Here is a 266,444-nt window from a genome sequence, read left to right as displayed (position 1 = left end):
CATCATATTCGTGTGTCATTACTAGAATTGCAAATTGTCTTCACTTTTAATATCTTTTTTTAAAATATTTGACCAGTTTTTACTCGTCTGATTTGAAAACGAGTTATTTGTCAGTTTGTTTTGTAGCTTTTATTGTATATAATGTGAGGTGCTCATACATTTATTTGGGTAGACAGTCATAATGGCCCACCGAAAGAAACTATGACTACAATGCGGGCCGTGAAAAAAATGAGTTTGACACCCCTGCTATAGGGTCTATCCTTGGTCCTAAACTGTTTATAATCTAAACCAATGACTTATTAATGTATCAAAAATAATAAAATGCATTTTATTTGCTGATGACACCAACATCTACTGCGCCGAGGACAATTTACAGCAGCTTATGGAAATAATCACAACAGAAATGAATAAATTTAAAAGGTGGTTTAATGTGTGGTGAATTGTCTTCGGTGGTCAGCTGGTTTTCAAAGCAAGCGGTGGAAAAGTGGCTGGCTCGGGGAATGAAAACTTCAGTGACACACGGCTGATTGGGGAAAGATTTTATTCAACCGAAGTCAGAGTGAAGTGTCTCACGCCCTAGCAAAGTCCCCTTTGTCTTCTCTTGCCTGAAAACTTATACCCCCGCGCTTCCCTTCTCTCGGGTGCGTGCACATGAGGGCTGCTGGATCACCTATGACCCCCCAGTCTGCCTCCCCAACTCTACACAGTGTATATACATTGTCAGTTGCTAATGAAAGCCAGATGTGTCTGGTGTCAGTAAGTCTATGAAAACAAATTATCAAAGTATGCAAGAAAATTAAAGGCCCTGCTGTGTTGCCCCCTCGCATGTACAAGCGTGTGCAGATGTGAAATTCAGTCCACTGAGCCATCAGTGGTGGGTAGCACGGACGGCGTTGTCCCGGGCCGGCTGTCTATTCAATGTCCTTCTGTTGCCTGTGATGGCCGTTGAATCCCATGCAAGGCCCTGGTCAGCAGCCAGGCGACCTACAACAAGCAATAGCCACTGTCTGCATCAAGCGACGCTAACAGTGCAAAAATGTGGAATCATAATGGCAAAGGCGCAGGCCGGATCTCCTCCCGGCCCCCGTCAGCCACCGCCGGCGGGGCAACACAACCCAATAGCTCCTGTGTTGCCAGCCCTCTCAAATAATCCTTTGGCGATGATGGGGCAATGAGGAAAAAACTGTTTCAATCGTCTCGTCAAAATGCTCATCGGAATCCCCAAGGGCTCCCGACACCTACCCTTCTTTTCCAGAGGCCCATGTGGTCCCTGAAACAAACAAACAAACAAACAAACAAACAAACAAACAAACAAACAAACAAACAAACACCCCAGGACTTATAAATCATTCCCCTTATTACTCGTCGTGCTGTCAGCGTTGCTAGATACCCCCAGTTACTACAATGTAAATTCTACCTGTTCATGTTTGCCTTTCCTACCGCAAATGTCACTGTCTCAATCACAGTCATCCCTCTGAAGTCCCGTCAATCATGTCACTTCAATTGCTCTTTTCCCGTCCAAATACTATTTTCCACCTCCAAATTTCATCTGCAGTTTAAAGTTGCGTAGCATTCTCAAATTGGTACCAATCACGTCTCTGTTGTTCTCTTGATCTGTACATTTATGTTATGATTGTCTTATGTTCGAGTCACCTTGCTGTTCAAATCAGTCATCATTTTGAAACAACGCTCCTGTAATCTTTCCAAAATGGTACAATTACTCAAGTCCTTTCAATATTCATTATGCATATTAACCGTCCTAAAATGTGTAATTAAACATCTGCCCTTCAATAGCAGCTTTAATGCATTCACAAAATTCAGAAATGTTCCCTATTCGTTGTTTCTGGTCCCATCTCCTCCTACATTTAATGACTTTCCATTTAATAAACTTCCAAACATTTGTTGTTTATTGTGCCACTGCCCATTCTTCCTTGAACGTATCCAACTTCCTGATCGCACAACCTCCAACAACCTGTGGTGTAACTAACTTCTATCGTATTGGGTAGGTGCAGTGAGTAACCTAGCTTCCTCTTGCCTGAATTCACTCTAGTCCAAATGTCCTATTCTAAAATTTAAATAACTTGATTCCTACTTTTTAAGCCTGACGAGTCAAAATATCAGATCTTGCTCTTGTTTCCTACCGTTTTAGCTTATCTGTTTTATCCAAGTCTGTTCAATCTCTGATTGATGCTTTTCTCCGTAACTCCACACATTATTCAATTTTGATCAAATCTCCTCAGTTATGTCAAACTCAGTGCCCAAGGAAGCTCCCATCCACTTTGACCCAAGCTCCACCAACTCTGATAACGCTTCAGCAAGGAGTGCGGTTCGGTTGTTGGACACTTCATGTCTCCTGTATCTTTCGCAGCAACTCACCTTCTCAAGTTGGCGTTCTTTTGTTGTTCCCTCAGAGCCAACCCATCCATCACTCTCGAATGAGTCCATTTTTCAAATGACTCCATTTTCAGCATTGTGAGTTCCTCCACTACTCAATGTCTATTCTCGTCGCCAAGGATGTCGTCTGTCCTCCGGAGAGCCGTGCTTGCCCCCTCCAAGCATTTTGTTCTTGCCAAAGGTCAAAGGTGCCTCAAAGCCAGGCACCGTTTTCTTGTCGTCCACAGCTGCAGGTGGAGTCTTGGGATCGAGTTTCAGGGCGCCTGATAAACGTTTGTTTATCAAACTTCAAATTCTCCTAGTTACATTGATATCGTATGTATATTGTAAGTCCTGCAAACTCATCCTGTTTTCGAGCTACGTTTTGTCTATGGTTTCAATTTAGACAGAAGGTTGTGTCTTCAGTATCATTATTCAAAATTAACTCATCGAGGTCTGCGTTCCAAATCTAGCCCCGATCTATGTCTCGACCTCTCAAACATTATTACCTGTGTCATGCTTGCTCAAAAATGTGACTTAGAATATGGTGCTGTGAATTTCCAATCTCCTCGATCCCTTCTTAGCTGTTCTTTCTCATGCTCCTGTTAGCCTGCAATTGTCCAAATCAAAAATGTTATTTTCTTTTAAATCTCTTTCCTTTGAACCTCTAAATCTCTCGTGTTGCTAACCTATCTACACCAGGAAACCATTTAAAGGGTATTTAAAAAGGACCAACAGATTACTCCCAATATCTCCTCATTGAAATCTCCTCCACTCTTTTTCTATGTATGCATTGTTGATCATAAACTATTGACCTACTGTCACCCCTAATTTATTCCCAATCAACAAATACTCCTTCCTTCTCACTTATTTTGTCGTGAGCAAACCCTAACTGGTTTAATTTCTTTAGCGTGTTTGTCTCTGTCGATTTCATTATTGGGACTCTTCAACAAATGTAATTTCTCATCTTCCTCATAGTTGCCAGATGGCCTAGTGGGGCGCTAGTGAGTTAGCCCCCCTTTCTTCACTTAATCCCTCTTTCTAGCTGTCTCGGGCTGCATTTGTGGCATCCTGCCATAAATTATTGCTGCCACGGCCTAACTTTCATCATAAGACACCCAAGTACACACATAATAGTGTGAAGATGGTGCCAAAGTCTGATTGACCTAACATAGTAAATTAATAGTTTAAAAAGTCATCAATTAGATGAGGACTTGTTCTGAAACACAGCAACACACAATTTTGGATTATGTTATATTATTTTGTTTTGCTATAATATACTTTGAAACTGCTTGAATATTTTAATTGAGAATGAGACATGTTAATCACAGTTAGAGTAAACTGCAATATATTTTATTTTATTCTTCTTTGCAATATTGTATAGGTAGTAGCAACTTGAGCAGCATCATAGCACTGATGTTTCATTTACACATGAATGTATTAAGAGTTGAGTAAAGACAAAGGGTTGACAGTGATACTGTGGGTGGAAGACTGCAATCCCACGCTTGAGCTTGACCTAGAGGTCACCAGCTTGTCAAAATACGTTTTGAAGCTGCTTGAGTGTTTTAATCTGCTAACTAGGAGAATCCACGATCATAGTTATTATTATGTGTTAAATTGAGTATTGTGAAAGTATGTGTTATTATTGTCACGATGTTTAATCAATATCAAACATGTATGTAATATTGATGCTCCGTTTATACATGACTGTATAAATGTAAGGGAATACAAGGAGGCCAAAAGGGTTAGTCTTCCACCATTTAGTATCACTATACTAAATGGTGGAAGACTGAAATCCCACACATAAGCGTTCATCCAGTTAAGGCCTAAATAAAATGCTGTTTGATGGAACACAAGTCAGAGAAAGAACCATGGCAAATGTCACGTTGACACGAGTTGACGCACAATTAACAAAATTTGGAAGTTGGAAACAGAATGAAGGATCCCTGAGAAAATGGTTACATCCCTGAGAACATGGTCACCACATCTGGTTGAATCCGGTTGAGACCGGCCAAGATGCAGGTAAAGTTTATTCTGGAAGCATTTGGGTCATCTGAGGACAATGTATGACGTAAAAACTGGTACGTGACCAAGCTGGCATAGTACCCACGACGTAAACTGGTATAAAAGGTTCATTCTGACAAAGAGCGGGGCTCTCTCCCTCTCGGGCTACTGCCCGTGGGTCAAGAACACAGATTAGACAAAGATAGTTTTCATCCTTTCTGAGATTAACCCAAGGTCTCTTAGGATGAATTTATACTATCTTCAAATTGGATTTACCGTATTTTTCGGACTTAAAGGCGCTCCGGAATATAGGTCGCATTAGCCATAAATGCACAATAACGTGAAAAAAAAACATATATAAGTCGCTCCGGAGTATAAGTCGCATTTTGGGGGAAATTTATTCGACAAAATCCAACACCAAGAACAGACATGAACGAGCAACAACAGACTAAACGATAGGTATGCTAACGTTACATAAACACAAACGAGAACGGGCCTGATGTAACATTCAGTTATTCAAAAAACTATTACACAAGTAACACATTTATAAAACCATCTGTGTCACTCCAATTCATTAAATCCATCGATCGTCCTTTATGTCAACAATGGGTGTGCGCCGCTGACGGCGCTTGCACTTCAAAATATTCCACGGGCCCGTATACCGATATATAAATTATATATCAAATAACTATTATATAAGCAAGAATATTATCAAACCATCTGTGTCACTCCAAATCATTAAATCCATCGATCAAATCCATCGATCTGACCACGTGGTGCAGGGACAACAACCTCCTGCTGAACGTCAGTAAGACCAAGGAAATCATTGTGGACTTCCGGAAGGGTCACACAACACACCTGCCGCTGATCATCGACGGTGCTGTGGTGGAGAGGGTGAGCTGCACCAAGTTCCTGGGGGTGCACATCAGTGAGGACCTCTCCTGGTCCGCGAACACCTCGTCACTGGCAAAGAAAGCTCAGCGCCGCCTGTATTTCCTGCGGAAGCTCAGGCGTGCATGTGCTCCTCAGGCAGTCCTGTCTACATTCTACCGTGGCACCATTGAGACCGTCCTCACCAGTTGCATCGCTGTCTGGGGTGGTAACTGCACTGAACAGAACTTGAAGGCCCTGCAGCGCATAGTGAATACGGCTGGTAAGATTATTGGTGCTTCGCTTCCCTCCCTGAAGGACATTTACACCTCCCATCTCGCCCGCAAGGCAACCTCGATTGCCAGAGATGTGAGTCACCCGGCTCACTCCTTGTTTGACCTTCTGCCCTCTGGGAAGAGGTACAGGAGCCTGCGCTCCCGCACCACCAGACTCGCCAACAGCTTCTTTCTCCAGGCTGTTAGGGCCCTGAACTCGCTACCCCTTTCTGCGTAGCGTGCGGCACTGTTGCGCTATTTTCGGGAATGTCTGCTGTACGCGTTTTTACGCTCCTCTTAATTAATTATTTATTTATTTATTGTTGTGTTATTTATTCATTATTTATTCAGCACGCTTTTGTTATACTTGTTTACTGTTTGTCTGTTGTGAGCCATGTCTTGTCACCGTGGGATAGGGGGGAACGAAATTTCGGTTTCTTTGTGTGTCTTTGGCATGTGGAGAAATTGACAATAAAGCTGACTTTGACTTTGACTTTGACTTTGAAATTCCTCGTCCTTTGTCAACAACGCCGTGCATGCGCACTGACGTCATCCTCGTCGTTATTCCACAGATCTAGTATATAACTATATTGTAGCGTTAACAAAGTACAAGGAAAGACGTGGGTTTGGTAAACGGCTCTTTATTTAACAAAACAAGAGTTCAACAAGCCAACAACTACTGAACTGTAATGATAAAAACATACAAGTTGCTACACGAAATAAAATATATCAAATAACTATAAGATAAATAGTTCACCGCCACACGGCCCCAAGCACCGGTGTGGACTTCCAGGCGTGTGGCGGAGTGGACTTCCATCCCCGGAGGTGGCACTTCCAGCCACGGAGGTGAAAGGGAGCTCCGTAGAGTAGGACCAGGCGTGCGTAAAAGCCATAATAGTTTTTCAAACCTTCTGTGTCACTCCAAATCATTAAATCCTTCAAAGTCTTCGTCCTCCGTGTCACTTACAAACAAAGCCGCTAGTGATGCCGGTAGTACGTGGGGCCCTTGGTCATCTTCGTCATCCCGTGATCGAATCTTTGTCCTTTATGTAAACAACTGCCGCGCTGCGCTGTGCTGTGCCGTGCTGCGCTGTGCCGTGCTGCTGACGTCACTTGAAATTCAAATTACAGTAATCACATATTACATTGCGGTTCGTTTATCGCGGTTTAATTTTTTTTTTTAATTTTGAAAATTTGGGAAAAAATTCGCATATAAGTCGCTCCTTAGTATAAGTCGCCCCCCCATCCAAACTATAAAAAAAACGCGACTTATAGTCCGAAAAATACGGTAGTCAAATTTCAAGCTTAAAGACAGGCTGGGAGATGCAGACCTCGGTGCAGGAGAGAGGAGTCATTTTTAGGGCGTCGGCATCTCCCTTCTTTAGGCCAGCCTGTTCTTTTAAACATCATTTGGATTTTTGGAACAAGTTGAACTGATCACTCGACTTTTCCACCAAACAGCATTTTAGACCTCTAGCCTATTACTTTTTTTTTACTATATTTTGGAGTTTTCAATCGAGAGAACTTTGAGACTGAATAATTTTTGCTCTATTGAGAGTGGTAAGTGGAAATTATTGTTAGTTGTTCGAACAATTGAAACTTGTAATTCTTTCCAATGCTTCACAATGCTGGATGGCGCCAGATATCTTTAAAGTGAATGTTAAACTTGACTCATCAGGCCAAAGCGAAACCCTGTCACGAAGGAGAAAAATAAAAATAGCTGTAGCACGAATACTAAAAATAAAAAATAGCGGTAAGCAAGAAAAGAGAAGAAAATAAGAGAAGCGATAACAGAAAATGGTGAAACGTAGCAACAATCTGGAGAAAAGTGGGTCAAAGATCGGCCAGGTTAACCGGCAGCTGAGGAGATTGTTATGATGCAAACTTCAAAATGATGGTGATATATGAGGCAGAGTCTTCAAACAATTGCAAAGCAGCTGTGAAATATGGTGTCATAGAGTGTAATGTACGGAGATGGAGAGCTCAAAAAGAACGCCTAAAAAATGCTCACAATCAACGAAAAGCTTTCCATGGTCCTCAGAGCTTGACAGGAGTGTGTGCACGTAGAAGGACAGTGACACTGAGCACAGCGAGGCAGGGATGTATGTGAGGAGTAATGTTCTGACATGACAGATCTCGGCTATTCTCAAGTTTAAACCAGTTTGCATTATTTTATTGCAATGTTTTTCCTTATTTAGATTTGTTTCAAGACTACAGTTACAGTTAGACTTCACTTTAATGGTTGATGCAATTATTGCAATTTTGCTGTTTTATCACAGTAGATTGGTTTATTTACATTTAAAAAATCAGAAGCCATTCATTTACAAATGTGATTGCACTTTAGTTTACATATTTAAATGTTCAGATATTAAGATGTGATAGACAGTTTTTTCATGATTTGAATGAGGCAAAATAACATGCTTTTTCTCTTATTGTTATACTCATTTGTTTCAGATGTACTGTAATTATAATCTGTATAAAAATTAAAATTGGTGTTCAAAAAGTATTATTTCAAACGTGAGTCTTGAAAAGGAGGGGGTCGTCTTATAATCAGGGTTGTCTTATATTCGGGTCAATACCATATGTACAGAGGAAGATATGAACTTCTTCCAAGTGGGATACAAAATTTGTTTATGGAAAGGCAGGGTGGGTATAATCCGAGAGGGGAACTGAATTTTAAGCGAGTCAAAGTCAGAAAAACTATGAAAAGTATGTGTATAACTGTCTGTGGGGTGAAATTGTGGAATTGTCTCGAAAATGAGCACAAAATAGCGCAAACATAAAACTGTTTAAAAGTGTATAAAAACTGGTTTCTTAACATGTATGAGAAAAAAGATAAATAGCCAAAATGATTACACACAAGCAAAAATGAAAATAAGTCTGAAAGTGTGTCTACATGTGTTCCATTTTATTGATCTAGATGTTGAATTATTAGTTTAATGGATTAATTGAGAAAGGGATAGGAATCTAAAAAGCTATGCTTCCTCCTACTCCTTTTTGAGCATTCTTTGTTGTGTATTTTTGTTTTAGCTTTTTTTGTTTGTTTGTTTCATAGACTTAGATATGTCACTTTAAAGTGTTAATTGTTTTATTTATTTTTTCCCCCTATTTTTCATGTTTTAAATATGTTCGAAATAAAGATATATAAATCAAAACCAATATTTAGACCATCAAAATCCTGTTTTTTTTCCTTAAAGCAAACAAAATCTTTCCACGGCAACAGTGTTGGCCAAAATAAAAAGTTTTGGTCGGATTTTTTATTTTTATCATGGCAATCTTTAGATGATGTACCCAGTAAGCAGTTTCAAAACAAACTGGTAAAACCTCTAGGAGGACATCTGTAATATGTGACCTCTATAAAAGGCCAAAAATGGGGCCAATTTAAACAAATAGGTGGACTTCATGTGAGGTTGTAAAAAGGTTTCCAAAGATGTTCTCGTAGGTCTTTGGCTGTTTCTACACACACCACCAAAATTTCATAGCTCTTGGCATAATATACAACCTGGGATGCTTAGTTTAAAAAGACCGCTACTGAGCCTTTTTTTCTTTCTTTCCTTTTTTTAAATTGCACAATAAGACTGTTGGAAATTCAATGCGTGTGCACCAATTACTTTTCATGGCATAACCTAATATAGATTGTCTTTACCCAACTTACTCAATGCATTATTTTCTTTTCTTTATGGGAGGGTAAACCAAGGATGGTTCTAGCCCAGTTTATGTATTTTTGTAATGGATCACTCCAACACACAATGTACTTAAAAAGGAATGTTTTTTTAAAAATGATTTGTAACATTTGTTGTGGAGTAACAATCAACTTGTTCTTTTAAGCTAAAACAAATACAGAAAAGAAAGGCACTGAAGAGAGAATTTTTGTTTTTGGAAAATAGTGGATGGAGGGAAAAATCAGGTCAAATTTAGGAGTAAAATTTGTCCTAATTACATCCAAGCTTTTAACCACCGTATTTTTAGGACTATAAGTGGCGTTTTCTTTTCATAGTTTGTGTGGGGGGCCGACTTATACTCAGGAGCGACTTATATGTGAAAGTATTCACAGATTTTTACTTCATTAACACATTATTTACTTACTAGTATAGTTGATCACTTCACATGTTATTTTCACTTCAAACTGCATGAGGGCGCACTATGGCTGTGGAATGACAATGAGTTCCATTCATTGACTTCCAGAGTCAGGAGATTTAATGATTTGAAATGGTATCATCTGAAAACGGCCTTCAAAATAAAGCAACCTACCTCAAATCAAAGCACGGCTGAGTAACATAAATAACATGGAGAATTCTTAACACATACTGTAAATATCTTTTTAGAACAGCTTTTGTTATAACAATTTTAATAACAAGGTACAAGTGTACATACTGTAAATATGTTTTTACAACAGTTTTATTATAATAACGATTTTTCTAGAATAAGTTATAACACTCTTAAATGTGTTTATAGAACTCTTATTAATATAAAAAAAAATCATAAAAAGGTGCAAGTGTATGCACTGCAATTGTGTGGGCACTCCCTGCTTTCTGCTGACGAGTGGGCAACATTTGTGCCATAATTCCTCAATATAAAAGTTTTATTTTGAGTCTTTTTTGTTTAATTTGGAAAAACAAATCCGCGATGTAGTGAAACCGCGGTAAACGAACCGCGATGTAGCAAGGGATTATTGTAATTTGAACTGCAACTGACGACTAGTCCGACGTCAGCGGCGCTGCGCACACGCAGCGTTTACGTAAAGGACGAAGGATTCGATCGATGGATTTAATGACGTGGAGTTACAGAGATAGTTTGACAAAATTGTTGTTTCTAATTATATGGACCTGTGGAATACTTTTAACTGCAACTGACGACGAGTCCGACGTCAGCGGCCCACAGGCAGCGTTGTTTACATAAAGCACGAGGAATTCGATCGATGGATTTAATGATTTGAAGTGACACTGATGGTTTGATGATATTGTTGTTTATATGATAGTTATTTGATATATACTTTATATATTGTTATACGGGGTTGTGGAATAATTTGAACTGCAACTGACGACGAGTCCGACATCAGCGGCGCGCCGCACACGCGGCGTTGTTTACAGAAGGGAGGATGAATTCGATTGATGGATTTAATGATTTGGAGTGACACTGATGGTTTGATAAACGTGTTATTTATGTTATAGTTATTTGAAAAACTGTTAATGATACATCAGGCCTGATCTCAGCTCCTCGTTTGTGTTTATGTCACGTTAGCATACCATATTGTTTAGCCTGTTGTTGCTGGTTCATGTGTGTTTTTGGTGTTGGGTTTTGTCAAATAATTTTCCCCCAAAATGCGACTTAAACTCCGGTGCGACCTATATGTATATGTTTTTTTTTTCCTCTTGTGCATTTTATGGCTAGTGCGACTTGTACTCCGGAGCGACTTTTAGTCCGAATAATACGGTAGTCATTCATTCATCTTGTAAATCGCTTAACCTATTCTATAATAACAAAGTAAACATCACAAAAACTAAACTTTTGAAAGATTTAGGAATTTGATAATGCATCTACTTTAAAGAAAGGCAAAATTGAGGATGGTTCATTTTTCACTAACTAGCCCAATTTTTTTAATGTTCTTCAGGAAAATGAAAAGTGTTCCCATGGGCTCACCACATGTGGGAGAGGCCAAAGGGGTCCAGTGCAGAAAGAACTGGGTGGTGCCCAAGGGTGGACCTTGGCGATCCGATCCCCGGCTACAGAAGCTGGCTCTCGGGACGTCATCTCTCTGGCAGGAAAGGAGCCCAAGCTGGTGTGCGAGGCAGAAACGTTCAGATTAGACATAGTGGGACTTGCCTCCACACACAGCTTGGGTTCTGGTAGAGAAGGGCTGGACTTTCTTCCACTATGGATTTATCCACGGTGAAAGGCGGCGAGCAGGTGTGAGCATACTTATTTCCTCCCAGCTCGGCGCCTGTTAATCGGGGTTCACACCAGGTGAACGAGAGGGTAACCTCCCTTCGCCTCCAGGTTGGGGGACGGGTCCTGACTGTTGCATATGTTTATGGACCAAACAGCAGGTCAGAATAACCACCCTTTTGGGTGTCCTTAAAGGAAGTGCTGGAGAGCGCTCCTTCTGGGGACTCCATCGTTCTGCTGGGTGACTTCAATGCTCACGTGGGCAATGACAGTTAGACCTGGAAGAGCGTGATTGGGAGGAACGGCCCCACCGATCAGAACTCGAGTGGTGTTCTATTATTGGACTTGTATGCTCAACACGATCCCCAATTTTAGGGCTTTGTAAGAGGAGGGTGTGTTCCACCTACAGAAGAATCACACTCCTCAGCCTGCCTGGTAAGCGTCTGCTGTTATGCGAACTCTGTTCCGGTCCGTTGTGGTGAAAATGAGCTGAGCTGAAAGGCTGTCAGGTTTATTTTACTGACATGTGTAATATAAAGCAAAGAGAAAAGACTCAGCAAACAGAAATCACAAAGAGACAAGAATATTAATTCGAATGTTCGCGCGGAGTGCAGTACAGAAAGCTTACAACAATCTTACTACACTAAATATTTATATGCACTCCTGCTCTTTTTATTTGGATTTGTCCTACCCACAATTTGTCCTACCTCCCTTAGAGACAAAAGCCCCTAAGGGAGGGGGGAAAGCATGTGGGCTTTGTCTCGTAAGCAAAAATAAACACAAGGTGTTGCATACTTGTATGGCAATGTCTGCAAAACAATTCAAGCAATCAGCATCTCTCTTTGTCTCTATGATAAAAACAGGAAACTTGACATTTTCTTGCCGCTCCATCTGAGAGTGCAAAACTGCGGTCAGGCATGTTGTTTCTATGAATTGTCTCGGTAGACGTTCTCTTTTTGCAGAGTTGCAAGCTGGTAGCTGCGTCCTGCCTGACCCAGCCGTCACCTCTCTCGTGACCCAGCTGTAACCTTTCTTTTCTGTAGCACAACAGAAAAAACAGCAAAGCCAAACAGCAAGCATATATTGCAGTAATATTGCAGTAAAGCATTGATTAGAGAACGCATGATAATATATATATACATTTTTCTAACAAAGGCGAAGCTCACGATTTATTTACCAATCTACGTTCCTGCCCTCACCTATGGTCACGAGCTATGGGTCGTGACTGAAGGATTAAAATCCCGAATATACAAGTGAACAAAATGAGTTTCCTACACAGGGTGCCCGGGCTCTCCCTTAGAGATAGGGTGAGAAGCTCAGTTATCCAGGAGGGAGTCAAGAGTCGAGCCGCTGCTCCTTGACGTTGAGAGGAGCCAGATGACAGGGGTTGGGCATTTGATTAGGACGCCTCCCAGGGGAGGTGTACCGGGCATATCCCACCAGCAGGAGACCCCGGGGACGACCCAGGACACGCTGGAGAGACTATGCCTCTGAGCTTGCCTGGGAACACCTTGGGACCTCCCCGGGATGAGCTGAACGAAGTCTCTGGTTCCCTTCAGAAGCTGCTGCCCCGTGACCTTACCTACGTACAAGAGGCAGAAGATGGATGGATGAAAAATGTTAGCATTTTCTATTTTATCCATTCCTTTTGGAGAAATAATGAAACAACAAATGCCTTTAAAAACTCACACTTTTAATGAGGAATAGGGCCACGCACTCCTCCCCGCCATGTCTTGCATGATGATGTCACGGAAGGGATCACAATTTCCTTATATGAAATTATTGTAGACTATCGCATGAAATGTACAAAAATCTACTAATTGGTATCAAAATTTACATGGACATCTTTACTTATGTCTATATATCACAAGAATTAACCTCTCCGTGGCTGATTTAAGAAAAATGAGCAGCCTCTCTGCAGCCGAAGTGCCCTGTCACGTCAGTCTAATTTCTTTCACCAGTCATCAACACACGCAAACACGGCACGTTCCGATAGGTTTTATGTAAGTTGAATTGTTCATACATCATTATACTGTAAGGGTTCATTTGACTTGCATTTCCCCTAAGGTCCACGTATCGGGTACCATCTCCGCCGCCTATCCAAAAACGAGCTTTAAATGGCCATACTCAGCTGAAGGTTGGCCTCCTCGCTGGAAGTCCGGTGCTGCTAACCTTTCCAACAAGCGCTTCACCTATTGCAGCCTCAGTGCATCGTGGGTTTTTATGAAAACAAACGGGATTGGTTCTGAACATTGACATCATAAGTGGCCATTATAACCCATTTGCAAAGGGAGCATATGCACGGGATACAACAACATCTGCAAAGCATAAAGACACCCACAGTGACAGTGATAGACACCAGAACAGACCCCACCAATCACTTGTATTTGCCAAACCACTGTAGCATCCATCTGTCCCACAGGTTGTCCTCCAGCCCTGAGTGGGATGTCATCTCCAGGGAGACGGTCCTCAGCCCATGAAAAGCCCGTGTGAGAGTGCGGTCCGGGGGAGTATTATTAGGAAAGTAAGTACAGTGATCCCTCGCCACTCTGCGTTTCACCTATTGCGGCTTCGGTGCATTGCGGGGTTTTATGAAAACAAATGTTGCAGATATATTCTGTGCATCGTGATTTTTTATGAAAACAAATGTCGTGGATATATTCGGTGTATTGCGGCTTTTTGCGGTGTCAGTTGAAGCGCGGGGCTTTGTCTGCCCATATGACTTTACAGCACACCATTGGCCGGTAGAGGAGACGAGACCAACGGGAACATGTTGATCTGTATCCTTGTCGCTGATTGGTTTAGAGCTGTAAGAGCACTTCTAGCCACACCTAATCTCAGCCTCCACTCTTCCACTTCGTTTGCGTCAGCAGCATCTGTGATTTGAACTTTGTTTTGTCACGAACGAGGCAGGACAATCAAATGCAACACTAGCTCACACAACGTTTAAAGGAGACAAGGAGGCTGGAATGGTGGCAGAGCAGGACGACAAGGCAAGCTGACGGGCCGGTCAGCGAGTGTGTGTCATACGTCATCGAAGCAGATGGGCATAGCAAGCTTGTGGTCGGGAATAGGCCGAAGGTCGAGCCAAACAGAGTCCAGGGCAGATCATAAAAACAGGCTTTCGCTAAACAGCGAATCAGAAAAAAGGCATTTAGTGTAAAATGCTGGCCGCTGGCCAGAGTGTCGTCTCTGGTCAACTTCATGATGTACCTATGTTATGTACAGTTGTCTGTTGGTCCCTTTGTCCTTTTGTCCATTTCAACTACCGTATTTTCCGCACTATAGGGCGCACTTAAAAGCTTTTAATTTACTCAGAAAAACACAGTGTGCCTTATAATCCGGAGCGCTTTATTGTGAGGCTGGGGACCATCACACCCGACACCCGGACCACCAATACTGGCGCCCCCCAGGGGTGCGTTCTCTGCCCACTGCTCTTCTCTCTCTACACTAACGATTGCTCCTCAGGCGACTCTTCTTTGAAGCTCTGAAGTATGCAGACGACATCACTCTCATCGGACTGATCTGGGACGGTGACGAGACTGCGTACAGACAGGAGGTGGAGCGGCTGGTCCACTGGTACAGCCAAAACCACCTGGAGCTGAACCCGCTCAAGACCGTGGAGATGACAATGGACTTCAGGAGAGACCCTTCACCATTTCATCCCCTCACTATCCACAGTAATACTATTCTCTCCACAGACACATTCAAGTTCCTGGGATCCACAATCTCTCGGGACCTGAAATGGACCAGCCACATAGACTCTGTCCGGAAGAAGGCCCAGCAGAGGCTGTACTTTCTGAGACAGCTTAGGAAGTTCAACCTGCTACATGAGCTGCTTAAGACCTTCTATACTGCCATCATCCAGTCTATCCTCTGCACCTCCATCACTGTCTGGTTTGGATTGGCCAACAAAAAAGACAAGCACAGACTGCAACGGAGAATCAGATAGTCGGGATAATCGGGACCAACCTCCCATCTATCCAGGACTTGTACCTGTCCAGGACCACGAAATGTGCACGTAACATCTCTCCAGACCCTTCTCACCCAGGTCGCAGTCCGTTCAAACTGCTCCCCTCTGGACGACGTTACAGAGCACTGTACGCCAAAACCAGCAGACACAGACACAGCTTCTTCCCCCAGGCTTTTGCTCTGATGAACTCACCCACTCATAGAGTCTCAGAGTCATTACTGTGCAATAACATCCTGCTCTCGATGGTTTACCTTTGGATTGTCCATATTATGTGTACTATGTGTCCTCACTGCATCCATTGCAGCCTGGTCATCCTGGAAGAGGGATCCTACCATCTGTGGTCTCTTCTCAAGGTTTCACATTTCCTTTAGTAGGAGTTTTGAGTTTTTCCTTGCCCTCCTGGGAGTTTAAGATCAGGGGATGTTTGAGAATAATTGTAAATTTTGTCCTGAATGTTGCTAACTACCTAAATGTTGTACAGAGGCTGAGATGTACCGGAGTCAAATTCCTTGTTTGGCATCCTCAAACTTGGCAAATAAAGATTGATTTGATTTATAAATAGATCAATTGATGAATTTGTTGATCCATACTGGTTGTACACAGCACTCTACCAAAATGTTTCAGTACGACTAGTAAATTACAAGGTCGCATCGCTTTCAGCATTACAGCAACTGTGGTCAGGGGCGTCACCAAAGTAATAGCGGTAAACAACCGTATTGTGCTGAGACCAGGTGGCTTTTTCCACACTTCTCCATCCTTATTGATTTAGGACTCCATGCGCGCTCATATCACAGATGGTGTCAAACAACAATTCAGAGTTGCCGTCATTCTGGGTGGATTAACTAAAGAACTCCAGCCGCTTGATATTGGTGTCAACAGGGCATTCAACGCTAGAATGCGAGTTGCGTGGGAGCAGTGGACGGCAGGAGGCGAACACACATTCACCAAAACAGGGAGACAGCGCCGAGCAACCTATGCCAGTATCTGCTAGTAGATTGTGGATGCCTGGGCTGATATATCATTCTCAACTGTAGTCCCGTGTTTTCGCGAAGGCAGGAATAATAACTGAACTGCCAGGGAATAGCAACGACACTGACACTGATAATCACGAGAGGGAGATGGCATAATGAATGCCGCATTCGCCCAACTGTTCAATTCGGACACGGAAGAGGAAGAATTCTATGGATTTGTGTATGGGGACATGTAAATGTGCACATTATCATTTGAACAATGTTGTTAATGTGCAATTTTTGCATTATATCTCGTATTGTATATAAGGTTTGCTGTATATAAAGTTCCCCTCCGTGTGTCGTCACCTTAGCCTGAAATGAGAACAGCTTAACCCAGATCGCACAAAAATTGGTGAATCAACATTGAAATATTCCCTCCGTGAGTCGTCACCTTATCGTGGTGGAGGGGTTTGCGTGCCCCTATGATCCTAGGAGCCATGTTGTCTGGGGCTTCATGCCCCTGGTAGGGTCACCCATGGAAAAACAGGTCCTAGGTGAGGGGCCAGACAAAGCATGGCTCACAGAAGCCCCTTATGATGAGAAAAATAAATGGACTTCGTTTTCCATCGCCCGGACGCGGGTCACCGGGGCCCCCCTCTTGAGCCAGGCCTGGAGGCGGGGCTCGAAGGCGAATGTCTGGTGGCCGGGCCTTCGCCCATGGGGCCCGGCCGGGCACAGCCCGAAAAGGAAATGTGGGTCCCCCTTCCCATGGGCTCACCACCTGTGGGAGGGGCCAAAGGGGTCGGGTGCAGTGTGAGCTGGGCGGCGGCCAAAGGCAGGGACCTTGGCGGTCTGATCCCCGGCTGCAGAAGCGGGCTCTTGGGACATGGAATGTCACCTCTCTGGCTGGAAAGAAGCTCGAGCTGGTGTGCGAGGCAGAAAAATTCCGACTCGATATAGTCGGACTAGCCTCCACGCACAGTTTGGGTTCCGGTACAAGCCCTCTCGAGAGGGGCTGGACTCTCTTCCACTCTGGAGTTGCCCACGGTGAGAGGCGTCGAGCAGGTGTGGGTATACGTATTGCCCCCCGGCTGGGCGCCTGCACATTGGGGTTCACCCCGGTGAGCGAAAGGGTAGCCTACCTCCGCCTTCGCGTGGGGGGACGGGTCCTGACTGTTGTTTGTGTCTATACACCAAACGGCAGCTCAGAGTACCCACCCTTCTTGGGGTCCCTGGAGAAAGTGCTGGAGAGCGCTCCTTCTGGGGACTCCATCGTTCTACTAGGTGACTTCAATGCTCACGTGCGCAATGACAGAGAGACCTGAAAGGGGGTTGATTGGGAGGAACGGCCACCCCCGGTCTGAACCCGAGCGGTGTTCAATTATTGGACTTCTGTGCTCGACACGGATTTTCAATAATGAACACCATGTTCAAACATAAGGGTGTCCATGTGTGCACTTGGCACCAGGACACCCTAGGCCGCAGTTCGATGATCGACTTTGTAGTCGTGTCATCGGATTTGCGGCCGCATGTTTTGGACACTCGGGTGAAGAGAGGGGCGGAGCTGTCAACTGATCACCACCTGGTGGTGGGTTGGCTCTGATGGTGGGGGAAGATGCCGGTCCGACCTGGCAGACCCAAACGCACTGTGAGGGTCTGCTGGGAACGTCTGGCAGAATCTCCTGTCAGGAAGAGCTTCAACTCCCACCTCTGGCAGAGCTTTTCCCACGTCCGGGGGAGGCGAGGGACATTGAGTCCGAGTGGACCATGTTCCGCGCCTCCATTGTTGAGGCGGCCGACTTGAGCTGTGGCCTTAAGGTCGTTGGTGCCTGTTGTGGCGTCAATCCCCGAACCCGCTGGTGGACACCGGCGGTAAGGGATGCCGTCCAGCTGAAGGAGTCCTATCGGGCCGTTTTGGCCTGCGGGACTCCGGAGGCAGCTGACAGGTACCGGATGGCCAAGAGGAACGCGGCTTCGGCGGTTGCTGAGGAAAAAACCCGGGCGTGGGAGGAGTTTGCTGAGGCCATGGAGAATGACTTCCGGACGCCTTCGAAGAAATTCTGGTCCACCATCTGGCGTCTCAGGAGGGGGAAGCAGTGCAACGTCAACACTGTTTACAGTGGGGATGGTGTGCTGCTTACCTCGACTCGGGACGTCGTGAGTCGGTGGGGAGAATACTTCGAAGACCTCCTCAATTCCACCTACACGCCTTCCATTGAGGAAGCAGGGCCTGGAGACTCTGAGGCGGATTCTCCAATCTCTGGGGTCGAAGTCACTGAGGTAGTTAAAAAACTCGGTGGCAGTAGAGTCGCTACTCCTCCACGTTGAGAGGAGCCAGATGAGGTGTCTCGGGCATCTTATTAGGATGCCTCCTGGACGCCTCCCTGGGGAGGTGTTCCGGGCATGTCCCACCGGTAGGAGACCCCGGGGACGACCCAGGACGCGCTGGAGAGACTGTGTCTCTCAGCTGGCCTGGGAACTCCTTGGGATCCCCCGGGATGAGCTGGATGAAGGGGCTGGGGAGAGGGAAGTCTGGGAGTCCCTCCTAAAGCTGCTGCCCCCGCGACCCAAGCGGAAGAAGATGGATGGTATATAAAGTTTGACTGAATACCTCATTGACTGGTTTGACATTCCCTATAGCACAGCTCCATCTAGTCGATGCAGAACACAACCCTTTTCAACCCCAGTTTGATGAAGTAGCTTCTATTCTATGTGCCTTTTAATCCGGTGCACCCTATACATAAAAACATTTCTAAAATAAAACACCCAATGAAGGTCCGCCTTATAATACAGTGAGCCCTATAGTGCTGAAAATACTGTACTTAGTACGTTTTCATGATTGTTCAAATACAAACAATTTTGTGATCCTGTAACCACATTCACATCTAAAGTTGATTTTTGATCAATCAAATATAATATGAATATCATTGAAGGGAATGGTAATTTATTTTGTATCGATACAAAAAGTGTAAAATTACGCGTCTTCATTTTAACGTGAACTAAATTTGGCCGATCTGAGCACAGGGCTGAAAGTAAGTCCCACTCCACCACATTTCAACTATTTATGTTCTCAGAATTGTTCAAATACAAACTGATTGTGATCCTGTAAGTACATGTAAATTTGATTTTTGATCAGTTAAATATAATAATATCGTTGAACAGAATAGTAATGCTTTATATTTATACAGTAATCAGTGTAAAATTTGACATCATAACGTGACCCAAATTGGCTGATTTAAGTACCGTATTGGCCCGAATATAAGACGACCCTGATTATAAGACGACCCCCTCTTTTCAAGACTCAAGTTTGAAAAAAGACTTTTTGAAGACCAAATTTATTTTTTATACAGAAAATAATTACCGTAATTGTCGGACTATAAAACGCAGCGGATTATAAGACGCACCAGCTAAAATTCAGGGATATTTCAGTTTTTTTCTTACATAAGCCACACCGGACTATAAGGCGCACGTGCACACGAGTTTTTTACAAAGAAAGACAGTATACAGAAAACCTTTTTAACGTTTTAATAACATACTTAAACATGTCTTTCTAAACATTGCCTGTGACGCAGCAGTAGTACCGCAGCAACGGGGAAGTGTGCATGTGAGTTATTAGCAAAGAAAGACTGGACACAAAGTTTTTTTTAAAGCTTTAATAACATACCTTAACATTTCTTTCCAAACACTGCCTGTGACGCGGCAGTAATACTGCAGCAACACGGAAGTAACACAGCAAAGTCACTGAGACGCGGCGGTAACACAGCAGCAACACGGTAGCACAGCACTAACAGGGCTGGTTAAAAAAAAACATACCAGTAAAAGTAAAAAAAGAGCCGTCTTCATCTTCCTCCTGTGCACTGAAACCATCGAAGTCTTCCTCCTTAGTGTCCGATTGGAATGGCGTTGGATATCCTTCGCCTCACACTTTCTCAGTCTCTCTTTCGTCGTCGCTTTTATGCATTTCTTCGAGTGTGTTGAGGGTCTGTTCATGCTAATCTTATTCATGCATCCATCCATCCATTTTCTGAACCGCTTAGTCCCCACGGGGGTCGCGGGCGTGCTGGAGCCTATCCCAGCCGTCATCGGGCAGTAGGCGGGGGACACCCTGAACTGGTTGCCAGCCAATCGCAAGGCACACAGAGACAGACAACCAATCGCACTCACACCTAGGGACAATTTGGAGTCTTCAATTGGCCTACCAAGCATGTTTTTGGAATGTGGGAGGAAACCGGAGTGCCCGGAGAAAACCCACGCGGGCCCGGGGAGAACATGCAAACTCCACACAGGGAGGGCCGGAGGTGGAATCGAACCCGCACCCTCCTAACTATGAGGCGGACGTGCTACCCAGTGCGCCACCGAGCCGCCCCTTATTCATGCACGAAGCGCTAAATTACATTAAACTAGCGAGCGACGTATAGCTTAAAAGCGGCATCATATCAGATACGGCCCGCCACATCATTCTATGTGGCCCGCGAAGACAAATTGTGCATCAAATTCGTGTGTCATTACTAGAATTGGAAATGGTCTTCACTTTTAATAATATATATTTTTTTTAAATATTTGACCAGTTTTTACTCGTCTGATTTGAAAACGAGTTATTTGTCAGTTTGTTTTGTAGCTTTTACTGTATACAATAGTGTTAAGAATAAAAGTGATCAAGTCATCACAAAAATCACGAAAAGAATCTCATATAAGCCGCACCTGACTATAAGCCGGAGGGTCCAAAATTTTGAAAAAATAGTCCGGAAATTATGGTACAGTACATCTGAAACAAATGATTATAACAATATATTTGAGAGAAAAAGCATGTTATTTTGCCTCATTCAAATCATGCAAAAATTGTCCATCACATCTTAATATCTGAACATTTAAATATGTAAAGTGCAATCACATTTGTAAATGAATGGTTTGTGGTCTTTGAAATGTGAATAAACCAATCTACTGTGATCAAACAACAAAATTGCAATAACTGCATTAACCATCAAAGTAAAGTCTAACTAACTGTAGACTTGAAACAAGCCTGAATGAGGAAAAACATTGCAATAAAATAATGCAAACTGGTTTACACTTAAGAGTAGCTGAGATCTGTCATGTCAGAACATTACTCCTCAAAAACATCCTCTGCCTCGCTGTGCTCAGTGTCACTGTCCTCACATTTTCTGGTATCTCTTCTCTTATTTTCTTCTCTTTTCTTTCTTACCGCTATTTTTTATTTTTCTTCTTTGTGCTACCGCTATTTTTACTTTTATTCTTCGTGACAGGGGTTCTCTTTGGCCAGGGGAGTTAAGTTCAGCATTCGCTTTAAAGATATCTGCCGCCATCTAGCGTTGTGAATGGATATAATGTCTAGACCCCGAATGTAAGATGACCCCCACTTTTTCAGTCTTATTTCAGTGCGAAAAACACCGTCTTATATTCGGGCCAATACGGTAAGTACCACTCCACCCTTGTTATCTGTGCAGGTCCAGTAGAAATGGGCAACACACAGGTGAGAGGCTGCTTTTATTAACTTTGTGTTACAGCATTTATTGATCTGAAGACATGACAGTTAAACACTAAAGTTGACTTTGGGTCCTGGTTTAAGTAAATCACAGATTGTTGAAAACTAACTCAACAGCTATCAACAACCAAGTTAACAACACAATTCTATACAAAGATGGCTTTAGCGCTTCGAACAGGGTTCGGCAACCCAAAATGTTCAAAGAGCCATATTGGCCGAAAAACCCCCAAAACATACCTGTCTGGAGCCGTAAAAATCTAAAAGCCTTTTATAATGCAACATGGACTGTCAATACATAAGTTGTATGCCTACTATTAAAAAAATTTAAAAAAAAATAGTTGTTAGAGATTCGCTCACTCCAACTTATTTTGCAAGAACCACACGGGAGACAAGCAAGTCCTTTTAGACACCTGCAGGTGGAGAGTTCACCCGTTGAAGGAATGAAGCCTAAACTCTCCCTCCTGCAAGGGCATATTTATTAAGAGAAACAGAGTGGGGGTAAGAGTAGGCTGAATAGGAAGCCCTTGTCCTCTAGTCAAAACATATCAGGGGGTGTTTTACGACCTCGTGTAGGATGGGACAAGCTAGTTTATTTATTATCGGTTGCATTCCAACATAATCATACGATAAGGATAATCTGAAAAACCCTAACAATAGTGGCATCAATTTGATCATTTCTTCTTGCGGCCCATTGGAGTTCACGTACCTGCATAGCAGAGCTGTCTGTTCGATATCGGTAACGTCACACGACTCCTCCATCACAGGCAATTGAGAAAGCTGGAGCTGAATTGATGTCCTTGATTTGCTGATCGGTGATATTTTTTGTGCGGAGAGGCATGTCTTTAATTGTCTGAATAATCTCGGTTTTGTTTTGGAAGCCCGAAAATAGGCACTCTGATATTTTAATGAATGAATCCTTCATGTACTCGCCATAGGTGAATGGTTTTCCACGCTTTATTATCTCCCGACCCGGCTGCAACAAAACTTGCAGCTGTAGTAGAGTTTGGAGATACAATCCACTTCTTGAAACAGTTTTTTCGTTCCTCAAATTTCTCCACCAGCACTGCGATTACACCTTTCCTCTCAGTTGCAACTGGGTGAACGGCAGCAAATTTAGCATACTTTAGCTGAAAATGTGGCTCCAAATTCCTCTCCTTGTTATTTGACAACTTCTCATAATCAAACATGCAGGCAATGCTTCAGCATTGGCAATGAAAGCAAAAAGTTCAGTCCATTCTTTCTTAAAGCCTCTGTTCTCATCAGCAAACTTTCTCTTTTTGCCTTTTGAATCCATGGCCCATCACTCACACACCTGTTTGTTTACAACTCACCTGTGCTGTGTTGCAGGCTATGACACAATTTTGCTATTTGGCGTCATTCTTCAATTTGGTATTTTTAATATATTTACAACTACATATATTTTTAAAGCATAATAATTGTTGTGTCATGATAAAAAACCATATTTAAAAAACCAACGACCACAAAAAAAAACATATTTTTCCATTTTCACGCATTTTTGCAAAAACTCCAGGGAGCCGCTAGGGGCGTGCTAAAGAGCCGCATGCGGCTCTGGAGCCGCGGGTTGCCGACCCCTGGCTTAGAAGAAAACATTTTTTTTCAATTCTCTCATGAACTACCCTCTCTACTTGCAATTCCACCTAACTGCCAGGGTACTGTTTGTTAAGGGAGCAATAAAACAAAACAAGAGGCAAAACTAGATTGAGCGTAAAGATGAACACACAAGGACAAAGTTTACATTTTAATAAAGCTGAAGAAGTAAAGAGCTGGTGTTAGAGGCCCGACGGGGAACTACTCGCAAGCTGGTAGGAATAACAATACGCTTACAGCAAAAGGAGGAGGGTAAAAAAAAAGAGAGATAGCTGGAGGGAAGAACTACCCCCACCCTGAATGGAATTTGTTCGTGGTTTTGTAACTGCGTTGTCACAAAGCCACATTGGCGTGGACCTCAGTTTGTCACAGTAATCTAATCCAAAGGAGAGTGTATATTTGGTATTGAAAGATGAATAGAAGGCCGTCCACAGAATACATTGACGCAGATGAAAATGGACATGAAATGCTTTCCTGTGAACCTCGGGGGGGTAAAGACAAAAAGGTGGCACTGGGGAAGAAGGTGACATTGCTTTCTGGGATTTCAGTCATTGTTGGGACCATCATTGGAGCTGGGATCTTCATTTCACCAAAAGGAATTCTTAAACACTCAGGCAGCGTTGGAATGTCTCTGATAGTGTGGGTTATTTGTGGTGTGCTTTCACTCTTTGGTGAGTTTGTTAACATCATTAATCTTTTCCATGTGTCTCGGAGCAAATATTAATTTGTGATGAACAGTTGGCAAATGTGCTCCTCTTGAAGTAGGAAAAAAAGCCTCAGATTATAGTACATACATAAAATGAGCATCTTAGATTAGATCACACGAGTCAAAATCAAGGTCTGAGGGCATGATCAAGCCTGTGATTTTTAAAGGGTTGAAGCAAACCAAGAGCTCTCTTTCATGAAATGCATTTGCTTTTTCAATTTGGCAGAAAGTTGTAGGAGAATTACAATTTTATTCACTTTGTTAAAGAAATTAATTTCTCTTGTAATTTTTCCCTCTTTTCTCCCCCAAAATAAACTAAATTAGAGCTGCGAGCACCTATAAAGGGCTGTTGCAGCCCTTGCCATGTTGGGGTACTTGCATGTTGGGAATGGAATTTGTGGCAAATAAAGTATGCCTGATTCAAAACTAATTTGATAAAGTATGACCTCTATAAAAGGCCAAAACCAACACAAAATTTTAAATTACATTTTAAAAAATTGGCTGACTTCCTGTTGAGTTTAGAGTGGGGTTTCAGAGAAATTTTGCAGGTCTTGGGCTGTCACATATGCCTCCAATTTTACATAGATATTGTTGAAAGCCTTCAACCGATGTATGATGTATGTGCCACGTTTCATATGTTTTCACAAATATTTAGACTTCAGACCATCAAAATCAGAATGCTGTCTTGCTTTGAGAAGTTACAACAAGCATGTGTTTCTATTTATATAACATTCGTCCAATAACTAACATTTCCCCCGTTTATCATATACAAATACACTATACTATACTATTTCCAGCTATATGGACCGATGTCCTTACAGTATTTAGTCCATTTATATCTTATAGTACAAGGTTACCTAAAACTACTACATTTCAGATGACAAAAAGTAGTGAAACTAAACATTTTATTTCAAATACTGACCAGAATTAAAAAATGTACAGCCAAAATAAACTAATAAAACTAGAGATGGTGATATTTACTGAAAATATTGTGATCCATTAAATGTTTGAATATTAAACATGTTTTCTGTCCTAGGTTTTTCATGAATTTGGGAAAATAATGGATGTCATTTTGAACAAGTTAAAAATTCATCTAACTATGAGTAACTTTTCCTCGTAGATTAATTTTTGTTGCAGTTTTTTTAAAAACGTTATTACTAATGTGAAATGTACATTTAAATTCAGATTTACTCAATAGTTAAATCAATATTATTTCTTTAACAACAACCTTGTGCTTTCTGTATAATTTCAACTATAGGTCTTAACATAGACTCAATGCTACAGCCAAACCATATTTCAATGTCCATCCATCCATCTTCTTCCGTTTATCCGGGGTCGGGTCGCGGGGGTAGCAGCTTCAGGAGGGACTTCCAGACTTCCCTCTCCCCAGACACTTCATCCAGCTCATCCCGGGGGATCCCAAGGCGTTCCCAGGCCAGCTGAGAGACATAGTCTCTCCAGCGCGTCCTGGGTCGTCGCCGGGGTCTCCTACCGGTGGGACATGCCCGGAACACCTCCCCAGGGAGGCGTCCAGGAAGCATCCTGATGAGATGCCCGAGCCACCTCATCTGGCTCCTCTCAACGTGGAAGAGTAGTGACTCGACTCTGAGTCCCTCCCGGATGACCGAGCTTCTCACCCTATCTCTAAGGGAGAGCCCGGACATCCTGCGGAGAAAACCCATTCCGGCCGCTTGTATCCGAGATCTCGTTCTTTCGGTCACGACCCATAGCTCATGACCATAGGTGAGGGTAGGAGCGTAAATCGACCGGTCAATTGAGAGCTTTGCCTTTTGGCTCAGCTCTCTTTACCACGACGGTCCGGTACAGAGTCCGCATTACCGCCGACGCTGCACCGATCCGCCTGTCGATCTCGCACTCCATCCTCCCCTCACTCGTGAACAAGAACCCAAGATACTTGAACTCCTCCACTTGGGGCAGGATCTCATCCCAGATCCGGAGAGGGCATTCCACCCTTTTCCGACCGAGGACCATGGACTCAGATTTGGAGGTGCTGACCCTCATCCCGACCGCTTCACACTTGGCTGCGAACTGCTCTAGTGAGAGCTGGAGATCATGGCCTGAAGAAGCCAATAGCACCGCGTCATCTGCAAAAAGCAGAGACGCGATGCTAAGGTCCCCAAACCGGACCCCCTCAACGCCTCAGCTGCGCCTAGAAATTCTGTCCATAAAAATTATGAACAGAATCGGTGACAAAGGGTAGCCTTGGCGGCGTCCAACCCCTCACTGGGAACGAATCCAACTTACTGCCGGAAATGCGGACCAAACTTTGGCATCTGTGATACAGGGACAGAACCGACCTTATCAGTTGGCTCGGCACCCCGTATTCCCGAAGCACCCTCCACAGAACCTCCCGAGGGACACAGTCGAACGCCTTCTCCAAGTCCACAAAACACGTGGAATGGTTGGGCGAACTCCCATGCACCATCGAGGATCCTGCCGAAGGTGTAGAGCTGGTCCACTGTTCCACGGCTAGGATGAAAGCCACACTGCTCCTCCTGAATCCGAGGTACGACCTCCCGACGCACCCTCCTCTTCTGAACCACTGAATAGACTTTACCAGAGAGGCTGAGGAGTGTGATTCCCCTGTAATTGGAACACACCCTCCGGTCCCACTTCTTAAAGAGGGGAACCACCACCCCAGTCTGCCAATCCAGAGGCACTGTCCCCGATGTCCACGCAATGTTGTAAAGGCGTGTAAGCCATGACAGCCCCACAAGGTATTCAAAGTATTCTCCCGACCGACTCACGACGTCCCGAGTCGAGGTCAGCAGCACCCCATCCCCACTGTAAACAGTGTTGACGTTGCACTGCTTCCCCCTCCTGAGACGCCGGATGGTGGACCAGAAGCCGTCCGGAAGTCATTCTCCATGGCCTCGCCAAACTCCTCCCATGCCCGGGTTTTTGCCTCAGCAACCGCCGAAGCCGCGTTCCGCTTGGCCATCCGGTACCTGTCAGCTGCCTCCGGAGTCCCTCAGGCCAAAACGGCCCGATAGGACTCCTTCTTCAGCTTGACGGCATCCCTTACCGCCGGTGTCCACCAGCGGGTTCGGGGATTGCCACCACAACAGGCATCAACGACTTTACGGCCGCAGCTCCGGTCGGCTGCCTCAACAATAGAGGCACGGAACATGGTCCACTCTGACTCAATGTCCCCCGCCTCCCCCGGGACGTGGGAAAAGCTCTGCCGGAGGTGGGAGTTGAAGCGCGTCCTGACAGGGGATTCTGCCAGACATTCTGAGCAGAACCTCACAGAGCGTTTGGGTCTGCCCGGTCGGACCGGCATCTTCCCCACCATCGAAGCCAACCCACCACCAGGTGGTGATCAGTTGACAGCTCTGCCCCTCTCTTCGCCCTAGTGTCCAAAACATGCGGCCGCAAATCCGATGACACGACTACAAAGTCGATCATTGAACTGCGGCCTAGGGTGTTCTGGTGCCAAGTGCACACATGGACACCCTTATGTTTGAACATGGTATTCATTATAGTAAATCCGTGTCGAGCACAGAAGTCCAATAATAGAACACCGCTCGGGTTCAAATCGGGGGGGCGTTCCTCCCAATCACGCCCTTCTAGGTCTCACTGTCATTGCGCACATGAGCATTGAAGTCACACAGTAGAACGATGGAGTCCCCAGAAGAAGCGCTCTCCAGCGTTTCCTCCGGGGACTCCAAGAAGGGTAGGTACTCTGAGCTGCCGTTTGGTGCATAGACACAAACAACAGTCAGGACCCGTCCCCCCACCTGAAGGCGGAGGGAGGCTACCCTCTCGTTCACTGGGGTGAACCCCAATGTGCAGGCGCCCAGCCGTAAAGCAATAAGTATACCCACACCTGCTCGACGCCTCTCACCTTGGGCAACTCCAGAGTGGAAGAGAGTCCAGCCCCTCTCGAGAGGGCTTTTACCGGAACCCAAACTGTGTGTGGAGGCAAGTCCAACTATGTCTAGTCGGAACTTTTCTGCCTCGCACACCAGCTCGGGCTCCTTTCCAGCCAGAGGGGTTACATTCCATGTCCCAAGAGCCAGCTTCTGCAGCCGGGGATCGGACAGCCAAGGTCCCTGCCTTTGGCCGCCGCCCAGCTTACACTGCACCCGACTACTTTGGCCCCTCTCACAGGTGGTGAGCCCATGGGAAGGGTGACCCATGTTTCCTTTTCGGCCAGACACTTGCCTTCGAGCCCGGCCTCCAGGCCTGGCTCCAGAGGGGGGCCCCGGTGACCAGCATCCGGGCGAGGGAAAACGAAATCAGTTCATGTTTTTCTTCATAAGGGTTTTGTGTGAGCCGTGCTTTGTCTAGCCCCTCACCTGGGACCCGTTTGCCATGGGTGACCCTACCAGGGGCATGAAGCCCCAGACAACATGGCTCCTAGGATCATAGGGGCACGCAAACCCCTCCACCACGATAAGGTGACGACTCACGGAGGGAATATTTCAATGTTGATTCACCAATTTTTGTGCGATCTGGGTTAAGCTGTTCTCATTTCAGGCTGGTTTGTATCATAAATGCATGAGCCAGTTCCTTTTTTCTCATTTGCTTTTTTTGTTTTTTCAATAAACATTGATAAAGAGTTTACAAGTGAAAGTTCTTTAAATATTTATTTCTCCACAGTACATTTTTTTAAACTCATTTATTGCACCACGGTAGAGTCATGACACAATTTTTCTCACGAGTAGGACTACATTTCTATGTCTCACTAGCTCCTAGTGAATTTTAGGAGAAAAACGAGAAAAATATTAGACAAAATATTGTGGGACGCCGGACCCACGTGCGTCATCGGGATCCACCCCAGTGTCGCCGGACCCGCGACCGTCGCCAGACCTCATCCCAGCGGCGCCGGACCCGTGGCCGTCATCGGATTTCGTCCTAGTGGTGCCGGACCCCTGGCCGCCATCGGAGCTCGTCTCAGTGACATCAGACTTGTGGCTGCCATCGGGCCCCACCCCAGCGTCGCCAGACCCGCGGCATCGCCGAGCCTCGTGCCAGCAATGCCGGACCCGCTATCATCGACCGGACCCATATCACGGGCCGGACCTGTGGACGCCGTCAGATCTCGTTCTACTGGTGCCGGACCCGTGGCTGCCGTCGGAGCTCGTCTCAGTGCCCCACCCCAGCGTCACCAGACCCGCGGCATCGCCGGGCCTCGTGCCAACAATGCCGGACCCGCTATCATTGACCACCAGAACCAGGCGTACTCGTACATTGAGGGAACTGTTGAAGCAGCATTTAGTTTTAATGAACATAATTCGAACGGCACGAAACTGCGTCTTGTAGTGAAAACTACTAGGCTATGCTAACCGTAAAAAGCTAACACTGCAGTATTGTGATCATTTTAAGTTATTCCCATGCACCTTTACTTGTAGGTTACACAATTAACGCAGATTTTATGTATTCAAATTGTTTTGCAACGAATGTTAAAGTTGAGCTTGTCCGACTGTTGTAGCGATTGAGATGTCTACCAGATGTGAGTGAACGCTGGCGCGACTTGCTGCCGCTGCTCACCGGTCATTTTTTTTTAACATTTTTGTTTGTCGTCCTCGACAGCACCTTATCATTTAGCACCCACATCAACAACATCATCCATTCCTCCTATTTCCACATCCGTAACATCAACTGCCTCCGTCCAACTCTCACTTGAACAGCACTGCCATCCTGGTCCACTCTCTCGTTACCTCCCGTCTGGATTATTGCAACTCCATCCTTGTCGGCCTCCCCTACAAACTGCAACTGGTTCAAAATGCTGCTGCTCGCATCATCACCAGAACCCCTGTCCATCATCACATCACTCCTGTTCTGCACCAACTTCACTGGCTGCCTATAAAACAGCACATTAACTATAAAATTCTCCTCCACACATTCGAGGCCATCCATAACCTCGCTCCTCCATATCTGTCAAACCTCCTCCACATTAACATTCCCACCCGGTCTCTAAGGTCTGCCTCCACTGTCCCCCCATTCCATCTGTCCACTATGGGGGCGAGAGTCTTCAGTTGCTCTGCCCCTCGCCTCTGGAACTCTCTCCCCCCTCACATTAGAAACATTGACTCCATTCTTCAGTTCGCATCCCACCTCAAAACTCACTTGTTTAGGCAGGCATATGTTTGAATCCATCATTCTGCTGCAGATGTTTCCTTGCTTTTATACTGTTTTTATATTTAATCGTGTATGCTATTTTATCTCTGTACGGCGACCTTGAGTGCCTTGAAAGGCACCTTACAAATAAAATGTATTATTATTATTATTTTCTTTCACTTGTGTATGGTATTTTATGTTTGTACGGTGACCTTGAGGGCCTTGAAAGGCGCCTTATAAATAAAATGTATTATTATTATTATTATCATTATAAAACTGAAACTCAAATGAGACTAAAGTGAGAGTCTCATTTTTTTTCCTGAGTTTTAAAAAAGATAGTTTCATTAAAACAGAAACAGTGGTGTTGAGAACGGATGGATTTTCTTCATCAGCAGAAAAATTCTTGCTTCTTTTTTTCCCTACGATCAATATCATTGGATAATTTTATATGTGCTTTTAAAGTTTTAACCCCGGCCGGGTCATACCAAAGACTATAAAAATGGGACCCATTGCCTCCCTGCTTGGCACTCAGCATTAAGGGTTGGAATTGGGGGGTTAGATCACCAAATGATTCCCGAGCGCGACACCGCTGCTGCTCACTGCTCCCCTCTCCCCCAGGGGATGGATCAAAATCACATGGGGATGGGTTAAATGCAGAGGACAAATTTCACCACACCCAGATGTGTGTGTGACGATGATCATTGGGACTTTAACTTTAACTTTAAAGTCAAAACTACGCTGAGACACTGAAACTGAGCGTTTTTTCTTAGTGAACTCTATGTGGCCACGTCACAGCCTTTTCCGAAAACTTATGATCATCTTTTTAGCTTCATGAGGGTGAAAACACTTTTCTGAGCAAATATGAAGAAAAACATCAAAGAATAATACATTTATTTCCTTTGCCCAGTAGGTGGCGCAACCACTATGATAAAAATATAAAAATCCTAGATGACTTGAGGCTTCGACTCATCAAATGTGTAAAATTTAGATCATGTGGTTTAAGTTAAAGCAGTTTTTGTAGTCAAGGCAATACCGTATTTTAAAGTAATTTCAGAATGGCTGATTTCCTTTTAAGTTTAGCATATGGCTCAGAGACTTTTTGTAGCTCTTGGGCTTTTTGTAAATGAAAGAAAATCATAGATCTAGGTGAAATGTTCAACCAGGCCTGTTTCATTAAAAAAAAAAAATTGCCAGCCTTGATGTGTGTTCAAACATTCATGAATTTCTGCTAACGTTTAGACCAGGGTTGGGCAAACTTTTTGACTGGCGGCCCGAATTTGGTTCTAACTTTTGATCGGGGGGCCAAACCAGGAGCAGAAATTCGGCACTAATGGAAATAGAGCGTGGAGTGCGCCGGGTCCGTACTACTTAGTACGTACACGCACTTGTGAGTGTGCACCGAGCTTTCTGACACGGCTTCCGGGAATGAATGTGCGGGCGGGCGCTTCCCCATCTATTGGGGAAACATACTAATTGCAGGGAAAATTACCCCCAAAAAAGTTCAATAATACAATTTATTCAGGTTTGGCAGGCTGGATTAAACGGCCCCGTGGGCCGGATGTGGCCCGCGGGCCGTAGTTTGCCCATGTCTGGTTTAGACCCTCAAACTAAGCATTAGAGATAGGGTGAGAAGCTTGGTCATCCGTGAGGGACTTGGAGTCGAGGCGCTGCTCCTCCATGTTGAGAGGAGCCAGATGAGGTGGCTAGAGCATCTCATTAGGGTGCCTCCTGGACGCCTCCCTGGGGAGGTGTTCCGGGCATATCCTACCGGCGGAGACCCTGGGGACGTCCCAGGACACGCTGGAGGGACTATGTCTCTCGGCTGGCCTGGACAAAGTGGCTGGGGAGAGGGAAGTCTGGGCGTCCCTCCTAAAGCTGCTGCTTCCGCGACCCGATCCCGTATAAGCGGGAGAAGATGGATGGAAATTAAGGCAGAAGTTGTACCAACTTGACCATGCGCCGTGACGTACATGTAAAGTCCCCCAAGTTAAAGTCCCAATGATCATCGTCACACACACATTTGGGTGTGGTGAAATTTGTCCTCTGCGTTTAACCCATCCCCATGAGATTTTGATCCATCCCCTGGGGGAGAGGGGAGCAGTGAGCAGCAGCGGTGCCGCGTGTAACACCTTATTGTTTTTGACAGTGCTTACGGTAATTTAGATAATGGACCAGTTCTAAGTTCGGCTATATTTGTAGTGGTGATAGAATAAGCAAAATAAATGACCACAGACCAAGGTTTGAATTGAACTGCCGGCTTATTTTAGTAGAGAAAATAGTTGACATACAATTTACAACAATAGACATACAATTTACATTTAAACTCAACGTTAGTTGAAGAAAATAATTTCCCTTTCAGTTAAACGTTTCAGTTTAAAGAATTTTTGTTTCAACCCGGGTTGTTTTATTAATTCTAAGATCTGTTTAGTTACCTCACTTTGTGTTGTTTGAATAACATTTAGTACAGGTAAGTAATTCAAAAGTAATCGTAAATCTAATTTGAGTTCGGTTAAAGCCACTTTTAAATTCCCACCATTTCACTGATTTTGTTCAAACCAATAAATATTTCAAAAACACCATTTCAGCATCATCATATATACAGTTCACAAAAGTAAAAGTGACAAAATGTACAAAACTCAAAACAATTCAGCAAAAGACTGAACGACTTTCAATATCCAGATGTCTCCATATCCCTTCGGTTGGCTTCTTCTGATTTTTCTGAATAGTCAGTCAATCCTTTCCGAATCCACTTCAGTGTAGCAGAGGAAAGAATGGATAGATCCTACCAGGTTCGATGAACAACGTCCAGTGAGTGCTCTCCACTCCTGCGTGAGAGACAATTCAAAGGCCTCTTTGGTGGCTCGCCATCTTGCGACTCGCACAAGAAATCAGCTTCGTTATTAGTTCAGATGTTTCTGAACCAACTCTCGTGAATCAAGTCCCGTTCCACATCCCGTATTTAGTGCACCTTCGTCGTCATCTGAAAAAGAACGGCGGGGAAAAAAAAGTAGAGTTTGCATTTTAGGTCACTAGGGTCTTTTCATTACGTCATCATGTCTCCTTCAAAATAAAAGTGAATGTTCACACTTTTACCATGTTAAGAAATACAAAACATTAATAAAATAATGAATTTGTATTGTTTTAATAATTTACAAGCTTTTAATCTGTGTTGGTCTGTTTAGAAGATATTTACAATGTACTTTATGACTGTTTTTATTAACAGGCTTTTACCTATGCGCTCAGGAATCATTTGGTGATCTAACCCCCCAATTCCAACCCTTAATGCTGAGTGCCAAGCAGGGATGCAATTGGTTTTTATAGTCTTTGGTATGACCCGGCCAGGGTTTGAACCCACAACCTTCCAGTCTCAGGGAGGACACTCTACCACTAGGCCATGTCATGTCTGTTGAATAGTTCTATATATATATTCCGATGGTGGGCAAATAACTTTCCCGCGGGGCCACATGAGACACTGGAACTGTTCTTGAAGGTCACACAAATATGCTATACATGATATTTGTCCAACATCCACAAAACAACAATAAAAACATGTCTACAGTGTGCATCATTTTTTTCTACATGCAGACTTTTTGATCACCAACCACTCTCATATTAGCCATGGCTAGATTAACATTAAAAAGTAGCAGTCTCAGTTGTGTTTGTGCAAAGCTTTACTGTAATAACAAATATACTTTGCTATAAAGGGTTTTTGCAAATCTGTAACCCTTGTCTTTTCTAGGAGCCTTGTCCTATGCTGAACTGGGAACTTGTATTAAGAAGTCTGGTGGGCATTACACATACTTACTGGAGGCTTTTGGTCCACATTTGGCTTTTATTAAACTATGGACTGATCTCATTGCTATCAGGTAATACGTTTTTTATTTATTAGACTATTATTTTTTTATTTCATGTTTGATATTTTCCCAACTTTGCACTTTGAAAGTTAATCCCATATCCAGAGCTGCCAACCTATTTGTGTTCACTTGAACAATTTGTCTGACTTTCCATTTTTACCGTTTTTCAAGAACATTATTGCCATGTTACCGTAGTATATTTTGTGATAGTTATGACTGTGTACTAAATTCGTCAAAATCATGGCGTTGTATTGAAGAAATTAATTTGCCTGGGCAACCGTCTGTCATTGTCATAATTTCAACATAAGTTCATCTGTGGCAGATCAAGCTGGACAACGACGTGCGTTACGATGCAGACTTTATTGAAAAGAGGTAAGGGGAATGTGGAGTGCTGGAGGTCCAGCTGGGTTGGTCTGACAGCGTTGTCGGGACGTGACTGGTGGGCAAGGGCGGCAGCGTCACGACTGGTCGCTCTCCCGGCGTGCCTGGCTGGCTGGAATCAACCTGACAGCAGAGGAGGGCGCAGCAGATAATCGTGGTCGGGGACAAGCAAGTGGTCGGGACAGGCGGCGATCAGAGCATGGTCATAAACGGGCAAGTGGTGAGGGCGGGCGGCAGGCAGAGCTAGGTTGTAAACGGGCGATCGATCAGGACGAGCGGCAGGCAGGACAAGACGGGTAAACGGGCAAGGTAGGCAACAGGAGTCATGCAGAGAGCGCGCAGTGAGCAACGGAGTAGCATCACGGGACAGATTAACAAGGAGTGGCTGTCATGACAGAGTTTAAATGAAGTTGAATGAGGTGCGACAGGTGCAGATAATTTACTTGATTGGGTGGGCGTGGCTGTGAATGACCGAATGACAGGTGACGCAGGTACATAACATCATCATTATCAATAATAGATTAACAATCATCTATCCTCACTTCCGTCCATCCAACTGTCGTCAGTCCATCAAAAAATAAATAAATAAATCATAATGACAGCTCATGGAGCTGTATTCCAGCCCAGTTCATTTATTTATGATGTCCGTGGCTCAGGCAATAGAGTGCTTCATTCAATAACCGGTGGGTCGACAGGTCGAACATAGCTGTGTCGGTGTAGTTGTGGCAAGACACTAAACACACCTTACCTTCAGTGCCACTCACAATGCCTCAGTATGAATGTTTGGTGGTGATTGGAAGGACCGTAGGCACACACAGGCAGCCACATTTCTGTGAGCCTGCTGCAGGGCAGCTGTGGCTATTCACGTAGTTTACCAACACCATAGGTTGAATGGTGAATGGTACTTTGAATACAGAATTCTATAGATAGGCGCAATATACATTATTATTAAAACTATTATTAAAAAATTAAAAAGATTGATTGATTATTAATCAACCTCATTTATCAACTAACTTATTCATTAATTTATCTATCATTTCTATATATTTTTTGTATTTGCTGTCTTTTTTAAAATAATGTCCTATAAGGTCCTATCTATCTTGGTGCTGCATAGATTACCGGTACCTTCCCTCGATATTTCAGCGTCAAAAACAGCTCTATACCATTTATTTATAGTACAGGTATATAACAAAATGGGGCCCGCCAACTTTGTCTTAAAAATAAGTATACTTACATACACATAGCCGCCTGTCTGTCTGCCTACCGACATTTGTGAAACGCCTTTACACCTCCTTTTGCATGTGTGCACTGAGCAAAAGTAAGAGAGGCACTTGCTTTCGTTCGACCATCCGCACCTAATTGAAAAGCATTACGCATGAATCGTCATACAGAACTTCGTGGAACTCTTGGGCAACAGAGTATGGTTATATTGTGTTGTGTTAATACCTACCATAGACAGAAGAGAAATGAACACGCATTGAGTAAGTTGGGCATAGACGATTGGTATTACCGAATTGGCCCAAATGTAAAACGACCCTGATTATAAGACGACCCCCTCTTTTCCAAGACTCAAGTTTGAAAAAACACATTTTGAACACCAAATTTAATTTTTATACAGAAAATAACATCTGAAACAAATGATTATAACGATATATTCGAGAGAAAAACCATGTTATTTTGACTCATTTAAATCATGCAAAAGCTGTCTATCGCATCTTAATATCTGAACATTTAAATATGTAAACTAAAGTGCAATCACATTTGTAAATGAATGTCTTCTGGTTTTTGAAATGTAAATAAACCAATCTACTGTGATAAAACAACAAAATGCGCAATAACTGCATTAACCATCAAAGTAAAGTCTAACTGTAACTGTAGTCTTGAAACAAATCTGAATAAGGTAAAAAATTGCAATAAAATAACTGCAACCGCTATTTTTATTTTTATTCTTCGTGACAGGGGTTCGCTTTGGCCTCGGGAGTTAAGTTCAGCATTCTCTTTGAAGATATCTGGCGCTATCTAGCGATGTGAATGGGTATAATGTGTAAGATGTAAGACAACCTCCACTTTTTCAGTCTTATTTCAATGCAAAAAACATCGTCTTATATTTGGGCCAATACGGTAGTTTTATACGCCAGAGTCTGACTGGCACGCACCATATTGAGTAATCCAACAAATCCTTCAATCTTTTTGATTGACTCTAGGTAGAAGAAGTTTGGACTTCTGGTTTAGGTGTTCTGTTTGAATTGTGATACTATTCGAGGCAATAAACTTTAACCTGGTGGTTAATTTGTCCAGAAATGTAATAAATACCGTTGAGAGCTTGCTTGCTTGCTTATGGTTGTCCATCAATTCGATTATTTGTGAGTCTGCTGATGTTTGAATAGTCAGATCCTGGATCCACAGGTGCAGACCGGGCATGTGAAGGAGGGGCTGGGGGGAGTAGGGGTGGCTTGGTGGCTTGGGTAACCCTAACCCTCTTCGCACGCTTTGCTGCACGATGTTGTGTGCGCTGTTCCTCCATATGATCCACTCCCTCTGAGGTCTCGGCAGGAAGCGAGTTCCTCCAGTGAAGAGGGGTTGATCCGGCATCACTTCAGGGTGGTCTTCATTTGATCTTTGAACCGCTTCTTCTGCCCACCAGCACTGCGTTGGCCCAGGTGTAACTGACCATAGAGGATTCCGCGTGGGAGTGTATGGCTGGGCATTCGGATGACATGCCCCATCTACCTGAGTTGCGTTGGGACTCCATGCTATGGCTGCTTGCCCTCTCCAGCACTTCTGTGTGCGGCATTTTGTCCTTCCATGTGATGCCAAGGATCTTCTGGAGGGATCTCACATGGAAGGTCTCCAGGCATCTCAAAAGGCGGCTGTAAATAGTCCATGCCACACATCCATACAGTGATGCAGTGATGCATACTGTTCTGTAGACCAGCACTTTGGTGTGGAGTTTGAAGTTCCTGTTCTGAAAAACCCTTCTCCTTAGGCGACCAAAAGATGCTGATGCTTGCTTGAGGCAGTTTTGGATCTTGTCATCCATTGAGCAGGTGTCAGACATTATGCTCCCCAGGTATTTGAAGGTTGGCACCGTGAGCAGCTATTGCCCTGCTGCTGTGAAAGTTATTGTTGGGTTTTGTAAGCGGTCAGCACTGGACTGACAAGGTACCTCTGTCTTCTGGGTGTTGATCGTCAGAGAATTTGTTGTTTTTCAGGGTTTTGACTGCGTGCAAGATTTCCTTGAAGGTTGGGGGGAGGTCAAAATCTGGTAGGCAATTCAGGGAGCTCTGGAAGGACAGTTAGGTCCACTGGGGTAGACTGATTCAGCACGGTGTTAAAATGCTCAGCCCACCGCTCCACTATCATAGCTTGATCCCTGATTGGAGATGTTCCATCAGCAAATCTAACAGGTGCCAGGGAGCAGTTTCTGGGGCTGTAGATGGTCTTCACTGCATCATAACTGTGCATATCATTTCTATAGGTGTGAGACTGTATTTCATTAGCCTTTGAGATCCACCACTCATTTTGCAGTTTTCTGAGAGTAGTTTGGCCCTCAGAACGAAGGGCTTGCCATTGCTTTTTATGGAATTGGAATTGTGGGTTGTTCAGGGTGGCTCTGTGTGCCTTGTGAATTTTGTCCAGGAGGGTGGAGATCTCTCCAGCATTCTGGTCAAACCAGTCCTGGTATTTCTTGGTTTTGAAACCAATGGCTTGGGCTGAAGTGTCAAAGAGGGTGGTGGCTAGGGAGGTCCACTTCTCATCCATCCCAGACTCTGAGATGATCAGCGGCTCAATGTCCGCCAGCTTCTCAGCTAGGGAGCGACGGAAGTTGTCATGGGTGTCGCTGCTGGAGAGTCTGGCGCAGTCAGGTGCTTTCCTCTTTGGGCTACCTTGACGTGCTAGGCACCGGACATGCATTCTGACCTTTGTCGGAGTCATGTGGTGGTTGGTCCAGCAGTCTGCCCCCCGCATAGTTATTTTAATAATCACGTCTTTGAGGTCAGCTCGCCTCACGATCGCGTAAGCAATCAGGTGCCAGTGTTTGGACCTGGGATGCATCCAGGATGCCTTGTACTTGTTCTTTTGTTGGAAGATGGTGTTTGCGATGGTAAGGTTGTGTTCCGCACAGAGACTGAGAAGTCTCATGCCATTGGAGTTGACTTTTCCAATGCCGTGGGCGGCGATCACACCATTCTAGTTCAGCGAGTTATTTTCGACTCTTGCATTGAAATCACCATGGAGCATGATTTTGTCATTCTTCGTGATGTGACTGAGGATATCATCGAGTGCCCGGTAGAAGCGGTCCTTCTCTTCATCATTGGATGACAGAGTTGGTGCATAGACACATCAAAATGACATGTCGGCATTTTGCAAGGGGGATGCGAAGAGTCATGAGCCTTTCACTGACACCCACTGGTGATTCTGTGAGCTTGAGCAGAAGGCTGTTCTTGATTACAAAACCAGCTCCATGAAGGTGTGGTCCGCCCATGGAGTATCCTTTCCAAAAGAATGTATAACCCTCCTTTCATTGAGTGAGCCTTCCTCGAGGAGTCGGGTCTCACTGAGTGCTGCCATATCCACATTGCTTTGGCTTGCTGGCAATTAGTAATGTTCTGCGCAGTGGTCTGTCCGGACTGGCATCTAGGAGTGTCTTTATGTTTCATGCTGCAATTCTAAATGGTATTATTTTTGTTTCTCGATCGCGTAGTGGAATGTCCCGACAGGTGTGGTTTCCTGTCCGGGTACTGTGCTGAGTGGGCAACCTTTAGGCCACCTTCTCTAGGCCTTTCCCCAATTGGGGTGAGCAGTGCGGTCCTTAAAAAGGGCTGCTCAGACGCGCAGGAGTCTGCTGGAAACAGTTGACACTCAATTCCAGCTGCTAACGACCATTGTCCGATGCTGCTGGTGTGCAGAGTTCCAGCTAAGAGCTTCCAGCTCATTCAAACCTTCCCCCGTTACTGGACGCTCCATCACCACCAGACTTTTGATGTTGGAGACTCAGGTAAAGAAGATATCTGCACCATGATGGTTTTGTCACGTTCGGGTGGAGCATGGAGCAGGACGACCAGGTGCAGCTTGGACCAAGGTTTATTGGTGAACTCAAAAAAGGCAAACTGACATGACGTAACCACAATAACATGAATGACTGACCGGGACGTGTAACCAGACGACATCGGGACATGACGACAGCAAGGCCGGACGACAACAGGAACCAAAAAGACCTCATGACAAGAACACACAACACCGAACAACCACAACCAATGATCCGACAGGGAGTGAGGGGCAGACAGGACTTATATACACGACAGGTAACGAGAGGCAGGTGGGAATAATCACACTGATCATGGGCACACAGGAGGGGAGGGGCAAGCACACAGACAGAAACCAAGACAACAGACACATAGTGGAGCAGTTGGGGACGAGACGTGACAGGTTTTTAGAGTGGTATGAGGGATGTGTTTTCCCTTAGCCTTCGTCTGCTTTTACAGCCATTGTGGTTCTTTTCACTGCTACCAACTTCTCCCTGCTCCACCGTTGAGGTCTTCGGGATCACTCTTAGTCTGGACTCTACCCTTCGACCAGTTCGGCATGGGTAACCCTACCAGAAGTACAAGACTTCAGCCGACATAGCTCTAGGGGTCATGGAGTCACGCAAAGTGCCCCACCACGATAAGGTGGTGATCCTGTTGGCAGGATTAATTTGTCAAGAAATATAATAAATACCGTTTGCCTCAGGTTACCAGACTCAGAGGGACCATGGATTACCAACAGAGATAATGAAATGATGAAAACAAAGATTTGTGGGATAAAGTACAATTTTCACAGCAACTGCAGCTCTGTGGTTGTTGTTGGCGAATTGATAAACCGATGTTCATATGAACAGTATGTTTGTTAACATTTTTGCTGTATGCCATTTTCTGAGCAGCCATCTCCATCTTGCTAGCCGTTTTCAATGATTTTCACTGATCTTTCAAGGACCACAGAATATTGTGTTGTACAGTGACATGATCAAAGAACCTACCAAAAGAAAAAGTAGACTCATCTTTGTTAGGATTGTGAAAAAATCAGGTAACAAAATCCCGGAGCAGACTTGGATCAATTACGGAAAAATATAATTAACTAAAAGAGCACGAAGATGAGATAAAGGGAACAAAAAGTGTACACAAAAGGTGAGGAGCAAAACCTCAGGCAAATAATGATTGATCAAACGAAGGCAAGTAGTACAAAAAATGTTTATTAACTAAAAGAGCACGAAGATGAGAAAAAGGGAACTAAAAGTGCACACAAAAGCTGAGGAGTAAGATAATGATCGACAAAAGGAACGCAACTTGCGTTTCTTTTATCGCTCATTATTTACCTCGGGTTTTAAAATAATTTAACCTAGGAGCAAATGTACTTACGGTGACTATAAAGACAGGGGGAAAGCACAAAATATGTAAGCACATTAATTATACTATAGTGGAATTTGAAACTCAAGAGCAGGTGGCTAGAGACACTAGGCAAGTTGAGGCAAGCAGTGCAATCCTTCGGCGTCTGCTTCTTTCCCCCAGCTGCGGGACAAATGGTTTTGAAGGACAGTTCATTTTCGTTCAAGGATTCCAGGTAACATCTCAACATTTTTCATTTGTCTGAACAAAAGAACTGCCTTATATAATCTACAGAGACGAACAACCATTTGCACTCGCACGCACACCTAGGGGCAATTTTGGAGTGCTCAGTCGGCCTACCAAGCATGTTTTTGGGATGTGGGAGGAAACCGGAGAAAACCCACATGGGCACGGGGAGAACATGCAAGCTCCACACAAGGCCGGAGGTGGAATCGAACCCACACCCTCCTAACTGTGAGGCGGACGCCCCACTGTCCCTCAACTTTTCATTTTAGGAACAATACATTTTTGATTATAAACTATGAACTGAACAAGCTTATTTTAAATTTTGTGAATTGACCTCGTTCTTATGGAAGATGAACTTTCCCAACCAGAGTATACCATACTATAAAAAGGCCCCTCCCTGCTCTCTATACCATAAACCCAAAGGGAGATAACCAAGCAATGAGTTTGATCTAACTTACATAATTAAAGGTAGAACTTAAAATCTAATAGAGTGGTTCTTAACCTGGATTTGGTCGGACCCTAGGGGTTTGGTGAATTGGTCTCAGGGGTTCGGCAGAGCCTCCACTGCGGAGGTCCGAACACATGTGATTTATCGTGTAAATTTGTGACGACGCATATATGTACTGGTCTCGCAAAGGCAACAGCAGAAGTCAAACTGATTTGTAGGCAGGTCAGATGAGGCAAGTGAGGCCGTGCCTCCCCTGCCATCATGAAAAGGGGAAAAAACAAATTCACTTGTTTTTATTATAAAATCATTTAATTTTTAATTTCAGTAGTTTTGTATCATTTTGAACCAAAATCGCAGAATTTTTATAGTCATGTCAAAACCGAAGACGAGTCACTCGGAGGAGGCAACTTCCTGCCTTGCCTCCTCTGAGTATTGCGTAATCACACGGCTGCCTATGCTGACAGGCTATGCAGTTAGACTGAACTGCTGTCTGTCTCTATGTCGCTGTTTAAGTGTGCAAACACTGTGGCTATATTAACTAATTTCCGTAGTTAAGCTGATGTATATAATATCTAGTGTTGTTTTTGGTCATCTGTCTGTAATGTCGTGTTTCTTCAGATGAACAAAACGGGTTTGAAAAGAGACCCAACGGAGGCAACGAAGAAAAGCTCTCCACCTTTATGGCAGCGGGCACTAGTGATCCCGGGATGCTTCATGCACCCACCTGTAGAATAAGTGATCTCCAGTTCAAATTTACAGTGAACTGAGGAGCAGTCGTCCATTTATTTCATTTTACATTCGTTATTTTCTTTTTTCGTTTTTACATTTCGTTTTACAATGGAGGAACACATATCTAAACTCAAACGATTTTCAACTATGGATTTTCGGTTGAAGCATGAGGTGATCAGTAAAGGAAGACCAACTCCGGAGTTAAAAGGTTTGATTCGGACAACGTGACTTCGGAGCATGTCTTTTCAAACGAAGTGGTACGCACGATCGAAAACAATTTTTTGATTCCATGTGCTTTATCAAAGTCAAAAAGTCAAAGTCTGCTTTATTGTCAATTCCTTCACATGTCAAGACACTCAAAGAGATCGAAATTACGTTTCCCACTATCCCACGGTGACAAGACATAGTACACAATATACATACTAGTAAACAGCACAAAAAGTAAAAACAAGAAGGCACAAACAATGAATAAATAAGAGCGATGAATAAATAATAAATAAACAAATAACATAATAAATAAGAGGAGCAAAAATGGAGCAAGTGTGCATACAGCAGACAGTCAGAATATAGCGCAAAAGTACAGGACGTTATGCAGCCGATGGTGGAGGGGGGAGAGAGTTCAGGATCCTAACAGCCTGGAGCATTAAGTTGTTGGTGAGTCAGGTGGTGCGGGAGTGCAGGTTCCTGTACCTCTTCCCAGAGGGCAGAAGATCAAACAAAGAGTGAGCGGGGTGACTCACACCACACACAATCGCGGATGAGATGGGAGGTGTAAATGTCCTTCAGGGAGGGGAGTGAAGCACCAATAATCTTACCAGCTGTGTTCACCATGCGCTGCAGGCCCTTCATGTTGTTTTCAGTGCCGCTTCCACCCCAAACAGCGATACCACTGGAGAGGACGCTCTCAATGGTGCCACGGTAGAATGTGGTCATGATGGACGGAGGAGCACTTGCTCAATGTTTTTATGTGTGAAGACTGCTGATATAGGAATTTAATTAAAATAGTTCAAATTAAATAATGAATAAGCTACTCTAGAGCAGCGTTCCCCAACCTTTTTTGTGACACGGTTAGTGGGGAGGGATGACGTCAGTGCCTCCCCTGTCATGAACCTCACCGCACGTCACAGTTTGTAGGTACCGTATTTTCCGGACTATAAGTCGCTCCGGAGTATAAGTCGCACCAGCCATAAAATGCCCCAAAAAGTGAAAAAAAAGATATATAAGTCGCTCCGGAGTATAAGTCGCACTGAGAACGGGCCTGACGTAACATATAGAGTGATTAAGGACAACTATTACATGAATAACATGTTTATAAAACCATCGGTGTCACTCCAATTCATTAAATAGCAACAACAGGCTAAACGATAGGTATGCTAACGTGACAAACTCAAACAAAGAGCTGAGAACGGGCCTGACGTAACATATAGAGTGATTAAGGACAACTATTACATGAATAACATGTTTATAAAACCATCGGTGTCACTCCAATTCATTAAATAGCAACAACAGGCTAAACGATAGGTATGCTAACGTGACAAACACAAACAAAGAGCTGAGAACGGGCCTGACGTAACATATAGAGTGATTAAGGACAACTATTACATGAATAACATGTTTATAAAACCATCGGTGTCACTTCAATTCATTAAATCCATCGATCGTTCTTTGTCAACAATGGGTGCGCACGGCTGAGGGCGCTTGCATTTCAAAATATTCCACAGGCTCATATAACGATAGATAAACTATATTTCAAATAACTATAATACAAGCCAATAATATTATCAAACCATCCGTGCATTTTAATTCCATTAAATCCATCGATCAAATTCCTCGTCCTTTGTCAACATCGCCGCGCGTGCGCCCTGACGTCAGCCTCGTCTTTATTCCACAGATCTACTATATAACTATATTGTAGCGTTAACAAAGTACAAGGATAGACGTGGGTTTGGTAAACGGCTCTTTATTAAACAAAACAAACTTCCAAGCGTGTGGCGGCGTGGACTTCCAGACAGACCGGGCGTGCGTAATGGCCATGTCCGAGCCCCGCGCACCGTTCGCGGACAACCACTCGGCCGAGCGCCGGCCCCCGACTCAGTAGAGTAGGACCGGGCGTGCGTAAAAGCCATAATAGTTTTTCAAACCTTCTATGTCACTCCAAATCCTTAATTCCTTCAAACTCTTTGTCCTCCGTGTCACTTAGAAATGATCACCGCTTATTATGTCCTTGTGTGGGCACGTTTGTATGTAAACAACCGCCGCGCCGCGCTACTGACGTCACTTGACATAGTAATCCATTGGTACATCACGGTTCTCCAAACTTTCTTTCTGCTGCTCGATTACTGTTTTCAGCTGCATATTTTACAACTTGAAGTTTGGAACCTGCAAAATATGAGTTTCTTTTTGGTGCCATATTTCTTAAGCCCACCCAGTTGATGAGTCACGGCCAACGGTGAAATTTAGAGCGCCCTCATCCAGTTTCGTCTGAAAATATAATTTTTTTGGGTTGTTTTATCAAAGTCAAAGTCTGCTTTATCGTTGATTTTTTTTTTTTTTATATATACTAAGACACGCAAAGAGATTGAAATTACGTTTCCACTATCCCTTGGTGAGATAGTACACATGTGCATACAAGCAACACAAAAAAAACAAGAAGGCACAAACAATGAATAAATAAGAGTGTTGAATAAATGATAAATAAACAAATAATAATAAATAATAATAATAAATATTGTTAGAGATTTGCTCACTCCAACTTATTTTGCAAGAACCACACGGGAGACAAGTAAGTCCTTTTTGACACCTGCAGGTGGAGAGTTCACTCGTTCAAGGAATGAAGTCTGAACCCTTGTTCCTGCGAGGGGATATTTATTAAGAGAAACAGAGTGGGGGTTGAGAGTGGGGGTCAGAGTAGACAAATGGCCGAAGCCCCTGGCTGATCAAAGCACAGCAGGGGGTCCTTCACGATGTTGTGTAAACAAAACACTTTGATTGCTTCCTCTGCAGCTAGTCAATCAGTTCAAAAGATCTTAGCACTTTGTTCTACTACTTTTGTTAAGACAGGACAAGCGAGTTTAATTATTACAGGTTACATTCCAACATAATCATAGGATCAAACTAACCAGAAAACCCTAACAAATATAATAGGAGCAAAAATGGAGCAAGTGTACATACAGCAGACAGTGGACTTGGATATGGTGCTTTAAAGTGTTAATTGCTTTATTTGATGTTTTCTCTATTTTTTATGTTTTGAATATGTTCAAGATAAAGATATAAAAGCATGTGAAGTGATCAACTATACTAAAAATAACATGGGAAGTGGTCAACTATACTTGTAAGTGATGTCTTAATGATCAAGTAAAAATTTGTGAAAAAAAACATATGTAAGTCGCTCCTGAGTATAAGTCGCCCCCCCACCCAAACTATGAAAAAAAACGCGACTTATAGTCCGGAAATTACGGTATGTAATTTGTTGTGAGTTCATGCATTGTGTTGGTTTTGTTCTTCTTTGAACACGGTGATGTTCAAGCACGGTGTCACGGTCGGGTGGAGCATGGAGCAGGACGACCAAGTGCAGCTTGGACCAGGGTTCACTGGTGAACTCAAAAAGGCAAACTAACAGACTCGGCAACCGACACGACTCATTAACAAAACCCAACAACAAGACCGACCGAAAAAGACGTGAAACAAAATGACCGGGTGACATCACCAATGACAGCAACCGGAACCAAAAAGACATCATGACGTTGACACATAACATAAATCCAACACCGAACGACCACAACCAATGATACACGACAGGTAACGAGAGGCAGGTGGGAATAATCACACTGATCATGGGCACACAGGAGGGGAGGGGCGAGCACACAGACAGAAACCAAGACAACAGACACATAGTGGAGCAGTTGGGGACGAGATGTGACACACGGCTCATTTTGTGCACCAGTAATAAACATTAATGCAGGGTTGGGCAAACCTTTTGACTGGCGGGCCGAATTTGGTTCTAAATTTTGATCGGGGGGCCGAACCAGGAGCAGATGGATGCAGTATTTGTGTGAAGTAATAGAAATGACATGTAAAGGTCATTCCATAAAAGGTTTGTACTTTTAGTAGGTCGTAAAGCATGGATATTAAAAAAAAAAAGCTTTTTGAAAACAAATGCATTTATTAACAGCATTAAAAAAAGATTTCACCAAAAAACTACTATCAGTGATTCTCATTAAATACGACACTGTTATTATGAATAATAGTTTCCATCACTTCAGCGCCTGCAGGTCTGATTTATGAAATATGTTTATCTAATGAGGCGAAATCACATCAAACAGTAAACATTCTGACCAAATACATCATCTTGAAGAATCAGTGAAAGAATACTTCTAAATAAAATAATAAAGAAATCAATAGTATTGTTGGTCTCCCTTTTTTGGTAGTGCATCATGGTCTGGAGTAAAATTTGTTGTGGTAATTCTTAGGATAGAGCCGAGGTGTCGGTCCGTTAACCGAGAGCTGTGACGGGCTTTGTTGACGTTCATGTGGCGGAACATCTGCTCACACACGTAGGTCGAGCCAAATTGTCCTCTCTTTTTTTTTTTTTTAAACACTCAGCCCTCAGTGTCCACCTTTCTTTTCCTCGGGCCACTCATTTTAGTGGAAGGATTCCAGGGGAAGGTTTGTGGGTGGCATTAACGTAAAACTATCTGAAAGCTCAGCGCGCGAATTACGAGAATGCTTACGTCACAGCCCACACTCGAAATTCGGCACTGACGGAAATAGAGCACGGAGTGCGCCGGGTCCGTACTACTTAGTACGTACACGCAGTTGTGAGTGTGCACCGAGCTTTCTGACACGGCTTCCGGGAGTGAATGTGCGGGCGGGCGCTTCCTCGTCTATTGGGGAAACATACTAATTGCAGGGAAAATGACCATAAAAAAAGTTGAATAATACAATTTATTCAGGTTTGGCGGGCCGGATTAAACGGCCCCATGGGCCGGATGTGGCCCGCGGGCCGTAGTTTGCCCATGTCTGCATTAATGTCTTGAATTTGCAATAAATATTTTTTTTTTAACTAAAGAGGGGTTCGGTGAATGCGCAGCTGAAACTGGTGGGGTTTGTACCCCCCCATAGATAGATAGATAGATAGATAGATAGATAGATAGATAGATAGATAGATAGATAGATAGATAGATAGATCCACGAGACCAGTCTGTACACGCACACGAACTGGGACACCAGGGCACATACACAAACGTACTCACGTCAGCTAGAGAATAGCACTATTAGATGCTTTAATATTCGCAACTACACAATGAATACGGATGTTAATGAGACTTGTGTTTTTTTCGTTTTTTTTTTCAAAATCGAAAAAGTGGTAGGTCATCAGATGTTTCAAATGGAAACAATCACACTCCAGCGCGTGCTCGAGGAAGCGCGCACTGCAGCGCCTCTGCGTGTGTGTGGGCGGAGAGGCTGAGTAGAGGAGGTGACAGTCACTGAGCAGTGACATGCCTCTATTATTGATCATATCACACGTAAAAAAACAACAACAGCTGTTTAATAAATACAGAAAATACCTACTCAAAATAACTTTCCCCCCATTGCTTTGCCAAAGGGCACATCATTCCTATGCGTTGCATATAGTGTATATCCCCTTTTTACGCTATTGCTGCGCCCCCTAGACTCAGGGAAGACTATCAATACCCAGAACCAAAATATCGGTACAGTATCCTTTTTACTAATATCAGTACGTAGGTATCAATAGTTTGAGCACATTCCTAATAAATAATAAAACGCAACTTGATTGTGATGCAGGGAATTTGTGATGCTAAAGGTGTTTTGTTTTTTTACACTTACATTGACATAACAGGATCTGTACATGACGTCCTTTGTCTAACGGCAGTCTGCCACGGCCAAACAATGTCACTTGTGGTGCAGGATTTGAACCGAGAAGATAGATGTCAGTAGGGAACCAAAAGTCTACAAAATGAAAAGGATGCGCCTAACCCTATTTGACCAATTGAAGAACCAAAGCCACAAATATAATTAAAAGACCCACAGTCATACTAGTACCCACATCTGGTGCCTTACATATCTTATGAGGAAACTCACGGTAGAAGTCCCTGGAGTGTTTCTTGGGACGAGTTTAGTTGCGCACCATTTGCGCTCAAGCTTCCAGCATAATTGTTCAATTGTGTGTTTAATCTGTAAACCAAAGAGTAAGCCTCCAAGAATGAGACATATCATGTTTAATCCACCTTTGTTTCTTTCATATTCATTTTCTTGTGTATTTGGAGTCTCCGAGAATGTAGTACTATATAGAATGTAATCTATCCCTCCAGGTGCTGCAGAGATACTGTTTTGGGGCTATTTTTTACTCCATTCAGTTTTCTCCGTTTTCTATTACGTATTTTTATCTATTACATCATATCCGTTGGGGCGAGACAAACCCAACAAGGTAATGGGTGTTGCCAAATGGTCTTGCAATCCGCCGTCTTTATTACTCTGAGAGACTTTTGTAGTCCAAACAACTCAAGGATGTGGAAGTGGAGAGATCAAAATGTTTCGTTGTTGGAGGCATCTTGCACCGTTCTCCCAACATCAGAACCTCAAAGAAGTGCCTGGTCAAATGTCCTTTTTCAAGCAGTGTTCCCACGTCTGTGGGCAAAGTCCTGCTTGTTCAAGGACGTGTGTTTCAGAATTCTTTTGTCGGTATAGTGAAGGATTCACTGAAACACTTCATTTTGTTGATGGTTCAGTTCATTCAATCTATAGAAACGATGGACACAGTAAAGCGGTAAGCTTGAGATGACAAAAATAATAAACTGTATTTCAATTGAATAATATTGCGTGTCTATGCATTCGTTTTCATTGCATTAGCGGCAGTCTTTCTGCTGATTTTAGAGCTGTGCGCTCTGTTTTTACTTCTTGTGGGTGTATTATGAGTAGTTGTATCAGATGAATTGCATCGAAGGTACTGTATTATTCTTGGGGAACACAAAAATGTGTTAAATGCATTTGTTAGCTTCTTGCTAATGCTAGCATTAGCTACTGGGTAACTTGACTGCAGTGCTTGTTTACAAGACATGTTCATAAATATTGTTAGGGGATTTAATTTGTTACGTGTTATGTATGTATGAACAAGTCTTCTACCTTTGACATCTTTTAATCAAACTAAAAGTTTGTGGCGCAAGTAAACTTGACGTCGGCTAAAAAACTACAAATATGTCGACCGCAAAGGAGGTGCACATCTTGCGGCCGAGAGCGAGTGGGACGTGAAGTATCTCATTTGCATTCGCGATCGGGTTTGTAAGTAGAAACATTTGTAACGTTTCCCATAGGAGTCAATGTAAAAGCAAATATTGCGTTGCAGGACTTTTTCAAAAGTCACACTTTTTGCCCTATTACTCTGTGTAAAACACACAGAAAACCAAAACAACAGTTTTGTTTTTGCTTTTTGAAACCTTTATAATAAAAAATATATGTCACTTTAATCTTGACCTCCTAACTTTGCTTGGGGAAGGGGGAACCTGTTCTAAATTTCGACACTTGCTAAAAACCCACTTGAGAAGACTTAAAAGAAATCAGGCTAATAAATTATTGCATGCCTCTACGTACTCCTTGCAATGTGCTCACGTACTCGTCATTACTTTTTGTTGCAAATATTAAGTTTTCAGACTGTGTGAGTGGTCATTGAACGCACCTCGTGCTGAACACGAGTAAGAACTAAAAAAAAAAAGTAAAAAAAGGAACCGAGCTTCTAAAAATGGAAATCGACAAACACAAAGTGTGTTCTTCATGTTTTAATTTAAAACAACCTGGTACTGTCTGCTGCACGGCAACGCCTTTCATTCGATGCGTGCGCTCTCCTGCGGCAAGGGTTAGTTAGTAATTTTCACGGCGTTATCTACTTTGGGGCAACACTGAGTTCGATGATACGCATGCGTTGCCATTGTCCTTTATGATTTTGAGTTTCATATAGTCTTAGGAGACATACTCACTTGGAGGGAGCGTCTAAAATTTTAAAAGTCTATAATTGGTTCGGAAGTAGATGCAAAAAATCGCGAGGCTTCGGTTCCTCTTGCAAAGGTTCGTAAGTATAGGCCAGTGATCTGCAACTTTCATGATCAAAAGGTCAAAAGAGCCATTTGGTCTAGGGCAGTGGTTCTCAAACTTTTTTCAGTGATGTACCCCCTTTGAAATATTTTTTCAGCCAAGTACCCCCTGACCAGCGCAACACATTTCTGGACAAAAAGAAAGAGTGTTTGATTCATTAAAGTTAAACAACTTGTAGCAATGTACCTGACAGACACATTTATGTTTCAAACATTGCATATAGAAACAAAAACGATAAACAGTAAACAGTGACCACCAAGAAGGCATAAACCCTTTTAAAACTCCAATACTGTATGTAGAACACTGCTAATTTATATTAATCTTTCTTGTAATAATCTCTTGCAAGGAAATAAAAATATACATAACTAAAAATGTGTTCACAAAAATAAATTAACTTAATTATAAATAAATATCTTGTTTACAAAATAAATTGATAACTTAATAATAAATAAAGATTTGCTCATAAAAAAATAAATTTTGGAATAAAAAAGAAACTTTTTATTTTCTCTTAAAATTGAATTGTTGCATTGAACATTTGATTTTGATTTGACAAGCATTGAACAGTGTTGAAGCTTGAATGAGTCTTGCACTCATACTACATTTTAGTGAGAAACATGGAGCTATGGTGAACGTTTTTTTGGCTTCAGCTACAAGCAAAGAAACCGCATAAGAAGCCTTCAGGGCTTTGGCTGATGTAAAGGAGGCTTTTCACATTGTGTCTTGGGATGACTTGAAGTCAGAAAGTTTCCTCCTGAAGAACTCCGGTGGCTTACCAACATGGCATCCGTGTTTTGTGGTGAGATGCCGTTGGAGATGTGCCAGCTTCATGCTAGCATTGGCTAATTTCTCCCTGCAAAAAAAGCACAGCGCTTTGGGTGGGTTACAACTTTTGGACGTAAATCCCATCAAACAATAGTCTTCCATGTACTGTCGGTACTTCGTCGGCTCTGGTTTTGCCTTAATTTTTACTTGTTTCTCCGTGTTTTCAACAGCATCACCGCTGCTACGCTTTAGCCACATCTCCATGTTACAGTGCGCCATCAAGGCAACCGCAGGTGACCGCTATCGGTTTGTGGAGAGTCCGCTTATTAAGGATTAAAATTGAATACTAAATATAAAACATACTACATTTGTATTTCATCAAACATTTTACAACTAATTCTCAAGACAATCAGGCTTACTGTTTTTTTTTTTTTTTTTTTAAATACCGGTATATATTTTTGTAAAATCTCACGTACCCCCTGGAGTACCTCCACGTAGCCCCAGGGGTACGCGTACCCCCATTTGAGAACCGCTGGTCTAGGGTGACCAGATTTGGGTTTCTGAAAAAGAGGACACATTTTTGGGGGGGTCATTTTGAAGGGGGCGGGGTCTTTTTTTTTTATTTTTTTTTAATGGGGGGGTCATTTGTGTCATGTTATGACACAAATTACATGGTGTTTGTCAGTGACGTGCGGTGAGGTTCATGACTGGGGAGGCACTGACGTCAACCCCCCCGGTAAAATTTGTCTGGCACCTAATCGTGTTGCTGGATTCTGTCCACAATTTAGGGAGCGCGTTATCTGCGCCTCACGGCAAAAGCCTTTGCCAATCACCTGTTATCCAATTTACTCACTGCGTGCTCGTTTAATTTCTTCAGATTTAGGAAAATGCAAAGACACTGAAGCAGAAATTAGATTTACACAGATTGGTTGAGTTCAATAACAATTCTTGTTCAAAAAGCTCTGTTTTCAGGAAAGTACAATACAGCGCTGGGCCCTTTAAGAGTGGAAAGTCTCCATTCAGAAAAGGCAAAGTCCAAGGTTGTTAGATCAGTTTTATATTCAGTAGCACATTGTGGGCCGAGATTGATGGGTGATGAGTCTTAGGGGTGGGGCAAGTTCGAAGGAGAGTCTGCGTGCATGGGAGTGGTGCTGGTTATGGGCGATTCGGTGTGTAGGTGGGGGGCTGTTGGCGTGTGTGTGTGGAGGGGAGCTGTTGTCCTCCATCCCGTCTTTCGGCCTTGGCGATCATCTTTGGCCGAGTTCTCGGGTGGGGGCTGTTGTCTTCCCTCCCGTCTTTCGGCCTTGGCGATCATCTTTGGCCGAGTCTTTGGGCGGCTCCTTCTGGCACCTGCTGGTTTTATCTCCACGTGACCTTCCTGTGAACATTCTTCTCCAATCTTGGACATACACTGTCGTACCTCATTCTTATTCTTTTAATTTTGTCATTTTGTACGAAATTATGTTAGCTTTTGGCTGTGACATCATTAATCTATTGCTGTTCTTTTGATACATCATGTCTTTGCTTATTCTTAGTTTAATCATGTTTCCAACCATATCTTTTCTTTGTTAGGCAAACTATTTCCCTCTGTGCAGAGCGTTCAGTAGTAATCAAAAACTGGCGTCTAGCATTAGTCAAAACATAAGATACAATCAAGTACTGAACGGTCAAGACGACTCTGGCCATGTCCATGATTCAGAGAAAAAACATCAGGCATGCATTACACAGTTCCTTAAGGGTCATTAAGCTATTTAGGCAATATATCAAAAGTCATTTGTTATTTCAAAGTGCTCAGAAATATATCAGATCATAAAGTTATAAAAACCTTTCTCATCACCACTTATCAAAAATGTCTAGTTATGTCTTCTTTATTGATTTGGTGTGTAGGTATAATTATATGCTTAAAATGTTTCTTTTATTTATGTAATATTTGAATATACGTGTCTGCTTATGTACTTTATTCAATGAGGTTTGAGCATATCTGTTTTTGTAGCAAGGCAGGACTTTTTGTATTTTGACCCCATTTCCTGCACTCCCTCTGTTCACCTCAGTTTTACTGAGGTCACCAAAATCGTTGATGCCACCAGGGTCCCTCTGTTGGCACACCACGTCCCTCTGTGGAGCAGCTACAAGTACCTCTGTGGGGCCGCCAATGAGTGAGAAAAATAAATATAGATAAAATTCATACCCAGGCATTTGTAAAAGATGGAGAGTGGAAAGGCAATTGGCCTAGACGACATTCCAGTGACAGCATGGAACTATCAAGGAGAGATGGCAGGGGAGATTCTTAAAAAGCGAGAAGTTCCCCGGAAAGGTGTTGACTTCTATTTCTTAATTCAGACCACGGCGATGTGCAGAACTGTAGTAGCTACAGAGGTGTTATGTTGATTAAGCAAAGCATGAAGTTATCAGAAAGTATGTTAGAAGCGAGGCTTGGAAATCTACTGGCCAAAATAATGGAGAGTTTGGCAGAGACAAAGATAGGACATGCAGATGGTTGGTGGCACAGAAAGATATGGAAACGATCGCTCTGCAGTCGCGGCCCCGAACAGGAGCAGCCGAAAGAAGTGGAAGATGAGAAAGAAAGTGTGAAAGAGAAATACATAAACAAATAATGAAAAACATACATACCGTATTTTCCGGACTATAAGTCGCTCCGGAGTATAAGTCGCACCAGCCATAAAATGCCCCAAAAAGTGAAAAAAAACATATATAAGTCGCTCCGGAGTATAAGTCGCATTTTGGGGGCAATTTATTCGACAAAATCCCACACCAAAAACAGTCATGAACGAGCAACAACAGGCTAAACGATAGCAACAACAGGCTAAACGATAGGTATGCTAACGTGACAAACACAAACAAAGAGCTGAGAACGGGCCTGATGTAACATATAGAGTGATTAAGGACAACTATTACATGAATAACATGTTTATAAAACCATTGGTGTCACTCCAATTCATTAAATCCATCGATCGTTCTTTGTCAACAATGGCTGCGCGCGGCTGAGGGCGCTTGCACTTCAAAATATTCCACAGGCTCATATAACGATAGATAAACTATATTTCAAATGACTATAATATAAGCAATAATATTATCAAACCATCCGTGCACTTTAAATCCATTAAATCCATCGATCAAATTCCTCGTCCTTTGTCAACATCGCCGCGCGTGCGCCCTGACGTCAGCCTCGTCTTTATTCCACAGATCTACTATATAACTATATTGTAGCGTTAACAAAGTACAAGGATAGACGTGGGTTTGGTAAACGGCTCTTTATTCCACAAAACAAACTTCCAAGCGTGTGGCGGCGTGGACTTCCAGAGACGATAGCTCCATGGCAGAGGACCGGGCGTGCGTAATGGCCATGTCCGAGCCCCATGCACCGTTCGCGGACAGCCACTCGACCGAGCGCCGGCCCCCGACTCAGTAGAGTAGGACCGGGCGTGCGTAAAAGCCATAATAGTTTTTCAAACCTTCTATGTCACTCCAAATCCTTAATTCCTTTAAACTCTTTGTCCTCCGTGTCACTTAGAAATGATCACCGCTAATGACGCCGGTCGTCCTTACGTGGGTCGCGCCGCGCGGTGCCCATGACGTCACTTGAAATAGTAATCCATTGGTACATCACGGTTCTCCAAACTTTCTTTCTGCTGCTCGATTACTGTTTTCAGCTGCATATTTTACAACTTGAAGTTTGTAACTTGCAAAATATGACTTTCTTTTTGGTGCCATTTTTCTTAAGCCCACCCAGTTGATGAGTCACGGCCAACGGTGAAATTTAAAGCGCCCTCATCCAGTTTCGTCTGAAAATATTTTTTTTTTCAGATGTAGTTTTTTGTTTTGTTTATTTGGTTGTTTTATCAAAGACAAACTCTGCTTTATTGTCGATTTTTTTTTCATATATCAAGACACACAAAGAAATTGAAATTACGTTCCCACTATCCCTCGGTGAGATAGTACACATATCCATACAAGCAACACAAAAAAACCCAAGAAGGCATAAACAATGAATAAATAAGAGTGTTGAATAAATGATAAATAAACATATAATAATAAATAATAATAATAAATATAAGAGGAGCAAACAGACAGTGGACTTGGATATGGTGCTTTAAAGTGTTAATTGCTTTATTTGATGTTTTCTCTATTTTTTATGTTTTGAATATGTTCAAGGTAAAGATATAAAAGCATGCTAAGTGATCAACTATACTAAAAATAACATGGGAAGTGGTCAACTATACTTTTAAGTACTTGTACTAAGTTCATTTTGTTTTTCCTTATTTAATCACTTCACTGGTTTCTTTTATATCAAACAAATTGTTTTAGGTTATTCACCTGACATGTTTCGGCGGTTTCTAGCGCCTTCATCAGAGTGTCACAGATGTGATAGTGACGCATCTTTATCAGCAGATGGATGAAGGCGTGGCTCACCTGTCAGATTTGACAGGTGAGCCACGCCCTCTGCTGTCCATTCACCTCTCCAGAATGCTGTTCCAGGTTGTAGAGAGCATATAGGCTCCCTCATCCCTGTTGATGGTTCTCGGGCCCCGCTTGCGGATCTCAATGGCCTCCCTGATCCAACGCTGATGTTTATTTTCTTCAGTGCGGATGACTCTGGCCTTTTCCCAGTTCATGATGTGGTTTTCTCTTTTACAGTGATCGGTTATGGCTGACTTGTAGTGCTCCTGTTCTGCTTGTAGTTTTATTGCTCTTGTTTGTCTTGTTGCCGTCTCCTTCTCACACTCCGTCTTGTGTTCCATTTTTCTTGTGATGAAGTTCCTCCCTGTCTCTCCAATGTATGATTTATTGCATGATTTGCATGGAATTTCGTATATGGAATTGCATTTGTTTTCCGGGTTGACTTTGTCTTTTGGGTGGACCAGTATTCGACGGAGTGTTGTATGTGGTTTGATAGGTGTGGTTATGTTATGTTTATTCATGGCTCTTTTGATGCGTTCCGTAATTCCTCTGACATACGGCAAAATCACCATTCCACTGGGTTCTTGTTTCCGTGTTTGTTTCTTTCTTTTCCCCTGTGTTTTGTATCCTTTGTTTTTTACCTGTTCTGCACCTTTGGTTATTGCCCATTGTGGATACTGACATTTTTTAAGTGCCTGTTGTATGTATTGTTCTTCCTGTGCTACGTCCTCCGGATCCGTGATTATTGTTGAGCGTTCATATAGTGTTCTGACAACTGACAGTTTATGTATAGTGGGATGTTCTGATGTCCAGAGGAGGTATTGGTCGGTGTGTGTGGGTTTTCTGTGTACTTTTATTTTTATGTCTCCGTTGTTTGTATGGTGTATGTTGATGTCTAGAAAGGCTATGGCTTGGTCTGTTTCTTCTTCATGGGTGAATTTAATGTTTACCGGTGGTGTCTATGGTGTTGAGATGGTCTGTCAGGTGTTGTGTATGTCCTGTTTTTGTTTTTTCTAGAATGTCATCGACGTAGCGTCTCCATAGCGTGGGTTTGTATGTGTCCGGAGCTGTTGAGAGTGCCTTTTGTTCCAGATCTTCCATGAAAAAATTGCACATGATGGCAGAAAGAGGGTCTCCCATGGGGAATCCCTCTTTTTGCCTGTAAATTGTGTTTCTGTATTGAAAGTATGTGGAGGTGGCGATGAAGTGGAGTAGTTGGGTGATGTCCTGTGCTGTTAGGTTTGTGCGTTTCTTAAGTGTCCTGTCTGCTGATAGTCTGTCATGTACTATGTGTATGGTGGCATGTGTGGGTGTTTTTGTGAAGAGTGAAATGACGTCGTGTGATATGAGCATTTCATCTTTCTGTACCTTTACGTGTGTGAGTTCTGTAGCGAGTTGTTTCGAGTTTTTGCAGTGTCGATCCGTGAGTCCTAGTAGTGGTTTTATTATTTCTGTGAGTGCTTTTGAAAGGTTGTATGTGACTGACCCTATGCTGTCTACGATGGGGCGGAGAGGTGTACCTGGTTTATGAATTTTTGGTGTGCCATAAATTCTGGGGATGATATTTGCTGTGGGTATTAAGTGATTGTATGTCTGTTTGTTTATTTTATTTTCAATGAGTAGTGGTTTGAGTAATGCTTTGAGTTTGTTTTTCTTGTCTTCTGTTGGGTCTTTTTGTACTACTTCGTAAGTGTCATCCTGTAGTAACTGTTGCATTGATTCTTCGTAAGTGTCTGTGTCCATAATTACTGTTGTTCTACCTTTGTCCGCTGGGAGGATTGTAATGTCTTTATTTTTTGCTAGTGTGATCATTGCGTTTACTTCCTGTTTTGTAATGTTGCTGGGTGGTGATTTAGCCGTTTTTAAAATACCTGCAACTTCATTGCGTAGTGCTGCTTTTTGTCCTGGGTTATGTATTTTTTCGCATGCTAACTCCGTGGCTAAAATGAAATCATCGACGGGTATGTTTTTGGGTGTGATTGCGTAGTTGAGTCCTTTTGCTAGTATGCTGCGTTCTGCCTGGGTGAGTTTGTGGCGTGACATATTGTGAATCCATTTATCGTTGATATGTGTGTCGTCCGGTTGTGCCTTCTTTTGTGCGATGAGTCTGTCCAATTTTCCGATGTGTCGCTTTTTTGTGGCAGCGAATTCCTGTTCGTGTATATTATCTAAATGTCCGTGTAGTGTTGTTTCTGTGTTGTTGTCCAGGGCGTACCGGTGTTTGAATTGTTCCGTCAGCCGCTGCAGTTCATCGTTGATGTTGTTGAGTTTGTTGGTTGTGCAGCGTATCCGTTCTTTGACCAGAGTCATCCGCACTCTTCTGATAATCCTTTCCGCATTCCTGGTCGGGATTGGGTTCTTGATTGTCAGGCTGGCCGGCGTTACCTCTTCGTCTCGGCAGCGTAGATTGAACCTGAACAAAAGGCACTCTCAACAGCTCCGGACACATACAAACCCACGCTATGGAGACGCTACGTCGATGACATTCTAGAAAAAACAAAAACAGGACATACACAACACCTGACAGACCATCTCAACACCATAGACACCACCGGTAACATTAAATTCACCCATGAAGAAGAAACAGACCAAGCCATAGCCTTTCTAGACATCAACATACACCATACAAACAACGGAGACATAAAAATAAAAGTACACAGAAAACCCACACACACCGACCAATACCTCCTCTGGACATCAGAACATCCCACTATACATAAACTGTCAGTTGTCAGAACACTATATGAACGCTCAACAATAATCACGGATCCGGAGGACGTAGCACAGGAAGAACAATACATACAACAGGCACTTAAAAAATGTCAGTATCCACAATGGGCAATAACCAAAGGTGCAGAACAGGTAAAAAACAAAGGATACAAAACACAGGGGAAAAGAAAGAAACAAACACGGAAACAAGAACCCAGTGGAATGGTGATTTTGCCGTATGTCAGAGGAATTACGGAACGCATCAAAAGAGCCATGAATAAACATAACATAACCACACCTATCAAACCACATACAACACTCCGTCGAATACTGGTCCACCCAAAAGACAAAGTCAACCCGGAAAACAAATGCAATTCCATATACGAAATTCCATGCAAATCATGCAATAAATCATACATTGGAGAGACAGGGAGGAACTTCATCACAAGAAAAATGGAACACAAGAAGGAGTGTGAGAAGGAGACGGCAACAAGACAAACAAGAGCAATAAAACTACAAGCAGAACAGGAGCACTACAAGTCAGCCATAACCGATCACTGTAAAAGAGAAAACCACATCATGAACTGGGAAAAGGCCAGAGTCATCCGCACTGAAGAAAATAAACATCAGCGTTGGATCAGGGAGGCCATTGAGATCCGCAAGCGGGGCCCGAGAACCATCAACAGGGATGAGGGAGCCTATATGCTCTCTACAACCTGGAACAGCATTCTGGAGAGGTGAATGGACAGCAGAGGGCGTGGCTCACCTGTCAAATCTGACAGGTGAGCCACGCCTTCATCCATCTGCTGATAAAGATGCGTCACTATCACATCTGTGACACTCTGATGAAGGCGCTAGAAACCGCCGAAACATGTCAGGTGAATAACCTAAAACAATTTGTTTGATATAAAAGAAACCAGTGAAGTGATATACTTTTAAGTGATGTCTTAATGATCAAGTAAAAATTTGTGAAAAAAAAAACATATATAAGTCGCTCCTGAGTATAAGTCGCCCCCCCACCCAAAGTATGAAAAAAACCGCGACTTATAGTCCGGAAATTACGGTACATATATAGTACATACATATAGACAGACAGACATCGAACGATTGCCCATTCGGTCACTCAGCCCTTCAGTCAGTCACTCAATGAATCACTCACTCAATGAATCACTCACTCAATCAATCACTCACTCACTCACTCACTCACTCACTCACTCACTCACTCACTCACTCACTCACTCACTCACTCACTCACTCAATCAATCAATCAATCAATCAATCAATCAATCAATCAATGACAGGTGTTAACTAATTTGTAATTGTATTGCAAGCACTTTAAACTCTAATGGAATATGATGATGTTCATTTCTGTTTTATCAAATTCTAATCCTACTTTACCTTTGTATAAAGCACAGGTGTCAAACTCAAGGCCTGGGGGCCAGATGCAGACCGCCACATGATTTTATGCGGCCCGCGAAGACAAACTGTGCTTTTTATTCATGTGTCATTACTCGAATTGCAAATTGTCTTCACTTTTAACGAACGATAATATTTTATTTTTAAATATTAGACCAGTTTTTATTTGTCTGATTTGAAAGCGAGTTACTTGTCAGTTTGTTTTGTAGCTTTTACTCTATATAATATGAGGTGCTCACACGTTTATTTGGGTATGACAGTCATACCGGTCCTCCGAAAGAAGCTATGACTACACTGCGGCCCGTGAACAAATGAGTTTGACCCCCCTGGTACAAGGGATAGCCTTCTCATTGATCAATCACGTATCTTAAATCATGCTTTTCCTCCTTTGAAGCGACTATGTACTTCAAACCCAAACGGCACCATTTTATAGGGAAAAAACTTGTTGAATCTAGTTGTTTTCGACATAATACTACCGCAATAATCTTAAATCTGTTCAGTTTATCAATCCCTTCCATTGTTTATCCTGCAAATGAATCACATGAATAAAGTGTTATTCAAACTTTAACGTTCATAATCCACCTGTTCCCAATTTGTTTGGAGTCTGTATGTTATTGTTCTAATTTTTTACATTTAATACTCTCCCACCTATTTGATCCTATCTTGTGAAGGTCTACAGTTTATTATAAGCTATTTTGAAACTCTTCACACTTGTTACCAGGCTTTGGCTCCATCTCATGATGTTGTCTCCCATTCACTTAATTTCTGTCAAGCTGCTTTTTCTCCTCCGTCCAGCATGTTGAAGACTTAAAAACCATCAAATCTGAAAACACTTAAAATCTCACAATTCCCCCCTTTGTTTTTTTTTTGTTTTGTTTTTTTTGTTTTTTTTCTACCTCCCCCTTTTGACACATTCTAAAAAATGTGTCACAATGGTTATAATAGGAAAAAATAACAATGTCCATGGTGACATACCCATCGCCAGCTGGACTTCGGTGTACCTCCAGATGCCATGCTAGCCTGGAATCACCAATTCTCAGTCCCTTAAACTCGACTGGCAGCATCTCACATGGCTGTATGAACAAAAGCCACCACCCACCTGTAGCTGTGCATGCAGCTCTCCGTACAATAAACATCCATAATACCAAAAAATAAAATTCATAATGATAAAAATAATCCAGACACGGGCGCATGTCAAACGCATGAAATAGAAAATTGGAGCCTGCCGAGCCTGTCATGAAACCGATCACATTTACAAACTCATTATGAAAAGTAAGGGGTTAGTTGTTAATGCATGTTCACAGACATGACACAAAATTCTCCAAGACTGCAGTTGACAACCTGCAAAGTAAACGCAAGTTTAACAAATAAAGCACAATCTGCTCCCTGGGTTGCTGTTAGAGGCTGCAATACAATTAGGTAAAACATCAAAACAAAGCAAGTCATCACAAATTCCGTCACATACATTTCGTCACACTGTCAGGTAAGTCCAGAGTTGTTGTCATACACTGTCTTTGCTCAGAGTCTTGATTGTCAATGCTGGTATGGTCACGTCTGGTCATAATCTTGAAATGGGCCTTCTCCATTGAAGTCTTTTGTTGTAAATGGTGCCCCAGAATAATCCTAAACCCATATTTAGTCCAAAATGAGCCCTGATCAATCTTGCTTTTTTCAAATCTGTAGTATCTTTATATTTTTCAGGTGAGAGGAATGTTATCCTCTGCTGTGATCACATCACCCCAACCTTGAATCATGTTAACCATTCACAATACACAAACCCCATCCCAAGTACAGACTTGATATTCATACAGCATTACAGACAAACTGTCATCCCACAACACACACATAAAACATACAATATTAAATTGTAAACAGAACCCTCCCTATGCAAAATTTTCTCCTCAATTAAAATTTCCCTTTTTTATTTTAAATCCAAAATTAATATCTAATTGTCTGGTCTCCTGTCCTCACATCGTTTGCCAATATGCATAATACTGGAACATGATTTAACTCCTCATTTAGTTTGCTCACATCTCACACTTAGACTATTTGACACTTTGTGTTGAGCTGTAACTTCAATATTTCCACCTTCCCATATTTCTTCCACTAAACAGTTCCATTTTGCTTTCAGTTTAAATTCATCCCTCCAAGTAACTACCTCCGGCAAAGAACCAAAAATTTTTAGAGCACTCCCTTTTACTGTTACCTTGTTCCTTCATTCATCTCCTCACAAGCATTACTGACCCTCCTAAGAAATAATGATACTGAAAATAATGTTTAAAAAATATACACAGCTTCCTCCTGCCACTTACACTATAACCTTGGATTATCATTCTCATTTTTGTTGATGCCAATTCTTAGAATTAAAAATAAATACTTACTCTTGATAATTGAGTCACGCTATATCACAAATTTTGAAAACCTTCTTCCATGTTCCCCCTTTGTACCTATCAAAACCAATTAGAAATAATTTTGCTGTCATGATCATCATTGTGGCCCTCACACCTATTGTTCTTGTATTTTAAATAGGCAATTTTTGTACATTTGAAGCCCTTTGAGACTTGCTTGTGGGCTATATAAATCAATTTGAATTGCCTTGGCTTTATTATTATTCAACTTCTTCTGCATTCCTCTTCCTTTTATTTTAATCTTAACTACTTCCACATAATTCATTTGATTTACTCCATTACACCTTTAACCTCCTAAATTCAAATTCAAATTTCACATCCTCACTTCCAACATTGCGGTAAAATTTTGCAAAATTTTATTTTTTCCCTTCTAATTTCTTCTAGTTTTCCTTTTTTCTTCTTTTTTTTTTTTTTTTCCCACTGACTCAACCCATTTCAATTTTTTAACTGTTCATCTTATGCCTACCTATTCCGAAACTTCCCACTTGTGGAAAATTTCAAATTTTCAACTTTAGAATTCACGCCCAATTTTACAAAATTCTTTCTATATTTTTATCAATTTTCTGACCAATTCAACACGTTCCAAATTTAAACATAATCTTGTAGCATTCCCCGAATTTTTTATTCAGCCTCTTTGCCTTCGCACGCAATTTCTACAGAAATTAATAATTCTAGTTATTATTGTTAATCATCCGTGGCCCTCGTAAGGACAAGCCGCACCAGTAATGGATGGATGGATGGATTGTTAATCCTAACCCCAAATGCCTATCATAAATTGCCATTTAAATCAATTGTCGCAAGGGTCATGTCAATGTATTTGTTATTTAAAGCCCTACTGTGTTCTTTTTTAATTAAGTAGTGCCCTGTATTACTATTTTGCTGACTATCCAGAATTCCAACTTTCTTATGGCCCCTCACCCCTTCAAGCTGAAATATGCATCCTATAAGTCAGTCGCAGTTGATGTGTAATTAAATTCTGTTGTTTTGATAAAGGTCAATTAAGTTTAGCAATTCAGCCTTCTGTTGCCTGAATCCAAATTTTCACTGGTCCAATTATAAAATTTCATTATTTCAGTTGGATTAATTATGTCTTCGAAATGCTAAGTTACTTATAAAAATTTATGATTCAAATGATTTAATTTCTATTGATCAATGTCCACTTTGCAAAGTTTCTGATCACGCTGTCGTATAATTTGTCAGTGCATCTTCACTGTCCATATCTATGTATTTTGTTTTTTATCCCCGTTTCAGTGTCAATAAGAAGCCTTATTATTCCCTCTTTTATCAAAACTCCTCAGTTATGTCTGCCCCAGCACCCAAACACACTTCCATCCCTTTTGTCCCACACTCCACCAACTTTGTAATGCTTCAGCAGTCTTTAGCAATGTGTCCAGTTTGACTTCATGTGACTCGTGCAAGTCTTTAGCAGCCTCTCCTCTTAGATTCTCATGATGATGATTCAGGGCTGGACCGTCCGCCATTCTCAAATGCGTCCATCTTGTCTTTGTTCTTTCAGTCCATTTTCTTTTTGATCTGCCACTGTGTGTATGTGGTTCTTGTCCTGTGAAGAGCCGTGCTTGCCCCCTTCAAGCATGATAATAGTTCCTGTTGTTCTCCCAAAGGTCAAATGTGTCTCATGACCAGGGACAGTCCTCTGTTGATTTTGAGGCAGCCAGTAGAGTACAAGGACTCAGTTCAGGACTTGTGCCACGCGCTAGGGCAGAACACACTGGGACACAAATTTCACAAAACTATCTTCGTGTTCTCAGTCTTCCTGTGTAGTATTTGTTCGTTACACCCCAAATCTTCCTATTAACATTTTGTATCCTATCAGTTGCGCACACTCATCATCTTACTATCAAGCCGCCCTTATCAAATGCTTTTTTTTTTTTTTTTTTTTTTGAGTAATCCATCCACCCTACCCATTAACACGGCTAAAATCCTCGTTCCAGTGTTTATCATCAAATAAAGTTCCGAAATCCTTTGTAATAAACTGTAATGTAATTTAACAATCTACCAACATGGTTGTATATGCGGTGAATGTTATTGTTCAATCTATAGGTCATACAGCGCCTGTGTTCCAACTATGACACTCCTCCTTGGTTTACCATCTCATAAATTATTGTTGTCAGCAGCGCTAAATGATAGTGCTTGAAAGTGAATGTCTTATTGCCCAATTTAAAACACATGCCACATTTGAGCTAGTATTTATTCATTTATTTGCCATCCTCATGTTAGCTGGCATGTGTCAGAATTAAAAATGTAATTTTGCTTTTAATTTTAAGTCTTTCAAAATTGCTATATCCTTACTGCAACGAGATAAACTGTTAAATATATCTTTAAAAACAAACAAAAACAATCTATGCTCCTGCACAGACTCTTAAAAGTGGCACCCAAATGCCAGATTACAAATCAAACCTCCTCCTTCACTCTCACATTTTTGATAAAACAGTCTACTTATCTAGACACTGTCATCACATACGAAATAATGGCCTGCAAATTAAATATAATGTCGTTGCTCTGGTCCCTCAAAACATGTAACTAGGATTTGGACAATTATTAACCCCCATCAATTGATCAATTATCTCCTCACTAAATTCCTAGCCTGTTAACATATCTGCATAAAGAAGACATTTACAATGCAGGGGATAAGAGAATAACATGGAACACCTTAACAATAAACAAAATAAACCCAACCCACAATCAAAACCAAATAGACTAGGACCATGACATATGTAGACCAACACAGTACTCCAAATATTTCCCTATTAAAATTTAAGCCTTTTTGTGTAGAGCGCCATTGATTTCTAATCATTGACCTAATTTTATCCTTAATTTAATCCCAATCACGAATGCGCACTACCTAATACTTTACTTGGTGTTCTTTTGATAAAAAGTGCCCCTTGCAATATCATTTTTATTTGTTGTTTATTTACTCTAAGTGATTCAAATCTTTGATTTATCCTTACATGTGTCCTTGTATAGTCTGATGTCATAACCAATCAATAATTCCTCCTAAATTTAAAATCTGCAATCATAATTTAATTTTATCCAACTCTACAATGTATGTTCTCTCTTACTCTCACATTTTTATGAGGGCTGGGCACTCTCCTCGTTGGACGAGTTTCTGCCCACAGCCCTCAGATTATTCTATAATTTCTAATTTTTACATTTAACAATGCAAATCTGATAAACCATTGTCTAGCACACCGTTTCCGTGCACCAATTTAACGCAATTCCATCCTTTATAACGAACTGATACACAAAGACAAACATACACAAACAAACACACGGGCCCACAACATAGACATATAGACATGACAATCTTCCCAGTTGATAACAAGGGTGGGGGGGGGGCAACTGAAGTGCGGAGAGCCTCGCCACCACCACGTCGCACAATGTAACCCCCACCTCTGTCCAAAATGTGCATTTGTGCCCACCTGACCGTTTGGCCCAAACTTTAGAGCCGCACCCTTTTGAAAACAAAAATGGTTACAGTTTAACCCCACCACACAATGGGATATAACCTTCAAGCTAATTAAATATATATTCTTTATCAAATTCTTGTTAAGCCATTTTTCTGACTCCAACTCTCATGCAAAATCAAAATAAAATCAACAATTTTATACAAATCAACTTATTGTTCTTCATGAACCACAAATCATCACTTCCATCCCATGAACAGCACCACAACTAATCACTCACTTCTTCAGCTGCGCCGCTGTCCCATCTGACAGCCAAGCCTGCTTTCCACACAATATCATCATAGACACACTTTATGTAGCGACCTGGTTAACCCAGTTACCCTTTTCCCTAGACAACAATATAAGTCTCTAAGGTCGCACTATTGAGGTCGCCAGGCATCCGTACTGCTATATCAGCGATAACTTCAGCGTTTTTTTTTCTTTTTATTTATTTATTTATTTTTTTTCACGAGTCCCCGACTCGTATTGGTGGCCTGGCCGATCCAATCGACCCCGACCTTAGGCAACAGTATAAGTTCCTAAGTGTCTACTATTGAGGCCACTCAGGTGCCCATATGCTAGTCACTGGCATCCCACAAGTTCCAGCGGTGTGAGCGCCCTTTGCTGATCAGACAAAGTCCTCACCACTTTTCTCTTAATTCACCACGACTCGGACATCCCAGATGTCCCTCGCCTTAGACAGCCCTATAATGTTCTGAGGTCACACTATTGGAGTCGGTCGGCATCCGTCTTGCTATATCAGCGACGCCTTCACCTGTTTTTGTATTTTTAATTTTTTTCCACAAATCACTTTTACCAAGTTCCACACAAACACACACTTCTATACAACCACCATTCCTGAACACAGAGCTGAAATTATTAATTTTTGTATTCCGCTTTCACTCCACAACATTGCTGCACTGGGAGAGAGAAAAAAGGTTCCCCCTTACCTTTTGTGCCGATCGGACTGCAATATTGTTGAGCAAGAGCGGAGAAGGAAGAATCCTTTGTGGAGCATGCACTTTCCCTTCTGAAGAAATCACGTCGGATGGTCACCATTTGCTGGATTCTGTCCACAATTTAGGGAGCGCGTTATCTGCGCCTCACGGCAAAAGCCTTTGCCAATCACCTGTTATCCAATTTACTCACTGCGTGCTCGTTTAATTTCTTCAGATTTAGGAAAATGCTAAGACACTGAAGCAGAAATTAGACTTACACAGATTGGTTGAGTTCAATCACAATTCTTGTTCAAAAAGCTCTGTTTTCAGGAAAGTACAATACAGCGCTGGGCCCTTCCAGAGTGGAAAGTCTCCATTCAGAAAAGGCAAAGTCCAAGGTTGTTAGTTCAGTAGCACATTGTGGGCCGAGATTGATGGGTGATGAGTCTTCGGAGTGGGGCAAGTTCGAAGGAGTCTGCTTGCATGGGAGTGGTGCTGGTTATGGGCGATGTAGGTGGGGGGCTGTTGGCGTGTGTGTGTGGAGGGGGGCTGTTGTCCTCCATCCCGTCTTTCGGCCTTGGCGATCATCTTTGGCCGAGTTCTCGGGTGGGGGCTGTTGTCTTCCCTCCCGTCTTTCGGCCTTGGCGATCATCTTTGGCCGAGTCTTTGGGCGGCTCCTTCTGGCACCTGCTGGTTTTATCTCCACGTGACCTTCCTGTGAACGTTCTTCTCCAATCTTGGACATACACTGTTGTACCTCATTCTAATTCTTTTAATTTTGTCATTTTGTACGAAATTATGTTAGCTTTTGGCTGTGACATCATTAATCTATTGCTGTTCTTTTGATACATCATGTCTTTGCTTATTCTTAGTTTAATCATGCTTCCAACCGTATCTTTTCTTTGTTAGGCAAACTATTTCCCTCTGTGCAGAACGTTCAGTAGTAATCAAAAACTGGCGTCTAGCATTAGTCAAAACATAAGATACAATCAAGTACTGTACGGTCAAGACGACTCTGGCCGTGTCCATGATTCAGAGAAAAAACATCAGGCATGCATTACACAGTTCCTTAAGGGTCATTAAGCTATTTAGGCAATATATCAAAAGTCATTTGTTATTTCAAAGTGCTCAGAAATATATCAGATCATAAAGTTATAAAAACCTTTCTCATCACCACTTATCAAAAATGTCTAGTTATGTCTTCTTTATTGATTTGGTGTGTAGGTATAATTATATGCTTAAAATGTTTCTTTTATTTATTTAATATTTGAATCTACGTGTCTGCTTATGTACTTTATTCAATGAGGTTTGAGCATATCTGTTTTTGTAGCAAGGCAGGACTTTTTGTATTTTGACCCCATTTCCTGCACTGTCACAAAAAAGGTTGGGGAACGCTGCTCTAGTGTCACTTATTCATTATTTAATTTGAACTATTTTAATTAAAATCTCATAACAGCAGTCTTCACATAAAAACACTCAATAAAGCACATGAAATCAAAAACTTGTTTTCGATCGTGCGTACCACTCAAAGTCAAAAAGTCAAAGTCTGTTTTATTGTCAATTTCTGCACATGCCAAGACACACAAAGAGATCGAAATTACGTTCCCACTATCCCACGGTGACAAGACATAGTTCACAATGTACATACAAGTAAAGAACACAAGAAAATAAAACAAGAAGGCACAAACAATGAATAAATAAGAGTGATGAATAAATAATAAACAAACAAATTACACAACAAATAAGTACAGGACGCTACGCAGAAGGGGGAAAACAGTTCAGGATCCTAACAGCCTGGAGAATGAAGCTGTTGGTGAGTCTGGCGGTGCGGAAGCGCAGGCTCCTGTACCTCTTCCCAGAGGGCAGAAGATCAAACAAAGAGTGAGCGGGTGACTCACATCACTCACAATCATGGTCGCCTTGCGGGCGAGATGAGAGGTGTAAATGCCCTTCAGGGAGGGGAGTGAAGCACCAATAATCTTACCAGCCGTGTTCACTACGCGCTGCAGGGCCTTCATGTTGTATTCAGTGCAGCTACCACCCCAGACAGCGATACAACTGGAGAGGACCTTTCCAATGGTGCCACGGTAGAATGTAGTCATGATGGCCGGAGGACCACTTGCTTGCCTGAGTTTCCGCAGGAAGTATAGGCGGCGCTGCGCTTTCTTCGCCAGTGACGCGGTGTTGGCGGACCATAAGAGGTCCTCACTGATGTGCACCCCCAGGAATTTGGTGCTGCTCACCCTCTCCACCACAGCACCGTCGATGGTCAGCGGCAGGTGTTGTGTTCCGGAAGTCAACAACTTGGTCTTGTTGATGTTCAGCAGGAGGTTGTTGTCCCTGCACCACGCGGTCAGAAGGTCAACCTCCAATCTGTACTGAGTCTCGTCGCCCTTGGTGATGGGACCCACCAGAGTCGTATCGTCAGCAAACTTCACTATGCGGTTGTCGTTGTAGGACGCAGTGCAGTCATGCGTCAACAGAGTGAAGAGCAGCGGACTGAGCACACAGCCTTGGGGGGCCCCCGTGCTCAGCGTGATGCTGGCGGTGATTTTGTCGCCAACACGTACCACCTGAGGCCTCTGACAGAGGAAGTCCAGTAGCAAGTTGCAGAGGTAGGTACTGAGGCCCAGCTTGTTGAGTTTGCAGATGAGTCTTTGTGGCACAATGGTGTTGAAGGCAGAACTAAAGTCCACAAACAGCAATCTCACATACGAGTCCCTATTCTCCAGGTGGGAAAGGGCCGAGTGGAGGACAGAGCAGATGGCATCCTCAGAGGACCGTTTGGCTCGGTACGCAAACTGGAAGGGGTCTATGGTGGGGGGGAGAATGGATCTGATGTGCTCCATGACAAGCCGCTCAAAGCACCTCATGATGATGGGCGTCAGTGCCACGGGGCAATAGTCATTGAAGCAGGACGGAGCAGGCTTCTTCGGCACAGGTACGATGGTGGCAGCCTTGAAACGCGAAGGGACGATGGCCTGCTGCAGGGAAATGTTAAAGATGTCCGTGAAGACACCCGTCAGCTCCCCAGCACAATGCTTCAGTGCTCGACCTGGGATGTTGTCAGGGCCTGCCGCCTTACTCCGTTCCGAAGTCCCGTTGTCCGAATCAAACCTTTTAACTCCGGAGTTGGTCTTCCTTTACTAATGACCTCCTGCTTCAACTGAAAATCCATAGTTGAAAATCGTTTGGATATGTAATCCTCCATTGTAAACGAAATGTAAAAACGAAAGAAAAAAAAAAACGAATGTAAAACGAAACAAATGGATGACTGCTCCTCAGTTATTCACTGCAGAGGCCAAATTTCACCACACCCAGATGTGTGTGTGACGATCATTGGGACTTTTACTTAACTTTAACTTAAATTTGAACTGGAGATCTCTTATTCTACAAGTAGGCACATGAAGCATCCCGGGATCACTAGCACCCCCTGCCATAAGGCTGGAGAACCTTTTTTTGTAGCCTCCGTAAGATCTCTTTTCAAAGCCGTTTTGTTCATCTTAAGAAACACGACGTTACAGACAGATGACAAAAAACACAAGATATTATATACACCAGCTTAACTACGGAATTAATTAATATAGCCACAGTGTTTGAACACTTAAACAGCGACATAAAGACAGAGAGCTGTTGAGTCTAACTGCGTAGCCTGTCAACATAGGCAGCCGCCGTGTGATTACGCAATCCTCAGAGGAGGCTAGACGGGACGTTGGCTCCTCCGAGCGAATCATCTTCGGTTTTAAAATAACTATAACAATTTTGATTTTGGTTCAAAATAATACAAAATGATTGAAATTAATTAGAAAATGACTTTATAATAAAAACTATTGAATTTGTTTTTCCCCTTTTCATGATGGCAGGGGAGGCGTAGCCTTGCCTCCTCTGACCGCACATCCCTGGTGTCTGTAGCAAATGTCCAAAGTCCGGCCCGTGGGCCAAATCCGGCCGCCGGACAGATTTCATATGGCCCGCAGCTTCGGTCTTATAATGTATTATTCATGGCCCGCTTGCACTATCAAACTGAATAAAAAAAAAAAAAATCATGAAATTTGAAACTGTAATTCCTCCTATTACCAAAAGGTGACAGCACCATCCCTCTCATTTCTGCCATGCGACTGCAAAGAAAACAAGGAAAGTTGACATTGAGGGCCGTCGCTTTCAAGAGAAATAGGAATTACAACACTTCTTCACTGAAAATCAAGGCAATTGTGTTTGTCTAATTTGTAAAGAGACGGTTGCCTTGTTTAAGGATTTCAAGCTAAAGAGACACTATCAGACTAAAAATGCTAACACATACATGTTCATGAGGCAAAAATAATTTTAAACTCTTGTGAATTAAATTATTTCATACAGTTTGTTCAATGTTATATGATTCTTCAGATATGAATGAAAGGCAGAATTTGTGTTTTTAAAGTTGTTCACATCTGCCTGAGTGGCTTATATTTGGTTATTTTTTCATTTAGAAAATAAAGACAATTGGGACAATGAAATTCATTTCATAACAGTATGTATTTGCATGAAATTTCTGTAGTTAAAAAATGTCTGAAAAAATTATTGGCCCCGGGCCCCTTCACTTTATCAAATCTGGCCCTCCTTGCAAAAAGTTACAGTGTATATATACAGTGTATAGGTATTGCATTTACTGGCCCGAATAACACAAAACAACATATATACAATAACAAAAATCTTTACACGAACAAAAAGAAATGTGTACACTGACATTTTTGAGTTGTATAGTCGTAAACTAAGTAAAAGAAAGACAAAAGAAATACGGCCGTCAGTGCATTTGAAGAAAAAAAAGGGCTCTTCTTCAGTCCTCCTCTTGCGGGGTGCGTTGGCGCCTTTATTTGCCACAGACACGTACATAAGTGCCTGCCTTGTATGTCAAGCACTCAGCTTCATGAGGATCACGACCCTGGCGAAAGCACGGGAATTTTTTTATTCAACTCCTCCGTGAACCTGCATTTTCCTTTCTGCATTGCTTGTAAACACTCGGTGTAGACCGGCCTGCCCACCCTACTTTGTAGCAAAGCGACTACCGTAAATTTCGGACTATAAGCCGCGACTTTTTTCTCAAATTTTGAACCCTGCGGCTTACAGTCCAGTGTGGCTTGTATAGGATTTTTTCTGTGATGACTTGATCACTTTTATACACTCGTAAAAAGGCTGTGGACCGCAGTATTGCGGCACCGCTTTGCTGGGCGGAGGGATATGTGACACGTTCACTGGGGAGAAAAGTGGTGTGTTGATCGCATGTCCATCCGCCAGGCAAATAGTGCCGTACAATTTACACAAAGAAGAGAGAGAACGAAACCAAGACGGACATTATTGAAAAGAAGCTTTTATACACAAACCATCATTATGGGGGGCTTATATGGGATTTTTTCCGTGATTTTTGTGATGACTTGATCACTTTTATACACTCGTAAAAAGGCTGTGGACAGCTGTTGTGCGGCACCGCTCTGCTGGGCGGAGGGATATGTGACACAGTCACTGGGGAGAAAAGTTGTGTGTTGATTGCATGTCCATGCGCCAGGCAAATAGTGCCGTATAATTCACACAAAGAAGAGACAGAACGAGATCAAGACGGACATTACTGAAAGGAAGCTTTTATACACAAACCGTCATTATGGGGGACAAAAGAAATGCATATGATGCCGCTTTTAAGTTAAAAGCAGTCGATGTTGATGACATTGTGTTGCGTCACCCTTTTCGTTATTTCCTGGTCACATCTATGTTGGAGCTAAACGTGTCGCTAGCTAGTTTAATGTAATTTAGTGCTTCGTGCATGAATAAAATTAGCATGACCAGACCCTCATCATGGAAAATGCTAGAAGACATGCATAAAAGCGACGACGAAAGAGAGACTGAGAAAGTGTGTGGCGAAGGATATCTAACGCTATTCCAATCGGACACTGAGGAGGAAGACTTCAATGGCTTCAGTGCACAGGAAGAAGATGAAGACGATGAAGCTCTTTTTTTACTTTTACTGGTGTGTTTTTTTAACCAGCCTGTTAGTGCTGTGCTATCGAGTTGCTGCTGTGTTACCGGCGCTTTTCGGTGACTTTTACCGGTATGTTTTTTTTAATCCAGCCCTATTAGTGCTGTGTTACTTCCGTGTTGCTGCGGTATTACTGCCACGTCACAGGCAGTGTTTGGAAAGAAATGTTAAGGTATGTTATTAAAATTTTAAAAAGGCTTTCTGTGAACTGTCTTTCTTTGTAAATTACTCGCGGGCACACTTCCGTGTTACTGCGATACTACTGCTGTGTCACAGGCAGCGTTTAGAAAGACATGTTAAAGTATGTTATTAAAACTTTAAAAAGGCTTTCTGTGTACTGTCTTTCTTTGTAAATAACTCATGCGCATGTGCGGTTTATAGTCCGGTGCGGCTTGAATGAGAAAAAAAACCCTAAAATATCCCTGAATTTTAGCTGGGGCGGCTTATAGTCCGATGCAGTTTATAGTCCGGTGCGGTTTATAGTCCGAAGATTACGGTAGATTTGAGGAGAAGGGCGTGACTTAATTATTTGCGAACGATACAGAAAAATCTGGGATTGAGTGAAATGGAACAGAGTGGCAACTCTATTGACAATGTACTGTACATGTTTTATGTTCGAGGCAGTCCAACAAAATCCCGGACGATTTATGAAATCCCCTGTTAGAGTTGTGCACACTCCAACTTATTTTGCAAGAACCACACGGGAGACAAGTAAGTCCTTTTAGACACCTGCAGGTGGAGAGTCCATTTGTCGCTGTGCGTACAGCGATGTTCGAATGGAGGTCTGACTCTCGGCTCCTGCAAGAGCATTTTTATTAAGAGAAACAGGGTGGGGGTAAGAGTGGACTGAATAGAGAAAGCCCTTGACCTCTAGTCAAAACATAGAAGGGGTGTTTTACGACTTTGTGTAGGATGGGACAAGCTAGGTTATTTATTACAGGTTGCATTCCAACATAATCATACGATAAAGATAACCTGGAAAACCCTGACATCTCCCTCCTGTTTCATTATATGATTATGCCACCCCAAACAACAAAGGCTAGCAAGAAAATATAATGAAGAAAGAAGAATAGTAAAAATAAAAAACAACAAACAATGATAGCAACAATTTCCAGTGAAGATGAGGTTTTCCCTCAATACCCCAGATCAAACTTATTGTGTAAGCGAAAAACCTGCTGGCCAGATGTTATTAGCAGGAAAAGTCTCACACGGTCCCTCTGCCTTAGGCGACCAGAATGCTATCAATAAAAAAGAAAAAGAAAAACACAGAAACAGTACATCATTGTATCCATTACTTGCGAAGCATTTTTGATGGTCAAATCAACACGTTTCTGTAAAACATGCTCAATAGAACAGCATCTACGCAATCCACGTTTCATTATCATTATCACATCTGTCACGTCTAAGAAGTTGTATGTGTGCTCGCGTTTTCGTCAGCTGACGATGTTCTAGTCTGTAGGTGTGGTCTGTCACTCACACTGGCGCACACACTCGTGTCCAGTTGGCAGGCAGCATCGGACAACTCTTGTGACCACAAAACCATGATCCGTTCTGAACAGGCACGTGCACTCATAGGATGCAGGTGAGGCAGTGCTTCTGAACTTCTGGATGAAGTAGGTCCCGTCCGATGGTGCAGCCATGTCGGTAGTAGAGCCCTTACACCTTGAAAACGGCTCTCTCATCCTGGGACACAGCGGTGATGTCCAAAGCTCCCATCCAGTTTCCTCCTGGAGAGCAGTCGTTGTTAATGCATTTGTGGGTCCTTTTACCTTGGATGTAACGTGTAATTCACTCCAGCTGGTCTCTCTGTGTAGGCCACTTGTGGTGTTGTTCATCCTCTAACAGTCACATTGAGATTTGCCCAGAAGAGTTCATCATAGGCACCGTCTGCAAGCCCAGAGTGGGATGGGTCGGCATCACTGATTGTGACAGCTAGGTGTTGATATCCAACTCCTCCCATGGATGCCATACATTTCGCTTCAGTGACATTCATTGCTCTGGCCTCCAAGTGACCTTGTGTGGAGGAAGAGGGGAGTTTCGAACACACATAACACCCCTCCCGTGTGTGAGCTCTCACAGTGACCTTTACATACCGGTACCAAGTGTTGGTTTCGTATGGCTTCAAAGTTCTCATCGTGTGACCATCGTTTTCCATGGTCAACATTGTCACTTGGTCTGTTCAGATGAGTCCATAGACCATAGCACGCTCCAACCACAAGGCAGCAGAGGATCCACCTGGCATATGGATCCCCATTGCTACTAGGATAGCAGAGACACCGGGACATCCCCCCGCCTAGCGGAGTGGGGATCGTTGTCCGCTTCACCATCATTGAGACGCCCCACCACTCCGAATTAGGGGTCCAGCACTCTCTGCAACTTGCAGTGGCTGAGGTGAATCCAACTGGGCCGTACAGCGATCGTCACTGCGGTAGTCAGCAAGACTTGGAATGGTCCCTCCCGCCGTGGCTGGCCCAGTTCTTTCTTTTGATGACCTTGATGTAGACCCAGTCTCCTGGATTGATGGGGTTGCCGACCTGTGAGGAGGAAAGATCAAGCGGCAGTAAATTTGTCTTTGACACAGTTTGAGCGTCCTGATCATATAATCTGCCAAGGACTGCTCTTCATCTGTTGTTTGCAACTCTCGTAGTCAATTGTAGTGCCCATTTAGCTGGCAAATAGGAGTGTTTGCGGGAAGAGTTTGAACACTTCTTAATGATTCCCTCTAACCAAAGACTACTTATGACAGGGGCTTTCCCATTTATTGGCTCCTGGTTTAAAAGAGATTGTCTTACCCATGCCTTCTTTCTCCTCACACGCCCGCACCCACACAGGGTGTGCGCATGCACACACGCACACGCACACGCACACACACACACACACACACACACACACACACACACACACACACACACACACACACACACACACACACACACACACACACACACACACACACACATCTGCACGCACACATACACAAAACGGCATACAAAGTTCAGACGAACGACAACAGACTGTCACAACTTTACAGAGATTACGCACGAACACAGAACATACAGACAAAGGGATTCTAATCCATCTCTCATGTAGCTTCTTTTGATAGAATCTCCTATTGGTAACTGTATAGCAGACGTTTTAGCATATAATCCCATACTCTGCTCTCTCGCTTCTACTTTTTCATGTCGGTGCAGTCGTAGGTGGCCCCTATTGCAGTCATTGTCTTGTTAACTGTCGCCTTGTGCGACTCCTATACATGATTGTGTGAATGTCAAAAATTGAACGTACCTAACGTTCTGACCATCCAACCTCCACTGTGGTACAAAAAACCTTACTATTGTATTGAGTAGGTACATTGAGCAACCTAGCTTCCTCCTGACTGCCAGATGTCCTGTTCTAAAATTTTTATAACTCGACCTCTACGTCTTAAGCTTGATGAGCCAAAATATCAGATCTTGCTCTTGTTTCCTACCGTTTTAGCCTACCGTATTTTCCGGACTATAAGTCACTCCGGAGTATAGGTCGCACCAGCCATAAAATGCCCCAAAAAGTGAAAAAAACATATTTAAGTCGCTCCGGAGTATAAGTCGCATTTTGGGGGCCAATTTATTCGACAAAATCCCACACCAAAAACAGTCATGAACGAGCAACAACAGGCTAAACGATAGCAACAACAGGCTAAACGATAGGTATGCTAACGTGACAAACACAAACAAAGAGCTGAGAACGGGCCTGACGTAAAATATAGAGTGATTAAGGACAACTATTACATGAATAACATGTTTATAAAACCATTGGTGTCACTCCAATTCATTAAATAGCAACAACAGGCTAAACGATAGGTATGCTAACATGACAAACACAAACAAAGAGCTGAGAACGGGCCTGACGTAACATATAGAGTGATTAAGGACAACTATTATATGAATAACATGTTATAAAACCATCGGTGTCACTCCAATTCATTAAATCCATCGATCATTCTTTGTCAACAATGGGTACGCGCGGCTGAGGGCGCTTGAACTTCAAAATATTCCACAGGCTCATATAATGATAGATAAACTATATTTCAAATAACTATAATATAAGCCAATAATATTATCAAACCATCCGTGCACTTTAAATCCATTAAATCCATCGATCAAATTCCTCGTCCTTTGTCAACATCGCCGCGCGTGCGCCCTGACGTCAGCCTCGTCTTTATTCCACAGATCTACTATATAACTATATTGTAGCGTTAACAAAGTACAAGGATAGACGTGGGTTTGGTAAACGGCTCTTTATTAAACAAAACAAACTTCCAAGCGTGTGGCGGCGTGGACTTCCAGACAGACCGGGCATGCGTAATGGCCATGTCCGAGCCCCGGGCACCGTTCGCGGACAACCACTCGGCCGAGCGCCGGCCCCCGACTCAGTAGAGTAGGACCGGGCGTGCGTAAAAGCTATAATAGTTTTTCAAACCTTCTATGTCACTTCAAATCCTTAATTCCTTCAAACTCTTTGTCCTCCGTGTCACTTAGAAATGATCACCGCTAATGATATCCTTTTGTGGGCACGTTTGTATGTAAACAACCGCCGCGCCGCGCTACTGACGTCACTTGAAATAGTAATCCATTGGTACATCACGGTTCTCCAAACTTTCTTTCTGCTGCTCGATTACTGTTTTCAGCTGCATATTTTACAACTTGAAGTTTGTAACCTGCAAAATATGAGTTTCTTTTTGGTGCCATTTTTCTTAAGCCCAGTTGATGAGTCACGGCCAACGGTGAAATTTAGAGCGCCCTCATCCAGTTTCGTCTGAAAATATATATTTTTTTCAGATGTAGTTTTTTGTTTTGTTTATTTGGTTGTTTTATCAAAGTCAAAGTCTGCTTTATTGTCAATTTCTTTTCATATACCAAGACACACAAAGAGATTGAAATTACGTTACCACTATCCCTCGGTGAGATAGTACACATATGCATACAAGCAACACAAAAAAAACCAAGAAGGCACAAACAATGAATAAATAAGAGTGTTGAATAAATGATAAATAAACAAATAATAATAAATAATAATAATAAATATAAGAGGAGCAAAAATGGAGCAAGTGTACATACAGCAGACAATGGACTTGGATATGGAGCTTTAAAGTGTTAATAGCTTTATTTGATGGTGAGATAGTACACATATGCATACAAGCAACACAAAAAAACCCAAGAAGGCACAAACAATAAATAAATAAGAGTGTTGAATAAATGATAAATAAACATCCATCCATCCATTTTCTGAACCGCTTAGTCCCCACGGGGGTCGCGGGCGTGCTGGAGCCTATCCCAGCCGTCATCGGGCAGTAGGCGGGGGACACCCTGAACTGGTTGCCAGCCAATCGCAGGGCACACAGAGACAGACAACCAATCGCACTCACACTCACACCTAGGGACAATTTGGAGTCTCCAATCGGCCTACCAAGCATGTTTTTGGAATGTGGGAGGAAACCGGAGTGCCCGGAGAAAACCCACGCGGGCCCGGGGAGAACATGCAAACTCCACACAGGGAGGGTCGGAGGTGGAATCGAACCCGCACCCTCCTAACTGTGAGGCGGATGTGCTACCCAGTGCGCCACCGAGCCACCTTGATAAATAAACAAATAATAATAAATAATAATAATAAATATAAGAGGAGCAAAAATGGAGCAAGTGTACATGCAGCAGACAGCGGACTTGGATATGGAGCTTTAAAGTGTTAATAGCTTTATTTGATGTTTTCTCTATTTTTTATGTTTTGAATATGTTCATGATAAAGATATAAAAGCATGTGAAGTGATCAACTATACTACAAATAACATGGGAAGTTGTCAACTATACTTGTAAGTAAGTGATGTCTTAATGATCAAGTAAAAATTTGTGAAAAAACATATATAAGTCGCTCCTGAGTTTAAGTCGCCCCCCCCCCCCCCCCACCCAAACTATGAAAAAAACGCGACTTATAGTCCGGAAATTACGGTATTTGTTTTATCCAAATCCGTTCAATCTCTGATTATAATGCTTTTCTCTGTAGCCCTACGTATTTTTCAAATGTTTTTTTTTTTTTTTTTATTTATCAAATCTCCTCAGTTCTGTCAAACTCAGTGCACAATGAACCGCCCTTCCACTTTGAACCAAGCAACGTAGCAAGGAGTGCGATTTGGTCGTCGGATACTCCAAGTCCATATCTTTTTGCCGCACTTCACCCTCTCAAGTTGTTGTTCTTTTGTTGTTGCTTCAGAGCGACCCCATCCATCACTCTTGAATGAGTCCATTGTTCAAATGAGTCAATTTTCATCATTGTGAGTTCCTCCGCGTTTCACTGTCTTTTCCGTCCCCGAGGATGTTGTATTTCCTCCGGAGTGTACTTGTCCCCCTCCAAGCACAACATCAGTCTTTTCTTGTCTTTCGCCAAAGGTCAAAGGTGCTTCAGAGCCAGGCACCATTTTGTAGTTGTTCACGGCTGCAGGCGAAGTCTCGGATTGGGTTTCAGGGACCCTGACACTGAGAATGACAGGCTGGGACATCAAGACTATCTCCAAATATATATACCAGCTCAGTGGCCTAGTAGTAGAGTGTCCACCCTGAGACTGGAAGGTTGTGGGTTCAAACCCCGGCCGGGTCATACCAAAGACTATAAAAATGGGACCCATTGCCTCCCTGCTTGGCACTCAGCATTAAGGGTTGGAATTGGGGGGTTAGATCACCAAATGATTCCCGAGCGCGGCACCGCTGCTGCTCACTGCTCCCCTCTCCCCCAGGGGATGGATCAAAATCACATGGGGGTGGGTTAAATGCAGAGGACAAATTTCACCACACCCAGATGTGTGTGTGACGATGATCATTGGGACTGGGACTTTAAATGTAGCTGCTTCCATCAATTTGCTGGTAACGTTTGTTTACCAAACTTCAAATTCTTCTAATAACAGCGGTCTCGTTTTTATATTGTAAATCTTGCAACTCATCCTATTATTGAGCTACATTTTATCCATAGTTCCAATTTAATGGGACAGTATGATGTCTTCAGTACCATTATTGAAAATTAACTCATCGAGGTCTGCGTTCCACATCTAGCCCTGATATATGTCTTGACCTCTTAAATGTTATTACCTGTGTCATGCTTGCTCAAAAATGTGACTTAGAATATGGTGCTGTAAATTCTCAATCTCCCCAATCAAATTGGATCCCACCTCGTAGTTCTTATCGTTGTCATGTTCCTGTTAGCCTGCAATTGTCCAAATCAAAAATGTTTTCTTTTAACTGTCTTTCTTTTGAACCTCTAATTCTCTTGTGTTTCTAACCTATCTACACCAGAAAACCATTTAAAGGGTCTTAAAGAAAGGACCAACAGATTACTCCCAATACGTATCTCCTCATTATTTACGAGAAAGCACTCCTTTCCTCACTTGGGTGGGTGCACACGGGGCTGCTGGACGATCTATGACCCCACAGTCAGCCTCCCCAACTCTACACGGTGCATATCTTGTCAGTTGTTAATGGAAACCAGATGTGTCTCGTGCCAATTAGTCTACATTCATGGACCAAGGCCCAAACAATTCCTCACGAACCTGACCCAAAACATGACCCGGTCTCGCTTACTAGTGAGATATACATTGCATGATACCAGAACAAAAAATTTACCACAGTATAACACCAAATGTATTCGAAAATTCATTGTCATAAAGTGTTGTATTATTACTATCTTCCACTATCTGTCCTACACACTCTCTCCTTCTGAGGCTTGGCAACGCCCATGCCTCACACCTTGACAAACTTTCTGGGAGAATGTGTTCTTTACTACATACGATTCCATCATCATTTAATTCGACTTTCTTTCCAAAACGCTTCTTAATTTCTCAGTTCACACATCTACATGTGTTACTGGTTCTCCAGTTTTTTCTCTAGTTAATTATCAATCCAAAAGCTACGTGTTTCTTTCTAACATTCAACCTGCTCAAAATCACTCTTTCATCAAAGTCGCTCTACTAATTTTCCATAGTAGCCGCCAACGACTTCAACCATTCAACCTTTCATTCAGGCAATCATTCATCAATGCTCATCATATGCATCTCACACAGTCTCCAAAAAGGAGTCTTCCTGTCACATTGGTCCCAATTCATCCAAGCTCACCACACAACATTCATATAGCTGAACGATCTGAACCGCTTCTTTGCTCGCTTCGACGCCCAGAACAGCACTTGCCTGCTGAAGACCACTCCCCCCCCCCACAAGAGCAGCCCCTGCGCCTCTCTGCCGACGGTGTGAGGAGGGCGCTTGCCGCTATTGACACCCGTAAGGCGGCGGGCCCTGACAACATCCCGGGTCGAGCGCTGAAGGACTGCGCTGGGGAGCTGTCGGGTGTCTTCACGGACATCTTTAACGTTTCCCTGCAGCAGGCCATCGTCCCCTCGTGTTTCAAGGCTGCCACCATCGTTCCTGTGCCGAAGAAACCTGCACCGTCCTGCTTCAATGACTACCGCCCTGTGGCACTGACGCCCATCATCATGAAGTGCTTTGAGCGGCTGGTCATGGAGCACATCAAGTCCGTTCTCCCCCCCACCATTGACCCATTCCAGTTTGCGTACCGTGCCAAGCGGTCCTCTGAGGGTGCCATCTGCTCTGCCCTCCACTCGGCCCTCACCCACCTGGAGAGAAAGGACTCATATGTGAGGTTGCTGTTTGTGGACTTCAGCTCTGCCTTCAACACCATTGTGCCGCAGCGACTCATCTCCAAACTCGACGAGCTGGGCCTCAGTACCTCCCTCTGCAACTGGCTACTGGACTTCCTCTGTCGGAGGCCTCAGGTGGTGCGTGTTGGCGACAAAATCTCCGCCAGCATCACGCTGAGCACGGGGGCCCCCCAGGGCTGCGTGCTCAGTCCATTGCTCTTCACCCATGACTGCTCTGCGACCTACAGCGACAACCGCATAGTGAAGTTTGCTGACGACACGACTCTGGTGGGTCTCATCACGAAGGCCGACGAGACTCGGTACAGGTCGGAAGTTAACCTTCTGACCACGTGGTGCAGGGACAACAACCTCCTGCTGAACGTCAACAAGACCAAGGAAATCATTGTTGACTTCCGGAAGGGTCACACAACACACCTGCCGCTGATCATCGACAGTGCTGTGGTGGAGAGGGTGAGCTGCACCAAGTTCCTGGGGGTGCACATCAGTGAGGACCTCTCCTGGTCCGCAAACACCTCGTCACTGGCAAAGAAAGCTCAGCGCCGCCTGTACTTCCTGCGGAAGCTCAGGCGTGCATGTGCTCCTCAGGCAGTCCTGTCTACATTCTACCGTGGCACCATTGAGAGCGTCCTCACCAGTTGCATCGCTGTCTGGGGTGGTAATTGCACTGAACAGAACTTGAAGGCCCCGCAGCGCATAGTGAATACGGCTAGTAAGATTATTGGTGCTTCGCTCCCCTCCCTGAAGGACATTTACACCTCCCATCTCGCCCGCAAGGGAACCTCGATTGCCAGTGATGTGAGTCACCCGGCTCACTCTTTGTTTGACCTTCTGCCCTCTGGGAAGAGGTACAGGAGCCTGCGCTCCCGCACCACCAGACTCGCCAACAGCTTCTTTCTCCAGGCTGTTAGGGCCCTGAACTCGCTACCCCCTCTGCGTAGCGTGCGGCACTGTTGCGCTATTTTCGGGAATGTCTGCTGTACGCGCACTTGCTCCTTTTTTTTCTGCTCCTCTTATTTATTTATTTATTGTTGTGTTATTTATTAATTATTTATTCAGCACGCTTTTGTTGTACTTGTTTACTTGTTTGTCTGTTGTGAGCCATGTCTTGTCACCGTGGGATGGGGGGAACGAAATTTTGGTTTCTTTGTGTGTCTCAGGCATGTGGAGAAATTGACAATAAAGCTGACTTTGACTTTGACTTTGATATCATTTTCAACTCAAGGTTCCTGGTAGAATAATCCACCAATTCAAAAAAAAACTACTGGCAAATTAATCTGAATTTTTTTCTTTGTTTTTAAATTTGAAGGGCTCAATTTCTCAGATTTAGTTTACATTTAGAATTTTGTACAATCTTATAACACAACTGTCAGGTATTTTCTCTGACTGAATATCTGTAAGGCGGCTCGGTGGCGCACTGGGTAGCACGTCCGCCTAACAGTTACGAGGGTGCGGGTTCGATTCCACCTCCGGCCCTCCCTGTGTGGAGTTTGCATGTTCTCCCGGGCCCGCGTGGGTTTTCTCCGGGCACTCCGGTTTCCTCCCACATTCCCACAAAAACATGCTTGGTAGGCCGATTGAAGACTCCAAATTGTCCCTAGGTGTGAGTGTGGGTGCGAATGGTTGTCTGTCTCTGTGTGCCCTGCGATTGGCTGGCAACCGGTTCAGGGTGTCCCCCGCCTACTGCCCGATGACGGCTGGGATAGGCTCCAGCACGCCCGCGACCCCCGTGGGGACTAAGCGGTTCAGAAAATGGATGGATGGATGGATGGATGAATATCTGTATAAAAGAAAAGGATCAGCAGACAAAACAAGTGAGGCAGAATATTGAGTTTTTCTCACGAGGAGTGCATCCAGATTTACAGCAATCTGACTACACTAAAAATCTGTTTGCACTCTTCGCTCTTTTTATTTGGAATGCCCTACCCACAATGTGAGACTAGCCCCTAATAGGTGGGGAGAAGGCGTGGGCTTTGTCTCATTAGAGAAGAAACGAGATTCTATGTGAAACAAGAAGTCACAGACAAGACGTCATGAGAAAAGAATGCAAGGACAGAATGCCATGTGCAGACATCAACAAAATGGATTGAGCTATCAACAACTTTCTTGGATTCCCAGAGGTGTAGAAGGTCAGGAAGCTCCAGACAGCATCGTTTGACTTGTTGTTGACTGGTGGACTGCAAGGCGAAACAGCAAGCATTCTGTGCAATAATCGTAAGTACTCATTAGGGAACGCATGATAACATATATATACAATTTATCTAACAATTCCCCCCTGTTTTATCACAAGTTCCCGGAGACCAACTCATCACCCATATGGCCACTTCAAAAAGATTTTCAGCCAAGGGATCACATTTTGCAAGAACTAACTTACACTCGGGAGGAAATTGAGTCTTAATCGTCAAAGCCAGGGTCAGGAAACAAATCGGACAGGTTTACCACAATAGATTCGCTGACCGGTTCGTCACTAGAGAAGGAACCCCCGTCGATCGAAAGGTCATCCCTTTGGAGCAACGGGAAAGTCTCAGCTGGTGGAGAGATAGCAGTTGTAATTAGCCTGTTAATTAGGGATCGGAGACAAGGGATGCAACAACATCCACACAAGGTCAAAATGGCAGAGAAAACGGCAACGGAGACCAGGGCAGAGGAAACCAGGGTGCGGTACTTTCCGAACACGTTCAACCAGTCGGTCCAAACCTCAGTGTTCACCCCACTGTGTTCCTTCATCTTCCCGTTCAAGGTCCGTAGGCCCTCAAGGGCCTGGGACAGGCTTCCGCCGGCTGCAGTATTATTTGGAATAAATGTGCAACATTGCTCACCGAACATGGCGCAGACACCGCCCTCTTTTGAGAGTAGCATGTCAAGAGCCATTCGATTCTGGAAAGCCATGAGGGAAGTATCGGCCAGTTGGGAGTGGACCGCCTTGAAACCCGCCTCGGTCCAGTTTCCAAGCCTCTGCACGTTGTAATGGATGTAGTTAATCCTGTCAACATTTTTGTTAAGAGTACACCACCAACACAGGGCGGATTCAAAACCAGCTGCTATCTGATTCACCAGCTTATACTCATCCGTTACTCCTCTAGGAACACCAATGGCGTCTATGCAAGTTTGATCAGCTGCGCCCTGCCATTCGGCGCTTCGCTTCGTTCTCAGCCAGGACTCGGGCACTACGGAGTTAGCAAAAGATGTTAGATCATAAGAAGACATTGGTATTAAAAGAACAGGAAGCAATAGTCAAAGTCAAAAGTCAAAGTCAGCTTTATTGTCAATTTCTCCACATGCCAAAGACACACAAAGAAACCGAAATTTCGTACCCCCCTATCCCACGGTGACAAGACATGGCTCACAACAGACAAACATTAAACAAGTATAACAAAAGCGTGCCGAATAAATAATGAATAAATAACACAACAATAAATAAATAAATAAATAATTAAGAGGAGCACAAAAAGAAAAAAACAAAAAAGAGCAAGTGCGCGTACAGCAGACATTCCCGAAAATAGCGCAACAGTGCCGCACGCTACGCAGAAGGGGGTAGCGAGTTCAGGGCCCTAACAGCCTGGAGGAAGAAGCTGTCGGCGAGTCTGGTGGTGCGGGAGCGCAGGCTCCTGTACCTCTTCCCAGAGGGCAGAAGGTCAAACAAAGAGTGAGCCGGGTGACTCACATCTCTGGCAATCGAGGTTGCCTTGCGGGTGAGATGGGAGGTGTAAATGTCCTTCAGAGAGGGAAGCGAAGCACCAATAATCTTACCAGCCGTATTCACTATGCGCTGCAGGGCCTTCAAGTTCTGTTCAGTGCAGTTACCACCCCAGACAGCGATGCAACTGGTGAGGACGCTTTCAATGGTGCCACGGTAGAATGTAGACAGGACTGCCTGAGGAGCACATGCACGCCTGAGCTTCCGCAGGAAGTACAGGCGGCGCTGAGCTTTCTTTGCCAGTGACGAGGTGTTCGCGGACCAGGAGAGGTCCTCACTGATGTGCACCCCCAGGAACTTGGTGCAGCTCACCCTCTCCACCACAGCACCGTCGATGATCAGCGGCAGGTGTGTTTTGTGACCCTTCCGGAAGTCAACAATGATTTCCTTGGTCTTACCGACGTTCAGCAGGAGGTTGTTGTCCCTGCACCACGTGGTCAGAAGGTCAACTTCTGACCTGTACCGAGTCTCGTCGCCCTTCGTGATGAGACCCACCAGAGTCGTGTCGTCAGCAAACTTCACTATGCGGTTGTCGCTGTAGGTCGCAGTGCAGTCATGCGTCAGCAGGGTGAAGAGCAATGGACTGAGCACGCAGCCCTGGGGGGCCCCTGTGCTCAGCGTGATGCTGGCGGAGATTTTGTCGCCAACACGCACCACCTGAGGCCTCTGACAGAGGAAGTCCAGTATCCAGTTGCAGAGGGAGGTACTGAGGCCCAGCTCGTCGAGTTTGGAGATGAGTCGCTGCGGCACAATGGTGTTGAAGGCAGAGCTGAAGTCCACAAACAGCAACCTCACATATGAGTCCTTTCTCTCCAGGTGGGTGAGGGCCGAGTGGAGGGCAGAGCAGATGGCATCCTCAGAGGACCGCTTGGCACGGTACGCAAACTGGAAAGGGTCAATGGTGGGGGGGAGAATGGACTTGATGTGCTCCAAGACCAGCCGCTCAAAGCACTTCATGATGATGGGCGTCAGTGCCACAGGGGGGTAGTCATTGAAGCAGGACGGTGCAGGTTTCTTCGGCACAGGAACGATGGTGGCAGCCTTGAAACACGAGGGGACGATGGCCTGCTGCAGGGAAACGTTAAAGATGTCCGTGAAGACACCCGACAGCTCCCCAGCGCAGTCCTTCAGCGCTCGACCCGGGATGTTGTCAGGGCCCGCCGCCTTACGGGTGTCAATAGCGGCAAGCGCCCTCCTCACACCGTCGGCAGAGAGGCGCAGGGGCTGCTCGTGTGGGGGGGGAGTGGTCTTCAGCGGGCAAGTGCTGTTCTGGGCGTCGAAGCGAGCAAAGAAGCGGTTCAGATCGTTCAGCAGGCGGACGTCGCCCTCACAGCTCCTCGGCGCGGTGCAATAGCGTTACCAAAGCGCAAATTCCAAAGCTGTTTAAAGGCAACCTGTCATAAAGTTTGTTACTATTACACCAAAACCAAATATCACTACGAGCAATAGGCAAAAAAGGGGCAGTGACATTCAAAGTCAAAGTCAAAGTCAGCTTTATTGTCAATTTCTCCACATGCCAAAGACACACAAAGAAACCGAAATTCCGTTCCCCCCATCCCACGGTGACAAGACATGGCTCACAACAGACAAACAAGTAAACAAGTACAACAAAAGCGTGCTGAATAAATAATGAATAAATAACACAACAATAAATAAATAAATAAGAGGAGCAGAAGAAAAAGGAGCAAGTGCGCGTACAGCAGACATTCCCGAAAATAGCGCAACAGTGCCGCACGCACATTAATCATGGACCCACACCATGGAGTAGCTAGGGCGTCGAGCTTCTCACCGGTACCAGGTAATCTAATGCATGTGAAATCACCCTTAGTTACATCGGAAGAAAAAGGGGTTGACGTTTTGTCATAGAGGCAACAGGGTAAACCTTATCCCATTTAAAACAATCATGAGTGGGTGAAATGGATGAGTTTAACATTAAAACAACATCACACCTAGGAACTATAATTGCAGGTATGATTTTCAAAAGAGGTCTTGGACCCATACATGCAATGCAACTGGTGTTAGCCATCTTTGCGGCTTGCTCGACCATAAGAAGCCAGTTGTTGGTTTGACCGCTTATTCCCGTGGAAGCTAAAAAATAGCTGTCTACATCAGTGAGGAGCACACTTGTGATTTTTGCTCCTGTGACAGGGTGTAATTATTTATAACGGGACGGTCCGCGATCGACATTGTTTTGTTAATGCAAATAGCAATGGGAAAGTGAGGATCAATTCCAGAGGACCAAGCCCAGAGTTGAAAACCCCAAAAGGAAGTGTTAAACAAGGTGGCATTTGGAGGACGAATTTGACCATCAGGGAGTGTAAGAGTCAAAAGGAGGCTTGTGCCCTGATTCTTCAAAGTAACTCGTCTAGTGAAGAACACAGCCTCTTCACTGGAACCAGAGGGCCAATCATCTTGCGTTTGTGTGGTGACAAGGGTGCCCCAGTCGGTGCTAACCGGGTGGCCAGTTAAATACCACCAATATCCGAGCCATTCACACCCAGTAGTGGGGTGACCATTTTGAAAACCTTTCAGACTTTTCAAAGGTAAAACAATAGAAGAAGACGTGTTAGGGGCCACAGTAAACATCAATGAATTATTTTAACTCCAGGACAAAAGCCATGGCACGCAAGTTGGAATGCGGACGGTTTCTGGAGTACAAACAACATGATCAAAAGGGGATTTAGTGTTGCGCTTATGTCTAGCAATTTTTCCCCATGAACCATATTGATTAGAATCAGTGATGGTAGTTGCCTGAGAGAAGAATGTTCGAGGCTCATGGTACTCTACCAATAAAATAACCTCTGAAAAAAGTATAACAATAACACAAACCAGCAAAAACAACCAAAAGCACATGGTAGACTTTGCGCAGGCTACGGCCCGATTAAAGCACTTTATGAATGACTCTCTAATGCTCATGTTTTAGATCTCCTCAGAGTCAACACCCTGAGCTTCGGGTTGGTGTCTTGGAATAGGCTTCTGCTAGCAACCCTGGATCTTGGCACCAGGATCAGGCACTATTACCAGACTTTGCTCACCTTCCTTACTTAGGTTGGGTCTGCGGAGATAACCTTTTTGCAATGAGATAAATGAATCCACGTGTTGCGTTCGGCTATTTTCAAAGCATTAGGTGTCGTGAGTAGTACCAAAAAGGGACCTTCCCACTTGGGTGAATGCCAATTCTTCCTCTTGATACTCTTGATCAAAACCCAGTCTCCCGGTACCACTTTGGGGTCTTCCTGTGGAGACATGGGTTCATCATCAGTGTTATTGGTTTGATTCTTCTGACGTTCCAACATTTTTCTCATGTAATCAGCTAATGTGGCTTCCTCTGGGATCTCCCATGTGTCCTTGAACTGAGGAAGCCTGTAAGGTCTTCCAAAGACAGTTTCATAGAGAGTTAGCCCTGTTGTTCTTGTAATATTTCTGTACATTTTGACCAGGTCTAAGCACTGAGTCCATGGTTGTTTGGTTTCTTCCATACATTTTCGTAATCTGTTTTTTATAGTCGTGTTAGCCCTCTCAACAAGGCCAGCCGATTGTGGATGGTAGGAACAATGGTTCTTTAAATTTATGTGGAACATTCTTCTAATGTTATGCACTATTTGATTCACAAAATGTGGACCATTGTCGCTGTAAACTTTTTCTGGAATACCATACCTTGGAATGATGTCTTTGCATAAGGATTTTGCCACTGTGAGTGCATCAGCATGTTTGGTGGGAAATGTTTCTACCCATTTAGAAAATGCATCTACTATGACTAAACAATATTCTTTCCCTTCACATTTATTTAATTGTATACAATCCATGTGTATTATCTGAAATGGATACAATGGAGTCAGTTTCCTTGTGGGTTATGTTTAGCACAGATCAAACACGCTCTGCAAAAGTGTTGTGAAAAAGCCGCAAACCCGTATGTTGTATAAATAGCCTCAACTTGCTTCACCATACCCCCCGTCGAGACATGGGTGACCCCATGACTCGAAATAGCAGCCCATTTGAACAAGTTACGAGGCAAGACAGGTTTGCCCAAAGGTCACACAAAAAGACTATCAGTGTTTTTGGTTGCACCCCGCCTTTCCCAAGAGAGTCGTTCCCGGGAGGGGCTCAGAGACTGCATGTCAAGCAACACATCAGGGGAGATGTGTGACATCGAATCATGATCAGTGAGAGACGAGAGGACATGGAGCAGGCCTTCTGCAGCGGCCTTAGCGGATTTGTCAGCAAAAGCATTACCAAGAGAGACAGGATCAAAGCTTGAAGTGTGAGCAGCACATTTGCAAGCCGCCACCTTTAAAGGTAGCTGGACAGCGTCCAAAAGTTGAGTTAGTAATGCGGAATGGGTGACGGGCTTCCCCGTAGAAGTTACCATGCCCCGGTTGCTCCACTGCTGAGCAAAAACGTGCACTGTAGCAAAAGCATACTGACTATCAGTCCAGATAGTGACGGATTTGTTTGCAAACAATTTGCATGCCCCAGTCAAAGCAATGAGCTCAGCGGCCTGCGCTGATATATAGGATGGCAGATTAGCAGCTTCAAAAACTTCGTCAGCAGTATCAATGGCATACCCAGTAAGGGTCACACCAAATTCATTTTCCTTAGAAGACCCATCAACAAAAAACACATGACCATCTGGCAGAGGCGTATCTCCCAAATCAGGCCAAGCCCTTGCAATCTGTTGAGCAGCATCGACACAATCATGGAATTCACCGTCGTCAGGAAGGGGAATGAGAGTGGCAAGATTGAGTGTCGTGCATCTTTCAACGGTCAGGTGCGGCTGAGACAGCAACGTAGCCATACAAGAAAGATGACGTGCAGGCGACAGAAAGGTCATATTAGTCTGTAGCAGAAGAGCCGAGACAGCATGAGGAACTTTCAGTGTCAAAGGATGAAACAACACAACACCAGCACTGCTCTCCACAGCCATGGAGGCCGCCACCACGGCCCTCACGCATGGTAGGAGAGCACATGCAACACTGTCCAGTTTAGAGGAATAAAAAGCAATAGGTCGCAACTTTGAGCCATGTGATTGGAGCAAAACAGAGGTCATTTAACCATGTGACCTTTGCAGTCAACAGTTTGGACAAATGCCTTATCATAGTTGGGTAAGGCCAGAGTGGCGCTGGAGACCAAAGTCTGTTTGATCAAAACAAAAGCATCCTCAGCTTCAGGAGTCCATTTTAAGTGAGTGGACATTGAGATGTCTTCCACATACATCAATTTGGACAGAGGAGCAACAATTTGGGCATAATCAAGTATCCAGCTCCTACAATAACCTGTGAGACCCAAAAAAGACATCATTTGTTTCTTTGTGAGTGGTTTAGGAGCTTGCAAAATAGAGGTTTTCCTGCTCTCAACTATAGTTCGACCTTGGGAACTTAGATTGTGGCCTAAATATTTAATTTCAGTGGACCACAGTTGAAGCTTGTTCTTGCTGACCTTGTGGCCTTCACTTGCCAAGTGATGCAACACTGCAAGCGTGTCTTTCTGGCAAGAGGCAAAATCAGGAGATGCTATTAAAATGTCATCAACATAGAGCAGGATTTGACTTCCCATTGGCGGGACAAATTTAGCCATGCTGGCTGCCATCACCTGCGAGTAAATTGTTGGGCTTTCACATTACCCTTGTGGTAACCTTGTAAAGGTGTACCTCGAGCCAGCATATGTAAATGCAAACCAAAACTGACTCTCTTCTGCAACAGGGATAGAGAAAAAAGCATTGCTAATGTCAATCACTGAAAAGATTTTCGCATCAGGTGTCAATGAATTCAACAAGGTATGAGGGTCAGGGACACAAGGTGCTCTCTGGATAACAGCATTGTTTACCGCCTGCAAGTCTTGCACCATTCTCCACCCCACAGAAGAGGGTGCCTTCTTTACAGGGAAAATTGGAGTATTGCAAGGAGAATCCGGGCAAGGAACAATGACACCTGCTTTTAACAAATCAGAAATAACAGGTGCGATACCCTGTAAGGCATCATGTTTTAAAGGATACTGCCTCACACAAGGGCGGTATTCAGTTCTAGGTCTTATGACAACAGGAAGCGCACATTTCACTAAACCAACGTCAGAGTGACCCGCAGACCAAAGATGACTTGGGACCTCAGCAAGGATGTGCTCGTCATCGGACATCAACACAAAATCTCAAAATGAGGGTGTTTGCTCAACACAAGGATCAGCATGGATTCCACTAATAAATGACAGGTCTCGAGTCATATTTTGTTTAAAGAGCCTGGTGGAAGGACTATAAAAGGAGTCAGGATTAACCTGAGTCCAGTCAGAAGCTGCCAAGGCATCACCAGCCATAAATCCCAAACTTTGCCACGATGCAGTGTGAGGCCTGTAGAGAGAGATGTGGAGCGGAGTGGGAGACACGTGCAACTTCTGAACAGCAGGGGGAGCCGTTTGTATGACTACACAAGCACGGCTTTCACCATCATGCAGAAGGAAAGACGTCGTCAAAGAGGCAGGTGTAGCAGCCTCAAGCATGTTCTTGTAGTCGTGATCAGGACCAGGTGTGTCTTTATGGCACATGGTTATGTGTAGTTTATTGGCTTCCATTGCCTGTTCAGGGCAGTGCAAAAGGGCGGCCACACGGGCCAAAAGAGGGGAACCAAATTCCACCACTTCTGCGTCAGCCAAATCCAATGAATAAAAATAGTAGCAGTGAAATTGACCAAAAACCTGCACCTGGTGTCGCCTTTTGACAACAATTTGATCGTTAGGAGACACAAGGGAAAGCCCAAGGGCAGTGAGAGCATCTCTACCTAGCAAATTAATAGGGCAACTGGGCATCAGCAATATGGGAAGGCAACAACTTCCCCCTTCTGGGTCCCGTATCCAAACTGGTCGAGACTGGGGAACTGGGGTTGCCAGCCCATTTGCTGCTCTCACCCAAAAAGATTTACCATTTTCTCGCACGTCTGCAGGTATGTCACGACATGTGGTCACACACGCCCCTGAGTCACACAAAAAAGTTATTGGAGTCCCGTTTACCATTAGGGTTATCACGGGCTTCTCACTATTGTTCATCAACAAATCTTGAATGTTCACATCTACATCAACAGGGGGAGCTGTTGGCAAGGCAGTTGTTTCAACTGTATTTTGACCGTCGGCTAGTCATAAGGGGGGTTTACTCTCGCCCCCATGATTACCCGGGCAGTTTCTTGCTATATGGCCTTTTTTCCCACATGACCAGCAAATAGGAGGTTCAGCATTGTACCGTTTTGACTGACCTGAGGCAGGCTGGCCATTTGTTTCATAATTGGGATAACCACGACTGTACCCCCCGCTACCTTTGCCACGGAATTTGTTACGACCACGCCCCCCTAGGCGTGGTTCGAAGGTCCTATTTTGATAGAACACATCAGACTGCTCTCCTTTAACTAAAAAAATGGTGCCTGTTTTCCCTTTCTCTTTTGCTCTTTTTGAATTGACAACTTTTTCAGCGTGTATAGCATGATCAATGAACTGTGGCAAGGTAGACGTCGGGAAAGTGATCATATGTTTTGTGATCCAGTTTTGGATTGCTGGTCGCGAATTTGCATGTAGAGCATTTTTGAGTTGTTGCTCATAGACATCAGTTCCATGCTCCAAGCCACTATTGGCTTTTAACACTCTTTCTAGTCTGTGTCTAAAGTCTTCAAACAACTCATCTTCTTTTTGTTTGGTTCGGCCAATGTCTGTGTAATTTGCTCTACGTTCGAATTTTATTTTTATCCTGCCCAATAGTTGGTCAGTTTCTGTTTGTAACGGCCCCCCGTGACATTCCAATGGACGGCCCTGAAAATCAAAAGGATTCCAGGTGCCTTTAACGCTTGCCCAATGTTTGGTTAAGGTTGCCATGAAAACCTGTTGTACTTCATCGCCTCTCAAATTATAGGAAGAAATAAGTTGTCTAATGTCGATACAGTATTGATCAACATCTTCAGAGGGCAACGCTATACCCTCAATTGCTTATTTTATATCAGCTTGGGTCCATGTTCTGTATACTAAAATTGTGGGTCCTCCATCATCATGAGGATTGGCCACTTGAATCATCGGGTATGCGTCAGCCGAGGGACCCAACTTTGCACGGCTTCGTGTCAACATACCACGAGCATAATCACTATATTCAGGAGGATGGTCTGTGCTTGGTAATTTGGCGTACAGGGACTTTATAATTTGATCATTTTTCTAATCGTCATTCATCACATTGTCAGCTTCGGTTCTCAAGCGAGCCCTCGCTGACACTGTCTCATCATCTTCCTGTCTGTGCAACAGCAAGGTCTTTTTTATCTTTTCTTCGTCTTCCTTATCTTTCACTTTTCCTCTCATCTGCCCACATTTTCTCTTCTCAGCTTCCAATTCCCATTTTACTATTAGGTGATAGCCGTCTTTATTCTTCTTTGCGCCACATTTAGCATCAATTGATTGCTTTAGGTTATTCAACGAATTCGATTTCAGCTGACCATCAAACTTGTAATCGGTTATCCATTTATGAAGATATTTTATATTTTCAGGGTCGACCCCTTCCATCAATTTCCAATCTTTGCATTTTAATTCATGTCGGGGTAGCGGCTTTTGTTTGCTATTTGATTTTCCCATGGTTTATTTTTCTAAATTTCAGAGTTGGCAATTCGTATGGCACCTACCGTGTCCTAAAGCCAACTTTGTTCACAGCACAGTGGTTAAATGTTCGATGTGTGGTGAGTCTCCTTTCACCTTCCCGGAGGAAGCGGAGAGTCCTTGCATCTGCGTCCACACAAAGCCACTGTTTACAGTCCTGTGTGTTTATATAGAGGAGAGCTCTAATGAGATCACTCTCAGTCAAGCCATACACACACACAGACACACAATGCGCACTTTTATAGTCTCACAGGCAAGCAGGGGAGTCCGCCCTCCCGTGAATTTTAACAAACACTTCAAGTTAGGAGGCCCCACGATATCTCAGCGGAATTTAACTGCTCTGAACACCTGTACTTCTATTAGGAAACAGAGGAGTCCGCCCTCCCATTGAATTTAACTGACTAAGTCAGGGGACTCCATCATCCCAGCGGAATTTAACTGTTTCTAATTGCACTTGATAGGGTCTAGAATTGTCAAGGTTTCAAGTGAACTCTTGTCACTGCACATTCATTAATCAATATTCATACTCACAGTCTGCTGGTTCTTTCCCTCGGATGATCTCGTCAACCACTTCGGCGTCCAGCCGACTTGATCGAGACAGCCCCGTGAAAAGGGTTTCTTTATATGCCTTGGCCAAGGACTTGTCCTGTGTCGAAGAAGTCAGCCGAACGCCTTCCGGTCTGAAGAGATCCCGGACGAGCCTCCAATTTCTGTCAGGTATTTTCTCTGACTGAATATCTGTATAAAAGAAAAGCATCAGCAGAATAAACAAGTGAGGCAGAATATTGAGTTTTTCTCACGAGGAGCGCATCCAGATTTACAGCAATCTGACTACACTAAAAATCTGTTTGCACTCTTCGCTCTTTTTATTTGGAATGCCCTACCCACAATGTGAGACTAGCACCTAATAGGTGGGGAGAAGGCGTGGGCTTTGTCTCATTAGAGAAGAAACGAGATTCTATGTGAAACAAGAAGTCACAGACAAGATGTCATGAGAAATGAAAGTAATGCAAGGACAAAATGCTATGTGAAACAAGAAGTCACAGAAAAGACGTCATGAGAAAAGAATGCAAGGACAGAATGCCATGTGCAGACATCAACAAAATGGATTGAGCTATCAACAACTTTCTTGGATTCCCAGAGGTGTAGAAGGTCAGGAAGCTCCAGCCAGCATCGTTTGACTTGTTGTTGACAACAAGGCGAAACAGCAAGCATTCTGTGCAATAATCGTATTAATAAGTACTCATTAGGGAACGCATGATAACATATATATACAATTTATCTAACAACAACCAACCAATTATTCCTATTAAATGTAGCGTTGCAAAATATTAAATTCACAATTTAGCATCTTCCAATTCCCGAAAGCATGTTCTGTTGTTTTGTTTACTTCTAATTTCTCATGAGGGCTTGACACTAACATGCACGAGTGTGGATTAGTTTCTGCTCGCAAACAGATTTCTCTCTTTTTCTTTCATTTTTATCTGTCAAAATTGTTTCTGTTCTGCGGTGTAAATTGAATAGACAACAGTCTAGCAAATTTCTTTATACAGAAAGTTTAGCCAATCTTCATCATTTTAACACATACGCACACACATGCACAGCTCTCGCGTGCAAAAGGTAGGTCCCAGCAGTAATGATTCGTCACAGGTTGGCCATTTCCCGCGGTCGATCATGAGCTGGTCCCTCCCATGCACACGAGGACAGCACATTCTAATTTTTTATTTCTATTTTTATTTATCTTCTAGAAGCAAGTTGTATTTCTTTACCACTTGATTTGCATATTTTAACTTTAGTGTACACACACAATTTGATCTCTAGTCATTTGTCATTGGGCATACAAACAGCATTGTCATACTTCTTGGATGGACAGGACTTCTAATAATGTGACCCTGACTTTTTTTGCTGTTATATGGGGGAGGGTACAGGTCTGTCAAGCTTGGATACAAGTTTTGTGTATGAGCGGAAGGCCCCTTTTGCTCCTCTGCTTGAGCTGCGCCTTCAGCTTCGGCTGGAGCCGTGGCCGGGACAGTGCGCCTGCGCACTGTGGCCTCATTGTCTTCTGGCCTGACAAACATAGTCGCAGACTCATCACTTTTCATCTTTCTATCTTTTGTCTTTTGGATTTGTTCTCTTCTCTCTTGTGAAGCTTTCAACCACATTCTAGCACAATTCAATTCACTCTCTTTTCTTTTCTTTTTCAGTCCCTTTGTTTTCCTATCCACACTCTCCTCCAAAACATCAACCACTATCTTCCTCACTTCAACTTTCAACTTCCCTTCTACTCCATACTTTATCTTCCACTTCGGCATATATTGCATACAATTAAGAAATCTACTCGCCATGTACTTCTCATCTCCGTCAAGAGGTAGAGATTTAGCGTTTTTATTTCCCATCTTAATTTTAGTAGTTTTAGGTTTTACAATTTCTTTTCCTCAAAAATTATTATTATAATTATTATTTATTTATTTATTTATTTGAGGATCCTCAATGCAGGTTTAAATTGACCTTTCAAAAAATTACTAGCCTGTATTATTGCCGTGGATCAATGCTAGAACTGCTTTTTAGTCAATTTATCCTACCAGTCACACACTCAATCACACAAACTCCAGCGCTTTTTTAGGCCTATCCAGGGATGGGTGTAAAACCCTCCCAAACAGCTTTGGAAAAACGGACAAAAGAAAGAATCTACGCCCTTCTTCAATTAAGAAAAAGAAGCTCTGTTTTTCTTAGCCCGTTTCTTCCACTGGGACTAGAATCCCAACTGTTTCATGGCTTGGAAAAACCAAAGCCGTATTCTCATAGCCCGGACAAACCAAAGCCGTATTCTCAGCTCAGACAAACCAAAGCCGTATCTCATAGCTCGGACAAACCAAAGCCGTATCTTTAGCGCGTTAACTTACTTGTCCCCTGGTTCGTTGCACCGCCGGATCCTGTCAATCCACCTCTGTCAGACGAAGGCAGACCTAAGATGCTGGCCCAGCGAAGAATTCTCTTCCCAGGACTTTCTTTTCCAGGTCCTCCTAATGGACGCTGGCTTGTCGACAATGCAGCACGTCCTCCTTCGCCGGCCAGTTGGTGGGTATGAGGATCCCGGGTTTCGGCACCAAAATGTTAGAGTTGTGCACACTCCAACTTATTTTGCAAGAACCACACGGGAGACAAGTAAGTCCTTTTAGACACCTGCAGGTGGAGAGTCCATTTGTCGCTGTGCGTACAGCGATGTTCGAATGGAGGTCTGACTCTTGGCTCCTGCAAGAGCATTTTTATTAAGAGAAACAGGGTGGGGGTAAGAGTGGACTGAATAGAGAAAGCCCTTGACCTCTAGTCAAAACATAGCAAGGGGTGTTTTACGACTTTGTGTAGGATGGGACAAGCTAGGTTATTTATTACAGGTTGCATTCCAACATAATCATACGGTAAAGATAACCTGGAAAACCCTGACATCCCCCCCCGGAAGTCTTTTTAGGGCTCAAAAGTAGGACATGTCCATGGAAAAGAGGACGTCTGGTCACCCTAATTTTGCCCCCTCTTCTACCCCCCAAAAATTGTCGGGAGCCGCAAAAAACAACAACACTTGTACAGTTTTGAACGTTTTCATATTTAATTTATTTTACCTGATACAACCACTGAATATAACAACAGAAGTGCAGTATGCATTTGTTGGCGTTCATTGAAATACCGCAATTGCCGGACTATAAACCGCACCGGATTATAAGCCGCACCTGCTAAAATTCAGGGATATTTCATTTTTTTCTTACATAAACCGCACCGGACTATAAGCCGCACGTGCACATGAGTTTTTTTACAAAGAGAGACAGTACATAGAAAACCTTTTTAACGTTTTAATAACATACTTGAACATGTCTTTCTAAACATTGCCTGTGACGCAGCAGTAGTACCGCAGCAACGCGGAAGTGTGCACGCGAGTTACTAGCAAAGAAAGACTGGACACAGAAAGTTTTTTTTAAAGCTTTAATAACATACCTTAACATTTCTTTCCAAACACTGCCTGTGACGGCAGTAATACCGCAGCAACACGGAAGTAACACAGCAAAGTCACTGAGAGGCGACGGTAACACAGCAGCAACACGGTAGCACAGCACTAACAGGGCTGGTTAAGAAAAACATACCAGTAAAAGTAAAAAAAAGAGCTGTCTTCATCTTCCTCCTGTGCACTGAAACCATCGAAGTCTTCCTCCTTAGTGTCCGATTGGAATAGCGTTAGATATCCTTCGCCTCACACTTTCTCAGTCTCTCTTTCGTCGTCAGTTTTATGCATTTCTTCGAGTGTGAAGAGGGTCTGTTCATGCTAATCTTATTCATACACGAAGCACTAAATTAAATTCAACTAGCGAGCGACACGTATAGCTTAAAAGCGGCATCATATGCATTTCTTTTATCCACCATAATGACGGTTTGTGTATAAAATCTTCCTGTCTTTGTGTGAATGTGGGTGTGTGCGTGATGCGCGAGACGATCACGTCTTCTTCGGCGCATTATCTCTTCTTCGTCTGTCTCGCTCTTGCTTCCTGCTAGAGCGCCCCCTGGAGACCGGAGGCCGTAAAAATCCATAAGTACGCTCCAGAGTAGATACAAGATAATGTCATCAACATCGGCTGACTTTGGCTTAAAAGCGGCATCATATGCATTTCTTTTGTCCCCCATGATGACGGTTTGTGTATAAAGGCTTCCTTTCAGTCATGTCCGTCTTGATCGCGTTCTGCATGATGCGCGAAATGTAAACACAAACTAGCACGTCTTCTTCGGCGCATTATCTCTTCTTCGCCTGTCTCGCTCTTGCTTCCTGCTAGAGCGCCCCCTGGAGGCCGGAGGCCGTAAAAATCCATAAGTACACCGCGCTGCCGTTTAAGGTTCAAAGTAACCTTCTGAATAAAATGCATTAAAAGTTCACATTCATTACAACTTGTTTTTGGTGAGCAAAATGTCAGAAGAATTGAATTTAAATGCTGATTGATTGGGTTTTAATACAATGCAGATGGTCAAACAGCGCCACTGCTTTGTGTAATCTCTGAGTGATATGGCAGAGTAAGAGAAAGGGTTTAGAGCACAGGTGTTAAACTCAAGGCCCGGGGGCCAGATACGGCCCGCCACATCATTCTATGTGGCCCGCGAAGACAAATTGTGCATCAAATTCGTGTGTCATTACTAGAATTGCAAATTGTCTTCACTTTTAATATCTTTTTTTCTTAAATATTTGACCAGTTTTTACTCGTCTGATTTGAAAACGAGTTATTTGTCAGTTTGTTTTGTAGCTTTTACTGTATATAATAGTTTTAAGAGTAAAAGTGATCAAGTCATCACAAAAATCACGAAAAAAAATCTTATATAAGCCGCACCTGACTATAAGCCGCAGGGTCCAAAATTTTGGAAAAAAAGTTGTGGCTTATAGTCCGGAAATTACAGTAAACTGAAAATTAAAAAATAATATTAATGTATTAAAAATTAAACATACATTAACTGTGAACTGTAGGCCTATTTAAGTCATTCCTATATTTGTGTAAAACTAAAATAAAAACTACCCCACTTTAACATACATAAAACATTTAGCTGCAGCTTTGCAGCTTTAAAAATTAATATAAAATTAGGAACGTCTTGCCTGTTTAATGTAACTTCTGTGTCTGAAGTTCGCTGCAGATCTTCCCTATGTTGGGTTATAAGATATGACTTTCATCTTCATGCAGGACTGGAGGCTCTCATCTGTGAGGCGGCAGCGGTATTTGGAATTTATGAAGTTCATGCTCGAGATAACTTGCCCTTATATGTATGTTGAGTCAAAGGCATAATTGTTAACGTGTCAGGAATGGCACTCCATTTTTGAAAAACAAGTTTCTTCTGACCAAAGATTTCTTCAAGCTCCGCTGTCAGCGATTTGAACTTATTTACCCACATATCTTTATCCGCTATGTCAGCCAGTTTAGTTTCTAGATCAGGCTTACTTACGCCGGTGAATGCAGCTGTGTTCAGAAGAGATAGATCGATGTCCAGCGGTGTGACAGGGAAGGAAAGAGTAGGTTTCTCCTTTTTGAAATCACTGAATCTTCTCTCCAAATGCAGCTTGCATTGCAATGATGCCACGGTAAAATTAATCACAATCTATTTGATTGTTCGCTTCTTTGAACTTTCTTAGGGAGGGGAAGTGTAAGAGCAGATCTTTTTGCGCATCTCATGCAAACATCTCATCAGGATGCCTCCTGGGCACCTCCCTGGGGAGGTAATCCGGGCATGTCCCACCGGCAGGAGACCCCGTGGATGACCCAGGACACGCTGGAGAGACTATGTCTCTCAGCTGGCCTGGGAAGGCCTTGGGATCCCCGGGATGAGCCGGACGAAGTGGCGGGGAGAGGGAAGTTTGGGAGTCCCTCCTAAAGCTGCTGCCCCCGCGACCCGACCCCAGATAAGCGGAAGAAGATGGATGGATGGATTGATGGATGGATATGAATTTGCTGACTAGCGACCTTTTCTGCCATTTTCCTGTCCTGTTCCGGTCTTTGCGGAGAAAAGCATTTCTATAATTTTCCGAAGAATTTCCTGCTTGTTTTTAAAGTCGGAGAATAGATGCTTTGATATTTATATAAACAAATCTTTCATATATTCTCCGGCTGTGAACGGCTTAGCCCTCTTTACAATCTCCAGAGCTACTACAAAACTACTAGTGCTAGTTGACTGTGGACAGATAATCCACTTCTTGAAAGATTGTTTGCTCTCTTCACCTTTTCGTCGCAATTCTAAAATTGCCCTCTTTCGCTCATCTTCGTATGGGTATTTTTCAGCAGTTCTTTTGTATTTTTCGTTTGCCCTCTTCAGCTTTTTGTAGCAATTCTACAATTGCTCTCTTTCGCTCATTTTCGGTTGGATATTTTTTGGCAAATGCAGAGTGCTTGTTTAGTAAATGTCTGTCAACGTAACATTTTTTTCTTGTCCGATAACTTCTCACCACACATCTAAAACAAAGGTAAGCCAGCGTCATTGGCAATGAAGGCAAATGAATGTGTCCACACTGAATTAAACTCTCAATTTTCTTCCGGAATTTCTTTATGATTAGCCAATTGCAGGATTTGCACACAACAAAAGCCGCCAGCACGTAACGGCGAAGGCTAATGATGTTATGTGGCTGATGTATATTTTTGTTGACAAATTAGACATTAAAAATAGTCATTTTGAAATTGGATAGCATCAACTCAAACTCCAAAATAAACCAATAATATGAATTTAAATTAAAAAAATACCCTTACCGTATTTTCCGTACTATAAGGCGCAGGTTTTTTTTTTTTATAGTTTAGCTGGGGGTGCGATAAGGAACGATTTATATGTCAAATTATTAACACAATGTGTTTATGAATATTACTTAATCATTAACACATTACTTACTTAGATCTATATGACTGTATTGTAGCGTTACCAAAGTACCAGGCAAGTCGTGGGTTTGGTAACCGGCTCTGTTTTTTCTACAAAACAAGAGTTCAACATATGAGCCAACACACAGTGTGTGTAGCCTCACTCTAACAAAGCGCCCGGATCGCTCTTCCCATCCCCCCCCTCCCCCTGCTGCCATTATGGCCTCCCTCGGCAATCAGAAACTGTTGAACTCTAACAATATACAAGTTGCTACACTAAATAAACTATACAGTAATCTCTCGTTAATCGCGGTAAATTGGTTCCAAAAACCCCCGCGATAAATGAAATCCGCGAAGTATGGTCACCCTCTCATCTGTACATTTTTTATTTTTATCTGTAAATTTTTTGTGTGTCAATAAATGTATATGAAACCATCCAGCCATCCATCCATCCATCCATCCATCCATCCATCCATCCATCTTCTTCCGCTTATCTGGGGTCGGGTCGGGGGGGCAGCAGCTTCAGGAGGGACTCCCAGACTTCCCTCTCCCCAGCCACTTCATCCAGCTCGTCCCGGGGGATCCCAAGGCGTTCCCAGGCCAGCTGAGAGACATAGTCTCTCCAGCGCGTCCTGGGTCGTCGCCGGGGTCTCCTACCGGTGGGACAAGCCCGAAACGCCTCCCCAGGGAGGCGTCAAGGAGGTATCCTGATGAGATTCCCGAGCCACCACATCTGGCTCCTCTCAACATGGAGGAATAGCGACTCTACTCCGAGTCTCTCCCGGATGACCGAGCTTTTCACCCTATCTCTAAGGGAGAGCCCGGACATCCTGCGGAGAAAACTCATTTCGGCCGCTTGTATCCGGGATCTTGTTCTTTTGGTTACGACCCATAGCTCGTGACCATTGGTGAGGGTAGGAACGTAAATTGACCGGTAAATCGAGAGCTTTGCCTTTTGGCTCAGCTCTCTCTTTACCACGACGGACCGGTACAGAGTCCGCATTACTGCCGACGCTGCACCGATCCGCCTGTCGATCCCGCGCTTCATCCTGCCCTCACTCGTGAACAAGACCCCAAGATACTTGAACTCCTTCACTTGGGGCAGGATCTCATCCCAGATCCAGAGAGGGCATTCCACCCTTTTCCGACCAAGGACCATGGACTTGGATTTGGAGGTGCTGACCCTCATCTCGACCGCTTCACACTCTGCTGCGAACCGCTCCAGTGAGAGCTGTAGATCACGGAAGCCAACAGCACCACATCGTTTGCAAAAAGCAGAGACGGAATGCTGAGGTATCCAAACAGGACACCCTCAAAGCCTCGGCTGCGCCTAGAAAATCTGTCCATGAAAGTTATGAACAGAATTGGTGACAAAAGGCAGCCTTGGCGGAGTCCAACCCTCACTGGGAACGAATCCGATTTACTGCCGGATATGCGGACCAAACTCTGGCATCGGTGATACAGGGACTGAACAGCCCTTATCAGTTGGCTCGGCAACCCGTACTCCCGAAGCACCCTCCACAGAACTTCCCGAGGGACACGGTCGAACGCCTTCTCCAAGTCCACAATACACATGTGGACTGGTGTAGCAAACTCCCATGCCCCCTCGAGGATCCTGCCGAGGGTGTAGAGCTGGTCCAAGGTTCCACGACCAGGACGAAAGCCACACTGCTCCTTCCGAATCCGAGGTTCGACCTTCCGACGGACCCTCCTCTCCAGCACACCTGAATAGGCCATACCAGGGAGACTGAGGAGTGTGATTCCTATGTAGTTTGAACACACCCTCCGGTCCCCCTTCTGAAAGAGGGGAACCACCACCCCAATCTGCCAATCCAGAGGCACCGTCCCCGATGACTACGCAATGTTGCAAAGGCGTGTCAGCAAGGACAGCCCCACAACATCCAGAGCCTTTAAGAACACCGGGTGGATCTCATCCACTCCTGAGGCCTTGCCCCGAGGAGTTTTTTAACTGCCTCAGTGACTTCAACCCCAGAGATTTGAGAGTCCACCTCAGTCTCCAGGCCCTGCTTCCAAAATGGAAGGCGTGTAGGTGGAATTAAGGAGGTCTTCGGAGTATTCCCCCCACCGACTCACAACGTCCCGAGTCGAGGTCAGCAGCACGCCATCTCCACTGTCAACAGAGTTGACGGTGCACTGCTTACCCCTCCTGAGACGCCGGATGGTGGACCAGAACTTCCTCGAAGCCGTCCGGAAGTCATTCTCCATGGCCTCGCCAAACTCTTCCCACGCCCGGGTTTTTGCCTCAGCACACACCGAATCTGCGTTCCGCTTGGCTATCCGGTACCTGTCAGCTGCCCCCGGAGTCCCACAGGCCAAAACGTCCCGATAGGACTCCTTCTTCAGCTTGACGGCATCCCTTACCACCGGTGTCCACCAGCGGGTTCGGCGATTGGCGCCACGACAGGCACCGACCGCCTTACGGTCACAGCTCCGGTCGGCTGCCTCAACAATGGAGGCACGGAACATGGTCCACTCGAATTCAATGTCCCCGCCTCTTCCGGGACGTGGGAAAAGCTCCGCTGGAGATGGGAGTTGAAGCTCTTCCTGACAGGTGATTCTGCCATATGTTCCCAGCAGACCCTCACAGTGCGTTTGGGTCTGCCAGGTCGGACCGTCATCTTCCCCCACAATCCGAGCCAACCCACCACCAGGTTGTGATCAGTTGACAGCTCCGCCCCTCTCTTCACCCGAGTGTCCAAAACACGCGGCCACCAATCCGATGACACAACTACAAAATCGATCATCGAACTGCGGCCTCAGGTGTCCAGGTGCCATGTGCACACATGGACACCCTTATGTTTGAACATGGTGTTCATTCAATAATCCGTGCCGAGCACAGAAGTCCAACAATAGAACACCGCTCAAGTTCAGATCGGGGTGGGGGGGGGGGGGGGTCGTTCCTCCCAATCACGCCCTTCCAGGTCTCACTGTCATTGCCCATATGAGCATTGCAGTCACCCAGTAGAATGATAGAGTCCCCGGAAGGAGCACTCTCCAGAACTTCTTCTAAGGACCCCAAAAAGGGTGGGTACTCTGAGCTGCTGTTCGGTGCATAGGCACAAACAACAGGTCCCCCCCCCCACCCCCACCCACCCGAAGGCGGAGGGAGGTTACCCTCTTGTTCACAGGGGTGAACCCCAGGGGAAGGGGGACCCACGTTTTATTTTCGGGCTGTGCCCGGCCGAGCCCCATGGGCGAAGGCCCGGCCACCAGACACTTGCCTTCGAGCCCCACCTCCAGGCCTGGCTCCAGAGGGGGGCCCCGGTGACCCGCGTCCGGGCGAGGGAAAACTAGGTCCATATATTTCATTCATCATAAGTCTTCTGAGCCGTGCTTTGTCTGGCCCGGCACCTAGGACCCTTTTTGCCATGGGTGACCCTACCAGGGGCATAAAGCCCCAGAGAACTTGGCTCCTCGGATCATAGGGGCACGCAAACCCCTCCACCACGATAAGGTGACGACTCACGGAGGGGTGAATTAAATACAATAAAATAATAATAAACATACATGATATTAAATTAAATAACAGGAATAAATAATATTCATTTCAAAGTAATCAGCAACATTAACTCAGGAGCACAATATATAAAATATTTTAACCTACAAAACCAAAATGAATTAAACAATTTGTGCTGTTTTTTTAATCAAAATGAGGCAGCATGACGGAGACCATATCCATGGCTGCAGGTAGTATCAGCTCTTCTGCAATTGTGTTTTTTTTTTTTTTTTTTGCATTGAGCAATTTGGTATGCTGCTTTGTATGATGCTTACAGTGCTTGGTGATTGACTGAAGTAGCATTCACAAAGTGAGATGATCGTTGGCAATGTTCAGCCTGTTTTCGCTAAAAAACCTCAAGCATCTTATCAGCGTGATTGGGGTGTAATGACTTTAAGTGCCGCCTTAATTTATTTGGCTTCATACTGTCCGCTGCCAACATTGTAAGGCACAGTAAACACACCAGTCTTTCCTCGTCTCCCATCATAGTCACACTGAAGCCGAGCGCTACGTACGCTTTGTCATATTTCCTTGTCTTAGCTTTTGTTTGACTCTCAATTCTCTTATCTCTGTCTCTTTCCGCCGTTCTTTTCAACCCTGTTAAATATTTTTCCATGTGTCCCACTGCACTTTTTATCGCCTGCTCCGCGCTGTGTGCGCGTATGGTCCGTGCGCTCTACACTGTAGAGCGAACACTCCCTGCGCACACTCTTACAGTGATACCGCCACTCCCACCTACTGCAGTGGATGTCTAATTACCCTTTAATCTAGTACAGCCAAAAGAAAAGCATGTTCCCTGGTGTCACACGCGCCCCCCTTGGTAACGCATCGTGCCCCCCCAGGGGGGCGCGCCCCACTGTTTGAGAAGGACTGAACTATACTATAGTAGTAATGTGTTAATGATCAAGTAATAATATATATAGTTTACGATATAGTGTTCATAATTTCAGATGTAAGTCGCTCCTGATTATAAGTCTCACCCCCGGCCAAACTATGAAAAAGAATTGCGACTTGTAGGCCGAAAAATATGGTTTATGTGTGTGTATGTGTGTGTGTTTGTGTGTGCGTGTGTGTGTGCATGTGTGTGTGTGTAACCAATTGCACGATAAGCATGAATGTAAATCCCTTAAATGTGACCTTAAGAATTCCTTCAGTCTGTACCCCAATGTTTCACTACAGGCCTGCTGGGATGGCAGTCATTGGTCTGGCGTTTGGGCAGTACATTCTGGAACCTTTCTTTATGCCGTGTGATACTCCACCTATTGCTGTCAAACTGATCACAGCCGTTGGCCTTGGTACGTATGTATTTTTTTAGAGCTGAGAACACGAGCTGTTCTGTCAAATAGGGTTGCCAAACATCCCGTATTAGCCGGGACGTCCCTTATCTTGTACGGGACCTCAAATATCCTATATATTGACTACCAACTTTATTGTCACACTACTACAGATCCTAGATCGGATAAAACGGCAATGTCACATGAAGTTCTTTGCTCAAGCGCCACTCACTCTGCCTTTCAGGCATCATTACGTGCATGAGTTATAGGCAAATACGAGTGCAATTGTAGCAAATACTACCAAAAAAAGTAATGTGGTAACGTGTAGTGTTGTCTGGTCAGTTAAGCCTGTAGGCAGTGACTCAAAGAAAGCCTAATGCACAAAAGGGTCGCATGAGCAAAAGGTGCTAGAAATATCAATGAGTTCTTTGCTACATTACTACAGAAGTTGATAAATTTGCAGTTAGTGAGGCCTCATATGTGTATCACACCGTAAAACACAGACTTCCCTGTAAGCCTTAATGGTACCTTATTTCATTACTTAAATGTGAATGCTGGCTCTCCCACGAAAAACAAAAAAAACTGGAAAAACACAAACACGCATGCACGCAAGCACACACACATACACGCGCGTGCACACGCACGCACGCACGCACACACACACACACACACACACACGTGTTAATTGTCACGAGCTGATATATTTTGTTCTGGTTCTTCATCTTCTTCATCTCTTCTTCATCCCTGAGCGTCCCCTCCAAACTATTCCATCGCTTAACCCCACAGATTGAAATACAGAATGTTTTTTTTTGTTGTGCGTGCCTTCCTTATCCTGAAATTAAATGTTCCCCTTAAATTATAACCCCCTTCCCTTCCAGTGAAAAGATTCTGAATGTGAGTTGGCAACAGATTATGTTTTGCTTTGAAAAGTATTTGTGCTGTCCGGAATTCCACGATATCTTTGAGTTTGATGAGTTTTGACTGTAAGAATAATGAATTTGTGTGATCCCTGTATCCTGCCCCATGAATGAGCCGTATTGCTTTCTTTTGTAAAATAATAAGTGGATATATTGTGCTTACGTAATTATTGCCCCAGATTTCTATATAGTAAATGAGATATGGAAGAACTAGTGTATTATAAAGGATGCGGAGTGATTTATGATCCAGTGCCTGTTTTGCTTTATTTAGTACTGCGATGCATCTTAAGATTTTGATTTGTACATGTTTAACTTGTGATTTCCAACTGATCTTGTCATCTATCGTCACCGCTAAAAATTTAATCTCATTTACTCTTTCAATACTAACCCCATCCAGCTGTATCTCTAGTTTCAAATTAGTTCTGTGATTACAGAAAAGTATTATTCTTGTTTTACTCAGGTTTAAGGATAATTTATTGCTGTTGTCAAACGCACCTCTTGCATTAAGGTGCCCCCGGCTTCCCGGTAACGGGTTTGTTTTAGCCGGGTTCGGAGATTCGTCCATAATCTAACCACCCGAGTTAAATTAACTCCACCGGAATCAATCTAATTTCTGTACGACGCCAATCCCTCTCAAGTCACCCGAAGCTCGAGCCGAGTAACTCAATTCGAGGCAAGACTTCGAAGTGACCGCATCGTATTGATGGCTCCCCGCTAGTGTTTGAAGTTCTTATTTTGTTACGGATATTTTTTAGATGTCTTTGTTAAGACCTCAGGGATTCGTTTGTATAGCGCACCCAAGCACTAGTTTTTGCCGAAGTAAATGTTGATATGGGTCCGTTCCACTTGGTCGCTCATGCAGCGAGCCGACCAACTTTTTCATTCGAAAGAGAATCGAATTAATAAAAGTGTGACAATAATAGCATTTAAGAAGAAAATTAATGCACTTTATATGATTAATTCTAACTTCCTATACGTAGATCTAGCACTTGACCGTCGGAGTTCTTCACCCCACTTAATTGCTTCAAAAAGAATAGCAACTTTCTTAAACCGAATAAAAATGTCGTGCTCTATTTAGATTTGCCCAATAATTAATTTGGAAGGCAAGTCTACTTTTTGATCGTGTCCCATTTAGCTTTTGACGCGGCCCGACAAAAAGGGGAACTGGGCCGCGCCCGACGGACAGTTGAAATACTTTTATCCTCCGCCAACTTCACTGATTTATTTCAATCGTCGTCGTTATGTATTTAAAGGAAGTAATTTCTCAACCGAATTCACTTTTAACGAAATCAACTCTTCCGTTAAATATTTACAAAAGTTTTTAATTCTCTAACTTGCTCAGAGTTACTTTTTACGCGGCCCGTCAAAAAGGGGAAGCGGGCCTGAGCCTTTCAAATAGTTAGATAACTTTCCATTCTACACAACCCAATAATCTGATTTAAACACTTCCTTTAATTTATTCAGACGAAATAACTTTCGAACGGATCGCAATTCACTCGTGGCTCAAATAACTACGGAAGTTATTTAAGTCTCTAACTTGTTCAAAGTTCCTTTTTACGTGGCCCGTCAAAAAAAAGGGGAAGCGGGCCTGAACCTTCGGTTGCATATTCAGTACAAATCCGCGCACAACGAAGTAAGTAATATACAAAACACATTTATTGGAAAAAAAACATGGAATAGAATTACAAATCTCAATTACTCCAGAAACTGAACAATTTCACTCACTGATACCCGTGTTAATAAAATCATTCAATCCCAGAACAATTCGATTGCAAAACACAGTTCATAAAAAAGGGAAGAGGTAAATACCAGCTACGTGCTATTTTTGGTGGAAGCAAAGTCGAGTGATCAGTTCGATCTTGCTTCTAAAATCCGAATTAGGGAAACAGGCTGGCCACGAGGGAACCGGCGGCCCGATGACTATTCCCCCCTCTCGCTAAAATACATAAAATATGGAAATCCCTCTCACCTATCTCTCTTTATAAAGTTGTCCAGTCCAATTTTTGGGAGTAAATCCAAGTTAATTTCAGTCCAGTGATCCTGCGTCTCACACAAAGATCTTCGGGACTTTGGAAAAAAATCTTGAAACTCCTCCGGGCCTCTTCACGTATAAGCGCTCTTTTGGGGGAAAGAGCCCTGAAGCTGTTTCTGCAGGACCTTTTATAGACCCCTCGGTCCCCCCCCTCCCCTTTCTTTTCTCCTGTACTTTCCCTATAGGGTAAGACTGCCCAGTTTTCCCACGCCTATAGAAGGTACTGGCCAGCTTTCTCACGCCTATAGAGGGACTGGCCAGCTTTCTCACGCCTATAGAGGGAACTGGCCAGTTTCCCCACGCTTGGTTATCTGTGGCCTTCAGCAGCTGTTTCCGCCCTGACCACGCAGTACTTTCCACCAAATGCACAGCTAGTGGCAAAACCTTTCACTTCCCCTTTTCTTCTCTTTCTCCTACATGAAAATAACTTTTTAAAGTTACGCTTCAATTCACTCTGAAATAAAAATCCAAACCCTTGACCTACTTTTCTAAACAATTTATGTCACGCCACTATTCTCATAGTGACGGGTCTCTTGATCGAATTGACAAATAATATTGCTTAAAGCGGTTACAGTATACATTTTTAGCCAAGCAAAGAATCAAAATAAAAATCACATTTGTGCTTCTCCAAACAATTTAGGTCACGCCACTATTCTCATAGTGACGGGTCTCTTGATCGAATTGACAAATAATATTGCTTAAAGCGGTTACAGAATACATTTTTAGCCAAGCAAAAGAATCAAAAATAAAAATCACATTTGTGCTTCTTCAAACAATTTATGTCACGCCACTATTCTCATAGTGACGGGTCTCTTGATCGAATTGACAAATAATATTGCTTAAAGCGGTTACAGAATACATTTTTAGCCAAGCAAAAGAATCAAAAATAAAAATCACATTTGTGCTTCTATGCGTGACTCACACTCTGACACCGTGCTACTCTTTTTATTTCTATTTTACCATGTTTAGCTTATTGGCTCCTCTTTTGGTCTCACGTTTTAGTCTGGCGCCATCTTTTGGACAAATTTGGAATTTCAGCTCTGCCAATTTATTCCTGTGAACAATCCATATTCTACCATTTGCACCATCTCTGCCCCCATGTTACATGACATCCTCCCCTTGGATTGAAAACAGGTATAAACTATCCCTGATTCCCAAGAGCTACTCAGCCATGTCGTCGTCGTCTGAGATATTCACAACCTCAGCGGTCGTTGAAGTAGGGCAGGCCGCTGCCATGTCTCCCTGTCGGGCGATCTCTGCGAGGGCGTTGATCAGGCGCGACAACCGACCAGCAGCGTTGTCGTCGTCAGCGTGGTTCTCCACGGCGAGAGCTCCCAGCTCCGGTGGTGTTGATCCCTCTGTGGCCACACTCTCGACATCTGCCTCTTCATTCTCAGCCTCGCTCCCGCGTCCTCCGTCTCGAGCCTCATCGTCGTCCTCAGACTCAGACGGAGCTGCATCCACATCCAGCGGGCTTATCAGCCGTACGGGGCTGATGGGTGAGTCGAGGGGAGGATCATTATTGTAGCCAGGCCCTCCATACGTACGGCTGCCGTCTGGATCCCGACGCCCCTCGCAACCCTCACATGGCTCTCTGCACCGGACGTAAGACCCATCCTGGGTCCAATGTCCAACACACCGTCCTCCTCCCCGATGCGCAGGCCGGACAAGCCCCACAGGGGCCTCGTTGGGCATCTCCATAGGTCGGTGTAATCCATATCCTGCGTTTGGGTGCGTGTAAAAGTCAGCCGGGAGAAAGCGATGAGGAGCGCTCACTGTCAAACAGCGCCCACATTGCCAATGTGAAGTGACGCATCGGGTGCCGTTCTGTTGACGCCAGGTCATGTGAATCAAAGGCCAGATAGTGCCGTAGGTTCTTCCTGCTCCATGCATGAGAACCGTACGTGCCATCAGGGGCCCTGTGGTTGTCTCGAGCAGAGTCGCGGTGGTCATCAAATCCGCACATCCTTCCCAGCCGAGATGGTCCAAGCTGGACTGCTCTCCCTCTTTTACATACAGACCGTCAGGGACCAGCCAAGCCAAACTAAAGCCGGTCTGATAACAACAGCTTCCCATATAAGATCTCCCGATCACCCAGGCCAATTTCATATTGGTCATTCCGCATAGGATGCATTTAGGTGCATCCGCAATACGGTGTATAGTCTGTAACACATGGAAGCACAAATTTTAACATTTTTCAGGTTACACTTCAAACAATCACCCCTCTACCAGCCCCTCTTCTATACAATAGAGGGGCTTCTCTGCGGCTGCCCTCCCGCCTCTCGGGGCGGGAGGGGAAAAAAAACAGAGTATGTAAAAAACCAGGTTATCATTGCCAATTGGTCCACCACTTCGGTCCAAAGTAACACAGACAATGACCCCCATACTATGCACCAGAGTACGAGTTTGGCCGTACGCCATCTCCACGCGACAGAGGTGCGGGCATGCTGGTCAAGTCTGGCTACCATCTTTATAACATACATGGCCATTCCTATCACTAATATTGCTTCTAATATGACAACCCCGAAAACAACATAATAAACAAAAATTGACACCACTTCCAAAACACTCCACAAAATAAGCAATACAATTTCGGCAATACCTCTGGGTGTATTAGGGTCAACATACATTCGGCCATGCATGTAGACTACAAAAAGACCCAAACCCATCGTGTGTCTTGTGTATAAAAATCTCAAAATCAAAACCTTGAATATTGATATGACCAAAATCACGGGGCGAGTGAGTTGTTGCAAATCCCAAGACCCAGAACAGCAGTAGGCTGTCCATATACTAAATAAAACCCAATATTGAACTTCGTTACTCACTCTCATCGCTCCTGGCCTCCCTCTTGGATTTAAAAACCCACTTGAGCTGTTTGTTGCCATTATTAGTTCCCTTTTTTGTTTTTCTCTTTTGTCTCTTGAAGTTCCGGTCTCTGAGCTGTCAGGCTCAAATGCCCTACTGCCGCCCGACTTCTCCTTTTAATAAGACGTTCCGACCACCCCTCTTGTGGGCTGTCATTTGCCTAACTAAAGACGCCCCACTCTCGCGGGGGTCGAATAAAATCTTCTTAATACTTCCTTTTATGGCAATGCACAGAGTCGCTGCTATTCCTATCAATGCAAACCCTACTAGCACCCACGCCCAGATTGGCCCCAGTACTACCTCCAAGGCACCATCACCAAAGGCCTCAACCGCGGCACTTGTTACTGACTGCAGCGCCGCCCCTATTTTCTCATACCAAGTGCAATCATGAATGTTTTCTCCATGGCCACATTTTATCCAATGCTCTGAAGGGGAGAAACATGTTCCGTTATTGAAAATTCTATTGGGGCCAATCCAATCAAAACCCATAAACTGCCGCCCCTCACACAGACTCTTTCGGAACGCACGCCCTTCAGCAATCTGTATCAGCGCAGGCAGCCGATAGGGGATAGACACTGGCTCGCTTAAATTTAGCAACCCTTCATTTTGTACCCAGGTATTACAAGGCGCCCGGTTTCTAGCGGGCTGACGCCTCCACCTGTTTTGTGGCGAGACGTACTCCCACAAAGCTCCTTCTACACTCCTGTATCCTTCATCTTGATATTTATCTAAACAATATTCTTTCCAATTAGGCAGTGTAACACATTGTTCACGAGCTAAGGTAATCAAACATTTTGTTTTCTCAGTGTTACAAGTCATCGCCCAGGGCCGAGGATTCACATAAATATATGGGGAGTACATTCCTGTGGGCTTGATATCAGTCTCTTTTGAATATACCGTTGACATAAATTGGTATTGAACCCAGTAATTTGTTGTTACATTTAAACAGGGTATAACCCATTGCTTCATTTCATACCCATTAAATCCCCACCATGTCTTGGCGGGGTCTCGAACTTTTATTTCAGACCATGCCTGTAAAATTCCTTTCACTGTTTTGTTTGCTAAGAGACTGGCACAGTTGTGAACCCACCTGGTGCCCAAGACGGATCGCTTGATCTCATCCAGGTCACATCTTGGCGACTTCCCAACTGTCCAATCCCTCCCATGCAATCCAGCATAAATTTTCCCCACTACACATTGGTCAATTTTGTCAAATTCTCCCGGAGTTACCGTCAACAAATCGGCAGGAGTGGGTAACCGTTGAACCCATAAGTGCCTTGCTGACGGGTATAACCGGTGTCTGCCCTGGTAACTGCTGGGCACAGCAATCCGTGTTTCTACCTGCCATAACCATGGAAATGAACTATTTAGCCAAAATTCAAAATCTACTGGTTCCTTATTTGGGTTGAACTTCCTCCCTCCCCTTGTTGACACTGCGACAGGGGACTTCATTTTTTGGAATTTAAAGGCCCACATTATCACATGATAATTATTCTCACAAAATTGTCCCACGTTAAAGTAACACGCATTTAACCTACTAAAAACTCTCTGACAGTCCCAAAATACTGACTTCTGGCTGTCGGACAAACTTCTCGGCACCCGGTTAAGGCGACGCTTACTTGAATAATCCTGAGTTTTTTCGCAAACCAAATCTAAACAACTCCAGCACGGCTCCCATCCGGGATAAGTGCCACGGCACGTGGAGTTTTTCATTGGGGCCGGGAATGAAAATTCATCCGGCCTCTTTCCACTCTTTTCCCAATACCCTCCTTTTGATTCGGGCAACGGGACACACGAGGCATTGCTATACCATTCCGCATACTCTTTGCCCATTTTCAAAATCCAATTTCTTTTAACAATTTTCTCTTCACGTTTGTTCTTGCAAATCAAGCTTATTGTTAGGTTAGCAAAGTTTTCTGGCGCTTTGAAGTACCTCATATCACAAGCACTGATGTTACTTCTTATTTGCCCTGTCCAATTCACGTGACCCAAATGTTCGGGAAAGTGAGTTACTTCACTCACTATTTCCCTTTTTGTCTTAAACCGTCTTTCCTCCTCGTCTCCTGCGCGCGGAATTGCTCCTGGTTCCAGTGGCAAGGCGATCATCTTCTCTCGTCGTCGCAGCACCGATGTCCAATATTGTCTGGTAGCGATGTCTGGTGCTATGGATGTATTCCATTTCACGGTGACGCTTCCAAAGTCCACTGCCCAACAGGTTTGATTGAAGAGCTTCGTTCCATCGTACTCGACATTGATCATCTCCATCGGGTCATAGCGGGCCGCGCTCTTCCAAAATGTGAAGCTGAGTAGGATGCTTGTTAAAATGACTGAAAGTATTATAGCTGTCAGCCAATCCGTCACCAGGGTCTTCTTCCATGATATCGCCGGCTGAGGAAAAATAGATGGTCTCCATCCAATTGTGCTCCAATCCATTGGAGGGTTGTCGGGTAGATTCGGTGGTTCGTCGCAAAAAGGCGAAGCGCTGGGAATCTCATACCCGCTGTCTGCAAATAAAGTTGCTCCTCGACTTTCAAAGTTCGGCTCTGGATTTCTGCTCACGGGAACTGCATTCGCGTAAATTGGCTCCAGAGCTATCCATTCCTGGTTTGCATAAATCTCTTGCTCTTCCTCCACAAAAAACGGATTCCTCCAGTTCTTTCCATCGTTGTCTGTGGTCCTGGTCCCGGGGCTCAGCCCAACCGCTGGTCCCGCTAGGTCGCCACCAGCGGGATCATCCGTGTAGCCTGGGAGGGTCATTGGTGACCCCCCACTCTCCAGGCTCATTGTTCTCCTTCTCTTTGCTCCGCGCGGGAAGTTCATGGTTGGTCACTCCTCAGGGCTGAATGAAGATCTGGTTCTTCTCTTCTGGCTTTATAGGAGATCTTCCAGCCCCTCCTCCTTTCCTGACTCCTCCCTTGTGCCAAAGAAACCGTCCTCCTCTTTGGCTGGGCCCTTCTTCCGGCGGTCTCCTGGTTTTCTTTCTGTCAGTAGTTATGTACAGTCCATTAACAATACATTGTTATAGTACTTCTATATACACCTGTATACATACACCGCTATATGCACACTCATTTTTATATACACATATGTACACCTTCTTCTCCTTTTTTTTTTTTTCAGTCATTCTCCCCCTTGGAATCTGGCCGGCTCCACAGCCTAGTCAGTTCCTCTACTGCGGCCCGACCCCTTTTTTTCTTTTGGGGTTCTGTTTTAGTGGACCACACTGCATAATAGGAGGCCTTTTGAGCCAACGTTCCCAGCGGCCTATTGGATGCAGACGGTCCTGGTTCCTCGGGCCTGGTGTCTACCGCATCATTCGACATGTTGTTCTCTTGGCTACCGACTTGTTTCCTGGTTTCGGCGGCTTTGCGCTTCATTTCTGCCAGCACTGGACATGTCTTAAGGGTGCGGTGACGCTCCGGACCCCATCTGGTGTTTCCTTTTCCATCACATCCAGGCGTGGGACACACCTCGAGGCTTCCCACATACACCGGGCAAGCTCTAAATGAGCGGTGGTGAGTTGCCCCTGGTCGGGCGCTACCGCTCCCGTCGCAACCAGGAGTAGGGCAATTTGCCGGATACAACTTCGTCCAATCAAAGGAGGTCCAGTCCAGTAGAATCTTCCCGGGTCGGTCACTTACGCCACCGCCCTCTGTCTTTGGACATGCTACTAGGTTTTCCCCCGGGACTTCTGTTTCCGGGGGGACAGAGGTGATTTGACTCTCCACTTGGACTCCTGCTTCTGGCAGGAGTGAAGTGGTTTGACTTTCCACTTGGACTCCCGGTTCTGGCGGGAGAGAAGTTGGTTGAATTTCCACTTGGACTCCCGGTTCTGGCGGGAGAGAAGTTGGTTGAATTTCCACTTGGACTCCGGCTCCTGGCAGGAGAGAAGTGGTTTGACTTTCCACTTCAGTGCTGCCTTTTTCAACGTTATTCTCCTCCCTCAACACTGACCGGAGCATGTTCCCTACAGCTGGACTTTTCTGTGCCAAGCCCTGGCCGGGATCTTCTTCCCATTCTTTTGCTTCTGACCGGTCAAGGTCATCCGTCTGTTTGGCCTTTCCTCGAGGTTCCATCGCTGCTACTGTGTCTGGCTCTTCCCTTGTTTGTATTTGTTCACTAGGAATATCCCGTACCTGGGGCCCGATGTTTCCCATGACTGCAAGCTGGCCAAGCCTTTTGGCCTCCAATTTGATTCCCAGGGAATATATTCCTTCGTAGGGAATGATTGCCATTTTCACTGTAATCCCTACCAGTGCTGCTTCACCCTCATTCACTATAAGGACTGATCCGACTTTATTCCCAGGGGCAAAACAGTACATTCCTTTTTTCGTCACATACTGGAAGTCTTTGTTACTCGTGTCCAAAACACTTCGATAGCAGTACATGTTGCTCACGGTCGGGCTTATTTCCGCAGGGGCTGCCTCCACTTTGACCAATGGTGCGTCCTTGCACGCCACCAACTGGGCTATAGCCCGAGCCCAAGTCATGGGCCTCCAAGGTCCTTCTAGCAGGTCTCCCAGGGCGGCTTTCCCCCCTGCCGAAAGGACCGACGCACGAGCAAACAAGGCCATTTCGTTGGCCTTTCCTGTACAACTGTTGGGGGCAGGCTGGCCGTCTGGCCCTGGCCACGGCCAACAATGGCCCAAGGCTGCATAAAGGTTCTTCATAGCCTGATTATTATCATACGCCGGCCAAGATGCTCCTCCCAACACTGGATAGAGGGTCGCCAGGGGGGTCATTGCCCTGGTGATTTGCCATCCCTCTGCTTCTCCGACTTTCAATAATTTTCCTCTTGTCATGCGATCTAAACACATGAGGCAATATTTCAGCTCATCGCCGTCCCACACACACGTGCACGAGCTAATTTGTCGAGCCCGTACATCCGTAGTTGGTCCGATCTCCCACTGTGAAAAAAACACCATTCGTGCCAAGATGGTAATTCGACACTGGTGGCATACCATGGCATCTAATACTTTGACTGGAAGCTTGTCCTCATTTCTCTGGGCAAATTCCAGCTCTCTTACTTCGGTGGTCAGTACAGGTGGCATCATGAAGCCTACTCCTGACCACATAGTAGGCAACAAGTTGGGTGTCAAACAAATGACACAAGCTTCGTCGACCCATGTCCAGTGAAAATGTTCTGGTCCACCGGGTGTGCAACCCCGCTTGGCCAATCTCACCAGATTTAGGGCCCTTCCGGTCTGGATCCCATTTGGTGTTCTTCTTACGATGACCGCACCCTTGTGTGCGGCCATGCGCACGAAGGCCGGGATTGTTCTGTAGTCCGTTGCCATATGTTTTCTTTGGATTACTTCTTGGCTTGAATTGGGTCAGCCGATAACGGCTTCAGCTGTTCAACTCCTTGGATACCTTTCTTCCTCAAACGTACTGTGTTTTTATCCAACACTTCACTGACGATGTCCGCGCAGTCGTACTTGGCCTTCACAGCTGTTTTGCTGTTCAGGTCCCTCGACTTGATCCACACCTTCTGTCCAACACTGAACTGGCACTTCTCTTTATTCTGGGACGAGCCGTCTTGGGTTCTGCCCACTTCCTGGGACACAAAGAGTCGTTGATTGAGTTCTTCGGACGGGGAGGGCCGGCTGCTCCTACTCCTCCCGTTCAGGTCTGCAACCAAATCAAGTAGTTTAGTACTCCACTCTTTCCCGTTTGCATTTTTTCCCAACCAGGTTTTGACTAGACCAATACTTCTTTCAGCCACCCCGTTTGCTTGTGGCGTGTAAGGGGGCGAATAGACTCTGACTATTCCCCACCTACGACACCACTCGTCCACCTGGGCGTTTTTAAAATGAGTTCCATTGTCTGTTCTCAACTCTCTTGGGATTCCTAGCCACATGCACCCGTCTTCTAGTGTCTTGATCACACTGTTTGCATTGGCTTTTCTTACTGCTTTCAGCCCGACGTGTCCTGACATCGAGTCAACCAGCACAACAAGGTATTTCTCACCCTTTGCGCCACTTATTCCCATGGGGCCAGCTACGTCCATACAAACCGAGCCCCACGGCACAGTACTCCTGATCGTCAATCCGTCCGTGCGTCGTCCTCTTCGCCCTGCGTTGTATTTGTTGCACGGATTACAATCCCGCAGAACCGCACGAATCATTCGGTCAGGGACCCAGAGTTCCAGCTTCTCTAACTCTTTCCGCGTAGGCAGTGGACCCGCGTGGCCTAGTGCTTCATGCACTGCCGACACGACTTGCCTCACGCTCTTGTCTGGGACCACTTTTCCGCGAGGGGTCTTGTCCCATTTTTCTGCTCCTACAACTATTATTCTTCTTTCCTGGACGTATCGATCAACTTCGTTATTCCCTCTCCAATGAGCTCCTTCTTTTACATGAGATTTCTGGTGAACCACATCCAGACTCAAATTTAGCCGTAACTCGGCTATTTTTTTCCACACTTCATAGTGGGCCACTAGTTTTCCTTTCGCGCCCTCAAAGCCATTCTCTTCCCAAATGGCTAGATCGAATTTGAGAGCTTGCGCGCAATAATGACTGTCAGTTATAAGTCTTACGCGTCCAGCGTGATTTTTTTCCGCTTCTAACAGTCCTTCCAGCACTGCCGTGGCCTCTCCTGCTTGCGCGCTGCCGGGTGTCTTTCCTTTGCGGCGGCAACGCTCCACTCCATTTTGCTTCAGAATAAAACCCCAGTGGGCATTCTGCTCTCCTTCCTTTTTTGACCCATCGGTGTAAAGAGTCCATTCATAGGGCTTCTCTTCATCCATACTCTTTTTGAGTATCGGCTTCTTTGTGGAGGTTGTAGTTGGTCCAATTTCCAAGTCGGGGTCTAGTAGGATGTCCTCCCATCTGCCCCATCGGATGTTGGTCGCTTTAGTGCTCTCGATTGTAGTCTTTCTTAGAAAACGATGCACGTTACTTCCCGTCTGGACTTTGATACCTTGTCCTTGGGCCAGGTCTTTTAAATTACTCCAGTACCTTGCCAACACTGCAAGTTCTTTCTCCTCCTGGGGGAATTTTTTCTCGACGCTGGACAGGGTGTAGGTCCACAAGGCCACCAAACCGGCACCTTCGTTGCTGACCGACACCATTGCATCATTTTCTTCGCACTGCACCCTTGCGACCAGTCTTACTGTCAAACTTCGTGGCTCCAGCCGCACGGCTTCTCGGACGGCCTGTTTCAAATTATTCAAGTTCTGATTGTCACTGTCTGACCACTGCCACTTTGTTGGTTTTTGGCCCTCCGGAGTTTTCTTCAAGCGGCTGTACAGTGGCCTTGCATGCTTCTGATAGTGAGGAACATGATCCCGCACATAATTGCACAGTCCAAGTATTCGCTGCAACTCTGTTTCTGATCTCGGGGGCGAGATCTGTTCGATTTTCTGTCGAAATCCTTCTGAGATTCCTAGGTTTTCAGTCACTTGAAATCCCAAGTAATCCACTTGGAATCGGGCTAGTTGGCATTTCTTGAGATTCAGCTTGAGGCCGGCAGCGGAGACTCGTTCCACCACTTTCTGCAGCAAGTCCAAATGTTCCTCCTCTTCGTCATTTGAAACAAACACATCATCGATGTACACCGTAACATCCAAACCACTCAAAACTTGTAAAACTGCTGATTGAAACACATTTGGGGAGTTTTTGTATCCTTGTGGCAATCTTTGCCACACGTATGATTTCCCTTTGTGCGTGAATGCTGTTTTTCCTTGTGATGTTTTGGCCAGTCGTAGTGAAAAGAACCCGTTTGCTAAATCAATGCATGATTTGTATTTCTTCACTCTTAAAGTCTTTAGGGATGCCTGGGGATTTATGAGGCTCGCTCGATTAGCCACCGTCCGGCGGTTAAGAGCTTTAAAGTTTATAACTGGCCTCCATCCTCCCCCTGACGCCTCTGGTTTTTTCACTGCCTGAATTGGGCTGTTGGTCACTGGATTTGATTCTTCCCGAATGATGCCAAGCTGTAGGAGTTCCTTTACGATTGTTTCCATTTCAGCCACTGCTTCGGGATTCAAGGGATATTGTCTCACCGGTGGATGTACTCCTCCTTCAATTGTGTGGATGTATTTTGATCCAAGGTCACCACAGTCGTTCTTGAAATGCGCCACAGCTGCCTTCTCCAATATAGCGGTCAATTTCTGCTTCCCATCTGGAGACAGGTCGCTGTTTTGGACCAATTGGACCCGGACGGAATCCACATCCACAGGTTTGTACCACTCATTCAGTGGCATGGTTTTAGTTGGACCCACTCGGACTGTTTTTGCTTTGATGTTTTCCAACCTTGCTTTTACTGGCTGACGCTGATGTGCTGGTTTTTTCAGATCTTCGGCGTCTCTCAATGTCAGCAAATTGTGGGGCCCTTTCACCCAAACGATTCTTTTCCAGACTCCAATCGGCATGTTGGTCACTGATCCATCTGCCATCATAACAGTTAGGTGTCCTATCACTTTCAAGGCTTTGCGGGTCATCGACACCTCGGCTCCGGTATCTACTAAATATGGAGCTCCATCAATATCAGTGTAGAGATTGTCTCCCTCTCTGTACACGCCTGACAGGGTGACCCGCGCCTCGTTTTCACTTATTTTCTGGGCCCAGCAGGGGCCGCAGCCTTGCGAGCCTCTGCCAGGGCCTTCCTTTCTTCTGGTGACATTTTGTCATACACATCTTTTGCCACATAACCAGTTGAGTTCACTTTACCATAAAGTGGTTTGGGATTATTTTGGGTGTTTTGTCTCTGATTATCATTAAATTTTTGCCCCTTCCCATAAGTTGGCCGTGGTGGTGGTTTCCGACCTGCTTGTGCATCTTCTGTGCGAGTGCGAGTGCTGCCCGATGGATTCGGCTTTTGTCTCTCCATGTAGTGTTTTGTTACTCTGTCCCATTTCTTTATGGATTCTTCGATTCGTGCCAGAGTTGCCTCCGCACCCAGCTTCACAAAAGTGGTGTCCTTGTCCTCGGTTACTGCTCTCAATACTCGCACGTATCTGTTTGGGCTTATCACTTGCTTCAACTTATGCCACACATTCAGCAAGGTGAGACCCTGTTTTAATGCTTCTTTAGCTCTGGTTATATGTGCATCTTCGTCATCTTCTTCATCATCCACCCACCTCTGGTAGGCTTCCTGGGCTGTCTCATCCCTTCCAATGGGCTCGGCTGTAATATATTGTAGCCACAACTTCTTTGACAACTCTCCGCCCGGACCGTCTTTAATTACTGGCCAGGTTGCCAATAAATATTCTTTGACGCTTTCCTTTTGGTACTTTACGCGCACCATTCCTTTCAGAGTTTTAAAGGCTCGTGTCTCTCTTTCCAGGTCATTTCCAGGCATCCCTGTATTTTCCAAATAAGTCACTCCCAGTTGCGTGGTGCTCGGCTGAGCTTGTTGGGTGAAGTTTCCAATTGTGTTGGTTTGTGTGGACATTGCGGGATTAACAGTGTGTGTGTCCAAATCTTCACACGCTCTCAGTTCTGCTTGAGCGGCATCATACACACCCTGCTTCATCCTCCGCAACAATACGTCATACATTACGGTCACAAAGCCTTCCCTAAAATTTTTTGTCAAATCTGTGTAACTTACTAGGGTGTGGTAGGCTGGTGTGTTTAACACATTCATTGCCTCCCTGTAAGTTAGTTTCACCGGGACGTCTAAATTTCTTTCTATTTTTTCCCACCAGGCCGGCGGGAAAGGGTATTCTTTCTGTTTGACTTCTGGGATGTAGGTTTTCCTTCCATCCTTGGTTTCCACCCATCCTAATTGAACTTCCCTTGCCAGCCTTTCCGAAGCCTGGAAAATGCTTAGCACTGGCTGTTGCTTCTTGGCTCCTTTCCGGGTTGCTCCTAGCACAACTCTCGGTGGGGGGTCATTAGGATCAGGAGGGCCCACTGCCGACATCACCGAAGCCTGATCTTCCTCTTCGGAGACCACGTCATCACTTGAGGTGGCCGCCTCCCTGCCTTCTCCCTCTCCATCATTATCACCCTCTTCCTCGTTGGATGTATGAGCATGTTCAGTGGCCCCAACTTCGGTGTTCCTCGATCCTATTTGTTGACGTGGGCCCTGAACCGTGGAGGGTCTATTTTTGGGAGTAGACGTCAGGCGTGCTCGGTAAGAGGTACCAGCCACTTTTCGGTTTGATTTTAAAACCACTCTCTTCTCTCTGGCCATTCTTCTCCCTCTTTCCTGAGGTGGTTTCTCTGGAGCCGGGACCTCGGTTGGTGCCGGATCCGGCCCCCCTGGTCTAGTTATCTCTGGGTTGATTTTGTTGGCCACGGTCTCGTCCTCATCCCCTGCCGTTGGGGATGGTGTCCTTGACCGTACGGTCCTCACTTGCAATACTGGGGTAAAACTTGAGGCTGCCCCTTTTTCCTCTTCGGTTCGAATTACTCTGACCGATGGATGGGGCAGGACTGTCACCTTCTGTTGTGTTTGCTGTTCCATTTTCTGCTCTTTCCGAGCCACCAGTAGAGCTTGGTCATATGTGGCTTCCAGAGCTACTAATTCCCTCTCTCTTCTTTGAGAGGCTGATATTGCCAACACAAACTCCAGCCCTTCCACCGCTGTGATCGGGGTGGCTATCTGCAGCTTATAAGCCCCTGCAATTGCTGTTTCTGCAATTTTCCATGACATCCGTCCAGATCTGACGCCATTCACTTCCGTAACTATTCTTCTGGCTCCCCTCTCGATGGCAGCATCCACCGCTTTCTCCAGAATTTTTGTCATCATCTTCAGGTAGTCCTGCTGGTCCAGGTCTGCACTCCACTTCTGCACGACGGCATGTATTATCATGTGGTATTTTGATCTTCCCCCACTTGTGAAGATGAAGGTAAGATCCTCCGGGTCATGTTCCATTTGTCGTCTTGCATCTTGTAGGTCCTCAATATATTTTTCACCGGCCATCAACCTCAGCCGTGAATCAAAGGTCTGGTTCCAGGCACGGAATTTGTCGTTGGTGAAAACAATGAGGGCGTCTCCTGTCAGTGACCAAATATCTCCGACAAACTGGCACATCAGCACTCCGTTGCCCACAATCACTTTCTTGGTTGATTCTTCCGGCAAAGACGGTAGGGGGTCTTTCCTAATAAGGGGATTGAGCTTCGGTGCAAAGGCGCCTCCGCGCCTGGTGTCCTTGGCCTCCCATACCTCCTCTGTGTCTCTGCTCGTGCCCAGCCCTTCTTCCTCGTTAGGCACTTCCTCTTCTTCTTCACTGGAGAATACCGGTTGATTCGTCTTTTTCTCCAAAATACTTCTCATCCTTGTCAGGTGCTGCAGGCACTCGTAATAGCGAGGCACTGCATGCACTTCTCCAGGTAATGGAGTTGCAAGCTCGCTCTGGATGCCAGATTCGTTGGTCAGCATTTTCACTATTGAGTCCAGATCTGTGCTTGTGCTTATTATTTTTATCATATTACATTCCTCCACCATTTTTGCCCCCCATTCACACCAGTCAGGTGCTTCTCTTCGAGTGTAGCCCCTTTCAGGGTGGGCTGACACTATTATTGAGAGTCCATCTTCTCCTGGCTGCTCGGCAAAAAATCTTCCATCTTTCTCGATGGCTTCTTTCATCCGCGTCGAGAGGCATTCCGCCTCTATTGACGGGTTAGATCCCACTATGTATTCAGTCCATTTCTGAGGCCACTTCTCCAAGCCTCCTCCATACAATATTACACATGCTGGTTCTTCATGTCGTCTCAAAGGGTCCGGATTAGACCCCTCCTTTCTGGTTCCTTCCATAGGATTACCAGGTTCGAGGTCCAGTCCTCTTCCACTGCTAGCCATCTTTTCAATGAATAGCAGTTTTTCCAGTTGTAGGGTCGAGCTGTCTCCTTTCGAAGCCTTTCCGTGCGCACTCGGAACAGGGTCGATTCAGCTCTTAGTTACTCAGCGGCGCCCTTTGCGTCGCCTCTACTCAGAACACCAATATGAGAACTCTTGCCTCACTTATTGATGCTCTCAACGGTGGGATGCACGTTTTTTCTTTTTCTTTTTTTCCCCCCAGGTTCTTTTACTGACAGGAAATCCTAACAAGGGTATACTCAAAAGCAAATTGTAATTCAAACGTTATTGTAGCGAACAGGAACTGACGACTAATCATCAGTCCTAAACCACTCAGCCCTACAATTCTTGGGAACCTGTAAGTCACAGAGGGTCGCCAACAGTTAAGAATCATGAACCATACAAGCCTTAGAAGAATCGTCTTGGCCGTTTACTATCCCTGGTGAGCTTCAATTGTAGTCCTCAACAAGCGGAAAAAGGGAAAGGGCGGAAAGAGGGAAAATCCATCTGTGAGTTCAGCGGGCAGAAGTCCGTAATCCTTTGATGCGTCCGGGAACAAAAAATTTTTGTAATCCACAATGTGTCTTGGAACAAAAAATTTGTAATCCACAAAAGGAATTCAGCAACAAAAATCTTGTAATCCACAGTGTGTCCAGGAACAAAAAAAAAAAATTTTTGTAATCCACAAAAGGAATTCAGCAACAAAAATCTTGTAATCCACAGTGTGTCCAGGAACAAAAAAAAAATTTTTGTAATCCACAATGTGTCTCGGAACAAAAAATTTGTAATCCACAAAAGGAATTCAGCAACAAAAATCTTGTAATCCACAGTGTGTCTTGGAACAAAAAATTTGTAATCCACAAAAGGAATTCAGCAACAAAAATCTTGTAACCCACAGTGTGTCTTGGAACAAAAAAATTGTAATCCACAAAAGGAATTCAGCAACAAAAATCTTGTAATCCACAGTGTGTCCAGGAACAAAAAAAAAAATTTTTGTAATCCACAAAAGGAATTCAGCAACAAAAATCTTGTAATCCACAGTGTGTCCAGGAACAAAAAAAAATTTTTTGTAATCCACAATGTGTCTCGGAACAAAAAATTTGTAATCCACAAAAGGAATTCAGCAACAAAAATCTTGTAATCCACAGTGTGTCCAGGAACAAAAACAAAAAAAAAAAAAAAAAAATTTTTGTAATCCACAATGTGTCTTGGAACAAAAAATTTGTAATCCACAAAAGGAATTCAGCAACAAAAATCTTGTAAGGGGGAAATTAGTATATATTATATAATGAAATTAAGAAGGAAAAAGGGAAAAAGAAGAGGGGAGAAAAGCCTTCTTTTCTTTCTTTTTTATCTTTCAAAATAAAAAGCCCTCTCTTCTGTCGGTCTCCTAATTGTCTGACTCCTCCTCGGCTTTGGTTTTGGCATGAAATCTAAAACATTCGCAGGCTCCTCGTCAACTGGTTCATCTTCTGTATTTATACCCAATATCCGTGCCCATGTACCGGCCCCTCTTTCTTTTGCAAGTTCTGCCGCATACTCTGCGTATACTACAAACATTACTTTCAGCACCCCATACAAGTACAAGCTGTGGAGGAACTCCTCCTTACTCATGCCTAAAGTAATGTGCTGAGGGGCTACGGTCACCGTTTACTATGACACAATACAGTTCTAATCCTCCCGTGCTATCAAGGTTCTTTTCTAGGAAACTCTATTCCTTAAAGAGACTGTACTTATGTCACTCAAGGCCGTTCTGACATTTATTTGTATCAGTGAGTGGAATTAAAACAGCTTCTGGGAAGAAAAAACTGGAAAACTCCACACAGGTTCGTTTTGGAGCTGTGAGCAAAACAAAAAAAAATGTTCTTCTATTTTCTTATTTTTATTTTTTCTAAACTTTTAATCACAACCCCCCTCCTACTCGTTGGGCGCCAAAATGTCAAACGCACCTCTTGCATTAAGGTGCCCCCGGCTTCCCGGTAACGGGTTTGTTTTAGCCGGGTTCGGAGATTCGTCCGTAATCTAACCACCCGAGTTAAATTAACTCCACCGGAATCAATCTAATTTCTGTACGACGCCAATCCCTCTCAAGTCACCCGAAGCTCGAGCCGAGTAACTCAATTCGAGGCAAGACTTCGAAGTGACCGCATCGTATTGATGGCTCCCCGCTAGTGTTTGAAGTTCTTATTTTGTTACGGATATTTTTTAGATGTCTTTGTTAAGACCTCAGGGATTCGTTTGTATAGCGCACCCAAGCACTAGTTTTTGCCGAAGTAAATGTTGATATGGGTCCGTTCCACTTGGTCGCTCATGCAGCGAGCCGACCAACTTTTTCATTCGAAAGAGAATCGAATTAATAAAAGTGTGACAATAATAGCATTTAAGAAGAAAATTAATGCACTTTATATGATTAATTCTAACTTCCTATACGTAGATCTAGCACTTGACCGTCGGAGTTCTTCACCCCACTTAATTGCTTCAAAAAGAATAGCAACTTTCTTAAACCGAATAAAAATGTCGTGCTCTATTTAGATTTGCCCAATAATTAATTTGGAAGGCAAGTCTACTTTTTGATCGTGTCCCATTTAGCTTTTGACGCGGCCCGACAAAAAGGGGAACTGGGCCGCGCCCGACGGACAGTTGAAATACTTTTATCCTCCGCCAACTTCACTGATTTATTTCAATCGTCGTCGTTATGTATTTAAAGGAAGTAATTTCTCAACCGAATTCACTTTTAACGAAATCAACTCTTCCGTTAAATATTTACAAAAGTTTTTAATTCTCTAACTTGCTCAGAGTTACTTTTTACGCGGCCCGTCAAAAAGGGGAAGCGGGCCTGAGCCTTTCAAATAGTTAAATAACTTTCCATTCTACACAACCCAATAATCTGATTTAAACACTTCCTTTAATTTATTCAGACGAAATAACTTTCGAACGGATCGCAATTCACTCGTGGCTCAAATAACTACGGAAGTTATTTAAGTCTCTAACTTGTTCAAAGTTCCTTTTTACGTGGCCCGTCAAAAAAAAGGGGAAGCGGGCCTGAACCTTCGGTTGCATATTCAGTACAAATCCGCGCACAACGAAGTAAGTAATATACAAAACACATTTATTGGAAAAAAACATGGAATAGAATTACAAATCTCAATTACTCCAGAAACTGAACAATTTCACTCACTGATACCCGTGTTAATAAAATCATTCAATCCCAGAACAATTCGATTGCAAAACACAGTTCATAAAAAAGGGAAGAGGTAAATACCAGCTACGTGCTATTTTTGGTGGAAGCAAAGTCGAGTGATCAGTTCGATCTTGCTTCTAAAATCCGAATTAGGGAAACAGGCTGGCCACGAGGGAACCGGCGGCCCGATGACTATTCCCCCCTCTCGCTAAAATACATAAAATATGGAAATCCCTCTCACCTATCTCTCTTTATAAAGTTGTCCAGTCCAATTTTTGGGAGTAAATCCAAGTTAATTTCAGTCCAGTGATCCTGCGTCTCACACAAAGATCTTCGGGACTTTGGAAAAAAATCTTGAAACTCCTCCGGGCCTCTTCACGTATAAGCGCTCTTTTGGGGGAAAGAGCCCTGAAGCTGTTTCTGCAGGACCTTTTATAGACCCCTCGGTCCCCCCCCTCCCCTTTCTTTTCTCCTGTACTTTCCCTATAGGGTAAGACTGCCCAGTTTTCCCACGCCTATAGAAGGGACTGGCCAGCTTTCTCACGCCTATAGAGGGACTGGCCAGCTTTCTCACGCCTATAGAGGGAACTGGCCAGTTTCCCCACGCTTGGTTATCTGTGGCCTTCAGCAGCTGTTTCCGCCCTGACCACGCAGTACTTTCCACCAAATGCACAGCTAGTGGCAAAACCTTTCACTTCCCCTTTTCTTCTCTTTCTCCTACATGAAAATAACTTTTTAAAGTTACGCTTCAATTCACTCTGAAATAAAAATCCAAACCCTTGACCTACTTTTCTAAACAATTTATGTCACGCCACTATTCTCATAGTGACGGGTCTCTTGATCGAATTGACAAATAATATTGCTTAAAGCGGTTACAGTATACATTTTTAGCCAAGCAAAGAATCAAAATAAAAATCACATTTGTGCTTCTCCAAACAATTTAGGTCACGCCACTATTCTCATAGTGACGGGTCTCTTGATCGAATTGACAAATAATATTGCTTAAAGCGGTTACAGAATACATTTTTAGCCAAGCAAAAGAATCAAAAATAAAAATCACATTTGTGCTTCTTCAAACAATTTATGTCACGCCACTATTCTCATAGTGACGGGTCTCTTGATCGAATTGACAAATAATATTGCTTAAAGCGGTTACAGAATACATTTTTAGCCAAGCAAAAGAATCAAAAATAAAAATCACATTTGTGCTTCTATGCGTGACTCACACTCTGACACCATGCTACTCTTTTTATTTCTATTTTACCATGTTTAGCTTATTGGCTCCTCTTTTGGTCTCACGTTTTGGTCTGGCGCCATCTTTTGGACAAATTTGGAATTTCAGCTCTGCCAATTTATTCCTGTGAACAATCCATATTCTACCATTTGCACCATCTCTGCCCCCATGTTACATGACACTGTCCAACCATATCTTTAATTTGCTTAATTCATTATTTATTAGTTTTATCAAGGTGTGTAAATCACTGCCAGAACAAAACATATTTGTGTCATCTGCAAACAAAACCATCTTCAAAATATGCGATACCTTGCATATATCATTGATATATAATATGAAAAGTTTAGGGCCCAACACTGACTCCTGAGGGACGCTACAAGTAATGTCCAAACACACTGAACAAGTGTCACCCAACTTCACAAACTGCTTCCTTTTTGTTAAATAGTTCTTGATCCACTCTAATGGTTTCCCCCTGATGCTAGGGATGTTGCTCTGTTGGATCTAAATCCATATTGACTTTCAGTGAGTAATTTATGTTTATCTATGAATTTGTCCAGTCTGTTATTGAAAGGTTTTTCCTGTATTTTAGAGAATTGCGATAGTAATGATACAGGTCTGTAGTTTGTGAAACGGTGTTTGTTCCCAGTTTTATACAAAGGTATGACTTTTGCTATTTTCATTTTATCTGAAAATATACCAGTCTGAAATGATAGGTTACAGATGTATGTTAATGGTTTAGAAATCCCCTCAATCACTCGTTTTACAACAGTCATATCAATGTCATCACAGTCTTTAGAGGTCTTGTTTGTGCATTGGGAAACCATCTTTATAATTTCTTTCTCATCCGCTGCTGTAAGGAACATTGAACTCATATTCCTGTCTATGAAACTATTACATTGCTCCTCATATGTTACTGGATCTGGGATTTGTTTGGCCAGATCAGGTCCCACACTTACAAAGAATTTATTAAAGTTGTTAGCCACTTCTTGCATATCATGCTTCTCAGTGTTATAGATAATAAAATATTTAGAATAATTTATCTTTTTAGAGCCATTTGTCATTACAGCATTCATTATATTCCATATTTCTTTGGTGTTCTTTTTATTATCATTTAATATTTTATTATAATATTCTTTCCTAGCAGCTCTTTTAATATTAGTCAGTTTGTTCTTGTATTGTTTGTATTTATTTTCTGACTCTTGAGTTCTCTGTCTTGTAAATTCTCTGTAAAGTGTATTTTTCTTTTTACAGGCATTTTGTAAACGCTTTGTGATCCAGGGATGATCTACATAATTTAGTTTCCTATTGCTTATTTTTACAGGACATTATTTGTCATATACCGTATTTTTCGGACTATAAGTCGTGTTTTTTTTTTTTTTTCAGTTTGGGGGGGGGGCGACTTATACTGAGGAGCGACTTATATGTGAATTTTTTCATAACTTTTCAAAATTTAAAAAAAAAAGTGAAACCGTGATTAACGAACTGCGATGTAGCAAGGGATTACTGTAATTGGAATTTCAAGTGACGTCAGCAGCGCGGTGCGGCGGTTGTTTACATAAAGGACAAAGATTCGATCACGGGATGACAAAGATGACGAAGGGCCCCACGCAATACCGGCATCATTAGCGGCTTTGTTTGTAAGTGACACGGAGGACGAAGAGTTTGAAGGATTTAATGATTTGGGGTGACACAGAAGGTTTGAAAAACTATTATGCCTTTTACGCACGCCCGGTCCTACTCTACGGAGCTCTCTTTCACCTTCGTGGATGGAAGTCGGGGGCCGGCGCTCAGCCGGGTGGCTGTCCGGGGACTGTGGATGGGGTTCGGATATGGCTTTTACGCACGCCCGGTCCTACTCTACGGAGCTCTCTTTCACCTCCGTGGATGGAAGTCGGGGGCTGGTGCTCGGCCGGGTGGCTGTCCGGGGACGGTGGATGGGGCTCGGACATGGCTTTTACGTACGCCCGGTCCTATTCTATGGAGCTCTTTTCCACCTCCGTGGCTGGAAGTGCCACCTCCGGGGATGGAAGTCCACGCCGCCACACGCCTGGAAGTTGACGCCGGTGCTTGGGGCCGTGTGGCAGCGAACTATTTATGTTGTAGTTATTTGATATATTTTATTTTGTGTAGCAACTTGTATATGTTTTTATCGTTACAGTTCAGTAGTTGTTGGCTCGTTGAACTCTTGTTTTGTTAAATAAAGAGCCGTTTACCAAACCCACGTCTTTCCTTGTTCTTTGTTAACGCTACAATATAGTTATATACTAGATCTGTGGAATAATGATGAGGCTGACGTCAGGGCGCACGTGCGGCGTTGTTGACAAAGGACGAGGAATTTGATCGATGGATTTAATGATTTGGAGTGACACAGATGGTTTGATAATATTATTGCTTGTATAATAGTTATTTGATATATAATTTATATATCGTTATATGGGCCTGTGGAATATTTTGAAGTGCAAGCGCCGTCAGCGGCGGGCACCCATTGTTGACATAAAGGACGATTGATGGATTTAATGAATTAGAGTGACACAGATGGTTTTATAAAACTTTTATTTATGTAATAGTTATTTGAGTAACTCTGAATGTTACGTCAGGCCCGTTCTCAGCTCTTCGTTTGTGTTTATGTCACGTTAGCAGACCTATCGTTTAACCTGTTGTTGCTCGTTCATGTCTGTTCTTGGTGTTGGATTTTATCGAATAAATTTCCCCCAAAATGCGACTTATACTCCGGAATGACTTCTATATGTTTTTTTCCACGTTATTGTGCATTTTATGGCTAATGCGTCCTATATTCCGGAGCGACTTTTAGTCTGAAAAATATGGTAACATTTTGAAAATTTTTAAGAATTCCTCATATGCACAATTAATGTTATTTTGTATATAGTATCCCAGTTTTGTGACATTAAACCATTTTTAAATGTGTTTATTGTTTCTTCTGTTTTAATTCTTCTGTATTCCTGTTATTTGGCCGGTTGAGTATTTTTATAGTTGTCATCAAAAACCATAATAACTGGCAAATAGTCACTGATGTCACTGACTAATAACCCACATATTGTGCTGTTTATAATGTCATTTGTGAATATATTATCAATAAGAGTCGCGTAGTGAGAAGTTATTCTGGTTGGTCTAATGATTTTTGGATACAAGTTCATGTTATATATTGTGTTAACAAACTCTTCAGTCACTTTGTGCTTGTTTGGATTGAGTAAATCAATATTGAAGTCTCCACAGATGAAAATTGTTTTGTAACTGATTTTTGAAAACACCTCCTCCATCCCTTCAGTGAACAGATCAATACTAGAACCAGGTGTCCGATATATGCAGCTAATGATTACATTTTTCATTTTTTCTTTAAGCATTTTAATTGTTATGCATTCCAATATGTTGCTAACAACCATTGACATGTCCTTTATTACCCTGACGTTTAATGTCTTCTCCACAAAGATCGTAACTCCTCCTCCACCTTTGTTTTGTCGATCGATGTGTTTAACGTCATGTCCCTCCAGCTCAAAGTCCACCCCCTTTACTGCGTTGATCCATGTTTCCATTATGGCAATAATGTTGAATGGGCGAGTAAACTGATGTAGATAATCCTAAATGTTTGTAAAGTTGGCATACAGACTCCTACTGTTAATATGTAGAATGGACAGTTGGCCATCTTTATTGATTCGATTAAATTCTTCATCAGTATAGTAACTGCAGTTATTGTTGATTTAGTTGAAGAAGTTGTTATCCGGGTCTATATCATGTTCCATATCCTGTGAACTGTGGTCAGTATATTGAAATGATTGGAGTTCCAGATTGTCACGTTCACTAATCCTCTGAGTTATGTTGCTATTGTCTTCAAGTGTAGATGCGTGACTTCTTTCGGTGTGTGTCATGGTTGTGAGTAGAGTATCTGTCCAGCTCCTCGGTACTTCTTACCATCCTCAGCAACTTCTACAGCTGCTGCATCCAGAGCATCATGACCAGCTGCATCTCCGTGTGGTACGGCAGCTGTACTGCACTGCAGAGTGTGGTGAGGACTGCAGAGAAAATCACCCGGACTCCGCTGCCCTTTCTGCAGAGTATCCACCACCGTAGGGTCCACAGGAGAGCAGCGTCCATCCTTAAAGACCCCACCCACCCCCAACATGGACTGTTCACACTTCTCCCCTCAGGCCGGAGGTACAGAAGTGTAAAATGTAAAACCTCCCGTTTCAAGAACTCTTTCTTCACCACGGCCATTAGACTCTTAAACAGCTGACCAGATCACTACCTCAGTCACTGATCTGCACTTTATACTGTACACTGTTTACACTCACTTTGTTTTGCACTGCATTCTCCCCTGTTTAACAGTACATTCACTATAACTCTCACAACTGTTGCACAATGCCATTTTTGCACTAGCCTATATTGCATATCCCTCACCTTTGTAGTTGTATATATTGTGTATATATTGTGTTTTTTATATTTTGTGATTTTTACTTTTTAACAGTCTTTTAATCTTCTTTACCTTGTCTGGCACTTTAACGGACAGCAAAATAATTTCATTGTACAAAGAAAAATGCTTTCCTTTTGTACATATGACAATAAACGCTTTGAATCTTTGAATCTTTGAATCAGCACTTTTGCTTCCTCCGGTGTTCCATTAAGTTTGATAAATATTTTACAGTTTGTAGTCCAGGTGTGTTGATTTTTTTTCTGCTTCTTCAGGTAGCGTGCTTTTTTGGTGATATCAGTGTTGCGCTTGGTCAGGTGCTCATTGATGTAAACGTCGGATCCTCTCAACTCTCTCCATTGTTTTAGTAGTGCAATCTTGTGTTTTCGGTTGACAAACCACATTATGACAGCGGATTTGTCCCCGGGGCTCCTCTTGGGCAGAGGATGGCAAGCTTTGATGTTGTCGCAGTCCAGCTATATCCCCTTGGACTGCAGGAAAGTAGCCATCTGTTTCTCTGTGGAGCGAACATCCAGTTCATCGGGCTCACCTCCCTCGCCAGCGGCCAACGCCCGGGCGTATGACTGGGCTTTGATGTTGAGTCTGGAGATGATAACGTCGTTGATTCTGGTGTACTGCTCCAGGTCGGCAACCCTGCTTTCCAGGAAGGTGATTCTCTTATCCTTTTCCTCATTCTGGATGCGGAGAGCTTTAACCTCCTCGACCAGCTTAAGGATGCCTTTCTGCTGCAGCCTGACAGCAGAGACTTCTTCACTGAGGAAGTCCAACGCCTTTTTAATGTCATCGACCTCCTCCACCAAAGAGAGGGGAGCCGATGGTGCCTTCTTTGGACCCATGTTTGGGATGCGCTATCACTATCAGACTAAACATGCTAACACATACGACAAGCTAACAGGGAGTGACCGCGCTGATAAAGTGAAGCAGCTCCAAGCTGAACTGGCATCACAACAGTGATTCTTCACGCGGGGCTGGGAGTCAAAAGTACAAACAGGATTCGGTTAAAGTTGGGAAATTGTGTAAAATGTAAATAAAAACAAAATACAGCGATTTGAAAATCCTTCTCAACCCATATTCAATTGAATACACTACAAAGACAACATATTTAATGTTCAAACTGATAAACTCAATTGTTTTTTGCCAAATAATAATTAACGTAGAATTTCATGGCTGCAACACGTCCTGTAGAAGTTGGGAAAGGTGGCAAAAAATACTGAGAAAGATGAGAAAAGCTCATCAAACACCTATTTGGAACATCCCACATGTGATCAGGCTAAATGGGAAGAGGTGGGTACCATGATTGGGTATAAAAGGAGCCTCCCCAAACATGCTCAGTCATTCAAAAGCAAGGATGGGGCGAGGTTCATCACTTTGTCCACAACTGCGTGAGAAAATAGTCGAACAGTTTAAGAAAAACATTTTTCAAAGCAAAATTGCAAGGAATTTAGGAATTTCAACATCTACCGTCCATAATATCATCAAAAGGTTCAGAGAATCTGGTGAAATCACTGCACGTAAGCGCCACAGCTGGAAACCAAGACTGAATGACCGTGACCTTCGATCCCTCAGACGGCACTGCCTTAAAAACCGACATGAGTGTGTAAAGGTTAACAACAACAAATGTGCTCAGGAAAACTTCAGAAAACCACTGTCAGTAAATACAGTTCGTCACTACATCAGTAAGTGCGGGTTAAAACGCTACCCTGCAAAGCAAAAGCCAGTTATGAACAACATCCAGAAATGCCGCCGGGTTCTCTGGGCCTGAGCTCATGTAAAATGGACTGATGCACAAAAAGTGTTTTGTGGTCTGATGAGTTCACTTTTCAAATTGTTTTTGGAAACACTGGACGTCGTGTCCTCCGGACCAAAGAGGAAGCGGACCATCTGGACTGTTATCAACGCAAAGTTCAAAAGCCAGCATCTGTGAAGGTATGGGGGTGCATGAGTTCCCATGGGATGGGTGACTTACATTTCTGTGAAGGCAAAATGAATGCTGAAAAGTACACACAGATTTTGGAGCAACATATGCTGCCATCCAAGCGACGTCTTTTTCATGGACGCTGCTGCTTATTTCAGCAAGATAATGCCAAGCCACATTCTGCACGTGTTACAACAGCGTGGCTTTGAAGTAAAAGAGTCCAGGGACTCCCCTGGCCCGCTTACAGTCCAGACCTGTTTCCCATTGAAAATGTGTGGCGCATTATGAAGCGTAAAATATGACAGGGAAGACCCCGGACTGTTGAACAACTGAAGCGGTTCATCAAGCAAGAATGGGAAAGAATTCCACATGAGAAGCTAAGAGAATTAGTCTCCTCTCTTCCAAAATGTTTATTGAGCGTTATTAAAAGGAAAGGTGATGTAACGAAGTGGTAAACGTGACCTTTCCCAACTTCCAGTGCACGTGTTGCAGTCATGAAATTCCAAGTTAATTATTTGAAAAATAAAATAAAGTTTATGAGTTTGACCATTAAATATGTTGTCTTTGTAGAGTATTCAATTGAATATAGGTTGAAAAGGATTTTCAAATCATTTTTATTTACATTTTACTACACAATTTCCCAACTTCAACCGAATCCGGTTTATAAATAAAAAGTAAATATTCTTAATATTAAATATTATGAAGTGGCCATGTTAATACTGTTGTAGATTTGACACAAACTATTACTTTCTGAAAGATATTGAAAATGACAAGAGCAAAATTCACTTGTTTTAATAATAACCAACTTTGCATTACTTATAACTCCTGTTTAAAATGTTCATGAGGCAAAAATAATTTTAAAGTCATGTAAATTTAAGGTATTTCATACAATGTTCAATGTTATCTGACTCTTCAGATATGAATAAAAGGTAGAATTTGTTTTTTTAGAGTTGTTCACATGTGCCTGAGTGGCTCATATTTGGTTATTTTGTCATTTAAAAATAAAGACAATTGGGACAATGAAATTTGTTTTATTTGTGTAAATAAAATGACATTTTCGTGGTTAAAAAATGTCCACAAAAACTATTGGCCGGACCCCTTCACTTTGTCAAATCTGGCCCTCGTTGCGAAAGGTTTGGGCACCCCTGGTCTAGCTCATGCCGGAAGATCCCAAGGCGTTCCCAGGCCAGCCAAGAGAAACTCTCTCCAGCGCGTCCTGGATCGTTCCCGGGTTCTCCTGCCGGTGGGACATGCCCAGTCTTCCAATCCAGAGGCACGGCCCCCAATGTCCACGCAATGAGGCGTGTCAGCCAGGACAGCCCCGTAACTTTCAGAGTTTCCAGGCCCTGTTTCCACAATGTGTGGGCGTGTCGGTGGAATTGAGAAGGTCTTCAAAGTATTCTCCCTACCGACTTACGACACCCGGAGTCAAGGTCAGCACACCGTCTCTACTGTACACAGTGTTAACGATGCACTGCTCCCCCCCTGAGACGCCGGATAGTGGCCCAGAAGCCATCCGGAAGTCATTCTCCATGGCCTCGTCATACTATTCCCACGCCCGGGTTTTTGCCTCAGCAACCGCTTGGCCATCCGATACATGGCGGCTGCCTCCGGAGTCCCCCAGGCCAAATTGGCCTGATAGAACTCCTTCAGCTCGACAGCATTCCTTACCGCTGGTGTGCACCAGCGGGTTCGGGGGTTGCTGCCATGACAGGCACCGACCACCTTATGGCCACAGATCCGGTCAGCCGCCTTATCGATGGAGGCGCGGAACATGATCCACTCAAACTCAATGTCCCCCGCTTTCCCCGGGATGTGGGAAAAGCTCTGCCCGAGGTGGGGGTTGAAGCTCTTTCTGACATGGGATTCTGACAGACATTCCCAGCAGACTCTCACAGTACATTCGGGTCTGCCAGGTCGGACCGGCATCTTCCCTTTTACCCCCACCATTGGAGCCCAACCCACCACCAGGTGGTGATCAGTTGACAGCTCTGCCCCTCTCTTCACCCGAGTGTCCAAAACATGCGGCCGCAAAACCGATGACATGACATGATCGACTGATCATTGAACTGCGGCCGACGGTGTTGCTTGCAGACGCTTGCCTTTGAGCCCCACCTCCAGGGAATAGCACCAAGTGTTCTCATTTTGAAGTAAAAACTGAAGTAAAAAAGTGAAAATAAAAATGGAATAGCACCAGGTGATCTAAAAATTTCTATACTTCACTTTTTTCAAACATTGTAATGCATTTAAATGTTGTGTGTTAATTTTCTAGAAGTTTATTACATAAAACCGCTAAGACTAATAAAGCGCATTATGCAGGTTGACTGCAAAAACGTTCAAAGTTATTAGGTGATTACCTCATCTAACTTTAATTTGGAAAATTTCTTATTCACAGCTACTTTGAGTGTTACATGAGTCTCTCTCTATCTCTCTTCTCTCTCTCTCCCTCCATAGCCTTAGTAATGTACACAAATAGTATGAGTGTGACATGGACAGCGCGGATCCAAATCTGCTTCACCCTCTGTAAGCTGGTGGCTATCAGCACAATCGTAGCTCCTGGAGTGTACCAGTTCTTCAAAGGTAAAACAAGTTTGATCTTTTACTATCTATCTATCTATCTATCTATCTATCTATCTATCTATCTATCTATCTATCTATCTATCTATCTATCTATCTATCTATCTATCTATCTATCTATCTATCTATCTATCTATCTATCTATCTATCTATCTGTCCTTCTGTCCGTCTGTCCGTCTGTCCGTCTGTCTGTCTGTCCGTCCGTCCGTCCGTCCGTCCGCCCGCCCGTCCGTCCGTCCGTCCGCCCGTCTGTCTGTCAATATACAGTAATCCCTCGTTTGTCGCAGATAATTGGCTCAAAGACCATCCGCGATAGATGAAAATCTGCGATGTAGAGAAAATATAATGTTACAATATCCATAAAAGACTTTCATGAACTTTTATTGTATTTTTAAACACTATTGTATCTTAAATGCTTTTTTGTATTTTTAAACACTTTTGTAAGCATTTTAAAGTCAAGCTGATTTTAATATAAAATTCTTTGTTATTTTAATAATTAGGAAAATAAAGAAAATAAACAAGAGTAAATATATTGCTACAATATCTGCACAATAATTTTATGAACCTATGTAGTTTTATACACTTTATTGTATTTTAAACACTTTTTTTGTATTTTTTAAACACTTTTTTAAATGTTTTAGTCAAACTGACTTGCAGAAACATTCTTACTTATTTAAATAAATAAATAAATAAATAAATAAATAAATAAATACGAGTAAATATATTGTTACAATAATACACACAAGACTTGTATTAACCTTTTTTGAATTGCAAACATGTCTGGCTCCTCTCTGTTCTTGTGTGCTAGCCAACTGACGCGCCCCGGCGGCCCAGCGCGAGCGCGTCCGCACAAGACTTTTATAGATTTATTTTTAAACACTTTATTGTTTTTTTAAACATTTTAACATTTTAAAGTGTACGTACATGTGTCATGGCTCCGCTCCGCCCTTGCGATGCTGACCAGCTAACGCACCGGCAACCCAGCTCGAGGGCATACTCACATCGCTCAGGGGCACGCCCTGCGTTTAGTGCTCATTGTCGGCCGCTGTCTAAAATCCTGGACGGCAGTGTTTTTTTCCTACGTGTGCGGGTACACTCACTGCCGTTGTTTCTGCACGGCGGTGCATTTTTTCCTTCTTGCGCGGCTGTGTCACGTTTCCGATTTTGCCCTGCTAGCCTATGGCATCCATGCTAGACCTACAGCGATCAAGCCAGCCGTCTCTTGTTTTCTCGTAGTCAAACCAGACGCTCTTTAAAAACAAACGTGCCCTTATTTCAGGCGGTAAAAGAGAGCAAAGGAAAAGAAGAGCAGTGCGATATGCCGTAAAAGAGAGCAAATGTAAAGCATAGCAGTGCAATAGCATGTAAAGACGGTTATCAAAATAAAAGCTTTAATTTCCCAATATACCTCACCATAAACCAGTGCTTCTCAATTATTTTCTGTGATGACCCCCCTAGGGAGAAGAAAACATTTTGCGCCCCCCCATGTTATTAACATTAAAGTAAACAAAATATAAATACAATAGAAAGATCAACTTACAATAAAAAATAACTATTAATAAAGAAATGAATAAATGAATAAAACAATGTGCTCAAAATGAGGCAGCATGACGGAGACCATATCCACGGCTGCAGGTAGTATCAGCTCTTCTGCAATGGTGTGTTTTTTTCTTGCACTGAGCAATATGGTACACTGCTTTATATGATGCTTACAGTGTTTGCTGATTGACTGAAGTAGCATTCACAAAGTGGGATGATAGTTGGCAATATTCAGCCCGTTTTTACTGAAAAACCTCAAGCATCTCATCAGTGTGATTGGGGTGCAATGACTTTATAAGTGCTGCCTTAATTTACTTGGCTTCATGCTGTCCGCTGCCAACATTGTAAGGCACAGTAAACACACCGGTCTTTCCTGGTCTCCCATCGTAGTCACACTGAAGCCAAGCGCTACGTACTTCGTCATATTTCGTTGTCTTAGCTTTTGTGTAACTCTCAATTCTCTTATCTCTGTCTCTCTACGCCGTTCTTTTCCCAGGTGTCTCACTGCACTTTTTATTGCCGGCTCTGTGCTGTGAGTGCGTATGTTGCATGCGCTCTACACAACAGAGCGAATACTCTTCCAGTGATACCGCCACTCCCACCTACTGCGGTGGATGTCTAATTACCCTTTAATCTAGTACAGCCATGTTCCCTGGTGTCACACGTGCCCCTCTTGGTATCGCCCCACTACTTGAGAAGCACTGCCATAAGCGAAGGAAAAGAAGAGCAGTATGATACGCCGTTAAAGAGAGCAAATGGAAAGCATAGCAGTGCGATACCATGTAAAGACATCCGGTTGATAAAATAAAAGCTTTAAATTCCCAATATACCTCACCATGTTGTAGTGTTGTCATCTTTCAAATTAACGTGTAATTGACAAGCGCGTTTAAAATAGCCTCAGCCCAGAGTGGGAAAGCATGGCAGTCCGAAAGCGTGTAAAGACATCCGGTTTTCAAAATAAAACATATCAATTAGTAATATGTTGTTTTTTTGTCAAAATGAAAAATGTGTTGTTGACATGTACATTCAAAACAGCCTCAGCAATGTTTTTAATGTAATTGGTCCACATGACCTCGGAGCTCTTGAGCAAAAACACGAATATTTAGTCATAAATTCATTTAAAAATGAATGCTAATGTTTACAGTAATAACATTTATTAAAAAATATCTAAAACATTGGAATGAAAATCTAAGAGGTGTACCTCAAACAACCCATGTAGGAATATCATCCTGCAATGTTTGGGGTCAAAAGGTCACATGACCTAGGACCTAATGCTAATATTGGGAAGTAATAAATTCACTAAAAATAATTGAACCATTGGAATGAAAATCTAAGAAGTGTATCCCAACCAGCCCACGTGGGAGTGTCATCTCTCAAAATCTGGGGTCAAAAGGTCAAACGACCGAGGAGCTATTGAGCTAAAATGCTAATATTAAGAAGTAATAAATTCACTATGAATAATTGAAGAACTGGAATGAAGATCTAAGAGGTGTATCTCAAAACCTTCCTAGCACTAAAATCCTTCCTTCCTTGCGCCCCTCATTAAAAAAATCTAATTTCAATTCACACAAATGTTTTTAATAGAACATGAGAAAGTGAAAATTGCATTTAGCAATTGCACAAATTTAACTATTGCAATCACAACAGAAAACCCTTTTTAAAGTGTACAAAGACGATGGGACAATTTTGAACCATATCAGTGTGTATAGACCAGACATCGGCAAACTACGGCCCGCGGGCCACATCCGGCCCACGGGGCCGTTTAATCCGGCCCGCCAAACCTGAATAAACTGTATTATAAAAATTTTTGGGGGGTTATTTTCCCTGCAATGACTGCGTTTCCCCAGTAGATGGGGAACCGCCCGCCCACGCATTTACTACCGGAAGCCGTGTCAGAAAGCTCGGTGCACACTCACAAGTGCGTGTACGTACTCAGGAGTACGGACACGGCGCACTCCGCGCTCTATTTCTATCAGTGCCGAATTTAAAGCGTAGGCTGTGACGTCAGCATTCTCGTAATTCGCGCGCTGATCTTTCAGATACAGTTTTACGCTAAAGCCACCCACAAACCTTCCCCTGGAATCCTTCCATTAAAATGAGTGGCCCAAGGAAAAGAAAGGGGGACTGAGTGCCGTGTTTAAAAAAGAGTGGACAATTTGGCTCGACCTACGCGACGTGACGTTCATCCAAATGAACGTCAACATCAACCCGTCACAGATCTAGGTTAACGGACCAACACCTTGGCTCTATCCTAAGAATTGCCACAACAAATTTTGCTCCAGACTATGATGCACTAGCAAAAAAACGGAGACCAACACTGTTCTCACTGAAAATGAGAGTTTCTCAAGTTTGTTGTAAAAAAAAAAAAAAAAAGCATTTTGAATATAATTTGTGCAGGGATTGAAACTCGCGACCATTCTCATTTTCAAACAATGCAGGATGCTCAAGGACATTGATGCACCACCTGTTTGCGACTAATCTTAACTTTTAAAGTTCTTAAGGCCGACTTTAAGGAAGTATTTCCTGTTTCCTCACCTCTCTCACCAGGTGTTTGTGAGTTAAAGCTCTGCTCTGATTTTCAGATATTCGTTACCGCATTGCCGTTCTTTATTACTTTATTTAGGTGTATTCTTTCACTGATTATTCAAGATGATGTATTTGGTCAGAATGTTTGCCGTTTGATGTGATTTCGCCTCATAAGATAAACATCTTTCATAAATATGTTATTCATAATAACAGTGTCGTATTTAATGAGAATCACTGATAGTAATTTTTGGGTGAAATATTTTCTTCAATGCTGTTAATAGATGCATTTGTTTTCAAAAAGCTTTTATTAAATATGAGTGCTTTACTACCTGCTAAAGGCCAAAACCTTGTATGCAATGACCTTTACATGTCGTTTATATTACTTCACACAAACGCTACATCCATCTGCTCCTGGTTCGGTCCCCCGGTCAAAATTTAGAACCCAATTCGGCCCGCAAGTCAAAACGTTTGCCCACCCCTGCTCTAAGCAAACCTGACTATTGATTACACAGGTTAACAACAAATATGTTGTCTGAGTTTTTTCAGCTGATTTAGGACGAATCTGATGCGCTGAATCCAAAAATCACATTGGTTTTGCTCAATCAGGTCACGTGTCATTTTGTTCACATATACGCACGTGTGGAGCATTTTAGAAGAATACAATAAAAAATCTTCTGGCTGAAGTCATCTCATTCATTTGCAAAACAAAAGTAGGTAGAAATTAGTCATAAATTGACGCATGTGGGTATTATATAGTCGACTAAAGTAGAAAATTTCTTAATGCAGTGCAATAGCTACGAGATAAGCGTCCTAACTGGAAACTTTCCACTGTACATCCTTCAGTGTTTGTCATCTTAAGAAATACCATTTTTTTGTTGTATTCTTCTAAAATGCTCCAAACGTGCGTATATGTGAACAAAAACGTAGAAAATGACATGTGGCCATATCTCAAAAACTTGACCTGCACACACACACACACACACACACACACACACACACACACACACACACACACACACACACACACACACACACACACACACACACACACACACACATACACACACGCACACACGCACACACACGTATCATATTTACTGTATTTATATTATTTATACATTATTATTATTATTGATATTATTATTATTATTGTTATTATTTTCTGTATGTCATTTATACTATTAATATAGTATTTACATGTGTTCTATGTTTTAATGTTCTAATCATAACATATGCACTTATATCAGCCATGTCCAAAGTCCGGCCCACGGGCCAAATCAGGCCCCCGGTCAGATTTTGCATTGGTCTTATAATGTATTACTTATGGCCCGCCTGCACTGTCAAACGAATTTAAAAAAATCATGAAACTTGAAACTGTAATTCCTCCCATTACCAACAGGTGGCATCACCACCCCTCTCCCCCATTTCTGCCATAGCGACTGCAAAGAAAACGAAGAAAGATGACCCCGATTATAAGACGACCCCCTCTTTTTCAAGACTCAAGTTTGAAAAAATACTTTTTGAACACCAAATTTAATTTTTATACAGAAAATAATTACATCTGAAACAAATGATTATAACAATATATTCGAGAGAAAAAGCATGTTATTTTGCCTAATTCAAATCATACAAAAACCGTCTATCACATCTTAATATCTGAAGATTTATATATGTAAACTAAAGTGCAATCACATTTGTAAATGAATGGCTCCTGGTTTTTGAAATGTAAATAAACCAATCTACTGTGATAAAACAACAAAATTGCAGTAACTGCGCGCACAGGAAGCAAACAGCGATTGGACAAACGGCACAACAGTGGACAGTAGTAACAATGAAATGTATATACTCACCTTGTGTCAAGGACGCACACGATCACAGCAACATACTCAGTCGATACCTGCAACCTTTAACTTACCGCTGCGCATAAGCTCCAACAATCGCGATAAGCTGAGGTAACTCACGCAAGACTTAAGGTGCCGTGACGTGACTTCACTTTAAAGATATCTGGCGCCATCTAGTGTTATGAATGGTTATAATGTCTAGACCCCGAATGTAAGACGACCCCCACTTTTTCTGTCTTATTTCAATGCAAAAAACATTGTCTTATATTCGGGCCAATACGGTACTATACATGACGTGTATTTTTGGGAAGAAATTGAAATGTGATTGACTTTAGCCCACTAATAATGTTGCACTATACAGTGGAATCCCCATTTTCATCACCACTTATCCTCACAGGTGAATGGTCCCCTGCGCACCCCCTTCCCTGGCATTTCCCCCTTGTCACTCAGTTTCTGTGCACAACTTCTTAACAAGCATAGCCCCCCCAGTCTGTGGGTACAAAATTGCCAATTTCCCTGAAGGGGGCACCAAATTGCCAATTCCCCACACAATGCTTTGCGGTGCAATTTTTGTATGTGTGTGACAAAAAAAACCTTCTCCTTGGTCGTTTAACCTTTTGACCACAAATTTTGAGGGATGGCACTCCCACATAGCCTAGTTGAGATACACCTCTTAGATTTTCATTCCAGTTTTTCAGTTATTTTTAGTGAATGTATTACTTCTTAATATTAGCATTTTAGCTACTAGGTCATGTGACGTTTTGACCCCACATTTTGAAGGATGACACTCCCCCATGGCCTGCGTGAGATACACCTCTTAGATTTTCATTCCAATGCTTCATTTTTTTTTGATGAGTTTATTTCTCTGAATATTAGCATTTTAGCTCAATAGCTCCTAGGTCATTTGACATTTTGACCTCAAATTTTACTGGATGACCTTCCACGTGGCTTGGTTGAGATACACTTCTTAGATTTTCATTCCAATGCGTCAAACATTTTTTGTGAATTTATTACTTCTTAATATTAGAATTTTGGCTCAATAGCTTCTAGGTCAAATTGTACTGGATGACACTTCCACGTGGCTTGGTTTGATAGCTCAATAGCTCCTGGGTCATTTGACCTTCCGACCCCAAATTTCAATGGATGACACTCTCGCATGGTTTGGTTGAGGTATACCTCTTAGATTTTAATTCCAATGCTTCAATTATTTTTAGTGAATTTATCTATGTATCTATGTGATTGTATCTCAAAAGAGCACAAATCGCGGGGGGGTGAAAAGAGCACAAATCGTGGAGCTTTTGTTTTGAAAAGACATCTCGCGCTAGTCTGTGAATCCTTTTACCGTAAAGCCTATAATAGGGGCACACTTGTTTTTAAAGAACGGCTGCCTTGACCACGAGAAAACAAAAGACGGCTGGCTTGACCTCAGTGCTAGACTTCTGAGGCGTTCGTCGCCAATACGGAACTACTAATCGTCAGTCCTCACAGTTTCGTCTGTTTTGACACGCACGGACACCTGATTCTCGTTTGCCTGACCCGCTGTGTTACGCGATCCCTGCACGACGCGAGCTTGCTGACCGGCTCATCATTTTAAAGTGTAAACGTGAAACGGCTCCAATATTCTCTTGCTGTTTACGCCTTACGCGCCCCCACTGCCCAGCGCGAGGGCATCCGCACTAGACCTTTATGATTTTATGACGGGCAAACAGGACGATCTGATCGGGAGTGAAAAGTAGTTCTACTCTGCTTGGCTATCGAGGAGCGGGAACGTGAAAGTATGTGTGAAATGAAGTGCAAGTCTGAGGTGCTGCTGATATGTTGTCGGCGCTGGAGGCTGAGATAAAGTGTAGTTAGAACTGCTAAGCCAATCAACTGCAAGGACACAGATCAACATGTTCCCATTAGCCATTAGTGTCATCTTGGCAGACAAAGCCTTGTGCTCCAAGCTCTAAGTGACGCCGCAAAAAGCCGCGACCATCAGTCGCTGATGCCTGTTTTGTTGCCTGTCTTGTCTGCTTCATTGCATATGACGGTGTGAATGTGTGTGTGTGAGAATTTAAAAAAAATCTAATAGATTCAGTGCATCGTAGATTTTTGTGGCGTCACCTGGAGTGCGGGGCTTTGTCTGCCCATATGACTTTATAGCACACTATTGGCTGGTAGGAGACCAATGGGAACATGTTGATCTGTATCCTTGCGGGTGATCGGCTTAGAGCTGTAAGAGCAGTTCTAACCAGGCTTTATCTCAATATCCTGCTATGTTTCCACTTCTTGACGTCGTTTGTGTCAGCAGAATCAGCAGCATCTCTGATTCGCGCTTCGTTTTGTTGTCACAAACGAGGCAGGACAACCAAATACAACATGGGCTGTTTATTTGGGGAAAGTTTAAAGGAAACAAGGACGGCTGGAATGCTGGCAGAACAGAGCAGGACAAGCTGACGAGCCGGTCAGCAACCATCTCGTTACACAGCGGGTCAGGCAAACGAGAATCAGGTGGCAGGCATGCGTGTCAAAAGCAGACAAAACGGTGAGGAATGACCGTTAGCGGATCAGAGGTCTAGCGCAGAGGGCATTTGAGCCGGCCAGCAGAGCGAGAGCCGAGACATGACACAGCCGCGCACGAAAGAAAATGGACCGCAGTGCAGAAACAGTTGGGACAACGGCAATGAGCGCTGATAGTGCGGAGCGTGCACTGAGGACAAGCGCCGGGTACGCAGCTGCACTGCACTGCTGTCTAGGATTTTGGGACAGCGGCCGGCAACGAGCACTAATAGCGCGGGGCGTGTCTCTGAACAATGTGCGGATGCCCTCGCGCTGGACTGCCAGGGAGCGTCAGCCGGTCAGCATGGCAAGAACAGAGCGTAGCTGTGACACGTTTACACTTTAAATTGTTTAAAAATACAATAAAGTGTTTAAAAATAAAAATGTAAATGTCTTGTGCTGATGCCCTCGCGCTGGGCCGCAGGGGCGCGTCAGCCGGCCAGCACGCATGAGCAGAGAGGAGCCAAATACGTTTACACTTCAAAACGGTTCATAAAAGTCTTGTGTGGATATTGTAATAATATATTTGATCTTATTTATTTTTTATTTATTTAAATACAAAAGACCCCGCCGTGAGTCGTCACCTTATCGTGGTGGAGGGGTTTGCGTGCCCCTATGATCCTAGGAGCCATGTTGTCTGGGGCTTCATGCCCCTGGTAGGGTCACCCATGGCAAACAGGTCCTAGGTGAGGGGCCAGACAAAGCAAGGCTCACAAGCCCCTTATGATGAATAAAATAAATGGATTGTGTTTTCCCTCGCCCGGACACGGGGCCCCCCTCTTGAGCCAGGCCTGGAGGCGGGGCTCGAAGGTGAGCGTCTGGTGGCCGGGCCTTCACCCATGGGGCCCGGCCCGGCACAGACCAAAAAGGAAACGTGGGTCCCCCTTCCCATGGGCTCACCACCTGTGGGAGGGGCCAAAGGGGTCGGGTGCAGTGTGAGCTGGGCGGCGGCCAAAGGCAGGGACCTTGACGGTCTGATCCCCGGCTGCAGAAGCTGGCTCTTGGGACATGGAATGTCACCTCTCTGGCTGGAAAGGAGCCCGAGCTGGTGTGCGAGGCAGAAAAGTTCCGACTAGACATAGTCGGACTGGCCTCCACGCACAGTTTGGCTTCCGGTACAATCCCTCTCGAGAGGGGCTGGACTCTCTTCTACTCTGGAGTTGCCCACGGTGAGAGGCGTCGAGCAGGTGTGGGTATACTTATTGCCCCCCGGCTGGGCACCTGCACATTGGGGTTCACCCCGGTGAACGAGAGGGTAGCCTCCCTCGAACTTCGGGTGGGGGGACGGGACCTGACTGTTGTTTGTGTCTATGCACCAAACGGCAGTTCAGAGTACCCACCCTTCTTGGAGTCCCTGGAGGAAGTGCTGGAGAGCGCTCCTTCTGGGGACTCCATCGTTCTATTGGGTGACTTCAACGCTCATGTGGGCAATGACAGTGAGACCTGGAAGGGCGTGATTGGGAAGAACGGCCCCCCCGATCTGAACCCGAGCGGTGTTCTATTATTGGACTTCTGTGCTCGACAAGGATTTTCTATAATGAACACCATGTTCAAACATGAGGGTGTTCATGTGTGCACTTGGCACCAGGACACCCTAGGCCGCAGTTCGATGATCGACTTTGTAGTTGTGTCATCGGATTTGCGGCCGCATGTTTTGGACACTCGGGCGAAGAGAGGGGCGGAGCTGTCAACTGATCACCACCTGGTGGTGGGTTGGCTCCAATGGTGGGGGAAGATGCCGGTTCAACCTGGCAGACCCAAACGCTCTGTGAGGGTCTGCTGGGAACGTCTGGCAGAATCCCATGTCAGGAAGAGCTTCAACTTCCACCTCCGGCAGAGCTTTTCCCACGTCCCTGGGGAGGCGGGGGACATTGAGTCCGAGTGGACCATGTTCTGCGCCTCCATTGTTGAGGCGGCCGACCGGAGCTGTGGCTGTAAGGTCGTTGGTGCCTGTCGTGGCGGCAATCCCCGAACCCGCTGGTGGACACAGGCGGTAAGGGATGCCGTCAAGCTGAAGATGGAGTCCTATCGGGCCGTTTTGGCCTGCGGGACTCCGGAGGCAGCTGACAGGTACCGGATGGCCAAGCGGAACGCGGCTTCGGCGGTTGCTGAGGTAAAAACCCGGGCGTGGGAAGAGTTTGGCGAGGCCATGGAAAATGACTTCCGGACGGCTTCGAGGAAATTCTGGTCCAACATCCGGCGTCTCAGGTGGGGGGAGCAGTGCACCGTCAACTCATTTTACAGTGGGGATGGCATGCTGCTGACCTCGACTCGGGACGTTGTGAGTCGGTGGGGAGAATACTTCAAAGACCCCCTCAATTCCACCTACACGCCTTCCATTGTGGAAGCAGGGCCTGGGGATTCTGAGGTGGACTAAAATTAAAAAACTCCTCAGTGGCAAGGCCCCGGGGGTGGATGAGATCCGCCCGGAGTTCTTAAGGGAATGTTGTGGAGCTGTCATGGCTGACACGCCTCTACAACATTGCGTGGATATCGGAGACAGTACCTCTGGATTGGCAGACTGGGGTGGTGGTTCCCCTCTTTAAGAAGGGGGACCGGAGGGTGTGTTCCAATTACAGAGGAATCACACTCCTCAGCCTCCCTGGTAAGGTCTATGCAGGGGTGCTGGAGAGGAGGGTCTGTCGGGAGGTCGAACCTCGGATTCAGGAGGAGCAGCGTGGCTTTCGTCCTGGCCGTGGAACAGTGGACCAGCTCTACACCCTCAGCAGGATCCTCGAGGGTGCATGGGAGTTCGCCCAACCAGTGCACATGTGTTTTGTGGACTTGGAGAAGGCGTTCGACCGTGTCCCTTGGGAAGTTCTGTGGAGGGTGCTTCGGGAGTACGGGGTGCCGAGCCAACTGATAAGGGTGGTTGGATGGATGGATGGATGGATGGATGGATGGATGGATGGATGGATGGATGGATGGATAAATACAAAAGAATATTTCTGAAAGCTAGTTTGACTAAAAATTTTACAAAAAAGTCTTCTGCGGATATTGTATTTACTTTTCTTATTTATTTAAATAAAGAAGAATGTGTATGAAAATCTGTTTGACGTTAAAATGTTTACAAAAGCATTAAAAGTACAATAGAATGTTTAAAAATACAATAAAGGTTCATAAAAGTATTTTATGGATATTGTAACAATATATTTTCTATACATCGCGGGGCGGTCTTGGAGCCAATTATCTACAATAAACGAGGGATTACTATATAGGGGGATATATATATATATATATATATATATATATAGACATATGCGGTCATCTCTCTTGGTTGTGCAGAGTTTCCTGCCATATTTCCCCCTTCCAACAGACTTTTTGTGGATCTGCTTTGAAACTGCACTCTGTGAACAGCTTGCTCTTTGAGAAATTTCTTTTTGTGCCTTACCCTCCTGATGGAGGGTGTCAATGATGGTCCTCTGGACAGCAGTCAGATCAGCAGTCTTCCCCATACTTGTCATTTAGTTTACTGAACCAAGCTGAGTGTTTTTCAAGGCTCAGGAAACCCTTGCAGGTGTTTCGAGTTAATTAGACGATTCAAGTGATTAGTTGAATACCCTACTTGTATATGTTTTCATGATATTCTAATATTTTGAGATAGGATATTTGAGTTTTCTTAAGTTGTATGCCATAATCAGCAATATTAAAATAATAAAAGGCTTGCAATATTTCAGTTGATTTGTAATGGATCCAGAATGTATGACATTTTTGGTTTTTTAATTGCATTACAGAAAAAAAAAAGAACTTTATCACAATATTCTAATTTTCGGAGACAGTCCTGTATATCGTTATATAGGGCTGTGGAATAATTTGAACTGCAACTGACGACGAGTCCGACGTCAGCGGCGTGCCGCACATGCGGCGTTGTTCACAGAATGATTTGGAGTGAAACAGATGATGAACGTATTATTTATGTTATAATTATTTGAATAACCGTTAAAGTTACGTCAGGCCGTTCTCAGCTTCTCGTTTGTGTTTATGTCACGTTAGCATACCGTATTGTTTATCCTGTTTTTCTGGTGTTGGATTTTGTCAAATAAATTTCCCCCAAAATGCGACTTGTACTCCGGAGCAACTTTTAGTCCAAAAAATACGGTATATATATATATATATATATATATATATATATATATATATATATATATATATATATATATATATATATATATATATATATATATATATATTTGTTGAGAGGGCCAAGAACAGCATAAACAGTGGGCAACTTTTACATGTTGCAAGAATGTCGTCACCAATGCAGATAATTATCGTCTCAAAAGTCTGTTTTAGACTCTTTTCATGAGTGTGCGTGTGTGTGTGTGTGTGTGTGTGTGTATGTGTGTGCGTGCGTGTGGTTGTGTGCGCGTGTGTGTTTGTTTGCGTGTGCATACACACGCGCGCACATAGGTGAGACGCACAACTTTGAGAATGCCTTTCAACGAAGCAACATGGACCTCTCAACTTTACCTCTGGCCTTTTACTCTGGAATGTATGCATATGCTGGGTGGTAGGTATGAACGTCTCGGATGGATGCATATGCTGGGTGGTAGGTATGACCGTCACCAGTCGTGGTTTTATCTATTTAGATTATCGAATATAATCAATCAAATTATGGTCGAAAATAAGTATTTGGTCAATAATGGCCCAGGGCTCCATGCAAGATCTCACCCCGTGGGGTCAGAATTATCACAAGAATGGTAAACAAAAATCCCAGAACCACACTGGGGGGACCTGCAGAGAGCTGGGACCAAAGTAACAAAGACTACCATCAGTAACACACTACATCGCCAGGGACTCAAATCATGGAGTGCCAGACATGTCCCCCTGCTTAATCGTATACATGTCCAGCCCCGTCTGAACTTCGTTAGCGAGCATTTGGATTATCCAGAAGAGAATTGGGAGAATGTCAGGAGATCTTGCGTGGAGCCCCAGATCGAGGCCATTATTGACCAAATACTTATGTCATAACTTGAACATGAAAAAAGCCACACTAGTCACTGGTTTCACCTAAACCTCTTGTGCACACGTGGCGGTGGGCTCAGCTCGTTATATTACACAGTGCAACCAAACTCAGTAGCAGAGCAAGAAACACTAACTTTCACTCGTGATGATGATGAGTGACAGCAACTTGGAATAGAAATGGGCAAACCAAACAACGGTGTAAGCCCAAAGGTCATGTTCCCAAAATGACATATGAATAGAACAAAAACAAATTACACCTAAAGTGAGACATAAAACTGAACAAAGTTGGTGTCCTTAGAGAGAGAAACCATTGTACAGTATTTAAGTGATTAGGTACAATAGTTTTCAGAATAATAGTAGTGCTATGTGACTTATTACAGATTTTGAGTATATTGTTAGGGTTACATGGGAAACAAGGTACCAGTAGAACCGCTAGATTTTTACAAATACAACAAGACCGAGCATTCGTGATATGCACTCTCATATGGCTCTGAAATTGAGCTATTTGTAAAAAAAAAAAAAAAAGTAGAAAAAGGGGTGTTCACAATTAGAGAGTAGTAGTATCTGTTGTTGACCCTACAAATTTAAAAGTATTATTTTCAAACTGCGGCACGGTGGATCACTGATTCACATTTCAGAGATACGCCTTCCTGTGTGGGATTTGTATGTTTACCCCGTGCCTGCGTACATTTCCTCCGGGTACTTCAGATTCCGCCCACATTCCAAAAACATGCATGGTAGACCACTCCAAAATGTCCGCCTGTGTGATTGTGACTGTGAATGGTTGTTTATCTATGTGTACTCTGCGATTGGCTGACTACCAGTTCAGGGTCTCTACTGCCTACTGCCCGATGTCAGCTGGGATAGGCTCCAACCAGAGGAGGGTCAGAATTCGTCTGACCAGGAACAAGCTGTCTCTTTGTTCCTGGCAATCTGAGGTCTTAGGTGTGGCAAGTGGTGGGACCTGGTTGATCCTGGATGGCCTTTACCTGCCCCTCAATGTCCCAGGTGAGGGCAGCAACCACAGCTCCCAGTCTGGGAGAATGGGCTTGGGGTTCTCCTCCTGGGACAAACGGGAGAGGGCATCAGTCTTAGTGTCGCGCAAATCAGAGTGGTAAGAGAAGGTGACATTAAACTGTGTTAAAGACAGACCACCGGGACTGACGAGAGTTCGTAAATACTGCAAGTCAGTGGCAGGGGTGGCAGGTGTGCGGTTGGTGGTCACGACAGCCTCCTTTGAACTAATCTGGTGACATCTCACGCACCACTGATGTACTACGATTCCAGTTCCCCAGTCAAGAAAAGGATTGCGTTGGCACAGTCAGGGATAGCCCAGAATGAGAGCTTGACCAGGTTGCAGATGGAATTGGATAGTCTCCCAATGATTGCCTGACAGAAGCATCGTTACTGGGGCTGAGGCGTGAGTCACCGTGCCGAGTGGACGGCCATCCAGAGCTCATGCAGGAACAGATGGGGTTAAGAGATGGTGGCCTATGCCCAACTGTCGGGCGAGAGCCACATCCATTATGTTTGTCTCTGCTCCAAAGTCAACAAGGGTGGCCAGAGTTTGGGTGTTGTTGGCTCACAGGAGACTGGTTTGGAGCAGTAGCTTACGACTGGAAAGGGGAAGGAGGCATGTTAAGCTCACACAGATTACCCTACACCGGGTGCCCCGGGTTTTAACTGGGCAGGAAGCATCATTATGGCCTTCACCCCCAAAGTACAGGCACACATTGGACGTGAAGCGCCGCTGGTGCTATTCAGTAGTGACCAGGAGTGAGGGAAGCACGACAAATCTCCATGGGCTCAGACTGGCTTGACTGGATGGAAGGCCAGGTTGACGGAAAAGGCGACCCGACCACGGTTGGTAGGCTGGCTCTGGCGTCCATTCTCTCTTCTTCAAGCCTGAATTCGACAGTCAATGCAGGCTGCAAGGGCAATGGCTTCGTCGAGGGTGCTAGACAGATCACGTGACACAAGCTCATCCTTGACGTAACCCGCAATGATGTGATAAAAAACATCCATGACTGCTGCCATGTTCCAGGAGCTGTATCTCACCAAGGTTTTGAAGTCTATGGAATAGTCTGCCACTGTTTGATTGCCTTGATGGATCTTCGTGAGCTCATGGGAAGCGTCAGAGCTCGCAGAGGCGAGGTTGAAAACCCTTATCTCCGCGAACAAGGCAAAGGAGGTGTCACGTCTAGTCCCCAGCCGTGTTACTATGTGTCTAAGTTGTCATGGTTTCTGTTTGCGTCGCCCCTCCCCTCCTGTGTCACCTCAATCAATGTAACCACGGTCACCTGCTTTGTGTTTCGTGTTTTGTATTTAAGTACAGTCTGCCCCTCACTCCCGGTCAGATCATTGTGTTTTTGTTGTCGTATTGCCTTGCTTTCTTCATGTCCTGCTGTCTTCTTGTTTCACGTCCCGGTCAGTCAGTCAAGTTATTGTTTGTTAAGTCATGTCAGTTTGCCTCTTGAGTTCCCTTCAATAAACCCTGGTCCAAGCTGCATTTGGTCGCCCTGCCCCATCCGCTCCGTGACAGAATGATCCGACCACTTCAGCGACCAGCACCTGGACCAACCTCCTCTATCAGCTCCCGCTCTGACGCCCGATCCACGTCCGTCGTCCGAGCTTGTTCCAGCGGCACTGGCTCCGTGGCCGCCTTCGGACTTCGCTTCAGTGACGCCGGACTCGCGGCCGCCATCGGAGTTCCTCCCGGTGCCATCAGCTCCGTGACCGTCATCGGACTTTGCACCCGCGACGCCGGACCCGCGGCTGCCATCGGAATTCCTCCCGGCGCCATCAGGACTCGCGGCCACCATCGGGCCCCACTCCAGTGTCGCCGGACCCGCGACCGTCGCCAGACTTCGTTCCAGTTGCGCCGGACCCACGATCGTCCCTGGCCCCACTCCCACTGCTGCGGCGCGTGATGGCTCTTGCCGCTGCGCACAGCCCCGCCTTCCAAATGCCGCTGATTGCGGTCCAGACTTCCAAACGCAGCCGATTGCAGCTCTGACTTTTCGTATGCCGCCGATTGCGGTTCATGTCCCCAGGTTGCCGCCGATTGCGGTTCATGTCTCCGAGTTGCCGCCGATTGCGGTTCATGTCCCTAGAGTTGCCGCCGATTGCGGTTCGTGTTCCAGAGTTGCCGCCGATTGCGGTTCGCGTTCCAGAGTTGCTGCCGATTGCGGTTCGTGTTCCTGAGTTGCCGCCGATTGCGCTTTATGTTCTAGAGTTGCCGCCGATTGCGGTTCGTGTTCCAGAGTTGCCGCCAATCGCAGTTTATGTCCCCCCGAGTAGCTGCCGATTGCGGTTCATGTCCCCCGAGTAGCTGCCGATTGCGGGTCATGTCCCCCCGAGTAGCTGCCAATTGTGGTTCATGTCCCCGAGTAGCTGCCGATTGCGATTCATGTCCCAGAGTAGCCGCTGATTGCGGTTCATGTCCCAGAGTTGCCGCCGATTGCGGTTCATGTCCCCAGAGTTGCCGCCAAGCGCGGTTAGGACTTTGCCATGGCCAGTGAGGTCATATGAACTGGTGCACCCCAGAGCTCATCCGTTCAGATGGGTGATGACGTACCCGACTCTGGCACCCTCTATCACAAAGGTCCGGGGTTACAGGGAGAATCGGACCCTGCAGCTTGTCAGGAGCGCTCGCACCTGTCGGGGATCACCGTCAAACAGTTTGGGGTGTCTGACCTTGGGTCCCGGAATGTCAGGAGCCGAGAATGTAGCCACTGAAGGCAGATTGTTAGGTTCAGGCAGGAGTTGCGCAGATCCGATGGAGGCAGGCTGGGAGGCTACGATTCTGAAAGCCTGAAGAGCTTGGGCCAGCTGCTGGTGTTGTTGCTGGAGCTGCTCTTGTTGCTGCCAGCCGAGCTGGACCAGCGAAGTAACATCACCAGAATTCTGGGTGACCTCCTTCTTGGCGCATTCAAGGTGGTCCATGGCAGAGAGTTTGTATGCTGGTCTTGGTCTGTCGTACTGCAGAACAACAAAGGCAGAACAACCAAGTGCAACACCAACGCAAGTTTATTGAGAAAAAGCAAGGAAAAGGGGAATGGGAAGAATGGGGATCTGGGCAGGGTGGCGGCAGCGGAATAGTTTGGGCTGGGAAGGAAGGAGAGTCCAAGTGGGGCAAAGGCAGAGGAGTAGTCTGGGTCGATTGGCTGCTGGTGCCAGAACATGGTTGTCGCTCACAGTGCTGAGAGGCAGTTAGGTGGGGGATATCGGGGCAGGAGAGCAATTGTCGTTGGATCAGGCAAGGGTCAGCAAAATCGCAGTCGGGTCGGGCAAGGTCCAAAAAAATCGTAGTCCGGTCGGGCAGGGTCCAGAGCAACCAAGGTCTGGTCAGGCAGATCAGTTTTGGGAGAGAAACCCAGCGAGCAGGAACGGGTAGCAGCACAGATGGACTGAAACTGAGTGATGGGAGACTTTTGCTTAAACACACACACATGCACGCACACACGCACGTACACACGCACACACACGCACGCACACATGCACACACATGCGCGCGCACACACACACACACACACACGAGCGAACAAGGGACAGGTAGCAGAGATGAGCGCTGTTTACGGGGAGGTTCCTGATTGGTAAGTGTATGATTGAGGATTAACGTGGTGGGCGTGGCAGCTAGCAGTGTGTGTGGTGGAAAGTTACCCAACTCGTTGAACGAAGACTTGTGACATGTCCTCTTCAGCATAAGGCATCATGGCCCCTCGAAGTATTTTGACATATTCAAAATTATCCAAAATACTGCTGTACTTGGTATGTGATATAGTATAGGCCCAACACCATAGCAGGAAACCCATGCCCATATAAGAAAGGTTGCGTTGCCATGCTTCACTGTCTTCACTGAGAACTGTGGCTTCAATTCAGAGTTTCGGGGTCATTTCACACACAGTCTTGTAATTTTTTTTGCACCCGAGTAGAAGCTTTCCCCTCTCCAATCACCTTTTTTAATCAATCAATGTTCTTCTGAACAATGTCTTGAATGGTATTTTCCTGAGGCTTTCAAAGAGAAAAGCATGTCCAACAGGTGTTGGCTTCAACCTTAAATTGGGGACCTCTGATTCACACTTGCTAGTTCCACAAAATTGATAAACTCACTGAATATAGTGATAGAAATTTCACACTACTATTATTGTGAACAGACTCTTATCTACTTTTTCTTACTAATAGCCCAATTTCACAGCCTTAAGCGTGTGCATATATATATATATCATGAATGCTTGGTCTTGTTGGATTTGTGAAAATCTACTGAATCTACGGGTACCTTGTTTCCGATGTAACAATAAAATACATACCTTAAATCTGGATTCATCTTTTTAGTCATAAGCACTACTGTCATCCTGAACACTACCGTAAGCTATGTGGAGAGGAAAGTTATTTTCACCAATTTTATATTATCAAAGCTTTGAGACAACTGCAGGTATTGGGAAATGCGCTATATACATTTGTATTGTATTGTAAATCGACTAGTGTTACAAGTTAATTAGTAAAATACCAGTAACATACAGCAAAGCCATAACCTCTTTATCTAAAGGATAGGAAGGTTTTTTTTCCCGTGATTTTTCTCATAACTAATACACTTATACACTCATAAAAAGGCTGTGAACCCCTGTTGCGCTGTTACGTTATGCGTCCCTAAATAATCATCTCTTTCCTGACAATCATCTTTGTGTGTATTCTCTTACAAATGGTAATTAAACATTAAAAACATTACGCGATCATGCAGCGACTTTACATGCATTTTTTCTAACGGCCATAACAGGAATGGATCAATACGCCGCAGAGAATCAGTTCTCAGCAGAGGTGTTCGAATCAACACATCAGGAATCAATACCGGGAGTGGAGGCACCAGAACATCCGGAACAGAGGACATGGCAGAAGGTGCAGAGCGACATGCGTGGTCGGGCGCTGCGGCACTGCCGGAACCCCTTGGACGCCACCTCCAGTGGGCGGGCTGGTCAAGATGCAGGCAGTAGAACTCGGCGATGAGATCTGGGTCAAGAAATCAGCGGGCTGGCACCCAGCAGCAATGGGAGTCATTGTAGCCCTCCCAGTCGACCAGGTATTGGATACCTCGGCATGGCTGACAGGACTGGAGCAGGGAGTGGACCGTATACACGGGATCCCCATTGATGAGGCGAGAGTTGGCAGTGCTGGCGTGGGAGTCAGCGGGCTGTTGTGGACGGGCCTCACCCGCGACAGGTGGAACGTGGGGTGGACCCTCATGGAGCTTGGAAGGTGGAGGCGGATGGCAGAAGTGCTGATAACCTTGTGGATGGGGAAAGGTCCCACAGAGTGAGGCGCCAATTTTAGAGATTCCGCCTGGAGTGGAAACACCAAGAGCCACACTCAGTGACCTACTCGGTAAGTCGGAGCTGGCATCCGGCGCCGATTGGCCTGGCAAGTGTAGTAGCTGGCGACAGTGCGGAGGAGACGGGCCCTGGCCCAAACCCGATGGTAGCGGCGGATGCATGCCAGGACCGACGAGCAACCGGCACTGCACTCCTGATGGTCAAAAAGCGTCCGCTGGTAGGGAATAGGTCTGTGGCAGAACTCGGGAGCGCCTTGTGCGCATACTCCACCCATGGCAGTTGCTGGACCGACCCACGCTGATTGCTTGATGACATGCAGCGGAGGGACTTACTTGATTGACACCTGTCCATTGGACTGAGGATGAAAACTGAAGGTGAGGCTGGCCGTGGCCTCTCGGAGGTGGCAGAATTCCGCCAAGAAGGTGGAGTCGAATTGCAGCCCCCGATCTGAGACGGTGTCCGGTGGAAGGCCGTGACATCGGAATACCTTCCGTAATAGTATCTGGGCTGTTTGCTTCACTGTGGGTATTTTGGGTAACGGGACAAAGCATGCCATTTTACTGAAGCAGTCAGCAATGATGAGGATTACCGTGTGCCCCTCGGATGAGGCAGGCCAGTCACAAAGTCTATTGCCAGGTGAGACCAGGAGTGATGAAGAATGGACAGTGGTTGGAGGAGACAGGCCGGAAGACCGTTGGATGCCTTGCACCGATTGCAGACGGGGCAGGCCCTGATGTAGTCGTGGATGTCCTCCCTCAGGGTGGGCCACCAGAAGTGCTGGGCGACCGAGACCTCCGTGCGGGCGGCTCCGGGATGACAGGTCAGATGGGCGTCTGTGCCCACTGCAGAATGGAAGAACGGAGGTTACCTGCCACAAAGAGGCGGTCCTCCGAGCAGGCACTGGGTCCGGGCTGATTCCGGACTGCCGCCTTTACTCTGTCCTCAATGTCCCAGGAAATGTTGGCCACCATGACTGAGTCGGGAAGGATGGTGGGGGCCGCAGTCTCCTTCTCCTCCCCTCCTGGAAAGGCACACGACAGTGCGTCCGTCTTGGCATTGCGGGACCCCGGCCAATAGGAGAGTGTGAAGTTGAACCTCCCGAAGAACAAGGACGAGCGGGCTTGACAGGAGTTCAGTCTCTTGGCTGTCCTCAACTACTCTAAATTACGATGGTCTGTCCAGACCAGGAAGGGAATAGCCGCACCCTCGAGCCAGTGCCTCCACTCTTCCAGGGTCAGCTTTACCGCGAGGAGTTCTCGATTGCCGATGTTGTGTTTACGTTCCGCGGTCGACAGACGGCGGGAGATGAAGGTACATGGGTGCAGCTTCGGTTGTTCGGTGCGGTTGTTCTGACAGATCGTCGCTCTTCGGACACAAAGTATGGCAGCGGACCAAGAGGTATGTACGGCTTCGTGCACCAACTGCACCCTTCTCTTAGAGAGGTTGTCTCTGCTAGAGGGACGTGTCCGCCAGTTAGAGCAGAATAGTGCGATAACAGTAGTTGCGGCGGACACAGACGCGGGCTGTAGTCATTAGCCCCAAGCGGCTTGCTAATCGCGATGAGCCAGGTAAGACGCATAGCCGTCCAAAGTCAACTCGGTCTACTGGCCCTCGCACTTTGGTCATAGGCGACTCCATTACCCAAAACATTACGCTTAAAAATCCAGCCACGGTAATGTGTATTCCTGGGGGCAGAGCACCCGACATAGAAGCTAATCTTAGGGAGCTGACTCGCAATAGGCCTAGTCAACAGCGTAGTTCCGCCAACACTAGCTACTCGGACATAGTGATACACGTCGGCTCCAATGATGTTAGGATGAGACAATCAGAGATCACAAAGAAAAACATAGCGAGGACTTGTGATCTTGCCAGAAAGATGAGTCGGCATCGAGTATTTGTCTCTGGCCCCCTGCCTGGGAGAGGCACTGATGAGAGGTTTAGTAGATTAGTCTCCCTTAACCGATGGATGGCTGGGTTCTGTAAAAAGCAGGGACTGTATTTTATAGATAACTGGTCATCCTTCTGGGGCCGCCCCGACCTGCTGAGGAAGGACGGCCTTCACCCTAACCGTGAAGGCGCCTTCACTCTTTCTAGGAATATAGATTACTGTTTGAGCCACTCATGACAGGTCACTCTAGAGCAGGCCAGGGCACAGGTGATTAGACCACCTGTGAGGATGGGTTTGGAGTCTGTTAAGTTAAAGTTAACTAGCGCTAGGCTAGACTTTCAGCATACACATAGCTCCTCGTGTAGACTAGAGCGCGACAGTTTAAATAGTGCTGCAGTACACATAAACACATTTTCTACTGGGGCAGTAGACAAATCCAATCACTCCGTCCCGACCGGTCTTGCTGATGAAACGGTGCCTGTTTTAGATAACTTCACATGTGTAACAAATATTCATCATCAAATTCCCACGGTCGTTTCATCCCACCGCCCTAATAAACTTTTGAGAGGTGATATTAGGCCTAGAGAACACAATTTTACTCGCATCCCGTTTAAAAATCCTTCGATAGATACGCACCCTGATCAACCGATTACACTTAAATTCGGTTTTATGAATATTAGATCACTTCATACGAAAGCAGTTCTCGTCAATGACCTTATCACGGAACATAATCTAAACGTTTTTGGTCTTTGCGTTTTTGGACCTGGTTAAAACCTAATGAACTGCTGCCACTTAACGAGGCCTCGCCTCCAAATTTTGTGAGCTCGCATGTGGCACGTCCTCGAAAAAAGGGTGGGGGTGTCGCCCTCATCTCAAATTCTGAGCTTAGATTTAGGCCTCGCTCAATTCAAGTATTTAAAACATTTGAAGTTCTCATTGTGCGATCCACTGCGTTACCGTCATTCTATCTTGTTGTTATTTACCGCCCACCCGGGGCTTACTCTGGCTTCCTGGATGAATTTTCAAAATTTGTGGCTGATGTAGTGACAAATGCAGATAATATAGTTATCATGGGTGATTTCAACATCCACATAAATTCACCGTCAGAACCACTGACTTCGGCATTTCAAACTTTAATCGATACGTTTGGTTTTACGCAAGCTGTACAGGTAGCAACGCATAAGAATGGAAATACCTTAGATCTGGTATTATCCCGGGGACTAGCAACCTCAAATATAGCAGTACTGCCATACACTACTGTTCTGTCTGATCATTTCTTAATACAATTTGAAATTTTAGTTCCTTGTCAAAGACAAGAGAGCAATCAGAATTATAGCAGCCGTAATTTTAACTCCATGACTGCAACTGCGCTATCTGAGTTACTGTCGCCGGCAACCGCCATGTTTCCCGCATACAGCGGCTCTATTGATAATGTTACAAATGAATTCAATGCGACATTATTAAAAGCCATCGACTCTGTGGCACCGCTATGTCTTAAAACTTGCCGTTGATGGCCAACTCCGTGGTTCACAGATGAAACACGTACGTTTAAACAATTATGTAGAAAGCATGAGCGCAGATGGCGTTTAACCAAACTTGAGGTTTTCCATCAGGCATGGAAGGACAGCCTCCTGAAATATAAAGATGCGCTTATTTTAGCAAAAACCCGTTATTTTTCGCAAGTCATTAATCTTAATAAAAACAATCCTAAATACCTATTTGATACAGTGGCAAAGCTAACCCCCGATAGCTCCTTCCACTCAGCTGACGAGTTTATGAAATTTTTTGCTCAAAAGATTGAGTCCATTAGGGACGAGATCAAGAATACCATTCCAATCGCTCCGCCGGTTACTAGCGCTGGGGATCATGCAATAACCCTCTCAAATTTTAAAAGCGTGTCCCTTGAAATGCTTACAAAATTGGTTAGTACGGCTAAACAAACAACATGTTTACTCGACCCGCTTCCAGCCAAACTACTTAAAGAATTATTTCCAATTTTAGGACCGTCCGTCTTAAATATAATCAATCTGTCTGTTTCCTCTGGGATAGTGCCAACAGCCTTTAAAACCGCTATTATTAAACCGCTACTTAAGCGAGCAAATCTTGACCCGGACTGTCTCAGTAATTATAGGCCAGTTTCAAACCTCCCATTCATAGCAAAACTTCTCGAAAAAGTAGTAGCGCAGCAGCTTATTGATTACATGGTCGCTAACAATCGATATGACTCTTTTCAGTCTGGTTTTAGAGCTAATCATTCTACAGAGACAGCACTTGCTAAAGTGACTAATGATCTCCTCATAGCTATGGATTCAAATACGTCGTCTGTATTGTTACTACTCGATCTTAGTGCTGCCTTTGACACTGTAGACTTCGATATTTTATTAGGGCGTCTTAAAAGTTGTGTTGGTATCTCAGGGTCAGCACTAAGCTGGTTCAATTCCTATCTATCAGACAGGACGCACCGAGTGGTCCATGGCAATACGTCCTCTGAGCTTTATAACGTTACGTGTGGTGTCCCACAGGGATCGGTACTCGGACCGATTTTATTTAATATTTATATGATTCCGCTTGGGGACATAATACGTAAATATAATATTAGCTTTCAATGCTATGCGGATGACACCCAATTATATATGCCGTTATCGATGACAGATCCGCGGGACTGTTGTAATCTCGAGGCGTGCCTTGCGGAGATCAAGCAATGGATGTCTCTCAACTTCCTTCGTCTTAACCCAGATAAAACTGAGATGTTGATAATTGGTCCTACTCGTTATCAACACTTATTTAAGGAAACCACTATAACTATAGATAACCGTACTATCACTCAGAGTGAGACGGTAACTAATCTCGGGGTAATATTTGACCAAACGCTCTCCTTTCAAAAACACATTAAGAATATAACCAGGATTGCGTTTTTTCACCTTCGTAATATTGCTAAGATTCGTCCTATCCTCTCTACCAGGGATGCGGAAACTATTATACATGCGTTCGTCACGTCGCGCCTGGACTACTGTAATGTATTATTCTCTGGTCTTCCTAAGTCCAGTATCAAAAGTCTACAGTTAGTGCAAAATGCCGCTGCGAGGCTGCTCTCACGGTCAAGAAAATTTGATCACATTACCCCAATATTAGCCAAATTACATTGGCTCCCAGTCCATTTAAGATGTGACTTCAAGGTTCTTCTACTAACCTATAAATCACTTAGCGCCTTCATATCTCGTCGACCTAGTCGTTCCTTATGTTCCGTCTCGTAACCTTCGTTCGCAAAACGCTAGTCTTTTAGTTACACCGAGGGCCAAGAAAATGTCTGCAGGGTCTAGAGCATTCTCTATTCGGGCTCCAGAGCTTTGGAAGGCCCTACCAATGGATATTAGAACTACTACCTCAGTAGAAACATTTAAGACACGTTTAAAGACACATTTCTATGAGATGGCCTTTAACTAACTTGGAGTGGCCGATTTGGCCGGAATTTGTGTTGTTCTCTCTGCCCACCCCCTCCCTGGCTGGGGAGGGGGTTAGGTGGCTCAAAAGCTGATAGCGGCTAGCTGGATTCTCGGGGACCAATTCAAGATGAAGAAACTGCAGCTCAACCCCCTTGAAGACACTGCCAGGACAGTCGCGGGCACCTCCGACATTCATTTTTTTCATTGATTTTCATATTATGTATTACTTGTGCCCTCTCTGCATCCATTACAACCTGGTGATCCTGAAAGGGGAATCCTTCCATCTGTGGTCCCTTCTCAAGGTTTCTCATTTTCCCCTGGCAGGGTTTTTTTGAGTTTTTCCTTGCCCTTTTAGGAGCTTAAGATCAGAGGATGCTTTGAGAATAATTGTCAATTTTGGCTATGTGAAGCCCTTTGAGACTGTTTGTGATTTAGGGCTATACAAATAAACTTGACTTCACTTGACTTGACTTCTCATCTGGACTGGAGTGGTGAGACAGAACAGCCCCCACCCCGACAACCAAGGCATCGACCTCGAGTACAAATTGTCACCCAGGGTCGGGCATCCGCAGGATGGGAGCGGTGGTGAAGCGTCTCATTTCTATGAATGCCTTGTCGGCAGTGTGAGTCTTTTGGTAGCGGACGGCGATGCTGGTGAGGTCAGTGGCAACCGAACTGTAATTCCTTATAAAACCTCTGTAAAAGTTGGCGAACCCAAGAAATTGTTGCAGCCTTTTCCTTGTGGTGGGCCAAGAAGTAACCACCTCTGCTTTTGCCGGGTTCATCCTTATGCTGCCCTTGGCAATGATGTAATCCAGGAAGGACACCGACTTTGCATGGAACTCGCACTTCTCCGGCTTCATAAGTTTTCAGGGAGGTGGCGGAGGACAGACTATGTTCTTCCTTGAACCGGGAGAGGATGAGGGTGTCATCCAGGTAAACGGAGATGAAGCGGTTGAGCATGTCCCAGAGGACGTCGCTTACCACTGCTTGGAAGACGGCATGGGCATTGGTGAGGCCGAACAACCAGATACTCATAGTGGCCATTGTTTGTCTGTCTCCCGGATGCGAACAAGGTATTCCTTAGGTCCAACTTGGATGGTTGCGGGTGCGGACAGAAGGTGAAACTAGATGGTTTCTTGGTGGTTGCCAGATAAGAGTACTGTCAACGGGGGATGAGGGGGTGATGTGCCTGACTGGACCCCGGTAGAAGCAGAGAGCCGACTCATAACCGCTGGGCGAGGCTGGTGTCCATGATGTTGACCTCTGCTCCGGAGTCCACCAGTGCAGAAAGGCCGTGAGTCTCCTGGGCGAGCATGAGTCGAACTGGTAGCAAAGTCTTATGACAGGAGGGAGCGGGGATCGACGTCCAGCTCAAACATATTCCCTGTTCCCCGCATGAGCTCGTCTTTTGACGGGCAAGTCGCTACCCGATGACCTTTGTCCCAACAATAGAAGCACAGGCCAACGTGCGCGTCATTGGCGTCGCTCGTCTGGGGAGGACCTCGTTAGGCTTTCCTCTGTCGACTTGAGGTAAAGGCAGGGCCAACCTCGTGGCTCGATCATCCTTGATATAGTCCGTGATCGACGCCGGGCTTCACGAACTATGACGCGCTGTAATGCAGAAGTCCAGCGCGTGGTCGATCAATGGGCGGCTCCCCTGGCGGATCCAGAGGAGCTCCCGGGCGGTTTTGGTGCCGGACAAACACACTTTGAAAACCTTGAAGATTTTGGCTGCGAACGCCTCGAAGTTGGAGCTCGTCGGGGTATGGCGGTCGAATTCCGCGGTGCCCCATAACTGAGCCTTCCCAGCAAGGTGCGTTATGGCGTACCCTACCTTGGCTACCTCCGAGGCCAAGGTCCGTGGCCGGAGGGCGAATTGAATGCGGCAGCTTGATAGAAACTCGTCGGGGATCGCTGCCAAACCGCTCGGGGTGTCCCACCTTGGGCTCTGGACCATTCGGTGGTGTCATCAGCGGTGCAGTGGGAGCCGAAACCCCAGCGGTGGAAAGGAGTTGAGGCCGTCGGATGGGAGCGGATGGCGGAGCGGTGGTCCTAGCAACCCGGAGGAACTGGTGGAACATCTGGGTGAGGTTCTTGACCTCCTCCGAGAGCCCTTCTAGCCACTCCTCTGTGTGTATGAGTCGATCCATCGTGCCAAACTGTACGCTGGTCATGGATCTGGTCAGTACGTTCTGTCGCACTAAGCGGACAGGACGACCAGTTGCGTAACACTGTTTTATTTGATCTCTTGGGGAAGATGGGAAGTGGAAATCAGGGAAGGCGTAGTCCAAGAGATGAAGCAAAGACGTGGTCATGGTCGGGCGATAGATTGGGGCTGGCGTCTGCACGATTGTGGTCGGAGACGGGCAGTCGGTCACGGCTGGTGTGATAACAAACTTGAACCACAAGCATATAGTGACACTGGACATCTGAGGCTAGTGACAGACAGCAATCACACAGTTTACTATGATAACTTAAAAACGGTCCCATTGTTTCATGAAAGATGAAGAAACAATGTACACATGTACATTAAACAATGTAATGAATAAAGTTATCAAATCAATTATGGACACTATTAAAGAAAACTATTAACTTTTCATGAATGCAAGTGCATTGGTACATGTGCATGTGAATTATCCCTTTAAAATTGAGGTATATATTTTGAATTTGTGACAGTGGAACTTAGAAAGCCATCAAGCGCTAATCACGCTGCTCATGTCTTTTCCAGGTTCTACCTAAATTTTGTTACAGAGGAAATTCACAATCCTGAGAGGTAAGTGGTAGCTTTTGTCCCAATTCTTTATCTTTAATGCTTGCTATGCTAATAGTAATTACCAGAAGGCTACCTTCTCTGCTTAACTATTTAATGTATGCCAGAAAGATCGATACACAGCTGTGGAGCCTTCTCTGCAAGATTGCGGAAGGTCTAACTCCCACCTCCAAGGTCCCTACTCTTATAATACTCTTGGCCACCCGGCTTCAAGAGAGCGAATCTGCCTAGCCCAGGGGTGGGCAAACTTTCTGACTTGCGGGCCGAATTGGGTTCTAAATTTTGACCGGGGGGCCGAACCAGGAGCAGATGGATTTAGTGTTTGTGTGAAGTAATATAAATGCCATGTAAAGGTCATTGCATGAAACGTTTTTACTTTTAGTAGATACTAAAGCATGGATATTAAAAAACTTTTTGAAAACAAATGCATTTATTAACAGCATTAAAAAAATATTTCACCAAAAAACTACTATCAGTGATTCTTATGAACTACGACAGTTATGATGAATAACATTTTCCATCACTTCAGCGCCTGCAGGTCAGATTTATGAAATATGTTTATCTAATGAGGCGAAATCACGTCCAACGGCATTCTGACCAAATACATCATCTTGAAGAATCAGTGAAAAAATACATCTAAATAAAGTAATAAAGAAATCAATAGTATTGTTGGTTTCGCTTTCTTGCTAATGCATCATAGTCTGGAGTAAAATTTGTTGTGGTAATTCTTAGGATAGAGTCGAGGTCCGTTAACCAAGATCTGTGACAAGCTTTGTTGACGTTCATGTGGCTGAACGTCTTCACACACACGTAGGTCGAGCCAAATTGTCCACTCTTTTTTAACATTCGGCACTCAGTGTCCACCTTTTTTTTCTTCGGGCCACTCATTTTTATGGAAGGATTCCAGGGGAAGGTTTGTGGATGGCATTAGCGTAAAACTGTATCTGAAAGCTCAGTGCGCGAATTACGAGAATACTGACGTCACAGCCTACGGTCGAAATTCGGCACCGATAGATGAAATAGAGCGCGGAGTGCGCCGCGTCCGTACTACTGAGTACGCACACGCACTTGTGAGTGTGCACCGAGCTTTCTGACACGGCTCCCGGGAGTAAATGCGCGGGCGGGCGCTTCCCTATCTACTGGGGAAATAGTAATTGCAGGGAAAATGACCCCCCCAAAAAATTAATAATACAATTTATTCAGGTTTGGCGGGCCGGATTAAACGCCCCCGTGGGCCGGATGTGGCCCGCGGGCCGTAGTTTGCCCATGTCTGGCCTAGCCTGTGCGATAATGTGTGACCTTGCAGTCTTAACTGAGATCAACTCCTATGTATGTGCAAAAAGTGTCATAGAGAAGGGAAAGCCAGTAAAAACAAGAGAGGTCACAGCAAGATAACTGCATAGCTCAAGCTACCTAGCTAATCACATGTGCCAAAGAGAATGTGCTTATTCTAAGATAAGTTTACATATGCCTTTTCAAATGAATATAAAAATGCAAGAGGGAGTCCGGAAATGGTCACTTCCAAAATCAATGACTAAAAAGCAAAATTAACCCTGAATTTAAACTGAATTCATGAGAATACTTATCACACTTCTTTTATCAGAGGTGAGCATTCCGTTATAGTAACCAAATGTCCGTCCGTCGTTGGAGGACGCCCATTCTGCGGATGAATGATGAGGGACTAAAGGGGACAAGGGTTGAAAAAATATGGACTGACAATGGACAGAAGTGAGTTTTCATCCATTCTTGTAATCGTTACTAACCGTAAAATGCAGACAGACCCTTAGTCCAGGGGTCCCCAACCCCCGGTCCGCGGACCGGTACCGGTCAGTGGGTCACTTGGCCGCCAAGCCACACAGGAAAAAAAAAAAAACATACATATATTTTTTTTATCGACGATCAATTCATTCTGGTGAAGAGGCTCGTCCCGGTCACGTGACATGTTTTCCCAGTCGAGCCCGCAAAGCTAGCAAAAACGAGTAAGAATTTATTTTGAAAGATATAAAAAAATTGGCAATTCTCTCCCAATTACATCCGTCGCTGTGTCTCTTGACACAAGACGCTTGTCTCGGTCACGCGACATGTCACCCCATTCGAGCCCGCGTGGCAAGCAAAAATGAGCAAGAAACAGAAAAGTTTGGAAAGCTTCTTCGGAAAGGGAAAAAAAGCCCAATGAGGAGACTGAAGAAGAAGAGTTTACCACTTCTAAAAAAAGGAAAGCTGCATTTAAAAGAACACTTCTAGAGTCCTACTTAAAATATGGATTTATCGCCACAGGTGACTCTGACGTGCCAAGCGCACTCAGCACATGTGGCGACAGGCGAGCTAACGAGGCAATGAAGCCTTCAAAACTGCTTTGGCACATGGAGACCAAGCATCCTTCATTAAAAGACAAATCTTTACCACTTCGGGTGTCATTGATTACGTCTAGATGGGACCGGCTCGTTTCTGAGAAACAAGCTCGGTGCTCCCAATAATTCAACATAATGGTGAGTTTTATTTCTATGTGGTTTATATTTGTTTTTATGCCAGTCGTATTATTTTATTTCATCGTATTTATATATCTATTATACATTTATAATTTATTCGTATAAATCTATTATTTATTTATATAAAGGCCGGTCCGCAAAATTATTTCTGACGCGTAACCGGTCCGTGAAGCAAAAAAGGTTAGGGACCATTGCCTTAGTCCATCGCTGGCGGACGCTTCATTCACTGACAACTGAGCAAAACATGCCTAGCCTGTCTCACATGTAATTGCTATGCTACGTTCACCCGCGATGCAAAATGTGGTGTGCCTCACGCAAATTTGATCGTGTATGTTCATTTCCTTGTGCGAGTATCACTCCCACCACATATACCAAGTCATGTCAGATTTATTTATACCATGCTTAATCATAAATTCAATCAGATGAAGCACCTACCTACCTACCTACCTACCTACCTACCTACCTACCTACCTACCTACCTACCTACCTACCTACCTACCTACCTACTCCTTCCTTCCTTCCTTACTTAGACAGGCTGTGCATTTCACACCTAGGCCTTCAGTCTGAATCAATCCAACCCTCAACAAATATTATATGGCTATAAAACTACTGCAGGTACAGCTGTGACACACATAAAATAAGCATAAAAAATAATCAGATAAAATTGCAATATTATTTGGGAATACAGCAACATTTTACTCACCAAAAATCCTGATTATTTCTTTACAAAATCCATCCTCCTTTCTTTTCTCAAGAAGATTTCAATTACTCTGTAGTGCAGATTATCCGTGCGTTTCAGTTCCATCAATAAATCCTTTTCTATTCGAAGTTTTAATTCACTTTAGGGCTGAGCATGTCCATTCAACAGAAGCAGTGGACAAGGGGATGGTCACCGCCAAACACACAAATGTTTTCTGGAAAAGCCTGTCCTGAAAATGGTTTTGACAGTAAATCTGCAACCAAATCCATTTCTTCTCCTGCTTCAGCCATTGTGGGTTGACAAAACAGCTATTAAATAAACACAACAATATCTCTGCTTGTGCAACTCGCTACAGATGCAGTTTGCTAGCTCTGGCTAGTACACTCTGACTATCCAATCAAAGCGTGTAAATACGCTGACATTTCTGTACGCCTGCTAGATGGCCTTGGTGTTGCCAATTCAAAATCTGATTGGTTAAAACAACAGTTTGATTGCCATTTATTTTATGCTACAGGGTCCTCAGAAATGATTGTGAACTCTAGGCAGATTTCTTTGACCAAATAGTGGCTGAAATGTGAATGGTTAAATATTTAAATATGAAAATATACGTCTGGAAGCAGCGCAACCGGGGGCTAGCAATGAAAGGAAGCGGACAGACCATTTGGAATTATTTAATACGTATTCATGGACAAAATATAACAAAAATCATATTTTATATATATATACATATGCATATACACTGCTCAAAAAATTAAAGGAACACTTTGAAAACATCAGATTTCAATGGTGATTTTTTTTTATGTCTCAGGAACAAAAGGATGCCACATCTTTTGATGGAAATAAAAGTTTTCAGCCTACAGAGGGCTCAGTCTACAGACACCCCAAAAATCAAAGTGAAAAAATGATGTGGCAGGCTCGTCCTTTTTGCCCAAATTCAATTTCTGCAACTCAAAATTCTTTTCAATATCTTGTGTGTCTTGTGAGATGTCCTTCCAGATCTGTCTAAGGGCATCAGTGAGCTCCTGTAAAGTCTGAGGAGCAACCTGGCGGCATATGATGGACTGAAACATTATGTCCCAGAGGTGTTCTATTGGCTTTAGATCAGGTGATTGTGAGGGCCATTCAATTGTGTCAATTCCTTCATCCTCCAGAAACTGTCTGCATACTCTTGCCACAATAGGCCGGGCATTGTTGTGGATCAGGAGGAACCCAGGACCTACTGCACCAGCGTAGGGTCTGACCATGGGTGCAAGGATTTCATCCGGATACCTATTGGCAGTCAGACTGTCGTTCTCTAGCCTGTAGACGTCTGTTCGTCCCTCCATGGAAATGCCTCCCCAGACCATCACTGTCATGCTGAATGATGTTGCAGGCAGCATAGTGCTCTCCTTGGCTTCTCCAGACCCTTTCACGTCTATCACAGGTGCTCAGGGTAAACCTGCTCTCATCTGTAAAAAGCACAGGACTCCAGTGGGGGACTTGCCAATTCTGGTGTTCTGTGGCAAATGCCAATTGAGCTCCATGGTGCTGAGCAATGAGCACAAGAAACACTACAGGACGTCGTGCCCTGAGGCCACCATCGTGAAGTCTGTTTCTGACTGTTTAGGTAGAGACATTCACACCAGTAGTCTGCTGGAGGTCATTCTGTAGGGCTCGGGCAGTGCTCAACCTGTTCCTCCTTGCACAAAGCAGCAGATATCGGTCCTGCTGATGGAATGAGGACCGTCTACGGCCCTGTCCAGCTCTCCTAGAGTAACTGCCTGTCTCCTGGAATCTCCTCCATGTTCTGGAGATTGTACTGGAAGACACATCAAATCTTCTTGAAACAGCACGCATGGATGTGCCATCCTGGAGGAGTTGGACAATCTGCGCAACTTCAGGAGGGTTAAGAGATCGCCTCATGCTCCCAGTCGTGATAATGACTCTAGCTAAAGCCAACACTTGTGGGAAAAAAGTTAAAAAAGAACAAGAAGGAGGAACTTGAAATGGCCTCCACCTGCAAAATCAGTCCTGTTTTGGGGACCATCTCGTTGTTGCCCCTCTAGTGCACCTGTTGTTAATTCCATCAACACCACTGCAGCTGAAACTGATTAACGACCCCCTCTGCCGCATACCTGACCAAAACCTTATCAGAAAAGTCTCATTGAATGCTAGCCATAGCCTGATAAAAAACTGTTCCTTTAAGTTTTTTTGAGCAGTGTATATATCCATATCTATATCTATATATATATATGTAAAATCTCTCTCTCTCTCTCTCTCTCTCTCTCTCTCTCTCTCTCTCTCTCTCTATATATATATATATATATATATATATATATATATATATATAGATATATAGATATAGATATATAAATCCATTGATTTTTTTTCCTTGATCCATTATTTTAGCAAATTGTTATACCCTTAACATAAAGAAGTGGATTGTGATTTTCTAATGCAAACACATTTTTTATTGAATTTGATTAAATTTATAAAGTCACACAAACAGTCCCTCAACAGTCCATTCTAAGAATTCAAAATTTAGGCAAGATAAAACATTCAACATGAATATAATCAAGGACTCAGCCTACAGTGCAACAAACCATTTTAAACTTTGTTTTGAACTTAGCAATATAATCGTCTTGAGTCACCATATTAGCACTGTTTCTGGTTTCTCAGGAAAGAATGGACAGACCACTTGCCGTCACCAGTGTGAATTGCTTGATACTGAGATCTCTGTCTTTTAGATACATTATAACAAATCAACATCACAACACTGTGATCTCAACCCCTATTTTTTTTTTATGATTAGCAAATGAATTCTGATAACACAGTGACATAATAACGAACTCTCCTTTACCAGGACAGTGCCCTTGGCCATCTGTATCTCCATGGCGATCGTGACAACCTGCTATGTGCTGGTTAATATGGCTTACTACACCGTGATGTCAGTTGAAGAGCTCCTGAACTCCGAAGCAGTTGCTGTGGTAAATAATATAATACAAAAAAAACCCAATATCATTTACATTTAAAGACCCCTTTCAAATTTGTAAATAACAAAGATGTAATAATGATGCACAAAATATGCTGCAGAAAAGATGATCAGTGCGGTATGGTAATATTTTCTTAGCTGTCCATTGCATTCGATGATGACGCTTGCTCCAAGGGGAAGAGGGAGCCAGGGGCCGGGTGGGGTCAGCGACGATGTCGCTGGTGCCACTTCTCGTGGGCGTAGAGTCCGATCCTTGAGCCTGTCAAATCCTGCACTTACCAAATGTAAGTGACTGGCTCTCCGTTTAAAGGGTTAAAAACTCTCTTTGCTCCTTCTGCAACACTAAGGTGCTAAGAGTGGGAGACGAGAGTTTAAGTAAGCCGGGACGAAAAAAGATTTGTTCCGAATCTAACCGCTGTTGACGCAACCAACCTATTGTTAGATTAATTCTGTCCTTTCCGGATGCCAGTCCCGTTAAAAGCAAAAGACCCCGGTGTTGAGTAACTACTTGGTCGAGACCCGGGATCAAATTGATCGCGGCCGTTTCAGCGGCTTTTTTTCCTAAAATATTTGGGGCTCTTGTAACTGCTCGGAATATTTTAGCTGCCTTTGTTAAGACTGCGGGAACTCGTTTATTTACACTAGCGCACATCTGCACGTAGTTGAGCTTAAGTTAACTATTTCAAACCAGATCTGAGAACTTCCTGATGTCAAGGACAAAAGCTGTCTTCACATTAAAAAGAACTACCGTATTTGCCGGTGTATAAGTCGACTCGGTGTATAAGTCGACCCCCTAAAATTCGACGGAAATTTACGATTTTATGATATATCCTTTGTATAAGTCGAGCTCAATTGTTGCATTATATTAAACTTCAAAATTCAATCAGAAATATGCGAAATTTATTGACGAAATGTGTTCAAATTCGCGAGTTTGTAGCGAGCGATCTATACGCCATTTTAAATATTATTTACTTCATGACCGTGTGATATTACGTGCCGAGAGAGACTAACAACAATGAACACTCTTAGAAACTGGTTTATTTTTAGTTAAGAAACAACAAATTATAATTATAAAGTGATTGCCGGTACATTGAGTTCAAAATTCGTCTTCATCGTCGCTATTTCCGAAAAGCTCGTTCCATTCGTTTTTGTGTAGTTTGTCGTCATAAAGGGCATCTTCTTGGTCTTCTTTATCCTCAGTTTCCTCCTCCTCTTCCCAGATAAGGTCGTCTTCTGTCCCATCGAGAGCGTTTGGCGAATATTTTCTAAGTGCCAACGGCTCTTGCGCCATAAAGAGTCCGCCTCGGCTGGTTCCCCATGTCGGCCAGAACAAGTGAAAATTCGGTCTCTTCCCCTGGAAGTCCTGCCAAGTTTGGCGAATATTTTCTAAGTGCCAACGACTCAACCACCGTAAAGCGTCCGCCTCGGCTGGTTCCTCCGGTCGGCCAGAACAAGTGAAAATTCAGCCTCTTCCGCTGGAAGTCTGGCCAAGTTTGGCGAATATTTTCTAAGTGCCAACGACATTCATTTAGACATGGCGATTGAATGTTTATGTACCGGTAGTTATTGTCGTTGCTTGACGCGCGATGACTCGTACATTCGCTCAATACCCAGTACTTCCCCCTAGCAGTCATCGTCGCCGCCTGGCTTTCGATGTCCGTTATTGAGGTGAAAATATTTGAAATTGTTGCTGAGGATGCGTGTTAATGCGACGAACGCTTTATAATGATTCAGTTTCTCGCTGTTTGATGAGCCTGACGGACGCACACCCACGCACAATGAGATGCATGAGAAACGGCCTTGGTTACCATCACATTTGAAGCGATGAATACGAAGTTAAATTTTATGGCTCGGTATATAAGTCGAGGTCGATTTTTTTTGGTCGATTTTGGATCGAAAAAGGTCGACTAATACACCGGCAAATACGGTAAACAATTTACTGTATGACTATGACAGAGAAACAAAAGAGATTTAAAGTTCTAATTACTGCATATAAAACCATGCTCAACATAGTTAATATGAAACAATCGATAACCGAATTAAGGATTAAGAAGACATTTAATGAATAAGCAAGAAAAATAATTACAAATAATATAATAATATAAAATAATCAAAAATTGTGTGATACTATGCATAATTCAGACAGGTCGCGTTTCTCTAGTCACTAACAATTAAACAATTTAATTGATCTACTAGTTTCCATCACGTTACCCCTATATCAAGTCAATCTAACTTTGGCACCATCTTATGGTGAAATTTGGAACGACAATGGAGGTTGACTGGTTCAACTAACAAACCCCCCTTTATCAGTTTAACAATAGTTCATTTTGAAGAACTAACTTTTAAGTAACCCTTACTCAGGCCCCCTCCTTCAGGTCTCTCATGTCAAGCTTTGTCACCATCTTCTGGTGACATTTGGAATGGCAATGGAGGTTGACTGGTTCAACCAACAAACCCCCCTTTACCAGTTTAACAACAGTTCATTTTAAAGAACTAACTTTTAAGTAACCCTTACTCAGGCCCCCTCCTTCAGGTCTCCCATGTCAAGCTTTGTCACCATCTTCTGGTGAAATTTGGAATGGCAATGGAGGTTGACTGGTTCAGCCAACAAACCCCCCTTTACCAGTTTAACAATAGTTCAATTTGGAGCACTAACTTTTAAGTAACCCTTACTCAGGCCCCTCCTTCAGGTCTCCCATGTCAAGCTTTGTCACCATCTTCTGGTGAAATTTGGAATTTCATCTGAGCCAATTCGTCTGGGCCAAATCCAATACATATTCATGCACCATCTTGTACCATCCTAACCACCATGTAATTTGACAAGCCACATAACCGCTCACAGATGGAGCAGGGGAACCCGGATACCAGGGGGTTACCAGCTGCCTGCTGGTGTCGTTGAATGCGCCTCTTGGATCGTCTGTCTTGATTGATTTGGTGTATTTTTTAAACTGCAGTGGCACAAGTGATCTACCAGGTTGATCTGTCGAGTGCCAGAGTTTCAAGCTGCATAGTGTTGATGTTGGATTGCTTTAAGAGGTCCCTAGTGTAGTCCTTAAAGCGCCGCTTTTGCCTCCAACAGAGCGCTTTGCATCTCTCAGTTGGTCATAGAGGACTTGGCGGTGCAGACGGTCATCAGGCATACGGATGGTGTGTCCAATCCACCGAAGATGCTTCCTAGCCACGGCTCCTTCCATGCAGATGGAGTTGGTGTTTTTGAGGATGTCTGTATAGGGGACTCAATCCTCCCAGGACAGGTCAAGGATCCTCCGCAGGCAGCGTATGTGGAAGGCCTCCAGCTTGTTGTGTTGACTGTATGGGGTCCATGTCTCCGCTCCATAGAGGAGAGTGGAGAGACCTACTGCGTTGTACACGGCAATCTTAGTGCTGCCCTTCAGGTTACGGTTTTCAAAAACTCTGCGGCGTAGGCGACCAAAGGATGATGAGGCTTTATTGATGCGGGTGTGCAGTTCAGTATCAAGGGAGCAGCATGAGGACAAAGTGGAGCCAAGGTAAGTGAAGCGATCCACTGTGTTGAGTGGAATGCCATTTATATGGAAACTGGGGGGTGAGGAGGTAGAGGTAGCGAGTCGGGACATGACATCAGTTTTTTAATGTTGACCTGGAGACCAAAGGATTGGTACAGGCAGGAAATGGTGTTCAGGGCGTGCTGCATAGAGTGAGGGGTGTGAGATAATACAGCGCAGTCATCAACATACTGAAGCTCATAGATCCGGCAGGTCTTGGTCTTTGTGTAGGCCTGGAGCCGTCGGATGTTGAAGAGGTTTCCATCTAGGTCCAAGCGGTACTCCACCTGGACACCATTTTCATGACCCGTGCCACGATGGAAGAGGCGCGTAATGGCAGAGAGGAGGATGTTAAAGAGCACTGGAGCCAAGACACAGCCTTGGTTCACCCCAATATTCTCGTTGCTCCGACTTCCACCGATTTCTACCTCGATCTCAAGGCGGATTACCCGTGGAAAAACCAAGGTTACAGTTTCAGAAACCCCTGTGTGATCTGTGTCTGCTGTGTGCTGGCTGGACTTGCTGCTGCCGTGAGGCTCGGCGTGGGAGCCATCATCACTACCTGGACGTGGTGGGCGCCTTGGTGGCCCTGCATTGCCGGCCGGCGCTGCCGCGGCTCCCTGCCCCCAGGGCTGGGCCCGGCGCGCCACCGTCGAGGACGACGCCTTTGCTGCTCGCACTTCTTCACCATCTGGCTTTCGGCTGCGGCTAACGCCTCCACTCATCTCCAGAATCCGCCACTTCTCCACGTCCGTCATGGTTCTCCATTACACGCCCGCCGAGCTTCGCCAACTCATTCCTGCGCTTCCTCCTTCCGGGGAGCTGGTCAGCGCACTCCGAGACTTTGCCCTTCTATGCCGCCCCCCCCCCTACATCCATCGCAGATCTTGTGAAAAATTAATTTTCACTTCAAACACCGAAAACTGTATTCCAACAATATGGACTGACCGCAGCTCACACAACGGCTTCCACACTTCCTCCTTACGTCATCACATCAACCCACGTCATCAGAACTCGTCCTCTGCGAAACTTTTCAACCTCCTGACAATCCCAACCACCTCCCCAACGGCTTTAAAACAAAAGCCCCTGAAAATCGCCCTCTTCAACACACGTTCCCTCAACAATAAAAGCCTTATCCTCAACGAATTCATCATAGACAACAAACTTGATCTGCTCTGCCTAAATGAAACATGGCAAACCCCCTGGACTATTTCTCACTCAATCAAACCACCCCTTCAGGATACTCTGATTTGGACAGCCCACGCACTGAGGGCAGATGGGGTGGCATCACTGCTATTTTCAATCAAAACCTCAAACCCCGCACCCTGTCACTCTCCTCTGCCCCATCATTCGAACATCTGGCTTTTAAACTTCCGGGACCTAAACCCCTCATTACTGTCATTATTTACCGCACCCCCAAACCAAACCCATCTTTCTCTCAGAATTCATCACTGCACCTTTCTCTGTTTCATCATCCCTCCTGTTTCTTGGTGATTTTAACCTGCACATCAATTCCCCTGACTGTAAATATTCTATGGACTTCCTGGATTTCCTCAACTGCTCCGGCTTCACTCAACACATTACCTTCCCTACCCACAAGCAAGGACACACACTAGACCTGGTCTGCAGCCCTGGCCTCCACATCCACAACATTTCTAGCTTCGACCTCACCATATCTGACCACCTGGCCATCTTATTCGACATTGACACCCCCACCCCCGAACCAAAACATAACCGCACAATCATCTTTCGCAACCTCAAGTCCATCTGCCAGACACTCTCTCCACCTGCATATCAAAAACCCTTTCCGCCCCCCCGTGAAAATCCAACCCCCACGGACCTTGTCAACACTTACAACAACATTATGTCTACCTCCTTCAACAGAGTGGCTCCTCTGAAAACCAAAACAGTCACCTTTACTCACTCCGCACCCTGGTTCAACCCGGAACTCCATAAACTTAAGAAACAACTTCGACAGCTAGAACGATTATGCAAGAAAGCTGGTCTCACAGTCCATGCCTTCGCTTACAAAGACCTTATGCATCACTATAAATCAGCCCTTAACAAAGCCCGCTCATCTTATTACTCTGGTATCATCCACTCTGGTTCTTCAAACCCACGTTCCCTGTTTTCGACCATAAACAAACTCCTCTAACCCCACAACCCTTCATCATCATTCACCCCAGAGAAATGTGACACGCTTTTGTCACTTTTCAACTCTAAAATAGAAAACATCTACCACCAGCTTGCATCCTCCCCCTCTTGTACCCCACAACCTGAACCCACATTCTTTTCATCATCTGTCCCCCGGCTATCAACTTTTTCCCCCATAACTTCTGCTGACCTCTCCCAAATACTCTCCACCATGAAATCCTCTAACTCCCCCCTGGACCCCATGCCATCTCAACTGGTTAAAGACTGCCTCACCCCCATTGCCCCACTAATCATAGACATCATCAATTCCTCTCTCACCTCTGGCACAGTCCCCTCACCTCTTAAGCTTGCAGCCATCACTCCTCTCCTCAAAAAACCCAGCCTTGACCCTGAGGACCCCAACAACTACAGACCCAGCTCTAATCTCACATTTCTATCAAAACTACTGTAAAGAGCCGTCACATCTCAACTCAAGACCCACCTCCTTTCAAATAACCTGTATGAACGATTCCAATCTGGTTTCCGTACAAACCACAGCACTGAAACGGCCCTACTTAAAGTCACTAATGATCTCCTGCTTTCCTCTGACTCTGATTCTCTCACTATCCTTCTCCTCCTTGACCTCAGTGCTGCCTTCGACACAGTAAACCATTCCATTCTTCTCAACCGCCTAGAATCCATCGGTATCACCAACACCGCCCTCTCCCTGTTCAAATCCTACCTGTCTGACAGATTTCACTACATCACCATTGACCAACACAAATCCCACACCACCCCTGTTGCACACGGAGTCCCTCAAGTATCAGTTCTGGGCCCCATTCTTTTCACACAGTGTACATGCTTCCCATTGGACACATCATCCGCCACTATGGTTTCAAACTCCACTGTTACACTGACGATACACAACTTTACATCTCCACCAAAACCATCTCCCCTGCCATTCTCTCCACCCTCACTCGCTGCCTCAAAGACATTAAAGACTGGATGATGTAGGATGGAAAGATGTCTATAAATTCATTGTGGTGGCCTCCCCCTGAAACAATCATCAATAAAATGGATGCATAATCTACATAAAATTAAGAATTTAAATCTTATCTTACATTTACTCTGAGCAAAACAACATCTGGATTCAAATAGATTTTTCCTTGGCCCTTGTGTCACTTCACGTTCTTCAAGTTCTGTGGAAATCAGATGTTCTACTTTTGTTATTAACAAACGTTTAAGGGTGGCTCACATGTTTTGAACCATTGGCTGAGAATCCCCCTCCCTCGCTAATCTCCTGTTGGCTATTTCTCTGTAAACATTTGGGCGTCTGTCCTTTCAGAGCTGCCAACAGTTTAACGCAAAGCATATGGCAGAGGTATGATGGAACCGCCAAAAGTGTCTTATAATCTGAAATCAAAATTAACAGTCAAGAGGCCCAACAGTCATCATATTATGTAAGATCACTGAGCATCTGAAGAACCCAAAATGTGTTTTGCCTTTACTATTGGTTAGATGACAGTGTCACCCTGGAATAAATGCATTTACTAAACATTTATATGTTAAGACAATTTTTGGAACAACTTGTTCATCTTTGAAAAATCTATTGTACGTGCGTAGTATATTTAAATGACTTCTGTATGAAACCTTGCACATACTACATATGTATGTATTCCCCAATCTTGGGGAAAGCTCAATATTGACTGATAAAGCGCGGAGTAAAAAAAAAAAAAAAGGCGATCACTTCATTTCATTAAGGTAATGCCTTAATAATAAATTGTAAATGTCTATCATACACCATATGTAAAAACATTTGTTTCTGTAATGCTTGTGTCCATCTATCACACTCACACATGTTCACTATGAAAATGTTTGTATCACATCCGTTGACTTACCGTATCACACAACATTTTCCCATAAACTCTTCTTCTATTACAATATAGTTTCCTGATTTACAGACATTTGCAAAGAAGTTGATGGGAAATTTTTCATTAGCAGTACCAGGATTTGTAGCCATGTCGTGCTACGGCTCCATGAACGGTTCCCTCTTGGTCCTGTCAAGGTAGAGTTTCTTTTTATTTGAACAGCATTGTTACTTTGTGTGGTATGCAATTAAATCAATATAGAAAAGTTTGCAAACTTCTGTAAAATGCAATTTCTGTGATGTAATAGTAATTTAAGAACTTTCAAAACACAACAGAACTAACTTTTGCAGCACTGGTGCGACCAGTGCAGATTTGGTTGCACCCTTTCTGGGGCTTAAACAGAATAACCATATTTTCTTATGTACAGATATCTCATATTTGTACAATGAATATTGACAGTGACTGAAGATATGGTTGCAAAATATTTAACAACTTTCCTTGCAACAACCAGCTGCAAAAACAGGCCCATTGATTTGTACAGTATAACTTTGAAAGAAGACTGAAAAATGGATATTCTATGAAAAAAGATTGGAAAAACATTAGTAAAAAGCAGTGAAATTATCAATGACAGCTACACCACTTTATAATGTTGTATTAGCTCAACCAAACGCTTAAAAGATACTATTTTGAATACTTCCAATAACAAAACAAAAACATTTTAGAACAGAACACGAACAACATTTAACATTTTTTTACACACTGATATATTTATTTGTATGCAAAACTTAACGTCCCCGGGATTCCTGCCGGTGGGACATTCCCAGAAAACGTCCCTGGGGAGGCATCCAGAAGGCATCCTAATGCAATACCTGAGCCGCCTGAACCACCACATCTGACTCCTCTCAACGTGAAGGAGCAGCGGCTCAACACGGAGTCCATCACGGATGATCGAGCTTCTCAACCTATCTCTATGGGAGAGCCCAGACACCCTGTGTAGGAAACTCATTTTGGCCGCTTGTATCCGGGATCTTGTTCTTTTGGTCATGACTCATAGCTCATGATCATAGGTGAGGGCAGGAATATAGAGCTCCCTTTCCACAGTTCCATCACAGGAGACGCGGCATCGATCCACCTGTCGATCTCCTGTTTATTTTCATCATCTCACTCGGCTGCGAACCGCTCCAGTAAGAGTTGGAGATCTTGGCTTGAAGAAACCAACAGCACCACATCATCTGCAAAAAGCAGAGATGCGGTCCTGAGGCCACCTCAATGCCTCGGCTGCGCCTTGAAATTCTGTCCATAAAAATTACGAACAGAATCGGTGAGGGCAGCTTTGGCGGAGTCTAGCCCTCACTGGAAACAAATCCGACTTCCTGCCGGAAATGTGGACCAAACTCTAACATTGGTGATACAGGGACCAAACCGCTGTTATCAGTGGGTTCGGTACCCCTTACTCCCGAAGCAACCCACACAGAACTCCCCAAGAGACACGGTCAAATGCCTTCTCCAGGACCACAAAACACATGTGGACTGGTTGAGCAAACTACCATGCACCCTCGAGGATCCTGCTAAGGGTATAGAGCTGGTCTACTGTTCCAGGGTCACAATGAAAACTACACTGCTCTTAAATCTGAGATTTGACCTCCCGACGGACCCTCCTCTCCAGCACCCCTGAATAGAACTTGCCAGGGAGGCTGATAAATTTGATTCCTCTGTAGTTGAAAAACACTCTCCGGCCCTTCTTCTTAAAAAAGGGGAACACCACTGTTAGGTTCAAAGTGCTAACTGAATATCTGAATAAGAGAAAAGGATCAGCAGACAAAAAACAAGTGAGGCAGAATACTGATTTGGGGAAGAGATTGTGACTTTGTCTCGTAAGAAAAGAAACAAAAAGTGACGCACAAAGTGTTGCGTGCAGATATGGCTATATCAGCAAAACAGTTTAAGCAATATTCCGAGAGATAAAAAGAGAAAGTGACGTTCTTTAAGGAAGATCAGAAGGTTCATGACGCATCGTTTGACGTGTTGTTTTCATGATCTGTTCTGGTGGACGCTGAGATGTCAGCAGTATATTGTTTGACACAACCGTCATCTCGCCCCTGACCCAGCCATAATCCTTCTGTTCTGTTGTACAAGATAAGAATAAGCAAGGCAAAGCAGCAAGCATACTGAACAGTAACATTGGGAATAAGTACTCATTAGAGAACACATGATAACATATATATACAATTTTTCTAACCACCCCAGCCTGCCAATCCAGAGACACTGTCCCCAACGTCCACGTGATGCTGTGCGTTTCAGCCAGGACAGCCCCAGATTCAGAGCCTTAAAGAACTCCAGGAAGATCTCATCCACCCCAGGAGCCTTCCCACCAAGGAGCTTTTTAACCACCTCAGTGACTTCAACCCCAGAGATGGGAGAGCCCACCTCAAAGTGCCCAGGCTCTGCTTTCACAATGGAAGTCGATGGAATTGTGAAGGTCTTCGAAGTATTCTCTCCACTGACTTACGACGTCCAGAGTCAAGGTCAGCGGCATCCCATCTCCACTGTAGAGTATTAACGGTGCACTGCTTCGCTCTCCTGAAACATCAAATGGTGGACCAAAATTTCTTCGAAGCTCTCCGAAAGTCATTCTACTGAAACACCTCCTACACCCGGGTCTTTGCCTCAGCAACCGCCAAAGCCACGTTCCACTTGGCCAGCCGATACATGTCGGAGTCTCACAGGCCAAAATGGTCCGATAGGACTCCTTCTTCAGCTTGAAGGCATCCCTTACTCCCGGTGTCGACCAGTGGATTTGGGAGTTGCCGCCATGATAGGCACCAACCACCTTACGGCCACAGCTCCAGTTGGCCGCCTCAATGGACCATGGTTCACTCAGATTCAATGTTGCCTGCCTCCCTCGGATGCTCTGCCGGAGGTGGGAGTTGAAGCTCTTTCTGACAAGGGATTCTGCCAGACGTTCCAAGCAATCACCTCACAATACGTTAGGGTGTGCCAGATCGGACCGGCATCTTCCCTCACCATCAAAGCTATTACACCACAAGGTAGCGATCAGTTGACAGCTCCACCCCTCTTTTCACCCGAGTGTCCAAAACATGCGGCCGCAAATCCGATGACAGGACTACAAAGTCGATTATCAAACTGTGGCCAAGGCCAAACAGTCAGACTAAGAGCCACATTTTTACTTTGTTACCGCAAAGAGCCACATCATACACATGAGCACACATGAACATCACTCCATCCCTTCCTCTTACACACACACGCATGCACGCGTGCCCACACACACACACACACACACACACACACACACACACACACACACACACGCACACGCACACACTCCTCTGCTCAGCCAAATTTATTGAGACATTCTAAGTTTCTAAGTTTATTTGTATAGCCCTAAATCACAAACAGTCTCAAAGGGCTTCACATAGCCAAAATTGACAATTATTGTCAAAGCATCCCCTGATCTTAAGCTCGCAAAAGGGCAAGGAAAAACTCAAAAAAAACCCTGCCAGGGGAAAATGAGAAACCTTGAGAAGGGACCACAGATGGAAGGATCCCCCTTTCAGGATCACCAGGTTTTAATGGATGCAGAGAGGGCACAAGTAATACATAATATGAAAATCAATGAAAAAAAATGGATGATGTCGGAGGTGCCCTCGATTGTCCTGGCAGTGTCTTCAGGGAGGTTGAGCTGCAGTTTCTTCATCTTGAATTGGTCCCCGAGAATCCAGCTAGCCGCTATCAGCTTTTGAGCCACCTAGCCGGGGAGGGGGTGGGCAGAGAGAACAAAACAAACTCCGGCCAAATCGGCCACTACAAGTTAGTTAAAGGCCATCTCATAGAAATGTGTCTTTAAACGTGTCTTAAATGTTTCTACTGAGGTAGTAGTTCTAATATCCATCGGTAGGGCATTCCAAAGCTCTGGAGCCCGAATAGAGAATGCTCTAGACCCTGCAGACATTTTCTTGGCCCTCGGTGTAACTAAAAGACTAGCGTTTTGCGAACGAAGGTTACGAGACGGAACATAAGGAACGACTAGGTCGACGAGATATGAAGGCGCTAAGCCATGCAGTGATTTATAGGTTAGTAGAAGAACCTTGAAGTAACATCTTAAATGGACCGGGAGCCAATGTAATTTGGCTAATATTGGGGTAATGTGATCAAATTTTCTTGACCGTGAGAGCAGCCTCGCAGCGGCATTTTGCACTAACTGTAGACTTTTGATACTGGACTTAGGAAGACCAGAGAATAATACATTACAGTAGTCCAGGCGCGACGTGACGAACGCATGTATAATAGTTTCCGCATCCCTGGTAGAGAGGATAGGACGAATCTTAGCAATATTACGAAGGTGAAAAAACGCAATCCTGGTTATATTCTTAATGTGTTTTTGAAAGGAGAGCGTTTGGTCAAATATTACCCCGAGATTAGTTACCGTATCACTCTGAGTGATAGTACGGTTATCTATAGTTATAGTGGTTTCCTTAAATAAGTGTTGATAACGAGTAGGACCAATTATCAACATCTCAGTTTTATCTGGGTTAAGACGAAGGAAGTTGAGAGACATCCATTGCTTGATCTCCGCAAGGCACGCCTCGAGATTACAACAGTCCCGCGGATCTGTCATCGATAACGGCATATATAATTGGGTGTCATCCGCGTAGCATTGAAAGCTAATATTATATTTACGTATTATGTCCCCAAGCGGAATCATATAAATATTAAATAAAATCGGTCCGAGTACCGATCCCTGTGGGACACCACACGTAACATTATAGAGCTCAGAGGACGTATTGCCATGGACCACCCGGTGCGTCCTGTCTGATAGATAGGAATTGAACCAGCTTAGTGCTGACCCTGAGATAACAACACAACTTTTAAGACGCCCTAATAAAATATCGAAGTCTACAGTGTCAAAGGCAGCACTAAGATCGAGTAGTAACAATACAGACGACATATTTGAATCCATAGCTATGAGGAGATCATTAGTCACTTTAGCAAGTGGTGTCTCTGTGGAATGATTAGCTCTAAAACCAGACTGAAAAGAGTCATATCGATTATTAGCGACCATGTAATCAATAAGCTGCTGCGCTACTACTTTTTCAAGAAGTTTTGCTATGAATGGGAGGTTTGAAACTGGCCTATAATTACTGAGACAGTCCGGGTCAAGATTTGCTCGCTTAAGTAGCGGTTTAATAATAGCGGTTTTAAAGGCTGTTGGCACTATCCCAGAGGAAACAGACAGATTGATAATATTTATGACGGACGGTCCTAAAATTGCAAATAATTCTTTAAGTAGTTTGGCTGGAAGCGGGTCGAGTAAACATGTTGTTTGTTTAGCCGCACTAACCAATTTTGTAAGCATTTCAAGGGACACGCTTTTAAAATTTGAGAGGGTTATTGCATGATCCCCAGCGCTAGTAACCGGCGGAGCGATTGGAATGGTATTCTTGATCTCGTCCCTAATGGACTCAATCTTTTGAGCAAAACATTTCATAAACTCGTCAGCTGAGTGGAAGGAGCTATCGGGGGTCGGCTGGCGCAGAGTTAGCTTTGCCTCTGTATCAAATAGGTATTTAGGATTGTTTTTATTAAGATTAATGACTTGCGAAAAATAACGGGTTTTTGCTAAAATAAGCGCATCTTTATATTTCAGGAGGCTGTTCTTCCATGCCTGATGGAAAACCTCAAGTTTGGTTAAACGCCATCTGCGCTCATGCTTTCTACATAATTGTTTAAACGTACGTGTTTCATCTGTGAACCACGGAGTTGGCCATCAACGGCGAGTTTTAAGACGTAGCGGTGCCACAGAGTCGATGGCTTTTAATAATGTCGCATTGAATTCATTTGTAAGATTATCAATAGAGCCGCTGTATGCGGGAAACATGGCGGTTGCCGGCGACAGTAACTCAGATAGCGCAGTTGCAGTCATGGAGTTAAAATTACGGCTGCTATAATTCTGATTGCTCTCTTGTCTTTGACAAGGAACTAAAATTTCAAATTGTATTAAGAAATGATCAGACAGAACAGTAGTGTATGGCAGTACTGCTATATTTGAGGTTGCTAGTCCCCGGAATAATACCAGATCTAAGGTATTTCCATTCTTATGCGTTGCTGCCTGTACAGCTTGCGTAAAACCAAACGTATCGATTAAAGTTTGAAATGCCGAAGTCAGTGGTTCTGACGGTGAATTCATGTGGATGTTGAAATCACCCATGATAACTATATTATCTGCATTTGTCACTACATCAGCCACAAATTCTGAAAATTCATCCAGGAAGCCAGAGTAAGCCCCGGGTGGGCGGTAAATAACAACAAGATAGAATGACGGTAACGCAGTGGATCGCACAATGAGAACTTCAAATGTTTTAAATACGTGAATTGAGCGAGGCCTAAATCTAAGCTCAGAATTTGAGATGAGGGCGACACCCCCACCCTTTTTTCGAGGACGTGCCACATGCGAGCTCACAAAATTTGGAGGCGAGGCCTCGTTAAGTGGCAGCAGTTCATTAGGTTTTAACCAGGTCTCGCAAAGACCAAAAACGTTTAGATTATGTTCCGTGATAAGGTCATTGACGAGAACTGCTTTCGTATGAAGTGATCTAATATTCATAAAACCGAATTTAAGTGTAATCGGTTGATCAGGGTGCGTATCTATCGAAGGATTTTTAAACGGGATGCGAGTAAAATTGTGTTCTCTAGGCCTAATATCACCTCTCAAAAATTTATTAGGGCGGTGGGATGAAACGACCGTGGGAATTTGATGATGAATATTTGTTACACATGTGAAGTTATCTAAAACAGGCACCGTTTCATCAGCAAGACCGGTCGGGACGGAGTGATTGGATTTGTCTACTACCCCAGTAGAAAATGTGTTTATGTGTACTGCAGCACTATTTAAACTGTCGCGCTCTAGTCTACACGAGGAGCTATGTGTATGCTGAAAGTCTAGCCTAGCGCTAGTTAACTTTAACTTAACAGACTCCAAACCCATCCTCACAGGTGGTCTAATCACCTGTGCCCTGGCCTGCTCTAGAGTGACCTGTCATGAGTGGCTCAAACAGTAATCTATATTCCTAGAAAGAGTGAAGGCGCCTTCACGGTTAGGGTGAAGGCCGTCCTTCCTCAGCAGGTCGGGGCGGCCCCAGAAGGATGACCAGTTATCTATAAAATACAGTCCCTACTTTTTACAGAACCCAGCCATCCATCGATTAAGGGAGACTAATCTACTAAACCTCTCATCAGTGCCTCTCCCAGGCAGGGGGCCAGAGACAAATACTCGATGCCGACTCATCTTTCTGGCAAGATCACAAGTCCTCGCTATGTTTTTCTTTGTGATCTCTGATTGTCTCATCCTAACATCATTGGAGCCGACGTGTATCACTATGTCCGAGTAGCTAGTGTTGGTGGAACTACGCTGTTGACTAGGCCTATTGCGAGTCAGCTCCCTAAGATTAGCTTCTATGTCGGGTGCTCTGCCCCCAGGAATACACATTACCGTGGCTGGATTTTTAAGCGTAATGTTTCGGGTAATGGAGTCGCCTATGACCCATGTGCGAGGGCCAGGAGACCGAGATGACTTTGGACGGCTATGCGTCTTACCTGGCTCATCGCGATTAGCAAGCCGCTTGGGGCTAATGCTAACCGGGCTAGCGGTCTGACTACAGCCCGCATCTGTGTCCGCCGCAACTACTGTTATCGCACTATTCTGCTCTAACTGGCGGACACGTCCCTCTAGCAGAGACAACCTCTCTAAGAGAAGGGTGCAGTTGGTGCACGAAGCCGTACATACCTCTTGGTCCGCTGCCATACTTTGTGTCCGAAGAGCGACGATCTGTCAGAACAACCCGGAAGTCCGGAAGCGAGCTCAGACACCACGTGTAACCAGAAGCCAACATTATCATGTCACGCACCAACATGATCATAGAAATTGACTCCTACAGTATTAAGACCACAGACCAAAGACAACATTTTAGACAATGAACATTGTGTGCACTGTCTCACACACACAAACTCTCAGTTCAACAAAGTCCACAAACAAAAACATAATAATTTACAATAGTGTTTTTTCACTTACAATGTGTGGCGGGACAGACTATTCGTTTAAGTTTGTCGATTTTAGGATTTTCATGACAATAGTTTGACAATACTATAGGCACGTTTTGGAAATTAAGATTAAATTAAATACAGTTTTAATTTAATGTGACTGGTTACAAGACAACAAATATTTCCAATACTCTTAACCACAAACTTATGGTAGTGCGTGTATATAGTGCATGTAAGTTCACCTTGAGGTATTAAATTATTTGCTGCATTGCGATTAAAATAATTGTACACATAATTAGATAAAATCCTTGATTCAGGCCTTCATTTTTGTGAGAAGATGGGTAACCTCTGCAATGATCTAACCTAAACCCTAACCCATCCACTGCATTGATTGCCAATTTTAGCAGAAAGGTCTAACCGGACAGAATTTGACCTTTTTTGCTGTATGAACAGTGTTGCAGCATTAAAACCTGCACTCGCTCTGTGCAACCAGATTACATTTTTACCAGCGCATTACGAAAGGATTGGAGTATTAGTTAATGGACGAATGGTATCATATAAAAACACACGTTAGTTGTAACTTTTCAAAGCAAGACAGCATTCCTGCTACACGCATGCACACACTCACCCCCCACACACACTCACAGTCAAGATACCCACACACAAACATTTCAATATGGTTGGCTATTGCGAGACTTGGAACCGCCTCCCACCAGGTCGAATGCAATAAAAGGCTGCACAGGGGAAGCGGAACTTTCAAAGATCTTGGACGCTGAGAACTCCACTTTCCCTTGTTGAGCAACAAGTATTGCTGGCTCGGGTTGTGTTTTGGTCTCCTATCTCTTTCTGGTGCATGTCTTATTGTTACTTAATAGAATAACCCGAATAACCCAACTATAATGATATCAGCGACCATAATGGTCACACTTTCAAGCCCTGCGCAATGTGAACAAATTATGAGTTAAAAAGAAGTGCATTTTACACAGAGTAATAGGGCAAAAAGTAGGACTTTTGAGATACTCCGGCACGCATTATTTGATTTTACATTGATGGGGAACGTTTCTACTTACAAACGTTTCTACTTACAAACCCGATCGCTGAGCCAATTAAGTTTGTTAGTACCACTGTAATATGCTTATATGAAGGAAAAACAAACAAACAAGTGAAACACTGGTCAAAGAAACGTGTGTGTGTGTTTTGCAGAACATTCTTGGTGGCATCACGTGAAGGACAACTACCTGAGGTTTACTCCATGATTCACATTCGCAGAAACACTCCAGTAGCTGCCATCATCCTATTGGTTAGTTTACAATAAACTATATCCGAATCAATAAAGTATGACTATAACATATTTATAGCAATATACTACTTTATCTCAAATTTCTGTACATATGGACTGGAAGGCTATCTTTACTTTTTTCCAAGTTAGAAGAAATGGCCTGGATTGAGATTGGTTATGTGGTGCCCGAGGAAAAATTGAACACAGTATGTCGTAGCTGAAGTAACTCCTGTGCCTTTTCTTTTGATTCTTATTCAATGTTTCTTACAACAGAGAGATTAAGGGAGAATAAACTTACATCACAAAAATAGGAGTTGACATTCAGTTTCCAACTATCCTGGCGATGCATTTTTTTGTGTGATTTATTTGTTCATTTCGTCAAGTACATAATCAACACTTATTTCAACTCTATTTGACACTTTGTTTTACATGACTTGTCGAAAAGGTAGGCAGGTTGAAGCAATTTTGGAATGCGTCTCATAAGACACATTGTATTTTGTATTACCGTAATTTCCGGACTATAAATCGCGGTTTTTTTCATAGTTTGGGTGGGGGGGCGATTTATACTCAGGAGCGACTTATATATGTTTTTTTTCACAAATTTTTAATTGATCATTAAGACATCACTTACTTACAAGTATAGTTGACCACTTCCCATGTTATTTTTAGTATAGTTGATCACTTCACATGCTTTTATATCTTTATTTTGAACATATTCAAAACATAAAAAATAGAGAAAACATCAAATAAAGCAATTAAAACTTTAAAGCACCATATCCAAGTCCACTGTCTGCTGTATGTACACTTGCTCCATTTTTCCTCCTCTTATATTTTGTCACGTCTCGTCCCCAACTGCTCCACTATGTGTCTGTTGTCTTGGTTTCTGTCTGTGTGCTCGCCCCTCCCCTCCTGTGTGCCCATGATCAGTGTGATTATTCCCACCTGCCTCTCATTACCTGTCGTGTATATAAGTCCTGTCTGCCCCTCACTCCCTGTCGGATCATTGGTTGTGGTTGTTCGGTGTTGGATTTACGTTCTGTGTTCCTGTCATGAGGTCTTTTTGGTTCCGGATGTCGTCCGATCTTGCTGTCATCATGTCCTGATGTCGTCTGGTTTCACGTCCCGGTCAGTCATTCATGTTATTGTGGTTACGTCGTGTCAGTTTGCCTTTTTATGAGTTCACCAATAAACCCTGGTCCAAGCTGCACCTGGTCGAACTTGCTCCCGCGACTCCGAACCGTGACAGAATGATCCGACCACCAAAACAACCAGCGCTTGGACCCCCCTCCACCACCAGCTTCCACTGCGACGCCCGATCCACGTCTGAGCAGGTTCCATCGCCGTGGGCTCCACAGCTGCCGTCGAACTTGCTCCCGCGACTCCAAACCCGCGGCCGCCACCAGACTTCGCTCCAGCGACGCTGGACCCGCGGCCGCCATCAGACTCGCGGCCTCCATCGGGCCTCACCCCGGCGTCACTGGACCCACGGCCGTCGTCGGACTTCTTGCCAGCAACGCCGGACCCGCGGTCGTCGCCGGACTTTGAGCCAGCTGCACCTGGCTCCACTCCCACTGCTGCGGCGCGTGCTGGCTCCTGCCGCTACGCACAGCCACGCCTTCTGAAATGCCGCCGATCGCGGTACGGACTTTCAGAGTTGCCGCCGATCGCGGTACAGACTTCCGGAGTCGCCGCCAATTGCTGTACGGACTTCCAGAGCCGGCATCCGAATGCATTTTATGTTTGGGTTGCCGCACGAGTGCGGTTAATGTTTGTGTTGCTGCAGATTGCGGTTCGGGTTAGGGTTGCCGCCCGAATGCGGTTCAGGTTAGGGTTGCCGCCCGAGTGCTGTTCAGGTTTGTGTTGCCGCCCGAATGCGGTTCAGGTTATGGTTGCCGCCCGAGTGCGGTTCATGTTAGGGTTGCCGCCCGAGTGCGGTTCAGGTTAGGGTTGCCGCCCGAGTGTGGTTCATGTTCGTGTTGCCGCCCGAGTGCGGTTCAGGTTATGGTTGCCGCCCGAGTGCGGTTCATGTTAGGGTTGCCGCCCGAGTGCGGTTCAGGTTAGGGTTGCCGCCCGAGTGCGGTTCATGTTCGTGTTGCCGCCCGAGTGCGGTTCAGGTTCGGGTTGCCACCTGAGTGCGGTCAGGTTAGGGTTGCCGCCCGAGTGCGGTTCAGGTTATGGTTGCCGCCCGAGTGCGGTTCAGGTTAGGGTTGCCGCCCGAGTGCGGTTCATGCTCCCCAAGTGCTGCCGATTGCGGTTCAGGTCCCCAGTCTGTGCTGCGAGTGTGGCCCTGGGTCCCTGAACGCCGCCCGAGTGCAGTTCTGTTCTCCAAGTCGCCGCCCGAGCGCGGTTCTGTTCCCCAAGTCGCCGCCCGAGCGCGGTTCTGTTCCCCAAGTCGCCGCCCGAGCGCGGATCTGTTCCCCAAGTCGCCGCCCGAGCGCGGTTCGGTTCCCCAAGTTGCCGCCCGAGCGCGGTTCTGTTACCCAAGTTGCCGCCCGAGCATGGATCTGTTCCCCAAGTTGCCGCCCGAGCGCGGTTCGGTTCCCCAATATTATATATATATATATATATATTATAGTTATTTGAAATATAGTTTATCTATCGTTATATGAGCCTGTGGAATATTTTTGAAGTGCAAGCGCCCTCAGCCACGCGCACCCATTGTTGACAAAGAACGATCGATGGAATGAATTGGAGTGACACCGATGGTTTTATAAACATGTTATTCATGTAATAGTTGTCCTTAATCACTCTATGTTACGTCAGGCCCCTTCTCAGCTCTTTGTTTGTGTTTGTCACGTTAGCATACCTATCGTTTAGCCTGTTGTTGCTATTTAATGAATTGGAGTGACACCGATGGTTTTATAAACATGTTATTCATGTAATAGTTGTCCTTAATCACTCTATATGTTACGTCAGGCCCGTTCTCAGCTCCTTGTTTGTGTTTGTCACGTTAGCATACCTATCGTTTAGCCTGTTGTTGCTATTTAATGAATTGGAGTGACACCGATGGTTTTATAAACATGATATTCATGTAATAGTTGTCCTTAATCACTCTATATGTTACGTCAGGCCCGTTCTCAGCTCTTGTTTTTGGTGTGGGATTTTGTCGAATAAATTGCCCCCAAAATGCGACTTATACTCCGGAGCGACTTATATATGTTTTTTTTCACTTTTTGGGGCATTTTATGGCTGGTGCGACTTATAGTCCGGAAAATACGGTAGTCTCCTCTTTTCCAAAATGTTTATTGAGTGTTATTAAAAGGAAAGGTGATGTAACAAAGTGGTAAACATGCCCTTTCTCAACTTCTACTGCACGCGTTGCAGCCATGAAATTCCAAGTTAAATATTATTTGAAAAATAGTTCTACTCCGCGTTACAATTGGCGGCACAGAGGAGCTGAGACGTGACATTGTTAGAGATGTTATGCTGGGTTGTGTGACGTAATGACGCTCGGGCGTCAGTTGAATACAGACACAGACTTGAGCAACAGTTGTCGTCCGCGGTCTCTTTCATATCAGTATATATATACACACAAACATGGTGTCAGAAGCGACTGGACCCAACCACAGTTTGGCTGGACGGCGCTGTGCTTCACTGCGGGGCCAGTGAAAGAGGGTGAAGAGGGACAGACGGACAGATAGCAAAGACGAGCGGAACCGCGGTTAGCAACCTGCTAGGCTAGCAACACCACCCACCATGGCAACGAATATACCGCCGCCGGAGGAGATGAAGATGAGCGGCGACCTCGCAAGCAATTAGGACAATTGGGGAATTTGAGGACTATTTACTGGCAACGAGATTATCAGAGAAAGGGCAACCAGTGCAAGCAGCAACCCTACGGAGAATAATGGGTAATGAATGTCGTCACATATACAAGCATAACTTGGGACTCACGGCAGTCCAAGGGAAGGATGTAAAAGTTATTCTTGATGCTTTGGCGGATTACTTCAAACCAGCTAGGAACGTCATAATTGAGAGATTTGTTTTTGGAAACTGCAAGCAAGATGAAGGGGAGCCGATTGATGTGTTTGTGACGAAACTAAGGGAGAAAGCTGCTTCATGTGAGTATGGACAACTCAAAGAGGACTTGATCAGAGACAGGCTGGTTCTGGGTGTGAGTGATGAAAGTGTGCGCCGCCGGCTGCTCAGACAAAAAGATCTCACACTAGCATCGGCCATAGATATATGCAGAACAGCAGAGATGACAGACACGAGGATACAAGCAATCACGCAGGACAGGCCTCCAGAGATGGTGCACACAATGGATGGCCCGCGGCCACGTCCCCCGCCCAGGCAGGAGCGTCCGGACAGAATTCGAAATCAGACACCGAACACATATGACAGCGCTACGTGCAGATTCTGCTGCAACACGCACAGGCGTGGCCGTGATTTTTGCCCAGCCTTTTGAAAATACTGTAGGAGCTGTTGGACCACAAATCATTTTGCCAAAGTTTGCATGAAGAGGAGCCAAGCCACGAGACAGCTGCACGCGGCAGACGGTGAAGTACCTGAGGACATGGACAGGTCTGACATGGAGGCACACGTTTACACAGCGGAGAGCATAGGGGCAGTTCAGGGGCGGGGGAAGAAATGGTTTGTTAACTTAAAAATGAATGGTGGGTTTCAGAGGTGCCAGATAGATTCGGGGGCCACGTGTGATGTCATGAGCATAAAAGACATGAGGAGACTCGACCCTGGGGCGAAGTTACTACCTAGCCAGACCAGGCTGCTATTGTATTTGGGCCAATCCATGCAATCCACGGGCATATTCCGCACAAAGTGCGTAGTGAAGGGAAGAGTACACAGGCTAAGGTTCGAAATAGTGAGAAGTGGACAGAGACCTCTGTTGTCAGGCGAAACGAGCGAGCGGCTAGGCTTGGTGCACTTCACCATCCCAGAAGAACTTCTTATGGTGGGACACGGCAGCTCAGCGCCATTAACCAGACAGAACCTTGTACAGATGTACGTAGATGTTTTCAACGATCCAGTTGAGTCACTCCCAGGGGATGTTCATTTTGAGTTAGATACTAATGTACCCCCAGTGCAGGCTTCCCCACGCAACGTCCCGGTGACCGTCAGGGAGACAGTCAAGGCCCAGTTGGATAGGTATGAGGCGGATGGCCACCTAAGGTCAGTGTCTGAGCCTACTGAGTGGATTAGCAACATGGTGATTGTCAGGCAGGCAGAAAAGTTGAGAATTTGCATAGATCCCAAGTCATTAAATCGGGCTCTAAAGAGGTCCCACTGCATTATGCCAACACTTGAAAATGTGTTGCATAAGCTGCCCAGGGCCCGCGTCTTTACACTAGTAGATGTAAGAGATGCCTTTCTACAGTGCAGATTAGACAAAGAGAGCAGTTACACCACCACGTTCTGGACACCGTGGGGCAGGAAGCGGTGGTTAAAGCTGCCGTTTGGAGTGTCTGTGGCCCCAGAGATTTACCAGCGAAAGCAGCATGAGCTACTGGCAGGGCTAGATGGGGTGGAACCTATAGCAGATGACATATTGATTGTGGGGTGTGGGGGGACAGATGAGATAGCCACACGGGACCATGATACATAGCTGTTAGCGCTCATGCAAAGATGCAGGGAGGTAAAACTGGGACTGAGTTTAAAGAAACTAGTGTTCAGGGTCAAAGAGGTCAAGTTTCACGGACACATCCTATCAGGGGAGGGCCTTAGAGCAGACCCGGAGAAAATCAGTGCGGTCCAGGACATGCCACACCCCGAGGACGCCAAGGCCGTGCAGCGATTCATTGGGTTTGTGACCTACCTCGCAAGGTTCATGCCACACCTCTCTGAGGTGTGTGAGCCACTACGGAGATTGTTGGACAAGGATGTTCCATGGCATTGGCTGCCAAAACACGACGCAGCAGTCGAGGAGATTAAGCGACTCGTCACGTCGGCCCCGATCCTGCAATACTACGATGTGACCAAGCCAGACACCATACAGAGTGACGCGAGTCAGAAGGGACTTGGCTATTGCCTACTGGAGGAGGATCAGCTGGTAAGCTTTGCGTCACGGGCACTTACTCAGATGGAGCGGAATTATGCACAAATCGAAAAGGAATGTCTGAGCATAGTGTTCGCTTGTCAGCGATTTCATTACTACCTGTATGGGCGGGTGGAGATCACAGCGGAAACCGACCACAAGCCACTCATCTCCATTTTGACCAAGCCACTCCTCTCAGCGCCCAAACGACTCCAGAGCATGCTGCTCACACTACAGGGGTACAATTTGAAGGTGGTGTACAAGCCAGGGCCTGACATGCACATCAGTGACACCTTGAGTAGGGCCACGGCTTCACCGCAGGGGCCTGGCACGAGATATACAAAACAAACTGTTTGCTGCATGCAGAGAGCACAAGTGGACGTTGAACAGATAAATCAGGCTGAGCATCTGAACGTCACCAGCCAGCGGCTGAGGCAGATAAAACTGCATACAGTGGGTGATGGGAGTCTTCAGCTGTTGTAAGAGGTAGTGCTCCGGGGTTGGCCAGATCGCCGGGAGGACACTCCATTGGCAATCAGAGAATACTGGTCAATCAGGGATGAGATCAGCGCACAGGATGGAGTGCTTTTCAAAAGTCAGCGAGTCATAGTGCCCAAATCATTGCGTGCTGAAATGTTGAAACGCATCCATGTCAGCCATGTAGGAGAAGATGCCTGTTACCGACAGGCCAGAGACACGCTATTCTGGCCCAACATGCACGGTGAGATCAAGGACTATGTGAGCCAGTGCTCTGCCTGCAACGAATATCCACACGGACAGCAGCGGGAGACGATGATGATCCATGCACTCCCTACACGACCATGGCAGATCCTCAGCATGGATCTGTTCACGCAGGCTGGCAAGGACTTTCTGATCATGGTTGATCATTATTCGGATTTCTGGGAAATAGAGTTGCTCCCAGATCTTTCAGCTGAGACCACGGTGCTGAGGTGCCAGTCCCAGTTTGCACGGCACGGTCAGCCTGACCGGGTAATTACAGATTGTGGTGCCCAGTTCGACTGCGAAACGTTCAGGAGGTTTGCGAGAGACTGGAACTTTGACCATGTCAAATCCTCTCCCAGGTACCCAAAATCGAATGGGAAGGCTGAGTCAGCCGTGCAGATTGTCAAGAGCCTGTGCAAGAGGTCAGCGAGGGCGGGGACTGACCCTTGGCTGGCCATCTTGCAGTGGAGGAATACGCCTACGGAAGGCACGATGAGCAGCCCCGCGCAGAGGCTGATGTCTCGCAGGCTGAGAACGCCACTCCCAGTTGCTGACACACTCTTGGAGCCGAGTGTGGTGGCGGGGGTTCCAGACAGGCTGCGAGTGAAACACCAGACTGCCAAACTCTGGTATGACAAATCGGCCAGAGATCTGCCTGAGTTGTGTTTTGGACAGGACATAAGGAGGAAGCCCCTGCCTGGGGACAGGACGGGCAGGTGGCGAAGAGGAGTGTGCTTACAGTTGGTGGGCCCCAGGTCATACCTGGTGGACGTCGAAGAGACACTGTACCGCCGTAACAGGGTGGATCTGCGACCTGCGGAGAGTAAAGCCGCAATGCCTGGGCAGCACGGAGTGCAGCACAACAGCCCGCCAGCTGACCAATCCGGGGATCCACCTGACGACGCTGTTGGCACTAATGATGACACTGACACAGTCGCCCAGGAGGTCACACTGCAGGGGCAGAGTGACGTCCACCAGCCTCAGAATGGATCGCCTCTACATACACCTGGGCCAGGGCGCAGAACGGCCAGTGGCAGGCTTGTAAGAGCGCCGAAGAGACTGGACTTGTGAGCTGTGGGTACTGTGGGGCTTCGAGGTCAATTGGGTTGTTGACGGGGACAAATGTGTGAAAAAAAAAAAAAAGACGTTACATGTTGTTCTTTGAAATGTGAGTTAGGAGTTGCTTAAGTGTTTGATGATATGTAAAGACAAGTGGGGGGAGACATATTGTTGGAAGTTAAATTTGATCTTCATGTATAAGTTACTATCTATAAAAGATGTTAGAGATGTTATGCTGGGTTGTGTGACGTCATGACGCTCGGGCGTCAGTTGAATACAGACACAGACTTGAGCAACAATTGTCGTCCGCGGTCTCTTTCATATATATATATATATATATACACACAAACAGATATTCTTATTTCTTAGCTATTCTTTCACAGCAGTAGTAGTTTTTTTTAAATAATGTACTCATTATGATTCCCATGTAGATTTAGACCAGTGGTTCCCAAACGTTTTCAGGCTAGCGCCCCCTTGGCTCCCCAGTGAATTCCTAGCGCCCCGTCGACTGACTCGTCCTACCGCACATGTTGTGTACAAATCGTCGTTCCCCCCCCCCCCCCCCCCCCGTCGACTGACTCGTCCTACCGCACATGTTGTGTACAAATCGTCGTCCCCCCCCCCCGTCGACTGACTCGTCCTACCGCACATGTTGTGTACAAATCGTCGTCCCCCCCCCGTCGACTGACTCGTCCTACCGCACATGTGTACAAATCGCTAAAGTGATGGAAACTGTTATTCATAATAACAGTGTCTTATTTAATGAGAATCACTGATAATAGTTTTTTGGTGAAATATATATTTTTTAATGCTGTTAATAATTTCATTTGTTTTCAAAAAGCTTTTTTTTTTTCTTATCCATGCTTTACTACCTACTAAAGGCCAAAACGTTTTATGCAATGATCTTTACGTGTCGTTTATATTACTTCACACAAACACTACATCCATCTGCTCCTGGTTCGGCCCCCCCGGTCAAAATTTAGAACCCAATTCAGCCCGCAAGTCAAAACGTTTGCCCACCCCTACTATCGCCTCTCCAGACTTTCTAACGAAATGAACAATAATTATTGTAAACAGCAGTACAGTTAACTTGCGGTAAGCTTAAATGTAAATCCCTTGAATGTAAATCCCTACAGGAGACATGATTGACTATAAAATCTCCGACCGAACTAGTCAATATGCTAGTTGTACTATGTTCGTTTTGTTTTCACTTAATTATTTTACTGGTTATTTTATCACAAGCAAGATACTTAGGTTGAATTACCTGACATGTTTCGGCTTGTACTTCCGCCTTCATCAGAGTGTCACTGGTGTGGTTGTGTCTTTATCAGCTGATGGATGAAGGTGTGGCTCACCTGTCAGATTTGACAGGTGAGTCACGCCCTCTGCTGTCCATTCACCCCCCAGAATGCTGCCCCAGGTGGTAGAGAGCATGAAAGCTCCCTTGTCCTTGTTGATGATCCTCTTGCGGATCTCAATGGCCTCCCTGATCCAACGCTGATGTTTGTTTTCTATGATGCGGATGACTCTGGCCTTTTCCCAGTCCATGATGTGATTTTCTCTTTTGCAGTGATCGTTAATGGCTGACTGGTAGTGTTCCTGTTCTGCTTGTTGTTTTATTGCTCTTGTTTGTCTTGTTGCTGTCTCCTCACACTCCTTCTTGTGTTCTGTTTTTCTTGTGCTGAAGTTCCTCTCTGTCTCCCCGATGTATGATTTATTGCATGATTTGCATGGGATCTCGTATATGGAGTTTATTTATTTTCAGGGTGAATTCTGTCCTTTGGGTGAAACAGTTTCTGACGGAGTGTTGTGTGTGGTTTGATAGGTGTGTTTATGTTGTATTTTTTCATGGCTCTTCTGATACGTGCTGTAATCCCTCTCACGTACGGCAACGTCACCATTCAGCTGTGTTCTTGTTCACTTGTTTGTTTTTTTTCTCCCCCCCCTGTGTTGTTGTTTTTGTTTTTTACCTGTCCTGCATCTTTAGTTATTGTCCATTGTGGATACTGACATCTTTGGAGTGCGTGTTGTGTTTTTGTTCCTGTGTTCTGTCCTCCGGGTCCGTGATTATTGTTGTGCGTTCGTATAATGTTCTGACTACAGACTGTTTACGTCTGTATAGTGGGGTGTTCAGATGTCCAGAGGAGGTATTGGTTGGTGTGTGTGGGTTTTCTGTTTACTTTTATTTTTATGTCTCCATTGTCTGCGTGGTGTATGTTGATATCTAGAAAGGCTATGGATCGATCTGTTTCCTCTTCATGAGTGAGTTTGATGTTACCGGTGGTGTCTATGGTGTTGAGATGGTCTGTGAGGTGTTGTGTATGCCCTGTTTTTACTTTTTCTAGAATGTCATCTACATAGCCTCTCCATAGTGTGGGTTTGTATGTGTCCGGGGCTGTTAAGAGTGCTTTTTGTTCCAAGTCCTCCATGAAAAAACTGCACATGATGGCAGACAGTGGGTCTCCCATGGGGAATCGTTCTTTTTGCCTGTAAATTTTGTTTCTGTATTGGAAGTATGTGGAAGAGGCGATGAAATGGAGTAGTTGAGTGATGTCTTGTACTGTTAAATTTGTGCGTTTCTTGATTGTCCTGTCTGCTAATAATCTGTCATGTACTATGTGTATGGTGGCCTGTGTGGGTGCGATGTGAACATTTCATCTACAATGGGGCGGAGAGGTGTACCTGGTTTATGGATTTTTGGTGTGCCATAGATTCTGGAGATGATGTTCGCTGTGGGTATTAAGTGATTGTATGACTGTTTGTCTATTTTATTTTCAATGAGTAGGGGTTTAAGTAATGCTTTGAGTTTATTTTTCTTGTCTTTTGTTGGGTCTTTTTTTACTACTTCATAGGTGTCGTCCTGTAGTATCTATCGCATCTGTTCTTTGTAAGTGTCTGTGTCCATAATTACTGTTGTTCTGCCTTTGTCCGCTGGGAGGATTGTGATGTCTTTATTTTTTACTAGTGTATTCATTGCTTTTGCTTCATGTTTTGTAATATTACTGGGTGGTGATTTAGCCGTTTTTGATATACCTGCAACTTCATTACGTAGTGCTGCTTTCTGTCCTGGATTCTGTATTTTTTCGCATGCTAACTCCGTGGCTAAAATGAAATCATCGTGGGGTATGTTTTTGGGTGTGATCGCGTAGTTGAGTCCTTTTGCTAGTATGCTGCGTTCTGCCTGGGTGAGTTTGTGGCGTGACATGTTGTGAATTCATTTATTCTTTATGTGTGTGTGGTCCGGTTGTGTCTTCTTTTTTTGTGCGATGAGTCTGTCTAATATTCAGATGTGTGGGTTTTTTTTGTGGCGGTAAATTCCTGTTCGTGTATGCTATCCAAATGTCCGTGTAGTGTTGTTTCCGTGTTATTGTCCAGGGCATACCGGTGTTTGAATTGGTCCGTCAGTCGCTGTAGTTCACTGTTGATGTTGTTGAGTTTGTTGGTTGTGCATCGTATCCGTTCTTTGACCAGAGTCATCCGCACTCTCCTTGTTCCTGGTCGGGATCGGGTTCTTGATTGTCAGGCTGGCCGGCGTTACGTCTTCATCCCGGCAGCCTAGATTGAACCTCAGGTGGTTCCTGTAGAGAGCTCGTTTCTTCGTCAGCTTTTCGAGGAGGCGAAATTCCTTGACGCAGTTCTCTCCATAACTTCCTCATAGTAGTTGTACTGCGTATGTTCATTTTGTTTTTACTTGTCAATTATTTTACTGGTTCTTTTATCACAAACAACATTCGTAGGTTGAATTACCTGGCATGTTTCGGCTTGTACTTCCGCCTTCATCAGTGTCACTGCTGTGGTTGTGACGCGTCTTTATCAGTGTCGAGAGAGCATTCATGCTCTCTACCAGCTGGAGCAGCATTCTGGAGGGGTGAACGGACAGCAGAGGGCGTGACTCACCTGTTAAATCTGACAGGTGAGCCACGCCTTCATCCATCAACTGAAAAAGACGTGTCACAACCACACCAGTGACACTCTGATGAAGGCGGAAGTACAAGCCAAAACATGTCAGGTAATTCAACCTAAGTATCTTGTTTGTGATAAAAGAACCACGTCGAGACCTACACAGAAAGTGGCTGAGCAAAGTAGAGACATGCACACGTGTCACAACGTAACCTGACACGCTGTGAGAGGGTTGCTCACGGATTCGTAATTTGGTTCGTAAGTGGAGGCAAAACAATCTCGAGGCGCACCGCCAAACGCGCAACCGTAGTGCGCCGCCGACCGCGCAACTGCACCGCGCTGGTCGCATTATTGTGACAGAGCCGTCGCTGGAATTTACAAAATATTTTTAAAGTCCTGATGTACTTTCCAAAATTTAAGTGAACCTCAGTGCGCAGGGAGCTTAATTTGGTCCGATCGCGCAACCGCAGCGCGCAGGGCGCTCACTGTCGCATTGCTTTAAGAGCGTCTTTGTGTTTTAGGATGGCTTTACTGCTCCCACTTGCTTTCTTTGGAGGCATGATTTGGGGTTAAAACAATCCTCAAAGTAATGAAAACACAATAACAACGAACGGAGTTAGTCGGCATCCGGGCTGCGCGGTCGGGTTTTCTCGGGTCCTCTCGGCACATCTCGCGAGGTTTGACTTGCGAATTTTTGTTCGACAACCGAAGCAAAAAAAAAATCGAGAATTTTTCGTTCGAATTCCCACACACCCACAAACTGAATAAAATATCTCTGTGTGAAAATACAATTTAGGGCCCATGTTCTTTAGATGAGTGTTACAGCACTTTTAAACCCTAACCTAACTGTCTGTGCAGTATCCAATCACCATGCTCCAGCTGTTTCTGGGAGACATCTACAGCCTGTTAAACTTCATGAGCTTTCTGCGGTGGCTATCAATTGGTGTGGTAGTACTTGGTTTAATCTACCTTCGATACACACGGCCTGACCTCCCACGACCCTTTAAAGTAAGTATTTTTATACACATTTAACTTTTCACATACATTTAATCCAAGCAGGTCATTTTTTCAGAGAGCAAACCCACATGCTTGGACAAAGGTTTCAAGGGGGCCAACATAACAAGTGCCAGTTTTCGGCACCTCTGCTTTAGCACTCCATCTGCAGCGGTGTGAACAGTAGTGTTGTCATGATACCAACAATTTGAGTTTGATACTGAACCTACATAAAATACCAGTACTGAGACAATACCACAGCAAAACTTAAAACATTAGTAAAACCCTGTAAAATAGCTAAATAGGGTACTAAATAAAAAATTAAAGAATCACGTTATATTCTATTTATTTATCGAATTTTGAACATTTTAAACACTTTAGATTACAGCGTTGTCAAACTCATTTTTACTGAGAGCCACTTTATAGTTGCGGCTCCCCTCAGAGGGCCGTTATGATTTTATTTATATAGCCCTTAATCCCAAACACGTCTCAAAGGGCTTCACATGGTCACAGTTGACAATTATTCTTGACATGCCCTAATCCAGTGGTCGCCAACATTTTTTGTGCCACGGACCGGTTACGTGTCAGAAATATTTTCGCGAACTGGCCTTTATATAAATAAATAATGCATTTCTATAAATAAATAATACATTTATAATAAATATATAAATACAATGAAATAAGATGACACAACTGGCATAAAAAAAAGTATAAACGACATAAAAAAAAACCTCACAATTACGTTGAATTAGTGGGAGCACTGAGCTTGTTTCTCAGAAACGAGCCGGTCCCTTCTAGGCATAATCGGAGACATTGACACCCGATGTGGTTAAGGTTTGTCTTTTAATACCGGATGCTTGGTCTCCATGTGCTGAAGCAGTTTTGAAGGGTTCATTGCCTCATTAGCTAGCCTGTCGCCCCATATTATGCAGAGTGGGCTTGGCGCGTCAGAGTCACCAGTGGCGATAAATCCATATTGTAAGTAGGACTCCAGAAATTTCCTTTTAAATGCAGTTTTCCTTTTCTTAGAAGTAGTAGCCTCTTCTTCCTCAGTCTCCTCATTGGGTTTTTTCCCTGTTCGAAGAAGCTTTCCAAACATCTCATATTTGCTTGCTTTGCGGGCTCGACTGAGGTGACATGTCACGTGACCGAGACGAGCGTCTTGACCTGAACCGACGGATGTAATTGGGAGAGAAATGCCAATTTTTTAATATTTTTCAAAATAAATTCGTACTCATTTTTGATTTGCGGGCTTGACTGGGTAAACATGTCACGTGACCGGGATGAGCGTCTTGACCTGACTTAATTGATCGTCGATTAAAAAAAAAAAAAAAAAATTTTTTTTTTTTTTTTTCTGTGCCGCTTGGCGGCCCGGTACCAAGTGACCCACGGACTGGTTGGGGACCCCTGCCCTAATCTTAACTCCCAAGAGGGCAAGGAAAAACTCCGAAAACCCCAACTGGGTAAAAAGGAGAAACCTTGAGAAGGGACCACAGGTGGGAGGATCGCCCTTCTAGGACGACCAGGTTGCAACGGATGCAGAGTGGGTAACATTGAACAAACAATATAAAAACTATCCAAAGAAACAGTAACGTCGATGTCCATAGTCAATTAAAGAACCACCTCAGATCTCATCCGGGTTGGTTGGTGTGGAATCCAGAAAGCCATTTTCAGTTTGGGTGTGAAGAGATAGCAACAGCAATGTGTACATATTTTGTTAGGTTAGACCAATCATGGGCAAACTACGGCCCGCGGGCCACATCCGGCCCACGGGGCCGTTTAATCCGGCCCGCCAAACCTGAATAAATTTGTTAGAGTTGTGCACACGCCAACCTTTTTTGCAAGAACCAAACAGGAGACAAGTAAGTCCTTTTAAGCACCTGCAGGTGGAGAGTCCATTCGTCGCTGTGTGTACAGCGATGATCGAATGCAGTCTGACTCAGGCCTCCTGCAGGAGCATTTTTATTGAGAGAAACAGAGCGGGGGTGAGAGTGGGGGTCAGAGGTAGACAGGATGGGGCCGAATCCCCTGGCCTGCTGATCAAAGCACAGCAGGGGGTCTTTCACAATGTTGTGTAAACAAAACAACTTTGATTGCTTCCTCTGCAGCTGGTCAATCAGTTCAAAAGATCTTGTCACTTTGTTCTACTACTTTTGTTAAGACAGGACAAGCGAGTTTAATTGTTACAGGTTACATTCCAACATAAGCATAGGATCAAACTAATCTATCAACCCTAACAAAATTGTATTATTAAACTTTTTTGGGGGTCGTTTTCCCTGCAATGACGATGTTTCCCCAGTAGATAGGGAAGCGCCAGTAAACATTTACTCCCGGAAGCCGTGTCAGAAAGCTCGGTGCACACTCACAAGTGTGTGTATGTACTCAGTAGTACGGAACCGGCGCACTCCACGCTCTATTTCTATCAGTGCCGAATTTCGACTGTGGGCTGTGACGTCAGCATTCTTGTAATTTGCGCGCTGAGCTTTCAGATACAGTTTTACGCTAAAGCCACCCACAAACCTTCTAGTGTTAAAATGAGTGGCCCGAGGAAAAGAAAGGTGGACGATGAGGGCCGAGTTTTAAAAAAGAGTGGACAATTTGGCTTGACCTACGTGGGTGAGCAGACGTTCAGCCACATGAACGTCAACAAAGCCCGTCACAGATCTAGGCTATTGGACCGACGCCTCGGCTCTATCCTGAGAATTATCACAACAAATTTTACTCCAGACAATAATGCACTAGCAAAAAATGGAGACCAACAATGCTCTTCCCACTAAAAATGAAGGGGAGTTTCTCTAGTTTGATGTAAAAAAAAAAAGCATTTTGAAAATAATAGTAGGGATTGAAACTAGCGACCATTCTCATTTTCAAACAATGTAGGATGCTCAAGGACATTGACGCACTGTCTATTTGTGACTAATCTTAACTTTTAAAGTTCTTAAGGTCACTAGATTCAAGAATTTCTATTGGCCATGTTTGAGCATGCCAAACAAGGAATTCGACTTTGATACATCTCAGCCTCTGTTTAACATTTAGGTGACTAACAACACGCAGGATATGTGCGAACATTGACAAACATCCTCAAACATCCCCTGATCTTAAACTCCCAGGAGGGCAAGGAAAATCTCGAATCTCCTACTAGGGGAAATGAGAAACCTTGAGAGGAGACCACAGATGGGAGGATCCCTCTTCTAGGATGGCCAGGCTGCAATGGATACAGAGTGGACACATAGTACACATAATATAGACAAGCGTCAAGAGCAGGATGTTACTGCACAGCAATGACTCTGAGACTCTAAGAGTGGTGTGAGTTTATCAAAGCGACAGCCTGGGGGAAGAAGCTGTCTCTGTGTTTGCTGGTTTTGGCATACAGAGCGCTGTAATGCCGTTCGGAGGGGAGTAGTTTGAATAGACTGCAACCTGGGTGAGAAGGGTCTATAGAGATGTTACTTGCATGTTTCCTGGTCCTGGACAGGTACAAGTCCTGGATAGATGGGAGGTTGATTCCAATTATTGTTTCTGCAATCCTGATTGTCCATTGCAGTCTGTGCTTGTCTTGTTTGGAGGCCGATCCAAACCAGACAGTGATGGAGGCGCAGAGAATAGACTGGATGATGGCAGTATAGAAGGTCTTCAGCAGCTCCTGTGGCAGGTTGAACTTACTGAGCTGTCTCAGAAAGTACAGCCTCTGCTGGGCCTTCTTCCGGACAGAGTCTATGTGGCTGGTCCATTTCAGGTCCCGAGAGATTGTGGATCCCAGGAACTTGAAGGTGTCTGTGGAGAGAATAGTATTACTGCGGATAGTGAGAGGTGAAAGTGGTGAAGGGTCTCGCCTGAAGTCCACTGTCATCTCCACGATCTTGAGCGGGTTCAGCTCCAGGTGGTTTTGGCTGCACCAGTGGACCAGCCGCTCCACCTCCTGTCTGTGCGCAGTCGCGTCACCGTCCCGTCACCGGTGTTTGTGAGTTAAAGCTCTGCTCTGGTTGTCAGGTATCTGCCACCGTGTTGCCGTTTTGATTTCTTTATTACTTTATTTAGATGTATACTTTCACTGATTCTTCAAGATGATGTATTCGGTTAGAATGTTGCCGTTTGATGTGATTTTGCCTCATTAGGTAAACATCTTTCATAAATCTGACGTGCTGGTGCTGAAGTGATGGAAACTGTTATTCATAATAACAGTGTCTTATTTAGTGAGATTCACTGATAGTAGTTTTTTGGTGAAATATATATTTTTTAATGCTGTTAATAATTTCATTTGTTTTCATAAAGCTTTGTTTTATTATCCATGCTTTACTACCAACTAAAGGCCAAAACGTTTTATGCAATGATCTTTACGTGTCGTTTATATTACTTCACACAAACACTACATCCATCTGCTCCTGGTTCGGCACCCCGGTCAAAATTTAGAACCCAATTCGGCCCGCAAGTCAAAACGTTTAACCACCCCTGCTGTAAGCAAACCTGACTATTGATTATCATTGTGTTTAATCTGTAAAATACATTTACAAGCAGTTGTGTTTACTTAGGGGAAATAATAAACAACATATTCCACAGATCAAAATCGTAACTGAATCATACATGTTCTGCACTATCATTTTGAAGAAATTTCCTGTTTTTGAATAATGAAGGGATAGAAGTTTAACAAATGTTTTTTTTTAAGATTAAGGAAAATCAGTTGTCCTCTAAAATTTAAAATTACACCGTATCCATGTGATTGGTATCGGCCGATCACCCTCATAGAAGATTGGTACCAGTATCGGCATCTTGAAACCCTGATCAGAACGTCCCTAATGTACCGTACTTTTCGGACTAAAAGTCGCTCCGGAATATAGGTTGCATTAGCCATAAAATGCACAATAACGTGAAAAAACATATATAAGAAGCTCCGGAGTATAAGTCGCACTTTGGGGGTAAATTTATTCGACAAAATCCAACACCAAGAACAGACATGAACGAGCGACAACAGGCTAAACGACAGGTATGCTAACGTGACATAAACACAAACGAAGAGCTGAGAACGGGCCTGACGTAACATTCAGAGTTATTAAAAAACATATTACATAAATAACACGTTTATAAAACCATCTGTGTCACTCTAATTCATTAAATCCATCGATCGTCGTTTGTCAACAATGGGTGCGCGCCGCTGACGGCGCTTGAACTTCAAAATATTCCACAGGTCCATATAACGATATATAAAATAGATATCAAATAACTATTATATAAGCCATAATATTATCAAACCATCTGTGCACTCTAAATCATTAAATCCATCGATCAGATTCCTCTTCCTTTGTCAACAACGCCGCGCATGCGCCCTCATGTCAGCCTCGTCGCTATTCCACAGATCTAGTATATAACTATATTGTAGCGTTAATAAAGTACAAGGAAAGACGGGGTTTGGTAAACGGCTCTTCATTTAACAAAACAAACTTCCAGGCGTGTGGTGGCGTGGACTTCCAGTTACGGAGGTGGAAGAGAGATCCATAGAATAGGACCGGGCGTGCTTAAAAGCCATGACCGAGCCCCATCCACCGTCCCCGGACAGCCACCCGGCCAAGCGCCGGCCACCGACTTCTATCCACGGAGGTGAAAGAGAGCTCCATAGAGTAGGACCGGGCATGCGTAAAACCCATAATAGTTTTTCAAACCTTCTGTGTCACTCCAAATCCTTAAATCCTTCAAACTCTTCGTCCTCCGTGTCACTTAGAAACAAAGCCGCTGATGATGCCGGTCGTACGTGGGGCCCTTCATTATCCTCGTCATCCCGTGATCAATCTTTGTCCTTTTTGTAAACAACCGCCGCGCTGCTGACGTCACTTGAAATTGAAATTACAGTAATCCCTATCTACATCGCGGTTCGTTTATCACGGTTTCACTTTTTTTTTTGAAATTTTTTTAAAAAATTCACATATACGTTACTCCTCATAAGTCGCCCCCCCACCCAAACTATGGAAAAAAACGCGACTTATAGTCCGAAAATTACGGTATACGATGACCTTTTATCCTAAAGGAATTATTGAAAGAGAGAAATTAATACAAATGATTAAGACGTGTCAAATCTGCACTTATTAAACCTAAGTGTCCCGACCTCCATTTAAAGGCCCAAACTCTCCTTTGTCCCCGCGTCGCTGTAATGCAGCTCTCATGGGGAGACGAGAGTTAAATAAGCCGGGGGTGAAAAGACTCGTCTGAGTTGCTAACCACCTTTATTAAATTAATTCTGAAGGAATCAATCTAATCTTTTTATGACGCCAATCCTTTTAAAGCAGTGGTGTCAAAACTTTTTGCAAGGAGGGCCGGATTTGATAAAGTGAAGGGGCCCGGGGGCCAATAGTTTTTTCGGACATTTTTTAACTACAAACATTTCATGCAAATACACACTGTTATAAAACAAATTTCAGTGTCCCAATTGTCTTTATTTTTAAATGACAAAATAACCCAATATAAGCCACTTAGGCAGATTTGAACAACTCTATAATCACATATTCTGCCTTTCATTCATATCTGAAGAGTCAAGTAACATTGAACAAACTGTATGAAATACTTTAAATTTACATGAGTTTAAAATCATTTTTGCCTCATGAACATTTTAAACAGGAGTTATAAGTAATGCAAAGTTGTCTGTTATTATTAAAACTTAAAACAAGTGAATTTTGCTCTTGTCATTTACAATATCTTTCAGAAAGTAATAGTTTGTGTCACGTTTACAGGTTCATAACATCAACAGTATTAACATGGCCACTTCGTAATATTTAATATTAAGTAATATTTACTTTTGATTTACTATTGACTCACAGCCCCGCGTAAAGAATCACTGTTGTGATGCCAGTTTAGCTTGGAGCTGCTTCACTTTATCAGCGCGGTCACTCCCTGTTAGCTTGTCGTATGTATTAGCATGTTTAGTCTGATAGTGTCTCTTTAGGTTGAAATCCTTAAACAAGGCTCTCAGTGAAGAAGTATTATAATTCCCATTTCTCTTGAAAGCAACTGCCCTCAATGTCAACTTTCCTTGTTTTCTTTGCAGTTGCCATGGCAGAAATGAGAGGAGAGTGGTGGTGCTGCCACCTCTTGGTAATAGAAGGAATTACAGTTTCACATTTCATGATTTTTTTTTATTCAGTTTGACTGTGCAGGCAGGCCATAAATAATACATTATAAAACCGAAGCTGTGGGCCGTATGAAATCTGACCGGGGGCTGGATTTGGCTCGTGGGCCGGACTTTGGATAAAGTCAAGCGACGCTCGTGTAGGGTAACTAAGGTCGAGACACGGTGTCAGAATGACTGCGCCCTACTTGTGGCTCTGTTCTGATTTGGGGCTTTTGTTAAATCTCGGATATATTTAGATGTCTTTGTTAAGACTTCAGGGATTCGTTAATTTACACTCGTGCGCACTTGCCCTAGCTGAGCTTAAGATAACTATTTTGAACCAGATCTGACAATTTCTGATGTTAAGGATTAAAGCTGTATGAAAACTGACCGGGGGCTGGATTTGGCTCGTGGGCCGGACTTTGGATAAAGTCAAGCGACGCTCGTGTAGGGTAACTAAGGTCGAGACACGGTGTCAGAATGACTGCGCCCTACTTGTGGCTCTGTTCTGATTTGGGGCTTTTGTTAAATCTCGGATATATTTAGATGTCTTTGTTAAGACTTCAGGGATTCGTTAATTTACACTCGTGCGCACTTGCCCTAGCTGAGCTTAAGATAACTATTTCGAACCAGATCTGACAATTTCTGATGTTAAGGATTAAAGCTGTCTTCACTTTAAAAAGAATCAAACGGATTTAACGAATTACTATGATAGGGAAATAAAGAAAATTTAAAGTTCTAATTATTGCATATAAAACCATGTTCAACATAGTTAATACGAAATAATCGATAACCGAATAAAGGATTAAGAAGAAATTTAATGAATAAGCAAGAAAATGAATTACAAGTCAAACAAACAACAATAATTCCACTCACCAATCTCAGAGCAAAAGAGAAGACAAAAGGTCTAAAATGCTATTTGGTTGAACAAGTCGAGTGATCAGTTCTCCTTTGTTTCAAAATCCGAATTTTGTTTAAAAAGAGGAAAGGTCTGCCGATGAGGAGATTAGCCAACGCTGTTACATTGGCGTCTTCGCCTTGCTGCCAGAAGAAGCTGTCTCCTCTGCCTTCCTCGAAGCTTAAAATTTGACAAAGTCCAATTCGAAGCTTAAAATTTGACAAAGTCCAATTCGAAGACTCTAGAAATTCATTTTAGTAGAATTTGGTCCAATCTCAAAAATAATGAAAAATCCATCTTCGTCTAATTGGCGTTCTTTACTCCGGGCGGCGTCAGGGCCATCACCCTGACCAGGAAGAAGAGCCTTGCTCTGTGTCAGGACAACATATTTATAGGCCTTCCTTTTTTTCAAAGTCAAAGTCAGCTTTATTGTCAATTTCTCCACATGCCAAAGACACACAAAGAAACCGAAATTTTGTTCCCCCCTATCCCACGGTGACAAGACATGGCTCACAACAGACAAACAAGTAAACAAGTACAACAAAAGCGTGCTGAATAAATAATGAATAAATAACACAATAATAAATAAATAAATAAGAGGAGCAAAAAAAAAAGGAGCAAGTGCGCGTACAGCAGACATTCCTGAAAATAGCGCAACAGTGCCGCACGCTACGCAGAAGGGGGTAGCGAGTTCAGGGCCCTAACAGCCTGGAGAAAGAAGCTGTTGGCGAGTGGTGCGGGAGCGCAGGCTCCTGTACCTCTTCCCAGAGGGCAGAAGGTCAAACAAAGAGTGAGCCGGGTGACTCACATCTCCGGCAATCGAGGTTGCCTTGCGGGCGAGATGGGAGGTGTAAATGTCCTTCAGGGAGGGGAGCGAAGCACCAATAATCTTACCAGCCGTATTCACTATGCGCTGCAGGGCCTTCAAGTTCTGTTCAGTGCAGTTACCACCCCAGACAGCGATGCAACTGGTGAGGACGCTCTCAATGGTGCCACGGTAGAATGTAGACAGGACTGCCTGAGGAGCACATGCACGCCTGAGCTTCCGCAGGAAGTACAGGCGGCGCTGAGCTTTCTTCGCCAGTGACGAGGTGTTTGCGGACCAGGAGAGGTCCTCACTGATGTGCACCCCCAGGAACTTGGTGCAGCTCACCCTCTCCACCACAGCACCATCGATGATCAGCGGCAGGTGTGTTGTGTGACCCTTCCGGAAGTCAACAACGATTTCCTTGGTCTTATTGACGTTCAGCAGGAGGTTGTTGTCCCTGCACCACGTGGTCAGAAGGTCAACTTCCGACCTGTACCGAGTCTCGTCGCCCTTCGTGATGAGACCCACCAGAGTCGTGTCGTCAGCAAACTTCACTAAGCGGTTGTCGCTGTAGGTCGCAGTGCAGTCATGCGTCAGCAGGGTGAAGAGCAATGGACTGAGCACGCAGCCCTGGGGGGCTCCCGTGCTCAGCGTGATGCTGGCGGAGATTTTGTCGCCAACACGCACCACCTGAGGCCTCTGACAGAGGAAGTCCAGTAGCCAGTTGCAGAGGGAGGTACTGAGGCCCAGCTCGTCGAGTTTGCAGATGAGTCGCTGCGGCACAATGGTGTTGAAGGCAGAGCTGAAGTCCACAAACAGCAACCTCACATATGAGTCCTTTCTCTCCAGGTGGGTGAGGGCCGAGTGGAGGGCAGAGCAGATGGCATCCTCAGAAGACCGCTTGGCACGGTACGCAAACTGGAAAGGGTCAATGGTGGGGGGGAGAACGGACTTGATGTGCTCCATGACAAGCCGCTCAAAGCACTTCATGATGATGGGCGTCAGTGCCACGGGGCGGTAGTCATTGAAGCAGGACGGTGCAGGTTTCTTCGGCACAGGAACGATGGTGGCAGCCTTGAAACACGAGGGGACGATGGCCTGCTGCAGGGAAACGTTAAAGATGTCCGTGAAGACACTCGACAGCTCCCCAGCGCAGTCCTTCAGCGCTCGACCCGGGATGTTGTCAGAACATGCATGTTCCTTGCATGTGACTTCCCCTATAGGTCTCCCTGCACGTGACGGGGATTTCCCTATAGGCCTCTATAGGTCCCCATAGGCCTTCCTGCACGTGACGGGGATTTCCCTATAGGTCTCTATAGGGCCCTATAGGTCCTCCACCTATATTTTTTCTAAAAATAGACTGCAGCTGCATCCTTGACCGGATAAGGTGACCTCTGGGTCAGGCTCATGCGTGGGATCGCAGTCTTCCACCAGTTAGTACCACTATTAACCCTTGATGTCTCCTCTCAACTTAATACATTAATGTATAGATGGAACAAAAATGTTAAATTCTTGTTGGATATTGATTAAACATTGCAACATCAATAACACATACATCTTGTCTAGTAATGATCAACTTAACACAATCATACTTAGCCATAATAATGGGTTCTTCTAATTTTACCATATATAATGATATTAAGATCAATCTGTTACAGATTAAAATTATGGCAAAGCAAAATCATATTCCAAAGTTGTGTGTTACTACGTGTTCAAGCAGGCCGTGTCCTCCGAATTGCTAACAATTTAATTTATCAGATTTGTCACAGGGGTGAGAATTTTCCATCGAAAGTATCATTTTCGTGAATCGTGTAAATTCATTGAGATTTTTTTTTTTTTTATATATGGGGGGGGGGGTACGGAAGCGGCCGGCCAGCCAGCCGGGCAACGTTAGGCTCGGCGACTCGCGAGCATTCGCCCGCCCACTGCAACGGCATCTTTTGGCACATCTCAAAAATTAGTTAAGCTGTGAGTACGGAAATCGGCTTACCTCTGTAAACCTAACTCACTGGCAGCAGTGATGCGACAACAGCCGCCTTATTTTCGGCAGCATTTTGGCGCTACTTTCGTCACATAATTTCCACTTGTTAACTTAGCTCACGCGGAGAACTCGTGTTTTTACACCGCCACAGTGTAAATTTGCGATTGGGTTTTCATCACTTATAGACGAGTTATTTACCGTATTTTTCGGACTATAAGTCGCGTTTTTTTTCCATAGTTTGGGTGGGGGCAATTTATACTCAGGAGCGACTTGTATGTGAAATTATTCACAAATTTTTACTTGATCATTAACACATTAGTTGATCATTTCACATGTTATTTTCACTTTAAACCGCATGAGGGCGCACTATGTCTGTGGAATAATCGGAGCCTCACTGACAATGAGTTCCATTCAGTGACTTCCGGAGTCATGAGATTTAATGATTTGGAGTGACACAGATGGTTCGATAAACTTGTTATTTATGTTATAGTTATTTGACATATAGTTTATTTAGAGTAGCAACGTGTATGTTGTTAGACTTCAGTAGTTTCCGATTGTCTAGTGAGGCCGTGAAGGCGGGGGGGAGGGGGGAAGAGAGATCCAGGGCGCTTGCTTGGAGCACACACACATATGTTGAGCTCTTGTTTTGTGAAAAAAAGAGACGGTTACTTTGGTAACGCTACAATATAGTTATATACGTAGATCTGTGGAATAATTGGAGCCGCAACTGGCGGCGAGTCTGATGACGAGTCTGACGACGAGTCTGACGACGAGTCTGACGTCAGCGGCGCATGGAGTTCCGGATTCAACAGCGTTTTTGTTTTTTTTTAAAGTGACACAGAGGACGAAGATTTCGATGGATTTAATGATTTGGAGTGACATGGATGGTTCGATAAAATTGTTGTTCATATTATAGTTTGATATATAGTTTATATATAGTTGTATGGGCCTGTGGAATAAGTTGAACTGCAACTGATGTCAGTGGTGCACCGCACACACTTCCGGGGTTAGATGCGCCGTTGTTTACACAAAAGACGAAGAATCAAATGGATTTAATTATTTAGAGTGACACGGATGGTTTGATAAAATTGTGGTTTATATGATTGTGCCCCTCCGTGAGTTGTCACCTTATCGTGGTGGAGGGGTTTGCGTGCCCTTATGATCCTAGGAGCCATGTGGTCGGGGGCTTCATGCCCCTGGTAGGGTCACCCATGGCAAACGGGTCCTAGGTGAGGGGCCAGACAAAGCACGGCTCACAGAAGCCCCTTATGACGATTGAAATAAATGGACTTCGTTTTCCCTCGCCCGGACACGAGTCACCGGGGCCTCCCTCTGGAGCCAGGCCTGGAAGCGGGGCTCGAAGGCGAGCGTCTGGTGGCCGGGCCTTCGCCCGTGGGGCCCGGCCGGGCATAGCCCGAAAAGGAAACGTGGGTCCCCCTTCCCATGGGTTCACCACCTGTGGGAGGGGCCGAAGGGGTCGGGTGCAATGTGAGCTGGGCGGCAGCCAAAGGCAGGGACCTTGGCGGTCTGATCCCCGGCTGCAGAAGCTGGCTCTTGGGACATGGAATGTCACCTCTCTGGCTGGAAAGGAGCCAGGCAGAGGCAGAGGCAGAAAAATTCCGACTAGATATAGTCGGACTAGCCTCCACGCACAGTTTGGGTTCCGGTACAAGCCCTCTCGAGAGGGGCTGGACTATCTTCCACTCTGGAGTTGCCCACGGTGAGAGGCGTCGAGCAGGTGTGGGTATACCGTTTGCCCCCCGGCTGGGCGCCTGCACATTGGGGTTCACCCCGGTGAACGAGGGTAGCCTCCCTCCGCCTTCGGGTGGGGGACGGGTCCTGACTGTTGTTTGTGTCTATGCACCAAACGGCAACTCAGAGTACCCACCCTCCTTGGGGTCCCTGGAGGAAGTGCTGGAGAGCGCTCCTTCTGGGGACTCCATCGTTCTACTGGGTGACTTCAATGCTCACGTGGGCAATGACAGTGAGACCTGGAAGGGCGTGATTGGGAGGAACGGCCCCCCCGATCTGAACCCGAGCGGTGTTCTATTGTTGGACTTCTGTGCTCGACATGGATTTTCAATAATGAACACCATGTTCAAGCATAAGGGTGTCCATGTGTGCACTTGGCACCAGGACACCCTAGGCCGCAGTTCGATGATCGACTTTGTAGTCGTGTCATCGGATTTGCGGCCGCATGTTTTGGACACTCGGGTGAAGAGAGGGGCGGAGCTGTCAACTGATCACCACCTGGTGGTGGGTTGGCTCCGATGGTGGGGGAAGATGCCGGTCCGACCTGGCAGACCCAAACGCTCTGTGAGGGTCTGCTGGGAACGTCTGGCAGAATATCCTGTCAGGAAGAGCTTCAACTCCCACCTCCGGCAGAGCTTTTCCCACGTCCCGGGGGAGGCGGGGGACATCGAGTCTGAGTGGACCATGTTCCGCGCCTCCATTGTTGAGGCGGCCGACCGGAGCTGTGGCCGTAAGGTCGTTGGTGCCTGTCGTGGAGGCAATCCCCGAACCCGCTGGTGGACACCGGCGGTAAGGGATGCCGTCAAGCTGAAGAAGGAGTCCTATCGGGCCGTTTTGGCCTGCGGGACTCCGGAGGCAGCTGACAGGTACCGGATGGCCAAGCGGAACGCGGCTTCGGCGGTTGCTGAGGCAAAAACCCGGGCGTGGGAGGAGTTTGGTGAGGCCATGGAGAATGACTTTCGGACGACTTCGAGGAAATTCTGAGGAAGAGAGAGCTGAGCCAAAAGGCAAAGCTCTCAATTTACCGGTCGATTTACGCTCCTACCCTCACCTATGGTCACGAGCTATGGGTCGTGACCGAAAGAACGAGATCCCGGATACAAGCGGCCGAAATGAGTTTTCTCCGCAGGATGTCCGGGCTCTCCCTTAGAGATAGGGTGAGAAGCTCGGTCATCCGGGAGAGACTCGGAGTAGAGTCGCTACTCCTCCACGTTGAGAGGAGCCAGATGAGGTGGCTCAGGCATCTTATCAGGATGCCTTCTGGACGCCTCCCTGGGGATGTGTTCCGGGCATGTCCCACCGGTAGGAGACCCCGGGGACGACCCAGGACGCGCTGGAGAGACTATGTCTCTCAGCTGGCCTGGGAACGCCTTGGGATCCCCCGGGATGAGCTGGATAAAGTGGCTGGGGAGAGGGAAGTCTGGGAGTCCCTCCTAAAGCTGCTGCCCCCGCGACCCGACCCCGGATAAGCGGAAGAAGATGGATGGATGGATGGATGGATGGATGGATGGATGGATGGATATATGATTATTTGATATATAGTTTATATCTAGTTATATGGGCCTGTGGAATAATTTGAACTGCAACTGACGACGAGTCAGCGGCGCACCGCACACGTGGCGTTGTTTACACAAAGGACAAAGAATTTGATGGATTTAATGTTTTGGAGTGACACAGATGGTTTGATAAACATGTTCTTTTTGTTATAGTTATTTGAATCACTGTTAATGTTACATCAGGGCCGTTCTCAGCTCCTTGTTCGTGTTTACATCACGTTAGCATACCGTGTAGTTTAGCCTGTTGTTGCTGGTTCATGTCTCTTCTTGGTGTTTGTTGCGGCAACCTGGGAGGTGCACACCTGTCTGTGGGTGTATGTGACCACAAGGGGTCACTGCAAGTGTATGACGTGAACGCGCAGCATGCAGTGGAGCGCCTCAACAGCTGAGCGCAATCTATCCTGATTGGGAGCACGCACACACCAGGGTTCATAAGCAGCAAACAGCTCAATCGTCTTGTCCAGTGAGCAGCAGCAGCAGCAGCAGCAAACAATAATCCTTTTAATCAGCGAGCAACACAGCAGTAGCAACGAATCGCACTGAGCTCCACGAAGAAAGGAGAAAACTCATGGGAAGGGGACAACCGGTTTTTCACCTTTATTGTTTCGCTCATTAAAAACCCGAACAAAGAGTGGAATCCCAGTCTGGTCAAGTCCTTCCTTTTCAAGTGTGGAAACCTATGACGTCAAAATACACTTGCCAGTGTTGGATTTTGTCAAAAACATTTCCCCCAAAATGCGACTTAAACTCTGGTGCGACTTATATATGTTTTTTTTCCTCTTCATTGTGCATTTTATGGCTGATGCGACTGTTACTCCGAGCGACTTTTAGTCCGAAAATTACGGTAGTTAGATAGATCTAGGGCCTACTCAGTTTTCGGATTCGGTTGAAGTTGGGAAATTGTGTAAAATGTAAATAAAAACAAAATACAATGATTTGAAAATCCTTTTCAACCTGTATTCAATTGAATACACTACAAAGACAACATATTTAATGCTCAAACTCAAACTGTATTTTATTTTTCAAATAATAATTAACTTAGAATATCATGGCTGGAACATGTGCAGTAGAAGTTGGGAAAGGGCATGTTTACCACTTCGTTACATCACCTTTCCTTTTAATAACACTCAAACGTTTTGGACAAGAGGAGACTAATTCCTTGAGCTTCTCATGTGGAATTCTTTCCTATTCTTCCTTAATGAACCGCTTCAGTTGTTCAACAGTCCGGGGTCTTCCAAAAACAATTTGAAAAGTGGACTAATCGGACCACAAAACACTTTTTCATTTTGCATCAGTCCATTTTACATGAGCTCGGGCCTAGAGAACCCGGCGGCGTTTCTGGATGTTGTTCATAAACAGCTTTTGCTTCTTCTGTCGTATGACTTCAGACTTGCAGCTCTGTTGAGGCGAGCCAGGTCAACGTGTCGTCGTCCAGATTAATCAGGCCTTGTTTGCCATTCGGTGGCCGGTGTTTGGGGCAACTGCTGATGATGTGCTCTACTGTCTGGACTGGGTCCCCACACTCGCAGGAGGCACTATCTGCGAGTCCCCACCTCTTCATTGCAGCTCCATAGCGTCCAACGCCTGTCCTCAGGCAGTTGAGGGTTGTCCACTGTTTCCGGGGCAAGTCCTGGTCAAAGACGTCTGTGGGGTCATTGATGTAGTGGTGCAGCCGAGATGGTTCTGCTGACTTCCACTGTTCTCTCCATTTGGTCTTGACCCAGGTGGCCTTGGAAGCGTCAGCTGATGTTGTGCTGAGTAGCTCATGGGCTTGGATGGCAAAGGGGCATCGTGACTTTAGGCGCACGCGTCGTGGTGTCTCTGTGACGATTTTATGGAGGAGGTGGGATTAACTGGTCTGTGCCTTTCGGGAGAGGGCCAGCGTGGCTGCTTCTCGTCTGATGTTAGCCTGCGAGGATGGGCAATTGGTTTACTGGGGTGGCTCGCAGGCACCCCGAGACAGTCCGCAGGGCGCTGTTGAGGGCGACATCCAACTTCTCGACATCGGGGCTACGAGATGGGATGGTTATAAGCGATGGTCGATGATGTGAATAGGGGAATCTGTCCAGGATACGTCTTTCTGGTATCGGTTCGTTGTCGGAGCATTTTGCAAAGGCTAGGTTCGGGTTGGTGGTGCTGTTCCAGCGTGCAGAGTAGAAAGTGCGTGGCTCCTTTGGGTCGTATAGGAGTGTTGCCTCCGTGGTCGAGGCCCATTCTGCCAGGAATTCACCATCAGCATTAGAGCTGCTGTAGCCCCAATCTATGTGCTGGCTGTTGAAATCACCAGCGTACATGGCGGAGGCTGGGACATCTGGCAGAGATGTTGGAGTGAACCTGTTCGCTTGTAGATGTTGACGATGGCGGTGTCTTGCACTATAGTTGCAATCCATTCCACCTCTGCATCTTTTGCGGACTGTGCTATAGCTGACCAAGCCATGTCATTACGAACGAGCGTCGCTGTGCCGTGATGTTTGTCGCCGGTGTGACCAGCCAGACTGTACCCAGGAAGCTTCAAGAAGTTCTTGTTTTTTATTGTGGGTCTCCTGCAGTAGAACTGTAGTCACCTTGTTTTTAATGTCAATCTGTTCGATGACGAGTTTAGCGGTGGTAAAGCCTTCAACGTTGAGCTGCAGTAATGCTAAACCATCTAGGCTTTGTGCGGTCTGCAGACGTGGCAAAGACATTAGCTTCGCTTTTGTAGGCAAGCCTATAAGCTACTCGTAGGGGAGGCCCCATAGAGGCTGTCTTTTTCTCCTCTGGGCCAAATCCAATATCCAATTATGCACCATCTGAACTTCCATGCCACTTGAAAGACGTAATAAAACAAACCAAGCCAAAATGTCATATTGCCAACCTAATTTGTGTTGAAAAACATGTAAACCTGTAATTCACCCTTGTTTTCTGCCCAGGTACCGATTTTCATCCCAGTGGTGTTCAGCCTTACTTGTTTCTTCATGGTCTTCCTCTCGCTGTACTCAGACCCACCCAACACAGGCATTGGATTTGCCATTTCCCTGACTGGGATCCCTGCCTACTACATATTTGTACGCTTCAACCGTAGGCCCAAGTGGTTGCAAAGGATATTAGGTAAATCTGAACCAGTGGTTACTGTAGAATGTATTGTTAGATTACTAGGCATCAACATATAGGTTAATTATATAGTCAATAGATAATTAATATGCAAATGTGTTTGATACTTTGAGGTTTTGTGCATTGTTCCTTTGTCATCTACATAAAATACCAATAGCAGACCCTTCTGAAATCACAACTCTAAAACCACATAACAGTGAAATAATCTTGACACTGACAAAATGCTCAGGGATAGGCTCATACCCTGTGGGAGGGGCCAAAAGGATGAGCCAAGAGCAGGGAGTTTGGCAGTCATAACCCCTGTTTCAGAAGTTGGCTCGACGGACTGGGAATGGCTTGGGAGAAAATGGGAATATGACGACAACTGAGTTGACGTTGATCAATTGATGGCATCATTGATGTTTTTATGGCACACTACCGTAAAGTGTTGATTGTTGGTGTGTGCGATATAAAAAGTAAAGCTGTAATTAGTACACAACCAGTGTCAACGCATTATTGGACATAGCATTTTGTTATGAAGATAGAGCTTCACTTCGAGCTGCAGCCCTCGTTCCTGACAATCCCAGGTTCTACGATACAAATCATTTAAGACCAAAATATAATACCATTTGGGTCAGTTCCCTTTTATTTTTAACAAGATAAAAGACTAAATTTTTAATATTGTTTGGTTTGTGGACACCAATTACCATCATCGTTATTAATGTAATATGTAGCTCATAAACACTTTTTTTTTCTGTTTGTAGATTCTATCAACAGAAGCTTACAGATTCTCCTGGAAGTGGTCCCTGCAGAGAAATAATAATAATAATTCTACAAAAGACAGCTACTCTATATTTTCTTCTTTGGCTCTCTTCTGAGGCAAACACTTTTTCTTCTGCGCCTTTCACTCATCTTTCTTGCTTTTCAGCACCCTCTTATGTCCCTTACCCCTCCTTCTCCTGTGTTTTGAGACATTGTGAGGACTCATAAGGCTGTCTACATGGCAACGAGATGAAGTGTTCCCCCATTCCTTTCTCTAGTGCAGTGAAGCTCCAAAAGAGATAGCTGCAGACTCCTGCTCAGGCATCTGGGCTGGAACCTTCCCGACTCAATCTTACCCATGACCCACTACCACATGTGCTAGTCTCCGTATCATGTATTCGCGTATGCCTCATCGGTGACTTTTTTTCCACAAATCCATTCTGTGCTCCCCTTACTGAAGCTCAGTCTGGGGTTGTTGTTTTCCTTCCCACTCCATGTTTTTTCATTTACAAAAACGATACGCTGTAAAAGGTAAAAGAAATGATAAAACATCTAATCTGGGTCAGAAGATTCTCTCGCGACGTAAAGCGTTTAAAATTATTACGGCTTCCATGTTGATCGGATTTTGAATGAACTACCAATCCAAGATTAACTGCTTTCTTTGTGTGGGAGGAGACAGATTGAAACTCTGGGTCTCTTATATTAAACCTGCCAGCAAGCAGGTTATGGTCATAGAGTAAATTACCACAGTAACTGACCCAGAGTTTAAAATCCCTCTCTTTCTGGAACGGATAACTCAGAGTTTCCCTTATTTCAGGGTTAATTTAACTCAGAGTTTTCACATAACCCGCTTTCTGGAATACCCCTCTATTCTATTATATATTGTTTAGAAAGAAGTGTGCTGGAAACAATGAAATAAAGTCTTTTCATTTTTCGTGGAGCTGTTTTTGATTTTAAAGTTAAAAAGTTAAAGTCCCAATGATTGTCACACACACAACTGGGTGCGGTGAAATTTGTCTCTGCATTTAACCCATCCCCGAAGGGAGCAGTGGGCAGCAGCGGTGCCGCGCCCGGGAATCATTTGGTGATCTAAACCCCAATTCCAACCCTTAATGCTGAGTGCCAAGCAGGGAGGCAATGGGTCCCATTTTTATAGTCTTTGGTATGACCCGGCCAGGGTTTGAACCCACAACCTTCCAGTCTCAGGGGAGACACTCTACCACTAGGCCACTGAGCCACTTTGTTATCCATATGAAGTAAACATTTTTTTTACAATTTTCTGTCAAAATATTTTCGTGGTTTAAGTTTAAATACAGTAAAGCACACAATATATGAGTAATTGTGCTTTTTTATTTGAGGCATTAAACATCAACAAACAATAATGGTAGTAGTAAAAGCCAAAGCAAAATTTTTTCATTTGCTTTTGCCATCCCACTTGCAAATTAATAATGGCAATACTAAATTCAAAATAGTTTTTATATATGTGCCTTATATTACGTAGAAAAAGTGTGTGTCAGAATGTACTCCCATTTTGATAGAGCTCATTTAAAACAACGGTTGCGTGTGTGTGTGGATGGGTGCGTGCGTGTATAAAGTATATATACAGTAATCCCTCGCAACTTCGTGGTTCACCTATTGCGGCCTCGGTCCATAGTGGATTTTTTAAAAAAAACAATTATTGCGGATAGACCCCTCCGTGAGTCGTCACCTTATCGTGGTGGAGGGGTTTGCGTGTCCTAATTATCCTAGGAGTCATGTTGTCTGGGGCTTCATACCCCTGGTAGGGTCAACCATGGCAAAAGGGTCCTAGGTGAGGGTCCAGACAAAGCACGACTCACAAGAATCCCTTATGATGAGTACAATAAATTGACCTTGTTTTCCCTCGCCCTGACGCAGGTCACCAGGGACACCCTCTGGACCAGGCCTGGAGGTGAGAAAATGAGACATGGGCTCACCACCTGTGGGAGGGGTCAAAGAGGTCAAGTGCAAATTGAGCTGGGCGGCGGCTATAGACCGGGACCTTGGCGGTCCGATCCCTGGCTGCAGAAGCTGGCTCTTATGACATGGAATGTCACCTCTCTGGGTGGAAAGGAGCCCGAGCTGGTATGCGAGGCAGAAAAGTTCAGACTAGACATAGACGGACGTGCCTCCACACAGTTTGGGCTCTTGTACAAGCCCTCTTGAGAGGGGCTGGACTCTCTTCCACTCTGGAGTTGCCCACGGTGAGAGGCGTCGAGCATACTTGTTGCCCCCCGGCTGGGCGCCTGAACATTGGGGTTCACCCTGGTGAACGAGAGGGTATCCTCCCTCCGCCTTCGGGTGGGGGGACGGGTCCTGACTGTTATTTGCGTCTATGCACCAAACGGCAGCTCAGAGTACCCACCCTTCTTGAATCCCTGGAAGAAGTGCTGGAGAGCGCTCCTTTTGGGGACTCCGTTGTTCTACTGGGTGACTTCAGTGCTCATGTGGGCAATGACAGTGAAACCTGGAAGGGCGTGATTGGGAGGAACGCCACCCCCGATCTGAACCCGAGCAATGTTTTATTATTGGACTTCTGTGCTCAACACGGATTTTCAATAATGAACACCATGTTCAAGCATAAGGGTTTCCATGTGTGCACTTGGCACCAGGACACCCTAGGCCGCGGTTCGATGATTTACTTTATAGTCGTGTCATCGGATTTGCGGCCGCATGTTTTGGACACTCGAGTGAAGAGAGGGGCGGAGCTGCAAACTGATCACCACCTGGTGGTGGGTTGGCTCCAATGGTGGGGGAAGATGCTGGTCCGACCTGGCAGGCCTAAACATAGTGTGAGGGTCTGCTGGGAACGTCTGGCAGAATTCCCTGTCAGGAAGAGCTTCAACTCCCATCTCCGGCAGAGATTTTGCCACATCCCGGAGGAGGCGGGGGACATTGAGTCCGAATGGACCATGTTCTGCGCCGCCATTGTTGAAGCAGCAGACCGGAGCTTTGGCCGTAAGGTCGTTGGTGCCTGTTGTGCCGGCAATCCCCGAACCCGCTGGTGGACACCGGCGGTGAGGGATGCCGTCAAGCTGAAGGAGTTCTATTGGGCCGTTTTGGCCTGCGGGACTCCGGAGGCAGATACTGGATGACCAAGCGGAACGCGGCTCCAGCGGTTGCTGGGGCAAAAACCCCGGCGTGGCAGGAGTTTGGCGAGGCCATGGAGAATGACTTCCGGACGGCTTCAAGGAAATTCTGGTACACCATCCGGCGTCTCAAGAGAGGAAGCAGTGCACCGTCAACACTGTTTACAGTGGGGATAGCGTGCTGCTGATCTCGACTCGTGACGTCGTGAGTCGTTGGGGAGACTACTTCAAAGACCTTCTCAATTCCACCTACACGCTTCCATTGTGGAAGCAGGGCCTGGAGACTCTGAGGCTGAATTTCCAATCTCTGGGATTGAAGTCACTGAGGTAGTTAAATAACTCCTCGGGGGCAAGGCCCCAGGGGTGGATGAGATCCGCCCGGAGTTCTTAAAGGCTCTGGATGTTGTGGGGCTGTCCTGGCTGACACGCCTCTACAACATTGGGTAAATGTTGGGGACGGTGCCTCTGGATTGGCAGATGGGTGGTGGTACCCCTCTTTAAGAAGGGGGACCGGAGGGTGTGTTCAAATTAAAGGGGAATCACACTCTTCAACCTCCCTGGTAAGGTCTATTCAGGGGTGCTGGAGAGGAGGGTCCGTCGGGAGGTCGAACCTCGGATTCAGGAGGAGCAGTGTGGCTTTCGTCCTGGCCATGGAACAGTGGACCAGCTCTACACCCTCGGCAGGATCCTCGAGGGGGCATGGGAGTTCGCCCAACCATTCCACATGTGTTTTGTGGACTTGGAGAAGGCGTTCGACCGTGACCCTCGGGAAGTTCCGTGGAGGGTGTTTCGGGAGTACGGGGTGCCGAGCCAACTGATAAGGGCAGTTCGGTCCCTGTATCACCGATGCCAGAATTTGGTCCGCATTTCCGGCAGTAAATCGGATTCGTTCCCAGTGAGGGTTGGACTCCGCCAAGGCTGCCCCTTGTCACCGATTCTGTTCAGAAATTTTATGGACAGACTTTTGAGGCTTTTTGCAGACGACGTGGTGTGTTGGCTTCTTCAAGCCGTGATCTCCAGCTCTCACTGGAGCGGTTTGCAGCCGAGTGTGAAGCGGTCGGGACGAGGGTCAGCTCCTCCAAATCCGAGTCCATGGTCCTCGTCGGAAAAGGGTGGAATGCCCTATCCGGATCGGGGATGAGATCCTGCCCCAAGTGGAGTACCTTGGGGTCTTGTTCACGAGTGAGGGCAGGATGGAGCACGAGATCGACAGTCGGATCGTTGCAGCGTCGGCTGTAATGCGGACTCTGTACCGGTCCGTCGTGGTAAAGAGAGAGCTGAGCCAGAAGGCAAAGCTCTCAATTTACCGGTCGATCTACGCTCCTACCCTCATTTATGGTCACAAGCTATGGGTCGTGACCGAAAGAACGAGATCCCGGATACAAGCGGACTCCAAAAACGGGTGTGTTTTCTGAACTGGTGGGTCGTGCATAGTCACAAACAACAGTCAAGACCTGACCCCCCACCTGAAGGGAGACAGAAGCGAGACCAAACATGGGCAAACTACGGCCCGGGGCCACATCCGGCCCACGGGGTCGTTTAATCCAGCCCGCCAAACCTGAATAAATTGTATTATTAGACATTTTTTATGTCATTTTCCCTGCAATGACTGCGTTTCCCCAGTAGATGGGGAAACGCCCGCCCGTGCATTTACTTCCGGAAGCAGTGTCAGAAAGCTCAGTGCACACTCACAAGTGCATGTACGTACTCAGTAGTATGGACCCGCTGTACTCCGCGCTCTATTTCTATCAGTGCCGAATTTTGAGTGTGGGCTGTGACGTCAGCATTCTCGTAATTCGCGCGCTGAGCTTTCAGATACAGTTTTACGTTAAAGCCACCCACAAACCTTCCCCTGGAACCCTTCCATTAAAATGAGTGGCCCAAGGAAAAGAAAGGTGTGTTTAAAAGTGTGTGTTGAAAAAAGAGTGGACAATTTGGCTCGACCGACGTGTATGAGCAGACGTTCAGCCACGTGAACATCAACAAAGCCCCGTCACAGATCTAGGTTAATGGACACCTCGGCTCTATCCTAAGAATTGCCACAACAAATTTTACTCCAGACTATGATGCACTATCAAAAAGAGTTCCCACTGAAAATGAAGGGGAGTCTGTTGTAAAAAAAAAAAAAATGCATTTTTAAAATAATTTGTACAAATAGCAGGGATTGAAATTAGAGATCATTCTCATTTTCAAACAATGCAGGACGCTCAAGGACATTGATGCACTACGTGTTTGCAACGAATGTTAACTTTTAAAGATTTTAAGGCCAACTTTAAAGAAGTGTTTCCCGTTTCCTCACCTCTGTCACCAGGTGTTTGTGAGTTAAAGCTCTGTTCTGATTTTCAGATATCCGTCACCGTGTTGCCGTTTTGATTTCTTTATTACTTTATTTAGATGTATTCTTTCACTCATTCTTCAAGATGATGTATTTGACCAGAATGTTTGCCGTTTTATGTAATTTCGCCTCAAAATTATAAACTTCTTTCAAAAATCTGACCTGCAGCCGCGGAAGTGATGGAAATTGTTATTCATAATAACAGTATCATAATTAATGAGAATCATTGATAATAGTTTTTTGGTGATTTTTTTTTTTAATGCTGTTAATGCATTTGTTTTCAAAAAGGTTTTTTTCGAATATCCATGCTTTACTACCTACTAAAGGCCAAAACCTTTTATGCAATGACCTTTACATGTCATTTATATTACTTCACACAAACACTACATCCATCTACTCCTGGATCGGCCCCCCATTCAAAATTTAGAACCCAATTCGGCCCGCAAGTCAAAACGTTTGCCCACCCCTGAGCTAGATTCCCATCCACTGGGGTGAATTCTAATGTATAGGTACCAAGCCATGGGGAAGTAAGTATGCCCAATCTTGTTTGGCGCCTCTCACCAAGGGGAACTTCATAGTGTAAAAGAGTCCAACCTCTCTCGAGAGCGCTAATATGAGCTCAAGCTGTATGGGGAGGCGAGTCCAACTATGTCTAGTCTGAACTTCTCTGTCCAATCAAGTAATGTTCAAAACACTTGGCTCTACACGCCAATTCCCAGCCAGTGCTGGTTTCAATGCCAAGATGAAAATGGGTGGCTTGCGTCAGAATGTGTATCTGTGGTAAAAACTGTGACATGTGATTAGGCTTTACACGATCAGGATTTTCATAAATAAGCAGGTTTAAAGAACAAAAAAAAACAATCACTTATTCAATCATAAGATGGACCAATATGGCTAATCATCGGCTGGGCTGGTCTCAATCCCCTGCAAATGGCGGTGAGCAAGCTGTTTGAAGGAATGAATAGAGGATATTCATTCATTCATTTAAACAGCTTGCTCACCGCCATTTGCAGGGTATTGAGAACAAGATGGCAGTGCGCACAGATGCAGCGGCCCGGCGCTCCTCAGCTGTTGGCAGATTGTAACTTATTTTGTAACTTTTCTTGTAACATTTTTAGTACTCATATGCAATACAGCAGAGCAGAACTGTTGTCGGTCGCAGTAAACACCTTCTGCACGCAAAATAACTTGATTCTCTGGAACACGATTCCCCCGGGGATTCGCCGGCCGCCAAGCGCGACTTTGCTGTCCCCCGCTGGAGTGGCACGGGCAGTGCGGACATAGAAGGCGGAAGCGGGGCGGAGGAGGAGGACTCGTGGCCAAGCTAAAACCTGGCCCGTGCAGGCCAGTCATCACCAGCCTCTTTCTTGCTGACGCCCGGTCGATGACCAACGGGATGAACGAGCGGAGCACATCTCACGGTCTGGAGTGCTGTGTCTGATTGTCGCGGAGTCCTGGCTGGACCACTGCATACCCGACGCGGCTATGGAGCTAGCGGGCCGTGCTGCCTTCAGAGCCGACCGAACAACAGTTTTTTTTTTTGAGACCGCTTTTTAAAATTGAGAACTTCAAGATTGAGCAGCAGCTTTTTTCATCAGGCTGATAAATTAATCATCACCTCACCCCTGCTCATCCCTTGCGAAGACTGACTTAAGATTGCATTTTATCTGTATTTTATATTGTTTTATATACATGTATGTGTATGACCTGCCATGAGGAGCTGCCAAACTGATTTTCACAGTTAACACTGCGTAAACAGTGAAAATAAAGAAATTCAATCCATCCATCCATCCATCCATCCATCCATCCATCCATCCATCCATCCATCCATCCATCCATCCATTTTCTTCCGCTTATCCAGGGTTGGGTCGTGGGGGGAGCAGCTTTAGGAGGGACTCCCAGACTTACCTTTCCCCAGCCACTTCATCCAGCTCATCCCCGGGGTATCCCAAGGTGTTCCCAGGCCAGCCGAGAGACTTGGTCTCTCCAGCGCGTGCTGGGTCGTCCACGGGGTCTCCTACCGGTGGGACATGCCCGGAACACCTCCCCAGGGAGGCGTCCAGGAGGCATCCTGATGAGATGCCCGAGCCACCCCATCTGGCTCCTCTCAACATGGAGGAGCAGCGGCTCTACTCCGACTCTCTCCTGGATGACCGAGCTTCTCACCTTAACTCTAAGGAAGAGCCCGGACATCCTGCGGAGAAAACTCCTTTCGGCCGCTTGTATCCGGGATCTTGTTCTTTTGGTCACGACCCATAGCTCGTGACCATTGGTGAGGGTAGGAGCGTAAATCGACCGGTGAATCGAGAGCTTTGCCTTTTGGCTCAGCTCTCTCTTTACCACGATGGACCGGTACAGAGTCCGCATTACTGCCGACGCTACAGCGATCCGCCTGTTGAGCTCACGCTCCATCCTGCCCTTACTCGTGAACAAGCCCCAAGATGCTTAAACTCCTTGGGTCAGGATCTCATCCCCGATCTAGAGAGGGAGTTCCACCCTTTTCCGACCGAGCACAATGGACTCGGATTTGGAGGTGCTGACCCTCATCCCGACCGCTTCACACTCGGCTGCGAACCGCTTCAGTGAGAGCTGGAGATCAAGGCTTGAAGACGCCAACAGCACCACGTCATCTGCAAAAAACAGACGCGATGCTGAGGTCCCCAAACAGGACACCCTCAATGCCTTGGCTATGCCTAGAAATTCTGTCCATAAAAATGATGAACAGAATCGGTGACAAAAGGCAGCCTTGGGGGAGTCCAACCCTCACTGGGAACGAATCCAACTTGCGGACCAAACTCTGGCATCGGTTATACAGGGACCGAACCACCCTTATCTGTTGACTCGGCACCCCGTACTCCCAAAGCACAGAACTTCCCGAGGGACACGGTCGAACGCCTTCTCCAAGTCCACAAAACACATGTGGACTGGTTGAGCTACCTCCCATGCCCCCTTGAGGATACTGCCGAGGCTGTAGAGCTGGTCCTCTGTTCCACGGCCAGGACGAAAGCCACACTGCTCCTCCTGAATGCGAGGTTCGGACTCTCCTCTCCAGCACCCCTGAATAGACCTTACCAGGGAGGCTGAGGAGTGTGATTCCTCTGTAATTGGAACACACCCTCCGGTCCCCCCTCTTAAAGAAGGGAACTACCACCCCAGTCTGCCAATCCAGAGGCACTGTCCCCGATGTCCACGCAATGTTGTAGAGGCGTGTCAGCCATGACAGCCCCACAACATCCAGAGCCTGTAAGAACTCCGGGCCGATCTCGTCCACCCCTGGGGCCTTGCCCCTGAGGAGTTTTTTAACTACCTCAGTGACTTCGACCCCAGAGATTGGAGAGTCCATCTCAGAGTCTCCAGGCCCTGCTTCCACAATGGAGGGCGTGTAGGTGGAATTGAGAACGTCTTCGAAGTATTATCCCCACGACTCACGACGTCCCAAGTTGAGGTCAGCAGCATGCCATCTCCACTGTAAACAGTGTTGAGGGTGCACTGCTTCCCTCTCCTGAGACGCCGGATGGTGGACCAGAATTTCCTTGAAGCCATCAGGAAGTCATTCTCAATGGCCTCGCCAAACTCCCCCCACGCCCAGGTTTTTCCTCAGCAACCGCCAAAGCCATCTTCCGCTTGGCCATCTGGTACCAGTCAGCTGCCTCCGGAGTCCCGCAGGTCAAAATGGCCCGGTAGGACTCCTTCTTCAGCTTGACAGCATTCCTTACCGCCAGTGTCCAACAGCGGGTTCGAGGATTGCCCCCACGACAGGCACCAACAACCTTACGGCCACAGCTCCGGTCAGCTGCCTCAACAATGGAGGTGTGGAACATGGTACACTTGGACTCAATGTCCCCCGCCTCCTCCGGGATGTGGGAAAAGCTCTGCCAGAGGTGGGAGTTGAAGCTCTTCCTCACAGTACTTTTGGGCCTGTCAGGTCGGACCGGCATCTTCCTCCACCATCGGAGCCAACCCACCACCAGGTGGTGATCAGTTGACAGCTCCGCCCCTCTCTTCACCCAAGTCTCCAAAACATCCAATGACACGACTACAAAGTATATCATCGAACCGTGGTGCCAAGCGCACACATGGACACCCTTATGCTTTAACATGGTGTTCACTATTGACAATCCCTGTCGAGCACAGAATTCCAATAGTAGAACACCACTCGGGTTCAGATCGAGGGGGGCGGTCCTCCCAATCACCATCAGCAAGTATTCTGGCTCCTACAAGCCAGTTAGTCTTTCTTTAAGACACAGCCCCAATGTGCAGGCGCCCAGCTGGGGGGCAATAAGTATACCCACACCTGCTTGACGCCTCTTACCATGGGCAACTCCAGAGTGGAAGAGAGTCCAGCCCCTTTCGAGAGGGCTTGTACCGGAACCCAAACTGTGTGTGGAGGCAAGTCCGACTATGTCTAGCCGGAACTTTCCTGCCTCGCACACCAGCTCGGGCTCCTTTCCAGCCAGAGAGGTGACATTCCATGTCCCGAGAGCCAGCTTCTGTAGCCGGGGTTCGGACCACCAAGGTCCCTGCCTTTGCCCACCGCCCAACTCACAATGCACCCGACCCCTTTGGCCCCTCCCACAGGTGATGAGCCCATGGAAAGGGGGGCCCACGTTTCCTTTTCGGGCTGTGCCCGGCCGGGCCCCATGGGTGAAGGCCACCAGACTCTCGCCTTCGAGCCCCACCTCCAGGCCTGGCTCCAGAGGCGGGTCCCGGTGACACGCGTCCAGGCGAGGGAAATCTGTGTCCATATATCTTTGTCATCATAAGGGGCTTTTTGAGCCGTGCTTTGTCTGGCCCCTCACCTCGGACCCTTTTGCCATGGGTGACCCTACCAGGGGCATGAAGCCCCAGATAACATGGCTCCTAGGATCATTGAGACATGCAAACCCCTCCACCACGGTAAGGTGACGACTCACAGAGGGGGAATTCAATTCAATCCAATTCAATTCAATTCAATTCAATTGAGACCAGCCCAGCCGATGAATGGCCATAATACATGAATAATACTAATAGTGAAAACTACCCTAACATTCTAATCCTAAACCTAAACCACAAGATGTTTCCTTAAAATGATAAAATATCTTCAATACACACAAAATTGGGGATTAACAGCTGACCTCACTGCCCCAAATTAATCAAAAATATTGGAGTTAATAAAAAACAACTGTATATGATGAATACCTTTGGATTATTAATGATGGCAGAACAGAGCGTCCCTGGAGTGAACATGATTGTGTCACGGTCGGGTGGAGCATGGAGCAGGACGACCAAGTGCAGCTTGGACCAGGGTTTATTGGTGAACTCAAAAAAGGCAAAGTGACACGACGTAACCACAATAACATGTGTTAGGGTTTTCAGGTTAGTTTGATCCTATGATTATGTTGGAATGTAACCTGTAATAATTAAACTCGCTTGTCCTGTCTTAACAAAATTAGTAGAACAAAGTGCTAAGATCTTTTGAACTGATTGACTAGCTGCAGAGGAAGCAATCAAAGTTGTTTTGTTCACACAACATCGTGAAGGACCCCCTGCTGTGCTTTGATCAGCCAGGGGCTTCGGCCATTTGTCTACTCTGACCCCCACTCTCAACCCCCACTCTGTTTCTCTTAATAAATATCCCCTCGCAGGAACGAGGGTTCAGACTTCATTCCTTGAACGAGTGAACTCTCCACCTGCAGGTGTCTAAAAAGGACTTGCTTGTCTCCCGTGTGTTTCTTGCAAAATAAGTTGGAGTGAGCAAATCTCTAACATTTTGGTGCCGTGACCCGGATCCCTCATACCCGCTATCTGGCTAACGAAGGAGGACGTGCTGCATTGTCGACAAGCCAGCGTCCATTAGGAGGACCTGGAGAAGAAAGTTCTGGGAAGAGAATTCTTCGCTGGGCCAGCATCTTAGGTCTGCCTTCGTCTGACAGAGGTGGATTGACGGGACCCGGCAGTGCAACGAACCAAGGGGACAAGTAAGTTAAAGGCCTGAAGTTGTGTGATTGTGTTGTTGTTTGTGAAACGCGTAAAAAGGTAGAAGTGCACAGGAAAAAGTAAATTTTGTGGAAGGAGGGTGTGTTGTAGAGTCCCCCTCTGGATGAGGTGTCTCTTTTGGAGCAGTGGTTCTCAAACTGTTTTAAAATCTCAGTACCTCCGTGGATCATTACTTGACGACCACTGTTCTAAAGAGTACAACCTCGCGTTGGCAGGGCTGGGGACAAGGACTTTTGTCTTTAGTTCCCAGGGAAGGTGGGGGGTGTTGTAGAGTCCTCTCACTGGATGAAGCAGCTCCTTTTTTTTAAAAAAAAGGAGGACTTCGCGTTGGCAGGGCTGGGGACAAGGACTTTTGTCTTTAGTTCCCAGGGAAGGTGGGGGGTGTTGTAGAGTCCCCTCACTGGATGAAGCAGCTCCCTTTTTATGCAGAAAGGGAGGACTTCGCGTAGGCAGGGATAACTTGTGTGATTGAGTGTGTGACTGGTAGGATAAATTGACTAAAAAGCAGTTCTAGCGTTGATCCACGGCAATAAAACAGGCTAGTAATCTGTTGAAAGGTCAATTTAAACCTGCATTGAGGATCCTCAAAGAAAAAAAAAAATTGAAAAAAATTGTAAAACCGTAAACTACTAAAATTAAGATGGGAAATAAGAACGGTAAATCTCTTGCTCTGCTCTTCTTTGAGATGAGAAGTTCATGGCAAGGAGATTTCTTAATTGTATGCAATACATGCTGAAGTGAAAGAATATGTATGGAATACAAGGAAATTTGAAATGTGGAAGAAATGGTAGAAGTGCTAGAGTGTGGTTGAAATCTTCACAAAGAGATGAGAACGAATTCAAGAGACAAAAGCTAGAAAGATGAAAACTGATGAGGTCATAAGTGTTTGTCAGACCAGGACAATAAGGCCCCTGTGAGCGGGTGCAAGGCCGCAGCTCAAACCGCGGCTCAAGCGAGGGGCAAGAGGAGTTTAATAATAATAACAATAATAATAAGGTGGCAAATTACAAATGACTAGAGATCAATTTGTGTTACACTAAAGTTAAAATATGCAAATCAAGTGGTAAAGACATGCAACTTGCTTCTAGAAGATAAATAAATAAAATTAGAATATGCTGTCCTCGTGTGCATGGGAGGGACCAGCTCATGATCGACCACAGGAAATGGCCAGCCTGTGACGAATCATTGTTGCTGAGACCTACCTTCCGCACGCGAGAGCTGTGCATGTGTGTGCGTATGTGTTAAAGTTAAAGTTAAAGTCCCAAATTGATGAAGATTGGCTAAACTTTTAGTATAAAGAAATTTGCTAGACTGTTGTCTATTCAATTTACACCGCAGAACAGAAACAATTTTGACAGATAAAAATGAGAGGAAAAGAGAGAAATCTGTTTGCGAGCAGAAACTAATCCACACTAGTGCATGTTAAGTGTCGAGCTCACATGAGAAATTCGATGAAGAAAGAAAAAAAAAAAAAACGACAGAACATGCTTTCAGGAATTGGAAGAAGCTAAATTGTGAATTTAAGATTTTGCAATGCTACATTTAATCGGAATAATTGATTGGTTGTGTTATAAGATTATACAAAATTCTAAATGCAAGCTAAATCTGAGAGATTGAGTTCTTCAAATTTCAGATAATTCATTCAGATAAAACATTCAGATAATTTCCCAGTTGTTTGTTTTAGTTACGTTTTTTTTGGACTGGTGGATTGTTCTACCAGGAAACCTGAGTTGAAAATGATATATGAATGCTGTGTGGTGAGCTTGGATGAATTGGGACCAATGTGATAGTATGACTCCTTTTTGGAGACTGTGTGAGATGCATATGATGAGCATTGATGAATGATTGCCTGAATGAAAGGTTGAATGGTTGAAGTCGTTGGCGACTACTATAGAAAATTAGTAGAGCGACTTTGATGAAAGAGTGATTTTGAGCAGGTTGAATGTTAGAAAGAAACACGTAGCTTTTGGATTGATAATTAATTAGAAAAAAAAACTAGAGAACTAGTAACACATGTAGAAGATGTGTGAACTGAGAAATTGAGAAGCGTTTTGGAAAGAAAGTCAAATTAAATGATGATGGAATCGTATGTAGTAAAGAACGCATTCTCCCAAAAAGTTTGTCAAGGTGTGAGGCATGGGCGTTGCCAAGCCTCAAAAGGGGGGAGTGAGTAGGACAGATAGTGGAAGATAGTAAGAATACAACACTTTATGACAATGAATTTTCAAATACATTTGGTGTTATACTGTGGTAATTTTTTTTTGTTCTGGTGTAGATAGGTTAGCAACACGAGAGATTTAGAGGTTCAAAAGAAAGACAGTTAAAAGAAAACATTTTTGATTTGGACAATTGCAGGCTAACAGGAACATGAGAACGATAAGAACTACGAGGTGGGATCCAATTTCATTGGGGAGATTGAGAATTCACAGCACCATACTCTAAGTCACATTTTTGAGCAAGCATGACAATAACATGTGAGAGGTCAAGACATACAGATCAGGGCTTGATGTGGAAAGCAGACCTCAATGAGTTGATTTTCAATAATGATACTGAAGACAACATACTGTCCGATTAAATTGGAACTATAGATAAAATGTAGCTCAAAAAATAGGATGAGTTGCAGGATTTACAATATAAAAACGAGACCGCTGTTATTAGAATAATTTGAAGTTTGGTAAATAAATGTTACCAGCAAATTGATGGCAGCAGCTACATTTGGAGATATTCTTACAAGTTTGATGTCCCAGCCTGTCATTCTCAGTGTCAGGGTCCCTGAAACCCAATCCGAGTCTTCGCCTGCAGCCGTGAACAACTACAAAATGGTGCCTGGCTCTGAAGCAAGAAAAGACTCCTGTGCTTGGAGGGGGACAAGTACACTCCGGAGGACAGACAACATCCTCGGGGACGAGAAAAGACAGTGAAAAGCGGAGGAACTCACAATGATGAAAATTGACTCATTTGAACAATGGACTCATTCAAGAGTGATGGATGGGGTCGCTCTGAAGCAACAACAAAAGAACACCAACTTGAGAGGGTGACGTGCGGCAAAAAGATATGGACTTGGAGTGTCCGACAACCAAATCGCACTCCTTGGTACGGCGTTACCAAATTTGGTGAAGCTTGGTTCAAAGTGGAAGGGAGATTCATTGTGCACTGAGTTTGACAGAACTGAGGAGATTTGATAAATAAATAAATAAAAATTTGACAAATACGTAGGGCTACAGAGAAAAGCATTATAATCAGAGATTGAACGGATTTGGATAAAATAATAATAGGCTAAAACGGTAGGAAACAAGAGCAAGATCTGATATTTTGGCTCATCAACCTTAAGACGTAGAGGTCGAGTTATATAAATTTTAGAACAGGACATTTGGCAGTCAGGAGGAAGCTAGGTTGCTCAATGTACCTACTCAATACAATAGTAAGGTTTTTTGTACCACAGTGGAGGTTGGATGGTCAGAAAGTTAGGTACGTTCAATTTTTGACATTCACACAATCATGCATAGGAGTCACACGGCAACAGTTAACAAGTCGATGACTGCAATAGGGGCCACCTACGACTGCACCGACATGAAAAAGTAGAAGCGAGAGAGCAGAGTATGGGATTATATGCTAAAACGTCTGCTATACAGTTACCAATAGGAGATTCTATCAAAAGAAGCTACATGAGAGATGGATTAGAATCCATTTGTCTGTGTGTTCTGTGTTCTGTGTGTGTGTGTGTGTGTGTGTGTGTGTGTGTGTGTGTGTGTGTGTGTGTGCGTGTGTGTGTGTGTTCACACCTTGTGTGGGTGCGAGTGTGTGAGGAGAAAGAAGGCATGGGTAAGACAATCTCTTTTAAACCAGGAGGCAATAAATGGGAACGCCCCTGTCATAAATAGTTTTTGGCTAAAGGAAATCATTAGGAGGTGTTCAAACTCTTCCCGCAAACACTCCTATTTGCCAGTTAAATGGGCACAACAATTGACTACGAGAGTTGCAAGCAACAGATGAAGAGCAGTCCTTGGCAGATTATATGATCAGGACGCTCAAACTGTGTCAAAGACAAATTTACTGCCGCTTGATCTTTCCTCCTCACAGGTCGACAACCCCATCAATCCAGGAGACTGGGTCTACATCGAGGTCATCAAAAGAAGGAACTGGGCCAGCCACGACGGGAGGGACCATTCCAAGTCTTGCTGACTACACATCCAAGGTTGCAGGACCCACAAATGCATTAACGACGACTGCTCTCCAGGAGGAAACTGGATGGGAGCTTTGGACATCACCGCTGTGTGCCAGGATGAGAGAGCCGTTTTCAAGGTGTAAGGGCTCTACTACCAACATGGCTGCACCATCGGACGGGACCTACTTCATCCAGAAGTTCAGAGGCACTGCCTCACCTGCATCCTATGAGTGCACGTGCCTGTTCAGTACGGATAATGGTTTTGTGGTCACAAGAGTTGTCCGATGCTGCCTGCCCACTGGACACGAGCGTGTGCGCCAGTGTGTGTGACGGAACACACCTACAGACTAGAACATCATCAGCTGACGAAAACACGAGCACATATACAACTTCTTAGACGTGACAGATGTGATAATGATAATGAGACGTGGATTGCGTAGATGGTGTTCTGTTGAGCATGTTTTACGGAATCTTGTTGATTTGACCATCAAATATGCTTCGCAAGTAATAGATACGCTGATGTACTGTTTCTTTGTTTTTCTTTTTATTTTTTAATGATAGCATTCTGGTCGCCTGTGGCAACGGGGCCGTGTAAGAATTTTCCTGCTAATAACATCTGGCCAGCAGGTTTTTCGCTTACACAATGAGTTTGATCTGGGGTTTTAAGGTAATACCTAATCTTCACTGGGAAGTGTTGCTATCATTGTTTGTTGTTTTTTATTTTTCCTATTCTTCTTTCTTCATTATACACATATATATATATATATATATATGGTTTTTTTTTTTCTTGCTTGTCTTTGTTGTTTGGGGTGGCATAATCATATGATAAATCAGGAGGGAGATGTTAGGGTTTTCAGGTTAGTTTGATCCTATGATTATGTTGGAATGTAACCTGTAATAATTAGACTCGCTTGTCCTGTCTTAACAAAATTAGTAGAACAAAGTGCTAAGATCTTTTGAACTGATTGACTAGCTGCAGAGGAAGCAATCAAAGTTGTTTTGTTCACACAACATCGTGAAGGACCCCCTGCTGTGCTTTGATCAGCCAGGGGCTTCGGCCATTTGTCTACTCTGACCCCCACTCTCAACCCCCACTCTGTTTCTCTTAATAAATATCCCCTCGCAGGAACGAGGGTTCAGACTTCATTCCTTGAACGAGTGAACTCTCCACCTGCAGGTGTCTAAAAAGGACTTGCTTGTCTCCCGTGTGGTTCTTGCAAAATAAGTTGGAGTGAGCAAATCTTTAACAACATGAATGACTGACCGGGACGTGAAACCAGACGACATCAGGACATGACGACAGCAAGACCGGACGACAACAAGAACCAAAAAGACCTCATGACAGGAACACACAACGTAAATCCAACACCGAACAACCACAACCAATGATCCGACAAGGAGTGAGGGGCAGACAGGACTTATATACACGACAGGTAACGAGAGGCAGGTGGGAATAATCACACTGATCATGGGCACACAGGAGGGGAGGGGCAAGCACACAGACAGAAACCAAGACAACAGACACATAGTGGAGCAGTTGGGGACGAGACGTGACAGATTATTTCCTTTTATATTTTTTGTGTGTATCCGATGGCCGATGACATCAATGACGTCATTGATCGATCAACAAATTATGACATTACGTGATTGCCAATTCTGCATATAATGCAAAATATCTGCTGATCCCACCAAACAGATCATATCTACGTATGTAGAGCAGGGATGTCAAAGCCAATTACAACAAGGGCCCAAAAAACTATTTTGCTACAAGCCGAGGGCCGGACTGTTTAAATGTTTATTAAAACATATTGGAATGAACATAGCCTATTGAACCAAAACCTAACACAGTGTATATTATTTAATAATTCAATGAATAAGGCAATATTTTCTTATGGATCTGTCATTAATTTCAAGTGAAATCATTTTTTAACAGGCCAATGGACAAAAACGAACTTCCTTCAAAGAAAATTCACGTTTTGTACAATAAAAAAATAAAGCAATATTTTGTTATGGCTCTGTTAGTAATCTCAAGGGAAAACATTTTCAACAGGCAAAGAGCAAAAAATTAAATTGTTTATAAAAAAATGTTTCTTAATATCAAGATAAATACATAAATGAAAGTACATGCATTATAAACGGAAAATGCATTACTGTGCTGCTCTATAATCCCACCGATCACTGCTTTCAAATAGTAAAATAAGAAAGAATAATAATAAGAGGAGCCCAACTTCTGGCCTCTAATTGGTGACTTTTAAGGACAACTATTCAATCTTGGACTTTTAAAAAAAAGGGAAAGGGACTGTTTTATCTTGCCACTAAACAGACCAGGGTTCGATTGTAACGCCGGTCCGGACCTTTTGTGCAGGTGTGAATACATGCAAACGAATCCTAGTGCGGATTAAAGAAACATACGAAGACCCACTTTTTCAAGTGGTCTCAGTTCGCTTCCAAATGAACTCTGGTGCAGTTCACTTCAGGTGTAAATAAAAACAGCATAGATCCAAATCAACAACACAAATATGCAGAGCAGGAATGCAGCGCGTAGGACTCGCATGTTTTCCTCCATTTCTGTGGTCTGTGTGGTGTTGTAAATTTTAGCCTGCATGCGTCTCTGTATGTTGCCTTAGAAGATCAAGCCGCAGCAGTGGTATTACCATAAGCTATTTGTGCTGGACAGGGAAGTTTAGTTTCAGTAATGTATAGGGACTTAGAATATGGAAGGGCCAGTTGTGGGAAGGGAAGAGCCGAGTAGATGGTCTTTTAGGGGCAACGAAAACAACAAGTATACTGAGACTCGAACCGCAGCCGTTATTCAAAGCATGAGATGAGGGGTCTGGCCAGGTATAAAATATGTGGTGCCTGGCAGACAAGGAGGGGAGCAGCTAACATCTTTGCTGTTGGGCCACTCGAATATTTGGAGAAACTTTACTCTGACATCGGTTGAATAAAATGTTTTCCCAATCAGCCGTGTGTCACTGAAGTGTTCCTTCTCTAAGCCAGCCATCTTCCACCAAGTATTTTTTGGAGATCAGTGGAGCAACAAAGACAATTCACCACAGTGGTGTGGTCTATCCAGAGGGAGTGATATTTAGGTCTTACATAAAATTGATTAAATATTCATCACACTCGCCCAAGAAGAAGCATTCAGTAGTGAAATCAAGAGAATCAAACAAGGCAAGGAATTAAGACCCAAAGACAAAACGAACAAGCTCCACAAGCTAAGTCCCTTCGTAGATGAGAAAGGTGTACTCAGGGTTGGTGGACGCCTCACAAGACCTAGTCTACACCCTCACGTCAAGCATCCGGCTATCATACCTAAAAAGACTCACGTGTCCTCCTTACTCAAAACATTTCCACAAGAATGTGCAGCATCAGGGAAGAGGAATAAGTGGCAATGAGTTGAGGTCCAATGGAATCTGGATAAGTGGCTGTAGCAGCGCAGTTGCCTCGCATATCTACAAGTGCATCACCTGCAGAAGGTACAGAAGGAACACACAGGATCCCAAAATGTCATAAACAGCAGACTCCTAACAACGGAACATCTGAATGATCCACATATCGAACCTCTTACTCCAAACCATATTCTCATGATGAAGTCCAGCATAATCTACCCTCCACCTGGCGAATATATGAGTCAAGATTTATACGTGCCCAAGAGATGGCGTAAGGTGCAATTTTTAACTAACGAATTCTGGAGAAGATGGAAGAAAGTATTTACTCAGTCTACAGCAAAGACAGACCTGGCAAAAGGATAGAAGAGATATGAAGGTTAATGACAGTCATTCCATGTGAGGAAAATTCTCCCAGAAACCAATGGAAGATTGCCAGAGTAGCGGAGGTTTACCCTAGCTTAGATGCAAGAGTCAGAAAGGTGAAACTTCAACTAAGTGAGTCCTCATATGACGGTCAGGGTAAACGCACTACAAAGCCAACATATCTAGATAGGCCTGTAGAGAAGACAGTACTTTAGCTTGAAGCAGAATAGTGGTTATTATTCATTTTTTATAAACACTGTGTTGTCATTGAGAGGGAAAATCCATAACTGTGATTTGGTTGGAGTTTAACTGCCAAATTATATTTGTCATTTAATTTGTTTGATTTATTACTATTATTATTGTATGCATGTTTTGTGTTCAGAGTTTCTTTTACTTATTGCAATTTGCACCTGGGACTGAGTTGCTTGAGTTTGTTGCACTGGGGACCCGTTGGGCAGGAGCACTTCCAATTGGTGATGCACGTGCTATCACCGTTTGGAGAAGACCTGGGCAAAATACGGCCCGCGGGCCACATCTGGCCCTTTGTGCGTCCCTGTCCGGCCCGCATGAGGCCAATTGTACCATAATTTCCGGACTATAAGTCGAGTTTTTTTTCATAGTTTGGGTGGGGGGGCGACTTATACTCAGGAACAACTTATATATGTTTTTTTTCACAAATTTTTAATTGATCATTAAGACATCACTTACTTACAAGTATAGTTGACCACTTCCCATGTTATTTTTAGTATAGTTGATCACTTCACATGCTTTTATATCTTTATGTTGAACATATTCAAAACATAAAAAATAGAGAAAACATCAAATAAAGCAATTAACACTTTAAAGCACCATATCCAAGTCCACTGTCTGCTGTATGTACACTTGCTCCATTTTTGCTCCTCTTATATTTATTATCATTTATTATTATTTGTTTATTTATCATTTATTCAACACTCTTATTTATTCATTGTTTGTGACTTCTTGGGTTTTTTGTGTTGCTTGTATGCATATGTGTACTATCTCACCGAGGGATAGTGGGAACGTAATTTCAATCTCTTTGTGTGTCTTAGTATATGAAAAAAAATCGACGACAAAGCAGACTTTGATAAAACAACCAAATAAACAAAACAAAAAACTACATCTGAAAAAATATATATTTTCAGACGAAACTGGATGAGGGGGCTCTAAATTTCACCGTTGGCCGTGACTCATCAACTGGGTGGGCTTAAGAAAAATGGCACCAAAAAGAAACTCATATTTTGCAGGTTACAAACTTCAAGTTGTAAAATATGCAGCTGAAAACAGTAATCGAGCAGCAGAAAGAAAGTTTGGAGAACCGTGATGTACCAATGGATTACTATTTCAAGTGACGTCAGTGGCACGGTGCGGCGCGGCGGTTGTTTACATAAAGGACAAACGTATGCACGTAAGGACTCCCGGCATCATTAGCGGTGATCATTTCTAAGTGACACGGAGGACAAAGAGTTTGAAGACATAGAAGGTTTGAAAAACTATTATGGCTTTTACGCACGCCCGGTCCTACTCTACCGAGCCGGGGGCCGGCGCTTGGCCGAGTGGCTGTCCGCAAACGGTGCATGGGGCTCGGACATGGCCATTACGCACGCCCGGTCCTATGCCATGGAGCTCTCGTGTCTGGAAGTCCACGCCGCCACACGCTTGGAAGTTTGTTTTGTTTAATAAAGAGTCGTTTACCAAACCCACGTCTATCCTTGTACTTTGTTAACGCTACAATATAGTTATATACTAGATCTGTGGAATAAAGACGAGGCTGACGTCGGGGCGCACGGGCGGCGATGTTGACAAAGGACGAGGAATTTGATCGATGGATTTAATTGATTTAAAGTGCACGGATGGTTTGATAATATTATTGGCTTATATTATAGTTATTTGAAATATAGTTTATCTATCGTTATATGAGCCTGTGGAATATTTTTGAAGTGCAAGCGCCCTCAGCCACGCGCACCCATTGTTGACAAAGAACGATCGATGGATTTATTGAATTGGAGTGACACCGATGGTTTTATAAACATGTTATTCATGTAATAGTTGTCCTTAATCACTCTATATGTTACGTCAGGCCCGTTCTCAGCTCTCTGTTTGTTCACGTTAGCATACCTATCGTTTAGCCTGTTGTTGCTATTTAATGAATTGGAGTGACACCGATGGTTTTATAAGCATGTTATTCATGTAATAGTTGTCCTTAAGGACTCTATATGTCGTCACCTTATCGTGGTGCAGGGGTTTGCGTGCCCCTATGATCCTAGGAGCCATGTTGTCGGGGGCTTCATGCCCCTGGTAGGGTCACCCATGCCAAACGGGTCCTAGGTGAGGGGTCAGACAGAGCACGGCTCACACAAGCCCCTTATGACGAAAAACACAAATGGACTTTGTTTTCCCTCGCCCGGACGCGAGTCACCGGGGCCTCCCCCTGGAGCCAGGCCTGGAGGCGGGGCTCGAAGGCGAGCGTCTGGTGGCCGGGCCTTCGCCCATGGGGCCCGGCCGGGCATAGCCCAAAATGGAAACGTGGGTCCCCCTTCCCATGGGCTCAACACCTGTGGGAGGGGCCGAAGGGGTCGGGTGCAATGTGAGCTGGGCGGCAGCCAAAGGCGGTCTGATCCCCGGCTGCAGAAGCTGGCTCTTGGGACATGGAATGTCACCTCTCTGGCTGGAAAGGAGCCCGAGCTGGTGAGCGAGGCAGAAAAATTCCGACTAGATATAGTCGGACTAGCCTCCACGCACAGTTTGGGTTCCGGTACAAGCCCTCTCGAGAGGGGCTGGACTCTCTTCCACTCTGGAGTTGCCCACGGTGAGAGGCGTCGAGCAGGTGTGGGTATACTTATTGCCCCTCGGCTGGGCGCCTGCACATTGGGGTTCACCCCGGTGAACGAGAGGGTAGCCTCCCTCCGCCTTCGGGTGGGGGGACGGGTCCTGACTGTTGTTTGTGTCTATGCACCAAACAGCAGCTCAGAGTACCCACCCTTCTTGGGGTCCCTGGAGGAAGTGCTGGAGAGCGCTCCTTCTGGGGACTCCATCGTTCTACTGGGTGACTTCAATGCTCACGTGAGCAATGACAGTGAGACCTGGAAGGGCGTGATTGGGAGGAACGCCCCCCCGATCTGAACCCGAGCGGTGTTCTATTATTGGACTTCTGTGCTCGTCACGGATTTTCAATAATGAACACCATGTTCAAGCATAAGGGTGTCCATGTGTGCACTTGGCACCAGGACACCCTAGGCTGCAGTTCGATGATCGACTTTGTAGTCGTGTCGTCGGATTTGCGGCCGCATGTTTTGGACACTCGGGTGAAGAGAGGGGCGGAGCTGTAAACTGATCACCACCTGGTGGTGGGTTGGCTCTGATGGTGGGGGAAGATGCCGGTCCGACCTGGCAGACCCAAACGCTCTGTGAGGGTCTGCTGGGAACATCTGGCAGAATTTCCTGTCCGGAAGAGCTTCAACTCCCACCTCCGGCAGAGCTTTTCCCACGTCCTGGGGGAGGCGGGGGACATTGAGTCTGAGTGGACCATGTTCCGCGCCTCCATTGTTGAGGCGGCCGACCGGAGCTGTGGCCGTAAGGTCGTTGGTGCCTGTCGTGGCAGCAATCCCCGAACCCGCTGGTGGACACCGGCGGTAAGGGATGCCGTCAAGCTGAAGAAGGAGTCCTATCGGGCCGTTTTGGCCTGCGGGACTCCGGAGGCAGCTGACAGGTACCGGATGGCCAAGCGGAACGCGGCTTCGGCGATTGCTAAGGCAAAAACCCGGGTGTGGGAGGAGTTTGGTGAGGCCATGGAGAATGACTTTCGGACGGCTTCCAGGAAATTCTGGTCCACCATCCGGCGTCTCAGGAGGGGGAAGCAGTGCAACGTCAACACTGTTTACAGTGGGGATGGCGTGCTGCTGACCTCGACTCGGGATGTCATGAGTCGGTGGGGAGAATACTTCGAAGACCTCCTCAATTCCACCTACACGCCTTCCATTGAGGAAGCAGGGCCTGGAGACTCTGAGGCGGATTCTCCAATCTCTGGGGTCGAAGTCACTGAGGTAGTTAAAAAACTCCTCGGTGGCAAGGCCCCGGGGGTGGATGAGATCCGCCCGGAGTTTTTAAAGGCTCTGGATGTTGTGGGGCTGTCATGGCTGACACGCCTCTACAATGTTGCGTGGACATCGGGGACAGTGCCTCCGGATTGGCAGACTGGGGTGGTGGTTCCCCTCTTTAAGAAGGGGGACCGGAGGGTGTGTTCCAGTTACAGGGGAATCACACTCCTCAGCCTCCCTGGTAAGGTCTATTCAGGGGTGCTGGTGAGGAGGGTCCGTCGGGAGGTCGAACCTCGGATTCAGGAGGAGCAGTGTGGCTTTCGTCCTGGCCGTGGAACAGAGGACCAGCTCTACACCCTCGGCAGGATCCTCGAGGGTGCATGGGAGTTCGCCCAACCAGTCCACATGTGTTTTGTGGACTTGAAGAAGGCGTTCGACCGTGTCCCTCGGGAGGTTCTGTGGAGGGTGCTTCGGGAGTACGGGGTGCCGAGCAAACTGATAAGGGCGGTTCGGTCCCTGTATCACCGATGCCAGAGTCCTGTCCGCATTTCCGGCAGTAAGTTGGATTCGTTCCCAGTGAGGGTTGGACTCCGACAAGGCTGCCCTTTGTCACCAATTCTGTTCATAATTTTTATGGACAGAATTTCTAGGCGCAGCCGAGGCGTTGAGGGGGTCCAGTTTGGGGACCTCAGCATCGCGTCTCTGCTTTTTGCAGATGACGTGGTGCTGTTGGCTTCTTCAGGCCGTGATCTCCAGCTCTCGCTGGAATGGTTCGCAGCCGAGTGTGAAGCGGTTGGGATGAGGGTCAGCACCTCCAAATCCGAGTCCATGGTCCTTGATCAGAAAAGGGTGGAATGCCCTCTCCGGATCGGGGATGAGATCCTGCCCCAAGTGGAGGAGTTCAAGTATCTTGGAGTCCTGTTCACGAGTGAGGGGAGGATGGAGCGTGAGATCGACAGGCGGATCGGTGCAGTGTCGGCAGTAATGCGGACCCTGTACCGGTCCGTTGTGGTGAAGAGAGAGCTGAGCCAAAAGGCAAAGCTCTCAATTTACCGGTCGATATACGCTCCTACCCTCACCTATGGTCATGAGCTATGGGTCGTGACCGAAAGAACGAGATCCCGGATACGAGCGGCCGAAATAAGTTTTCTCCACAGGATGTCCAGGCTCTCCCTTAGAGATAGGGTGAGAAGCTCGGTCATCCGGGAGAGACTCAGAGTAGAGTCGCTACTCCTCCACGTTGAGAGGAGCCAGATGAGGTGGCTCGGGCATCTTATCAGGATGCCTCCTCGACGCCTCCCTGGGGAGGTGTTCCGGGCATGTCCCACCGGTAGGAGACCCCGGGGACGACCCAGGACGCGCTGGAGAGACCATGTCTCTCAGCTGGCCTGGGAACGCCTTGGGATCCCCCCGGGATGAGCTGGACGAAGTGGCTGGGGAGAGGGAAGTCTGGGAGTCCCTCCTAAAGCTGCTGCCCCCGCGACCCGACCCCGGATAAGCTGAAGAAGATGGATGGATGGATGGATGGATGGATGGATGGATGGATGGATGGATGGATGGATGGATGGATGGATGGATGGATGGATGGATGGATGGATATGTTACTTCAGGCCCGTTCTCAGCTCTTTGTTTGTGTTTGTCACGTTAGCATACCTATCGTTTAGCCTGTTGTTGCTATTTAATGAATTGGAGTGACACCGATGGTTTTATAAACATGTTATTCATGTAATTGTTGTCCTTAATCACTCTATATGTTACGTCAGGCCCGTTCTCAGCTCTTTGTTTGTGTTTGTCACGTTAGCATACTTATCGTTTAGCCTGTTGTTGCTATCGTTTAGCCTGTTGTTGCTCGTTCATGACTGTTTTTGGTGTGGGATTTTGTCGAATAAATTGCCCCCAAAATGCGACTTATACTCCGGAGCGACTTATATAAGTTTTTTTTCACTTTTTGGGGCATTTTATGGCTGCTGCGACTTATACTCCGGAGCGACTTATAGTCCGGAAAATACGGTAAATTATATTTGATTACAACTTAATTTTAAAAAAAATCTGTGTCGTGCGTGCAATACAACTGTTTTGCTTTTATTTTGAAAGGCGTCGCACTTCCGTGTAGCGTACGTGTATGTTAAGAATAAATTGTACTGATTAATGATTGTTTTTTTGTTTGACCTATACACCACAATTTCACATAGCTTAATATAAACAGAATAATTGTATTCTTCTAATTACCAGTACCAGCTATTTAAAATAAATAATTTATTGCATTTTACAATGGAAGAAAATTGAGCAGGTTTAAGTTATCGTAGGTGTGGCCCTCTGACACAACTCAGGTTTTTCACGTGGCCCCTTGTAAAAATTAATTGCCCACTGAAGGAATGAGGTCGAAATACAAAAAGTCCTGCCTAGCTACAAAAACAGATATGCACAAACCTCATTGAATAAAGTACATAAGCAGACAAGTATATTCACATATTAAATACATAAAAGAAACATTTTAAGCATATAATTATACCTACACACCAAATCAATAAAGAAGACATAACTAGACATTTTTGATAAGTGGTGATGAGAGGTTTTTATAACTTTATGATCTGATATATATTTCTGAGCACTTTCAAATAACAAATAACTTTTGATATATTGCCTAAATAGCTTAATGACACTGAAGGAATGAGGTCGAAATACAAAAAGTCCTGCCTCGCTACAAAAACAGATATGCTCAAACCTCATTGAATAAAGTACATAAGCAGACAAGTATATTCACATATTAAATAAATAAAAGAAACATTTGAAGCATATAATTATACCTACACACCAAATCAATAAAGAAGACATAACTAGACATTTTTGATAAGTGGTGATGAGAAAGGTTTTTATAACTTTATGATCTGATATATATATTTCTGAGGACTTTGAAATAACAAATGACTTTTGATATATTGCCTAAATACCTTAATGACCCTTAAGGAACTGTGGAATGCATGCCTGATGTTTTTTCTCTGAATCATGGACACGGCCAGAGTCGTCTTGACCGTTCAGTACTTGATTGTATCTTATGTTTTGACTAATGCTAGACGCCAGTTTTGATTACTACTGAACGCTCTGCACAGAGGGAAATAGTTTGCCGAACAAAGCAAAGATACGGTTGAATGCGGTACGACAGTGTATGTCCAAGATTGGAGAAGAATGTTCACAGGAAGGTCACATGGAGATAAAACCAGTGGGTGCCAGAAGGAGCCACCCGAGAACTCGGCCAAAGATGATCGCCAAGGCCGAGAGACGGGATGGAAGACAACAGCCCCCTCCACACACACACACCAACAGCCCCCCACCAACACACCGAATCGCCCATAACCAGCACCACTCCCATGGAAGCAGACTCTCCTTCGAACTTGCCCCACCCCGAAGACTCATCGCCCATCAATCCCAGCCCACAATGTGCTACTGAATATAAAACTGATCTAACAACCTTGGACTTTGCCTTTTCTGAATGGAGACTTTCCGCTCTTGAAGGGCCCAGCGCTGTATTGCACTTTCCTGAAAACAGAGCTTTTTGAACAAGAATTGTGATTGAACTCATCCAATCTGTCTAAGTCTAATTTCTGCTTCAGTGTCTTTGCATTTTCCTAAATCTGAAGAAATCAAACGAGCACGCAGTGAGTAAATTGAATAACAGGTGATTGGCAAAGGCTTTTGCCGTGAGGCGCAGATAACGCGCTCCCTAAATTGTGGACAGAATCCAACAACCCTTAAGGAACTGTGTAATGCATGCCTGATGTTTTTTCTCTAAATCATGGACACGGCCAGAGTCGTCTTGACCGTTCAGTGCTTGATTGTATCTTATGTTTTGACTAATGCTAGACGCCAGTTTTTGATTACTACTGAACACTCTGCACAGAGGGAAATAGTTTGCCTAACAAAGAAAAGATACGGTTGGAAGCATGATTAAACTAAGAATAAGCAAAGACATGATGTATCAAAAGAACAGCAATAGATTAATGATGTCACAGCCAAAAGCTAACATAATTTCGTACAAAATTAAAAGAATGAGGTACGACAGTGTATGTCCAAGATTGGAGAAGAATGTTCACTGGAAGGTCACGTGGAGATAAAACCAGCAGGTGCCAGAGGGAGCCAGCCAAGGACTCGGCCAAAGATGATCGCCAAGGCCGAAAGACGAGATGGAAGACAACAGCCCCCACACACACCGAATCGCCCATAACCAGCACCCACTCCCATGGCGAACTTGCCCCACCCCAAAGACTCATCACCCATCAAACTCGGCCCACACTGGCATGTGCAGCTGATATAAGCTAACCAGAGAACCTTGGACGTTGCCTTTTCTGAATGGAGACTTTCCGCTCTTGAAGGGCCCAGCGCTGTATTGTACGTTCCTGAAAACAGAGCTGTCTAAACAAGAATTGTGATTGAACTCAACCAACCTGTGTAAGTCTAATTTGTGCTTCAGTGTCTTAGCATTTTCCTAAATCTGAAGAAATCAAACGAGCATGCAGTGAGTAAATTGGATAACAGGTGATTCGCAATGGCTTTTGCCGTGAGGCGCAGATAACGCGCTCCCTAAATTGTGGACAGAATCCAGCACCACCCCTGGTTTGGAGGATAGCCGATGTTAGAGTGGTGCTCACTCTAACTTATTTTGCAAGAACCACACGGGAGACAGTATGCCCTTTAAGCTCTTGCAAGTGGAGAATTTGCTCGTTACTGTAGGTACAGCAATGTTCGAACAAAGTCTGCCTTTGGTCTCTTGCAAGAGCATATTTATTGAGAACAAGTAGGGTGGGGGTGACATTGAACATGTTTGGTGGTCACCTCAGCAACTGGTTGATCAGTGCGGAGGGTCCCAGCTCATTGTTTTACAAGGTCGTGGAAACAGGAACTAGTGGAGCATTTTAGATGACTAACTAAGCAAGAATGTTTCTTCACCATTTGGAAAGTTTCACTGTTAGGGTTTTCTGGTTAGTTTGATCCTATGATTATGTTGGAATGTAACCTGTAATAATTAAACTCGCTTGTCCTGTCTTAACAAAAGTAGTAGAACAAAGTGCTAAGATCTTTTGAACTGATTGACTAGCTGCAGAGGAAGCAATCAAAGTGTTTTGTTCATACAACATCGTGAAGGACCCCCTGCTGTGCTTTGATCAGCCAGGGGCTTCGACCATTTGTCTACTCTGTCCCCCACTCTGTGCTTTGATCAGCCAGGGGCTTCGGCCATTTGCCCACTCTCAACCCCCACTCTGTTTCTCTTAATAAATATCCCCTCGCAGGAACAAGGGTTCAGACTTCATTCTGGAGTGAGTGAACTCTCCACCTGCAGGTGTCAAAAAGGACTTACTTGTCTCCCGTTTGGTTCTTGCAAAATATTGTTTGAGTGAGCAAATCTCTAACATTCACCAACTGAATGGTTAAACATTTCAGAGTCAAGGAAAGGTAAAAGGTTTAAACAAAGTTAATAATTCTAGTCTACATTCCAACATAATCATACGATCAAGATAATCTGTAAACCCTAACATATCTCTCCTGTTTATCATATGATTATGCCAACCCCGATCAATCAAACATGAAGAAAATACAATGAAGAAGGAAGAATAGTAAAAATAATTATAAAAAAGATCAATGAAAAACAGAGATGATAGGGGACGGGTTGGGGATCGTGAAGGGTGATACTACATGATAAAAACAACAAACAATGACAGCAATAATTTCCAGTGAAGATGAGGTTTTTCCTCAAAACTCCAGTTCAATTTTAGTGTGTAAGTGAAAAACCTGCGGCAAGATGTTTCAATGCAGGAAAAGTCTCACAAGGTCCCTCTGCCCTAGGCGACCAGAATGCTATCAATAAAAAAGAAAAAGAAAAAGAAAAACACAGAAACAGTACATCATTTTATCCATCACTTGTGAGGCATTTTTGATGGTCAAATCATTTCTGTAAAACATGCTCAGCTAAACAGCATCATCACAATCATTTTTCTGCAGCGCATCATAGTCATCACATTTGACATTTCTGATATGTTGTATTTGCACCTGTGCTATGGTAGAAAATAAAGATCTTGATACAGCAGACTTCAAACACGGGACAACGCAGGTTGCAAATAAGCACAATAACACCAGCACAACAAGCACAGGAGTCACAAATTTCAACAGCAGTTGCCACCAGTTGCCACCAGTTGCCAGAGAACAGCCATGAAAAGAAATCCCATTGATGACTTTGTCATTTGACATGGCCTGCTGTAAGTTCTTCAGTGAATTCATGGCGTCGTTGATGTGTGTGTCATTTTCTCCTGGTATGTTTGTGCAACCGGAAGTCCCAATAATGTGGCACACGCCACCTTGTACTGCAGTCAGCAAGTCCAGAACCATCCTGTTTTGCAAGACCATTAACCTAATAGACTGAATCTCTCTGTTTTGTCCATCATTGACCTGCAGCGAGAGATTCACAAAAGATTGGAAACGATAGTTCAGTGTCTCGATGTAGAGTGCTTGTTTTCAACTCCGATCCAAGGAAAAAGCGCATGAACAACTTTGTCTCCGACGGACCATACTTTATGGTCGTCTGGAACGTTCACACCCCAGACAGGGTCATGAGGGTCAAAGGTTGCAACAGCCCTGCGTCGACGTCCATAAGAGTTTGTGTGCTGTCGTCAGCTGATGATGTTGTATTCTGTAGGTGTGGACTGTCACCCACACCGGTGCACACACTCCTGTCCAGTTGGCGGGCAGCATCGGATAAACCTTGTGACCACAAAGCCACCAGCCATTCTGTATGAAGTATGTTCCGTTTGATGGTGCAGCCATGTTGGTCGGAGAGCCCTCACCACCTGAAATGGCTCTCTTATCCTGACACTCAGCGGTGATGTCCAAAGCTTCCATCCAGTTTCCTCCTGGAGAGCAGTCGTCGTTAATGCATTTGTGGGTCTCGTTACCTTGGATGTAACATGTGTAGTTCACTCCAGCTGGTCTCTCTGTGTAGGCCACTTGCGGCAATGTTCGTCCTTTAACAGTCACATTGAGATTTGTCCAGAAAAGCTGATCACAGGTACCGTCTGCAAGTCCAGGGTGGGAAGGGTCGGTATCACTGACTGTGACAGCACGGTCTTGATATCCAACTCCTCCCATGAATGCCATACATTTCGCTTCAGTGACATTCATTGCTCTGGCCTCCAAGTGAACTTGTGTGGAGGAAGGGGGGAGTTTCGAACATACATAACACCCCTCCTGTGTGTGAGCTCTCACAGTGAACTTTACATACCGGTACCAAGTGTTGGTTTCGTATGGGTTTCTGGGGTCCCACGACCAGTCCTCAAAGTTCTCATCATGTGACCATCTTCTTCCACGGTTGACATTGTCGATCGGTCCATTCAGATGAGCCCACAATCCATAGCACGCTCCAACCACAATGCAGCAGAGGATCCATCTGGCATATGGATCCCCGTTGCTACTAGGATGGCAGAGACACCGGGATATCTCCTCGCCTAGCAGAGTGGGGATCGATGGATTCTTCACCAACATTGAGACGCCCCACCCTAAACGATGAGGCCCCTTTGTAGTCAGCCTTCCCCACCACTCTGAATTAGGGGTCCAGCACTCTCTGCAACTTGCAGTGGCTGAGGTGAATCCAGCTGGGCCGTTCAGCAATCTTTACTGCGGTGGGGGTAGTCAGCAAAACTTGGAATGGTCCCTGACATCGTGGGCTGACCCAGTTCTTTCTTTTGATGACCTTGGTGTAGACCCAGTCTCCTTGCTTGATGGGGTTGTCGACCTGTGAGGATGAAAGATCAGGCGGCAGTAAATTTGCATTTGACACATCTTTCAGATGATGATTTCAAAAGGTGTTAGCCCTTCTGAAGTGGAAGTGATTCTCATATAGAGCTTCACTAAGTCTAGATACTCTGACCAAGGTCTGCCTGTTGTTTCCATGCATTTTTTCAACCTGCTTTTGATAGTGGAGTTTGCTCGTTCAACCCGGCCAGCGCTGGATGGGTGCCAAGCGCAGTGGTTCTTTAACGTTATCCCAAGGTGTACAGCCATGTTCTGTACAACTTGGTTCACAAAGTGTGGACCATTGTCACTGTAAATGGTTTGGGGGATGCCATGAGTCGGTATGATGGCTTTGCAGATGGCTTTTGCCACTGTTAAGGCATCCGCACGTTTAGATGGAACTATTTCCACCCATTTGGAAAATGCATCAATCCTCACTAGGCAGTATTTGTGAGGTCCACTTTGTGTGAGTTCAATAAAATCCATATGCATGATTTGAAATGGGTAAGACTGTTTTGGAAATCAGCCTCTCTTAGGGCTCATGTTTCCTAATGGATTATGTTTCACACAAACAGGACATGTTTTACAAAGATGTTTCAAGTAAGCATCTAAACCAAAGGTAGTGGATTGTTGATGTATGATGGACCTCATCCCTCCTGTTGACACATGGCAAGGCCCATGTGTCGCAATTGCTGCTGTCTTAAAAAGTGATTTTGGTAAAACACCTTTCGTCACCCACATTCGTTTTTCCACCATTGGAACATTGCCCTGCATATCTGTCAGTATAGTTTTATCTATGAGTTGCGTGTCCTCTGAATCTATTAAAAAAATTGCATGGCCATGTTTCCCTGCTGCTGCTTCTTTAGCAATTTTGTCTGCTAATCTGTTTCCATTTGAGACTTCATCTGTGCCTGTGGTGTGAGCAGCACATTTACACACAGCTCGTTTAGCAGGTAAATGGATAGCCTGCAACAAGTCTTTTAACAAGGAGGCATGGGTAACCGGCTTACCGGTTGATGTTGTCATCCCCCTGCGCTCCCATTGTTTTGCAAAATAGAACAGAGTAGAAAATGCATACTGACTGACTGTGTATACAGTGACTTCCTTATCTTCCGCTAATTGACAAGCTCTTGTTAGTTTAATTAGCTCAGCAGCCTGCGCTGACCTGTTGTATGGAAGCTTTTCTGCTTCAACAGTCTGGTTTGGCAATTTTACAATTACATAACCACTTTGATTGTTCCCTTTAGGATCCTTTGAACATGATGCATCCACAAACCACTTTTCCCCTTTGTCAAATAGTGTGTCACTTAAATCTTGTCTGGGCAGCTGTAGGTGTTCAGTAGCATCCAAACAGTTATGTGGGGTTCTATCCCCTGGCAACGGGATCAACGTTGCTGGGTTTATGACACCTCTTTATCACAATATGCGGTTGTGACAGAAGTGTAGCGGTGTAGGACAGGTGTCTGGCAGGTGAAAAAAAGTTCATTTTGCTTTGCAGTAGCAACACATCTACAGCATGTGGAACTAGCAGTTCCATTTTGTGGAAGAGGACCACATCTGCGGATTGTGTTACTGCAAGCGCTGCCGCGCATACTGCTTGGACACAGTCAGGTAAGAATTGAGCCACTGGATCCAATTTTTTTGAATAAAATGCAATTGGTCTTAGCTAACTGCCATAACTCAGCAGCAACACTGAGGTCATAAGACCATTCCTGCAGTCTGCTGTTTGCACAAATGTTTTATTGTAGTCTGGCAAGATAAGGGTTGTAGTTTCCATCAGAGCCTGTTTCAGTACTACAAAAGCATCATCCGCTACAGGTGTCCATATTATTTTTTCTGTCATTGCCATGGGGACTCCATGCACAATATTCAGCAGCGGTTGCATCTTTTCTGCATAATGTGGGATCCATGCTCTGCAGTAATTGCAGAGCCCCCAAAATGACATCATTTGTTTTTTTTCTTTCAGGTTTCGGTGCATCTGCAATGATTTGCTTTCTGGTTTTCTGTATCTGTATTCCAGCAGCTGACAACGTGTGACCTAAATAGCTCACTTCTTGTCTGACCCATTGTAGTTTGTTTTTGCTTACTTTATTCCCTGTTTTGCAGAGATAGTGTAACAAAGCTAAGGAGTCTTTCTTGCAAGCAGCTTCAGTTTCAGAGGCTATCAGGAGATCATCTACATAAACTAGAAGTTGGCTTTTGTTTGACATTTGAAAATCAGCCAAACAGGCCATGATAGCTTGAATGAAAATAGTTGGACTATCAGCAAATCCCTGTGGCAATCTGGTGTACGTATAACTTTGTTTTTTAAAGGTAAACGCAAACCAAAACTGTGAGTCTGGGTGGATTGGCACTGAGAAAAATGCATTGCTAAGATCAATTACTGTGAAAAACTTCTGGTTAGGCTTCAAAGTGTTTAGAAGTGTGTGTGGGTCAGGCACATTAGGTGCACTTGTCTGCACTGCTTCATTTACTGCTCGTAAATCTTGTATCATTCACCAATCAATTTTGTTGGCTTTTTGGACTGGAAAAATAGGAGTGTTGCAAGGAGAATCCGAACACTTCCTAATGATTCCTCCTGTCAAAAGATCATTTATAACAGGGGCAATCCCATTTATTGCCTCATGTTTTAAAGGATATTGCTTAACTCTTGGACGCCACTCTGATCTTGGTTTGATCTGTACTGGGGGAATGGACGTTAAAAGTCCTACATCAGATGGGCCCTTTGTCCAGAGTTTTTCAGGAAGCGCAGCCGATTCCCTCTCCTCCATCTCAGTTAAACAAACATTAACTAGTCAGGGGAGCACATAAGTGCATTCCCTTCCAAAAGCCACTTCACACACTGTTTGCTTCCACATGTCACAACTGGTACTGTAGCTCCACCCATCACCTTTGTCCTCATAATCAGTGACAGAGCCGGCAAGTTTAATTCGGCAATCCACATCTGCCCATGTTATACTGTGAGGTTTAAACAATGAAATGTGAGGTACAGCTGACAACTTGTATTTGTCTTTCTGAGGAGCGGGCAGGAGCACAGCAGCAGCTGCAAATGACCTGCGATCAGAGTACAGAACAGTGATTGTCAAGGTTACTTCTGTGTCACTGAGAAAACTTTCAAAATATTCATCTTGTGGATCAGTGAGAATGTTCATGGTGACATGTAATTGATTACAAGTCATTTCTGATTCAGGTCGGGACAATTGTTTTCGAGCTTCACTCAGTAAACTGCTTGGTAGCTTGGGATTCCGTTCAGGAGAGATGTCATAGGAACAGCAAATCTGTTCACTTGCTTGTGCAGCATATGAGTCTACATCTCTCACTCTACATGCTCGCATACCATCCTTTACTGGAATTATTGCAATTCCCAACCGAGTCATCAGATCTCGTCCCAGCAGGTTTATGGGACATTTTGGGGATAGGGCAATCGAGACTGAAGCCATGTTTCCAGTTTCATCATCTCTCACTTCAACTAGATTGGAGATACTCTCCTTGTGTACCTGCCCTGATGGGCAGATTTCACCCAAATTGTATTTTGGGAGGCCTTCAGATTAGGGACGTTAGTTTTTATGGTATCACACAAAAACTCTACATCACTTCTTCCAACGTTTAAGGTAACATGTTGTTTTTCTTTTAATACACTCAGAATGTCCCAGGCTGTATGAACATCTACTATTTCATCCTCTGTAGGAGCGCAAGAGGTCAAAGGGGAGGAGGAATCTAGTCATGCTGAAAAGTTGGCTTTTCCTCTGCCCCTTCCTCCACCCTTTGATTGGTTTTGTTTTTTTCTAAAATACTCTTTTGACCAGTGTCCACGTTTCTCACAGTTCCGACAGTTGTCAGAATCTGATGGGGGTTTTGAATTGTATGGTGGCCTTTGACCTTGTTGGCCTCTACCTCTTCCGCTACCCCGTTGGGACCCTTGGAAGAAGACTTGTTGTATCGTCATCTAGTTCATCATCATCATCATTGTCTAGATGAAATACATCAGAACTTTTGCCTTTTTTGATCACTTTTTCCGCATGTCTGGCCCACTGCATGGTCATTGCAGTGTCCACTTCTACTAAGTGTTTCCTCACCCAGTTGCCTATTTCAGGGCGGAAATTAGTGAGGAGTGCATTTTTAAGCTGTTGCTGATAAGCACTCTCAGCTGGATCATTGAATGGGATGCCACTATGCACCTTGAATTCTTTTTGAAATCTTAAGCGAAAATCGTCAGTATCTTCCCCAGGCTTCTGTTTTATTCCCGCCAAATGACCATAATTCACTCATCTTTGAAATATAGTTCTCACTCTTTGCACAAGATCATTCCATTGTGCTGCATACTCCCCTCCCAATTGATTTCCCTCAACGGGATAGGGAAAAGGCCCTTGGTTATTTCTACCTGTATAATTTCCTCTGAGCTTGGCCCAGTCTTTTCCCAACGAAGACATTGCAGCTCCTCCTGCCTCATGCCCATTCAGTCTATAGGAATGTATGATTCCAGCCATGTCTTCTGCCCATTTATCTGGGTCTTCTGCAACAGGGGTAACCCCTTCAACTGCTACATCAGCATTGTCCAAATTTCGGGAAAATCTAGCAGCATTGGTCATACTTCTTGTTTGTACAGGAGTTCTAATGATGTGACCCTGACCTTTTTTGCTGTTATATGGGGGAGGGTGCAGGTCTGTTAAACTTGGATACAGACAGTATGCCCTTTAAACACTTGCAAGTGGAGAATTTTCTTGTTTCTGTAGGTACAGCAATGTTCGAACAAAGTCTGCCTTTGGTCTCTTGCAAGAGCATATTTATTGAGAACATGTAGGGTGGGGGTGACATTGGACATGTTGGGTGGTCACCTCAGCAACTGGTTAATCAGTGCGGAGTGTCCCAGCTCATTGTTTTACAAGGTCGTGGAAACAGGAACTAGTGGAGCATTTTAGATGACTAACTAAGCAAGAATGTTTCCACACCATTTGGAAAGTTTCAACAACTGAATGGTTAAACTTTTCAGAGTCAAGGAAAGGTAAAAGGTTTAAACAAAGTTAACAATTCTAGTCTACATTCCAACATAATCATACGATCAAGATAATCTGTAAACCCTCACAGCTGATTTGCGTTCCCGGACTGTCGATTCAAAATCATATGAGGGGAAAGTTTTCTTCATATCTTTATCAAAGCTGAGGAGAAATGCCTTCGCTGTTTAGAATCTTGTAAGCGGCAGGGATTTACAGTAAAAGAATGTCACACACATACGTATGCTCTCTGCATTTTGTCAGTGGAAATGGGCCAACATCTGAAAATCCCAATCCAATACCAGCGACTGCAACGTCTGTGGAGGTAAGTTTATCATCTGCTTTCTCAGTAGAAAACATGCTATTGCTAGCCATAACACGTGGGACATTGGCCTGCTTGTATGAACATGAAAATTAATATACATTAAATTTAGAGGCAAATTCTGAGATATATACAATATGGTTGGATGTCTTAAAGCCTGTACTACAATGAAATTAAACACTTCTGTTTCCTTTTTGAAGAAATTGTACATCTCAAGTAGCTTCATCTTACAGTGTGTAATGAAAGTGCGCATTTTAATAAGATGCGCCTTTTGTGTGGACCACATTCACAAGTCTGTGTGGCTTACGTAATACACAGGCATAATATCAAGACGCGATGAACCAATCAGATGTTTTACGTACGTAGATCGGGACAAAAAAAGAACAATCAGAGGACTAGACGTAACACGTAGAGGAGTACGTACCTTCGCCACCATTGGTAAATAAATACTATCGTTTGTGCAAATCTGCAAAGTTGTTTTGTGTGGCTTCTGCCACATAGAGACGTAATATAGCGGTAGGCCAATCAAAGGACTGGATGTGACACGTAGAGGAATACATACCTCCGCCACCATTGGTAAATAATATTATTGTCCATGCAAAGTACGTACCTCCGTCGCCATTGATAAGTAAATCCTACTGTTTGTGCAAGTCTGTAAAGTTGTTTTGTGTGGATTCCACCACACAGAGACGTAATAAACAGGCGTAATATGTAGACCTGATGAACCAATCAGAGGACATTACGTTTTACGTAGATTGGGGCGGTAAACCAATCAGAGGACTTTACGTAACACGTAGATTACGTACCTCCGCCACCATTGATAAATAAATACAATTGTTTGTGCAAAGAAAACAGCATTAGGACCCTCTAAAATGGCAAAGACATAGAGACATGCTTAAGAGGCACAATTCAAGCTTCCTGGAAAGCCGGGATCATTGGCTCAGAGCAACGTGACAACGATGAGACAATGACGAGGGAAATTGGCATGTCAGATGTCGAACTTGCCCAACTCTGTCAAGTCAAGTCAAGTCAAGTTTATTTGTATAGCCCTAAATCACAAACAGTCTCAAAGGGCTTCACATAGCCAAAAATTGACAATTATTCTCAAAGCATCCCCTGATCATAAGCTCCCAAAAGGGCAAGGAAAAACTCAAAAAACCCCTGCCAGGGGAAAATGAGAAACCTTGAGAAGGGACCACATATGGAAGGATCCCCCTTTCAGGATCACCAGGTTGTAATGGATGCAGAGAGTGCACAAGTAATACATAATATGAAAATCAATGAAAAAATGGATGTCGGAGGTGCCCTCGGTTGTCCTGGCCGTGTCTTCAAGGGGGTTGAGCTGCAGTTCCTTCATCTTGAATTGGTCCCCGAGAATCCAGCTAGCCGCGATCAGCTTTTGAGCCACCTAACCCCCTCCCCAGCCGGGGAGGGGGTGGGCAGAGAGAGCAAAACAAACTCCGGCCAAATCGGCCATCACAAGTTAGTTAAAGGCCATCTCATAGAAATGTGTCTTTAAACGTGTCTTAAATGTTTCTACTGAGGTAGTAGTTCTAATATCCATTGGTAGGGCATTCCAAAGCTCTGGAGCCCGAATAGAGAATGCTCTAGACCCTGCAGACATTTTCTTGGCCCTCGGTATAACTAAAAGACTAGCGTTTTGCGAACGAAGGTTACGAGACGGAACATAAGGAACGACTAGGTCGACGAGATATGAAGGCGCTAAGCCATGCAGTGATTTATAGGTTAGTAGAAGAACCTTGAAGTCACATCTTAAATGGACCGGGAGCCAATGTAATTTGGCTAATATTGGGGTAATGTGATCAAATTTTCTTGACCGTGAGAGCATCCTCGCAGCGGCATTTTGCACTAACTGTAGACTTTTGATACTGAATTTAGGAAGACCAGAGAATAATACATTACAGTAGTCCAGGCGCGACGTAACGAACGCATGTATAATGGTTTCCGCATCCCCGGTCGAGAGGATAGGACGAATCTTAGCAATATTACGAAGGTGAAAAAATGCAATCCTGGTTATATTCTTAATGTGTTTTTGAAAGGAGAGCGTTTGGTCAAATATTACCCCGAGATTAGTTACCGTATCACTCTGAGTGATAGTCCGGTTATCTGTAGTTATAGTGGTTTCCTTAAATAAGTGTTGATAACGAGTAGGACCAATTATCAAAATCTCAGTTTTATCTGGGTTAAGACGAAGGAAGTTGAGAGACATCCATTGCTTGATCTCCGCAAGGCACGCCTCGAGATTACAACAGTCCCGCGGATCTGTCATCGATAATGGCATATATAACTGGGTGTCGTCCGCATAGCATTGAAAGCTAATATTATATTTACGTATTATGTCCCCAAGCGGAATCATATAAATATTAAATAAAATCGGTCCGAGTACCGATCCCTGTGGAACACCACACGTAACATTATAAAGCTCAGAGGACGTATTACCATGGACCACTCCGTGCGTCCTGCCTGATAGATAGGAATTGAACCAGCTGAGTGCTGACCCTGAGATACCAACACAACTTTTAAGACGCCCTAATAAAATATCAAAGTCTACGGTGTCAAAGGCAGCACTAAGATCGAGTAGTAACAATACAGATGACGTATTTGAATCCATAGCTATGAGGAGATCATTAGTCACTTTAGCAAGTGCTGTCTCTGTAGAATGATTAGCTCTAAAACGAGACTGAAAGGAGTCATATCGATTATTAGCGACCATGTAATCAATAAGCTGCTGCGCTACTACTTTTTCGAGAAGTTTTGCTATGAATGAGAGGTTTGAAACTGGCCTATAATTACTGAGACAGTCCGGGTCAAGATTTGCTCGCTTAAGTAGTGGTTTAATAATAGCGGTTTTAAAGGCTATTGGCACTATCCCAGAGGAAACAGACAGATTGATTATATTTAAGACGGACGGTCCTAAAATTGGAAATAATTCTTTAAGTAGTTTGGCTGGAAGCGGGTCGAGTAAACATGTTGTTTGTTTAGCCGTACTAACCAATTTTGTAAGCATTTCAAGGGACACGCTTTCAAAATTTGAGAGGGTTATTGCATGATCCCCAGCGCTAGTAACCGGCGGAGCGATTGGCATGGTATTCTTGATCTCGTCCCTAATGGACTCAATCTTTTGAGCAAAAAATTTCATAAACTCGTCAGCTGAGTGGAAGGAGCTATCGGGGGTCGGCTGGCGCAGAGTTAGCTTTGCCACTGTATCAAATAGGTATTTAGGATTGTTTTTATTAAGATTAATGACTTGCGAAAAATAACGAGTTTTTGCTCAAATTAGCGCATCTTTATATTTCAGGAGGCTGTCCTTCCATGCCTGATGGAAAACCTCAAGTTTGGTTAAACGCCATCTGCGCTCATGCTTTCTACATAATTGTTTAAACGTACGTGTTTCATCTGTGAACCACGGAGTTGGCCATCTACGGCGAGTTTTCAGACGTAGCGGTGCCACAGAGTCAATGGCTTTTAATAATGTCGCATTGAATTCATTTGTAAGATTATCGATAGAGCCGCTGTATGCGGGAAACATGGCGGTTGCCGGCGACAGTAACTCAGACAGCGCAGTTGCAGTCATGGAGTTAAAATTACGGCTGCTATAATTCCGATTGCTCTCTTGTCTTTGACAAGGAACTAAAATTTCAAATTTTATTAAGAAATGATCAGACAGAACAGTAGTGTATGGCAGTACTGCTATATTTGAGGTTGCTAGTCCCCGGGATAATACCAGATCTAAGGTATTTCCATTCTTATGCGTTGCTGCTTGTACAGCTTGCGTAAAACCACACGTATCGATTAAAGTTTGAAATGCCGAAGTCAGTGGTTCTGACGGTGAATTCATGTGGATGTTGAAATCACCCATGATAACTATATTATCTGCATTTGTCACTAGATCAGCCACAAATTCTGAAAATTCATCCAGGAAGCCAGAGTAAGCCCCGGGTGGGCCATGTTAATCCTGTAAATCAATAGTAAATCAAAAGTAAATATTACTTAATATTAAATATTACGAAGTGGCCTTGTTAATACTGTTTATGTTATTGTTAGGTTACGGATTTTAGTTATTGATCTGACTCCAAATTGCGATCAACACTTAACACATAAATTGCTATGTCCTAATCCACACACTGGCGCACCTAACAATTTTGCGAGTTCGTTCTGTCAAAGAGAAGACCAGTAGATCAATCAGACCAAATTTACCAATTGTTTATTCCTGACAAAGCGCACTAATACAGGCCTGGGTCCCAGGTCCCTCACACTAAAACTCGTGCGTTTTTGTGACCACCCACTGCTCCCTTCGGGGATGGGTTAAATGCAGAGACAAATTTCACCGCACCCAGTTGTGTGTGTGACAATCATTGGGACTTCAAAAGACGATACATTCTTCCAGGTTGCCCAGTTTTGAAGAAACACAATATGAATATTAAAGCATGCAAAATATTGTGAGATGATTGGTCGATGGCCATCTCCTCCCCGTCCAGGTGTTGCTGAGGTCAGGCGGTTGGGTTTTCCCCGCGAAGTCCGGCCACATAGACGTGCTGTTGTTCTCGTTCCTCACCGACCTTGAGGTGTTCTCGTCCGGTACTCCCTATCCGGGCCTATTCCACAACACTTCGAAGAAAACAAGTTCATGCAGTTTGCCTGCACATTCTTCGCCCCCCACCAATCCACACGAGCACTCCAATACTAGATATTAATATGATTAGAAGTTTAACACAACCTTAATAAATATGTTTGCAAACTCCCGAAAGCACATGTCCCTTTAGTTATGAACCTGTAAACGTGACACAAACTATTCTGAAAGACATTGTAAATGACAAGAGCAAAATTCACTTGTTTTAAGTTTTAATAATAACAGCTAACTTTGCATTACTTATAACTCCTGTTGAAAATGTTCATGAGGCAAAAATAATTTTAAACACATGTAAATTTAAGGTATTTTGTTCAGTTATCTGACTCTTCAGATATGAAGGAAAGGCAGAATTTGTGTTTTTAGAGTTGTTCACATTTGCCTGAGTGGCTTATATGTGGTTATTTTGTCATTTAAAAATAAAGACAATTGGGACAATGATATTTGTTTTATAACAGTATGTATATGTATAAAGGTTTTGTAGTTAAAAAATGTCCCAAAAAACTATTGGCCCCCAGGTCCCTTCACTTTATCAAATCTGGCCCTCCTTGCAAAAAGTTTGGACACCCCTGAAATACGGGTATTTAAGGTGGCCAGTTGCAAGTTGTTCTCCTCTTTGCATCTTCTCTGAAGAGTGGCAACATGGGAGCCTCAAAACAACTGACCTGAAAACAATGATTGTTCAACGTCATGGAAAGCTAGCTCAGAGATTTCAGCTGTCAGTTTGCACTGTGATGAACATAGTGAGGAAATGGAAGACCACAGGCACATTTCTAGTTAAGGCCCGGAGTGGCATGCCAAGAAAAATCTCAGATAAGCGGAGGCGAAGGATGGTGAGAACAAAATCAACCCACAGAGCAGCTCCAAAGACCTACAACATGATCTTCATGCAGATGGTGACACTTATTCAGCGCACAAAATGCGGCAGAAGTATTTTCTGCGCACATGCAATAAATATAGTGGCTTGGGGTATGCTCAAGCACATTTGGACAAGCTAGCTTCTTTTTGGAATAAGGTGCAATGGACTGATGAAACTAAAATTGAGTTACTTGGACATATCAAAGGGCGGTATGCATGGAGGAAGAAGAACACAGCATTCCATGACAAACACTTGCTACCCACAGTCAAATTTGGTGGTGGTTCTATCATGCTGTGCGGCTGTGTGGCCAGTGCAGTTACTGGCAATCTTGTTAAAGTTGAAGGTCACATGGATTCAAGTCCATATCAGCAGATTTTTGCAAACAATGTTCAAGAATCAGTGACAAAGTTGAAGTTCTGCTGGGGCTGGATACCTCAACAAGACAACAACCACAAACACTGCTCAAAATCTACTAAGGCATCCATGCAGAGGAACAAGTACAACATTCTGGAATGGCCATCTCAGTCCCCAGACCTGAATATTACTGAAAATCTGTGGTGTGATTTAAAGGGGCTGTCCATGCTTGGAAACCAGCAAACCTGACTGAACTGGAGATATTTTGTTGAGAAGAATGGTCAAAAATACATTCAACCAGAATCCAGACTCTCATTGGAAGCAATAGGAAGTGTTTAGAGATTGTTATTTCTGCAAAAGGAGGATCTACTAAATGTTGATGTCATTTTTCTGTTGGGGTGCCCAAATTTATGCACCTGCCTACTTTTGTTTAGGTAATGATTGCACACTTTATAAATCCTATAAACAATTTCACTTCTCATATATAACTGTTTTTGTTTGCTATATGACACATATAGTATTTAACAGAAATTGCTGAATTGCAACCAATAATTGATAAAGGAAAATCTTAAAAATGATCTGGGGTGCCCAAACTTTTGCATACGACTGTATGTGATGTAGTCTTCATGCGAGTGACTCGCTGTGGTGACCCCTGACAGAAGAAAGACAAAAGTCACTTTTTTTTTACTGTTAAAAATGTGCTTCCAAGAAACTATGGGCACAACTGTTTGTCATTTTTATGTTGAGGCAGATGAATATAACTAATAAACTAATTTGGCATCAAACTTACTTCTTTGCTTTTTGTTTTTATTTACTTTTACTGTCAACACTGACAACAAACATTGTACCAATAATTGTCCTGAGATTGGCCCCTGACACACAATTTGCATCATGTATTACAAAAACAAGGTAGAAAAAAAGACATACAAACACAAAGTATTCATATCCTACCCAACAAGAATGTTCTCCATCTTCAAAATTAGCACTCCTTGTTAGAGATTAGTTCACTCAAACAATATCTTGCAAGAACCACACGGAGACAAGTAAGTCCTTTTTGACACCTGCAGGTGGAGAGTTCACTCACTCCAGAATGAAGTCTGAACCCTTGTTCCTGCGAGGGGATATTTATTAAGAGAAACAGAGTGGGGGTTGAGAGTGGGCAAATGGCCGAAGCCCCTGGCTGATCAAAGCACAGAGTGGGGGACAGAGTAGACAAATGGTCGAAGCCCCTGACTGATCAAAGCACAGCAGGGGGTCCTTCACGAACAAAACACTTTGGTTGCTTCCTCTGCAGCTAGTCAATCAGTTCAAAAGATCTTAGCACTTTGTTCTACTACTTTTGTTAAGACAGGACAAGCGAGTTTAATTATTACAGGTTACATTCCAACATAATCATAGGATCAAACTAACCTGAAAACCCTAACACTCCTCATCTGCAATTGTGTTGTCAACTGTTCCATTGAATATATTTGTTTGATTTTGTGAATTGAATTAAAGTATCTGTTATAACTTAGATACTTTAATTTATTTAAAGTCAATTAATTGGTCAATTCAAGTAATTACCAAAGTAACTACCTATAAGTTACCTTTTTCAGGCAAAAGTCGCAAAAATGCAGTTAGACCAGTGGTTCTTCACCTTGTTGGAGGTTATATGCACATTCACCGAATCCCTCTTTAGCGAAAAAAATATTACATTCAAATTCAAGCTATAAATGTTTTTTACTGATGCACAAAATGAGCTGTGCATGATCATCACCTTGTTGAAAGAACAAAACCAACACAATGCATGAACTCACAACAAATTACATACTTGCAAATCAGCGTGCCTTTGCGAGAACTTTTCAGATATAGGTACATTATCACGAATTTACACGATAAATCAGGTGTGTTCGGACCTTCACAGTGGAGGCTCTGCTGAACCCCTGAGACCGACTCACCGAACCCCTAGGGTTTGATCGAACTCAGGTTAAGAACCACTGAGTTAGACTTTACCAAAAAGAGTTATGCAAAATGTTATGTAGGGACCTCAGCAGCCTTAAACCTTTGAGACACAGGCATCTGTGCTTTCTTTCCCCTTTAATTCTTGAATTTCTGGCTCATTATTTTGACAATACTGTGTCGCTGGCTCCTTTGTCGGCACTTTCATTCACAGACAGTTACGACTACAGCTACTGTTACCAATAGTACTACTACTGTTTTTGTACAAATTAACTTTCTTGATTTACAAAAATGATAAAAAAATGTTTACAACACATGCAACCCAATTTCTATTCATAATGTCCTAATGAATGAGGAAAATTCAGTTTAAGTAAAAAGTCCTCCTCCCGTCTATCCCTAATGCAGCCAATAAATGCAGTGGTGTCCACAAACCTCTGCATTTGGCAAAACTCAGAGTACTGGAAGTCAGAGGTGTACAGGGTGAATAGAAAGGGAGAGAGCAGCGTTGCCTGCGGTCCTCTCACGCGACTACTCACCATGCCTAACTTACAGCATCCCACGCGCGCATACTTAGGTCTGCCCGTCAGGTCTGCCCGTCAGGGACTCCATTATCCATGGCCTCGGGTGTGAGCTCACGCCCATCACCAACATTTTGTCTCTCAGGAACATGGGCTGAATGGTGTTAAAGGCGCTAGAGAAATCCAGGAAAGTAATTCTCACACCCCCTTTTCCCTTGTGCAGGTGAGAGAGCGATGCAGAATGTAGGCAACAACATCCTCCACCCCCACCTTATCCTGATACGCAAATTGTAGATGGTCAACAGCACGCCGAACCTGAGGCCTGAGATGTTAAAGCAGCTTTCGCTCCAGAGTCTTCATCATGTGTGAAGTCAGCGCGACCGGTCTGAAGTCATTCCGCTCTGCAGGTCGTGATTTCTTTTGGACGGAGACGATGCACGACGTTTTCCACAGCTGAGGTACCACACCTTTTTCCAGACTCACATTGAAGATACGCTGTAGTGGGTCACCCAGCGTCAGAGCACAGGCCTTCAGCAGATGAGGATCATATCCTTAACTCAATTTGGTTAATTCCGTTTTTGTGCATGCATGTGGAAATAACTAAATAGACTTAGGATTTGATCACTGGTGGCACTAGGATTTTTTCCGGATAAGATAAGATATTTCAGTTTGCAAAAATACCCCCCCAAAAAAAATAACTCCAAATTCTTCAGAAAACGGTGATAAACATTCATTGTATGTTCCTCACGGGAGACGGTAACTCCCGCAAAAATCTGAAGCATATTTCATGTGGAGCCCACAGCCCACACTCTAGCTCCGCCAGTGAACTAGACAAGGACGCATGTTGAATTCGAAATTCTGTAAAAATATAGCTTGTAAAAAAAAAAAAAAGGTTGTTAACAATTTATATATTTAATCTACTACAGTGGTACCTCGACCTTAAGTTCAATTCGTGACCAAGCTGGTAGTTACATGCCGAATCAGTTTTCCCCATTAAATAAAGTGAAATTTCACTAATCTGTTCAGTCCCTCAAAAAGCATTTTTGTCTGAAGAAAAACAGAACTGTAATGTTTGTGTGTATGTTTGTGTGTGCGTGTGTGCGTGTGTGTGTGTGTGTGTGTGTGTGTGTGTGTGTGTGTGTGTGTGTATGTCAAGATCTGTCAAAGTTCATTTCCTTATTTTAATGTTGTCATAGTTTCGGTTCGCGTGTCTGTGTCCTCGCCCCTCCCCTCCTGTGCCCTGATCGGTGTGATCACCTTCACCTACCTCTCGTTAGCTGTCTTGTATTTAAGTCCTGTCTGCCCCTCACTCCCCTGTCGGATTGTTTGCATCTCATGTCTTCTTCTTTCTTGTTTCTAGTCTCCAGTCTGTTCTGTTCTAGTTTTGTCCCTCGTCGAGCCTCCAGTCTGTCTTATGAGTTCTTCAATAAACCCTGGTCCGAGCTGCATTTGGTCGCCCAGCTCCATTCACGTCATGACAGTATATACTATATATATACACTGCTAAAAAAAAATAAAGGAACACTTTGAAAATACATCAGATTTCAATGGTGACAGCAAAAATGTTGGAATCTATACTGATATGGACAGTTTAATGTCTCAGGAACAAAAAGATGCCACGTCTTTTGATGGAAATAAAGGTTTTCAGCCTACAGAGGGCTCAGTATATAGACACCCTAAAAATCAAAGTAAAAAAAATGATGTGGCAGGCTCGTCCATTTTGCCTAAATTCAATTTCTGCAACTCAAAATTATTTTCAGTATCTTGTGTGGCCCCCACGTGCTTGTATGCATGCTTGACAATGTCGCGGCATGCTCCTAATGAGACGACGGATGGTGTCTTGTGGGATGTCCTCCCAGATCTGTCTAAGGGCATCAGTGAGCTCCTGTACACTCTGAGGAGCAACCTGGCGGCGTCTGATGGACTGAAACATTATGTCCCAGAAGTGTTCTATCTGGTTTAGATCAGGTGATCGTGAGGGCCATTCAATTGTGTCAATTCTTTCATCCTCCAGATACTGTCTGCATACTCCTGCCACATGAGGCCGGGCATTGTCGTGGATCAGGAGGAACCCAGGACCTACAGCACCAGCGTAGGGTCTGACCATGGGTACAAGGATTTCATCTCAATACCTAATGGCAGTCAGACTGCTGTTCTTTAGCCTGTAGAGGTCTGTTTGTCCCTCCATGGAAATCCCTCCCCAGACCATCACTGACCCACCACCGAACCGGTCATGCTGAATGATGTTGCAGGCAGTATAGCGCTCTCCTTGGCTTCTCCAGACCCTTTCGCGTCTATCACAGGTGCTGAGGGTAAACCCGCTCTCCTCTGTGAAAAGCACAGGGCGCCAGTGGCGGACTTGCCAATTCTGGTGTTCTATGGCAAATGCCAATTGAGCTCCACGATGCTGAGCAATGAGCACAGGGTACACTTACAAGACGTCGTGCCCTGAGGCCACCCTCGTGAAGTCTGTTTCTGACTGTTTGGACAGACACATTCACACCAGTAGGCTGCTGGAGGTCATTCTGTAGGGCTCGGGCAGTGCTCAACCTGTTTCTCCTTGCACAAAGCAGCAGATATCGGTCCTGCTGATGGGATGAGGACCGTCTACGGCCCTGTCCAGGTCTCCTAGAGTAACTGCCTGCCTCCTGGAATCTCCTCCATGCTCTGGAGATTGTACTGGGAGACACATCAAATCTTCTTGCAACAGCACGTATGGATGTGCCATCCTGGAGGAGTTGGACAATCTGCTCAGCTTCAGGAGGGTTAAGAAATTGCCTCATGCTCCCAGTCGTGATAATGACTCTAGCTAAAGCCAACACTTGTGGAAAACCAGTTAAAAAAGATCAAGAGGGAGGAACTTGAAATGGCCTCCACCTGCAAAACCAGTCCTGTTTTGGGGACGATCTCGTTGTTGCCCTTCTAGTGCACCTGTTGTTGATTCCATCAACACCAATGCAGCTGAATCTGATTAACAACCCCCTCTGCCGCGTACCTGACCAAAACCTTAACAGAAAAGTGTAATTGAATTCATGCCATACTCTGATAAAAAACTGTTGCTTTAATTTTTTTGAGCAGTGTATATATGTATGTTTGTATGTGTATATATATATATATATATATATGTATATAATCCCTCGCTACATTGCGGTTCATTTCTTGCAGCATCAGTACAATTGAGGAATTATGGCATGAAAGTTCCCCCGTACACCAACAGAAGGCAGGGAGTTCCCACACAATTGCAGTACGTACACCTTGGCTGGGGAGGTGGTTTGGTGACACCCAAACAGACAACGGCTGTCTGGATTTCTCGCGGACCAATGAGGATGAGGGAACTGCAGCCTGCAGCGGATTACCCCCTTCGAAGACACTGCCAGGTGAATCGAGGGCACCTCCTGCAGCTCTTCACTTTGAATTGGACATTCACTTTTTCTTTGGATTGTTTTATATTATGTGTTCTGTGTGCCCCCTCTGCACCCATTGCAGCCTGGTCATCCTGGAAAGGGGATCCTCCCATCTGTGGTCTCTTCTCAAGATTTCTCATTTTTCCCCCAGTAGGTGTTTTTTGAGTTTTTCCTTGCCCTCCTGGGAGTTTAAGATCAGGGGATGTTTGAGAATAATTGTCAATTTTTTGTACATGTGAAGCCCTTTGAGACTTGCCTGTG

General features: G+C 44.7%; 1 protein-coding gene and 4 long non-coding RNA genes across 9 annotated transcripts in view; 3 read left to right on the top strand and 2 right to left on the bottom strand.

The window, feature by feature from the left end:
- The first annotated feature begins 12,150 nt into the window (after positions 1-12,150).
- Positions 12,151-15,907, top strand: LOC148404718 (uncharacterized). Its single transcript, XR_015861400.1, has 3 exons — positions 12,151-13,027; positions 13,831-13,932; positions 14,877-15,907. It is a non-coding gene; the product is annotated as an uncharacterized LOC148404718 (long non-coding RNA).
- Positions 15,908-23,492: 7,585 nt separating this feature from the next.
- On the top strand, positions 23,493-218,914 carry slc7a11 (solute carrier family 7 member 11). 2 transcript variants are annotated; one of them, XM_088389996.1, is made up of 12 exons: positions 23,742-24,110; positions 33,972-34,098; positions 105,526-105,641; positions 136,411-136,536; positions 149,391-149,490; positions 164,334-164,378; positions 170,407-170,530; positions 178,154-178,257; positions 187,319-187,415; positions 199,927-200,076; positions 217,059-217,236; positions 217,983-218,914. In XM_088389996.1, exons 1-12 carry the CDS (start codon positions 23,852-23,854, stop codon positions 218,036-218,038), a joined length of 1,482 nt encoding a protein of 493 aa, XP_088246122.1. In that variant the 5' UTR covers positions 23,742-23,851; the 3' UTR covers positions 218,039-218,914. The 2 variants fall into 2 exon arrangements, with proteins under 2 accessions (XP_088246128.1, XP_088246122.1); XM_088390002.1 differs by lacking the exon at positions 199,927-200,076 and having other exon boundaries at positions 23,493-24,110.
- Positions 181,433-199,136, bottom strand: LOC148404717 (uncharacterized). 2 transcript variants are annotated; one of them, XR_015861351.1, is made up of 3 exons: positions 198,916-199,115; positions 196,433-198,834; positions 181,433-186,006 (listed from the first exon to the last, which is right to left on the bottom strand). It is a non-coding gene; the product is annotated as an uncharacterized LOC148404717 (long non-coding RNA). The 2 variants fall into 2 exon arrangements; XR_015861350.1 differs by having other exon boundaries at positions 196,433-199,136.
- Positions 218,915-246,056: 27,142 nt separating the features above from the next.
- LOC148404715 (uncharacterized) lies at positions 246,057-255,278 on the bottom strand. Of its 2 annotated transcripts, none has more exons than XR_015861361.1 (2): positions 254,887-255,278; positions 246,057-249,150 (listed from the first exon to the last, which is right to left on the bottom strand). It is a non-coding gene; the product is annotated as an uncharacterized LOC148404715 (long non-coding RNA). The 2 variants fall into 2 exon arrangements; XR_015861362.1 differs by having other exon boundaries at positions 255,073-255,278.
- The window catches only part of LOC148404714 (uncharacterized), a 12,585-nt gene continuing 955 nt past the window's right edge, over positions 254,815-266,444 (top strand). The window contains exons 1-3 of one of the 2 annotated variants that reach the window (XR_015861360.1): positions 254,815-255,064; positions 263,003-263,237; positions 265,945-266,444. The exon at positions 265,945-266,444 is cut by the window's right edge and continues 955 nt beyond it. This is a non-coding gene — a long non-coding RNA (uncharacterized LOC148404714). The remainder of the gene's footprint in view (positions 255,065-263,002; positions 263,238-265,944) is intronic. The other variant, XR_015861357.1, reaches the window with a different exon arrangement.

The sequence above is a fragment of the Syngnathus floridae genome, chromosome 1, assembly GCF_059516105.1.
Source record: "Syngnathus floridae isolate MCC-2025c chromosome 1, RoL_Sflo_1.0, whole genome shotgun sequence".
Taxonomy (NCBI): Eukaryota; Metazoa; Chordata; class Actinopteri; order Syngnathiformes; family Syngnathidae; genus Syngnathus; species Syngnathus floridae.
The sequence above is the reverse complement of the archived record's forward strand: the minus strand, read 5'-3'. Positions and strand labels throughout refer to the sequence as shown.

Coding starts and splice junctions, on each gene's coding strand:
- slc7a11 (XM_088389996.1), top strand. CDS start 23,852: ATGAATAGAAGGCCGTCCACAGAATACATTGACGCAGATGAAAATGGA. Junction 136,537..149,390: donor AGTGTACCAGTTCTTCAAAG/GTAAAACAAGTT, acceptor GCGCGCACATAG/GTGAGACGCACAACTTTGAG. Junction 217,237..217,982: donor GTGGTTGCAAAGGATATTAG/GTAAATCTGAAC, acceptor TTCTGTTTGTAG/ATTCTATCAACAGAAGCTTA.